The 288,358-nt window shown below is 42.2% G+C and overlaps 2 protein-coding genes and 1 non-coding gene across 5 annotated transcripts in view; 1 reads left to right on the forward strand and 2 right to left on the reverse strand.

Moving 5' to 3' along the window:
- The window catches only part of napgb (N-ethylmaleimide-sensitive factor attachment protein, gamma b), a 16,938-nt gene extending 8,795 nt beyond the window's left edge, over positions 1-8,143 (forward strand). For 2 of the 3 annotated variants that reach the window (XM_042332157.1, XM_007897241.2), the window contains exons 6-13: positions 1,120-1,155; positions 2,587-2,696; positions 4,080-4,146; positions 4,274-4,344; positions 4,745-4,823; positions 5,455-5,534; positions 6,004-6,133; positions 6,946-8,143. In XM_042332157.1, coding sequence (XP_042188091.1) covers positions 1,120-1,155; positions 2,587-2,696; positions 4,080-4,146; positions 4,274-4,344; positions 4,745-4,823; positions 5,455-5,534; positions 6,004-6,133; positions 6,946-7,092 — 720 coding nt within the window. In that variant the 3' untranslated portion in view covers positions 7,093-8,143. The remainder of the gene's footprint in view (positions 1-1,119; positions 1,156-2,586; positions 2,697-4,079; positions 4,147-4,273; positions 4,345-4,744; positions 4,824-5,454; positions 5,535-6,003; positions 6,134-6,945) is intronic. The other variant, XM_042332158.1, reaches the window with a different exon arrangement.
- Positions 8,144-13,805: 5,662 nt separating this feature from the next.
- On the reverse strand, positions 13,806-210,024 carry LOC103181103 (piezo-type mechanosensitive ion channel component 2). The gene is given in 58 exon segments (XM_042331691.1): positions 13,806-14,156; positions 15,156-15,345; positions 16,371-16,450; positions 17,422-17,538; positions 17,980-18,152; positions 18,968-19,060; positions 19,605-19,793; positions 25,917-26,064; positions 26,807-26,965; positions 28,097-28,311; positions 29,204-29,351; positions 29,800-29,935; positions 32,359-32,596; positions 33,793-33,975; positions 35,689-35,947; positions 36,753-36,903; positions 36,906-37,060; positions 40,468-40,626; positions 42,113-42,312; positions 43,102-43,268; positions 45,777-45,851; positions 46,610-46,724; positions 50,157-50,255; positions 52,974-53,083; positions 56,931-56,999; positions 59,039-59,163; positions 59,380-59,469; positions 61,284-61,443; positions 61,637-61,733; positions 62,624-62,867; positions 63,952-64,117; positions 64,260-64,361; positions 64,828-65,032; positions 65,955-66,155; positions 67,500-67,628; positions 68,425-68,601; positions 69,161-69,324; positions 70,060-70,190; positions 70,822-70,854; positions 74,260-74,301; positions 74,793-74,966; positions 76,881-77,029; positions 77,867-78,048; positions 79,254-79,365; positions 80,135-80,380; positions 80,774-80,892; positions 81,351-81,489; positions 81,709-81,747; positions 85,656-85,796; positions 86,479-86,638; positions 93,685-93,898; positions 95,397-95,595; positions 121,300-121,462; positions 143,600-143,642; positions 157,494-157,619; positions 197,572-197,667; positions 203,967-203,997; positions 210,001-210,024. Coding segments are annotated over 58 exon segments (8,304 nt in total). The 3' UTR covers positions 13,806-13,903.
- On the reverse strand, positions 202,124-202,196 carry trnap-cgg. Its single transcript has one exon. It is a non-coding gene; the product is annotated as a tRNA-Pro (tRNA).
- Positions 210,025-288,358: the final 78,334 nt, after the last annotated feature.

A 288,358-nucleotide genomic window follows, 5' to 3' on the forward strand; every position in this document is an offset into this window, starting at 1 on the left:
AATGTCCCACAAACAGTCGTAGATTGAAAATGACCAATTTATTATTGTTTTTGGTTTTGGAGGGATTATTATTTCACCTTGAGACCCTCCTCCGACCGTGCCTTCGGTCACACCTCTAACCTTACCTCCTCATCCTTCACCCCTCCTGATCCCAACTATCAGCTTGTGTGTGGATTCCTGACTGTCCCGTGCCTTGGGATGTCCTCTTGACGTGAAAGGCGCTATACAAATGTGATTTGTTGTTCATACAATTCTTGGCTAATTCCTTGCGTTGATGTTCGTGTGTCACTGGAACATTTTATACTGGTAAAAGTGGTGCAGTGGGGGTCACTGGAATGATTTGAATTTAGACCAGTAAAAATCTGAAAACGAAAACTGCATTACTTTGATTACTGACTTGCTGGGCGGAAAGAGCAGGAGTATGGCTGAGAGTATTTCTGTCACTCAAACACAACCTAATGGTAAAGCAAAAGAGTGCCTTGTCGGTCATTGTAACCAGGGTCTGTCACACGGCTTACATCCATATTATCCGAATTGGGTAGAGGGTGCAATGCTTTTCTTTATTCTTTGAACCACTCCCCCACGCCACCTCCAAATATTAATTGCTTCTTCGCAGCTTTTAAAATGCATATTTTTTTTACGATCAGCCGATACATCTGAAATGTTTGTGCTAAATCTGTCTCGTGGGTGTAAAATGCATTAATACTGATCTGTTTGAGGTTTTTTTAAAAAAGAAATGCGTGACTGAAAGATGCGTTTCTGCAATTCGCAAGGTCTTTTGCCAACTCTAGGTGGAGCTTATACTGTGAGCTTCCTCCTCTGGGAAAATGGATGCATCATTGAGGATGAACTTTTTTCGGGTTTTCATTACCTTTTATGCCAGATGATGGTATTTCACAGTTCTCAGACCCACACGTCTCTCTTCTATGTCTTGTACTCTAGCAGGGTGGGGCTTCACATCATACTATTCTCACTGATTTACATTGTTTTAACCCATATACAGTTCTTATGTAATGCCATTTGATCCAGAATCAGGGTGACTTGCATTTAGTTCTCTCCTAAGCTTGATGTATTGAGTTTCAAGGCATGTTTTTGCTTTTTGGCATTACCAATCCACAGAGCAAGGTCTTCTCCAAGCGTGGGGCATCCAAGCAGGTAGGGCAGCTGTAACGCTGGTTTGCACCCTGCTATCATAGTTGTTAGCCCACTAGGCGCAAGATGATATGTTACTCAGCATTTCCCTATTTCACCAAGCTTAATTTTATATATTTTATTTGCCATTTTGATGTATAACCAGTAAAATTCACATGAGGCTTACCTTTATAAATTATATAAATGCCTAAGTTTTACATTCACCTGAGTTCCATTCAGTTTCCTAACCAAACCACTTAGATTGATTTGCACTACTCATATTAATCGCCTCCTAACTCGTAACACGGCTTCCGATCCTCCATTACTCGAGTAATTACCGGCTGATTGAGTCGTGGAAAATGACGTGTTGACACATGTGCACTTGCTGTCCAGCTGCATTGAATCGCGAGAAACGTAGTCTTGATCCGTCGATGCATACGTAGCAGAAATGTATTTCCCGAGACTCAATGTGATTCCAATGAGTAAGTGCGCATGTGGTGACAGGGCAAGGCACATTGAATCATGGGGAATCAGTCAGTATTGAGTGAGCTAATTTAAGATAGAGAAGCAGTCCGGGTGCACTTGAGATAAAGAAAGAAACCCAAATCTGCCAGGGTTCCTGCATTTGATTGTTATCCAGTGACCCTTGCTGGAGTGAGTGTGTGTGTGCAAAAGAGACGTGTAAAGACCATGTCACTAGGATGAGGCAGTGTGTCTGCAGACTGGAGACATAGGATATTAAAAAATAATAATAATTTGGTCACTCAAACCACAACTGTTTGTGGGGCACTGCTGTGCGCAATTGGCTGCCGCATTTCACCAACAAAATATAGTCAGTTCACTTTACAGTATATTCTGCGAAGCATTTTGAGATCTCTCGAAGATGTGATTGGGTGTTATATCAAATGCAAGCCTTATTACAAAATATATCCTTTCACAGCCACCTCTACCCAGCATAATGATGAACACCATTCACTAATCTGAACCTGTTGTTGAAGTGTTTTATCCAGAGTTTAACTTCACTTTTTTCCACAATCCATAAAATGGATCAAAATTTAAGTTTAAATTTTTGATTGGCTGAAAAAGGTATTCATCGGCCCAAGACTTTGACCAAATAACATCACAAAAGTTGCTAATGAATTGTGCAAGGGTAAAGAGGTTAAATGTTCTCAGAAATGTTTAACCTAATATTTCACTACATGCTAGGTAACATTTCATCTTGGGCACAGCTTCCATAGTTGTAGGTTTCAGATTTCCCTCCCTTGTTATTATTATTATTATTATTGTTAAACAAACTCAGTATTAAAAGTTTCCTCCCCACCCATTGTTTATCCTCCTATTAATCGGTGCGATGCACCCTGGTGTTCTTGAAATTGAGCTGCAAATACCATTTCTTTAATGTAAAGATGTTGAAGCAAATGTACACATGGACATAGATAGTGATTTTTTTTGCAGGAGATGCAGCAGTTGGGAGAGGCAGTTCTTCTTATTGAGAAAGCCAGTATGATGTTCATAGAGAACGGAACCCCAGACACAGCTGCCATGGCACTGGACCGCGCTGGAAAGTAAGAGCTTGAAGGAATCTTATTGGTGGTGCCGAACTGTGGTTCAAATATTACTTTTAGAAATGTTTCTAGACCGATTACTGCATAAAAACATAGTTTAGAAATTTAGTCTACTCCACTTGGATGCATACGGTTCAGTTTAGTTCTGTGGAAGACTTTCTATCTTAGGGGCAATGAGGCTTGCTGTGCGCTTTCTATTGCTAATATAGTTTACCAATCTGAATTATCTCTGTGCTATCAGTTTATAAAAGCTGTAGCTCTCCTGCTCTAAGCTTTACAGATTTCAAAACCGTAGTGACCATTTAAAAAGCTTGTTTCTAAATGTAGGTTTGGCAACCTAGCATGTTTCGATATCTTTTGTGGAGTCCTGTAGCTCAGTGGTTAGAGCACGCGCTTTGCAAGCGAGAGACCTGAGTTCAATTCCAGGCAGGGCGAAACCTTGGGCAAGTTTCCTTACTCCACACACCTAATAATAATTCCTCCAAAACCAAAAACAATAATAAATTGGTCATTTTCAATCTACGACTGTTTGTGGGACATTGCTGTGCGCAATTGGCTGCCGCGTTCGCCCACAAATATACAGTCAATTCACTTTACAGTGTGTTCTGTGAAGCGCTTTGGGCCGTCCTCCCGACGTGAAAAGCACTATATCAAATTCAAGGATTATTATTATATCTACTCTTACGCGTTCAACAGAAAGCAAGTCGGAAGAGCAGCAAATCTTGAAGTATGAAAATAAATTTACAATGTCTTCCTTTTGGGTAAGGTAACGCCAAGTACTAAATCAGGTACTGATTCAGTTAAACCAGAGTGACCCAGGTTTTATTTGTTACTGTTCTATTTAAAGCTTTACTATGGTTTAGCTTTTGAATGGAAAAATTAAAGGAATTCCAAGGAGAGGGTTGGTTGTTATTGAGGGAGGAGATTAATTCATCATAAACTAATTTGGTTTCCTCAGTGTTTGATATTAAACATGTATGAATTTTAACGTTAGGAGGGATTTCACATTTGTTCCTTGGTCAGGATAACTTAGTCAGGTACCAAGTAAAGCTGTCTCTGCTGTGACTCTTTAAGACTTTTTTTTGCTGTGGAATGACAACCAGTTAGAAATTAGTTCGGTCTTCCTCAGGTTTTTTACTTGGGACCCACCCAGCTTTTGGGAAAGGAATACTTGAATTACACTTGTCCGATCTGAGTTCAAAGAAGGGGGCCTTTGAAAAGAAACTCTAGAAAGTGTACAGGGGATTGAGTTAAGAGTATATAGCTCTAGTGGAGGAGCTAACACCAGCATAATCTATAGGTCAAACAGCTGCTGTCTGTCCTCTATTTCAATAATTGTAGAGGAGAATGGTCTAACCTATTGCATTTTTCTCTTTGTTTCAGACTGATAGAGAATGTAAACTTGAACAAAGCTGTGGAGCTTTACCAACAGGCTGCTTCAGTGTTTGAAGTGAGTTCTAAATAGCATTGAGAGAGAACAGTGTTCCCTTGCATTCCAGTTTTATATCAAGAGTAAAATTGCTGCAAAATGTATTCAATTTACAATTCAATTTGGAAACTAACCTTTTATTTGGCAGAATGAAGAGCGCTTGCGTCAGTCTGTTGAATTGCTGGGAAAAGTCTCACGTCTGCTGGTCAGGTCTCGCAGGTACGTATCGTACTGTGTGGTATGTGCTGCTCAAGTGCTTGAGAATGCAATTGATGATTACATTTTTACCACAGCGTGCTTCACTTCATTCTACGCCTGTAAAACATAGCTTGTGGAACCTGCTGATTTGGAACTTTTAATATCATCCTTGATAATCCCTCCACCTCAATCCCACATTGAGACTTCCTACTTCAACTACCTATAGTCATCTCCCGCTACCTTTTCTCCCTTACTCAGTGTCCAATCCCACCACTTTGCTCATCAATCTGAGATGGTATCCTGCATGAAGGGTGCTGTATAAACGCAAATTGTTGTTTAATGATGCAGGTTTAAAAGGAAATGTAGAGATGAAAAACCACTTTATATTTGTGGGTGATTCAGGAAATCTTTTGTGTTTAAGACTTGATGAGGCTGCAGTATCACTTCTGAAGGAAAAGAACATGTATAAGGAGATCGAGAACTACCCAACTTGTTTTAAGGTGAGCAGAAGTATTTTCATATTGGGGCTTATCTTGTTCTGTGGTTTGGGTCAGATTAGTTATTTTAAAAACAAATTCACAATCAAGAGTCTGGTCTTCAGAACTCACTTTATTGTTCGTCACCTAACAGCAGCAGAATTCTTTAGAATCTTTATACCTTTAGATAAATTGGTAATTCACTTCTTGTCATGGGATTTGTATGTAAATTGGCTTCTGTGTTTTAGTTATTACATTTAACCTGTGAAGTGCTGTATGATATTACCGGTGCTAAATCAAATTCAAGGATTATTATTTTAATGCCATGCTTCCAGGTAAGTTGTGAAACTCTTTCCACCAGTGGAGACCTTAACCCACACATTCCCTACTGTAGCACAAACTCTTCTACATTGGCCAAATTGTACAGAATGGTGATACTACCAAGAAAGCATCACGTCAATTTGATAGAGCTATAGAATTATGGCATCTTCACTGTAATTTTTTGCGTTTTTTTTAAATGGTAGCTTGGTTGTTTCATCTTTGTCAATTTACAGCCAGGTGTTTGAACTGCTTCAGGAAACCTGTTGCATCATTAAGGTTCTTTCTCCTTCCTCCCCACCCAGAAGTTCTAAGTGTTCCTGCTTATTTTCTTTAGAAAACAATTGCACAAGTCCTGGTTCAACTGCACAGGAATGACTATGTAGCTGCAGACAAATGTGTTCGAGAAAGTTATAGGTAAGCATCTGTGTGCGTTTTCTAGGGTGGAAAACTTCAAATACATGGATAACGATATACGTTTTTGTTAACTCTTAATGTGTGGGATACTTTAAGTGAATTAGTACAGTGTAACTGGTGGGGAGATGAGTGAAGAGGTAGCACAGGGAATACCATATAGTTTTGTCTGAAAATCTTAGTCTTATCCTTAAACAGCAACAAAACTACATTTGCCTTTCACATCAGGAGGACGTCCCAAGGCGCTGAAACCATCATCTTACAATTTAAAATTGTCCAGAAATTGAGAATAATCTTAAATGTAGAAGTTGAATTCTTGCAGTTCTTGAAGGACAGATAGGTTGTGGTTGCGAAAAGCCTTCCCTTTCGCCAAGAGCAACCACTGATGAGATTGCTGCTGGCTTTTAAGGAATTGCTTCTGTGGCCGAGTGACAAAAAAAATGTAATGTATAATTTTTGCCTTCACACACAGTATACCTGGGTTTAATGGAAGCGAAGACGCCATTGCACTGGAACAGTTACTGGAAGGATTTGATGAACAAGACCAGGACCAGGTCTCTGCAATCTGTAACTCGCCTCTCTTCAAATACATGGATAATGATGTACGTCTTAATGTGTGGTGATGTTTCTTGTTAAAAGTATAGCTTGCTTCTGTTCCTCTCCTGTGTAGCAATACACTGAACCGAGCTAAACACTAATTTGAAGCATGTAAAGGAAAGAACAAGGGAATATTATTGAATCTCCAAATGCACTAGTTTTTATCAACTTCATAGTAAGCTACATCATTTAGTCATTATTTAGTCAAAATTATAAGCTAGAACTTCAGCATACTCTCACAGAGCTTCCAATATAAACTTTCCTGGATATTTTGAAACTGATCTCTTATATCTTATAACAATTAATTTAAGTACTATGCTATACAGTGTACAACTGAACGAGCTTGACTAGAATCAGAGTGATTCCACCCCTCAATGTTAACCTCTTTACAGGCACATCAGTGTCTGCAGTATTCAAGGCAGAACAATGTGAAGTAGTGCATTTTGGAAAAGAGGGCAAACAACTGAAAAGTGACCTAAATGGCAATATTCTAATGGATGGGAAACAGAATGACCTAAAAGTATAGATTCATAGTAGCATTTTAAAAAAGGAAATTGAATGCTAGGTTTAAATATTAAAGTATTTAATACAAGAGCAAGGAGGAAATGCTAAATTTGTACAAGGCATTAGGTAGGCCTCAGTTGGAGTATTCATGTGCAGTTTTTGGCAGTTCATTACAGAATAGGACATGGAGGATGTACAACAAAGATTCCCGAGAATGACACCAGGGATGACGTGTATGGGGGACAAAAAAAATCTGATTATATTAGACATGGAACATTTTGTAGACCTGAAACTATTTCATGTGTTTCCCTAGTATGCTAAGCTGGCCCTGAGTTTGAGAGTCCCAGGAGGGGGAGTGAAGAAGTCTCCTGCATCACCTCAAGAAGCTGCTGGAACAACGGGAAAGGCTGCAAGTCACGCTGCGGAAGATGACGACGAGTATTCCTCTGGATTGTGTTAGTCGTGGACATCCCAGTTCGACATAACGGGTTGCATCGAGTTGTTTTTAAGGAAGGCCAAAGCTGTTGTGTATTTTTGTCCCTTCAGGCAACCTGCTGCCTGTGATATTCTGATTTGAGTAATAATGATATAAGAGAGGCATCTTTAACCTTGTGAAGGATCCATACTTTTTTGCCACCATTTCCATTTGCTCAATTGTGGATTTATGTATAATTTCACAGATAATAGTATTCAGAATTATATCTCAACTATAACCTTAAAGGTGTGGTTTCCTTTGGTTCCAAATAAGGGTATTTCAAATCAGTGAAAAGAAAATCTGGGTTTAAAAGTGGCTCCTCACAAATGTCAATCTACACTGAAATCAAAATAATTTATTATGTATTGTACCATTCCAAGAAAGATGCTACATCTGATTTTCAGGTTATTGAGTTATTTAATGATGGCAGCCAACATTTAAGGAATGCTAAGGAAACATTTAAAAATGTGCTTCATCATTTTTTTTCCAGTTCTATTGAAATTTGACATACAGTTGTAGACTTCATACAGAGTTACTACATATTTAAGTTTGTACAGAGCTAGTTGTAAAGTGTTCTGTGTACTTGTGGCCCTGAATATAAATACACATGATGTTTGCACATGCTCATGAATTGACTGTTGAATGAGTGTCAATATTTCTCTGAAGTCTTGCCTAATTCAATTGACAAACAATAGTGTCTGCATGTTTCTGCAATTATCATTTTAATGTATTCTGATTTAAAAATTCCATAAGACTATTTTCCAAATATGAATTTATAGTTATAATAATTTTAAATGAAACCATCATTAAAAGTCACTGGAACTTTTGAAGGCAGAATCTCCTAAGGATTGAGATGGTCATTTTTTCAGCTCATTGTTGCAGTGAGAGGACACCATGCAGACCAGGAACTGCATGCTATTGATTATTTATCTTTGTATCTAGAGATGAAGCAGTGTAAATGTATAAGAAAAACTGCTTTGTTCTATGTGCAACATTTGAAATCTTGTGCAATGTAAAGTATTGTAATTACCTGGAACCTGTGTACGAGTGCTTTTACTGAACAACCATTCTCGTGATTACAATGACTATAAACTCTCTTCAAAATGAAGCTTGACTGACCATGGAAAGGGACAAGTGCTCATTCCGAGATGCGGGTTGGCATGAAGGATGCAGGTTGTTGAGCAAAGGGAGTGGTTGGGTCGGTAGGGTTTGAGTAGGTCGCGGGGTTAGGATTGGGCGGGACAGTTGAGGGATTTAAAGATGAGGTTCGTGATCTCCAAATTCAAAATATAACTTTATTCAATCGTGCCCAACTCTAAGATGCATGCAATATATAACCACTGCCCTGATAAATGCACTTGAAACCAACACACGAAAGCAAAGTAACTGCTGGGAGAAATTCCATCAAGGTCTAGAGTTACTCTATAGTCGTGCACCAGTTCCGAGTGCCCAAAATTTGGCAAATTCTTGAACATAGGTTTAATTTTGAAGCCTATTTTCTGCAAGTTTCTTTTAAGAAACTACAGAAAAGCAACTTCAAAGTGGAGACTGAATTCAACATTTGCCACATTTTGGAGCTCTAAAATGCTACAGCCACAAATAAGAGTAAATCTCTTATCAAGGTGGAATTTCTCCTTATCCATATTGATTTCCCATAATCGGTAAATTCTTTCAGCTTTTGAGTCAAGCTTGCTAAATCAGGAGTGTTTTGGGTTTACGGACTCACACCCACCAGAAATGTATATATGTCATTTTGATGCTCAATCCAACTCCTTCAAAAATGCGTGCAATTTCCATTACTGTAGATATGCCACAATGCAATTTGAGGCCAGGTAGAAACTTTGAGGAAGATACTCCTCCAAGCGGTATGGTGTTATTTTTATTATGGCTTAAACCTTTTACTTTGTGACCTCTGATGGACTGCGAAGACTTTTCCCGAACTATTCTTATATAACTGATTACTTGGGATAACTGTCCAAATCACTTGTCATAAAAAACACACAGCAAAGACTTAACAATCATGTGTCAGGTACTCTTTCCCAGCCTGAAAAGTTTCCATTTATGCCTATCTTCTGTTCCTTCTATTAAAACCCATTTTCTATCTTGTGCCAAATGTTGTGCACTATTCCATGCCTTCTGATGTGAGTTTTTCTTGAAATGCTTTATGAAATTCCGAGTGTGGATATACAGTAAAACTTGTGTAAGTCTGTATAAATTGTAATAATCGCCTAAGTCTGCCCAAGTCCTGTTGAATTTCCTATTCTAAGTGTCACATAAGTCATATGAAATGTATGGTCGCAACTGTTATGGGTTAGGTTTACTGTACTGTACTGGACCCTGAATTACATCCACCCATGTCCATCATAATCATCTTCGAAAATGACTCATTCAGGTTAGGTTCACGACACGTCACACAGGTTGTTGGTGAGAACAAATGCAGTTTTCAAGAACTTTATTGAAAATGTTCATCACCGAGTGAGCCGTTTTAGAAATGCATATAAAACAGTGACATGGTTTCACCGACAAACCGTTGATAGTGAAGTCACGTGGTGTTGGTATGGTTGTCAGCTTCCAGTTCAGAAGGAAACCAAGGACAATCCACCTGGGAGCATAGGTTATTGCATATTTTGTAGAAAATAACTCCAGAAATATATGAATATATACTGAACTACAAATAGACTGCAACAGGTCGGAGTGTTTCAATCCATTGTGGAACAACATGCAACTCTTATTAATCCATACAAAACTTGGTCACAACAGCCACAGTTTGCCTCCTTGGGTACGTTTGCTCAGTTGAAAATTGTCCACAAGGATTGTAGTTGGTGAACCCTGGAACTGGAGCATCTCAGTTATTAGGTTTGAAGGAATTTTATTCCATTAAAATGCTTCAAGTAAATGCAGAAAGACAAACAGAAAACAAGTCATCCAACTCTACTTTCTGTCTTGTGCCAAAACTTGCTCTCTGTTCCATGCCTTTTGGTGTGACTTTCTGAGCAGCCTGTAACTGCTGCTCACCTCTTTCAGAAAGAACAGAAATCCCTATTAAACAGCCTGTTTGCTAAGTGGGGTGTGGGGGGGGATTTGGTATTTAAAAGCCCATTAAAACAGGTTCCTGCAACTAAAAATTCCACCAAGTCTACTTGAGCCCTCCACACTGCACACATAAGAGAGAAGGGTATGGGAGGGAGTAAGCAGAAGGTGGGAGACCCATGTGGTGTAACCTCCGGCAGGGACCAGTTGGCCAAATGGCCTGTTTCCCCACTGTATAGTATATGTATGTAAAAACCTACCTGTTATGGACCTTGTCCCACCCACTCTATCTACACAGAGATTCCCTGTCACTCAAAACATAACCAAGGAAAAGTCCTACATGTACACTGACACCACTCAAAGCTGGCTTCCTTCCCTCGACAGTGAACATACCACTTCCTCTGCCTCCTACTCCCTGGAGATCAGAAATCCTCTGATAGTGCTCTCTGTCACATATTTATCCAGTTATGTTAAGGGAGTTGCTTCCATTGCTCCTCCTAAACATCACTGTGGCAATTAGATATCCCATCGTCTCTATTTCCATTTGAAGCTTTTCAATCATTATCTTATATCTTCTCGTTCTGCTCCTATAGAGAAAGGTCAAGCAGTTAATTGCACCTACATTAACTGCACATCTCATTGTTTTAAAGACCATGTCTCCTCTGAATTTTATTTCCCAATGAGAACAAACTCTAAACTCTGAAATACAATACAATACAAAATTACATTTGTAAAGTGCCTTTCACGTTGGGAGGATGTCCCAAGGCGCTGAACAGTCAGGGATTAGGACCCGAGCCGGGGGGGTGGGGGAGGAGGTAGGGTTGGTATCGGGGAGGGTGGAGGGCAGGGAGTTGGGGGGGGGCGGGTAGGAGGGTGGCCGAAGGCACAAAATCATCATTGTCTGGCTACTCTTCCTGAACTAACTCTACTGCCTCAATGTCCTTTGAAGGTGAGCTGCCGAAAACAGCACACAGATATCATCTGACCAGTGAACGAAACAAGTTCAGAACATCTTATTTCATTTCAAGGCTCATCTTAGTATTACATTGCGTTGTTTGACAGTAGCTTAACATTGAACAGAAAGCTTTGATGAACGATTATTCAATCATTTCCTCCCACCTCCCCAGTTGCTAAACTATTAAATATGATCAATAGACAAGCTGCCCAAAGGCAAGCTGAATTTCAAACTCATCTCTGGAAAGGCCAACTGCAGTGTATCAGGAACATGGTTTTTCCAGGACATTCCCCAATGTAATAACTGATTCTTCTAAATAAATGTAGAAAAATAAAAGGCACAATATTTCAGGGAAATTACCATTTCAAGTGATTTGTTGGGCTAGTGGTAATCTTTCATGAGTCAACAAACTATTTGCACTATGATGTAATGCAAACTTTTGTGGTGTATGAGACTTCGCTACAAACATAACTTTATTTAAAAGCAATCTTTCGCTTTAAATTTGGTGAAGGCGTTTGATTGGAAATTAATTCCTTAAATGATTCTACTCTACCAATAACATTCACATAGCCCTTATAAATGCATTTAGAAGTGTACCGCCATTTTTTCATTGGTGCCAAATATCAAGATTTTAGTTTGAGTTCAGGAGCCAAAGAGAATTGTTATGTTGTTTCTCACTGATGGTTTACTGTACTACACTTACCTTGACAATGGTAGGTTTGTATACGGAAAGTCTTTATTATGCTTAACTGTTCGATTTAGTCAACTAAATCTGCTTCGATCCAGAAGTCCACTGCTTTCCACAAGATATTGCACTATTTGGAAAATTGCAGTGTTGAACGGCTGACAAATTTCCAACTACATAAGTTATTTTAAATCAACTCCAGTCAGTTCACATTATATACAATGTTCTCAGCAATGCCAATATCTATGGAGTTAACGAGGAACAAAGGGCAGGAGGACCAACCTATGCTTTCGAACTATGCAGCCACCTTCACCACTATTGTGCCCATCGGGTTGTTGAAAGGTAACTGTGGACCATTTACTCTATGGTTAAAATTGAATACACACGGCTTCCATGTTGGTTGAAGAAAAATTCCACTAAAACATTTGGATTTCACTTGGGCCTCTCTGACCTTCTCTCACTTGCCTTTCCAGTTGACTTTGCCAAATCAGAATGCTTATCTCCCACCCAAAGCACACTGACTCAAAGTGGTGGGACTTGAGTGTGCACCAGTAATTTCTCTTAGCTGCCCCCCCTTAACTGTTGGGGACAGAAGTGCACCAGAAAGAGGGTACCTGCCTTCACAGGAATCACTGGAGAGGTTTGGATAAACAAGGTCCTTCAGCCTTTTTTGTGAAATGCACACATGCCATCTTCCTATTTCGGCATCAAGTTGTGTCTTACAAGACACCAGGATCCTGGGCTCTATCAAATTTCCTAGTAACCTGTTCCAGCTGTTGATGGAAAGAAATATAACCCTAATCCCATTACCTCTTGTCCTTTTGCCTTAGTTAATGTGAAAGTTTTGTTTCAGGTATATAATCTCTACCCTGCTAAGGATCTTCCAGTAGGGATGAAGGGAGGGAGGGAGGGAGAATATACCAGAGAGTGAGCCTCTTTGGACCATGCTGCTTACTTCCTAGAAGTTAAATTAAAGAGCAGCATTGATAGATGGCGTGGAGTTGGTTGCTTGCTCTCAGCCGGGAAGGGTACCTAAAGAGAATAAATAAATATAGGAAAGGGGTGAGGTGGGGAAGCCAACAAGCGAGCTATGGTTTCTTTTCATTCTCCCTCACAAGAAAGCGGCCCATCATCCCGGTGTGTAAAAAATAAACACTAAAAATACCGTGGGGCAAAATCAGCCAACGCTTGTGAAAGTTTTGCTACCTCCAGCTTAGCGTAACTAGGTCCGAAAGACATTGTTAATTTCAAGTATGTTCATGCTCCATCGAGAAGAAGGAGAAATTGAGGAAAGGTTTTGCAGATGGCTTGGTTGTGTTGCAATAATGTACGGTGCATCTCTCTTTTTGTTTTTAACGACATAATGCAAATGAAGATGCAGAAGAAACAATAACAGCCTTTGACGAAGGAACTTTTTTTTTCCCCTGAGAAAGGTCACTGACAAAATTGATAACTTTTTTTCAGTCGGCTGTAGAAGTAGAATAAGGCATTTCAGACAGATTGTCCACTTATTTTTCCTTGTTCGTGCCAGTCAGCGCAGGCGTACATCATCACAGAGACCTCGGACAGCCAGGAATTCACACATAGGTCGTGTCCTCGCTATTTGTCGTTGTTCAGGAACTTGGATTGTCATGACAGTGTATTGTGCTGTCCGAGGTCATGGAGGACTCCCAAGTGCTTTGTGGAAGCTACCCTGTGGGAGGGTCGCTATATAAATACAAGTTGTTGTACTAAAGAGAAAAATGAAGGGCAAAAGCCGATGTCCACAGGAAGGTGAACTTTGAGGAAGCCCTGGACTTGGCCGACAACAATGAAACAAAACTTGATCCAGTTACAATGCAGCATTGTTTCCATACCTGGTCCTGAATAAGTATAGTATATCCACATCCAGTCTTTAATGCCTGTGTCGGCAAGAAAGGTACTTTTGAGGAATTCACACACGACCGACCGCCTGTGACTTCCCACCAAGAAAAGCATCTGATACCTTACCGCGTAGCAGCAGCTCAGCTTTTCTGCTTAATATTGTGCTTTATTTCTTTTAACTCTTCTCTCTCTCTCTTTCTTAATTGTAAGTTTTTTTGTTAAGAAAAAAGAAAACTACTGCGCCTCGGCTGAAACGGAGGCGGTCACTTTGTCTTCTCGCGCGTCCATTTGATCATAGTTTCCGGCGATCGGTACAGGAAGATGAGCTTGGCGTAAAGATCCTCCTCCAGCTCCAGCTCCCCGGTCTCTCGCACCAGGAAGATGTCAGTGCACAGCTTCAGGATTCGGTCCACATTCGGCAGCTCCTCAAACATGATGGAGTGGGAAATGCCGCTGAAGAACTCACGCACGAACTTCCCTATCACTAGCACCACTGAAGCGTACATACCCATGATACTGAAAAGGAATGAAAGTCAAGCATCAAACAAAGAAAGAGAACTGGACCCTGGAAAGGTAAACTGATCAATCGTTAAACAACAACAACAAAATTACATTTGTAAAGCGCCTTTCACATCCGGAGGACGTCCGAAGGCACTGGACAGACAGAGTTTCGGACCCGAACTGGGGGTCAGGGTCGGGGAGGGTGGAGGCAGGGGGGGGAAGCAGGGAGATCGAAAGCACGGTCGAAGAAAAGGGTCTTGAGACGGGTCTTGAAGGAGGCAATGGAGGGGGCGAGGCAGAGGGACTGCGGGATAGAGTTCCAGTGGGTGGGGGCAGAGTGGCAGAAGGCCCACCCGCCAATAGTGGGGCGAGCGAGGCAGGGGACGAGAAGCAGGCCGGAGCCTGCTGAGCGGAGGCAGCGAGCAGGATGGTAGGGGGTTAGGAGGTCGCAGAGCTAGGGGGGAGCAAGACCATTAAACGTAATCAGATTTAATCGGATGCAATCGGATTATTATATTGTTGTTATTTTGCAAATGTGGGATCAGTGATTTGTTTGTATGTGTGGGTGTGTGTGTATGTGTGTATGGAGGGGGGGAGCATCATTAAATGTGCACGTTTGTTTGTATGTGGGGTTTATATTGTATATGTACGTGGGGTTGTGTGCGTTTGGGGGTTATATGTGTACAGGATTGTATTTGGGTTTGTGCACGTGTGTATATGTAAGGAGTTGTATGTAGGGTTCCATGAGTGTGGGGGCTGTGCGAGTGTGTAAGGATTCTGTGTGTGTGTGATTTTAGTGTGTTCAGGGGCTGTGTGTGTATAGGGGTTCTGTGTGTATGTTGTATGTGTGATCTGGGGCGAAGCTCTTGAGGTCAATTCGATGAGGTATTCCCAATTTTCATTTCAAAGGCCTCAAAGAAGCATTTTTCAAAGAAAAACACTTCTCCCTGTCCCTCATAAGTGACCCAATGCTTTATGTGCAAAGCCGTCAAACCGCTATTGTTTTACACTTACCCATATCCAGCGAGAAACCCAAGACTTGGAGGGCTGACTCGATCACTGAATACAAAAAGTTCGATGCTGGTGCTCACATTATCAATGACCACCTTGTTCAGTTGATTGACATTCCACCATTCCCGGACACTCTCTGTGGTGTTCTTATCCTGAACCAGTTGTACACTGAGATTCCGGTAGTCAAGTTTACCTGGTGAGGAAAGTTCATTGTATTCTTTGCAAAAGAGGTAGCAATAATAATAGTAATATTTTACACTTTTAGTTTAGCTCCTTTTTGCAATTCGAATGCAGCACATATCACCTGGGAATGTCTCAAAAGCCTTACACGCAATGAGTTACTTTGAAGTGCAGTGACCATTGTGGGCAGCTAACCTGCAGCTGCCACATCCCACAACAAGATAGACATCTTCAGGTCCAGACCAATAATAATAATATTAATAATCCTTACATTTGATATAGGGCCTTATCACATCTTCTAGACGTCTCAAACTGCTTCACAGAATATACTGTAAAGTGAATTGACTGCATACTTTGTAGGCAAAACGCGGCAGCCAGTTGCAGCCCCACAAACAGTCGTGGATTAAGTGACCAAATTATTATTATTTTTTTTTTTTAAGGGATTTATTACCCCTGGAAAAGCGATCTGCCAATTGACTAAAAACGGGTTTCCTATGGACTGCTAGGTAAATAGACGCGTGTGGAGTAAGGAAACTTGCCCAACGTTTCGCCCTGCCCGGGAATCAAACCCAGGTCCTCTCGCTTGCGAGGCGAGTGCTCTAGCTACTGAGCTATAGGATGGGCGGTCGGTTCATGTTTTACAATGATGTATTAACCCTTACATTTTGATATAATTTTATCACATTGATGAAAGGTCTGAAAGTCCTTCACAAAATTGTTACTGTGAAATATGTACTGAGCATTTATTTGAAGGCGAAAGCAGCAGCCAAATTGCGCAAAACAATTTCCCACAAATGGCCATAAAGTGAACAGTGAATTTTGTTTGCGGGATTGATGGCCAGAACATGGGGGGCTACTTTCCCTTCTCAAATAGTGCCATGGGATCTTTAACATCCAGTCAAAGGACACCATTGGAGTGTCCGCCTCGTCATTGTGAGTTCAAAGTCCCAGTGATGGGCTTGAACCCACAACCTTCTGACTCAGAGATGAGTGTGCTCCTGACTGAAGCCAGACTGACGTTCAGTACATAACACTTACTTGAGAAAAGTTGCGGCACAAAACTCGCGCTAGAACCACTGGTTGCCCGAATGTAGTTTGGGAATACCCTTTCAAGTATCCTGCAAAAATACAGACGATTTATTCATACCGTCTACTAAAACATAGGATTTTTGGAGCAAGTCAATATTAAAATGATGCGAAAATTGGGGCAACAAACTTTTTTTTAATTCTTCACATCTGGGCTAAGGAAGAACAAGCCTTTATGTTGATGCTTTGATATCTCTTCTTGTTACTGAGTGATTTTATTTTATTCACCCTTTTCCCTTCTGTACTGCACACCATCTCTATTTTAGGTGATATTCCAGTCCCTCCACTCAGTGGGCTTTGCCCTGCTCCGCATCCCCCGCCCAGCCTGCCCCACCATCGGCGATCAGGCCTTCAGCTTCTTTTCCCCCACCCTTTGGAACTCCATCCCACAGTCCCTTCGTCTTGCCACCTCCCTTGTCTCCTTCAAGGCCCTTCTCTTCGAACATGCCTTCGGTCACGTTCCTATCCCCATCTCCCTGCCCTCCACCACTGCCTGATCCCAACCCCCAACTCAGGTCCAAATGCCTGGCTATCCACCGCCTTGGGACGTCCTCTGGATTTGAAAGGCACTATACAAAGGTAACATGTAGTTGTTGATAGGCCAACAACCCTCGCACAAGGCTGCAGAAAACCAGCTTCCGAATTAAGACTCAATTTAAGAATTTTTTTTAAAAAAGGTTTTCCGAGTAACTTTAAAAACTATGGTGATGGTCTTAAAGCTGAGAGATAGGAACATAGAAAACGCTTGATGAGGAAAGACCAAGGTCCATCAGGTTCGCCTTCCACCATCCTGGCAGTCGTGTGCACATGTCATGTCCTGAACTAATCATATATTGTATCCCAGAATATTATTACCTAAAATAAACCTAATTCATATTTGAAAGAATCGACATTTTCTGCTTCCACTGTCTCACTGGGGAGCCTGTTCCATAGATTTCCTATGACATCCGTGGGAGACTCAATGAACTGACATGAGCACAAAAGGAAAATGCGAGAGACTTACACATTTTTGGGGTTTTGTTCTTTCATCATTGAGGCCAGAGCGCTTCTAGTCTTTGTTGGTATCTCGAACAACATTTTATCAGAGGCTAATTCTGATTTTCCACCGAGATCGAGATTTCTGCAAGATGTAAAGTGTGGAAAATTTTATTATAAAACACACTTTACATGGAAAAAACCTTGGTGGATACGTGGGGAAGGAAAGAAACTGCCGTCTAAATTATAACATTCCTACGTGGATTATCTTTTTATTTGGTCAGCTGGATGTCTTACACGTGTGGAAATTTCCGGACTGTCCAGCTCCTTGAGACGTCCTTCTGACGTCATAGGCGCTGCTGTACAAATTTAATTTGTTGTTGTTGTTGGAAGCCCACCACCGCGTTAACAGTAACCAAAATCAGATTGAGAGTCTCAGGAATAGTAGGTGTACTCTCTCCCTGGAGGGATGCATCCTTCTTATCTAATCCCAGAGAGTAAAAAAGAACAGGCTAATGTTCAGACAGGGAGTTCAAGTCTCACGTTTTCAGCCAGGGTAAAGATGGTACGTTTTGAGTCAACCTACCTTTGAACAATCCAAGAAATGACAAAGTGGACCGTTGATGTATTATCGTTTAACACCTCGATCATCTTCGCTCGACTCGGTGGACTAATCGTCCAAAGAGTGTTTGAATTGCCTTCAAGTTCAACAATCAGAATGTCTTCTTTCAAATACGCTTCCAGAAATTGCATAGCGTCCTGAAACGAAGGAGGCGCAATTAACTCTATCATTCCACCACGATGTCCACGTCTCCATTTTCAGATGGCAAAGAGGCAAATAATAATAATCCTTACATTTAACATACAGGCTTCATCACGTCAATAGCATCTCAAAACCCTTCATAGGAATTTAAAGGGCAGTGGCTGTATGAACTGTGTTTATGCGACATTGCTTTGTGCAAATTGGCTGCTAAATTCACCCACAGTTTTGAAGTGAATGATCAAACTTATCTGGGGGATTGTTGGCCAGGACACCAAATGTTTCGAATAGGATCATAGGATCTTTAACGCCCACCTAAACAGACATGTATGGGACCTCAGTTTAACGTTTCATCCAAAGGATGGCACCTCTGATAACACAATGCACCTCTTGCACTGCATAAGCCTGCAAGCCTCGAAATAATGGCTGAAACTGGCCAGAGGACAGGTGAGCACCCATTATGCATGATGTGTAAACTTCCTATTGTTTGCTGTGGGTGTGTGGAGGGGAAAGGGAAAGGTGGCCAACTGCACAGTGGTGCAATGGAGCTAACATTAACCAAAGGACTGAAATTCCACCTAGTGTCAGCCTGTCTTAAAATTCCAGGCTGGTCAGAAAATTTCTTAAATTCAATCTTAATGTGTACAGCTAATTTTCTACAGTTTGGCTTCCAAACTATGACTAAATTTAAGAGTTTTCTGTAATATACAACAGTCTTAACATTTCAACCTGTCATCCTAAGAACTGTTGGGCCACTGATGTTTCCCTATTGATCTATTTGCATAAATTGACGGGAAACAAAAAATGGACTTACAGACTTGTATTTAAATCTCTGGTTAAGATTCCTGTAATCTTCATCAGTGCAATTCCTCAGTTGTTTCTGCTGGGCACTCATTACAAATATGGGCTGTAAAAAAAATGACAAACCATTCAAACCTCCCTCCCTCTCCCTCCATCCATCCCTCCCTGAATCCATTCCTCCTCCCCTCCATCCCTCCCTCCCTCCATGAGGTTGGTGATAGAATGTGATTTGCTTTTGTTCATTTTAATAACAAATTTGGAAAATAAATTCAGCATTTGATACAACAGATTTTGCTACTTACCACATGAATAAAACAAATAGAATGCTACATGATAGAAGCAGACCATTTTGCCCATCTATACTGGTATTCTTCTGTCCTCACATATCCTAATCCCACTTGCTCCCCATACTCAGTTCAATGCATCTATTCAATTCTCTTTTAAAATTATTTATGGCAGAGAATTCCACATTGTGAACATCTCCCATGCAAAAAATACTTTCTTTAACCCCCCCCCACCCCCCACTTCCCGGCTCCACTTTTGGTTGCAATGCAAACTTAGTACAATATTAACAAAATAACCTCTCCTTATTTCTTTTCTGTGAAACAGAAGGCAGTACTGGGAGGCAGTAAAGAGAGTTTAATTTTTACCTGGTAACCTCCAATAGTCATTGTGACAGAAACATCCACAGGCCGGTTAATCACACCAGCTACAGATTTGATCAGGGACATAAAGAGAAGCGGGAACCAGACAATGCAGATCAACAAGAAGACAATAAGGCCGCCCATGCCGTATTTCACTACCTTCTTCTTCTTCTGCCCACGTGGCTGAGGGTACCTCTGCAATGAAAGACAAACCACCAGTGACACCTCTTACAGTGACAGGACAAAGCTCGATGTTGACAAGTGCCACCTGACACTCAAGTGCAGAGCTGGGGTCAGCACTGTATTGTTGGAGGGGCCATCATTTGGATGAGACACATGGCAAGCAACATTACAAAAGAAAAGGGAGTTTCTCCCGGTGTCCTGGTTGACAATCCTCATGATGAATTGTTCATTCACTTCATCACTGTTTATGGAATACTGCTATGTGAAAATGGGCTGTTTGTTTATCTAGAAATATGCAGTCTTGGGAGTCAGCGAATTGGGACACCCTCCAGATTTGAAAGGCCCTATACAAATTTTTTTTATGATTGTTGCATTACACTTTACATAAAAGAGTGTGCAGCACTCTGAGATGTTAAGATTACTATCTTAAAATATTTCTTAAGGAATTGCTGTCTAATGTAGTGACTGTGTATTTGTAGGCATCATATCCTTGAACACAGATTTAGTCCAACCACAGTTATTATACCCAAGCCTTAGAGGCATTGAAAAGAATAACAAAAATGATGCCTAGTTTTAAAAGGATGATCCACAAGGTAAAACCAGATAAGCAGGGCGAATCAGCCTCAAAAAGAGGTACCTTATTGGGGACCTAATTGAGGCACCATTGGCGGGCAGGCCTTCTGCTACTCTGCCCCTGCCCTCTGGAACTCGCAGTACCTTTGCCTCGCTGCCTCCATTGCCTCCTTCAAGATCCATCTCAAGACCTTCCTCTTCAACTGTGCTTTCAACCACCCTGCTTCCCCCCCGCCATCCACCCTCCGCAATCCCGACACCCAGCTCGGGTCCAAAACACTGGCTGTCCAGCGCCTTGGGACATCCTCCCAACGTGAAAGGCACTATACAAATGTACAACAACAAGATTCCATTTATAGAGGGCCTTTCACGTCGGGAGGACGTCCCAAGGCGCTGTACAGTTGTGTCAGGACCCGAGCAGGGGGGAAATGGTCAGGGTGAGGGGAGGGAAGGGAGGGAGCGAGGAGGGAGTAGAGAGTCGAGAGGGGAGCTGAAGGCATGGTCAAAGAGAAAGGTCTTGAGACTGGCCTTGAAGGAGGAAAGAGAGGAGGCGGCGAAGGCACTGGGGGATAGAGTTCCAGAGCCTAGGGGCTGAGAGATTGAAGGATGGCCACCGATGGTAGGGCGGTTAGGGCGGGGGATGTGGAGCAGACCGGAGCCAGAGGAATGGAGGGTACGGGCAGGTAGGTAGGGGGATAGTAGGTCAGAGAGGTAGGAGGGAGCAAGGCCGTGAATGGCCTTGTAGGTGAGGATGAGGATCTTGAATTCGATCCTCTGGGGGATGGGGAGCCAGTGGAGGTGAGCGAGGGTGGGAGTGATGTGGTCCCGAAGTCTGGTGCGGGACAGTACACGAGCTGCAGAGTTCTGAATGACCTGCAGCTTGTGGAGGGAGGTGCCGGGAAGGCCGGTGAGAAGAGAGTTCCCATAGTCCAGCCTTGAGGTGATAAAGGCATTGATCAGAGTTTCAGCAGCGTGAGGGGTGAGGTAGTCCATATTCTGGTGATATTCCGGAGGTGATGGAAGGCGGTGCCAGTTGTGGCGCGGATATGAGGGAGAAAGGACAGCTCAGGGTCGAACAGAACACCGAGGTTCCTGGCTGCTTTGAGAGGTGGAGAGTGCGGAGCTGATGCTGTCAGCGCCTGAGGTGCGGAGGCGCTGACGTGAGCCAATCAGGAGGGCCTCAGTTTTACGCACGTTGAGCTGAAGAAAGTTGTCTCTCGTCCAGGACTCGATGTCGGACAGGCAGGCTGTTAGGACATCGGTGGTCGTGGAGTTGAGGGTAGAGGAGGAAAGGTAGAGTTGGGTGTCATCCGCATACATGTGGAAGTTAACCCCATGTCTGCGGATGATGTCACCAAGGGGGAGCATATAGAGGGTGAAGAGGAGGGGACCGAGGACAGAGCCCTGAGGGACAACGCACGAGACAGTGCGGGGGGGGGGGGAGGAAAAGCCATTCGTGGAAACAAAGTGAAGACGGTGGGAGAGGTATGACCTAAACCAGGGCAGGGCCTTGAAGGTTGAGGTGGGAGGACAAGCGGTGGAGGAGGATAGCATGGTCGACCGTATCGAAAGCTGCCGATAGGTCGAGGAGGACGAGGAGACAGAGGGAGCCCTGGTCACAGATGGTCAGGATGTCATTGGTGACCTTGACCAGGGTAGTTTCTGTGCTAAGGGCAGCATGGAAACCCGACTGAAGGGGTTCAAATACTGAATGGGTGGAGAGGAAAGAGCGCAGCTGGGAGGCGACAACTCGTTCCAGGACCTTGGACAGGAAAGGGAATGTAATTTTATTGTTGTTGTTATCAGTTGCTAAATAAGAATGAGAAAGTAAACCCTAACGATATATGTTAGAGCAATTCAGGAGATTGTAACAAGACCAATGATTTGGCTTGGATGTAAATGGAATATATGATTATAATTCCTTATAACAACTTTTGTGCTTTGGTGCTTCTGAAAACCTGACAAACTTAGATGCAAATAATAGTTACACTGGATCTCCTCTCGAGTGATCTTGGTATCGTGAATTACTTTTGGATACACCAAGGAAGCAGAACAAGAGGTTTGAGGCTCAAGATTGTGAAGAACAATTTCAGGACAGACATCTGGAATTGTTTCTTCACACAGTGGGCAACTGTTAGCTGGACAAGGATACCAGGGGGCATGGTAGAGCCCAGTCACATTGCCAAAGATGTCCACGTAGCGTGTAAGCCGGTCTGAGCCTATTAATGTGAAAAGTCACTAATGACATTCAGAACATCTGTGATCAGGGCTCCCTCTGCCTCTTTGTCCTCTTCGACCTCTCTGCCGCCTTCGACACTGCCGACCACTCCATCCTCATACACCGCCTCTCCTCTTTACTTAATCTTTGCGGACCTGCTCTTGCCTGGTTCGATTCCTATCTCTCTCACCGTCTCCACTTTGTTGCCTCTAACGGTTCCTCCTCCAGCCCCCGCACTGTCACTTCTGGCGTCCCCCAGTGCTCTGTCCTTGGCCCTCTCCTCTTTAATATCTACATGCTCCCCCTTGGTGACATCATCCGCAGACATGGGGTCAACTTCCATATGTATGCGGATGACACCGAACTCTATCTTTCAATCCGTCCTCAACTTCAGGATCACTACTATTCCAGGTTAATCCTGGAGGCGAAAGGCCATCCCAGGCTCCTGTTCTCTACCACTAATCGGCTCCTACCCCCCTCCCCGACACGCCTCGCAGATATTTTCCTCCGATTCTCACTGCGAGAAAATGCTGGACTTCCTCGAGTCCAAAATCGAGGGAATCCGCTCAGCTGCCACTGCCCTCCCAACTTCCAACCCCTCCCTTCCCCCACCCCACACAATTACTCATCCGACAATTACCCATCCCTTCTTCCATACCTTTGAACCTGTCACCCTCTCCTCTGTCTTCAACATGGTAACCTCCATGAAATCCACCACCTGCTCCCTCGACGCCATCCCCACCCCTCTCCTTAAATCCCAGCTCCACCTCCTTGCCGACATCATTAACCTCTCCATGTCATTTGGCACTGTTCCTTCCCCCCTCAAAACAGCCACTATCACCCCCACCTTGAAAAAACCTTCCCTCGACCCACCACAGCTATCTAGCTACCGGCCCATCTCAAATCTCCCCTTCCTATCCAAGGTCCTTGAGAGAGCCGTTGCCTCCCAGCTTTGCTCTTTCCTCTCCTCTCACTCGCTCCATGAACCCCTCCAATTGGGTTTTTGTGCTGCCCACAGCACATAAACTGCTCTGGTCAAGATTACAAACGACATCCTGACCATGTGTGACCAGGGCTCCCTCTGCCTCCTCGTCCTCTCCGCCGCCTTTGACACCGTGGACCACTTTAATCCTCCTCTACTGCCTCTTCTCCCACCTCAACCTTCAAGGTTGTGTCCTTGACTGGTTCAGGTCCTACCTTTCACATCGCCTCCACTTCATCTCTGCAAACGGTTTCTCCTCCAGCCCCTGCACTGTCTTGTGCGGTGTTTCTCAGGGCTCTGTCCTCGGTCCCCTCCACTTCACCCTCTACATGTTCCCCCTTGGTGACGTCATCCGCAGACATGGGGTAAATTTCCACATGTATGCGGATGATACCCAACTCTACCTCTCTGCCTCCCTGAACTCCAAGACTACTGGGGTCCTGACCGACTGCCTGTCCGACATCAAGTCCTGGACGAGGGCCAACTTTCTCCAACTCAGCATCAGCAAGACAAAGGCCCTCCTGACTGGCTCGCGCCAGCGCCTCCGCACTTCAGGCACTAGCATTATCAGCCTCCATGGCTGCACACTCAACCTCACTAAGCCAGTCAGGAACCTGGGTGTCTTGTTTGACCCTGAACTGTCCTTTCTCCCCCACATCTGCGCCATGACCGGCACTGCCTACCACCGCCTCCGCAACATTGCCAGCTCCGGCTCAGGCTGCCGAAACCCTCACCCACGCATTCGTTATCTCAAGGCTCGATTACACGAAATCCCTCCTCATTGTCCTTCCGAACTTTTCCCTTCACAAGCTGCAGATCATCCAAAACTCTGCAGCTCGTGTACTCTCACGCACCAGGCTCCATGAACCCATCACTCCCACCCTCGCTCAACTCCACTGGCTCCCCATCCCCCAGAGAATCGAGTTCAAGATCCTTGTCGTCACCTTTAAGGCCATCCATGGCCTTGCCCCCTCCTTCCTCTCTGACCTGCTGACTCCCTACCAACCTGCCTGCTCCCTCCGTTCATCAGTCTCCATGTCTCCCGCCCGACCCGCCCTACCATCGGTGGCCGGGCTTTCAGCCTCTCTGCTCCCACACTCTGGAACTCCATCGCACGGTCCCTTCGCCTCGCTTCCTCCCTTGCATCCTTCAAGGTCGGTCTCAAGATCCTTCTCTTCGACCGTGCCTTTGGTCTCCCTCCCACCTCTCTGCCTTCCCTCACCCCTACACCACCCCTCCCCCATGCTCGGGCCCCGACACCTGACTGTTCAGCACTTTGGGACGTCCTCCCGACGTGAAAGACGCTCTATAAATGTAATTTTGTTGTTGTTGTTGTACTGTCCTGACATCTGCCTGTCAGACTTCAAGTGCTGGATGAGGGCAAATTTCCTACAGTTGAATGTGAACAAGACTAAGGCCCTCCTGATTGGCTCTTGCCAGCGTCTCTGCACCTCAGGCTCTGGCAGCATCAACCTCCATGGTTGCACACTACAACTCACCAGCCAGTCAGGAACCAATGTCTCTTGTTCGACCCTCAACTGTCTTTTCTTCCCCACATCCAAGCCATGACCCACTCTGCCTTCCCTCACCTCTGTAACATCGCCCGACTCCGCCACCACCTCACCCCTCAGGCCGCTGAAACTCTTGTTCATGCCTTCATCACCTCCAGGCTCGACTATGCAAACGCGCTGCTTGTCGGCCTTCCCAACTCCTCCTCCACAGGCTGCAGGTAATCCAGAACTCTGCAGCCCGTGTCCTCTCCTGCACCAAACTCCGTGACCCCATCTCCCCCATTCTCACCCAACTTCATTGGCTCCCTATCCTTCAGAGGATCCAGTTCAAGATCCTGGTCCTCATGTACAAAGCCCTTCATGGCCTCCACCCACCCTACCTCTGTGACCTCCTAACCCCCTAACAACCCGCCCGTTCCCTCTGCTCAGCCGGCTCTGGCCTGCTCCACGTCCCTCAACCCTCCCGCCCCACCATTGGCGGGAGAGCCTTCAGCCACTCTGCCCCCAACCTTTGGAATTCCATCCACCAGTCACTCCGCCTCGCCCCTTCCTTAGCCTCCTTCAAATCCTGCCTCAAAACCCTCCTCTTCGCCCATGTCATTGGTCACCTCCCTTCCTGTCCCCTCCCTTCCCCTCCCCTCCCTTCCACACCCCTCCCTTCCCCTCCCCTCCCTGACCCCAGCTCGGGTCTGAAATGCTGTACACTGTTCAGTGCCTCGGGACACCCTCCCGACGTGAAAGGCGCTATACAAATGTAATCTTGTTGTTGTTGTTGAACAAAAAAATATCCAATCGCAGAACTTGGTCAGATTTAAAGTATAATTTTGCAGATGTGGATCGTGCTCCTTTACCTTCTCTGATTCACGCCAGCACTTCAGGACAAAGATGTGGGCGTAAATGTCCTCGATACAGATCCAGCTGGAGAGACTGAGAGTGGTGTCCGTCCAGACCCAGTCCATGACCGCTCTGAGTTCAGTCAGGAATGGCACCAGCCGGAATCTGGTCAGGAGATCAAATTGCCCCAGGATTAAACAGGCATTAAAATCCCACATACACTCATTATGAATTAATTCTCGTCAAATCCATTCAAACATGTCAATGCAAATTACTGGGCATTAGTTACAATTTTGATTTGTTAAAAAATTCTAATTTATTTTTGCCTAATTTTTGTTGGGAGAGAGAGAAACAATCACAGGCACCCGATCAAAGAACTTTAAAATGGAGTGAGACGGAACTATAGTAGGTTGGCTTTGGTGGCTGCCATGAAACTAAAGCACATGGTTTTAAAGATCTGGCTAAATATTTGCTTGTGAAACATTGTGGATGATGGATAAGTTCTGACTCCATGCCCTCCATGGCCTTGGTTCTCCCTACCCCAGCCACCAACTAACCCCCTACCAACCTGCCCGCTTCCTCCGCTCAGCAGGCTTCACGTTCCCTGCCTCGCCTGCTCCACCATCTCCTCTTTTGGTAATAATCTTAAATCGATGCTATCTAGTCATTGACTCACCAGTGGAAATAACACTGTTCTATGAAATAACTCCCTAGCATGTGAAGTTGAGTAAAATTTTGAATGTTCCATTCAGAAACAGTTTTTCTTGAATTCTTAAGAAGTTAGCAGCTTCCATAATTAAGGCTGAATTTAAGAATTTTCCAACTTTTCCATACAATCTTAAACTTTCAGACAAAGGTGCTGTATAAATGTAAACCAGTATAGTATTGTACCACAAATTTCTCCTACCCTTGGAAGAGGAACAAGTTGATGTAGTTGTAACTCTTTGTGAGAAAGTTACCGAGCACACGAGTTGGGTAACCGCAGCGTATCTGATACGCTGACAGCCCAAAGTAAACACATTTAACAAAGTACCAAAGTTGGGCAACGGTGTTTTGGCTAAACTTTCTGTAAGAAAAAGACAAAGAGGAAAAAAAAATTCAGATTTTTAAAAAAATAAATAATTATGATGTCCAACAAAACACACACACACACACACACACACATACATACATAAATAAATTTGCACATTATTTCGGGTAAGTTTATTAAGTATCTTGCTCCTTCTCAGTGCATTACATGTTCTCCACGTTTATACAATACTGAATGTAAATTACGAAGAAAAAAACGACCAAGCTTGAACTTTTCACTCTGTATTAACAGAATATAAATATATATTCCCGATAAACAGTCAGAAATAGCCCTGGCATTGATTTCTAATACTAAGATGAAGCCAATGGATATTGGGAGTAAATATTAGTTATTTAAATAACTAAATTAAGTGGAGTCCTGTAGCTCAGTGGTTAGAGCACTCGCTTTGCAAGCGAGAGACCTGAGTTCAATTCCAGGCAGGGCGAAACCTTGGGCAAGTTTCCTTAGTCCACACAGAGCCTAATAATAATCCCTCCAAAAAAAAAAAAACAATAATAAATTGGTCATTTTCAATCTACGACTGTTTGTGGGACATTGCTGTGCGCAATTGGCTGCCGCGTTCGCCCACAAATATACAGTCAATTCACTTTACAGTGTGTTCTGTGAAGCGCTTTGGGACGTCCTCCCGACGTGAAAAGCGCTATATCAAATGCAAGGATTATTATTATTATTATTATTATTAAATGCTCGGCTCTTTTAAATTACTTAAGGATACAGGTTTAAGGGTGTAAAAGAATATTTTAGGACGGATGCCAGGAAATATTTATGTACAGAACGGGTAATTGAATAGAACAAGGCACCAGGAAGGGTAGTTGAGGTCAGGATGCTGAACTCATTTTAATAAAAAAAACAGCCTGATGCTGTGGATGGGAGGACAGTAGGATGGGTATTCTGGAAGGATGAGATTAAATGGGCCGAAAGGTGTTCTTCATCCCAACCAATCTTGTGACTTCCTGGTTAACCTTTCACAATGCTAACACTGCATTATCACTATGTGTGGTTGCTGTGGGATTGGCAGAATAGTTAAGGAGTAAAATAAAGAACACAATTAAATTAAGTGAATGCAAAGTGAGTTTCTATTTGGTTAATAATAAAACAAGATCTTACCTCTCAGTCACAACCGGTAAGATGATGAACATCCAGAAATGGATTCCAAAAACAAGGATGACCTGGAAGACAACTTTGCCTAAGACTGTCTTCTTGAGATAGAGTGCCCGATCAACCACCATAGTTCCAAACTGAATTATTAACATGACCAAAAATGCCTTTGGCACTTGATCCTCTGACAAGGATGATGTGATATCGGTAGCTGCTGAATATTTCTGTAGCAATGAACAGAAGATAAGGGGGATATTACTGTCTTGCACAACACACCTCACATCACAGTTTAAAATAAAATGTGCCTGTTGATAGCTCATAGCGTTAATAGTTCCATTAGTTTTAAACATTTATCAAATTTCTTTTTAAAACCTATATGGATTCTGCTTCAACTTTTTTTTCTGATAGGGTATTCAATACCCTAACCCTAATAACATGATGGCATATGGTACATAGATAGTTCGGAAAATATGTGCATGCGACTGTCAGGAAGGTGGAAGGCGACCTACATGGAGCTTGGTCTTTTTTGCGTTTAGCATTTCTTATGCTCTTATGTTAATTCCAATGACCTACTGTGTGTGTAAAAACGAATTCTCTGTTAAAAAAAACAAGCGAGGGGTTTATGCTGTGATGCAGGAATGCTAAGTTTCCATGACAAAAATAAAACATTCTTTGTGATTGTTCACAATCTATCTCTGCGACCTCCTAAACCCCTACCAACTCGCCCGCTCCCTCCGCTCAGCCGGCTCTGGCCTGCTCCACGTCCCCCGACCCACCCTCCCCACCATTGGCAGGAGAGTCTTCAGCCACTCTCCCTTCTCCCTCCCTGACCCCAGCTCATGTCTGAAATGCTGTACATTGTCCAGCGCCTTGCGGCGTCCTCCCGACGTGAAAGGCGCTATACAAATGTAATCTTTTGGTGGTGGTTGTTGTTCAAATATGCAAATTGATCCTTTGAAATGAATTGAAAAGATAATTGTACCTGCACATCTGACATAGTTAGATAATAATACTTGTATTTGATATAGAACTTTATCATGTCATTGAGACATCTCAAAGTGCTTCACAGAATATACTGTAAAGTGGAGTGACTGTATGCAAAAATAATTAACATACCCCGAAGGCCCAAAACCCAAAGATAATGATGATGAAGTCTACAACATCTGCCAAGAACATCAGCACATACACATCTGTCACGGCGCTGTACTCTGGGTGGATAATGTTATAGAAGAACTGCTTGAGGGGGACGTAGATCTGAAGAGTCCTGAAAAGTAGAAGACAATGTGACTGTTAGCCTTCAGAAGTCAAATAGGCAACTGAGGGTAAAAATTCCATCGCATCTTTGAGACTCAAGTGCAGCAAAAGGGAAGTGCAGGTGAGACCGCCTACCTTCTCTGAGCCAACGAGTGCGTTGAAAAAGTGCTCACCGACAAAAAAAGAGATACCATAAGAAAGCACCTTGGGATATAAAGTGAGTTTCCTCCACAACCCCATGTACTTCATGCTAACCTGTGAGAACTTAACCTCTTTGGGACTGAGGAAGCTCCAAGGTAATGTGCCTGGAAATCGAGTGCTGGAATTGAGACAACCATCTGTAGCAGTTTTGGTAGTCTGGTTCCTGAGCCAGTTGGGTCTGCAGTACTAAAAATCACTGTTAAAGACAGATCAGGATTCATTGTCTTATTGAAGACACACAAAACTAAACTACTTACTTTGCAATTGTAAATGCCTTTGCCTTAATCATTTGCTCTCTGAGTTTTTCCAGCAGAATCTCCTTTTTGCTCTTCGCTTGGACACTTATTGAGCCACTTCCTTTCCGGCTGTAACTGTTTCGAGTGCTAGTGCTCCCTGTTGTCCACCAGAGGGAAGAAGAGGGTGGGGGCGGACGAGGGGGAAGATAAAACAGGGAAATGATTTACTTGAATTCAAATCGTTGCATTTGCTCCAGTGTTTGGGTTGCACTGATCAGTTGTAAGATTCTTCATTAAGCAATAATAATCCTTGACAAAATACAAAATACTACCAATACCGCATCATCTGGGTCCCAGACACACCTTTTCTCTCTCTGGTCTGTCTATTTTGTTATAATGTTTTACCTCTTTTGTTTTGCATTATTAACACATCTTTTCTCCTGTTTTGTTGCAATCCCCCCACCCCTTTGTTTTGCATCATCAACAGCTCGTTAACCCATTACCCCCTGCCCTCTATCCCATTTTCTCCTTTGTCTTCCTTGCCCTGCCTCCCCCCTCTATGTTAGCCCTTAAAGGTCCTCGCTCCCGACATGCCCCAGTTCTGACGAAGGGTCGTGGACCTGAAATGTTGACTCACTTTCCTTTCTCCATAGATGCTGCTTGACCTGCTGAGGGTTCCCAGTGACTTCTGTTTTTGTTTCATAACAATCCTTGAATTTGATATAGCGCCTTATCGCATCTTCGAGACGTCTCAAAGTGTTTCACAGAGTGTATTGTAAAGTGAATTGACTGTATTTTGTGGGCGAAATGCGGCAGCCAATTTCACACAGCAGTGTCCCACAAACAATCGTGGATTGAGTGACCAATGAGCCTACTGCCATTGCTTTGCCCCTCTGGATGACTTCATAGTTTTCCTTATGCATTGCAATTGGAGCCTTCTGGGTGCCAAAATACTGCACATTATAGAATTTTAAGACAATGGTCCTAAGGCTAAGATTGGATCAAGTTCAAGTCTCTGAAGTCCTTCCCCATACTAAGCTCCATAAGCCTATCAGCCCATTCCTTAATAATAATCCTTGCATTTGATATAGCACCTTATCACTGGAGTGTCAGCCTGGAGTGAATTGACTGTATATTTTGTGGGTGAAACTCAGCAGCCAATTGCACACAGCAGTGTCCCACAAACAGTCGTGGATTCCTTGCCCAGCTCTAATGGCTCCCTATTCCCAGAGGATGGAATTCAAGATCCTAATCCTAACCTTCAAATTCCTTAACAGTCTTGCCCCACCTTAACTCTATAACCTCCTCAAACCAGCCATCCCTTTGCTCAGTGGGTACTGGTCTGCTTCATGTCCCCAGCCATAACCGCCCCACAAGTGGTGATTGGGCTTTCAGCCTATCTGCTCCCACTCTCTAAAACTCCATCCCAGCTTGCCCCTTTCCTCACCTTTTTCAAAGTCCTTCTCGAGGCCTTCCTCTTTGATCATGGCTTTGGTCATCTTTCCCCTCCCCACACCTTTATTGACTGACTCCCTTTCCTAGATTGCCTGGGTGCCAAGCCAGGACTGTTAAGCGCCTTGGGACGTCCTTCCAATGTGAAAAGCTCTGTATAAATGTAAATTTGTATTGTATTGCATCTCTAAATGAAAACTCCACAGCACTTGGAGTTGCCATGTTTCATATAGACATTACAGAACATTACCCAGTTTGTCTGTGTGCTATCAACACTATTTCACTTCATGGATGTTTGTGGGACATCTCTGTGTGCGAATTGGCTAACACAATCACTGTGAAACCCTATGAAGAGCTTTGAGATGCCTCTATGGCATGATAAAGTACTACATTAAATGCAAGGGATATTTATGATTATTTATTATGTGATCTGTATGATGAATACTGGGAATATAGCGTTGGAAGCAGGCAAACTCATCCCACTGAGAATAGTCACCATGAAGAGATTTTGATAAGAATAATAAATCTTGCATTTGATATAGCGCCTTATCACGTCTTCAAGACGTTTCAAAGCGATTCACAGAATATACTGTAAAGTGAATTGACTGTATATTTTGTGGGCGATACTTTTCAACTGAACTACATTTGAGCTTGGTAAGATCAAAGAGCAGTTTCTACCTCCTTCAAAGTCAGATTTTTTTTCTGTTTCTCCTTGATATTACTGATATTACCACACAAAGAGATGAAGTATGGTACGATTTTCTTTATGACTTTGAGTGCATGCAGAACTGCGCTGCAATTCTATTTTGTGGACCTGCATATTTTCAGAAAGATTAAGTGATTTATCGAATGTCAAACATCTTTTCATCATACCTCAGAGATGCATGGGCATCTGAAACTCGTTACCCACATGGCCTTTAGACCTCAACATTTAAGATTGGCCATAATTATGACCAAGAAAACCTTCAATTCAGTCTTAATTTCTTTGCAAGAATTGTGCAAAACCTTAATTGTCCAAATCAAGACTCAATTAAAGAATTTTACAACATTCCATCTTAAGTTTAGAGACAATGGTCTTAAGGGCTAAGACAATGAGGGACTTTAGGTCTCCAACGCGCTTGACTGTACCTCGATGGGATCTGTATGATGATCTGTTGGAAATCTGTGAACCTGTTGAACTCGTTCTTCTGGCTGTTGTCTGTTCGGGGAAATGAACGTGTATGGAATCCATGGAGGCTTGCAGATTGATTGACTTTAGAGACACCACAGAGCCCTTCCTCTGAAGTTCGTGCAGTTGGTTCTCTTCCATTTCATCCTTATCAGACGCTTTATCAGCTTGGTCATCCTCGTCCCATAAACCATGACACTTGGGGATCAAATACAACATGAAGCATGAGGATGCACTTTGACCAACAATTAAGATAGAAACATAGGAACAGGAGGAGGCCATTCAACCACTTAAGCCTGTTCTACCATTCTATTAGAGCATGGCTGATGTGTTCCTTGACTCCATTTACCCGTCTTTGCCCCATATCCCTTGATACCCTTACCTAACAAAAATCTATCCACCTCAGTCTTAACGCACAAAATGCTATCTTATTTATCTGCTGCTTAATATCAGGAAAATCAACTTTTCAACCTTAGCATAAGACTCACAGGTTTGGGTACACTTTGCAGAGTTCCTTAAAGCATTTCTTAACTTAATTAAGGAATGGTTTAAGGAACACCAGCGGGTGGCAAATTAAGTAGGTGGTTTATTCATGACCCAACTGTGCAGCGCCTTGGGACGTCCTCCTGACGTGAAAGGCGCTTTATAAATGGAATCTTGTTGTTGTTGTTATTCCTTTCGGGGTCCTAGTGCCTCCATTTTCTGTATAAAAACATAAGAATTAGGAGCAGGAGTAGGCCATTCGGCCCCTCGAGCCTGCCCCGCCATTCGATAAGATCATGGCTGATCTTCAGACCTAACTCTAATTACCTGCCCTATCCCCTAATCCTTCTGTTTTTTAAAAAATCTATCAGTCTATCAGTAATATATGCCTTGACTTTCCATTTCTTTTTTTACCAGATTGATTTGGGATCAGAGGGTGTGTGAGTGAGGGACTGGGCACCTCCCACCCTCACGATCTCATCCCACCCTAACTCTGTGACCTACTCAAACCACACTGACCCAGCTGCTCGCTTTGCTCAGCAGGCACCAGCCTGCTTCATGTCCCCCGTCTCAACTGCTCCATCATTGTCGGGTTGGTGGAAGGGCTCTGCCCCCACTCTCCAGAACTCCACACTGGAGTCCCTCCAACTCATTCTCTCCCTCAGCTCTTTCAAGGACCATCTCAAGACCTCCCTCTTTGACTGAGCTTTTCGTCATCTTTCCCCTCCCCACCCCTCTCGGTCGCTACCCTTGTCTTGGATGCCAAGTCAGTATTGTTAAGCGCTCTGTTACATCCTCCTGACATGAAAGCCTCCATATAAATGTAAATTTGTATTGTATTGTACCTATAAAAGAAGAGGCCACAGCACTGAGGAGTTGCATGCTTTACTACAGACATTACAGAACATTACCTTTAAGATGGATCTATGAAAGAACAGTGCAAGTAATTGTATCAGGTCATAATGCACGTAACCCTCTTTCTTTTCAATGCCAATTATATTTGGTGGAAAATCTGTCTTGTCCATATACAGATGTATTTCTTTATTCCATGGGAAGAAGCCAAACTGGAAAAAGTACTTGATCACAATTGTTACCTACAAAAAAATACAATAAAGTGTTAGTAACACAATACAACAACATGGCTTTTCTCCCTCTCAACAGAAACACAGAAACAGGAGTAGGCCATTCAGCTTGTTCCACCATTCTATAAGATCATGGCTGATCTGCATCTCAACTCCAATTACCTGCCCTTGCCCCATATCCCTTAATACCCAGACCTAACAAATAACTATCCACCTCAGTCCTGAAGATGTGAATGGATCCAGCATCCACACCCTTTTGGGGGAGAGAGTTCCAGATTTCCACTACCCTTTGTGCCTCCTGATTTCACTCCGACATGGCCTAGCTCTAATTTTAAGATTATGCCCCCTGGACGAGAGACAACTTTCTTCAGCTCAACGTGCGTAAAACTGAGGCCCTCCTGATTGGCTCGCGTCAGCGCCTCCGCATCTCAGGCGCTGACAGCATCAGCATCCAAGGCTGCACTCTCCACCTCTCAAAGCCAGTCAGGAACCTCGGGGTTCTGTTCGACCCTGAGCTGTCCTTTCTCCCTCATATCCGCGCCACAACTGGCACCGCCTTCCATCACCTCCGGAATATCACCAGACTACGGCACTACCTCACCCCTCACGCTGCTGAAACTCTGGTCCACGCCTTTATCACCTCAAGGCTGGACTATGGAAACTCTCTCCTCGCCGGCCTTCCCGGCACCTCCTCCACAAGCTGCAGGTCATTCAGAACTCTGCAGCTCGTGTACTGTCCCGCACCAGACACCGCGACCACATCACTCCCACCCTCGCTCACCTCCACTGGCTCCCCATCCCCCAGAGGATCGAGTTAAAGATCCTCATCCTCACCTACAAGGCCATTCACGGCCTTGCTCCCTCCTACCTCTCTGACCTACTATCCCCCTACCCACCTGCCCGTACCCTCCGTTCCTCTGGCTCCGGTCTGCTCCACATCCCCCGCCCCAACCGCCCTACTATTGGTAGCCGGGCCTTCAGCCTCTCAGCCCCTAGGCTCTGGAACTCCATCCCCCAGTGCCTTCGCCTTGCCTCCTCCCTTTCCTCCTTCAAGGCCGGTCTCAAGACCTTTCTCTTTGACCGTGCCTTCAGCTCCCCTCTCGACTCTCTACCCCCTCCTCGCTCCCTCCCTTCCCTCCCCTCACCCTGACCATTTCCCCCTCCTCGCTCCCTCCCTTCCCTCCCCTCACCCTGACCATTTCCCCCCTGCTCGGGTCCTGACCCAACTGTACAGCGCCTTGGGACGTCCTCCCGACGTGAAAGGTGCTCTCTAAATGGAATCTTGTTGTTGTTGTTGTTCTGGATTCCCACATCAGAGGAAATAGGTTCTCTCTTCTAAATGTCTTTTTTTTTGGTTTAGCAAGGGACAATCTTTTTTCTATTCCCAGGGAGGCTCTGCAACTTTAGCTTTTTGTTTTTAAATTTATTTTTAGTGTAATAACTGGAAAAACAGTTTCTGACCCCTCATTTGATCCTCTGACACAGGCAATACTCCATGCTTTTTTCACCTCTAGAGTTTTCACCAAGTATAATTCCACTTTCTATTACCATGCTTGTGGGCTCCCAACTCTACCCTCCACAAGCTCCAGATCATCCACAACTCTGCATCAACTTAATATCACTACATATTATTAATGATAACCTAACCCCATATAAATCACATTTGATGCATTATTAAAATGTTTTTTTACTACAAAAACACAGAGGGGACAACCCCCTGCATACCTCAGTGTACACAATGGCTGTCATCCAGAAGCGTTTGCTGGGTCTGGGTACAGAGAGCATGGCCCAGAGGAAAATGAGGATGGGAAGCACCAGGGTGATCATCGAGGCTGAGACCATGTGGTTCAGTATGATGACAAAGAAGCACAACATTTCTGACCGAGCCACCAGAGTGTTGTACAGGGCGAAGAAGAGGAGGAGAATTCGAGGCTGGTGTCCGTAGAATATTTCTGATTCTTCCAATTCTTCGTCATAAAACATCCTGAAAGAAGAAGACTTGACATTACAATTATGTTTACAATTTTACCGGCAAATACAGAGTCAATTCACTTTACAATATATTCTGTGAAGTGCTTTGAGACGTCTCAGTGACATCATAAGGCGCTATATCAAATGCAAGGATTATTATTTTTATAATTACAATTACCACAAACATTATAATTGCTCACAAAGTCACACCACTTTACAGTATATTCTTGAAGCACTTTGAGAGGTCTCGACGATGTCATAAGGCGCTCTATCAAATGAAAGGATTATTTTTATTATTGCAATTCATTATTTTAATTCAAGTTTACATGACCGCTGTAGCTCGAATCTATGAAAATGCAAACGAGAGATAATACTATACGTAAAAATAACAATTTGGCATGTCCCTTAGTAAATGAGGGTATTAATTCGATAATAGTATAATAATTTGCTAGTGTGAAAGTAATCTTCTTGGCACGCTTTTAGATTATGTACTAATCCTTGCAATGAGATGCAGTTATTTCCTATGGGCCACATCTCATATCGGGTCTCACGCTGAATTCACTGAATGTGCAGGGCAGATGTTCATGAGTACAGTACATGTGAACTGAGAATTGCTTAGACATCAGAATGGCCTGTAAACAACAAGTTCAGTGAAAAGAAACCTGGATGGGGGAATGGGAGGGAAATACAATGTTTCATTTACAGATTTCCACTGACAATTATCAGACTGAATTTGTCGTGAAACATGGGCATTTTCCACTGCCTATTATTGGGGAGCAGAATGGAACCTCCACAAACCCCATTAGAAATTGCCTTACTTGTTGAGGAGCAGTTCGCTAGCTGTCAGTTCATGGCTCATCTGTGGAAAGATATTGTCTTCCAGCCTGTCTGCTGCACTATCGTCTTCTGGGGTAAGTGCCATCAAGTGCTTTTCACCAGCCGAGTCTGAGCCAAAAGACATACGATCGAGGCTACAGCTTTACTGTAGGAGGGAGGTACTTCCTCTGTCAGGATGTCTCCAGTGTACATGGCCCCTCTCGCCTCCTCGTCCTGCTCGTCATCCACTTCTTCGATTGTGTCTGTGGTCCCTTGACGGGAATACAACATTGTGCACTGTGTTGGCTCACTGCAAGTAAAGGAAGAGAAGGAAGCGGTTAGAGATTTCAATAAGATCTTATGGCTGGGAAACCATCGCTGCCCCTTTCGTGAGATATTAGTTAGATGCGTAACCTTCTCCCCTCGAGATAGGAGGAATTTACCTTCTTTTCAACACAAGGTGGAGGAGGGGAAAAATGCGGCATGTGATAGTTTCCAGCGCCTTGGGACGTCCTCCCGACGTGAAAGGCGCTATACAAATGTAATTTTGTCGTTGTTGTTTCGCCCGTGATAATTGTTATTGCCCAAGAATGCAATCAAAGGTAATGTAGTTATCATAGGCCCATGTGGGATGGAGTTTTTTTTCACTCAAAGGGTAGTAGAAATCTGGAATTCTCTCCCCCAAAAGGCCGTGGATACTGAATCCATCCACACGTTCAAGAGTGAGGTTGATAGATTTTTGGTATGACAGGGTATTCAGGGATATGGGGAGAAAGCGGGAAATTGGAATTGAAAGGATTAGTTGATGTACAGATCAGCCATGATCTAATTAAATGGTGGAACAGGCTTGAAGGGCTGAATGGCCTCCTCCTGTTCTTATGTTCCTATGATCCTATGATGGGTCGTGGTGGTAGTGGGTGGGGGAGGTCAAGGGAGACAGAAGGAGGACTTCAACCTTAAAGCCGGTGATATTTATTGGCTGTCTTTGATTGCATTTTTGTTCAATGTGATAATTCTTACCTGACATGATATCACATGTCGCATTTCTGTCCCCCCATCCAAAAAGATTGCAACAGATTTTTGCCAATCTCGGCTAGCACAAAGTCTTCATTGTATTTTGAACCAGTTTCATGCATACATTCATCCCACATGCTGAAGTCACCAAGATGTAGTATATATATTCTCCAGTTCATGCATGTGTGTCGTCAAAAATGAAATGAGACGAATGCAATAAAACTTGTGCAAGGTCAAAAGAGTAGCTTTGGATGGCATTTCATATCGCTTGCGTTACAAACTGCATCCATTTTCTTTTCTTGAAACAATAAAGCTCACTGAGCTCTGGAACCACTGCAGCAAACATCCCTTGCTCAAGTGGCTCAAGGTGAGTGCAAGCGAGCTATTCATACGGAGTGTGGAAGGGAGATAGGGGCTTGGCATCACAGGAGACCCAATCTGGTTTGAACAGAGACACCAATATCTCATGGCTAAAGACCATGAGTTTTAAACTTTTAGAATTTTGGAAAATTCTTATACCCTGGTCTTCACTTGAATGCCCGTTTTTTACCAAAGGGAATGTCCCAGACCACCGCTGGTTGACAGGAATTCTAAGGAGATTCCTCATTAAGGACTCCAGTGAAGAAATAGTGCAAATTAGACCCCTTTGGCTGCAGTCAAAGGTGGGATGAATATTGGGAGAGACCAAGGAGCAGGCTGGTCACTCCACGTTGCAGCTGAAAGGGAATATGTTCAAGCAGATTGATTTGGGAGTTTTCTCTTATTCAGAACCAACCTGAAGGGCCAAAGCACCATTGCGCAGTACTCAAACAAGCCTGAAGAGAATACCAAAGGAAGAAGAGAAGTCAAGAGTAAATGGTTAATGGATGCTAAGCTTGAGCTCTATAAGTCTGTAGGTTGTATGAGAGAGGGAAGATTGAGCGAGGAAAGTAGCTTGAAGCCCTGAGAAAGAATGAAGCAGACTGATGAGTTTAGATTGAGAAAAGGTGCAAGGAGGAGGAAAGACATGTGGGACAATGGTGACAGAATCAAGACCAGCGTCTGAGTAGAATTCCATATGGTTGGCCAGTGTTGATACATCAGTGATTCACTGGTTACAAATCTCTTTGCAGCAGATAGTTCAGATGATGGGTTACCACATTAGTGATGGTTTCAATGAAAGAGAAAGGAATGGTTAAGATGGAGTGAAAGAGAATGGAGGTCAGAAATAAGAGAAGGATCACAATCATTAGAGGATCCTCTCCAGGTACAGGAGCACAATTCAGGTCTCAGATAAACTCGAGCTTTGGAGAGATGTAAGAGTTGTTTAGGAAAAAAGAAATATTCAGCATGAAAGTAGAAAACAAGCTGTTTGGAGACTTATTAACCATGGAAGAGATAATTCGACATTGGGGTCCGAAATGTTGGTGGATGAAGAAATATTAGAGAAGACATTAAAGTTAAAAGTGGGATAACTCATTTTATAAAAATTATTAAGATTTTTTACATTCAATAAGAAATCTATCACTGAATATGGGGATACAGACTGCAGCCTTTTTGAATCAACGGACACTGGGTGACAGCACACGTCTCCAGATAAGTGGTTTCTTCCTTTTCGGATCCCAATGTCCACCGTTTTTATTTAGAAATGAGTGAGGGTTTTTGTTTTGTCAATTTTAGGCCCTAGAAGTTTTTTTTTGTAGAACATTTATTTTCTAGCGTTGATCTGATCGGGAAGAAAGGGAAGGGAAGGAGAGTGGAGGGAGGAAAATCAATGCTCTATCCACCCCCATGCAACAATTTACAATTTAATCAGTTATAATAATAATCATAATCTTTGCATTAGATACAGTGCCTTATCACGTCTTTGAGACGTCTCAAAGTGCTTCACAGAACATACTGTAAAGTTGATTGTATATTTTGTGGGCAAAACGCAGCAGCCAATTGCCCAGAACAGTGTCCCACAAACAGTTGTGGATTGAGATGCTCACTAACATTTTTGGGCACTGGGGTCTGAAAAGGAATGAACTATTCACTTGGAGATGTTTTGCTGCTGATCAGTGGGCAATAGTTAAGGAACACTACAAATTTTACCCAATAGATACTTGGTTCTAATACAAGATTCAACCTATGCATTTTTGAATGGGATACATTCTACACAAGCTCCTTTAGGAAATGGGCATGTAATCCTTTTCATTTAAAGCTGCAGGTGTAACAAAGGCAGCTCTTGATTCAAGTACCCTGACAAAGACTCCTTAAATCAACAGCCTTTGTTAACTGCAGACTAAATCAGTGCAAATGTGATATGCTCCGAAAATGCAGGTGAAGAATCCAGAGCTTGAAAGCACAAGTGGTAATATCTCTCCAAAGGTGAAGAGCCCCACCCCCATTAATTTGCCATTGTCTAACATAAAATATACAGGGTGACCAAAAAGTCAAGATACCATTACAATGTCTAATAAGTCTTAACAAAATGATGATTATTTTAGATAAAAGGGTAAGTGAAAAATTAAGACTGTTTGGTCACCCTGTATTACATGAAGGAACAAGTTATTTGCATTGTTGCTCACGGTTTGCAACCTCCAACCTTGCGTTTGAATGTAGGAATCATGCAAGCACATCTTATGCACAAGTGTTTTATATATAATATATATATTAATACAATATATCATATATATATATTTGAAGTAACTAGTTAAAATTAAGCATGCAGGAATGAGGCACCTTGACACTATACTGCCACTTTCAACCGATGAGGAGGACATATCAACGCTGTACACTTTACGAAGCCTAGGTCGAGCACGCTCACTTGTTTTAGGAATATCATCTATATCATCTAGTGTTGACTGCCGTGAGAACAGCATGGTGGCTTCAGTGTAGCAGCTAGCAGTGTAAAAAAGTTAAAAACGACACAGCAATTAGACACAAAACTGCACAAACATGCACACAAGGTAAAAAGAAAGGCGGAATCACCAAGGCTCTAGGTGTAATGAGCGTACAACACTTAGAAATAACATTAATGTTTAACTAAAAAAAAACACAGAGTAAAAAGCAAAACACACAAACAAAAAAAAAGCCCAGTATTATAGTCTCCTGGAGAATTTGTCTAAAAAGGGCTGAATTCTTCACTTGGTTACATATGGGATCCTGAAACGTTCTAAGAAAGAAACTGAAGTAATGGATAAATGAACTTAGCAAAATTAACCCATCAAAACCTTATAACTGTACTTGGGACATACACACACACACTAACATAAATACATACAAACATACCTACATTCAGTCATTTATTCTTTTATTCTTCATTAAGTAATAGAAAGTCTCAACTTGCTTTTCTTTCTTCAACTTGCTAATGGTCAGCATTCCAGTTGAATACAGTCTAGCTAACATAGTGACCCTTCCTGTTGAGTGTTGACTGAACATTTGTAATTAATACCTGGAGTATCATTGACTTACTTCATTGCCGATATTTTTCACAACCTTTTGCTGTATTGCTCTAAGTGATTTTGGCAATTTCAGCCCTGAGTTTTGCCGGATCTGGATGGATTTGTCTACAAAACACACAGTCACTACACTTTATAGTATATCCTGTGAAGCTCCTTGAGACGTCCTTTTGATGTTAAAGGCAGTATGCCAAATGCAAGAATTATTATTATTATTACTATTATTATTTTTATTATATGAGCCCACAACTGCCCCAATTTGTCAATCTAACTCGGAAGCCATAGCCACACAGAGCTGAGGTTGAAAAATTGTCACTCAGAATAAAGCCCTCATCAGAAGTGGGAGAAGGAGGCTGAGGGGGCATTTATTTAGGGGATGCGGAGGGGGCTCGTGGGGGAGCGAAGTTATAGAGAAAACTTTGCTACGCATGTAACTTTGCTATAGCCAACAACTAACCTGTTAAATGATGTACTGACATTACTGCACAGAAGAACAAAGTATGGCTTTTTACCAGTGTTAATGCCCTTTATCTTAAAGAGCATTCACCAAAAGAAGGAGCTACCTATTCAAACTCAGTTAACGACAGACAGTCTGGCTAGTTTGAGGTCTGTAGACTATACCCCCTGATTCATTTACTTTATAATATATTAAGAATAATTCTTGAATTTGATATAGCCCTTTATCACATCATTGAAATCTCTCAAATCGCTCACAAAATATATTGTAAAGACTGCGTATTTTGTGGGCGAACCCTTCAGGCTTTCTTAGACTTTAATTAATGCTCCCTCGCATCCCCAGCTCAAATCTGTGAATTGATCAATGACAGATGTAAAATGGCTGAACCGAAACATTATTCTCACACATTTCACATGTTTAACAGAAACAGTAAAGTATTAGAAAGTGGCGGATTCTCAAAAGCATCTACCTGGACAGACTATCACGTGAAGCTACAGAGTCTGTGCTGTCCATTCTCTGAGCAGCAACCTCTCGGTTTGATTCACGGACAGCTAATGCAGAGGATCCGGCACCAGCACAGTTCTTGTTCAAGCCAGATTCCCGTGACCCGTGTATCTTCATCTGGTGCTTGTAGTAGTTATGGATACTCTCACGAGTTGGGACGTTTCCCTACAGCAGAGGGACAAAGGAGCAACAACAGGTGATGGAATGATTAAATTGTGTTTCAGCTATCAAATGCAAGCTGGATAAAGACACATTCTGTCCGGATTTCCAGTAAGTGAAAGCAGTTTGTGTTTTGGTTGACTTCACAGGAGATATACAATTGACAATTTGAGAAAGTAAACCCAGAACAATACTCTCAGACAGTCTAACATTCTACGATTTGGTGGATTCGATGGATTCCAATAGTTTTGCTACAGTGGGGCTTAGTTTGCGGCATTTCTTTAACAGGATTTCTTAATAAGGAATCCCATTTGAATTCCCGTCAACCCAGTAGCTCATGCCTCTGAGTGGAGGGCGCTATGTAAGTGCAAGTTGTTGTTGTTGCCAGAGCGGACTTTCAGTCGTCGTGATGCACATCCGGTTATCGGAAGGAGGCCCCCGTTTGTCGCTAAATTCTTCTTGAGTTACACATGTTCTTTTGTTCGTGCGGGATTACACCAGTTACAAAATGCATTACCCTCCCTGCCTCCTACTCTTTCTCAGAGACCCCTCACCCAGCCCCTCCCTCAACCTCTTCCCAGGACAGTGTACCGTATTGTATTTTTAATATATAAAAAGTAAATCACATTAAATCTCCCCTCGTGCCCACAAAAAAAATAAAAATTGGTTTAAAAAAATGATGGGTTTACTTATTAAGCAAGAAGCTCAGAACCTCAGACATCAGATGCCAGCATTTCTTTTCGCTGATTAAGGGTTTTTGATCAATTCCCCAAATTGTAAGAAGAACGGTGTTACCTTCTTTACTTCCCTGGTAAGCATGCACCTCTCATTCCTCAGCACTGTGGAGATGTCGATGTTTTCCCTTGAGATTGAGTTGAGCCACTTGGTGAAGCTATCCACCAAGGCTAGGAAGAGGGCCCATGTCACCTTCAGAATATTAAACACCCGCTTGATAACATTATCTGGGAATCAAAGGGGGGAAAACAAAAGAGGATCATTGAAGACTGAACACCAAATGAAAACATACTGCTAACATTTGACCTTCAGAGGTGTTTCCAATCTCTGGAACTCCCTCCCTCCCTTCCCTCCGCTCGTTCAAGGCTTGTCTCAAAATGTACCTCCTTGACCAGGTTTTCGGTCATCATTCTACTCCCCAATCTCCCCTTGGCTCCCACCCCCAACTCGGGGTGTCCAGCCAGCACTGTCAAGCTCTTTGAGATGTGCTCCTGTCGTGAAAAGTTCTATCTAAATGGAAATTGTATTATGCAATCATCAGGCTCTGAGAGACAGACAGCTTAGTACTTTATCAACTGATCACCTCTCTCCTAACACAAATTAAGGAATCCTAAGAAATATAGCAAATGACATTAACCTGGTTAGGCTAGCATTTATTGTAGAATATACATTTACAGCATTCTCTTAAATATAAGATACCTGTCAGCAGATTTAAAATGGAATTTCAGAGAAGCTTTATGCTAAGAGTGGTAAGGAACTCCCTGTCAGAATCTATGGTTGAAGCAGAAAACATCAATATATACTTATATATTAATGAATACTTGAGACAGAAGGGAATAGAGGGTATGGGAGAGGGGTTTAGGAGGGGTGTAAACTTGTGTGGACTATAAACACTGGCACAGAATAGTTGGGCCGAATCACCTGTTTCTCTACTGCAGCATTCTTTGTAATTCTGCTTAATTCGATAACAACGAATGCAGCACGTTTACACAAAGGAAATATTTCAATGCGCTTTACAGAATTAGATTACTTAACAATGAAGTGATTGCTTTGTAGCAAACGTGACTGTTGATTAGTGCCAGCAACGTCCCATAAACAGCAATGAGATTAGTATAAATCTTTCCCCCATCTTTTGTTGGAACTGATCCCCTGATTCCTTAGATCCAATTAGTCTTACATTCTGTCAAAAGAACAGGTTAGGCTTACGGTCTATGAATAAATAAAGAATAAATAAAGTTTTGGTCAAGAAATGTGAAGCTTTTGGCTTCCTCTGCAGATCAACACTGGAAAATGTATATCTAATGAAGATTAAATTTATACAATAAAAATCCCCTTGTTGCTGGTGCAAATTAGCTGTTGTGTTTGCTGCATAACATGCACTTCATTGCTAACTAATCTCATTCTGTAAAGTACTTTAAAATGTTTCTTTTATATAAATGCGCTGCATAAATGTAAATTTTGTAGTTGTTTTGACAGAATGTCTGTCGGACATCAATAACAATAATGTTTAATAATAATAATCCTTGCATTTGATATAGAGCTTTTCACGTCTTCTCGACGTCTCAAAGCGCTTCACAGAATAGACCACCTCCACAGCATCGCCCATCTCTGCCACTGTCTCACACCACAGGCCGCCAAAACCCTCATACACACTTTCATTACATCAAGGCTTGACTATGCAAACTCATTGCTTGTCGCCCTCCCTAACTCTTCCCTCCATAGGCTGCAAATCATTCAGAACTCTGTAGCCCATGTCCTCTCCCTCACTAGGCTCTGTGACCCTATCACCCCCATCCTCGCCTGACTCCACTGGCTTCCCATCACACAGAGGATACAGTTCAAGTTCCTGGTCATCACCTTCAAAACCCTTCATGGTCTTGCTCCCTGCTACCTCTCCGACTTCCTAACCTGCTACCATCCTGCTCGCTCCCTCCTCTCAGCGGGCTCTGACCTGCTTCACGTCCCCCACCTCGCTCGCCCCACTAATGGTGGGCGGGCCTTCTACTGCTCTGCCCCCACCCTCTAGAACTCCATCCCGCAGTCCCTCCGCCTCACTCCTTTCCTTGCCTCCTTCAAGACCCATCTCAAGATCCTCTTCTTCGACCGTGCTTTTGATCTCCCTGCTTCCCCCCCTGTCCTCCACCCTCCTTAACCCCGACCCTCAGCTTGGGTCCGAAACTATCTGTCCAGCATCTTGGGACGTGCTCCCGATGTGAAAGACTTTTTACAAATATAATTTTGCTGTTGTTGTTTATAATTTTCCCCATAAAAAACAGTCACTCGCACTTTACAATTTATTATGTGAAACACCTTGGGATATCCTCCCAATAATAATATGTAAGGATTATTATTATATATTATTACAGAGTCATGAAGAATGCTACAATAAGGGAACAGGTCATTTGACCCAACTAGTCTCACTATTCCTTTGCAGGGGGTATATAAATGGAGGACACTAGTATCTGGAAAGGAAGGAAGCACTGAGCTGGAGGAGAGTGTTGCCACTTAGTGGGTTGGGTGATTGTTATGGTTGTGTTAAATTGGGACACCGCAATTTGACCCATATGGTTCATATGCTTCAATTAATCTCACCTCAATGGGTCTCTTCATTCGCCCAAAGCTATCTAATTCCCTCTTAAATTTACAGACACAAAAACACAATTTAAAACTCAGCGGTTACTTTGCTTGAAGGATTTATGTCTCCGTCTCCTTTCTGAGATAAGGACCTGTCATACCTGGTGCCTTCGTTGGCTTCTTCACCTCTTCTGATGGTGGTTCTTCATTCTCCTCACATTCAATGGCAATGTGATCTGAACAAAGGAGAGGGGAGATGCTGAGCTCTGTATGCTTCTGACAACAGTGCTCACTGTGAAAACTGCAGCGTTAATAGTATCTCGATGACCACTACATGTTCTCTTTCCCCTCCCACAATTTACTTTAATATTTTCCCTTTGTTTTCTTAGGGTAACGGCTCAAACACTGGTTGGGCTCCACAGACATCAGCAACTCTTTAGTCTCTGACCTGAGAGACCATTGCTCATTGGTGAAGCTGGGGCAGAGGGGGGTGAGGGAGAGATCACATAACTCACTGGAGATGAGAGAGCCACAGATTTTCTTGCTGTGTATGGTTTAGCATCACTCATGCAACGCATTGACCTGTGGACCAAGAGCATGAGTCTCGCTTCTATTAAGTGACCAACGACTGAGTCAGATGAATGGACTGCATCCGGGGCTATGGACCCCTCTATCAGACTACTTGCATTGAGAGTCACAGGCAATCCCGGGGATTATGATACCCCCAAACTAGACCAGCAGTTCGGGAAATTTATGGAAGGAAAATGTAGAATAGCACTTTCTTTCATAGGGACAGACAGTATTTGCATGTAGACTGTGGTTTTGATTCTGTTTTTTTTTAAAGGACAGACAACCCTGAATCCAATCAAAATGACCCAATAAGAAAAACGTCCGACTTGATAAAACCAATGCAGTGGATGGTGGAACTTGAAATACTTGACGGAGCAGTGCAGTATTTTACATGGCTACAAAATAATAGTCCTGGAAACATTACCGCGTTTTTCTCTTTTTTTACGTGATTCCCATTCCTTTCGTTCCTTCTGAAGCCTTTTGCGCTCTTTCTTCTTTTCCTTTGATTTTGACTCGGACATCCAGGTCTGGTAAACAAACTGGCGGGAGACAATTTACATGTTAGTACTCAGTACCCAACGCAATACACAACCAATCACACAATGATAGAGAGACAGAGAGAAAGGGACCCACTATCTAAGAATGTAACTGAACATAAGAGATGTGAAAGCACTGGTACCACAATAAATCGGAACCACTCAGCTGATCAGCAAGAACAGTCAGGAATCTGCTGTGCAATTTATTTCTGAATGTTAGTATCAATTTTGAAGGTAGTGCTGTACTGGTACACAAAACAGGCACTGCGTCAAAGCACTAACATGCAACGTGTGGGGTAAAGTTAACGTCTGATTCTAGATGAACTCGGCTGAGAATTTAACTTTGAAGACTGTTTTCCACATTTCTTAAAAGAAATTGGCTTCAAAGTGAAGCCAAATTCAATAGTATGCCAACTTTTGATCGAGGCTTGGTTGGAGTCTGCATTTACTTCCCCAACAACTATCAGCAAAATAGGTTTAAATCCATGGGCAAGCAGAGAACAGATCTACATACGATATAAGTACGTATCTGTGGTTTATCAATGAACTGTGGCCAACACTACAGAAAGAGGAAGCAAGGGTATTGATCTAAATCTCTGGCCCCTGGATACACCATAGGTTTCTGGATCTGCTGCACTCTATGCTTTCCAGAGTTCATCCCATTCCCAGCAAAGAGAAGCCAGGAACAAAAGATTGTCTCTGGCTGAGGACAGGAAGGGAACAAAATAATAATAGCAGAATAATCCTTGCATTTGTTATAGTGTCTTATCATGTTGTTGAGACATCTCAAAGTACTTCACAGAATATATTGTAAAGTGAATTGACTGTTTATTTTGTGGGCGAAACGTGGCAGCCATTTGGGCACAGGTGTGTCCCACAAACAGTCGTGGATTGAGTGACCAAATATATATTTTTTTGAAGGATCATTATCCCCGGATAGTGATCCACCAATCGACTATAACCATGTTCCTATTTACTGCTAGGTAAACAGAGGTATGTGCAGTAAGGAAACTTGCCTAAGGTTTCGCCCTGCCTGGGAATCGAACCTGGGTCCTCGCTTACGAGGTGAGCATGCTAGTTACTACGCTACGGATTCCAATCTTTTCTGACTGGGACAATTCTTGCAGGGTTTGAGATCAGGCGGTCAGCCCATGGCCGATCACTAAAGCAAATCTACTAGGAAAAGGAGGAAAGTCACAAGTGGTTCATCGGACAGCAGTTTGGAAAGTTTGGGGATCTTGATTTAGTGTTTCATCCGAAGGATGGCACCTCAGACAATGTAGCGCACCCACAGCACAGCAACTGGAGCGTCAGCCTGAACTGTGACCTTGCCCCACAAATAGCAGGAATGCAATGTTGTGAGTATCTTTCACAAGATTTTTTGGATACCAAAGTACAGCACTACCCAACAACAGTACGTACAGAATTGTCGTATTTCGTGAGAGAACAAAAGAAAACAGTGGAATACCAGTCATCTTATTTTTGAAGTATTGTTGGGTAATTATAAAAGAGTGAGTGGTAAATTACAATTCTGAATATAATTTGCCGGCAGCAATAATTCAACCAACTAGCTGTTGGTTTCTGCCTCTGGCATGAATTGTTACATGAAAATCGTATTCGATTGGAATTGCAAATGTTCCTTTTTTTATTGCTAGGTTGGTTTGTACTCGACAACAGATATCACCAGTAGCAGCCACACACACATGCAAAAAAACACAGCAAGTCAGAGGTGTTGTGGGGGTACAAAGGGCACCAAACAGCAGTGAAAGCTGGGAGATTTGGTTACGAGCAAGCATGACATATAATTGCTGGCAATGCACAAGCTCAGAAGCACAAATACTAAATCCATTATGGTTCAACCATTTGTTGCTACTTAAATCCCTCGCCTTATTGAACGATCTAACCTACTATTTAGTCTAAATCTCTTATTCCCGTTTCCCCATCTGCCTGAGCACTGCTCTTACTGTCAAACCCCGGTTCTATTTTGGGTGTTCTGTGATTCCTTAGGATATTTTTAAGCCTTTACGCACAAAGAGGTTTGATTCTAGCGGCTTCACAAACTCAGTGACACAATTACAGAGTGTTTGTTTGGCAAAAATGCTCGTCGTGTCCACGGTGTTTTTGGTGGGGAATCCCATGTATTCCACGGCACACGGAGTCAGATCCGAGATCGCATTGGAGCTGATGATTGGGGACTTTGGGCTGAAATTCTGGGCGGTTGCTATGCAAAGCCCCTTTGGCAATGTGTGATTATAACGGGCAAAATCCCATTATTGGGTGACATCTTCAAAGGCGTTACAACTATGCCACTAATAATGGTGATTTCAAGGCACAAAGTGCTCATTGCAGGTTTAGCAATAGGGCTGCTATCATAACTGCAGGAGGCAGATCACTTAAGCTGCGCATTTGCGTGAGGGCTTTCATCAATATTGTGTTTTTTTTACAAAAAGTTGCAAAAGATACATTTGGAAAGCACAATGTTGTTTGGGGGGGTGGGGGGGGGAGGGAGGGAGGGAGGGGGGGCAAAAGATTTGTTTTGAATCTGCTGTTAAACAATTCAGCGTTTTAGATGGTTTCAAATCCCTTTGTGTTTTGAGTGTACCTCTGGAACAATCCTAATGAATAATAAATCATGCAGGTAAAAAGCGAGACTTCCCAGTTGCACAATGAGACAGAGCGCTACTAACATAAGGCAGGACAGTACACCCACTGCACTCTCGGGAGTTGGGGCAAGACTTTGGGTTAGCTTCAGGCATTGCCGATGAGGAGAGTGGAAGTTGAAAGCATTGTTCCTTCTACCTCTCTTCCCTCTCCCTTTGACTTTTCCAAAGCAACACTTTTGGAGTGTATAATAATAATAATAATCCTTGCATTTGATATAGCGCTTTTCACGTCGGGAGGACGTCCCAAAGTGCTTCACAGAACACACTGCAAAGTGAATTGACTGTATATTTGTGGGCGAACGCGGCAGCCAATTGCGCACAGCAATGTCCCACAAACAGTCGTAGATTGAAAATGACCAATCTTTATTATTGTTTTTGGTTTTGGAGGGATTATTATTAGGCTCTGTGTGGAGTAAGGAAACTTGCCCAAGGTTTCGCCCTGCCTGGAATTGAATTCAGGTCTCTCGCTTGCAAAGCGAGTGCTCTAACCACTGAGCTACAGGACTCCACAAATAATAATAACAATAATCTTTGCATTTGATATAGCGCCTTATCATATCTTTGAGTCGTCTCAAAAGACAAAAGTCTTCAAAGAAACTAAGCAGTGCAACCATTTCGGAAAGAGAAATGGCGGCCACTCAAATTACGTTTACACATCCAAATTTAGCAATGGAACGGCTGTCAGGGTGAAGGGGTTGTACTGTGTTGCGTTACTTGACACCACTACAGAATGAGGCTTGTTGCACACACCCACGAAAAGTCTAAGAAATACCTTTACAGCTCTGACTATCAATTGGAGTATGGTTTTTGGCAGTTTTAGGATAGACTTTGGCAAGGCTAACAGGGCTGAAGCAAATTTCCGAGCCGCTCTCTATAAAGAAGGAACAAAGCGAAGCAATTGTTAATAGAGAGGAGGAGGTCTGATAGTTAGTTAAACGTATTGTGAGAGAGAGAGAGAGAGAGAGAGAGAGAGAATGAGAAAGAGAGAAAAAAATCAAATCAGAAATTCAAAGTGTCACATTTATTCCTGAGGTTAGCATATTTCTGGTCTACATTGGAAGGCCAAAAGTCACAAGACTGGTTCTGATCTTATACCTCCAGAACAACCTTCCCTTACTGTCCCATCACAACTACATCAACAAATTACATTTGTATAGCGCCTTTCACGTCGGGAGAATGTCCCAAGGCGATGGACAGTCTAGGATTTGGACCCAAGCTGGTGGTTTGGTTGAGGAGGGGTGGAGGGCAAAAGAGGGTGGGAGTAGGAGGGTGACTGAAGGCGCGGTCGAAGAGGAAGGTATTGAGACGGGCCTTGATGGAGGCAAGGGATAGAGTTCCAAAGGGTAGGCGCCTAAAGGCTGAAGGCCTGACTGCTGATGATGGAGCAGGCAGTGCAGGGGACATGGAGCAGGCCAGAGTTCATTGAGCGGAGGGTGAGACAGGTGAGTTCTGGGGTATGGCATCAAGCTTTAAATGAAGTGTACAGGAATTCCATCCAGGTCTGGATTTACTTTATTTATGTATCGCTTTCGAGCGTCCAGAATTTGCCAAATTCCTATCACACGGCCCTCAATTTCTTTTGTGGCTTTTATATGAATTTGCCGAAAACCAACTTTGAAATTAAGACTGAATATAAGAACTTGCTAAATCTGCCCCCGCCAAAATGCTAGGAAATTGTGTAAGCCTGGACACTGGGTAGAATTTCTTCCTTTCTCCCCTCTCACCCTTTCCCCCTGCAAACTAACAGCTTTAGATATGTTGTTCCAAAAAAAAGCGTGTTATTTTCTGAAATCTATGTGAGAGTCAGACAGCACAGATGTGAAAAGAACATTAGTTAGTGCTGTTAGTGTGGTGTCCTCAGGGGAAGGAGCAACAAAGGGAAAAAGTGAAAGGGAACAATGAGGACAGCGATAACACCGGCAAATTTATATCTTCACACCGCAGATTTCTCGCAATTCATGAGAGTACAATCAAGTTTTTAACATTATGAAAGTGCAATAGTTCATCAGCATCACCAAGAATTTTGATTGGATTTTATCTAAGCATCCATTCAATTAATCTTGCACCTCAGCAGAATGGAAGCGAGGGATGTGAGAATGTCATACATTTTCTCACCAGGACGCTGTGCTACTGAAACCATAAAGCAAAGTAGGTAGTTTAAAAACAAAATACACATATATACAGCAAGATGACTTATCGCGTGCTGCGAAAACTTTGACAAAATCCTGCTTCGTATTTGTCAGATATCTGCAGTGATTTATGTCCATTCAGGGGTACAAGCGATCCGAAAGCAACGCCAAAAATTGATGTAAGGGATTATTTACTGTTCTTCTTCATATATCTTGCACACATGAAAACAAAGATTTAACCCAAACCTTTTTTGGTTTTCATGTTTTCGACTCGGCAAGAAGAAGATCTTACATCCCATTTTGTCGGCTTGGATCGGGTGCAACAAAGGCAAACAGTTATCATAGGCAAGCAATTTCTTTCTTCATTATACAATTTTCTCCTCTATCTCCCTGCCTCCCCCGCACCCCCAGCACTCCACCTCCTTTCACATGCCCCTAAAATTCCATCCGAATCTTAACCTTGTGTAAGACTATTTTGCCTTGAGATGTAACGTGGAACAGTTAAGGAAAACTCTTAAAATCAGCCTTATTTTGGAAGCCTTTTTTTTACCGATCTTAAAAAGAAACTGGCTTCCAAATTAAGACTGAATTGATGAGTTTTGCATGTCTCTGCGTCATCTTTAATTGCAAGACAGAATAATCTTACGGGCTAAGCCGACGTGGAACCTAATGTGTGGTCGGTAGGTGGCCCATGTGGAAGCCCAGACAATGAGTGTCGTCAGGTCTTAAGACTGTGGAGGATTCACAGGCCAATGCTGCCCTCACCTCAGGCTCCTAATTCCACATGGAAGTCCTAGGAATAGTCTCAAAATTATTGCCTTATAATTTAAAGGCGCTGCACACGTTTGGAATAATCTTAAAATTCCGATTTATTCCAATTTGGAAACTGGCTTTTTTCAAAAAAAAACACAGCTCAGAAAAAGCAACTTCCCAATTGAGTCGGAATTTGAAGATTTTCAATACAAAGACAAAGGAGTTAAGGCTAAGAGAAGGTGAAATTCTAGGGCCTCTGACATCAGCTCCCCCGCATTTTTCAGCAGGGAAGATAAAGGTTAGAGATACTAATGCATGGGTTCTAAGGGCAATCCAAGTATCCGAACTGTAGGCTGCTCCAGGTGAGGATCAGCTCACAGACTGGGAGTCAATGCTGATACTTTCTGGTCTATATTGCAGTCCCTTCACACAAGAGCCTGCAAACGACTCAAAATTGGGGGAAAAAAATACACATTAATGCAGAATTTTGTACAGTACCTACAAAGACGATAAAAAAGATTAGTTAAATGTTCAGAGCTACATTTATAAGTTATACCTCTTGGTAAGGGGATCTCATTGGCATTCTCAATATAAAATTATTACGTCTATCACACTCTCAGGCCCAAATAACTACATGTACTTAACCGGACACAGAGCACCCAAATGTCAACTTCAGGACACAGAGGAAAATTACTCCACAACATTACCTGGAAACCTGACTTTTTGGGAACTTCTTCATGTTTTTTTACCGACTCTTCATCATTCTCCTCCTCCTCACTGTCTGTCTCAAAGAGATAGTAGTCTCCGCTTCGAACCACTGAGCAGAAGATAACACAACCGGCACAATGAAATGAGCGAAGAGGTGCACTTTTACGGATTTCTCATCACATATTTAGTCATCACTTTAATTTTCTTAATCCCACGGTTACGCACACAGTAACGTATATTAATAGGACAAACAGTGGTGGTTTTAGTGTGTTACAGAGTGTAAGGAATGTACAGTGCTAAACTTTCCGAATGGTTATTCACTTAATGCCAATGTCCAGAACACAGGGAAATGCAAAACAAAGTGAAGAAGAGGAGGCAGAATGGAAAACAGAGCAGCTTAAAACAAGGCAGAAGAAGCCAAGTGAAAAGTTATGGTTATAGCTGAAGCACGTAAAAAAAAGGATGGAGAAACAGAGAAAGGTATGACGGAAAGTGACAACATAGTTGTGTGATAGAGAAAGTGAGAAGTTGCTGAGGCTCGATTCAAGTTTGTCTGGGGAAGAGAGGTAGATAAAATTGATTATTTTGAAGCAACCTCATACTTAATGGAGTTGAAAAAGTGCCTGAGATGTAAACTATGTTTACTGCAGGGATTTCCCCAGGGCATTTTTTAAGGAATTGTCGCTGGTGGGGACTGAACTCAAAGGGGAACCTTTATCCCACAGCCAGAAACGTTAAGACAGATTTCTAGCAATGATTCATGTATTTGTTTCAAACCTGAGAATGATTGGAAAAATACGAAAGCAGGAATCCAATAAGTAATAATCATACTTCTTTAATGATTAAATAATCTTCTGTAACATTTGCCTAAAATTGTGTAAAAACTGCCTAAAAGGTGACTACTTTGCCGACTGCCGACAAAATCATTACTACTTTCATTATTATTATCATCATTATTATGGAAGGACAATATACTGGTGGGGAATTTTGAAATTACTGCTGAGGAATTCCTAGGCGAAATCCCCACCACTTTTTTTGTTAAAAAATGCCCTGAGCCCCTGCTTTCTCCCATCCCTCTTCCCCCTCCCTACATTACGCGGACAGGCGAGATTTTAGTGCTACACTAAAGCTGCTGGGAGCCTCACTCCCTGCTGGGGATGTCTGAGTGCTCCTTCATCCCAATTGTTCCGAAATGTCATTCACGTATAACCGACACACTGTCGGAACCAGATTGAAGAACGTTTTCTCAAAAGGTCAAGAATTCACGTCTAATTTGCCTGAAGGATGACATAATATGAGGAAGCATTTTAATTCAGGTTTGTAGTGGATTTCGTTCCTCCCACTTTGATGAGCTTCGATTTTTTATGGCTAGAGAGTGTGCATTCCATTCCAGCAATCTATCTCAGGGATTTCCATGTGTAGGTGGGATGCATGGAATTCTCAGTTTGGTTTGGATACTATTAAGCATGGTGATGGGATGCTGCATGTGTTAGACATCCGGCTGACACCCCCAAAAAAAATTTGTACGACCCACATGTGGATTCAGGTTGCAATAGACCCGCCCTGAATATTTGCAAATCGTACTGCGATTCTAGTTCAGTTTGTTCCTCTTTTTTTGCACGGAGACTAAAACAAAAGCAGTCACTGGACGATTCCCACGCTGTACTTTTAAAAAAAATAATTTAACAAATTGATAATTCTGTCAGAAACTGCACTGCTAATATCTGATGTACGTTTTTGTACAGTTTACACTACGTAACCTTTGCTAATATCGACCAATGCGGTATCCCCTTCAAAAATTCAAGGAAATGAAAGATACAGTTGATTCCAACACTATTTCACGTTGTTCTGTCTATTTCTGCATGTCTCAATCAGCAGGAAATGTTTGCGACAAGAGGAGAGAAATTCTACCTAGGACTAGATTAACTCTATTTATGTATCATTTCAGAGGGTCCAGAACTTGACAAATTCTTAAACGCAACCTTGACTTTGAAGCTGGTTTTCTCTAGATTCTGTTTTCTTTAATGGAATTACAGAAATGTAGTTGTCAAGTTTGTCAAGCTCTGCGATTTCTGAAATGCTACGCAAGTAGAGTAAATATAGGATTCTAGTGGAATTTCTACCCCCAATGATTGGAAGAACTCTCTCGCAGGAGTTACTGAGGGTGACAATGGAAAGGGGCTGAATTAGTACATGCAATTGAAATGACACCATCACGGAGCTATCCTGGATTCCTGAACAAGATGCTCATGACTGAGGTCTGAAATTCCACACAGTCTTAGCCTGCAGCACCATATTGTTTTTAAATTCAATATCGTGGAAAATTGTGAAAAATTCTTAAATTCAGTCTTAATTTGGAAGCCGTCTCTTTTTAAGAACAGGTTTTCCGAATCAGAAGTGAATTGCAGAAATTTCCATAATTTTATGTGATCTTAAATGTTAAGACAAAATGGTCTTGTAGGATAAGACTAGCTGGAAGCTTGTTTTTCTGATGTTAATTCAGCTTCTTTGCACTACCGAGCAAATAGCACCCCTCACGCACTTCTCTGAAAGGAGGTATGACAAGAATAGACAGAAGAAGATCCTCAATTTTACATGTGGTCCTGATGGTAATGTTCTTTGTGAAAGCTGCTCCACCTCAGAACTGACCTTAGATTCCAAGATATGATTAAAACAGTTTTTTCCTAATTGGTTTTGTATCACATATTTAAACAGACACCTTGTTTCCTTGAATAGATAAGGATTCCCAATGCTTTCATGCCTCATTTAGTAAAAGGGACTTTTAGGAGTAAGACAAGGAAACATCGATAAAAAAAATGCTGTTTGAAGCTAGTCAAGCAGCTGCAAGTGATGATTCTTGCACTCTCTGGCAGAATAACATTGCTATGTTTCATATGCATATGGAAATTTAGATTTAACATTAGTCGTGGGGGAGAGGGCATTACAGGTCAGAAAATTACACCAGTTAACCTCATTTGCCACATTCTTCATTAAACAACCATCAATTTTCATGTCCATCTTCGATCCACAATAGATTGTCAGTGAGTGGTGCAGGTCTGCTAAATAGCAACTTACGTTCAGAGGAGCCTTTGCAAAGTGGTGTGACTGTGGGTCTAGGCCAACGTAGCAGCCAATTTCTAATTTAATAATCTGCATTAATTCACCTGTACGAAGTGAAAATTATTTTAGATTTCACATCAGTTAAATTAATTTGCACGAATAGTATCTGCCAGTTTTTGTACATAGCAGTATCCCACAAACAGTCAAGAAGTGAATGACCAATTTTATCTGGGGGATTGTTAGCCAAGACACCGGAAGAAACTCCATTCTTTTTTGAATAGTGACATGGACATTTAATACCGCCTGAACAGACAGACAGGACCTTGGTTTAACATCTCATCTCCAGTAGTCTTTTGGAGTGTCAGCCTGTCACTGAGTATAAAATTCTAACATGGGTGAGGGTATGGGATGGGTGGGTGTAGTATAGAGGTGTTGGTGGGGTGGGGATCGGTTTCTGGGTGGGGATGTTGGTGGGTAGTGGGTGTGGGCAAGGGTGTGGGTGGGGTTGGGATAATGAATCATTCAGAGATGATGAGTTTCATTAACAGTTGACAGTCATTGTTAAGTGAAATAGTCACCCAATGCAATTTACACCCAAATCCGCAATTGATATGGATTTAACATGGACATTGATTGTGGGAATGAACTAGTGGAGAAGGCTCTATTGAATCAACACATGTGCACCGTTAGAACTGACCCATAAAACCCATCCAAACAACAGCACTCGACTAAAGTAAATCCATGCTTGGAGGAAAGTCGGGATAAGTCTTTTTGGTTAAAATAAAACACACTTTTTTTTTCTTTTTTAAACTAAAAGCAAAATGGCGTTTATCTATTCAAGGAAATCAGGTTCGTGTTGAACAACTATAACGGACAGACAACTGAGGCAAACCTACTGGAAGCATGGTCAACCCAAGGCCTCCACCACTGCTTGTTTTTGCCCTTGGATTTTTCTTTGTCTGCTTCTCCTAAAACAAAATAGGTCCAAACGTTAATTATGTGAAGCAAAGCAAAGAACCAAAAAAATTAAATCAGACAGGGCACGTTCTATATTTGTGTGTGTGTGTGTGTGTGTGTTCGGGGGGACGGAGGGAAGTCTCAAACCTCATCGCTCGGACTATCTCTCCTTTGGCCAGGATTAAACTTAAAAGGTAAATGTTGGTCAATTTCCCATCCAAGAAGAATAAGCCATCCTTTCTCGCCAACCTTTTCATTGAGGATCCCTTAAGGAATTCTATTTGAATCCCTATCATCCTGCTGGAAATTCCACTTCGGAAGTACACGGATGTATTTCGGTTACCAGAAGGAATTCCCATTTGCTTAACTTGTAAGAAATATCGCCTGATGATCCCCTAAAAGTTATTTTTGATCCAGGGATGGGTTGGGGAGAGTGGGTTGCTCTCTAGTCCATCTAATCAAGTCCACAAATTCCACGTCTTTCTTTCTATAAATCTCATCTTTTAGGAATTGGTGCTTATCGGTGGGCAGAATATTTTCCCACTGTGATACCAGACATCATTGCAGGGCATGGCCTGGGCCAGGCATTGTAGCAAATTCTAGCATCTCACTGCTGCACCCAACAGACTGGTGTCGGCTACACTGAACGCGGCAGGGATTCTGTATGAAAGAGAGTCTCAAGTGTGACACTGGTTTTGTTGCAATGAGACGTCATTGGGGGTTGGTGAAAGTGGGGGATGAGTGGCGGATTTGTGTACCTGGCAGGGATGAGGTTGAAGAGCAGGGCACATTCGCCGTCAGTATTTCACAAGAAGGGTAATGAACGCAGCAGCAAAAAATAATTTCTCAAAATGGCTTGAGGAAACTGTCATTCTTACCCAACACTCACAACAGAAAGGCAAGGTTTTGTTCACTGCGATATGTCAACATATGAACTTTGGCTGTAGTTACTCCACTTAAAATGACTACTAATCCATTATAATTATAGTATATGTTATTATATAGTATCAAATCATAGAAATTTACCTTGCAGGATGAAGCCATTTGGCCCATCAAGTCTGCATCAGCGTTCGTAGAAAGCAATATGTATTGAATACCTTATGGACCAGTAAACCACTGCCAACTGTTTGTATAGAATATTCTATTACCTGCCAAGCGATAGCACAGACCTCAGGTCTTACAGCGTTATCACCGTTACTGTCCTCTCAATGCTTGCTAAACAATGGTTTGGAGCAGACAGCTATAATGGGTATTGATGGCCAGACAGAGAATATAAGTCGACAATTCAATCTCAGGGCCTGCTTGCATTGGTAGAGCAATCTGTCCTGATATCATGCAAACAGAATTGCATGTTCACTCTGAGAAAGAGCATCTACTATGTTACCCTATACTATAAAATACTCACTCTTCCTTCACCCATTTTCCTACAATATAGCAGAAGGATGAACAATTTTTCACAGTATTGTTAATGGAATGTATTATAGTATTAATGGTTGCTAAGAAATTTATCCTGAAAGTATTGTTACCATTGAGTGAGATAACAAGTGACTTAGATTGTGACAAAAGTGCAATCTCAGCAAAGCTCTTTGGTGATACTGTATTTCACCTTTGTACTTTTGTGTATTCTGGACCTTAAATAGCCCACTATAGCTCACTACGATGGCAAAGTCCAAAAAGTAGTCTGCAGACCAGGACACCAGCCTGTTCTCTTTCACAGACTTTGTCAATTTAAGGTTTCAAAAGGGGAAATCACAATTACCGCAATAAGTCTGGTTGGCTGATATTGCGAATTGGACCCCAAAAAGCACTTGGCAAAGTTGTTAAGAAACCCTGAGCTGTGAGTTGCTAAAATAAATTACCTTGTTTTTCCCGAAGTATTGAATATTCTAAGTCCATAACGTAATAGTAGAAATATTGAGAACAAAAGAAAGTCAACTGATTGATACTCAAAACAGGATATTAATGGTATTTGTCAGCATACCACTCCCAGGCCCCCACAAGTAAAAAAGACACATCTTATCATCTCCCACAATGGCTGTTAAGATACCTTCATCATCATCCTCATCTTCTTGCTTGACTGGTGGATTCTCTACATCTACTGACTGAGTCAAACTGAGCATTCTCTCTTTGCCCTTCTTATACTTTTGCTGCCGTGTTTTGATGCGGTCCATCCTGTTTGCGAGAAGGAAAATGGTAAGCATGTCTTCCAGGTGAGTGGAGCAATATTAGTCAACACACAGCACTCACTACATACCGTCCCAGTCTTATTAAGAGACATTATTCTGACAATTAATGTGGAACCGGTACTCGGCAAAACGTCATGAGCAGGACGTGACAAAGAAAAAACTATTGCATTCATGCCAATTGTCACTTAAAATTTGGTCCTACTGTCTCTTGAGCTGATCCATTGATTTCTTTTCCTCTTCAAGTCTGGCCTTCACAGCTTTCACAATTGTGGCCTGAAACAGCTCAGCACCTCTGAGGGAGAACATAGAGGAGAAGTGTTGGACAAAACCTCTATTATATTTAAAGAACAGTATAGTTGATGCCATAAGGTTCATAGTAGGACCATAGGGTTCAAAGAAGTGCTCGAACAGTGAAACCGTTGTGCTTAATGGCACCTCGCAATGGAAAGAATGCTCGTGACATAAACTTACATTTCTGTCACTGTACTCTGAGAAAATTATGGGTCTAAGCGGAGCACCTGAAGTTCCACCTAATGCAATTGTTATAAATGGGATGGTTGTGATTCATGAAGGCCCCCAAAATCCCTACACAAAATCATTATACAGCACAGAAGGAGGCCATTCGGCCCATTGTGTCTGTGCCGGCTCTTTGAAAAGAGCTATCCAATTCAATCCCACTCCCCCGCTCTCTTCCCATAGCACTGCAAACTTGTCGACCCCGAATAATGATCTACTTCTCTCTTAAAAGTTGTTATCGAATCGGATTCCACCACCTGTGTGGCCGACTCCTGGGTAATCGAATGAATCCCAATGTCATTTCCTGTTTGTTGTGCGTATGTTCGAATGGAGCTAAAATGGACAACGTCCAGGTCATTATGTTATTACTTTGGTCACTTACTCCTTTGAGCAAAGCAGGAAGTAATGCTGGAGACGGTCAAATGGCCATGTACAAAGACATTCATGGCCAGTTGGCCATGTTAAGTGTGAAAGCCAGTTGGTGCATGGGCAGTGAGCAGGCTGGCTTCATGCATACACAGTAAATTGGGTGCACAGTGCAACTGCGTTATAAGCAAATTTGCATTATAAAAAGGCATCTTATAATGGGGCTGTGGTGCATTAGCCTGCCAATACTGTTTTGTCTTAAAACCTTAAAATTGTGCAGAATATTGACTGAAATCGAAGAAAATGCTTCAAGCCACTTTTAATTTGGAAAGCGAATTTACACAACGCTTAAAAAGAAATTGGCTTCGAAATTATGATGGAATTGAAGAATTCCACAAATTTGTACAATCTTAAATTTTAGGACAATATCTTCTCGCTGGTTAAGACAAGGTGGAATTTCGGGCCTGAGGTATCATGGGTCGGTGTGATATATAGGATTTTAACTGCATCACAAGTTTTTGTCACAACCCCATTGTCTCAAGTTTCATTACTCGAAAATTAGACTCAGAAACACCCCAACGAGTAATATTGTATTGCAACAGGAATAAGAGATGATCTTTTGGCAATAACTGATAAATGCCTCTTTACCCTGAGAATCACCTGGGAGTGATTCTAGCTAATCCTTCTTGTTTAGGTTATGTGAGGTGTGGGTGAAAAATAAATCAGTACTAACATAAGAGGTTTACTGAAACCAAAACTTCTATTGATACATATAATAATAATCCTTGTATTTGATGTAGTGCCTTATCACATAATTGAGACATCTCAAAATGCCTGACAGGATATACTGTAGGCCAACGTAGCAGCCAATTGCACACAGCACTGTTCCACAAACAGTCGTGGATTTGTGTGACACAGCACCTTTTACGTCAGGTAACATCTCAAAGTGCTTATAAAGGCAATGCATCACAAGAAGGATGGTTGAGGATTCATTTGGTGCAGTGACGAGAGGATGGTAGGTGGCATATTCAGGAAAGAAGAGATCAGATAGGCTGAAGAGCTTTCCACATCCAAACCTCTCTTGTTACTGCCCTTGTTATAGAATCATAGAATATTACAGCAGAGAAGGAGGCCATTCGGCCCATCCTGCCTGTGCCTTTTTACCAAATAAAATGAGCTGATCAGGTATTTGATCTGATAAAGATTGTTCAATGTTGAACTTACCGTGATGCAAGGATCTGTGCTGATTTTATATCGGCCACCACGTGTAAGAAATAGTAGCTCATGAAAACTCTTCTCTGTAGCAATAGGAAGCAGAAGCAGATACTGTCCCATATAATGCCTGCTTCACCATTGGGCAATGGACATTCACGACTATCAGGAGCTAGGGGAAAACAAAAGGTATTATTTCAACCAAGCAATAGATTGAAATCCACACTGTTCGTTTCACACAGCCAGGAGACGGAAGATACGGTCACCCAATCGGTTTGGCGTGCATTCATATCAATGCCCAGAGTTGAAAGTCCAGAGTCAGGTCCATTGCCTTTATGGTGAAGTGGATTAAGTACGTTACTTACGCATATCATACCCCTTTACAGTGCAGACAAGGCCGAAAGTCTGGATTATCCAACATGCTTTCTTGAGCAGAGACTCAGCATAGGCACACGCTCCGATCTGCAATTCAAGAGCAAATTCATTGCGAGCACAATTAGAAAACAAGAGGAAGACAAGGAATTCAACAACAACAACAACAAGATCACATTTTTATAGCGCCTTTCACGTTGGGAGGACGTCCCAAGGTGCTGAACAGTGTACAGCATTTCAGACCCACTCTGCCAGAAACCATTCCAGAGCACGATGCAACATCACCTCCTCTAATCACACTTCACTGCTTTCCCTTCACATCCTTTAACATTTTTATTTTGCAAATAATGTATAATAATAATAACCTTTGCATTTAATATAGCGCCTTATCACGCCTCAAGGGGTTTCACAGGATATACTGTAAAGTGGATTGACTGTATATTTTGTGGGTGAAACACGTCAATTGCGAACAGCAGTGTCCCACAAACAGTCGTGGATTTAGTGACCAAATTATTATTATTTTTGTTTAAGGGATTATTACTTCCGGAAAGCGATCTGCAATTGTCTAACAACTGGGTTCCTAATACTGCTAGGTAAAGAGAGGTGTGTGGAGTCAGGAAACTTGTCTAGGGTTTTGCCCCGCCCAGGAATTGAATCTGAGTCCTTTCTCTTGCGAGGCAAGTGCTCTAACCACTACGCTACAGGACTCCACGTGCTGATCTTGCTGACTTTTCACTCTTTAACTTTTATTTAGGGCATAAAACATAGAAGTGGTGTTATTATCTGCCTAATTTACATCAGCAAATGTCTCAGAAACAGCAAAAGGCTTTTCACATCAGAAGGACTTCTTCAAAGCGCTTCACAGAATACAATGTAAAGTGTGTTTTGTGGGAGATATTTACACAATGTGTTAATTCACAAACAAGATACTCCAGTATCATCCTTTCAATGTGCCTTGAAAAGTTGCAGCCGGTACTTACGGAGAGAATGTTCTTCATTGTGATCACAAACACATTGTAGGCGATGAGGCAGTCCCAAAACTGCAGGATCACTTTAATCGGCTTCAGTAAGAGTTGTCCACCGAAAAGTAGGAAGTAGAAGCATGCAACCAGATAACCCATACAGAATATGCTGATCCGCGTAGTGCCAGTGATGAAGATGATGGTAAGAACAAACCAGAAGAGATAGCTGAATCCAATCACCTTCACCATGTCCAGGTAGGATCTATGTATGTGTGTTAAGGGAGAAAAAATATTTTTTGATGATATCATTATATTTTAATAAAATAATGATTTAAATAATAATAATCCTTGCATTTGATGCACGCCTTTCATGTCAGAATAGACATCTCAAAGGGCTTCACACTGTGAAGTGTAGTAACTGTATTTTGTGGGTGAGCAATTTACAGACCCGGCATTATGCTTTTGGAAACAAATGGAGAGAGTGAAAGGAAACATTTATATGAAAGGAATGCTCTGTTAAACAGTAAATTGCCCCACATCTCTTATTTATTACACTGACAATGTGAGAGGATGAAGAGCTCAACAAAATAATATTTTTAAAGGACGCCTTCAGAATGGATTGGAATGGATTAAGCAGTCAGTGTGAGGCCATCATTTCCTGCTATTGATTTTAGTTGTAGTATAGGGGTTCTTATAGTATGTTCTCCTTTCTGAGCAGTTTAATCTGGGATATTGTAAGCAATCCTTCCAGCTCAATGGTAATAGCAGAACTGAGTAAATTAAATTCACGGTCAGTGCCATTTCAAAGAACAAAGCGGATCATTAAACCATCCCATAATTAAGAAAATATTAGCATGATTATATTTTGCATAACTCAAAAACTTGGCATCTTGTCAAGTGGTCTTTGACCAAAAAGCTCTATCTCAAACGATGTTTAGTTTCTTGCTTATTGCTCTAACAATCAGGAGGGGCTACTGTTCAATAAGGAGTAATCCCCTCGGCTTCCACGATCTGCCCCCTTGTCCCTTTCTCCTCCTTATATAAATTGTGTCCTTCTGCTGATCATTCTCCTTTCTGAGCTAGTGATAGGGATCAGTATCAAATAATAAATATTGGCTGCCGCATTTCGCCCACAAAATACACAATTCTTCATTTCACAATATATCTTGTTAGCGCTTTGAGACGTCTCAATGACATGATAAGGTGCTATATCAAATACAAGGATCATTATTATTAGTAGCAGTATTAGTGCTACAAATTTAGTGCATTCACGTCTAATACGTGCAATGATAAAAGCTGTGTTTCTTGCTGGGCCTGAACAATATGTGCCAGGGCCCCTCCTTCACCTGCAGTAAATGAAGTCTGGTACAGGATTGTGCTGACTGAACGTTGCTGCATCCAGATCTCTGCAGATCTCCACATTGTCCCCAGCCACTATCCGTACAGCAGCCTTGTTCTCATCCTCAAACACCTGCCACTGCAGAGCGGCCATCAGCAACAGCATGAAGTCATCTGGAAGCAAATAAACCCAACTTGCATCTTCTTTTGACCGATATTTTATTTCAGTGAATATTTATTTCTGTCACGTAGCGCACTGCGTGTAGTTGCCACTCTCTGGGTAAAGTGATTAAATATCCCTGTGGAAAATACTCACAGACAAGAAAGATTGCATTAGGTCTCGTGATGAAATCTGGGAAGTACAACCACTTAATAAAGTTTGAGTTGATTTTGGCACCAGGATGCCTCCATGGATACTCTGCAACACAAACAAAATAACAATGTTTGTGAATAACAATTCATCAGGGGCAGAGCTGTCTGACAAATTGCTTGACAAATACTTTCCATAAGCAAGATAAATCACTGTCATTAGTGTCAGGAGCAGAGAAAAGACCCAGAAGAGTCACATCAATGCCACTAACTATCCTCTTTGGGGTCGGGTGTGTGTGTTTGTGTGTGCGGAAAGCAGGGTCTCTCTCTGGAGCTGAGGTTCCAAGGTGACATGCTGGGCAACAGAATGTCGGAATTGGATCAACCCTCTGTGGCGCTCTCGGTGGTTGGGTTCCTGAGTCAGGCGGGTTGACAGTTAATCTAGGGTACTGCTGATCACAGCCCCAGCCATCCCTGTCTCACCAGCAACACTTGGACAGGTGGTCTTAACATTTTTCTGGCATTTGGTGACTTTTATTAAACTAAAAGCAGAGACTAAAAGGTGGTACTTGTACCTTTGCAGGCTGCGGGTGGGATGCCAATACAGAGCAGATACTGGAAGGTGAGGATACACGATAAGTAAAAGCAGTACTTGGGCCAGATCTCAGCAATGGCTTTCCTTCTCCTTCGGTAGAGCAGTGCGAACAGCCAGAAAGCGTGTATCATGGCGTAGAAGTCCATTCTCTGGCCGACCACGTTTACTGTCATCAAAAAACAAATCTGCAAAAAAAAAAAGCCCCAACAAATGCTAATTTCAGAAAGATTCACAGAATTACGCAGACTTTTGAACAGCACTGAACAGGCCCAACTCATCCGTACCAGTGTTCAAACTCCACATGAGACTACGTTCCGCCTAATCCCTGCTCCCATACATATCTGTTTCTAATGTTGTGTTGTTTTACTTGGGGGATTGTTGGCCAGGACACCAGGAGAAATTCCCTTCTCTTTTCGAATAGTGCTACGGGATCTTTAACATCCACCTGAACAGGCAGATGGGACTTTGCGTTAAGATCTCATCCTCCAACAAAGTAACACACCCCCTAAGCACTGCATTGAAGTGCCAACCTTGACTACATGCGTTAAGAGTCCTGATGCAGAGCTTGAACCCAAACAGCTTTGACTCAGAAGCGAGCGTGCTACAGACTAGGCCAGGTTAAACACAAGTAGAGGAATGTCATTACAGACAAGTAACAAGGGGCCAATCCAATTGAATCCACAATGATTATAAGAACAAAAACTTGAATCGAAATTTAAAACAGAAACTGTTACATCTTCAATATTGATTCTCAGCCCCTTGTTACTCCACTGACGTCTGTTTGCACAGGTAAAATACACTTTCATGGCTGGGGAACAGTCACCCATTCTCCATACATGAATCATCCTTGCATTTGATATAATGCCTTATCACGTCTTCGCAATGTCTTAAAGCGCTTCGTAGAATATACTGTAAAGTGTAGTGGGCAAAAGACGGCAACCAATCGCGCACAGCAGTGTCCCACAAACAATAGTGGATTGAGTGACCAAATTATTATTATTTGTTTTTTTATTAAATGGTTTTGTTTTTATGAAATGCGCTACATGAATGTAAATTGCTGCGGTTATATTTCTTTTTAATTTAAAATGACTTTTTGCGGATATTTACCTCCAACCCAAACTTGTAAACAAAGTAATTTATGAAATACTTTGCACAGTGCACCAGCCCATTGTCCAGGTGGAGTCTGGTGATGTTGTGAAAGATAGTTTTCGCCACTGGGGCTGTCAGGTTGTTTCGCAATCGGAAGTATTCCTGATGCCGGTAGATAGTCACTTCAAAGGCTAAAATAGCGAGAATCAGTAGATTGTTCTGAAAAGGAAAACGGTTATTGAAAAGAAAATCTTGTGACTAAACTTTTCAAATGTTCTGAAGAAGGGAAAATATATTCTGGTTTGATATAAAATCGTTGACCACCCCCACACCCCTGCCAGATATATTACCCTTATATAACTATCTCACCTGCTCCCTTCACAAACACTCAGACACACCTTGAACGAGTGCTTAATCTTGTTAAATAATAATAATCCTTGCATTTGATATGGCGCCTTATCACGTCTTCGAGACATCTCAAAGCGCTTCACAAACTATACTGGAAAATGAATTGACTGTGTATTTTGTGGGCGAAACCCGGCAGCCAGTTGCGCACAGGAAGTGAGTCAATGGAGCAAAGAGTTTCCTCACCGAGAGGAGAAGAGAGAGCATGGGAGTGAATCAGTCTCTGCTGTGCCTGCTGAGTGCCTAATGGCCGGCTGATTGCGCAGCAATCTCTCACTCCGTCAGAACAATGCGTCCATGTTGAATTTTCAGTGGACTTGGGCGAGGCCATTCCCTCAATGTCAGGAGGGGTTGTTGTTCACTCCTAAGCCTGCTCTTCTGTGCGGAGGCTTTAACATCATTATCTGACCTTGTGCCATCACATACCAAGTGCTTTGGTGCTCACCCCCTCCACTTCATATCACTCTGAACATTCTGTTGAGTTTATGCTGAGAATCATGATGTTTCTTATCTTTTTGGTTGGCCGCACAACAACAAATTGTATTGATGTAATACCTTTCATGTAGGGAGGATGTGCCAAGGTGCTGGACAGTCAAGAGTTTGCGTCCAAGTTGGGGGTTGAAGCCAAAAGGGGAGGTTGGAGGTGGGAAGTGACTGAAGGCGCAGTCAAAGATGAAGGTCTTGAGATGGACCTTGAAGGGGCTGAAGGAAGGGGCTAGCTGAAGGGATTCCGGGATGGAGTTCCAGAGATAGACTGAAGGCCCGACTGCTGATGGAAGTATGGTATGTGTGTGGGTGTGGAGGGGGGTGTGGGTGTGATGCAAGTCAGTGCATGCTGAGTGGAGTGAGCGGATGGATTGGTAGGGTTTTAGAAGGTCACAAAAGGTAGCAGATGAGAATAACAATAATCCGTACATTTGATGTAGTGCCTATCAGGTCAGAAGGAAGGCTTTACAAGAATATACTGTACGCAAAGTGCCATACAGGATATACCGTAAAGTGGAATGGCTGTGTATTTTGTGAGCATTCAACATCGTATAACCTACCCAAAAAAATACGGTCTCTATACTTTACAGTGAATCCTCTGAAGCACTTTGAGACGTCCTCCTGCCCTAAAAGGTTCAATGTCAAATGCAATAATTAAATAGGAATTCTTACCTTAAGGTACACAAGAAGAGGAGAAAATTTTCTGAGTCCAATCCAGTTCGCTGGATCGACAGGGCCGTAGTAGAGTAACGAATTGATCAATTCAGCCTCTTTTTGTATGTTTGTTTGATTTAGTTGTGGCTGAGGAAATAAATTGTTCAAATGAAAGAGCTGACAATATCGATAATTCATGTTGCTATGTCCATTCCAACATCACTGTGTGATTTTTGCCTTCCCTTTGAAAATGACTGAGATGGTGGCAGCCCCGATGGTGTGGTGGATAGTGCTGCAACTTATCTCAGCACTTCGCAACGCTCACCCGTGGAAAGGGAGCTATATAAATCTTATATAAGTTGTCACTGTAGTTATGTACCAGAAGCTGACTGGTTCGATTACAGGTCTCAGACAGGGCTGCATGAGGAGGTTAAATTGTTCCCTGGCTTACAGAGAGGAAAAGCAGCCATGGTTTATACTCCTACTTTCAGTCCTGAACTATCTACTGGTAATGAATGTGTATGGTAGCTGGGTGGGTTAAGGTTAGGCTTGGCTGTTATGCCGAGCGTTGAGAGCAATAATTACTTTCCAAGCCTCGTTACGTCTACAATTGCAGAACAATTCAGTCCACAAATGTATCCTTTGTCCATAATGGTTCATCTCTTTCACTGCAATACCAAGAGATTATGTTGATACCTGTGTGTTTAGCTTTTTCAGGATCCAACTGCTATCCTTTTCATTCTCAAAGACTCTAGCTCCAGCTCCAAAGTGGCCACCTTTGCTCCTTCACCCCCCACCACGTGTGCACCCCAACTGATCTCGAGCAGTACAACTTGCAGGATTCCACAGAGTACAAGCGCGATGCAGGTAGCAAACTAAGCGACTGGAGCTTGAAGTTACATTACACACAACAGGAGCGAAAGGCTGAACACTGCGTACTCACCATTGTGCAGTTCACCGAGTGATTGGAGGGCTGGATGGTTGATAGTTGGTACAACATTTTGCACACAATAATGATGCAGGTCATGACAGTACAGACACTGGACGCCAGTGGACGGAATCTTACGAATGGCACAGCAAACGCCCACGAGATCAAAAACGCATAATTAAGCAGAGCAACCTGCAGACGAAGCAGAAGAAATACTTTGCTGTGTTTCGTTTTAGCGGCACAACATTAACAGTGGAACACATACTGTAATAAAATGGCATGTACTTTAATTACTGAAGTGGGACCTTGTTTTTCCCAAATTGGCTGTCACTTTTGCTCATGAAAAATGGCCACTACACGCTCTGAACCATTTGAAATTCTCTCTCTAAATCCCTCCGCTTAGCACCATTCCTCTCTGTGTTCAAAACTCATCTAAAAACCCCATCTCTTTAACTGTAGCTCCTGTCACCTCCTGCTTAACCCTCCGTCCCTGATCTCCCATTCTGCTCGAACCCGCACTCCATCTCTGTAAAGGATTTTCAAACCGTTCTCTCACGTGAAAGATGCTACGTATAATTGCGAGTTGTTGTGGTTCTGGTGTTGAGCTCTGTGCTCTAGAATGGGTCGAAAAGCAATGTGACTCTGCATTTTACAGGAAACAATCTGAGAATTACTAGGCCCTCGATTGATACAGCAGATATCAAAGTTAGAAAGCATTAAAAGCATTAACGCACCCTGACCTCTCACTAACCTCTTTCAGCGATACCCAAATGATGTAAGATGATACAATTTTGATGATGTGCAGCTCTAAGATCCACCAGACCACAACTTGCAGCTTGTGAAAGATCTCCATAAACTTCAGGAAGAGGACAGTCAACCGGTCAATGACCAGGTGCCACTTATTGGTCTTTTCTTCTAAAGAGACAGAGAGACACACAGGAAAGCAGGAACCAAGTCATCAACTATAAAACAAGCACGGAGGCATATTTGCAGCCCATCAGTCAATCAGATGGGATAGGATGGAGATGGCGTTTTATTAATAATGTGTGCAGAGCTCGGACGGACAGTGAGAGATGGAAACCAGAGAACATTTCTTCCCACAGTGGATTGTGCTGGTTATTAACACAAAGAGTGGGTTAAGAAGAATGGCCCAAATTCTTCTTCACTGAATTAGAGACATTTGAGCACAGGAGAAGCCCTTTGTGCCTGTGGCGTGCTGCTAACTGCCCCCATTTTACCGACAGGCTACATCAAGACTTAGACCTGAGATTCCCCCTAATCTTAAGCAACTGAGACCATTTTGCCTCGAAAAGTTTAGATTGTGCAAAATGACAAGGTCTTAATTTAGAAGCTATTTCCCCCCACTACAACTTATAGAAAGGACAGGTTTCTAAATTAAGACTGAATTTAAGCATTTTCAACACTTTCTTAAGCTTCAAACAATATGGTCTCACAGGACTAGATGGACTGGGTGGGTAATTTCATACTTCTGGTTTGCTCTCATAACTTGGATTGAGAGTTGAGCGATGAATCAGCGCCTTGGGACGTCCTCCCGACGTGAAAGCGCTCTATAAATGGAATCTTGTTATTGTTGTTGTTGAATCGCCTGACCTCCCTGAAGCTGAAGAGAGCATATGAAAAAATGTTTACCCGTGGAATCCTCCTCTTCCTCCTCTTCGTTTTCCTCTCCCTTTTTATCCTCGTTCCTTTCCTCGACCTGCGTGCCAGTGGGAATATTCATCATCCCGATGTCTGGGAGACTACCATCCTGGTTGACTAACCTGTTTGCAGGTAACAGACAGGTTAACGATGGCAAAAAGGGGGAAGAAGGTGTGGAGTAATCGCAGTGGTCACCACGGGGCTGGAAAAGAGTTCTTTGTGTATCAACTCCTGCAGGCAACCAGGTACATGTCACGCCAACCTCTGTGGGAACTCTGCTCCATTGCCATTGTCTTCCCAGGCCATCGATGTGACAGAGTTCCCACGGGGTCGGAATCGACACTCGTCTGGTAACCTGGAGGAGTCGATCTTTACAAATCCTTTTCGAATCCCGCTGCAATTGCCCCTGCATTACACATCCCAGAAAATGTCTGCATTGCATTCAGTCAGAAGCGTGGCATGGGTTTCGATAACCTCGCATGATAGAATGGCAAGCACTTGATGCTATTATCCTTGATGTTTTTCCCACACGAGCATGTTACATTTTGGGAGGAGGATAATCGCTAGCCAGATCAAGCAATTGTCCGAGACAGGTTCACATTAAGAGGCGGCTACAAAATGGGCAGCCTGCAGTTGCTTTATGAGTTGGACTTAAACATGACATTTTCCAAAGTGAAAGAAAATTGTCAAAGAGTTCAAGTCCGGTGAGCATGAAATGTCAGTGCAAGCATTTCATGTCTTTGAAAGACTTACTCGTTCTGGCGGTTTGAAAGGTATTGCTTGAGTCTGTACAGAGTAATTCACATGGGAAGAAAAAGAGGAATGAGTACAGAAAGAATGTTAGTTTTGTTTTCAAAATGTGAAAAAAAAAGATTTTGCACAAAGTGCATCATTGCCAGCCTTCCTGTTAAAGGTCGCCTCTCGTGCTGTATTCCTTTCAGTGCAGCAGCCTTTGCTATGCTGAAGCAACGTGCATTTCTCAGTAGAATAAGGCATGCAAGCTCCGATCAGTCATCGCTGACATCTGCAAACCAGCAGCTCACTCAAGCATCCACTGTCATTCCAAACCTCACAAGCGAATGTATTGAACTCTGCCGCTCTCTTCCGACCCAAGAGCAAAGTAATCGATTCCGTTCATGGTGGTGAGGCTAATTTGTGTTATTTTATAATAAACTTTCTCAATAGAGAACCCCATTCACATTCCTGTGGGAACACTGCTCCAAAAGTGGATTACAAGATCACAAGAGAGATTCGGATGGAGAAGATCCTTTGACACAAGATCCTTCCAGAAGACCCACCTTACCGTCCTCCCATGATGCATCAAGCTGCATTTTAAATAAGTCCAGTGTCCTGGCCTCAACTACCCTTCCTGGCTACCTGATCCAGCCTTTGATTACCCTCTGAGTAAAGGAAACCAATCTGGTGTCTGTCCTGAAATGCTGTTTGCAACTCTAAACTTTGTTCATGGTGTAATCCCAAAGTCTTCTGGATTTTCTTTTCAATCTCATTTAAACATTTTTGCACCTTTACAAGATACCGTCTGAGTCTTCTCCCAAGCCTGAGAGCCTTGATCTCAAACTACTAGACTATCTACTTGACTATCTTGTATTGCAGCTGTTTGTCAAATGAGTTGGGGTCAGAGCAGCATTCCCATGGGTCACAGTAATATATTTCCTGTTGTGGACGGTATGACATTAGATTCCCAATCGTGGAATTCCATGAAACAATACAGCACAACAGACCTCATATGTTACATCACCAAAATACATTGGGGACTACCATGCAAAAGTCCCTAACAGCAATTGTAGAGATGTCAGCAGTTATAATCTTATACGTTGGTTCTACAGCGGTTCGGTTTGATTGCGTAAGAATTCTGGATACCTGGAGTCTGATAAGCTGGGGGGTTTGTTGTCATTTCAGAGCATCCAGAACATGGCAAATTCTTCAATTCAGTTTTAATTTGTAAGCCATTTTTCTACAGTTCTTGGATATTCTTCAGTATCGACTTCAAAATTGAGACTTAACTGAAGAGACTTGCCAAGTTCCAGATGCTCCAAAATGCTAAGAAAATAGTGCAATAATAATAATCCTTGCATTTGATATTGCATCTTATCGCGTCACTGAGGTGACTCAAAGTGCTTCATAGAATATGTAAAGTGGATTGACTGTATATTTGTGGGTGAAACATAGGTCTGAACCCAGGTAGAAGTTCTACCCTCACCCCCTCCCCCTCCTCTTACTTACCTGGAATCTTGGAATTGTTCTCCACCTCACTGAGCCTGTCTGAAACCTTGGCGTCTTGTTTAACCCTCAACTGTCCTTTCTATCCCATATCCATGCCTTGACCCGGTCTGCCTTCCCCCACCTCTGCAACATTGCATGGCTCCGCCACTGCCTCTACCCTCAGGCTGTCGAATCCCTTATCCACAACATTTATTACATCCAGGCTCGACTATGCCAACTCCCTGCTTGTTGGTCTTCCAACTCTTTTCTCCATAAGTTAACATTGCAGCTCGTGTCCTCTCCCACACCAGGCTCCGTGACGCTATCACCTCCACCCTCCCCTGGCTCCACTGGCTCCCCATCCTCTAGAGGATAGAGTTCAAAATCTTCATCCTCGCCTTCAAAGCCCACCACGGGCTTGCTCTGTCTTACCTCTGTGACCTACTAAAATCATATCAATCTGTCCGCTTCCTCTGCTCAGCAAACTCTGGCTTGCTCCACATCCCCTGCCCAGCCCGGCCCGCCCCACTATCAACTATCAGGCCTTCAGCCTCTCTGACCCCACCCTTTGGAACTCCATCCACAGTCCCTTCATCTCGCTCCCTCCCTTACCTCCTTCAAGACACGTCTCAAGACCCTCTCCTTTAACCCCACCTTTAGCCACCCTCCTACCCCTCCCTGCCCTCCACCCCTCCTGATCCCAACCTCCTGCTCGGATCCAAATCCCTGACCAACCAGTGCCTTCGGATGTCTTCCCGATGTGAAAGGCACTATACAAATATGATTTATTGTTGTTTGTTGGTGTTTTAAAATAATACATTTTCACTGTAACCCTAACTCTGTTGAAGCAGAACACAAGTGGAGCTATACAAAACAAAGTATAACTGTACACATTCATTGCAAACTACCTCTCCCATATAAAACCTTGCATGCAGAGTTGAAAGAAAAATATCCTATGTTTTAGGCCCTAGACATTACTGGGCCGGTCTTCCTAGTTTGAGCTATCTTAAACTTCAGGTTAATCCCAGAGATGTGCTCAGTTGTCAGACCCTGACACAATCAGAGAGAGACTGCACTCATAGACGGTGAGAGACGAGCATCTCTTCAGTACCTGGATGTTTGCCCATTGGTGTCATTGGTTCCCAAACTGAATACCAGCCAAGTAACCAGCTGCGTGTATTTTAATTCTGCCTATTTCTGGGGAGTTTCTTTTAGAATCTCACCCCAGGTTATAACACATAACTCGACACTATAACTATCCTAAAGAAATATAAACCTTCAAACCAATAAGCCGATAACCTCTATCAGAAAAAGGCCTCTTTAAAAATTATTAAAATTATTTCAAAATGGGGAACCTGTGGAACAGGATCCCTTAAGGAGATGGTTGAAGCAGGAAGTATTGATCTTTCAAACACAGATTAGATAGTCTTCTTTTAGGAAATAACATTATGGGATACGGTACATAGGTAGTTCGGGACGTATGTGTCTGTGATTGCCAGGAAGGTGGAAGGCGAACTAGATGGACCTTGGTCTTTTTTCATCTAGCATTTCTTATGTTCTCATGTAAAATCTACTGTAGGCATCGGACGTATTTCACAACCCCTTTAACTTTGGGGGATGCAAATTCATGGGGCCTCAAATTTCTCCTGGTCCTCGCTGAAGGACCATTCTGTATTGAAATGTGAGATTGTGCAGAATGGTGGAGAATTCTTAAATTTGGAAATTCGGTTCACTTTAACAACTGCGGAAATCCATTTGCCAAATTAAGGCTGAATTCTGCAGTTTTAAAATGTTAAGTCAAAATATCTGACGGGCTAAGACTAGGTGGAATTTTGGAATTGCTGGAGTTTAAGAGCGTTTGATGAAACCTTCCCCCAAATACATGTAAGATTTGCATGCCAAGGTTTATAAATAATAGATAATGCAATGACTTCTACGCTTAATAATGGAAAGCACAGCAGTACCCACCTATTTACTAACAGATACATACGACCATTAACTTTGGCATGGCTGGAAGATGAAGAAATGGGAAGCACACAGATGCACAGAGATGATGGAGAAATAAGAGGCAGAGGAAAAAGGAAGAACATTAAGAATCATGACGAATTAGCCAATGCAACACAAGACACAGTTGAATGAGGTTAGTAAACTTAATGTAGCACACAGAGCTTCAGAAGTAATGGAAAACACTGAATGTTTGCAAAGGTAAATCAGACTATGATCAACAGGAATATCTCTGCTTTAGCACCCCAAATTCCAACCTGTGAGACTTAAACGTAGACACGAAAATGGATTTCATTATAATCAATTGCGCACTGTGTAACACTCAATGGAATTTGTACCCCAAGATGAGGAGTAACCAGGGAGTTCATTCATGAGGCATTTCACTTGAAACAGTAAAAATTATTTAGAAGTTTAAGTGGTGAGGAACAGAGGAATGCACAGGACCGGAAAATAACAACTAGTTAAATAAAAAAGCAAAGGAACAGCGCAGCTCTCACCTGTAGATAGTGCTTTCCTGTTTGCTGGTAACCGCTTTAAGGTCTGTAAGCTCCAAAAAACGGTCATGGAAGTAATGGAGATGTAATATACAGACCAGCAAGAAAGATGTGGGGATGAAAATGCTGGTGAACAGATCAGTGGTGGAGAACTGCTCCAATCCAAGGTCCTTCAGTCTTTAATAAGAGGAGAAATAACATGCATAAAGTACAGATTCTCGCACTTGCTACAACGATGGAAGTTTATAGCCCACTTTTTGAGCTGGCGGAAGTGCGACACTTTAGAGTTTGTGAAGCAGAATTCACCAAGTGTTGGACTGTTCACCCACTAATAGGGAACGTGAGTTGGTTTAGACCCTTGAGGGATAGATTAGTTTTACTCCTGATGATGTGTTGTTGCAATAACAAGCAGGATCACGATTGAGGTGACACCTCATAGTCAGGGTAAATCTAAGCTGTCTCGCCCCGGTCTGAGCCAAAGTACTCGGTAAACCAACATGAAACTGGAGTGATGGGCCACAGGTTCAGCCATTCCATAGCAACACCAAGCTCCCCATCACAGATGCAATGGGAGGCTGCTGAATGATGTCAGGCCCAAAAGCACAAGTTTCTGATCAGGTTAGCTGTTTGGCCCTCTTACTCCTCTCTACCCCTTTGCCCCCCTCCCCCCACTTCCCCCCACCACCACCCCTCCCGCACCCAACACACACACACACACAACACCAGCTCAGGTGCCCACAAAGCCCACACTATGAGGCACAGTGAGACATCCTCCTCACATGAGAATCATGAGGCCAACAATAAATTCTACTGTATTACGTTTTAATATATGTGCGTGGCTGCCTTTTGACCTCTGTGCTGAAAATGTATAGAAGAAATGCGTTCATCAATATTGTAAATTTGAAGGATAGAGCTTCACATATCTAGCAGTGTGTGTTTGCGTATGCCTGTGTGGTAATCATTTTCAGTGTTATTTTAGCTGGTTCATAACTAGTTAGTTTCCCATAAAGTTTTCTCATTAAGTAATTTATTTCCCAGTTACAGGTTATAAGCAATCTACAGGGCTGCGAAGAAGGCACATCAACAGCAAGATGTTCACATCAAGTCCGACTGGCATTCGTTAGGTTAATATTATGGAATAAAGTCGTAAAGCGTTTCAAAATTATAAGTTGATGCGTGTGTTATTTCATTGTCGAGAAAAGTTCAGCTCATCAACAAGGAACAGAGCTGCAATTTGCTCCACAAATTACTTTAATTTATACAGTTTTGCTGGAAGCAGAGTGGCCTCAAAGTACAAAGTGTCACTTTGTCTCATCTTTTTTTGGGACGGGATCTGATTTGCTAATGATTTTACATGTACAGTTTGGCAATGTTACGTCATGATCTCATGTTTGTGATTTGACAATTCTGTGTGATCTGACAGAATGTTATCTGAGAATTCCCATCTGCTAATTCTACAGTATCCCACATATCTCACGTGATAATTCTACGTAATCCGCCAATCCCAACTGATCTGACGTTTCTGATCTTCCCAGGTATTGGTTTCTTTCAATATGGGAGGGAAAATGGAGAGGAGCTGATGCATTCATGCTGCTGTGGACATAAGCAATACATCCTTCAAACTCCAGCACACTGTGCAATGGAATGGAAGAGTGAGGATGTGATAACACTTGCATTTTCCTTGGTGCCTCACAACAAAATGCACTGATTATACTTCACAGTGAAGCCTGGAAAGCGCTTTGAGATGTTTCGAAGACAAGCCACTATATCAAATCAAATGCAAGGATTGTTATGAGAACTTCAAAACATTTGGCAGGTAATTGCTACAAGTGTAGTGACTGCACATTTTGGACAAAATTTGTGCATTGCAAGATCCCACAATCACCCACAAAGTGAATGACCAGTTTATCCAGAGGATTGCTGGTCAGGACACCTGGAGAAACTCCCTTCTCTTCATGACTATCCCGAGATTTGTGGCAATGCACTGGAGTTCCTTTCTAAAAAAAAATGACTGAGGTTTGAGTACAACATTTCAGCACAGGTTCCAAGCCATCTTTAGAAATAAATTCTTTGGTTTTCTCAGTTACTCACTTTTCCTTATCCATTCCGGTCATGTTTTGCCAAAGGCCTGGAAACGCTTCAAACTGATAGGTGTAGACAAAAATGAGCACTAGCATAGTATAGGAAACAACAACAATCCAAAAGTACTTCAGGATCCTTCTCCACCAGTCATAATGCACCTGAAAAACACACAGAATATAGTTACAGTGAGCCGAGGAAGTCAATGTAATTAAGATGGTCAAATTAAGTGACATTAATCCTTAAAAATAATCCTTACATTTTATGCTGCCAATTTCACAGCAGGAGGATGTCTCAAAGTGCTTTGCATGATATACTGTGAAGTGTAGTAACTGTGTATTTAATAATAATGATAATCATTTTTGTTCTTGGTATAATTCCTTTCATGTCAGGTGGACATTCCACAGCATTTCACAGTATTTACTGCATAGTGACTGTGTATCTGTAGGCAAACTTGTCAGCCTAATTGCACACAGCAATGTCCCACAAACAGCCATGAAATAAAAGATCAATTTTATTTGAGGGACTGTTGGTCTGTGCACTGGGAGAAACCCTTTTCTCTTTTTGAGTAGTGCCATCGGATCTTTAACGTTCACCTGAACAAAAAGATGGGAAATTGTACACTGCTAGAATTTCTGACAAGATTACAAGTATAATATCACTTCAGATTCTCCAAAACCATACCATTTTCTGCCATTTTTTTAAGTAAAATTGAGCAAAAAGTCCAAACATATTTGAGAAATTTCTCTCACCCTTTAGGGTTGTGGTTTTGAATAATAAGTTATACTTTTCTAGCGCCTTTTTGAGTAGGATAGGGTCTGCAGTAGGAGCAAGAGCCCAAGCAGTGCAAGATGTAGTAGGGAGGTGACCGAAGGCTCAGTCAAAGAGGTAGATATTTCAAAAGGTTTTGAAAGCGCAGAGCAATAAACGTCATAAGGGGGAAAATAAAAAAAATCAATACCCAATAATGTCATATGGCTGCTTGAAGCAATACTAACCTGATATAAAGCAACGCAGAACAGAAAAAGCATCATGTAGATAATTTTGTACATGACGATCTTGCCCTCAAAACTGACGAAGAAGAACATTCCTCCGCAAACGTATATCCAATACTTGACAAACATTCCCATCACCAGGTTTCCCACCACCTTCATTATCTCCTTCCCTTGCTGGTCATCTTCTATGAGGCAACACAACATTGGTAGTGTTAAAGGACATATTAAAATTTTAAAATGTCACTCTGTGTTGCCAACGGTCTTCTATTGCTTTATGCCGTGTTTCTCTATGACCAGTGTTGATCTGTGATAATCCCAGAGTTGGCCCATACCAGTGATCTCTTTAGATTAAATTATAATAATAATTCTTGCATTTAATATAGCATCTTATCACATCTCAAAGTGCTTCACAGGATTTACTGCTAATTGTAGCGAATGTGTATTTAAATGTGAACTCGGCAACTAATTATATTTCCCCAAAATAGCCATTGAAGTGAATGACCGGTTTTATTAGGGAATTGTTGTCCAGGGCACCTGGAGAAACTCCTTATCTTTTCGAACAGTGTCATGGGATCTTTAGCTCCTGAACAGGCAAACGGAACATCAGTCTAACCTCTCATCTGAAGGACAGGACTTCTAACAATGCTGCGCTCTCCTCGGTTTCACGAGAGTGTCAGCCTAGACTGTGAGCTCAAAGTTATGAATTGAAACTTGAGCCGACAACCTTCTGAATGATCTGACAGGCTTGTTTATATATTAATAAGAAACTCAGCAGGTCCCTGATATCGATGTGGTTGAGAAACACTGACTTAATCTATTTTTATGTCTTTTATTTTTCAAAAGTATTTGAACCCAGTGAGCAAACTGTCAATTACAGCCTTGTAAACTACACATAGACTCAGATCTCCAAGGTCTTTTCCTTTTATGTTCTGTGTCTTTTAAAGATTTGTTTTAGTTTACCCATAGAGAGTGAGAGGTGGGGTAAGACAGATGGAGGCAGTTTCAAGGGGTGAAAATAGAAAAGGAGTAGATTTATCTGATCAGGAGCAAGTGCAGGATTCTCTTTAACAGGGATTTGGTTAGAGGGGATTTTCTGGAGCATTTGACCAGCAAAGCAAGTCACCAAGTAACATTTATCATTTAATGTTTAAGTGGTTACTGGAGATGTTTAGCACACATTTGCCAAAATGAGGACCATATGTAGTCAGACCAAATTGGGGTCAGTGGGAGAAAATATATAGCTTTCTCCACCTGACTTATCTTCCAGAGTTTCTAATCCACTTCTTTTTGCAAAGAACACTGAGAAGACAATAGCAGCGAATCATTATTCCCTCTAAGAACAACTCTTCCAAGGTATTCGTAAACGAGCAATGTAATGACTGTGATTGACCTTTCTCTTCCACTTTGACCTCTGACAAAGTAGATTCCTTGGATTTCTCCACTTCCCGAAGCTCCGTGATGTATTGCCGGAGGAGCAGCCAGAATGTCAGCATACACAGAGCCTGTCCAGCAGGAAACACAAAACACGTTTCAACCGTTCTACTAATAGAAATAGTCAACTGCTACATGTTTTGAGAAGTGCCATTGCATTTTGCTAACATTCTGTTCAGGTTGCTACTTATTCCACAACAGAATCCTATTCTGGTCTACTGATTGCTTGTTCCTTACTCCCTCCATCCCACCATCAGTGGACAAGCCTTTAACTGCTGTGCGCACACTCTATGTAAATCTCTCCCAAATTCCTTGTTCTTTATGCCGTCTCTGACTGCCTTTAAATCCTTCTTAAAATGTCGCTTTGACTGTGCAGTTGGTCAACCCTTAAATTCTCCTTTTCCTCCTTGCTGCTCAGTGCTCTATATCGTTTATGTGAAATGCTTTGAGACTTTCTGCCAGGCTGACCCACAACATTTACTTTGTATTTTAGATTTTCTGGACATTAAAATGCTACATAACAAAGAGTAAATCTAGACTCAGTTGGAATTTCTTTCCAGGCATCTGCTTTTTTCAATCTTGAAAGGATGAGTGGAAATAAACAAGATTAAATTCAAGCTTTCTGGTCCTGAATTATTAACCTCTAAATGTAAGATCTAAACTTTTAATTGCGATTCAATAGGAACCGATTGTTTTACAACTGAGATTTGTGTCTATTCTAAACGCAAATACCTATTGTGTTTCTATTGTAAACCTAAAGCAAATAGGCCCCAAAGAATCAGGCCAACATGCTTTTGCTAAACATCCTATAAAATAGTCTTAGATCAATTTAAAACCAACCTTTGAACCAAGTTCAACACAAGCTGTGGTTTTCATCTTTTTTAAGACTCCTGATATTTCAGGCAGTTCATTGCTTCTGAGATCGAGACTCCATATATATTGCAGGGATAGGAGGATGTTCCCATAAAAGACCATGAAGGGAGAAGAGAGCATTGCATATCGCCGTCGGTTACGAACCATCCAAAGTGTACAGGACCAGATCAATAGCACAAAAGTGAGCCAGCTGTGATAAGTAATACTCCAAGCCTAGAAGAGAAAATCAGCAAGATGGTAAAAACTTGCTGTTTGTAATTGTAGGAGGGAAGGCACATCTGTCTATCTCCTTTAACCACCCCACTCTGCTCAGGTTCCCGCTGTATCTCTGTAAAGCACTTTTGAAATGGTCTCCTACATGAGAGCCACCGTATAAGTGCAAGTTGTTGTTGTTACCATACTTTTAATTGTCAGTTTAATGAACAACAAATACCCTGTTCGATCCCCTCCTTTGTTAGTGTACAATGTAAAAATGGTGAGAGAGCATCTCGCAGTGAATCAATGCACGATAGGATTTTTGCACTGTAGCACTCAAGATAATGTGGAGCTGGGAATGCTGTCACTTATGGTACATGTAGAGTCATAGTTACCATCCTGTGCACTTACCATCATAGCAATGAGTGCGCAGATGTAACTCTGCTTCATGATGAAACGGAAGACAATAATGAGACTACTACTCTTGCTGGTATCTGGCGTCTCTGCAATTTTTGCCTCTTCCTGTTTGTCTGTCAGTAAAGAAGCGGAACAATTAATAATTTACGTGATTCCTGGTCGGCAAACAATACACACAAAAAACAGTGCAGCATAAGGAGAAATTAAATTTCTGCTCTTTCATTGTTGGGTGGTGACTCTCCTGTGTCCAACAATCTCTCTTGGGGATTTCCATGTGTTTCGTGGGATGCATGGAATTCTCAGTTTAGTTTGGATACTCTTAAGCATGGTGAAATGGAACGCATCCTACTTATCCAATTCCGGAAAGTATTAATCGCAGGTTGGAGAGACCCAAGGTCTGGGGACCCTAGAGTGTGCTTTGGTCAGCACATGTCAGACACTGGTCTGACCAAAGAAAAAAGAAATTCACCTGACTCAAATACTTGAGAGGATTTCCGTTCTGATCAAAGAGAGGCTCAGGTCAGTTCTTGATGCTCAGCGGGAGCTCAGAAGGAATTAAAGTCTTACTTACCTGGGGATTCATCGGTCATTTCCCATTTATACTGCGGCATAGAGTACATCTCCAGTGAGTTGGGACAATTCTCAGCCTGCAGTGCGGATTGCATGTTGTGGTAATCCACAGGGTTTCCATTTACTGTCACCAGCAAGGCCTGTGGTACGATAAACAAAAACAGCAATGTGGATTCATACAGTCACGAGCATTTTAAAAGTCACAGCTTTGAAAATTCTTAGCTTTGATAATCACTCTGCATTTGGGAGCGCCTTGGGACGTCCTCCTGACGTGAAAGGCGCTTTATAAATGGAATCTTGTTGTTGTTGTTGTTGTTGCATTTGCAAAGTAAGTACAGACACTAGCTACATATACTAACATCAGAGGAGTTGCTGTCATCCTGGGTGATTGTAAGCAGCTGGAAGAAGCAAAGAAAGAAAACAATGTTAGAATCAAGCTTGTAGAGCCTCATATCTACATGTTATGCGTCCACCTCCTTGGCCTCCTTCCCCTCTGGGCTTCCTCCCGCAATGACTTATCCTCCTTGGTCACTCTTCTCCGCAGCTCCCTCTCCTCCACTCTCGATTCCCTGCTCCCATCTCTTCCCGAACCATCTCTTACTCACAAAAGTCCCCATAGTACACCAGCCACCTCCGCTCCCGTAAAGCACAAGTACATGTCGCTGAACGCACCTGGCTTAAATCGAACCTAACGGTCCATTGGCAGATCTAGCTGGATCTTATCAAATCTTACCGTACCGCCCTCGCCACCGCTAAATCATCCTTCTACGCCAAGACAATCTTGGAGGCCAAGGACAACTCCAAGCTCTTCTTCTCCATCACCAACCGGCTCCTCCGCCCACCCTCTAACACCTTGCCCATCCTCACCTCCAATGCCAACTGCGACGCGATGCTGGACTTCCTCAAATCCAAAGTTGAGGGGATCTGCTCAGCTGCCCTTCCGTCTACTAACCCCTCCCCATCTCCTCCTCTGTCCCCATCTCCAACCTCCCTTTACTCTCCAAGGTCCTGGAAAAAGCCGTTGCTTCCCAGCTTTGCTCTTTCCTTTCCTGCGTCCCTTTAGGAACCCACCAATCAGGTTTCAATGCCGTCCACAGCACAAGATAAACCCTAGTCAAAGTGACAAATTACATTCTGTCCATCTGTGATGAGCACTCCCTCTGCCTCCTCGTCCTCCTTGACCTCTCTGCTGCCTTCGATACCGTTAACCACTCTATCCTCATCCACTGCCTCTCCTCTCACCCCAACCTTCATGGTTCAGTACATGAATGGTTCAGATCATACCCCTCACACCGCCTCCACCTCATCTCCACAAATGGTTTCTTCTCTAGCGGCATTCTCGTGCGGCATTCCTCAGGGCTCTATCCTTGGTGCGCTCCTCTCCCACTTGGTGACATCATCCGCAGACATGGGGTCAACTTCCACATGTATGCGGATGACACCCAACTCCACCTCTCTGCCTTCACCCTCGACTCCAGGATCTCCAGGACAGAATGTCTGTCAGATATCAAGTCCTGGATGAGAGCTAACTTTCTTCAGTTGAACCTCAACAAGACCGAGGCTCTCCTGATTGACTCCCGTCAGCGACTCCACACCTCACACACCTCAGGCCCTGACAGCATGACCATCCATGATTGCACACACCACCTTACTAAGCTAGTCCGGAACCTTGGCATCTTGTTTGACCCTCAACTATCCTTTCTACCCCACATCCATGTCATGACCCTCTCTGCCTTCACCCGCCCTCCATGGCCTTGCTCCCCTCTACCTTTGCGACCTCCTAACCCCCTACAATTCTGCCCCTTTCCTCCGCTCAGTGGGCTCCAGCCTGCTTGACGTCTCCCGGCTTGATCACCCCCCCACCCTTGGTGGATGGGTTATCAGCCACTCTGCCCCCACCCTCTGAAACCCATCCCGCAGTCCCTCCACCTCGCCCCCTCCCATGCCTCCTTCAAGACCCATCTCAAGACCCTCCTCTTCGACCGTGCTTTTGATCACACTGTTTCTTCCCCCTGCCCTCCACCCTCCCCAATCCTGACCCCCAGCTTGGGTCCAAAACTAACTGTCCAGTGCTTTGGGATGTCGTCCCGACGTGAAGGCACAAGTTGTTGTTGTTGTTAATATGCTTTCAATCCAAGAGTACCAGAACATACACATGAAAGTGCGTAAAGGAAGCTCTCGCACTTTCTCCATCTATCCCTATATCCCCATTTAAACAAGCAATGCTTTACAACAAGATTAAACCATCAAGTAACATGAGGTGGACGGCACAGTTTGCTATTGGATTAACCATTGCTTGTTAATTCTTCTTAATGCTTAAGTAATATTACCTGAAGGAGATAGTAAGGTTAACATATTTTCTAGCATAAAATGTTGCCCACATTTTGCAAACTTACTTTGGTGGCAAGAGGCTTAGTTGCACAGTAAAACAGGCCTGAGGGTAGTTGAAGAGGTTGTTCAATGTTGTACTCTGTGTCAAGCCTGACTTTCTTCTGGGAATTGTAAGGAGTCAGGGCAGGGAGATGAAGCCAAAGCAGAGACAGACCATGGAAAAAGGAACACAGAAAGAGGAGATAAAGAGGCCCGGAGACGGAGGGAGAGACAGAAAAGGAGGAAAACACAGCAAAACTGAGCAGAGACCAAGTTAAAAGTAAGAAGACAGCTCCTCTATTTGCCTGTAAATCAACCTTCCGATCCACAGTAGCAGCGAGTGGACATCATTCTGTAAGAACAACCCAATCGTCACCAGCAGAGTGTTCCAACTCAAAAGCACATGGCGTTTGTATCAAGGCTTGATCAACAGAATCAGTAAATGTATTAAGGTAAATGCGGAAAGAGTTGAGAAGTCAGATAAATAATAAAGGGTGAAAATACAGCAACAGTAGCACTCTTAAAATACCTAAACTTCTACCTCCACGAGATACTGGTTTAGTAGTCAACACCACACATAAGATTATCCCTCAAAAGGATAATCTGTAAAACATGATTTTTGTAAAGCATGAAATGCGGTGGAATAAACCTTTACAGTAACATTTTCCTTTGGGTAACGTATGACTGTGGCATTAAAAATAATAATAATAATCCTTGCATTTGATAGAGCGCTTTTCAAGTCTTCTAGACGTCTGAAAGCGCTTCACGGAATAGACTGTAAAGTGAATTGACTGTATATTTGTGGGCGAAATGCGACAGTCAATTGCGCACAGCAGTGTCCACAAACAGTCGTGGATTGAAATGACCAATTTATTATTTTTTACTTGAAGGATTATTAACAGGTGTGTGGAGCAAGGAAACTTGCCCAAGGTTTCACCCTGCTGTAAATCGAACCCAGGTCTCTCGCTTGCAAGCGAGTGCTCTAACCACTGAGCTACAGGACTCCAAGGATTAATCATAATAATCCTTGCATTTGATATAACACCTTATCAAGTCTTCGAGACGTCTCAAAGCGCTTCACAGAATCTACTGTAAAGTGAATTGACTGTGCATTTTGTAGGCGAAATGCGGCAGCCAATTGCTCACAGCAGTGTCCCACAAACAGTCGTGGATTGAAGTGACCAATTTTTTCTGTGTGTTTTTGAAGGAATTATTAACCCCAGAATGTTACTTTATTCGCCCCGGAAAAGCGATCCGCCAAAAGTGATCCGGTTTCCTACTTACTGCTAAGTAAACAGAGGCGCGTGGAGTAAGAAAACTTGCCCAACATTTTGCCCTGTCGGGAATTGAACCCACATTTTTCGCTTGCGAGGTGAGTGCTCTAACTATTGAGCTAAAGGACTCCATGAATATTAGAGATATTAGTTGGTGGTTTGAGATGGCACTTCGATTTTGTTTAGTCACGATGGAGCCTATTCAGCAGCACGATCAATATTCATCACATCCAAAGTCGCTGTGTGCAATGGAGATGAACACCCCAGCACCATTTTCAATCGCTACGTCTGAGACGTTCAATTGCCAGTTACCTGGTATCCCAGCTTTTCGCTAAACTGAAAGCTTAACAGTAGACGGAGGGTGGACTGTGCCTGTTCATTTCAACCTGAGATTTGAGCCTTCTGAGATTTCCCACCTTCTGGAAATCCCTCCCACAGTTCCTCTGGCTTGCCCCCCTCCCTTGCCTCCTTCAAGACGACATCTCAAGACCCTCCTCTTTGCCTGTTCGGTCACCCTCCTACCCTCCCCGCCCTTCACCTCTCCTGATTCCAACTACCAGCTCGGGTGCAGATTCCTGACTCTCCAGCGCCTTGGGACGTCCTCCTGATGTGAAATGCGCTATACACATGTAATTTGTTGTTGTTGTTCTAAAGTCATTTACCCTTCGCTCATCAGTTGCATAGTGTGCTGAAGACCACATACTACGTTTCATTTCCGCTGTGACCTGTGAGCCTGAGCTATTTCCAAATGGTTGCTTCTCCTCCTCCTCTTCTGCTCTTTCACAATCCCCTTCCTCTATCATCTAAAAAAGCAAAACATAACAGAACTTGGTGACTTGACAGAAGATGTTCACGGAAACACAGGGGTAAAACTTGTGAACTGATCACTAACTTTGCCAGCGATTTTAATGCAGAGTTTAGTGATTGTTTACGTGTTGGCAAAAGACCCCAGCACATAGCATTGTTTCATAAAGAGCTAGGATTTGATTGATCAATTTTATTTGGGGGATTATTGACCAGGACATCAGAATAAACTCCCTTTTCTTTTTACATAGTGCCATAGGATCTTTAACATCCACATGAAGAATCAGATGAGATCTCAGTTTAACATCTCATCCTAAGGATGACACCTCGATCAATCCAGCGCACTCCCAGCACTGTACTGGAGTATCATCTTACACTGTGTGAGTTCAAAGTCTCAATGTGGGTCTTCATCTCACAACCTTCTGACTCAGAGGCAAGAGTGCGACCCACTGAGACAGGCTGACACTATATGGAAACCCATCACTATGTCATTTTATGCTATAGCTGACATAGAAACACTAAACTACTGATAGGATGGGAGTGGTGAGGCAAAGCAATAAAATCAAAGTAACATTAAACAGCCAAGCACATGGAAAATATGGCAGGTTTAAGATGCTATCGGAATAAATACTATATGGGCACAAGTACCTCTTAACTTGAAATATTGCTCACCTCATTAACTGGCTCTTGTAGCCAAAGACGTATGAGTGTTGCCAAAATATAGTAGAGCATCAACAGCATGATAGGATTGACATGTTGGGGCCATGATACTTTCGGATAGGATATGATCTTCCATGTAGTTGAACAGTTTGTCTGAATCACTGGTGATACACCAAACAACCTATTCAAAGGAGCAAGAGACAGACTTTGTGTTTGCATTATAAATAATAATTTTTACATTTGATATAGAGGCTTTCATGTTAGGAGAGGGCATCTCAAAACACCTCACGGGATGTTACTGTAAAGTGGAGCAATGTGTATTTTGTAGGTGAACACAATTGCCAACTTGCAATGTCCCACAAACAAGGGTGAAGTGAATGATCAGTTTTATTGGGGGACAGTTAGCCCTGAAACTCACTTCTGTTTTCGAATAGTGTCATGGGATCTTTATCATCCACCTGAATAGGCAGAGGTGGTCTAACATTTAATCTGAAGGATAACATCTTCAACAATGCTGCACACTCCCAGCACTGCATTGGAGTATTAATCTAGACTATAGGAGTTCCAAGCCTAAATGTAGGGCTTGAACCAACAACCTTAATGGGCAACACTGCAGTATGAGTAAGTTTACAAGCAAGCTTCCATCAGTTTGCAATCCTTACTCTTTCATTAATAACAGGGAGAATAAAACCACTTTGAAGACAAATATGTTGCCATCTTACATGTACATGCATGTTCATGGCTGCTCTTCTATTGTAGTTCTTCCATTCAGAGGTTTGATCAAGAAACCTAAAACTTCTGACTGGCAAGTTCTTGCCAGTCAGAAGTCACAAGAACTGTGTAACAAAATGGAGTTGAACAAATGGAACACACACAACTCCTCTCTGATACACAATCAATAATTCAATTTTGTGAAATCTGTTGATCACAGTCACTGACTGCCAAGTAGACACAAAGGGCTCCAATTTACGATATTTCCAAATATTAGCACAGCTAATATTTGGAAATAACTTCCGCTTTGCGAAATTCCTCCAAACAAGTTGCTGAGTTGGAAAAAGGCCAGCGAACAAAACAGCCACCTTTTCCTGGACTTTACTGGTCTCGAGATTTGTGGGAGGTGAATTTTGCAATTGGAAAATGCTATAAATTTGTTTTTCAACTTAGTGGAAAGTAGACTGCCAATATCACAGAACAAAATAGTCCATATTTTAGTACAAAACAGTGATTCCGCAAAAGCACAAAGAGTAATAATAATAATCATTCTTTTATTTGATATAACGCCTTTCATGTTGGAAATATGTTTCAAAGTGCTTCACTGGATATACTGTAAAGTGAAGATCCTATATGTTTCGGGGGCAAATGTGGCAGCTAATTTATGCACAGCAATGTCTCAAAAACAGCTATGAAGTGAACAGCCATAGTATTACAAGAAGCAGAGAGGTCAGAGAGCTGCTAAGGGACTGCACTCCTGAAGCTGGGGTTAAGGTGCACAACCAGAAATGAGTCTCTGAGCAATCTCACACCACAAGTGTAGAGTACCTGGTGAGCACCGCATCTTATTTATTACTTTATTGACAGTCTCAACTACTCCTTTTTTAAAATTAAACATGTTTATTATTTTCATCAGATTTAATAAAGCAATATTGTTATTGTTTTAATCTCTTGGTTCAACTGAGCCAACTGGTAACTAGTCACAAAGGAGCAACTTTTGCAGAAGTTAGATGGGAGGAAAGCCAGGAGGAAAATTAATTCTGGCTCTCAGCAATAATAACTGCAGGGACCCAAGAGCCTAGGTAAGGACCAGTGAATGTTATACAATCCTGGAGCACTACAGTCACAAAAATAGGCTGTTTGGCCCTTCATACCCGCGCTGCTGTTTTTCTCCACTTGAGCCATCTCATCTAATCCCATTCTGCTCATTGCTTTCAAACTAATTTCCACTAAGTCGTTGGCTGGCATTAAAGATAAACTCTAAATGGTGGACTCAAAGGTCAAGCTGAATGTTAAAGGCTCAATTGTAACTGAAGAAAGATGGTGAAAGATGATTCGCGGTTAAACACACGCACACACACATTCCAATTCTGTTTGCCATTTATCATTATTCATTAATAATGGATATCTGGAATTACTTACTTAGGGGAAAATAACAAAACAGTGCAGTGTCAGAAGTTTAATGGTGTAGCACAATTTAGCAACACAAAGAAATGGTGTATTTTATAGTAACTTGTAACTATAGTAACTCTACCCTGACACTTAAAGGTTTTATTCACAGGGTTGAAAAACATGTCCACATCTCCAAGCCTCATCAACAATGCTTTGCTTTACTGTAGCCTGTAGACTCCTTGGAGTCAATTCAACTCCTAATCCTACTATAGGGAGATTCTACTGGAACAACTGAGTTTGAGGGGTAAATTGATAGAGGTCTTTAAAATGATGCGGTAGGTTTTGATAGAGCCAATAGGGAGAAATTGTTTCCACTAGTCGGTGAGTCAGTGACTGGAGGGCATCAATTTAAAATAGTTAGTAAACGAACAAATTGAGGAGATTAGCAGATTTTCTTTCACGCACCGAGTGGTTAGGATATGGAATGCCCCGTCGGGAGCAGTGGTTGAGGTAGAATCCATATTAAAGGCAACTAGAGAGATAGTTAAACAGAAATGAACAACAGGGGCTTGGAAAAAAAGGCCTGGTTATTGGGACTGATAGGATTACTCTTTAAAAGAGCCAGCACAGTGTGCCAAATGGGTTTCTTCTGTGTTGTAAATTTTTATGTTTCTATGGTAGTTACCTCTCTGCCCCTCCACCTCCCCTTTCAAGGAGAGGATGTCAGAGGTTCATTATACATCTATAATTTGCTTTCCTCTATATTACTCTTATCTATGTTAAAATGTCCCCTTGACAGATGCATCACACTAAACTGAAGCAGGATGGCTTTGAACTGCACTGGTTATGATCTACAGTCTTGTGTTTTTAACTGCCTGACTGAGGCTAATTGCACATAAAACTTTAATCAATAGTTGTGAAGTTGGAGATACATTAAGTGAATCACTGTTGCATGAAAATACTATTTGCTGCGTAATATTGATTTCAGCTCTTGGTCCGAATCTTTATGGTGCTTATTTGGGGGCGAATTGTTGTGATTCACTGCTATACGTGCTGTGTAAATGGGGTCTGAGGCAGCACATATCCCTCTGGATCCTTGGTTCCAACACAAGCAGGCTCTTTAATAACAAGAAAGACTAACACCTGACTTCCATGTCTTCTTTTCCCCCTTTTCTACTCTGTGAAGGGATGAACTCGTATTAGGAACAACTCCACAAATGCTGTTCATTGTCCAGTACCTTGCTGAAGGAGTCTTTCATTTATAAGCCAAGACAGTGAGTACTGGCAGGCAATTCAGTCATCAAAACCCAAGACTGATTCTGATCCTTGCCCAATATTTACACATGCCGATGTTTCAACAGGAGACACTAGGTGGCAATAAGACACTAAAACCTCCTTATGGTCTTCAGATCGTTGTTCTAGCATTGTGCTAATTTGGAAAATTCTTCACTCCAGCCTGAATTTGGAGGAATTTTTTCTGCAGTCCATTTTGGGTGGGTCCTGCCGAAAATTCAACCTGCACATTCAGACTGAATTTAAGACTTGTCCAAATTTCTGTACCATCTTAAATTCTGAAACAATGGTCTTAAGGCTCAGACCATGAGAGGCTTTTCCCAAAAATTCCCCAGATAAACCGACGATTGACTTCATGGCTGTTTGCATAACCTTGCAGTGTGGAAATAGGCAGCTGCTTCTGCCAAGAAAATACAGTGATTAAAACATGGTGATCAGAATACATAAAAGGGCAGGCTGGGTTATACAGCGGTGCCATAGTGGGTTTGATTGAACTAAGCTCATATCCGGCTAACAGTTTCTTGTGTACCATCAGGTTCAAGTGGCAATTAAAGATTCAATGGCTCTATTGGAAAAGGGAGGAAAGAGAAAGGACTATCCCCGGCAGCATTGGCCAACATCCCCCAAATAAAATTGGTTATTCATTACGATGCTGTGTCCAAATTGGCAGTCAATTTGCACACAGCGATGTCCCACACATACAGCAACATCACTATCGAATACACCGTTAATTCACTTCTCATCGATTACCTGTGAAACACTTTGAAACTTTTCTATGTTGCAGTTTCAAAAGCAAAAGCAAAAGCAAAAGCTATTATTATAAATGTGAGTCCAATGCATTTATATGACATATGTAATATGTAATTTGAATGGAGAACACAGGCTACTTTGCTTATTCTGTAGGATTCCAAAGTAAGATGTAACTAGACACTGCAGGTTAGTTCAATGGTTTCAAATAGGTCATGGGCTGTTAACCCAGTGCTCATTTTAGACCTCACTGTGGGAAACAGCAAGGTCATTTATCCCCTTCAGCACTGCTTTCTAATTTTAATTCCCATCTTATCTGGAAACATCTCCAGGTGACCTAGCTCTTGAAAGCTCTGTATAGTTCAATACCCCATTTTACAAACTATGTTACCCACCAATCTCCCACTTATAGGACATGAGATCCCACGGCACCATTTATAATAACAAAATATGCGAAGACAAATCTTTGGTTCCATGAGAAATGGTGAAGTTGTGCTATCAACATTTCCTGGGTGCTCAGCCAGTGAGCTCCATCTCATCTGAATCATTTTAAATTATAGTCCCTTCGTTTAGTAAATTCAAATTAAATTTCAGACAACTGGGCAATCCAGTGAAGGAAATAAGCTACTTTAAGAATACAGAGCTTCTTGTACTTTATATCCTGATGGATAATGGCTACTAGGTTAATAGATAATGTTAAACTCAGGCCCCGTCTACCTATTCAGGTGCATTCTAAGCATCCCTTGTCACTATTTGAAAAGTGATAGGAGATTCTCCCATGTCATGGCCAACAATCCCCCAGAGTAAAATTGGTCATTCATTTCATGGCTGTTTGTGGGTCGTAGTTGTGCACAAATTGCCTGTTGCGGTCACTCACAAAACACATGGTTACTACACTATACAATATATCCTGTGAAGCACTTTGGGACATCCTGCCGAGGTGAAAGATGCCCCACTGAGGGTGAAACTTTAAACACATTAAAGAGACTCCAAGGCTCGTTCATGTGGGTTGGAATCAGAAGTTATGAAAGAAGACCTGGACAACGAAGATTGAAAGGTGTCCCTTGTTACTCTCATTCCTGCTCTATTAATTCTGGTGCCAGGGAAAGACAATAACCAGTTACAGAACTTTTGACAGAATGAGATAGAGAACTTATGGTCATCAAAAAAAAACACCCTAGTGCATTATTTTGAAATAAATTTGCAAGTTTAAGCACTTCTTTCAATTTATTCATACCCTGCTCCAAATAGGAGCATATCTCATGTGCTTTCATGTTTATTCACACTAGCGCTGGTTTTCTATCTGGCATAGCCCTGTGATCACTATTTACACTGGCACTAACACTGTTTTCACCTGGCATTTCTTGCAAAAGCAGCACTTGCACCCACGGTTTTGCAGCTGTGTCCTATAAGGAAGGATTCAGCCCAGCGGCACTCTGCAATATTAACAATTTCTCCTCTGCCAAGTGCAATTTTGGTAAATACATATTTTATTGGCAGTGGAGCGTTTGACTCCTGAACTCCCCTGCCATTCAAATGGAGCTCCTCTCATCAGGAGAGTTTCAGCAGTTGTAATTTGGGCCATTAGATGGGGCACTTAGCAGCTGCATGGGCCTCCGTTTTGAGGGGAGGAAAAAATATGAGGAACAGACTAACCCTGGAGTAATGGAAGAGCGATATATGAAATGCTGCAAATATCAGAACGCTTTCAGTGATCGCTTTGAGATTGAGACTCACATCACTATTGAAATTCAGTTTCTCTGCCATGTTGCAGAGGAACCTTGTTATAACACGTTTTTCTGGGTCTGATCGCCCAGAGTCAGCGTTATAACAAAGGCGCTAAAACATGGTTAATGTCCAGGTCATCATGTCACTCCTCACAGCAGTAGTGTTTCCTGTATATGGTCAGCACTTCCTGTATCCCGCAAGATGTGGGAAATAAAGTCAGCACTGCTTCCTGTATACGTGCAGCGTGCAGGAAATTACATCAGTGCCGCTATCAGTGCCGGAAGTCAGGTGTGTCATGCTCTGGTCAGCATAGCTCCATAGGATACCAGCATTATAAGTGAGGCAGCAATGTACAGGGAAGCATTATAGAAGCGAGGAACAACAACAACTTGCATTTATATAGCGCCCTCCACGTGGGGTAACATCCTGGAGCACTTCACAGTGGCGGAGTCTGACCCCGAGCCAGGGGAGAGAGGGGGGGAAGGTGACCGTAAGCATGATCAAAAAGAAAGGTCTTTAGGCGGAAATTGAAGGTGGGGAGGGAGGGGGCCAGGTGGAGGAATTGAGGGAGAGTTCCAGAGTTTCGGGGTGTAGTGGCTGAAGGCACGGCCACCGATGGTGGAGCGGAGGGGACGAAGGATGAACAGGAGGCAGGTGCCAGCCAAGTGGAGGCAGTAGGTGGTGGAGTGGGGGTCGGGGGGGTAAGCAGGTCAGATAGGTAGGGAGGTGCGAGGACATGAAGAGATTTGAAAACGAGTGAGAGGATCTTGACATCACTCCGTTCGGTGACTGGGAGGCAGAGGAGCCTGACAAGGACTGGTGTGATGGGGGGAATACGGAAGTTTGTGTGGGTGAGTATCCGGGTGGCAGAGTGTTTTGCATTAATTGGATTTATGTATGGTGGAGCTGGAGAGACCAGCGAGGAGGGGATTAGAATAGTCCAGCTGGGGCACCCTGTATATGCAAATCTGAGCTCACATTAGGAATGTAAAATAGCGAATTGACTGTCGAACCTAACAGAGTCCCAAACTGAGAGTGTTTGGGATAAAAGGAAAGGGAAGAGTTCTTAAAATTCAAAGTACTTCCAACTCTATCAGCTCTTTGAGGAAATGACATTATAATGCAGTATGAGCCCTGATCAAGTTAACCCAAGTGTGGTGACTGTGTGTTAGTGGGTAAATGCAAAGCAAAAGCAGAAAACGAAAAGAAAAAAATCTAGAAAGGAAGTGAAGAGGTTGTAGAGTGAGCACGTTTGAACAGGTTTTTTTTGGGGTGGGGGGTGGAATTTTTAAAGGTTGCAGTTAAGGGCACATGAAAGACAGCAGCTGCTGTATCACTGTGCTGAGGCGCTCTTACCTTGCATAGAAGTCACCTGGAGGGACGAGGTCCTGTAAAAATTGTAACTGGTAAAGGTAGAGTCCGATCAGGTGTCCTGCACTGAATATGGCCATTAATACACACAAGCAGCTGAATATCAGCGGATCAAACTGTCGACCGCAAGACCACCAGGTACACAACCCCAAAAATACAAAGAAGTAAACTGCCGAGGTCAGTGATGGCAGCATTATACCTGCAGGGGGAGGGGAGTGGGGAATAGAAAGTATATATTACAGGAGGATAACAAAAACAACTTACATTTATTTAGTACCCTTCACGCAGGGCAGCATCTCGGAGCGCTTCAAAGGACGTCTCAAAGTACTCAGCACAGCTAACTAGGAGACTGATCTGGGGGTTCGGGGAAGCTGAGGAAAGTTGGGGTGGTGGGGTGGGGGGAAAGGGAAAGATGACTGAGAATGCAATCAAAAAGCAGGATCTTCACGTGGCCTTTAAAGGTGGGGCGGAGGGAGATAGGGGATGAGGCGGGCAGGGCTGGACATGAAGAACAGCATTGACAGGGAAGTGAATTGAATTGTCCATGAAGGATTTGTGCTGTTAAGGATTTTGATCGAGCCAACAACGCTAACTCTGGAGACACTGATGAATATTCCTACTCACATCAAACCAATACTTTATTAAGGGATTTTTTTTTAAAAGAAGGGAAATCCTTATCATGAGATTCCTTATTAAGGGATTGAGATTCCTTATTAGGAGATTCTTTAATAAGGAATCCTGTTAAGAAACACCACCAATTAGACCCTATATATAATGTGCTATTGGGAACACAGATTACAAATGCAGAAGAGAATAAAAGGCTCCTGCACAGGTAGAGCCTTTTGAGTCCGAATTGATTCAGTCATTAATCATTTGTTACTTCACAGTTTTGCCGGAAAGCAAAAATGTCCATTCAGACACCATCTGGAAAGGCACTTGGGATCCTGCATAAAACTCCCACTGATATAAATCGCAGTTAGCTTCCCTGAACATTCGCTTCATTGCAGGAATTAATCTATATAAAATTGTGCGCTCGAACATGGTCTGCGATTCCATCAGTAAGACTATTTATGCAGGTGTTCATTCTTTTCTCATCATCTCTTGCTGCACAACTTACCCTGAACTGCAGTGTGCAAGTTTTCAGCTGTTTTTTGTGATATAGTTGTGCCAATTTAATTTAACAAAGTGCAATTGGTACCTGAAGGCATTTTATAGGCAGCAACCCAATCAAAGGGAATTGCAGTAATGTCCTCAAGGATTGGAATGAAATTTGAACGGTTCGACAACAGTACAATTGCCTAACAACTGAGACTGAATTACAGTCCTTAACTCGCTCTCCATTCTTTCAATCTACAGGGATCTATCATGCGTTGTGTGTAAACGCGTGTTTAAATGGATGTGCACGGAGGGAATTACAGGTATCCTTAATTATGTAGACAACAACCAATTATATTCATGATTGAATAAATACTTGAAATTACTTGTGCCCATGTATGCTTTACACATGGTGCACAATGGACATGCATTTGCACATGGCCCATAATGGATCCCTATTAATAAGATTTTATGTTAAATGTTGAACATGTTGGAGAGGTCGGGGTTCCCTGGACTGTGCTATATTAGTGCTGTATGAAATTGCAGCAGATGCCCTTATTGTTGGTTACACAGTTTAGTGGTTAGTGCACATCGGTACAGACCTGTTAAACCAAGTAAAATGGTAACAACTGCTTTTCCAGTGGTCGTTATAATATTGCCAATAATTTCTTTTAATTTTGATGCATATGTTGCAATCCTGCGAAGAATGTTTTCCTTTGTCCCCCCTTCCTCGGGATTGTCTGCCACATCAAAATCCTCCTCATAGATGAATGCCTCTTCCATCTCCACCTTTTCTTCGTCCTGTAAAAAAGAAGTCAACAATTGGAAATCGGGAGTACTCATTTCTTAGCTGCATTTATTTTCATAGGTAATAAAGATCCTTTCATTTAATATGACATCTTTAATGTCAACAAGCAGCCAATTGCGCACAGTAGTGTCTCACAAACAGTCATAGATTGAAATGACCAATTTATTTTTTTTGAAGGAATTACTACCCCCGAAAAAATGATTTGCTAATCGACTGACAACCAGATTCCTACTTACTGCTAGGTAAACAGAGTTATGCAGAGTAAGGAAACTTGCCTAACATTTCACCCTGCCAGGAATCAATCCCAGGTCTCTGCGAGGCAAGTGCTCTAACCATTGAGCTACAGGACTCCATGTGGCAACTTTGGACCCAAGGTTGCCAAAGCGTGATGGTACACTAATCCATACAGAATTAATTACTATCAACATCTCCATTATTGTAATATAAGACAACCAGGATGGTAGAAGGTGAACAAGATGGCCTTGATCTTTTTTCACCTCGCAATTCCTATGGTCTTATGTTCCTATCTGCAGGCAAGTGTGGCAGTCAATTTGCACGCAGCAAAATGTGGCACAAACAGCCACTGGGTGGCTGTTTGTGCCACATTCATGCCAACCTGCACAGGCTTAACATCTTGGAAGCCTTGAGACACTTTGACTTCACCAATACCACATCAAGTCAAAAATTATTATCAAAATTATTTAGTTTAAGGTGACATGTCAGGTGCAGTGATGCATTGTTGAGGAGGTGATGTTTTTTGGATGAAATGCTGAGCAGAGGACCCATTAGCCTTATTTCAGTTTGGCAATCTCATGACGCTCTTCAAAAAGATAAGGAAGCTAGTCTCAATATCCTGGCCAGAAATCCTCCAGATTAATGGGTCATTCTTATAATTATTATTCATCGCCTGCCTGTTTGCATGAGCTTGCAATGCGCAAAACGAAAACAGTCACCACACTTTCTTGCAATTGCTGTGAAAAGGCTTCAGAAATTTCTCAATGTTAACAGGCACCATAAGAATGCAAATTCTTTCCAAATTATCGTCTCTGTTTTCAGCACACGTTGAGCTGTAAAGCTCCTGCGTGTTATTCCACAATTATTCTCATGACAACACACCGCTGCCAATTCCTATATGATGTGATATCACTTCACATCTGCATCACGTTAGTTTGCTTTTCCTTTGTGATCTTTGTTCACTATTCCTTTGCTTTTATTGCCAAGTTTTCTCCTCCAGTTTTTCCCCTTGCTCCTTTCTTGAAGGCATTTGACTGTTTCCCCTTCCCCTCCCACCCCTTTCCCTTTCTTTACAGGTATCGGCTTGCTCTCTGATTACCTGACTCCATGGGGCATTCCTGAGTAAGCCTGGATGGAGAATGTTGGCAGGATATTCCACTGCACGGCGTGTCATACTTGTGTCCAATATCCACACCTGAGCACTTTCCAGATGGGATCTCTCTTTTGTTTGATTCAGCCGGATGCTGGCACATCCAGAAACCCATCAGTTTGCTTAAGAGTATCCAAACCAGGACTGAGAATTCCACATATGTATGGCAATCACACATAAAAATTTCCCTGTGTCTGGAATGGAATGCGCACTCTCTCTCCCTGGAAATGACACACCCTGCTTACCTAATTCCGTCGAGTATTAGGGCTGGTTGGCAAGAGTCGGGTAGTGTCTGCTGGGATAACGCTTAACATTTCAGGCTGAGATCAGCTAACTTAGCACTGAGTCCGTACCTGCAACTTTCTGGTCTGGTTTGTTCACCAGCTTAATTTTTTTAAAAATGATACCACAGTTTTCTCCCATCTTTTCATGAAGGAGGTGTCTCAGCTGGACATAGCTGCGCAAGCGCAAGAACTATAGAACCATAAAACCATAGCCCAATTCCCAGCTCTGTAGTTCTGTGCACAGTAGAACCATAGAATGATAGAGTTACCCCACTCCACCCTCCAAATCATTTTGCCCAAATTGATATTCTTTATATGTAAGCTGGAAAGTATGAGGAAGCTCGTGTGATAGCCAAGTCTGATTCTGTCTGAATCTGACTTCCTCATATATATCCTTTCCATCAGCAATCACTGGATGGTTATCAGAAATGCGATCTCTGCCCTACTCTTCCTCTCTTGCTTGGATTGCCAGGAAGGGTGGTTGATTTGCCAGGACACCTTGGCTGAGACCAGGTCGCTGGATGGACTAATTAAAAAATCAGTTTGATGGTGTGATTGGAGGAAGGTAGGATGGCTATTCTAAGTGGAAGAGATCATCCAAACCAATCTTATGATCTTGTGTGAAAACATTGAGGCCAATTGCATATACCTGACTGTCACTGAGAACAATTTATTTAATGCAGACTAATAATAGCAACTCTGCTATTGTAAAGACAGAGCTGGTTTAGCTCAGTTAGTGGCACTCTCACCTCTGGGTCATAAGGTTGCGGGTTTAAGTCCCACATGGAAGACTAGGGCTCCTCATCTAGGCTGACACTCCAGTGCTGTACTGGGGCAGTGCTCCATTGTTGGGGTTGCCTTATTTCAGATGAGATACTAAACCAAAGTTTATCTGCCTGTTCCTGCCTTTTACAGATCCCAAGACAATATGTCAAAGAGAATTGAGACTCTCTCATTGTCCTGGACAACGATGCTCAAGAAAAACTGACCATTCACCTCTAGGCTGTTTGCGGGAATTTGGTGTGGCCAAAAATGGTTAGAAAAATAAAGTTACCACACTTTGTTACTTGCGAAGACTTTTGAGCTTGGAGACATTTCAACGTGATAAAGGGCTATAAAAGTGTAAGTTCTTTAAAGAAAGAAATTTGTTACTTTCCTCTTTCCTATTAATAATAATTCAAAGTCTCGTGTCAGAACTTGCAGGTGAAAGCACCTGGAATGTTGCAGGCACATTGTTCATTAACAGTAGAATGAAATCTTTGTATTTTGTTTTTTTATTACAATTGTTATGAGGTTATTAGGGAAATATCCAACACTAGAGCTTGCGTGAAGGAACCACATTATAAACAAACAGTGCATTGAAGTTGCAGACACTATAAAACTTACACAGACTTTGGAATTATGGCGTGACATTTTAATGCTTTCACAGTATTTCACAGTTAGCAAATATTTTGCAGTTAGCAAATATTTTTTGTTGTTTACTAAGCCGCCTGGAAGAGATTAATGAGTCTGATGTAAATATGCCTGAGTTTCAATAGTGCTGCCACATGGATAAGGTAAGAATGCTTCACTTGTCTGGATAGTTGCTTTGCTTCCTGCCTCGATGCGCACTCCCCATGTGAGCTAAATGCAGGCGAAAGCTCAGCTTTTTTCCCCTAAATGGTTGCAAGTTGTCAGTCACCAGTGGGCGCCTGGCTCGGTTGGCAGCACTTTCGCCTCTGAGTCGCAATGCAGTGGGTTCTAGCCCTATGTCATAACATTGTGGAGTCCCAGGTCTAGGCTGGCACTCCACTGCAGTGCTAGGAGTGCGTCTTTTGCTAAGACAATAAACCAAAGTTCCTGCCTGGCCTATTCAGGTGCATGTTAAGGATCCCATTTGAAGAGAGAAGGGAATTTCTACTAGAAATCCTTCACAGAATTCATTGTAACTAGAGTGAACTGAGTATTTGTAGGCAAACATAGCAAACAATTTGAGCACAGCAAAATCCCACAAACAGCATGAAGATGGGGGGGAATGGGGGTGGGTGGAGAAGCCGGCGGATGTTAACAACGATGGCACTAATTTTTCCCAATAGTGCTTAACATGCACTTGAACAGCTTTGGTTTAACATCTCATCCGAACGACGCCATCTCATTGACCCACAGGAACTTCCCTCTGATGCAATCTTTTTTCGGAGTGGAGTTCTCTGATGGTCCTCAGATATTAAAAAGGCATTAAGTAAATTAGGGAATCTTGTTTCAGAAATACTGTAATTTACACCTACTTACAGGACACTTTCAGAACCCTCGTGGAATGGAAAGTATCTTGAAACTTTATTGTGCATCATTGAGTCAGGGTGTGTGTATGTGTGTGCAAGTACCATGGAACACTCAGGCGCAGACCAGGATCGAATGCAGAACTGAGCCAAAAAAGTTTTAAATAGACACCTGAACTTGGTAGATTGTCAATCAGGGCATGAGGTAACCTGGCCCTAATCTCAGTGAGTGTTGGGTTCATGTTTTCCACACAAATGGCCACTGCATGCTTCCCGAGTGGAAACTCCCCGATTCTGCCAAAGAAGTGAGTGACAACGCAAGAAATCGATCGTAAAGGGATCAAGATGTGACATTTAATTTGCGTGCAATCTTTAATTCCTTTCATTACGTGTGCCTTTGTAAACAGATGTAGATCTTGGCACGATGGTGGGCGAAAGGTCTTAAAAATAAACCCACCCTAAAGCTCTAACTTCAGATCATCAGCAGCACACTTTCCATTGGGAGGGAGATGCCAAATCCAGAGGCATCTCAATTCATCAGAGTTTGAGCACTTTGGATGGACTCTTTCAGACTGACCCATAATTTGCCCACTTTTGAATTCAAAGCATCAAAGTGATCTGTTCCTCGTGTTAAGTAGCACAGGAAATAGGTTGAGGGAACATTATTAACTTGTTTCTTATGTACAGCAAAAAATATCAGATAGCGCAATGTGGAGTCCAAGGGATTGACGAATCAAAAGTCCATCTTTGGAGACAAAATTGGTATTTTAATGCCTTACGATATGATGCTTGGCACATCCTCCCGACGTGAAAGGCGCTCTATAAATGTAATTTGTTGTTGTTGACGTCAGTTCCTGTGGTTTGTTTTAACCCGTCACCCTGCTTAAGAATTTCCGAACTAAACTGAGAATCCCACACATGTATCCCACCCACACGTGGAAAAGGTGTCTGGTGGAGTGAAGGCAGCGGGAAATGAGTAATAGACCAGAATAAATGTTTCAGAAGAAGTGGAGTGGGGATAGGGGGTGGCAAAATAAAGACATAGGGTGGAGCCTGTGGACCAGTGAAAGGTGGTAAAGTAACGGATAGGCTGTGGGGTAGCTGGCAAAAAAAAAAGTGTTAGATAAGAAAAAGTAAAAAATATATAATTTTATCCAACCAGAAGAAAATCCCACCAATTTTACAATCATTACAAAGGGTGTGGACTACAGAAGTCTCCAATGATAAACCATTGCTGAAATGAGTCTGACTCCATCAATTCTTTTAAAGGAGAATGAAGTACATGCTCGAAAACAATGACAACAAGATTACGTTTTTATAGCGCCTTTCACGTCGGGAGGACGTCTCAAGGCAATGGACAGAGTACAGCATTTCAGACACGAGCTGGGGTTGGTGGGTGGGGAGGGGGCGGGGGGGGTAAGGGAGGGGAGGGGAAGCGGAGTAGCAGAAAAGGAGGAGTGCTAAAGCTCATTGGGAAAGTGAGCAGGAGAGCAGGATTAGATTAGGTGGCTCATATAGAGGAAAAACACCAGCTCAGATTTGATGGGTTGAATGACATGTTTATATGCTGTAACACTTTATGATTCAGAACAGAACGTAACAGGAGTGTGTGTCCGGGTTTCCAGTGACTTAATTTAAGTATTAAGAGGGCTGTAAACCAATCTTGTAATGCTATGCTATGTTTTTATAAACCTCGCCTCTAGGATTGACATAAAGTGGGTCAGAGCAGATTAGTTGTGTGATCAATGTATCTCACACGCTTTCAGCACAACGGTTGACTTTGGCAGCCACATGTTGGCCAGTGTCTTGTTTGAAGCCTCCATTTTCACAAAAGCCTCAACAGACAAAAATATGGAAGAGACTGATAGCAGTACCAGTGGCACAGAGAACATAAGAACATAAGAAATAGGAGCAGGAGTAGGCATTTAGACCCCTCGAGCCTGCTTCTCCATTTAATAAGAGGGCAGAACACGATGGGTTCCTCATCCAAAGCATGTTTATATCCCGGTTACACCCACTAATAATAGGAATTCCTTGCATTCGGTACAGAGTTTATGATAGCGATATGATGGAAAGCATATGTTAATTGCAATAAAGTGTGTGTCTGAACGCTAATAATGATCATCATCCTTGCAATTGATATAGCACCTTATCACGTCTTCGAGACGTCTCAAAGTGTTTCGCAGAATATACTGTAAAGTGCATTGACTGTATATTTTGTGAGAGAAACAGGATGTTAGCAAGTGTTGTTTTGCTTCCATAAAATTATGCTTATTTAATTTTAAGGCTTTGGGCCCTGTCCGGCTAGGTTCAAATTCCGGATACCCAGAGTCTGATAAACTGGGGGTTTACTGTATAAGTGTAAATTCTTTTGGCATCACAATCAATCACATGCTGGAGTTACATTCCCACAGTGACAGACTCATTTTTAACAGACTACGAATCCCTATTTAAAGAACTAATTATTCTGGATGATAATCTCTGCTCCTTATTGCTAATGGGAGATACGAGAGGCATATGACGGTGGCTATTCACTTATGTTTTTGAGACAACAGTGAGTCAGACTTGTTGACTGAAGGCTGCAAAAAGCAAGTGAGACATAAAAGTGCTTGAGCAGCTGGTCTGTCAGTGAAATATCAGAGAGACGTTTATTGTGGTTTAGTGTAGTTATTTCATAAAATATAAGTGAAGTTTTTTTGTGGTAGTGAAGGATGTAGAACCCCTGTGACTAGAACAGTTTGTCCTCTTCTGTCGACCAGAGTGACTCAGGTTTGGTAAAGCGTAGCCAAATAAAGAAAAGTATAGCTCTGCTCCAGCAAAGTCCAACCTCACATAAACAGACAGTGTGTCAGCCTGGCTCAGTGCTAGCACTCTCACCTCTGAGTCAGAAGGTTGTGGGTTCAAGCCCCACATCAAGACTTGGAATCACTTTGTTTAAGCTAACAGGGGGTGTACTGCATTGTTCAGAGGTGCTGCCCTTCAGATGAGACGTTAAAAACCAAAGTCCTGTTCTGACGGACGTTAAAGATCCCACGGCACTATTCAAAAAGAGAAGGGAGTTTCTCCCGGTGCCCTGGCCAACAATCCTCCAGATAAAATTGGTCACTCACTCCATGGCTGTTTGTGGGTCATTGCTGTGTGCAACTGGCTGTCACAAAACACACCGTCATCCACTTTGCAATATATCCTATGGAGCATTTTAAGATTATTATTAAACACCCAGTGTTAATTTTCACCTCCCAATTTTCACCTCCCACAATGTGTTTCTCTAAATGAATTGGGTGACAAATTCTGCCAAGTGCAGACAATTTTTGAAACATAGGAAGCATTTGACTTGTACATGTTACATGTTTACCGCTGTCAGTCCAGTCTGACTGTTCGGAGAGACTTTAAAGATCCTGTGGCACTACTTGGAAAGAGAAGGGAGTTTCTTCTGTTTCCTGGCCAACAATCCCCCAAATAAAAAAATGATCATTCACTTCATAACTGTTTGTGTGATATTGCTATGTGCAAATTGGCAGTTGAATTCGCTTACAAAATACACACACTATGCTTTACAATAAAGGTTTTGAAGCAATTGAGACGTGCTCCCAACATGAAAGGTGTTATATCAAATGTAATACTATTTTACTATGTTAACGACCGAGTTTGCATTTTTGAGCAGCATGTGTTATTTTTTAAAAAAGAAAAAGAAGTACTCCTGGGATCAAAAATGAAAACAAAGCGTAAAATATTTGGCTGCTTGCAATAAATCTTGGATGAAAAGGTGTCACCACACATCACTTCCAAACGCCACCGTGCCTTAAAACCATCATGCGAGGAGTCAAAGTGACATTACAGTCCCAATCTCTGGGGCAGCAAATAAAAAATAGGCAAATAAGTTTTATGTAGTTATAATATTAGCAGAGGAACTGGCTGAGTCTTAGCAAAATGCTCAAAAACACAAGCTTTTTTTTTCTCTTTGAGTCCTCCCTGGGGTGTTGCTATAAACCCAAGTTTGCTGACACTGCAGTCTACAGTGAAAAAGTGCCTGCAGACTTCTCATTTGCTGCTGTGGTGAAAAACAGCTTTAAAAATATTGTTGTTTCTTTTGTGAACTCACTCGAACGTCTCCCCAAGTAAGACTGTTTGTACCTTAGACAGGGTGACCAAAAAAGTTGTGTACCATTACAATAAGTCTTAAAGAAATTATGATTTTTAAAAATAATAGGGTAGTTATCACAACTTTTTGATCACCCTGTACATAACACACTGTGTGATGTATAAGGTACAATGGTCTCACTTGTGGAGAAATTCAACCCGGGTCTAGATTTACTCTATTCACTTTTTAGAACGTCTAGAATTTGGTAAATTCTTAGACACGGCTTTGATTTTAAAGCCGGTTTATCTGTAAATTTCTGTTAAGAAGCTATGGAAAATGAACATCAAAGTCAAGGCTGAGTTGAACAAGTTGCCAAATTCTGAGCGCTCTAAAATGCTGCGAAAAATAAGAGTACGTTTAAAATTTCTCCCCCAATTTTATTATTTTTCTGTAATGAAACAAGCTAAACTTGCTTTTATTCATTTCCTAATTGCAGTATAATCTTTTGTTGGAAGTCAAATTAGACTGCCAAATTGATCTGGCCTACAGTTCGTTGGATACATCAGCATCTGAGGCACAAAACACTCACTGTCTTACTTCAGGCCATGTTTTGTAGCATTTGAGATTGTGTGGAATTTATTTTGAGAATTCTCCAAACCAATGTTAATTTGGAAGGCAGTTTTACGCAGTTCTTCTCAAGAAAAAAGCGACTACCAAATTAAGTCTGCAATTAAGAATCTTCCAAAGTTCTGTCGGATTGTGAAATTTGAAGGCAGTGATCTCAAGGCTGAGACTGTGAGGACTTTTCCCAACAGTACCCCAGTCTAAGACTGTGGGCCTCTGATCCTTTCACTTCTCAGTGAGAGGTTGATGCACCCTGGGTGTCAATTTTGACTCAGAAATCACGTAGAGGCAGGCAGCACAGCAACTCAAAAATCAGCCCAGGCACTAACAGAATTAAAGAGGAGATGAGCTGCCAGAATGTGGGGTACTCTGCCACAGAACCGATGTTGAGGCAGAGTCTGTCAATCGTATCGAGGGGAAATCAGAAAGATGCTTGAAAAAGAAGTTATTGAAGGGTGTGAGGAGTGATGGGATTGGATTAGACTAGGTGGCTCATGTGGCGAAAGACACCAATGTGGATTTGATAGTCTGTTGTAAAGTTCTGAGACAGATGACACAGAACACACCTCCTCAGGATTTTGAGTGTCTCAAACTTCAGCACAGTCCTGCTGACTCTGATTAGAATCACACGATCATCAGGGTTTTTCGGGAGGAGTAAAGTCTTAAAGTACAAAATGATGTTGCATAAACATTAGAGTTTCTGCGTAGCATGGAAACACTTGCTCATCTCAAAAGCTCTACAATAATAATAATCCTTGCATTTGATATAGCGCCTTATCACGTCAGCAAGATGCCTTAAAGACATCTAACACCCTTGACACAGTCAAGTCTAGTCAGCAATGCTTTACTGCCTTTGCTTGCTCCGACTGCACAATTCACAGGTCTGAGTTTATTAACAAACAGATTATATTGGATTGGCCCCTCCCTCTCTCTAAAACACCAGGTAAACCACCTGCAATTTCTGATGACAAGTGCTCATCTCTGAGAATGTTCTTTATTCCCAATCAGTTTTGATATCGAATTGCTGTAGAAAATAGAGAAAGTAAACCCATAGCAACATTTTAAGATAATCTAAGGCAACAGGACAAGAAGGGAACGGGTTTAAAGTGACGAAGGGCTATTTCCAAGATGTTGACCTCATTTAACAATATAATTTACAGATATATAGAGCCTTTCCTGTTGGGAACATGTCTCAAAGAGTTTCAAGGTGTTGAGGTGATGATGTCTTAAAGCTTTTACTGCTATAATGGGAACTATTCATGCAGGGTGAGATTAAATCCAATTTAGCATCATACACCTCTATAACAAGCTATGAGGTTTTAGCTGGTTACACTCCAACAGTATTCCAACACACACTCTGGGGTCCTCAAGCCTTGGCTCTTGCCGACCTGCGCCTAATACTTTCCGGAATTAGGTAAGCAGGATGCGTCCCTCCTGGGAGAGAGTGTGCATTCCATTCCAACAATCTGTCTCTGAAATTTCCATGTGTCGGTGGGACGCATGGAATTCTCAATTTGGTTTGGATACTCTTAAGCATGGTAATGGGTTTCCGTATGCATCGGACAGACTGAGCAAAAAAAAAAGCTCCTCTCAGATGCTGTTAAAAAAGCAGATGGGATACTAGGTTTTATAAATAGGGGCATAGAATTCAAAAATCAGGAGATTATGTTGAATATTTATAAAATGCTGGTTAGGCCTCTGTTGGAGTACTGGTTCAGTTCTGGGCACCGCACTTCAGGAAAGATGTTAGGGCATTGGAGAGGGTGCAAAGGAGGTTTACCGGGATGGTACCAGGAATGAAGGACCTTAGTTATGAGGAGCGGTTAGCGAAACTAGGATTATTCTCTCTAGAGCAGAGAAGATTAAGAAGGGATTTAATGAAGGTTTTCAAGATCATGAGAGGATTTGATAGGCTGAACTGGGAAAAACTGTTTCCAATGGCATGTGGGTCAGTAATCCGAGGACATCGATTTAAGATAGTTGTTAAAAGAAACAGAGGGGAGGTTAGGAAAAAAAATTTCACCCAGCGAGTTGTTTCAGATCTGGAATGCATTACCTGAAAGGGTAGTGGAAACCGATTCAATAACAACTTTTAAGAGAGAAGTAGATGGGTATTTGGGGAGGACAGGATTGCAGGGCTATGGAGAGAAAGCGGGCCAGTGGGATTGAGTTGGAATGCTCTTTTAGGAGCTGGTGCAGACGCGATGGGCCAAATGGCCTCTTTCTGTGCTGTATGATTCTATGATTCTGTGATGTCTCTTATCAATGCTGAAGAGTTCTAGCTTTTCTAATTGTTCTTCATAGCTCATCTGTCTAATGTTGCAGATCAGCCTCATTACCTACATCATAATAAAAGTTAAATCATATTTTTAATAAAATGTATAACTGTCTTCTTTCACAAGAATCAACTGCTGTCTCTCTATGATTTTCCTATTAAATATAGTGCCATATTTCAAACATTGAAGTAATAATAATAATAATCCTTGCATTTGATACATCGCCTTATCACATTGTCGAAACATCTCAAAGCACTTCACAAGATTCTACTGTAAAGTGTAGTGACTGTGTCATTTGTAGGTGAACATGGTAACTAATTTGTCAATGTTACACAAATAGCCATGAAGTGAAAGTCCATTTTTATCTAGGGGACTGTTGGCCAGGGTTTTCTCTGCTTTTAGATCTCAGCATACCCCCGTACCATTCACACCCTGCCCTTCCAGCTAAGATAGCCAGGAAAGTTGTCATGTTTATTCCTTGCATGTATATGGGCACTGTGAGCCAAAATGCATGAGGTGCGCCATATAAATGTAAGTTGTTTTTGTTATATATTCTGCAGTGTGCATAGTCTACTTTGAATGGACGAAGCCAGATTTATTTCCAATACAACAGTGCATAACATTTTAAATAGAATTGAATCGTAAACCCAGAACAATACTTTTGGATGTGGTAGATGGTAGAAGAAGAGGACCTAGATTTAGAGTTGTAAAGGGCAATTTCATGACAGATACTAGGAAGATTTTATTTACCAGAGGGTAATTAACGATTGGTACAGGTGGCCAGGAAGGGTGGTTGAGGCCAGGACATCGGACTCATTTAAAAAGCAGCTCTGATGCTATGACGGGAGGAAGATAGGGTGAGTGTTCTGGAATGAGACCAGATGGGCCAAAGGGCCTTCATCATCTGAACTGATCTTGTGATCTTGTGAACCATCCAGCTCAGGGAAGGCAACGTTCACCATTATTCACCATCAGTGTGAAAGGATCCACATAAAATTGCTGGGATATTAAAAATAACAACTGCAAAAGGTATTATGGAGGCTCATATTTTCGTTGTAACTCAACGTTCACGAATAACAGCACTACAGGAATCTGAACTTTGTAAGTAGCAGTCGCTTCATGATCCAAGACTAAAGTGATTCAAATGGCTTGATTTGTTCCCAAAGTTTGAGAGTTATTTCAGTAAGTTAATGGCTTGCAGGTTGTTGGGAAGCTCATTGCCAAACCTGTTCTCAATCATGCTGCTTTTCTGATCAAAACAGTTACAGGAGCACAAATTGTAGATTCCACAACTTAAAAAGCAGCAATAAACTTTCTCTCTCTCTCTTTGCCTAAGTGATCCAAACTCATCTGCATGTTCCTGAGAAGCTATTTCAAACAAGTATCACAGAAGCTACTACAATATAGGGGAGCCCTGTTTTGAGGGGTGATCCATAAAATCCTTATAAACGACATGCTGTCCGGCTCGATTCCTACCTGTTAATAATAATCCTTGTGTTTGATACAGCGCTTTATCACTCTGTTGAGATGTCTCTAAGCATTTCACAGGATTTTACAGTGAAATGCAGTTATTATGTATTTGTAGGTGAATGCAGCAGCCAATGTCCCATAAACAGCAATGGAGTGGATGACCAATTTTATTTTGGTGGATTGTTGCCCAGGAAACCAGGAGAAACTCACTTCTCTTTTCAAATGGTGCCCTTGTATCTTTAATGTCCACCTGGATAGGCAGAGAGGACACTGGTTTAACATTTTAGCTGAAGAACATTGTGATTGACACTTTCCATCCTCTTTGCAAATATTGCATATTGGACTCTTGTGGTAAAACTCTTCCAAAATGATCAAACTTACCTATTTTCAAATAACTATCTATGTCTATTTCCTCCAAAACTATACTGAAGTCTGGGTTCTGTACATAAAAGTATGGGGGTGGGGAAAGGGTGGATAGGAGTTCAGAGAACAAAAAATGTAGGAGATAAATGTTGGATAACAGGAAATTCTCTAAGAAATCAAGACATTTTGACAGAGAGGAGGGGAATACAAAATTAATTTAAAACGTGCTGCCTTGGTCTTGTGTCTTAGATGGAAGAAGCTTTTAACAACAACAACAATTTGGATTTATATAGCGCTCTCCACGCCGGACGGCATCTCAGAGCGCTTCACAGTAACGGATCCCGGGGCTGAGCCGGGGGAGGGGAAGGAAGGTGACCAAAGGCGCGGTCGAAAAGAAAGGTCTTCAGCAGAGACCTGAAAATAAGAAAAGAGGGAGCGAGGCGAAGGGAGTGAGGAAGGGAGTTCCAGAGCCTCGGGGCATAGTGGCTGAAGGCACGGCCGCCGAGAGTGGAGCGGAGACCTCGGGGGACGAAGAGGAGGCCAGACCCGGAGGAATGAAGGCAACGGGTACTGTTTTGAGGAGAGAGGAGGTCAGAGAGGTAGGGGGGTGCAGAGGAGTTGTCAATGTTCAGCTGAAGGAAATTTGGACTCATCCAGCCCCTGAGATCTGACGGGCAGGCTGACAGAACATCAGGGGACTGGGGGTCGCAAAGAGAGGTGGAAAAATAGAGTTGGGTGTCGTCTGCATACATGTGGAAGTGTACCCCATGTCTGTGGATGACATCCCCAAAAGGGAGCATGTAAACCAGAAAGAGGAGAGGGCCAAGGATGGATCCTTGGGGTACCACGCAGGTAACCGGGTGAGAGCGGGAGGAGAAGCTGTTTGTGCAAATGTACTGCTGGCGGTTTGTGAGGTAGGACTCGCCCTTACCTTCAAGGGCAACATCCAGCTTGTTACCAGTTCTAAGGGGCTGGAGCTTTGATGAAAAGCTGCCTGTAAAAGGCTCTGAGACTGAGACGGCAAATTCAAAGCAGAAAAGCTAAGATGGAGCCTGGCCCAGTCGGTAAGCAGAGAATTCAGTGATATCAGTCGTTGTTTAAGAAAGAATTGGTGGAATATCAGAGCAGCTGCCACTGAATTATGAATCAAACATTCATAATTCACTGCTGGTGGACGATAAAGTCCTGTAGGGGGCATTGGGATTTTGCACGTCTGCAATGTGCTTTTGAAGGTAAACAAAACCTGGACAAACACAGCATATACAGACAGTCCTTCAGCTGGGTTCCCAAATGCGAAGCTACTGTGCATGTGATCAGTCGAGGCTTTTTAAAAAATATTTTTTTAAGGTACCCTGGAAATTTCTCACTATCCTCTGCGTAAAGAAGTTCCTCCTAAACTTTCTATTAGATCTACCACTTGTATTATCTTATATTAATGTCCTTTAGTTTGGGATTCACCAACAAGTGGGACAGCTTTAAAAGTGTCAACCTTATGAGATCCTTTCAAAATCTTAAACACCTCCATTAGATTCCCTCTCAATCATCTCAACTCCAGAGAGAAATGTATCCACTCAACCTTGGTAACTGGGGTGGTTGGTGGCACTCTCGCCTCTAAGTCATAAAGTTCGTCCACATAGGGACTTTGAATTCACAAAGCATAGGCTGACACTCCAGTGGAGTGCTCAGTATGTGCTGTTGAAAATCCTTTAGATTAAATGTTCATCCAAAGTCCCATCTGCTTGTTCAGGTGGACATTAAAAATCTCGAGACACTACTTGGAAATGAGAAACAAGTTTTCCCCAGTGTCCTGACTAACAATCCTCCAGATAAAGTTGCTTTCTTGCTCTGCGGTTCTTTTGGTGGTTACATCAGTGTGCGTGAACGCAGAAAGTTATCCAGCTTCCCGCACACTGAAAAATGGCCAACTTCCCATCCATCATGTTGTCACTAACATCACCACCTGTGCTCTGCACGTAACGAAACGGAGGTCCATAAAACACCAGAGTTATAAGCAAACCAACATTATACACCACCCAATAACAGGGCTCTACTGCAACACTCAATGTTCATTGTTTAGAACTACAAAGACATTTACAAACAGCTGTGTTGTTTAAAACCAGAGCTAGACTGTTTGTGATTATCTATATTTGAGATGCTCCTTGTACCTCCCTTCCTCTAAAGTTTACTTTCTGTGCTTTGTACTTTGCTTTGAAGATCAGGGTGAGTAGTATTCACAACTCATTAGTATACCACAGTCAGTTACCTCATTCTCTTATAGTCCGAGCTGATTCACGATCTGATTTGAATTAAGACCATACTGCCAGCCCTGAAAATTTAGCAGCAGGCTGCAACACTCACAGTTTCACCTTTCACAAGAGGAAAGGCTTATCTGCCAACTTGCCTGATCTATGTTGCTACCATCCGGTTAGCTAGACATTTCAGACCTGAAGCCTTCCAGCCAGACATGCCAGCAGTCAACCAGTGCAGGATAAATCTTGTTCCTGATATTCGTAGCCTTAGCAGATGAGAAGTGTAAAGCCAGGACATTGCATGAAGCAAGGTGTAGAGGAGTTCTCATGTTGTGGAAGGCAGATCAGCTGTGCACCATGTTACCCAAGATTTGCAACAAGAAATACATCCCCATTGTAAACTTCATATACAGTTCCTGCACACAGAAATTTAACACTGATAAATGAAAACTATTACACGTGGAACCCAAGCAGTGAACAGAATTAAATCAGAACAGGGAGACTTCAAAAGGGGAGTGAGAAAGGACATTACCTTCAATGTCCAGGCTAAATGGTGAAGCACTTTAAAAAATAACAGAAGATTTTATCTATATATATATAATAGGTAGAATAGTGAAGAGTGGGTCAAGCAATCAACACCGATTGATTCACATTGATCCATTGTATTTCGTACATTGGGAGTAAAAGCCAGCCATCACAGGCAGCAAAACCAAAGATATGGAACCGCAGAGAACTGACTCATCTTCGGGCTAATTATTGTGCCAAAGTCAATGGAAAAGTCAATGCTCAATGCCAAGCTTCTTGACAATTAAAGATGTCTGGATCGCACTTTTAGGTGATATGATAATTATTGCTGGGAATGATAATTGTAATACAACTTACATTTAATACTGCACCTTCACCTCAGGAGCACGTCTCAAAGCATTTCACAGGACATACTGTAAAGTGCAGTGACTGTGTGCTCTGTGGACGAACGTCGCAGCCAATTTGCATGCAGTGATGAAGTGAATGGGCAATTTATTTAGGGGAATCTTAGCAAGGATCCTAGGAGATATTGCATGTTGCAATTCAATACTTCAGTTTGTTTGTTTGATAAACAGCTATGTCTTGCTGCAAATAGGACACAGTCTATGAGTCATTTATTTGCTAACCCAGGATTATACCAAATATGCTCATAAACTGATTTCAAGAAATCTTCTTTGACCTTAAAAAGACATTTAACATTTCGAGCATCAATCTTCCCATTCTTTTTCCTTTTCTTTCCCAACCTGTCTTGTCCCACCTCTCCGTTTCTTCACATAGCATTCTTCAGATCATTAAGTGGCAAAATGCAATGGAAGAGCTTCCATTATTTTACCAATGAGACACAGAGAGAGATCTCATGTACACATCAAACCCCTCCCAGTTTTTCCTGCTTCCGATGCACAAAGATTCCCTGTATGAAGAAACATCCTCACTGATAAATCAATGACTGTCACAGGTGTTTTTTGATCCGTCTTCCTGTTTCCACGTGGCTTTGCAATTTATACAGAGCTGCAAACCTACATATGACAACAAGTCTCCAGAAAGAAAGTGGATGATAATTGATCCACTGAGACAAACAGCTGTGAGCCATTCAGGAGTTCGTACACAATTCAGTTAGGCTAGGAAACGATCCTTGATTTTTTCATAGATTCATAGAATGTTACGGTACAGAAGGAGGCCATTCGGCCCATTGAGTCTGTGCTGGCCCTTTGACAGAGAAAGTCACTTTTACTAACCCCAATCACCAGCTTTCTCCCCATAATCCTGCAAACCCGTCTTCCCCAGATACCTATCCAGTTCTCTCTTAAAAGCTGTTATCGAATCGGACTTCACTACCCTTTAAGGCAGATCATTCCAAATTCGAACAACTCGCTGAGTGAAAAAAAATCTTCTAACCTCCCCTCTGCTTCTTTTGGTAGATATCTTAAGACTGTGACCATGGGTCACAGACACACCTACCAGCGGAAACAGCTTTTCCTTATCTAGCCTGTCGAAACCTTTCATAATCTTGAAGACCTCTATCAGGTCCCCATGTAACCTTCTCTGCTCTAATGGGAAAAGTCCTAACTTCTCCAGCCTGTCCTCATAGCTAAGGTTCTCCATTCCTGGTATCATTCTCGTGAATCTCCTCTGCACCCTTTCCAGTGCCTTAATGTCTTTCCTGAAGTAAGGTGCCCAGAACTGGACGCAGTACTCCGGCTGAGGCGTAACCAGTGTTTTGTATAGATTAACCATAACTTCCCTACTCTTATACTCTATGCCCCTACTAATAAAGCTCAGTACACCAAATGCCTTTTTACTGCCTTATCTACCTGCCCCGCTACCTTCAATGATTCGCTTACTTGAACACCCAGATCTCTCTGTACGTTCACCCCCCTTAAGATTGAGCTACCAAGTCTATATTGCTTCCTATCATTTTTCCTACCTAAGAGAATCACCTCACACTTATCCACATTTACTTTGGCTAAATAGAAAATGTGATCATAGTTCCTTTGTGCTTCTTAAAGAGCGACAAAGTCAGATGCAAATAATACTGATACTGGATCTCCTCAGAAATTAGACACCAAATTACTATATAAAATACCAAAAAACTGCACAGTCAGTGAGGAATTGATGGTTTGCTGAAATAGGATTGTGTGGTGACCATTGGAAGTGCAATACGATTATGATCTTTAAAAATAAAGTGAGTTATTTGGATGAATTTTAAATCCCAAGGGTTCGGATTACATCGCAAAGTAAAAGAGTAAGATTTGGATTTCATTCGTTATGCTTATGACATGTAAGGTTTGTATAAGGTTGGATGGGCCAAGAGCGTAAGTCTGTGCATTGATGGTTCCAATCAAATTGTCTCCTGGGACTGGAAATTCTGCCTGGTTCTAGACATCGACTATTTTCTTAACATTTGAGGTCCTGCAGGGTTTTTGGCAAATTCTGAAATTCCCCTCTTAATTTGGGAGCTGGTTTTCCGGAATTCTCAAAAAGGTACTGTGGGAAATAGAAAGGGTCTCAAAATCAAGACTGACTTTAAGAATTTGCAAAAATTCTGCCAGATCTGAAATTTTACGAAAATAGAGAACAAAAATAGACTGTTTTGTTCTTCACTGTTCAGAATGTGCAGGCTTTCAACCATTCTTAAAACTCAGCCTCAATTATTAGATATAATCATTTTACTTAAAATTAAGTGCCGTTCAAGTCAGTAAGATATCAGAAACCTACATCTTAGTGGTTTGAGCGTTGTCTCGCAAGTGAGAAGACTTGGGTTTGATTCCCGACCGGGTGAAACGTTGGGCAAATTTCCTGACTTCACAAGCCTCTGTTTACCTAGTAGTAAGTAGGAACCCGGTTGTTAGTCGATTGGCGGATCGCTTTTCCGGGGGCAATAATCCCTTCTAAATAAATAAATCATAATTTGGTCACTCAATCCATGACTGCTTGTGGGACACTGCAGTACGCAATTGGCTGCTGCGTTTCACCCACAAAATATACAATCAATTCACTTAATAACATATTCTGTGAAGAGCTTTGAGATGTCTCGAAGACGTGCAAGAATTATTATTAATATCATACCGCTTCAAAGGGTATAATGTAAGATGGAATTACTGTGTTTTGTAATTGAATGTGGCCATCAATGTCCCACAAACTGCCATGAAGGGAATGACTAATTTTACTTGTAGGCCAGATTGGCCATGACTAACAGAAACTTACTTCTCTTTTCAAACAATGGGATCTTTAATGTCCACCAGAACATTGTCTCAATGGTTGCTTTGATTTAGATGTTTTATTTTAGTGTTGCACCACCAGCATTGCACTGCTGTAGACTATGAGTTCAAAATCCCAATGTGCGGCTTCTTATTTAGAGGCAAGAGGGCTACCAAACTAAGTCAGTCTGACACATTAATTACTGATTAAAAATTGTACAAATTGCATACAATCTGAAAAGCTAAGAAAAAAATCTAAGTCAAGGCAGTTTGGCCCTAGATCTTGTGTGTGGGCTTTCAATAGCGGAAACTAGCATTACAGAGAGCAGGAAAACACTGATGAAACGTTGGGTTTAAAACGTTTGGAGAGTTTTGCTTTTCTCCCACAGATTGACAGCGGTTGTAAAGAGAACACACGATGGATCTGTACCGGGAAAATTAAACCACTGAGTGACACTGGGCATGTATTTCTCAGGTCCAAAATAAATCTCCCGCGTCAAAGAAACCATTGATAGTCAGCCGCACATGTGGTAAATATTTTCTTTGTGCCATTTTATGCAAGTATGTTCTCTTGTAATTGACAGGCCTTTTCTGGTGCTAATGCGTGCAAATTAAACATATAAACAGCTACCTCCTGTCAGGTTCTCTTTTTGCAAACGTTTCAGTTACTTAAGTCACAGATTTAGATGTCTTTAGAGCCAAAAGGTTCACGGCACAGAATGCCATTCATCCTATGCAATCAGACCCTGACAGAGCACAACTGGGACAAAGGCTGGAGAAAATGACACTGAGTGGGCTTGATTGCACACAAAATACATCGGCCACTACGTTACACATGTGAAGCACTTTGAGATGTCCTCATGACACGAAAGGCGCGATATCAAATGTAACAATTCTTTTTATTATTATTAGTAGTAGTAGTATTATTATTGTTGGCCTCAGAGACCTTTTTGTGCTCTTTCTTTTCTATGTTTCGAAGGTTACTCCATAAGCTCCAATTTATTCAAAGCACCGCCCGAATCCTCACCTCCGCCACACTCCACATGTCCATATCCCCAGTCCTCACCTGCCTCCCTGTCTTCCAGTGGTTTGATTTCAAGGTCCTTACCCTTACCTATAAATCCCTCACTGTCTAGTACCTCACTATCTCTCTAAACTCTTGCCTCACTCTTCTGTCCAGTTAACTCAGACTTACTGTGGGTCGCCCGCCATCTCAGCGCCACCATTGGTGGCCGAACTTTCAAACTTCATCCCTCCTCTTCCCTCTACCCCTTCATCTTGAACCCTCTCTATCTGTTTTCAAATCCTATCTTAAAGCCTACCTTTTTGACCGTACTGACAGTCACCTCCCCCTCAACTCCTCTCCCCTCCCCACTATTTTGCATCTGACACTGTCACTATAAAGATCCTTGAGATCCTATCACATATGAATGCAAGTTGGTGGTGGTGGGTGGAACAGGACGGTGGAGGGATTTGGAAACAAGAATTTGGATAGTGTATCAAAACTGGCAAGAATATTTAGTCCAGTTCAGGGGTGGCTGTCCATCTAGTTGTACATTGTGTTAACACTTCTTCGTGCCCAGATCATCATGTTCTTTACCGCCAGCGCTTCAAATTGTTTTTTGAGTATACAGCAGCATTATTGGGCGCCACAGTAATTCATGCACTTGTGCCAACAAGACAGATGTGCTGCTGTAAATCACTGCCACAGATACAAAGAATGCTGAATGCAGGAGTCACCACTTGCTATAAAACAAAAGTCAGCGTAATAATAATAATAATTGTTTTTCTCCGGAAAGCTGGAATCTAAACTGCATTTAATAGCTGTGATACATTCATTGGTTTCAGCTCACGTAGTACAGTATGAAAAATGGATGCCTAAAAAGGGATGAAAATTTAACCAAAGCTATTTACTGCTAAAATATCAAGGGGCGCCTCAGAAGTAATTGCAGCTACCTAAATGTTGCTCAGAAGTTGAACTGTCGCTAGTTTGCAGAGCACCTTCTGAAACATTTGCTTTGAAGCTGGTGTTTTATGGTTGCAAGTGGCTTGAAAGAGAAATTAACTCGAGCTGTAATCTTGCCCAATGGCGTCACTTCTCTCTGCCTCTTTTGTCGGATCCTCCAGTTCACAATGCACCACTCAGACATTGATTACACTGCAAAGACTATTCTCACTGTGAGCAAGAGCAACTAGATAAAAAAACACTGTGGATCCAGCTCCAGCTGTTTCGAGCATACACGAGTTTTAAAGATAATTTCAAAAGTTCTTCCATAGAGACATTGCAATTTACAGTGCAGAAAGAAGACACTTAACATTGCTCAGAAGATGAACTGCCAATTGTTTGCAGAGACCTTTCCGAATCATTTGCTACGGATATTTTCGACCACTAAATATACAGACAATTCACTTTACAGTATATTCTGTTAAGCGCTTTGAGATGTCTCGAAAATGTGATATATCAAATGCAAGGATTATTATTATTTATTTGGCCCATCATGTGTTTCCTGGCTCTCTGAAATATTAACCCAATCAGTCCCATTCTCCTGTCTTTTCCCACACCCTCTTATGATTCCCTCTTCAGCTTTTTATCTAATTCCCTCTTAAAAGTTAATATGGAGTCTGCTTCAACCACATCCGATACTGTAGCTCCTTTGCTTTGTAATCTAGGCCCCGATATAAAAGCCAGGATTCTAGTTCTCTTTTAAAGCGTTATCAACTTGCCTCCTCACCGTTAAAGAATTGTGTATAATAATAATAACAATATTATTAATAATAATATATAAATTATTTCTGCGTGAATCAGACTCTAGATACTGCCTTGCATGGAGGGCGCTATATAAGTTCAAATTGCTGTTCATAGAATCATAGAATTATACAGCACAGAAGGAGGCCATGCAGCCCATCGCGTCTGCACTGGCATTTTGAAAAGAGCTATCCAAATCAATCCCACTCCCCCATTCTCTCCCCATAGCCCTGCAAACTTGTCCTCCCCTTGTTTTGTTTCCTCTCTTAATAATAATAATAATCCTTGCATTTGATATTGCGCTTTTCACGTCGGGAGGACGTCCCAAAGCGCTTCACAGAACACACTGTAAGGTGAATTGACTGTATATTTGTGGGCGAACGTGGCAGCCAATTGCGCACAGCAATGTCCCACAAACAGTCGTAGATTGAAAATGACCAATTTATTATTGTTTTTGGTTTTGGAGGGATTATTATTAGGCGTGTGGAGTAAGGAAACTTGCCCAAGGTTTCGCCCTGTCTGGAATTGAACTCAGGTCTCTCGCTTGCAAAGCGAGTGCTCTAACCACTGAGCTACAGGACTCTTATGGTTATAGTGCCCATTGTTATAACTTTCTATGCTGCTGAAGGTGACCGATTCTGTGTGGGCTCACATTCTGAGTCATCTTTTACTCAGATTTTTACATAAAAAAACAAATCCCTACACAAGTCTGCCTTCTTGGTCAGTGTGTATGTGTGTGTTTGTGGGTGTGTGCGCGCGGGGCGGTGGTAGGGGGTTGGTATGTGCTGTTCAGATATCCTTTAGAGGCACAACAACTTTCAATAATACACCCTGCAGTGCAAATTCACATCTATACAGTACTTTTCACATCAGAAGGATGTCCCAAACTGCTTCACTCTGCTGGCTGGGCATCTGCCCTGGGCGCTGATGGTGGGTTGGGAGGGGAAAGATGGCCAAAAGGGCAGTCATGGTACATCTTAAGGGCTTCACATGGGAAAACGTCTCAGAGTTCTTCACAAAGATGGGGTTGGATGCAGAACTTGCGAGAAGGCAGAGGGATAGGCGATAATAGGTGCAATCGAAAGGTAGGTTTTTAGACAGATTTAATAATAGATGGGGGGGCGAGGCAGAGAGATAGAGGGAGGGAGTTCTGGAAATTAGGGGTATCATAGCTGGATGCTCAGAGGGTCTCGTCGCCCTGTGTGACGTACAGAGGAATCCTGAAGAAACACTGAAACACTGGCGGCCACACAATGGTTACACTGCCAGAGCAGTCTTCAGGCACTCTCTAAATCCGAACAGTTAGAGATTAATGTTCATTTTTAAATGTGAGATGCCTTTTCTCTACTCTACAGATCTGTGAACATTCCCTGGATTCTATCACACTGCTCTGTAGACTAGCGAGTCTGTAATCACTCACTAATATCCATCACTACTCTACAATTGACTGGTCTGTGATCACTCAATGGAGTCTAGCACACTATATAGTTGGGTGGTCTCTGACCACTCACTGGAATCTATTACAACTCTATCGTTAAGTGGTCTGTGTTCATTCACTGGAGTCTATCACAATTCTCTGTAGTTGAGTGGCCTGTGAACATTCACTGGAACATTGGCAGATGGTTGAAAGGCGCTATATAAATGCAATTTTTGCTGTATTGTCTGAAGATGGGGTGGGACAGGGGATGCGCAACAGATCTCTCTGTGTGGGATCATCAGTGAAGAAACTGGTTGTAATATAAAGGGTGGGAAAGCCTCCAATAAAATCAGAATTTAAAGGTACCATTTTTATTTCTTATTAGGATTGAAGCAACGCCGCACAGCAGTAAATCCAGTTTGAAGAGCTACAATATTGCTGGTCCTTACGATGAGTGACTCAACTAAAATCTCTTGCTTCCTGCTCTCTGCGTGCAGTAATAGGCATTTAACAACAGCTGTGACAAACACGGCGCACCTGGATTCCTTCCGTAGTGTTGACAAGTATTGTTAAAGGCCTCAGATAATGTTGAACAATCAGATATAAGCCCGGACTGTTTCGTCTATAAAACTAGTGTGATTGGTACAACACTTAGCAACGGGGTTCAATTAATTTAAGGGGCCAATAAATATATCACCCAAAGTCCAAAGAAGAAAACAACTGTGGCAACATCTAGGTCAATGAGAATTATCAACTCTCACTAATTAATAAATATTTGAGTGAAATGGAACTGGAGATTAAATTCAGACGCACGTGATTGTGTAACAAACACTTAAGTGGGTCATTTTTAAAATAGTTTAGTTTGTCAATTTTAATGTCCCGAAAATGGGTCCTCAAATTCTTACAGCGGGACAGTGAAGTGAACAGTAATCAGAGGGATGAGCTCCAAGGAACAGCAAGATAACCTGTGCTCTTCAGCCCTGGAAAAACAAGGTCTCAAGGCCACCTTATGGACGTGGGCAAGATATTGTATGGTATAATGGAAGCAAATTCAGATTGTCGGCAGGACAAAGAAGACAAGGGGTTGTGAACAGAAATTCAGGACAGAGGCCAATCAACATCTGGAAGGGGTTAACAGGAAAGGCAGGAGAAGCCAAATCATGGGGGATTTCAATTACAACAACAGGATTACATTTGTGTAGGCCTTTCACGTCGGGAGGACGTCCCAAGGTGCTGGACAGAGTACAGCATTTCAGACCCGAGCTGGGGTCAGAAGGGGGAAAGGGAAGGGAGGTGGCTGATGGCATGGTCGAAGAGGAGGCTTGCTGAAATTAATAGACTTTATTCTTGTTAAGAATTCACCTTTATTGCCTTGTTTCCATGGGAGGAAAACCATTGAAAATCGAGTCCAGGAGCCAACCCTGCCAATATAGTTAAGGTATTTTACATGTGTTTAGAAGTTAGAAAAGTCAGAAGAAGCAATTGATAAGAAGCCGCTCAATGGTGTGATGGGAAGAACGCAAATTGGTTCTTCTGGAAGCATGAGGTTAAAGGGGAATCCGTATTCCTGTGTTACGATGCAGTACTGCGCTTTTGCCAATAGAGACCGCCTATAAACTGTGCAAGAACAGAACTCTGACAGCAGAAAGCAGGTCCCCTCCGTCTTACTGTTTATTCAACACATCTCCAGATTGTGTGACCCAGACATCCAAATAGCAAATTATAAACCTCAAGCCTGTGGCATTTCCTTCCCTCTTCCCTATTTACATGTTCTGAAACTACATTTTTTACCCTGCTATTTATACAAATATTGGCTTGTTAATCTGTGTGGTAAGCTCATTTGACCTTTATCTTCCTTCACCAGCCTTTCCTCACAAGGACAGGTTTGTGGACAGCAACATCTTGAAAGCAGCCATGAACTGAATAACCAATTTTTTTTCTCTGGGAGCTTGTTGACCTAAACATCAGGAGGAACTCCCTATTGATTGTAAGAGAATAAGGCTGCGTTAAATGTGGCACCATGTTCTGTCACCCTTAAATCCAGCACAGCTGTTGCCCAGCCCTTTCAGCACCATCTAGCACTTAAGTCCTGCTTGTCCTACACCCCGACTCTTCCTTACACAAGTTGGCTGGCTACCTCAGAGACGAGTGTGCTACTGACTGAGCCTGGTTGACACGTCTTTCTTAATTACAAGCAACCTGGTTCTGTGGAGCGCCTGATGCGTTCCTTCATGTGAAAGATGCCGTATAATAGCGTGTTGTGAACAAATCCATTCACCCTTCATCCTTTCTCAAGAAAAGCACAACAAACATCCTGCTGGGGGATGCAGCCCAGAGGCAAGACAACAAATTACCGTGGTGGCATGATGGCAACCAGTGACTGTTTCGAAACACATGTATATGTTGTGAGTGTGATGTTGTCACATAAGGGTGGGGCTCAGAGGAAACACCCAGATATTCTCCGAGCCTATGGCTGAGCTAACTAGGGAGCACAGGGAAAGAGTAATTTGGTAAAACTGGTGCATTGCTGTGATGCCTGAATTGCCTCGGTTGAGATGAGCTATTTCGGCTGAAAATCAGCAGAACCTATCGAGGATGTGTCTGCCGGGGGCCGAAGGTCAATCAGTGCCTGTGCTCAAACCTGGGACTATGTCAGCGTGAGCTTCTCCCACCTCCATCGCCCAAGATGATGAAGCACCTGAGGAGTATGGCACTAATATGTTGCAGGAAAGTGGCTTCAGATGCATGGGCAACATTTCTGGATTTTAGGGGCGAAACGATAAGAAAGGGAAAGAGCAACAAAAGAGGAAAATATCTTTTTTTTACCTGTTCTTCGGTCTGGAACTCTGGATTGTATTGTGCCATTTCCTCCGTCAGTGGCTGCTGAACTAAACTCCTGCAGACGAGCCAAGTAGCCAAGCCAGCGAAAAACATCCCCACATCAGGAATAAAAAGCCTAATGATATTCCCAGCATCTGCTTCACTGACACTGTGAAGTGAAAAGAAAAAGGAAGCATTGTAAGGCTGTGTAAAGGTCACTCTTTTTAAACCACATTAAACCATTTCTTTTTATTTACCTGTGCTTGTAATTCACACATAGAATTATTGCGAGTTTAATATTTCCAACAGCTCTAATGCCAGATAAGCACTAATAATTAGAATATTATGTATTTGATACAGAGCCTTATCACGTCTCGAAATACTTCACAGGATTTGCTGTAAGGTGTAGTGACTATAATTTGTAGGCAAACACGACAGCAGCCAATTTGGGTGCACAGCAATGCCTCACAAAAATAAGTGAAGTGAGTGACCAATATCTGGGAGATTGAAGGCCACTTGGCATGAACAAGTGCTGCACAATTTATTTCTATGTTAGAAGGATTCATCTCTCTCTTCTCCCATTATGATGCACTCACCCTTGACTCACCCTCTCATTAACGTGACAGTATCACGGGAAACAGAGTGAACTATTCGTCCCATTGAGCCAGTTTTGTCAGTTTATTGAATAATCGCAGGTCTTTTCACTCTTATTTTCACACCTGATAGGAACATAGGAAAAGGTGTAGACCATTCAGCCCCTCGAGCCTGTGCTGCCATTCTGTTAGATCATGGCTGATCAGACCTCTTATTTTCTTTTTTTCCAATCTCACTTGAAACTTCACATCCCAATTGTCTCTGTGTGTGAAGCTTTGAGGGCAGAACTTTCTACATTCTCACAACCCGTGTGGAGAAATGTTTTCCGATCTCACTTCAGAGACTTTGGCTCCAATGATGTCTGCTCAACCAGGTGTTTTGCCAGCAGTCACAGAGCGATCACACAGAAGAGACTCTGGGGAGAATCAGCGATTGATTGCACAGCAATCACAAAAATAGTGGGATGGGGGGGGGTCACACAATGGAGACATAGTGAGACTCAGCAGCCACACTACGGTCATGCAATTAGTACAGTAAAACTCACACACGTCAAATCAGTTGGAAACAAAACATTAAGTCGTATAAAATCCGATCTAATTTATACAATTCAATGCAGCTCGTAACATGCGTTGACGGGTCGGGATGTCATTTTCTACGATTCAATGCAGCCGGTAAGTTCGGGAGTAATGCAGGATAGAGGATTGTCGTTACAAGTTAGGAGATGATTAATACGACTAGTCCAAGGAAATCTAAGTGGTTTTGATAGGAAACTGAATGGAAGTTGGGTGCATGTACCACTTAGGTGATTGTACAATTTATAAAGATAAGATTTATGTGAGTTTTACTGTATTATATATCATAGTAACAACAACAGAAGTTGGTGTAAAAATTCAGCAGGTTAGGCAGCATCTATGGAGAGAGGAAAGTAAGTCAATGTTTCACGTCTACGACCCTTCATCAGAACTGGGGTCAGAACCTGAAATGTTGACTCACTTTCTTTTCTCCATAGATGCTGCCTGACCTGTTGAGTGTTCCCAGCAACTTCTGGTTTTGTTTCAGATTTCCAGCATCTGCAGTATTTTGCGTTTAGTTTATACATCATAGTAATACTGGTGTTAAGTTAGTACTTTACATAAAATCGATACTGCATGAAAGTTAATACTCTATTTTACAGTGGCATGAAGTGGAAAAGAAAACATGTTCTGATGCGCTCCACTCAATAGTTAATACATTTAAAGCTTGCTGATGTATCCAGAAACCTGTACAGCTATTGAAAGAGTCAACAGCAAACTGCTGCCAGACTATTTTTTTAGATACAGAAAGATCAGATGCAATTTAACAGCACTAATAAAGACTACAATCTTTATTTGACTGAAACAATAAACTAAACAAAGTCAAGCCCACCACTGGATAAACATGAATGAAGTCTTTTTTCCAATGATAATTTCCTTTAACTATACTCCATAAGCATAAAACGTAAAACAAAGCTTCTGGTAATTCCTGTTAATAAAGCTCGTAAATACTGAAGTCACCTTTTACGACCAACATTTACTGATACACTAATGCATGTTTTGAAGAGAAGAGTCACAGAGCCAGGCCATCTTCTTTGGAGGTAAATTTTTTATGAGATGCAACAGATTGGTTGTTATAATATTCTTTATATTTGATATTGCACCTCAAACATTAAAGCCCCTCACAGAAGGTGTTTCACAAATAATTGCTATCAGGTGTAGTGGCGATATGTTTTGGAGGCGAACATGGTAGTCCCTTTGTGCACATCAATCTCTCACAACCATCCATGAGGCAAATGACCAATTCATTGGAGCACTGTTGGCCAACAAACTGGGAGAAACTCACTCTTTTGGAATAGCATCAAGAAATCTTTAATGATAGTTTACACACCTATTTCCTATGGACAACATAATTGACAAAATATTTTACGAGTCAGAAAGATATGAAATTGCACTTCATAAACCTGACCTTTGCTTTCTTGTCCTTCTCATTTGCCCTATCTGAGAATAATGTTCTGGATTTACTTTCTCAATCCCATTTAAAACCGACTGCTATAAGGATCCCCATCTTTTCAAGCCTCTGGAATGCCAGTTTATCAAATCGTTCCCCACAGTTCATCCCTCTATCCCTGAGAATCCCCCTTTGTGATCCACATTTCTCTCCTCTGCTCCGGCCTGGGCAGCAACAGATCAAAGATTGAACCTGGGACCTTCTTGATCCGCTTGACTCTGCGCCATCACATGCCAGTTCAGTCCATTTACTCACAGAGTCATCACACAAACCACCGACTCCTATGTCAACATCACAATTTGTAGCAGGCTGAATCCTGCCTTCTGTGAAGTAAATCACTGCATAAACGCTTTATTTCAACATCAGAGTCCTCAGGGTGTTCAATAATGTGCATGCTTCAGAGCGGCTCACATTAATAACACTGAAATATAGTTTTAAATTATTTGCAGGTGGAAGGCGGAAATCAAAAGTACCACTCTCTGGTAGTGCAATGGCAAAGCAGGATTGCCCTTTCCTGAACCTCTCAGTTAGAGACAAATAAAACCCACAAGCCTGGCTTTGCGGGTCCGCCTTTCAGAGGAATAAGACGGGACTAGAAAGAAATATAAACATCACCATCTGTTTTGGTAAAGAAAATGCCCTGGAGGGGTAAAGCTGTGGTCCATGCAAAAAAATTGTACCTCAAAAATGCATTTTTCTTTTTCAAAATATATTTTTTGGGCGAATTTTAATAAGGCGGAAAATAACTCAATACTTTCCCCTTTGGATGCTTGGTGTCAGCATCCAGACCGGACTTACTATGGGTTGGAGACATAGTAAAGTTCTTGCTCCGCCCACCCCCCATACTCCCGCGCCCCCCACCACACCTCCCCACCCCTTCGTATACCTTTCGAATTCTAGCTTCCAAGTAACCTCCGCTATTATCAGCTGGCTTTATCATAATCATCCTTGCATTTGATATTGAGCCTTATCACATCGTTGAGATGTCTCAAAGCGCTTTACAGGATACACTGTAAAGTGGAGTGACTGTGTATTTTGTGGCAAAATGTGGCAGCCAATTGCACACAGCAATGGATTGAGTGACCAAATTATTATTTTTGGGGGGCGGGATTATTAACCGCGGTAAGCCATCAGCCAATCGACTAAAAACCGGGTTCCTACTTACTGCTAAGCAAACAGAGGCTTGTGAAGCAAGGAAACTTGCTTAAGGTTTCGTCCTTGCGAGGCGAGCGCATTAACCACTAAGCTACAGGACTCCATGTCTTGGGGGGATATTTATATTTATATCTTCTCTTTTTCCAACCTACAAACCAAAGCTCGAACAGTAAATTCAAGCTGGACAAGCAGCAACGCTTGCCACAGTACTCACAATAGCACGAATCCTACTGCTTTAGCTGGTTACACTGCAGCAATACCCCAAAACATACTCTAGGGTCCCCAAACCTTGGCTTTTTCTAACCTGAGCATAATACTCTCCGGAATTAGGTAACTCTCTCCAAGGCATAAACTAGTTGGGCCGAATGATCGATCTCAGTGCTGCAACCTTCTATGTAATTCTGTGTGAAAACATAAGACACAGTCACTACACTCAACAGGAATTACTGCAAAGCGTGCACCAATATTTCGATGCGCTCTAAAAATTCAGAATCGGTTCTTCTGTTTGAATCTGGTCTTATTTCAAGTCCTCTGGTCATAACATAAATAGTGGATATTTAATGTAACTTGTGGGAACTGGTTCGCTTTCCTGGCCTTGAGAGCATGTCGTCCTGAGAGATTCTGAATCAACAACAACAACAACAACAACTTGGATTTATATAGCACCCTCCACGCCGGACGGTGTCTCAGAGCGCTTTACAGTAACGGGTCCCGGGGCCGAGCCAGGGGGAGGGGGAGGAAAGTGACCAAAGGCGCGGTCGAAGAGAAAGGTCTTCAGCAGGGACCTGAAAATAGGAAGGGAGGGAGTGAGGCGAAGGGAGTGAGGAAGGGAATTCCAGAGCCTCGGTGCATAGTGGCTGAAGGCACGGCCGCCCAGGGTGAGGTGGAGGACTCGGGGGACGAGGAGGAGGCCAGACCCGGAGGAACGAAGGCAATGGGTACTGTTTTGAGGAGAGAGGAGGTCAGAGAGGGAGGGGGGGGTGCAGAGGAGTGGAGGGATTTGAATACAAGGGTGAGGATCTTGAAATCAATCCTCTCTGGGATAGGGAGCCAGTGCAGTCTGGCAAGGACTGGGGAGATCGAGGAGCGGAGTTTGGTGCGGGTGAGAATGCGGGCAGCAGAGTTTTGAATGATCTGGATTTTATGGATGGTAGTGGATGGGAGACCGGCGAGGAGGGCGTTAGAATAGTCCAGCCGAGAGGTGACAAAGGGACTCCCACGAAAGGAACCTGGCTTAAAGATCCGATTTTGGACATAATGAATACTATTTGAATGTGAACTAAGTTTTCAATCCCGCTGTGTGCTGGGGATGATTCAAGAGGCCTGCTGATTTGGACCGGGCATCTGGATCGCTCACAAGCAATGAAATGATTTTGGATGGGTGTGTTAAGCCTATTGCTGATTCTGGCACTCTGCCTCAAAGCAATGGGCGTATAGATTCACTGGCTGGAATCAAAACTACTGTTCTTGTTTCTTTTGTTTTCACTGTTCCAAGAATAAAAACAAGCTCTAAATCATTTAATTATAATAATAATCATCTTTAAATTTGATACAGAGCCTTCATGTTAGGATGGAAAATCTCAAAGTGCTTCTCGGGATGCACCAGAAAGAGTAATAACTGTGTATTTTTCTGTAGGCTAACGTGATTCATCTCGCCCTGTAATTTGTGAATAACATGACTGCTTAAAATGAAATAATACTTTGAAATGAAAAAGTTTCAAAACCTATTTAGAAATATTGCAACCAGACTTTTTTTTTAAAAAGAGTCCTTTCACGTAATGTCATTATTTCAGGACACGGTCTGATGCTTTGACACAAAACTTTCCTAGGATTTTTAATCAATCCCTTGTAGATCGCTAGAAAATATTATTAGCCATCAGAATTTCTGCCGAGGGTGAGACAGGCATTTTAATCTTTACCCCTTCTCGTCTACGTAGATCACAATCATTTATAGCTGGGGTTGGGGAGAGAGAGTGGAAGGCAGAAAGAGTTAGGGGGAGGGAGAAAGAGAAAGAAAGAGAGAGAGAGGGAGAAGGGAGGAAGAGAGGGAGAAAGAGGGAGGGAGGGAGTTAGGATAGCAATAATATTTTGCACTTACATACGTCCTATGTAAGGGCGTCATAATGTCTTGGAGCATTTTACATAGAGGGTGTTAGACACCAAAGCAGGAAAGAGGTGACACAGGCCCAATGGCAGATGTAGGTTTTTATGGACAACTTTGATTTTTTTTGGTCAGCTGGGTGTCTGCCCAATGCGGAAACCCATCGCCATGCTTAATGAGAGTTCCATGTATCTCACCTAGACATGGAAATTCCAGAGATATTTATTGAAATAGAATGTGCACTATCTCCCTAGAGGGATGCATCCTGTTTATCTAATTCCAGAGATAATTACGCGCAGATTGGGAAGAGCCAATGCTTGGGACCCCCTTTGCTTTGGCTTGGCTGCCAATGTTAGGCAGAGAGGGCAAGGTGGAGGTGGCAAGCCTCAACAATAATAACTTGCATTTATATAGCATCCTTCACACACAATAGTGGAGCAGAAACATGAGAAAGGAGAAGATCACAGATAGAGACTTGAACCCACAATCTCTTGACTCAGCGTGGTTGCTACACAAAATATACACAAAAAATGTTTTGCCCACAAAATATAAAGTGCTTTGAGATGTCTCAACTACTTGATAAGGCGTTATATCAAATGCATGGATTACAACAAGAGCAACAACAAAATTGCATTTATATAGCACCTTTCACGTCGGGAGGATGTCCCAAGGTGCTGGATTATTATTAGAACAGACTAAGCCAAGTTGTTCTTTCATCTTCGCCTTTCCTTCTGTTGTTGATTAAAATACAAAACAACCAATAACTATATAGTTTGTTCAGGATGGACCACCCTATCCTTTGGGGCTTTGGCAAGTCTCACCGAAGAGACAGACAATCTACTGAACCAGACAGGCAGATCAATATAATTATTAAAAAGGAAACTAGATAAGCCCTTAAACAGTGCAACTATTAAGAGACATGGGGAGAGAGCTGGGAAGTGGGTTTGATTTATAAAACTAGGGAATTACAAAAACAGGTAGCAATAGTCTTGATGTAAAGAGATTTGATAGGTAGATACAGAGAAACGGAGGGGGGTGGGAGGTGGGAAGGGGGATCATCTTAAAATTAGAGCTAGGCCAATTAGGAGGCAGTTTTTCACCCAAAGGATAGTGGAAATCTGTAACTCTTTCCCCCAAAAGGCTGTAGATGCTGGATCCATTTATAGACACATATTTCTTAGGTCAGGGTATTAAGGGATATGGGGCAACAGCAGATAACTGAATTTGAGTTACAGATCAGTCATGATCTTATAAAATGGCAGAACAGGCTTGAGGGGCTGAATAGCCTATTCCTGTTTCTGTGTTTCTATGTATCCAATGGGCCAATTTTTTGACCCCCTTTCTGTGCAGACAATTTCTGGGTTACACCTATCAACCATGTCTTGGTTGAATGTGGATCTGTTCAATGTCTTCTTGGAGCCTATTAGAGCCAGAGAAAGTTTACTATTTTTCTTTCTCTCTTCTCCTCCCAGAGAATTTGTTTAGACTGATTGTACTGATTCTATCAACCTTCCGCTCCGAAATCCAGTGCTCAACCAGAGCTACGCAGGAAATCTTTTAATGATGCTTGTTTCCTCCCATTGTTTCAAATTTATTTTTCCCTTATCTTATTTATCCGTATACCATTTGTCTGTCTTGAACTTCATGAGCAGTGCTCAGCCCAGGTGCATATCCTGTCAAGCTCTCTTTGTAAAATAATAATCATGCAATGAACCTTAGATTTGATACAGCAGTTTATTGTGTTGTTGAGACGTTTCAAAGCGCTTTGCGAGGCTTTACTGCAAATGTTGTGACCTGTGTATTTGTAGGCAGTCATGGCAGCCAATTTGTCCAGTGTGATAGCTGTGCCAGCATAATCTGACAACTAGTGAAAATTATCATCACAATTTGCGATGTTTACAGGGGTTTTCTGGTCAACTAAGTGTCTAACACATAATAATAATCATAATAAAAATAAAACATACTCTCTTGAACACCCTAACCAATTTTTTGGGGGGAGCATTGTAAGCCATGACAACCTTCTCTTTTCAAACAGTATCATAGGTTCTTTAACATCCACCTGAAGAGAGGTAGATGGGACCTTGGTTTAAAGTCTCGCCCGATGGCCAACAGTACTGCACTGGAGCTCCTGCCTGCACTGTGAGCTCATAGGCCTGGAGTTGGTCTTGAACTCATAGCCTCACATGATATCTGAGTTTGGGCCAAGAGCGACAGAGAGCACAAGTAGGAACATTAACATGAAGTGGCAGAATCAAGAGAATCAAGAGAGAAAGTGCACTCAAGTCTCACGACAGTCTGGCACTAGTCCAGCTGTCTGCTTTTCTTCCTTTACTTTACTTCAGGGCCCCCATTGGAAAAATGACTCCTTTTTTTTAGATAATTGTGCTTTTCACATAATCAAGATTACCCTCATAAAGGATTGTAATAAAAATAATAAACCTTTTCTTGTGACAATAACATCTGGTATTTATTTTCCAACCGCTGTCCAGAGCTAATGAAGGCGTTAAATTCAAAAAGTCAGAAATTTAGTCTGGAGGATTCATTTCATTTTTAAAGCTTCACCTAAAAGGAAGCTTTTGTTTAAGAGAAAGTCTCCATTGTGTTGGGAGATATTAATAATAATATTCAATGCATTTGATATAGTGCTCTTCACGTCTGTGAGATGACTCAAAGCGCTTCACAGAATATATCATAAAGGGAATTGACTATATTTTGTGGGCAAAATGCGGCAGCCAATTATGCACAGCAGTGTTGTGGATTGAGTGATCAAATTATTTCTATTTATTTTGAAGGAACTATGGACCCCGGGAAAAATGATCCACCTATTAACTAACAACCAGGTTCCTACTTACTGCTAAGCAAACAGAGGCGTGTGGAGTAGGGAAACTTGCCCAACGTTTCGCCCTGCTGGGAATCGAAGCCAAGTCCTCTCATTTGCGAGGCGAGTGGTCTAACCACTGAGCTACTGGACTTCAGATGCCACTCTTTACAGTAACTCTTGCGAAGTGGTTGGAGATGTGAATTGAATGGATTTTTTCAATTTGAGACCATTTTGTCTTGAGATCTCGCGGAATTGCGGAAAATCCTGAAAGCCTTAGTTTGAAGTACTTAGAATGCAAGCTGCTTTCAATTAAAACTGGATTAAAGAATTTCCATAATTAAGTGTAGACTTCAATTGCAAGGCAAAATGGTTTCTCGGCCTAAGACTAGGAGAAATTCGAGTCCAGCTTGTTTAAGAGCTCAAATCAATTTGAAAGACGTGTTTTGGTTTCCTAAAGCAAACTTGGTGTGGAAGGCCAAAGCAATTCGCAAAATAGGTTGAAACTATCTAATAGTGCAGATTTATTGTGCTTGGCAGAAGAAAGCAGAAGTTGTTAGGGTTGCAAATGAGAAAACCCAGCTCAGGAAATAAATCAAGGGGTACCTGGAGCTGCACAAACTTGAGAAAACACTTCATTAGTCATCATCGCCAACAAAAGGTATTTGTTTCTGATTAACAAGAAGACTGTGTAGAGGGGACTTTGGAAACCACGTACAATGTATAATTGCATTCTATTGGGATTGAGTAATGTGTGCTGTAAGGAAACGTACAAGAGTTAAATAATGTTTACATTAAAATTTCCACATTTAGGTCAGTGTGCAAAAGGCACTTCAAATAATGCTGTGGTCCCTGGTTTCAGATTATACAAGATTTAATAATAGTTTTCCTGCATGGTTTAGGTGAGCGAGAGCAGCTCGTGGGTTGAAGACTGGGCTACAGTGAAGTCCTGCTGTGATCTGCGCAAGGTCCAAAAGCATGATTCACTGCAGTTATGCATTGCATTAGACATTCCATTTACAGCTTCCATGATTGGCCTAGTGAGTGAAGGCACCACCCAGGGCAGTGCCAGGCCACACAGAACAGAAAGTCACAGGTTCGAATCCCCGTCTGTACTGCGTTAGCTGATCTCAGTCGGAGCACTGAGAGGGGAGAGGGAGAGAGGTGTTGCAATTGGTCTCCGAACTCCTGGAACAGGGAGGGAAAAAAATCAGCCAGGGATTGTTCCTGCTCCAGCGATTGTATAAAATTTTAAAACAGGATTCGAAATGTAAACGCAGATGAATATTTTTGGATGCACCAAGTCAGTAGAACAAGAGGACATAGGTTAAGGGTTGAAAAGGGCAATTTCAGGACAGACACCAGGAGCTTGTTTCTTTACTCAAGAGAATAATCAATGACTGAAGCAGTTTGCAAGTAAATGTAGTAGAGGCCAGAACAGTTAAAAAAACAGCTTGATGCTGCGATGGGGGGATTTTTGGGTAGGTGTTCTGGAAGGATGGTTGTTCTAGAAGGATAAGATCGAATGGGATGGAGGGCTTTCTTCCTCCAAACCAATCTTGTGGTCTTCCGACTCCTCCAAATCACAAATTACGCTAGTAGTTCATGATTTGAGGCCAAGTTATAACAAAGCAAAAAAGAATCACTGTGCAAATTAGGTGACGTCAAAAGATGTAGAATTATTCCTCAACTGTTTTCTAAATTGCACAGAATTACATGGACTGTGCAGTCCTGATACAGGGCTTTCGGCCCAACTAGTCCATACCAGTGTTTATACTCCACATGAACCTCCATCCCTCCAATCCCCCTCCTTAATCCCTCTCTATTCTCATCACCTTCTATAGAATGTTACAGCACGGAAACAGGCCATTTGGCCCAACCAGTGCATATTCCACACGAGCCTCCACCTCTCCTACATAAGAGCTCATTCCTCCTCCACAATCCTCCACCCCATCCCAGACTGTCTCTCGGAACTTCTATTGGCTATTATAATATTCTCACAGATAAGCTGCTGCCCCTTCCACCTACTTCTGTGACTGACCTATACAGACTGTTACAGAAAAGATAACAACAAATATATAATAATAATCCTTGCATTTGATATAGCGCCTTATCATGTCTTTGAGATGTCTCAAAGCGTTTCACAGAATATACTGCAAAGTGAATTGACAGCATACTTTGTGGGTAAAATTTACATTTATACAGCACCTTTCAAATAAAATGAGTGTCTCAAAAGTGCTTTACAAAATATAATTCAATGGAAAGTGATTACTTTAAAGTGATTTTAAAGTGGCTTTTAATTTTTTTCCTAAAAACGTTTCAAAAATAAAACATAAAGTGGCGGTGTATTTTGTAGGTGAATGCGGTGGCCCAATAGCACAGTAACTGGAGATCCAGACATGAATGACAAGTCTCAGTGAATGAAAAAGGAATTAAGTGCTTTTATGAACAGTGAGTGAGGGCAGAAATTTGGTGGAAAAATTTGGTGAGAGAAAATCTGCACATGGAATAAAGTGACACACAAATTAGATGCTGCAGTAACAATAATCTTGTTGTTATTGTTAATCTGAAATCATGTCAATTAGTTACCGACCCATCTACTGAATAATTGAGATGGAAAGAATAAACTATAAGGTTGAAGCACAGGTGTCGTTGGAGTGCTAAGAAGTGCTCCAAGACGCTATCCTGCATGAACAACAACAACAACTACAACTTGCATTTATATAGCGTCCTTCATGTGAGGCAGCGCCTTGGAGCACTTAATAATAATTTACAACAACAACTTGCACTTATATAGGACTCTCCACGCAGGGTAGCATCTCAGAGCGCTTAACAGTGGCGGAGCCTGACTCCGAGCCGGGGAGAGGGGGGAGGTGACCGTAAGCACAGTCGAACAGGTGGAAGTTTACCCCGTGTTTACGGATGCCATCGCCCAGAGGGAGTACATAGATAAAGAAAAGAAGAGGGCCAAGGATGGAGCCCTGGGTAACCCGCAGGTGACCGAGCAAGGGTGGGAGGAGAAACCATATGCTGAGATGAAATGGAGGTGGTTGGTTAATTCGGACTTCAACCATATGAGTGGGGTCCCACTAAGGTTGATAAGGGAGGAGAGCCGATGGAGGAGGATGGCGTGGTTGACTGTGTCGGACGCGGCAGAGAGATCCAGGAGGACGAGGAGGCAGAGGGAGCCCTGATCAAGAGAATGTCATTTGTGACTTTGACAAGCGCTGTCTCTGTGCTGTAGGCAGTCAGGGTGAAAACCAGACTCCAGGGGCTCGAGGACGGAGTGGAGGGAGAGATGTGACCCAAATTGACCTGCAACAATGGTTCCAGGACTTTGCCAAGGAAGGGTAGGTTGGAGATGGGACGGTCGTGTGAGAGATTAGAGGGATCGAGGGTGGGTTTTTTGATGAGGGGTGTGATGACAGCAGGTTTCAGGGGGAGTGGAACACAGCTTGAGGAAAGAGACAGGTTGATTGTGGTTGAGAGAGGAGGAGGAAGAAATGGGGGCAAAGGAGTGTAAGGAGGGGGGAGTGGCAGGAGCTGTGGTGGAGGGAGAAGGCGGTGTGGATGGTCTGGGTGGGGTGGAAGGGGACACAGGGGTGGGGGAGGACGATGCGGGCAAGCAGATGTTTTCAATTTATGAGGCAAAGAAGTCAAGGACCTCTTCGCACTTAGCGTTTGATGTGAGGATAGAGGGGGCCTGAGGTGATGCATGGAGGAGGTGATGGATGGTGGAGAACAGTACCTTTGGATTGCTGTTTGCCTCCAGGATAACTTTGGAGTAAAAGTCAGTTTTGGCCTATGAAAGATAGGTGCGGAGGTGCTCGAGCCACAATTGGGTTGAATCGTGAGGCTGGATTTCTTCCATGTGTGCTCGAGCATCCGGGTTTGTGTTTTGAGTGAGCGGAGATGACTGTTGTATCAGGGGGAACGGGTGGGTTTAGAAACAACCTTGGATTTCAGGGGAGCCAGTGATTTGAAGGTTGTGGAGAGACGATCATTCAGCAACTTGACGGCAGCATCAGGATCACTGCGGGTGGAGGGCCAGAAGGAGAGGGGGTCCGAGGAAGAGAGGGCTTTTGTGAGGGACTCAGGAGGAAGCTTTTTCCAGGGGAGGAAAAAAATGGTGGAGGACTTGGAAGAGGGGAGGGGGATGTGGGAGGAGAGGGAGATGAGGAAGTGGTCCGAGATGGCCTTGTCTGTGATAGACAGGTCGGAAATATCAAGACCATGTGTGATAACGAGGTCAAGGGAGTGGCCATGGTTGTGGGTCAGCGAGTTGATGCGGAGGGTGAGGTTTAGGGAGTAGAGGAGGGCAGTGAAATCCGAGGAGGTGGTGCAAGGGGGGTTTAGGTGGAGGTTGAAATCACCCATTATGAGCAGGTGTTCAGAGCAGAGGACAGGGATGAGAAGAGAGAAGAGATACCGGTGAAGAAGGAGCCAGGAGGTTTGGGGTGGGGGGAGGTAAACCAGGAGGATTTTGAGGGAGAGAGAGATGAGGGATGAGGTAGAAGGTGAAATGCTCAAAGGAGGAGAAACAGCCAGAGAACAGAACATACTGTAAAGTCAATTGACTGTATATATTGTGGCCGAAACGCAGCAGCCAATTGCGCACAGGAGTGTCTCAGGAACAGTTGTGGATTGAGTGACCAAATTATTATTTTAAAGTTTTTTTTAAGGATTCCTAAGATGCACCATTGTGTTGTTGTTGTTGCAGGATCTCGGTTCAAACTCATCTCAGCTGATCTCTGCCACCCGGGAGGCTCCTTTAGAACATGATGCAGAAGTTATATTAATGTTCAATAGAAATAAGATTGATGTCGAAATGGAACAGCAGCAGATCAGTCTGGGAGCTGTCTTGGAAAATTTAGGATTTGTGAATCCTTTTGAGAGTCGCTGCCAATTATGCCAATGTCTTGGGACGGCCTCCCGATGTGAAAGGCACTATATAATGCCATTTTGTATTGTAATTAGACATCGGCAGCAACTTAACAGTAGCTGACTCAAGGGGATGCTCTTCATATGGGAGCTGAGAAAATGAGTGCTTTTGAAAAGGTTTTTCAAAGCTTTCAAGTGTGGCCATTGTTCACACATTTTCCAGGAAGGATCACTGATAGTGATGAACCATAGAACCTTAGAAATTTACCACATAGAAGGAGGCCATTAATCCCATCGCATCTACCCCAGTCCTCAGAACAACGAGGAGTGAGAACTCTGGCTTTCTTTTCCTGTTCTTGACCCCAGGACTATAGAGGTCAATTTTAGCTCTCTGCTCTGCAGAGATCAGCCAACTCAAAGTCCAGACATCAAGGTCTGGATAATCACCAACTTCCTGCAATTAATTATGGACAAGACAGAAGTTATCCTCCATAGCTATCACCAATGTCTCCTTTACCTCTAACTCTGACCTGCTGAACCTTTCCAGCCTATCTCTCAAACTCACCAAACCAGTGCATCTGGTTGGATATCCAACTGTCCTTCCTACTCTACATTAGACTGATTAGTACTGTTTTTCTCCACCTCTGTCATGGTGCCCGTCTCCAACCCTGTCTCACTGCAAATGCCACTGAAATGCTTGAACACCACCTTGAAACCTTGAACGCTTTGTCACCTCCCACCTTGATTTCTCAAACACTTATTGTCGGTTCTCCCCAGTTACACCATCTAAAACTGCGCTGCCCATAGTCTCACCCACACCAAACTCCACACACCCATCCTCACCAGCCTCCATTGTCTCCAGAAGGTTTGTTTTCAAGATCCATGCCCTCATATGCAAACCCCTTCATGCCCAGTGGTGATCTGTCAGGTTGACTCATTTGGTTATTCATTCACAAAAAAATGTCTCTGAAGAACATGAAACTATGAAGATTTCGCAGTTGTCTTTTTCTCTGCCCCTCTCTTTATTTTTATGCTTTCTTCAAAGTTCTTTTCAACTTGCACCTATGGTACTTGTAGCCTTGTATTGGTCTCGACCCGACTGACAAAAGAAAATGACACTTAAAATGTGGGCATCGCTTAAATTGAATTGCTGGACTTTCTCTCAAACAAAGTGCTCATGAGTTACGTCTGGAGTCGGTCTGAAAATTCTGCAGCTTCTGATCAGCTGCCGCATGTTTTCTGTTCAGCCATCAGAGCAGAACAGCCCTCATGTGCCTGTTATTTATTATCAAATGCAAGGATTATTATTATTATTATTATTAAGTGGCGAAGGACATGCGAGGCACGGACCCACTGTCCCTGCCAAATAAAACAAATCACTCGTGCACAGCGCTCCCACACTGCACAGATCCTTCCTGAACAACGCACATTTGTCTTCTATACCTTTGACCCTGCTTTCCTGTATACTTCCCAATGTATACATACACACACTTGCCACCCGAATAGAAAACAACAAAGAGAGGAAATGTCTGCACTCTTTCAATGCAGTACTTTTCTTGGCATGGTAGCCTTACATTTATAGTATAATAAAGGGAATTTAATCCTTGAATTTAATGTAGCACCTGCAACGCTGAAACGTCACGAGTGCAAACTATTGTCAAGATATCACAAACAGCCATGATCGATTTAACTGCAGGACAGATATTGACAAGAAGCCTCCCCCCCACCCCACCCCAATGAACTAAACACAAAAATGTCTGCATTCTGAATTCTGGAAAGTCTTGGAGGGAGAAACCATTTTTGCACAGTGGTGCACGTGTGTGTTTGTGGGTGTGTATGCAAGTATGTGACTTTGTGATAATTATCATATCACAAATCGCATTTCCCCCACCCATCAGTAACCACTTTCTTTTACAGAATATTTACAACCTCTCAGGTCTCCTCACCCCTCCTAAGCCACTCTGCTGACCGAGGTTAAGTGGCACCACACATGGTCCCTTTTTGATTAGATGATGATTTTGGTTATAACCCGGGGTCAAGGCAGGAAGAAAGGAACTGATGTGGAGTTGTATAAGCCATTGAAAGAATCCTACCAATTTATAAAAATGATAATAATAAACATAATCCTTGCATTTGACATAGCGCCCCGTCACATTGTCGAAATGTCACAAAGCGCTTCACTGGATACACTGTGAAGTGCAGTAACTGTATTTTGTAGGGAACGTGGCAGCCAATTTGCGCACAGCAACGTCCCACAATCAGCCCAGCAGTTACCAACTCTTTCAGATCACATCTGGAGCGGCCTTGCTGCAATGAAAAATTCAAGTATCAGATTCCGGGTGTGGGTCCCAGCTCTACATGGAACCCAATTTGGTGTGGAATATGTTGAAAAGTAGAACCTTGTGGTTGTTTTTCTTCTGAATATGAAAGCACCATGGAGGCACCAGCCCCTTCTCCATGCAGTGTTCTCTTTCCTGTCTCAGCAACTCAGAATGTTCATGTGGTTGAGCGACCTCGTAAAAAATCATTCTGCCAATCTGACATCCTTTCCAGATAAAGCTTCAGCCAGTGGGGCTGTGAATGGAGTGTTTATTGTGCTGAGTAAAGCTCTGCTCGCAGATTTAACATGTTATCCACCTCTGTGAGATCCCCTCTGAATCGTCTTCTCTCAATAGCCCCAGATTTTAAGACCTTGCTGGCACAAGTGGCTTGACAACAAACCATGCCTGATAGTAAGTGCTTGTTAAGCGCTTTGAGATGTTTCAGCGTGATAAGACACTATACAAGCTCTTTCTGCCTTTCACTTTACATGTTGAGTCAGCACTCTAAATTCCAAGCAAAAAGCACAATCAAACCATTTTCCAACGTGCACGACAATGCACATAGTTAAAGGCAACTTTAATGCACAACAAAGACATATTTTTCAAGTGGCAGTGAAAGAATAGTCCTGGAAATAAAATGAAGGCCATTAAAAATATAATTTATCCACAAAATTGATACATCCATTGAAAGAAGTTTGGCACAGCAATCCCACCCCTCGTACCAGACCATTTCAGCAGGCAAAACAATTATTTCCTTTTCTCTACACAATGATAGTCTTTAAATATCCAGTGTTGGCTGCCACAAAAGAGCATAACTCCACAATGTTTATTCACTTACACAATATTTAGAGTATTTTTTTCTTATTTAAAAAAATCTTGCCTTGAAATTTTCACGTGTAAATGCAACTATTCTTCTGAACGTTTCTAGTTTAATATTTTAACACTGGATTCCAAGGGGTAAAGTTTACATAAATGGATCCCAACCATTTCCTCCAGTACACATAAGTTTGAGGCAAATAAATGTTTTCAAAATCGGGTTGTTGACTTTCAAAATCCTTCTCATTTTGGTTCCTGTGTTGAACTATCCCCATGTCCCAACCGACTTTACAAAACTTAACATCCAGTGTTTGTAATACAAATATAGATAGTAAGAGCCAAGTACAACAATTTATTTTACACCATAAAGTTTGATGTGTACTAACTTAAGTAAGTGTGATGCGGTGCATTTGGAGCAGTTTGTGAGAAAAGTAGTGGTCTTATTATCAATAGTTTTGCAAGAAAAGTTTGAGTTTGCCTACAAAATACAACAATTTGCTTTTATATGGCTCCCTTTCCCTGCGTAAGATCTCTGAGCCTTGAACAGTAGTGGAGCTTGACACCGAGCTAGGGAGAGACGGGAGGAGTCGGTAGGCACTGTCAAAGAGGAAGGTCTTCAGGTGTGATCTGAAGTTGGGCAGGGAAGGGGCAAACTGAAGGGATTCAGGCAAAGATTTGCAGAGGTTCGGGGGTAGTGACTGAAAGCAAGGCCACCGGTGGTGAAGGACGATGTAGAAGGCTAGAACCAGCTGAGCAAAGGGGGGGGAGGAGTGGGTAAAAGTAGCTCGGTCAACTATACAATCATTATACATTAAATCCTGTCAAGTGCTTTGAGATGACTTCCCCGTGTGAAAAGCGCTGTATCAAATATGAGGATTATTATTATATTATTTTTGTAGTTCATTGCTCACATATATTGAAGTGAAGAGATATCCATAATCAGCTATAAGCATTAGTCTTCTGCAATATGCTATGTGTTATATTTTTAGCTGTGATTTAATAAATGTAACCTCCCGATGAAGTGTCTGTATTTCCATCACCTCATCTGAACATGGAGCATTTTAATGGAAAGTCAACAACCGCACACTGAAACGATCAATCAATCAAAACTGTAGCCTCCACATACAGGGACAAAGTAAGAAATCCTGTCAAGAGCTTTGAGACATTCCAGTGCTTCAGGACCTCCTCCTGATGTGCAAGGCGCTATACAAATATATTTTGTTGTTGTTGTGTGTTATCTCAACGATGTGATAAAGCACTTTATCAAATGCAAGGATTATTATGCATAATAATAGTAATATTTATTATTAATAATAATGGCAATCATTTCCCAGTGCCTTCCATTTCAGTTAAAATAAAAGCTTTCCAGCAAAAGTTAATCACAACAATTTCACTGTTTCCGGTCAGGAACATCAGCATTGGAGGTGATATAGCAAAAGGCAACCAGATTGATAGCTGGGACTGGGCACCTAGGAAACAAAAGGCTATGGAAGCTGGGAGTATTTGAAATAAGGAAGAGAGGCTTAGGGGAGATCTTATTTAAGTATTCAATATCTCAAAATGTTGTCGGTCAGGGCACCAGGAGAAACTTTCAAAGCACTTCACAGGATATAGTGTAAAGTGTGATGACTGTGTCTCTTGTGGGCGAACGTGAAACCTAATTTGTAGACAGTGATGAAGTGAATGGCCAATTTTAACTGGTGGACTGTTGGCCAGGACATCGGACGAGACATCCTTCTCTTTCAAATAGTGCCATGAGATCTTTAACGTGCATCTGAACAGGCAGATAGGACCTTGGTTTAATGTCTCATCTGAAGAGCGGCACCTCCACTGATGCATTGCTCTCCCAGCACTGACATGGGGCTGGAACCACAATATTGTTGTGCTCCGTCACTGTCAAGCCCTCTGGGACACTCCCCTGCATGAGGGCGCTATATAAATGCAAGTTGTTATTGTTGTTATCTAAATATATATCTGCAGGCAATATGGGGTTGGGGTAAAGGTGGGCTTACCTCTTGGACTCATTTTACAGTGTAATGTACAGTGTTTTGCCTGGATCACTCTTACAAAGAGCCAGAACACACACAATGGGCTGAATGGCATTCTTCTGTGCTGTAAATTTCTATGGCTCTACTATTTTTTATTATTAACACAAGGTTAACATGGTGGCTATGTAATTCAAGCAAAACAGTGAATGAAAGTATTCATCCATATGGAGCCAAGTTCACTTAAAATAAGTGTACAATTAAAAGGCATTAAAAGGTTTAAAGATCATTGCAGAATACTACTGTGCAACATAAATAGACTAACCATGTGGCATAAAGAATTTATTCGATGGTTTATTATGCAGCCATTCAGAGTTCACACACCGGCTAGATTAAGGTATTGAAATTCTAACCGGCAAAGTAATCTTGGCAATGAACAAATGCTATAATATTAGTCCCTCCCTCCCGATCGCTTACAGAGTTTGACAATTAAAACTCAAGCAAGCACAGCAGATGGAACAGTAAAAAAAGTCTCCCGCAGCCAGGAAATTGTTGCATTGTTGCCTCGGTATCCTTTTGCGTTCTACTCTGAAGTGTTACCAACAATTATTTCTGTGATTTGTCCTGTTCCTCTTCCCATAGCTAATATTTCCTATGTTCAGAGCATAATTGCAGGGCTGCATTTCACCCCAACAACTGCTGGCCAAAACCCACGGTGATTTATAACCATGCTTGACATTTAACATTTCAAGTGCTTGGAATCGGTCACCCTCTATATCCACAGCTAAAAAAGGACACATTTTAGCATTGCTGTCTTTTATGTTTTTTTTACAAAATATCCCATTTTTTTTCACAACCCTGCAGCACAGAATTGATTTGAACACAATTTGCTTACTCTGGAGTTGCAGATAATTCCCTTGAATAAAATTTTGGGGCATTATTTTCCAGAATACAGTGGGATTTTTGTCTGGAGTCTATTTGACATGTAAGTACCTTCTCTCAGTTTAACGTCTTATCAAAGGATGGCAACTACCAAAAATGTACCGTTCCCTCAGCACTGTACTGAAGTATCAGTTTAAATCGAAGTTGGGCTTCAACCCAAAATATTCAGAGGCAAGAGTGCTACCAACTGAGCCAGGCTGACACAGTTAAAAGTGTAGAACAAAATACCATACTACCTTGCAACAGAAATTTTAAGAGCACTGGTGTTATAAAAGGGTTTGATTTACTGGTGGCCACTGTATCTTACCACAAGCAATCATAGATTTTTTCTTTCCAGAATTATTTTTCTAATTGTATTGGGTGGTGGGGGGGAGGGATAAACACACTGAAAGGACTGTTCCAGGATGGTTGTTAACAGGGGTGGCTGAATGAAGGTGGTTGCTTGAACAGATTTGACTGTATTTTGTTGACAATACACCACATTACGGGCACACTAAATGCTGAATCTGGCCAGTCTGCATTTTGTTGTAAAGTGAGACTTCCTCGGAGGAAATGATAATGTGATCGCAAGGTAATCACAGGCATCTACACCAGCACCACTGCAAGAGTAAAACATTAATCCCAAATTGTCCCATTTGAGATGTGGGTTCTTCACTTCTAAAGCCCCAAATTACTTGACTGAGAGCTTGAAATGACTCATGTAACCCATGACCGAAGAATACAGCAAAATGTTGTAACTTAAGCAAGAGTATGTATGTGTGTTGTATGTGTGTATCACGCACAATATATTCCGTGAAGTGTTTTGAGACATTTCAACGACGTGATAAGGTGCTATATCAAATGCAAGAATTATTATTATCTGTTTCCGAAGCAGAGTTCCTGTGGGATGCTGGAAATTCTAATGGAATTCCTTATGGAGGAATCTTTTTAGGAATTATTCCAAATACGACCCTATTATCTAGCAGAAATCGTGAGGTGCTCAATTTATCAGATCCCCCTCCCCTCCCAGACTTGATAAGTTCCTTTTGAAGTCTTGAGTCACAGCTCCTCTTATGCCATTCCTCACAAACTCCCACCCAGTCTTAGCCTTTAGGACTATTTAGTCTTGAGAACTTTAACATCACCCAGAACTGCTGAATGTCTTCAATTCAGTCTCAATTTGCAAGCTGATTCTAGTTAAGAACTGTGGAAAATTAGGACTTAGGACTGAAAAAATAGGACTGACTTGACTGAAAATTAGGACTGAATTGAAGAATTTGACCCATTGTAAATTTCAAGCCTGGTATTACATTAAGATTTAATAGTGGAATTTTACGCCACTTATGTTTTCTCAAATTTCTACATGTAATCTGGAAATATGCTGAGAATCTCAATGATGTAATAAGGCGCTGTATCAAATGTAAGGTTTATTATTATTATTGCACGCCACACTGCATTTCTGCTTTTTTCTTGCACCTCAGATACGGCTCTTCTCGGTTACCTCAGCTTGCTGTAAATGAACAATGTATAAGTCCATCAAGAGTGACCATCACTCACAACATGAGGGCAAATACACATGGAATTACAGAGAATTACATAGACTGTACAGCAAGGAAATAGGTTTTGTGGCCCAACTAGCCTGTGCCAATGATAACACTCCACACGAGCCTCCACCCCTCCTAATCCCCTCTCTTACACACCTCAGAATTACCAGACACATGCTCCATGATCAATAGCCTGTAACATTTGGTATAAAACCCAAAGCAGCAGTGTTCTCTCTGCTTCCTTCTCCCCTTCATGCATATGTGAAGAATAACAGGGAAATGAGTTATGAGGTTGTAATCTAATCGAGGTGCTCAGATGCCATCACGAACCACAGAAAGTGAGGCTGAACCAATTTACATCCATCACCCGAAGCTCAGAATTAGATTACAACATTCAAATTGCTCTTAAGTATATTTTTATAGAGAAAATATATGTTTTCTTTTCCATTGCTGATTATCTTGGGCAAACCTGCAGTGATTGGTCACACCAGTTGTTGCTGCGGGGTTAACATCACCCAGAGTCAAGAGCAAACTGTTTCCGCAATGACCCTGACAACTACTGTCAACAAAAGCTCCTCCAATGCTCAGTTGATAAAACCTCATCAACGCGATTCTGAGACTTGCCAGGCCTCAAAATACTCCAGCTCGGTCCCCAATATGTGTGGTATGGCTGATCCCAACTCGATCACCAGTGTGTGTGGAACAACAAAATGTACTTGGCCACATAAACTTCCCATTTAGCTTTGGGATCTCCCCATCAGCCTGAAGACTCCAAAGTAGAATAATGAGATATTTACAGTGCAAAAAGCAGGCCATTGTGTCTTTACTAGTGCACTTTCCCTCCCCTTGAACTACTGGTCTAATCCCATTCCCCTGACCTTTCAATTAACACCAGGGGATTGAAAATATGTGTTGTTTTAAGCGTTATCAGCACTCTGAATTGAGCTGGTTTTATTGCCCTTCAGTTCAGATTACTGTTGTCACACGATGGGTCGAATGCCCTTCTTCTGTGCTGTAAATTTCTAAAAATTTCTGTGGTTGCCTTTGTACAGAACCCAAGCCAAAAACACACACGCACAAACAGCATGAGAATTCCTGTGCACAGAAATATCATGCAGCATGGTACAAACAGCAACAAACTCGCTCACCTTTCAAAGCCTATTTGTCTGAAGGTCATCTCCCACACTGTGCCTGTGGAGGAAGGAGAGTGCAATTTATTCCAAGTGCCACTGGTTTCAGAACATCCAATAACCAAACATATATATATACATATACATATATAATAATCCTTGCGTTTGATATAGCGCCTTATCATGTCTTTGAGACGTCTCAAAGCGTTTCACAGAATATACTGTAAAGTGAACTGACTGTATATGTTGTGGGCAAAACGTGGCAGCCAATTGTGCACAGCGGTGTCCCACAAACAATCTGGGATTAAGTAACCAAATAATTTTAATTTATTTTTTAAAAAATTATTACCTCCGGAAAAGCAATCCGCCAATCGACTAACAACTGGGTTCCTACTTACTGCTAGGTGAAGAGGTGTGTGGAGTAAGGAAACTTGCCCACATTTTGCCTAGCCGGGAATTGAATCCAGGTCCTCTCGCTTGCGGGACGAGTGCTCTAACCACTAAACTACACAATTCCAATTCAGAATAAATCCCGAAAAAAAGACACGCAAGGTAACTGTCCTGTAAATGTGCGCCTGATGAACTGAACTCTTGACCATGAACATTCCACACAAACACTCCCCACTCCACCCCCACCCCCACCCCACACTTAACCTTTTGGCCAGTGAAAATCATTGTTTAGGGATAGCTGACCCTGGTCAGGTTATCTGGATCCTAAAGACAAAAGAAGGTTTATAACATTGAAATCTGCAATGACTTGGCTCTGTGTGCATCTAGGATAGGGTGACCATATGCCAGATGAGGTGTCCTTGGGGCCAAATTTGTACCGTGTTGAGTTCAGCAACAAACTGAGCAAGAACAACTCAATTCTAAAACAGATACACCCATCAGAGAAATACAGCCATTAATCCATCAAGCTTGTTCAGTAACTGCCAAAGTCAGGAATTATGGTGTTTAATATTTTTTACATGCATCCCTGGACTCGGTTCACAAAATATGATCACCCTATTTAATACTCGTTATTTATCCAATATTACAACAATGTTGCTGGTTTTATACTACAGTTCTATAATGATTTTACCAGGAAATCCACAATGTTGTAACAGATTATGGACCTTCACATGAACTTCCCATCTGGCTTTGGGATCCCCACACCAGCCTGTCGTCTCTCAGATAGAATAATGGGATGTTTACAGTGCACAAAGCAGATCATTTGGCCCATTGTGTCTGTCCTGGTGCTCGTTACCATTCCCTTGAACTATTTTCCCTAATCCCAATATCCTATTCTTTCAGATAGCACCAGGGTATTTAAAACATGAGTTATTTGGGAAATTTTTCCTCAAACTGTTTTTTATTGTCCTTCAGTTGCTAAAATGCCCTGCATTCCTTCCCTCTGTTGTTTACGGTACAAGATTCATTGGTTGAATTGCAGCCTCCAGCTTAAATGTCATCATCTGCAGCATGTCTTCCATGTCAGCAACACCTGTGCTTTTAAACAAGTCATCTGTAACTTCAGCATGTCCAAACACTGTAATAATGCCTTTGATGTGTTTGTGCAATCTCTAAAATCAGAGCTCAAAACAAACTCTCTTTGATCCCACTTATTGCACACTTGCTGCCTTCCTAACCCTCTTTCTTTCTGGAGTAAAACTTGTTGGAAGTCTGTGTCTTAGTTGAATTTGTGAGAGATTCCTCTCAGGACTCATTTGAGAGCTTGCACCCTCTCCAGCTGCATTTAACAGTGTCAGTCATGTTAAGTTCCCTTTGGAACTCCATCCCACAGTTCTTTCACCTCGCACACTCCCTTGCCTCCTTCAAGGTCCGTCTCAAGACCACCCTCTTTGACCATGCCTTTGGTCAGCCTTCCACGCCTAACCTCCGTCCCTCCTGATCCCAACCACAAGCTTAGGTCCAAATACTTGACTATCCAGCACCTTGATGCTATACAAATGTAATGTGTTGTTTTAAAGAATTCAGCTTCATGTTCAGTTACAGCAATGACTAATTTAAAAAAAAGTGTACTTGGTAAATCGTTCCATTTGTGTACAACTGTGGCTAATGACTGGCTACTTCTAGGAAGATTTTATTAATAAGGAAATAAATAATAATTGTTGCATTTGATGATGCATGTTTGTTGAAACATCTAAAAGTGCTTTACATGGTTTACTGTACAGTGTAATGACAATATCTGTAGGAGAATGTAGTAGCCAATTTGCACACAACAATGTCCCACACAACACCATGAAGTGAATGACCAATTTTGTTTCGGTGATTGTTGGCAAGGACATTTGGAGAAATTCCCTTCTCTTTTCAAATAGTGCCATGGGATGTTTAACATGGGATTTTTAATGTGCACCTGAACAGGCAGACGGGACCTCAGTTTACACCAGGCTGACCAAAGGAGAATGGAGCCGGTTCAACTCAAATGAGACCACGTTAACTTCCCCCAAAAGGAAGAGAGTCACTAATCAATGTATGAAGAAATCAGATCGGGAGCTCAATGTGTGAAGAATAAAAGGCACCAGCCCACAACTTGACATATTGGTGAAGCATCATTTATCACCAATGTCTTGATTCATCATGTCACTCTGCTTGAATGCCATTTCCACTTGCTGCTCCCTTTGTATCCTCTTAACGTTTGTACAAGACACAAGACTCTGCTTATTGGTCTCTTCAATTTTTATTGCACTTGAATTGTCTGGAAATTAAACTTTTATCCTGTGCTCTTTTCAAACTTCCATTCAATTACTCTGAAGGCTGCCATCTGTGTTAACATCATTTTATAAACATGTCACCATTATAACGTGCAGATCAAAGCAATAAAATCCCTTGAAATCTGTTTCAATTTATAATGTGCACTAATGACCGGAAAATGTGAATCCTGGATCCCTTTAGATGTAAATCAGGGAGTGCCAAATGAGAAAACACTTTAAACAGCATCTTCAGGTTTTGTCAAAACAAATATAAAGCAAAAGAAACATTCTACTGCACGTATACCAAGCACACATATACACACATATTCGTAGTGCACACATTCACAGTACACGCATGCATAAACCCAAGCATAGTACACACATGCATACACACAGGCATAGTACATGCATACACACACATACACGCATTGTACACACGTACACACACAGGCATAGTACACACATGTACACACATAAGAACATAAGAACATAAGAATTAGCAGCAGGACTAGGCCATTCGGCCCCTCGAGCCTGCCCCGCCATTCGATAAGATCATGGCTGATCTTCTGACCTAACTCTATTTACCTGTCCTATTCCCATATCCCCTAATCCCTCTATTTTTTAAAAAATCTATCAGTCTCAGCCTTGAAAATATTCAAGGACTGAGCATCTACAGCCTTCAGGGGTAGTGAATTCCATAAATTCACTACCCTCTGAGTGAAGAAATGTTTCCTCAACTCTGTTCTAAGAGGCTGACCCTTAATTTTAAGACTGTGACCCCTGGTTATAGATTCTCCTACCAGGGGAAACAGTCCCTCAGTATCTACTTTATCAGCCCTTTAAGAATTGTATATGTTTCAATAAGATCTCCCCTAATTTTTCTGTACTCTAGAGAATACAGCTCTAGTTCATTCAGCCTATCCTCATAGGTCAGTCCCCTCATCCCAGGAACTAACCGAATGAATCTACGCTGCACCCCCTCTAGGGCAAGTATGTCCTTTTTTAAATAAGGAGACCAAAACTGCACACAATACTCTCGGTGCGGTCTCACCAAGGCCCTATACAGTTGCAGCAAGACTTCCCTACTCTTGTACTCTAAACCTTTGACAATGAACATGCCGTTCGCCTTCTTAGTTGCTGCTGCACCTGCAAACTAACTTTTGGAGACTGGTGTACAAGGACACCCAAATCCCTCTGAATGCTAACACTATCTAATCTCTACCCCTCTAGAAAAGAATCTGTTTTACTATTTTTGCTAGCGTAGGTGAATAACTTCACACTTCCCCACATTAAATTCCATCTGCCACCTACTCGCCCACTCCCCGAGCCTATCTATATCCCGTTGCAATCTTTTTGCATCATCCTCGGAGCTTACTCTCCCACTTAGTTTAGTGTCATGGCATAGTACCTACATAATAATAATAATAATCCTTGCATTTGATATAGTGCCTTATCACGTCTTTGAGACGTCTCAAAGCGTTTCACATAATATATTGTCAAGTGAATTGACTGTATATATTGTGGGTGAAATGGGATGAAGAGCTTTCTCGATCTGAATCTCTCTTGTATCTTTTGCCCTCTGAAGCATGAGTTGATGTATGTGCTTTCTTGTCCTGCTGCTTCAGGGTGTTTTGGAAGTTGTAATAATGTCTGTGCTGATAAGAGGTCAAGCTGTCAGGAAAAGGAGGCTGGGGATAACTAGTGAAGATGTGGGACTGAACACTTGAATACCTTTGAGGGATGAGGGAATATCTTAAGCATATCTTTCCCCCGTGAGATTGTGCAGGTGGAGGTGAAGTCCATGATTGGGTTTATATATATTGGTGTTTGAGCTTTCTCTAGAACTTCATCCTAAATTCCTCTGCCTCGCTCTTACCTCTCTTTGACCATGGTTTCAATCATCTTTCTCTCTCAACCCCCGCCCACAACACACACAGTCAAAGGTACATCTTGAAACATGCTATAATAATAATAATCCTTGCATTTGATATAGCGCTTTTCACGTCGGGAGGACGTCCCAATGCACTTCACAGAACACACTGTAAAGTGAATTGACTGTATATTTGTGGGCGAGCGTGGTAGCCAATTGCGCACAGCAATGTCCCACAAACAGTCGTAGATTGAATATGACCAATTTATTATTGTTTTTGGTTTTGGAGGGATTATTATTAGGCGTGTGGAGTAAGGAAACTTGCCCAAGGTTTCGCCCTGCCTGGAATTGAACTCAGGTCTCTCGCTTGCAAAGCGAGTGCTCTAACCACTGAGCTACAGGACTCCACAAAAGAGAGGAGGGAGTAAAGGAAGAGATTTCAGGATGCAGTTCCAGAGAGCGGGGGCAGAATGGCTGGAATCCCACCTGCTGATGGTGGTGTAGGTTGGACGGGGAGCATGAAGCAGGCTAGTGTTCACTGCAATGCATGTTTGTGGGCGTCTGTGGTCATTTAGTGCATTTGCCCAGGAATAACTGAGCCAGTGGATGTTAAACCCATCTGCGACTACTTGATTTAAATGCTGCAATCACCACTTCCCATTGAAGCGAATGGGGGAAATTGAGCAGAAATTGCTTCTTTGAAGCGTCCTGTCTCTACACTGGTGCACTAGCGAGACAAATGGCTCAGTCATCCAACTCCGACAGAATAGCTCTGTTGCTGAGGGTAGGAGCATGAAGGCGTGATGGCTTGATGGTTTACTGAACCTGTAGATTTTATGCCTTTTATCTCTCTTTCACATAGTGTCTATCAGATAGGATCTGGAAGCCTTGGTATAGATTTTTTCCCATTTGGCAAACTTCCCGTGTTAAGAGGAACACTGCTGGCTCTACTGTAACACAATATATTAATATGAATTTAGTTTCCTGTAATAACAGATCTGTTGTTTACACTGTTTAGACAATGTTGCCTTTCCATTCACTGGTTGCATTATTACTTCTGGCCCTTTCTATGGCAGTAAAATGATTGTGACTCCTGTGTAACATCCTGTGTACTCTTCTCAAGGTAACGCTGTAAATCTGCAGTCAAGAGTGGGTTTTGTGTGCATCTTAAAGGTGTAATGCTACTGAGATGCCAATGTCAATGTCAGACATTGGTTGCCATGTTCACTTACGAAAAATATAGTCACTGCACTTTACAGCAGAGCTTGTGAAGTGCTTTGAGACCACCTCCCCAACTGAAGGTGAATGTTAAAGACCCTGTGGCGCTATTTGAAAAGAGGTGAGAGTTTCTCCCAGTATCCTGGCCAACAATCGCCCCAGATTAAATTGATCTTTCACCTCGTATCTGTCTGTGTCCCAGGGATAGATGGCACATGTTTCAGATGTTTGTGAAAGGCTAGTTTAGGACAGACACGGAGGAAGTATTTTTTTGCACAGATGGTAATGAACAGCTGAAGTGGGTTACCAGGAAAGGTGGTAGAGGCTGGGAAACTGGATCATTTAAAAAAACAGCAATAGGAATACTGTGAGGCTTGTATGCTGGAACGGTGAGATCAAATAGACCTTTTGTAATAATATACAGAATAATATTTAACTGGGAAGGGATTGCAATCTGTATATATTTTAGCAAAACATTGCTGGATTTTCTTTAAAACAATTATAGAAACAGCAACTAGCCAATGTTAATTACAAAACCTTGGCCAGTGGTCAGACGTTGAAATGTTTTTCCATGAGAATGCATTATGGCTAGAATGGCTAATGTAAAATAATAATAATAATTCTTGTATTTGATATAGCACCATATCACGTCTTCAAGGTGCTTCACAGAATATACTGTGAAGAGAATAGACTGTAATATTTTGTGTGTGTTACAGAAGCTGCCACCAACAGTGTCTGTCAAAGTTTTATGGCCCCTTTCAAATACACACTTTAGCACCTGGTGTCATTTCAAGCTCAACCATTTGTTTAATTTCCTTTCCTATATGAATTCCTTATCTGGATGATGGGCTAACAATCTTTAACATCACAGGAAATTTAAGCCCACTAGAGGGATTTGCAGCAGGCAGTAAAACAAAGAAGGTAAAATGGTGAGAAAAAGCAAGAGAAAACACAAATGTTGAAAACCAGGGCAGTTTCTTGGCTGAGTATATCTGCAGCTGCAATTAGATAATTTACAGGACAGAAGAAGGCCATTCGGCCCATCGTGTCCTTGCTGGCTCTTTTTAAAGAGCAACCATTTAATTGCTCTTTCCCCCATATCCCTGTAGTTTACCTCCTTTTAGACATGAATAAATTTGTAGAAATCTACATAAAAGAATAATAATAATCCTTGCATTTGACATAGCGTCTCATTACGTCTTTGAAATTACTCAGAGCGCTTCGGAATACACTGTAAAGTGCAGTGACTGCGTACTTTGTGGGCGAAACGCGGCAGCCAATTTTCCACAGCAGTGTCCCACAAACAGTCATGAATTGAGTGACCATTCGGCCCTCAGAGCATGGTGTTCATTCAATCCCTCTGTCCCAGTGTATCCTCATATCCCTTCAAGCCTGTATCCTTCATAAACCCGCCTCTTGAAACTCACAGTGACATAGGGAGAAATTCTCCCTCATTTCCAATAGTGTCGCAGAATCTTAAACATTCACCTGAACAGGCACAGAGGAGCCTGGTCCAACATCTCACATTAAGGGCGGCCCCTCTGATAACGCAGCATTCCCCAAGCACTGGGCCTGAGCCCCAATGTGGAGCTTGAACCCACAACCTAAAGATGCAGAGGGAGAAGTGATATTTGGCTCAGTTGGCGGCACTCAATAGTTGGCACGGGAATGGGAGTTCCCTTTTGAAAGCTAATATGGATTCTGCCTCAACCCCCACTCCCAGCAGGGTATTTCCATATCCTAACTACTCTGTGTGTGAAAGACTTTCTCCTAACCTCCCCATTTGCTTGTTTGCTGACTATCTTAAATTGATGCCCCTCTAGTCACTGACCAGCGGTAAACCATTTCTCCCTGTGGGTGGACGTCGGCACAGCTGTGAGACAAACCGGCGATTTGGTGATTCACCGCAGGTTGATCGATGCCCTCCGCGGGGCTGACAGCTCGATACAAAACCAAGGCAGCTCGGCCTGGGAGAAAGCAAGTGAGGGAGTGAGTGAGCGATCAAACAAGCGAACACCAGGGAGTTGTAACCATGAACTGTAATGGCTTCAAAGCTGATCATTAGAACTGTTGCCTGTCTGTGATCCAGACAAACAGCTACTTTACGTAATCAGCAGGTATACTGTGCCCAGTTGTTGAAAGTTGCTGTTTTTGGCACATTCACACTAGTTTAAGAATACATGGGGTTGGTTACCAATGCTAGTTATATTAGAATGAAAAGGGTCCGAAACCATCATTTGAATGTTTTTGGATGACACGTGTCTTATTGGAATCGTTAAGCTAAAAGTTAAATGCTGTTTCTCAGTATTCAGCAGTTTCTGGGTTGGATTATTATATGTTTAAACATTTTAAAATGCACAATATGTACAATGTGGAGTGTTCTGTCAGCTCTTTGTATTTCCTGTCTCACGGGGAAACCCGTATGTTGTTCATTTTTGCATTAGGCAAAAAAAAATGGAAAAATGAAAAAGTGCAGAAGGGAATTGTTGGGGGGGAGAGAAGCCAAGTGGGACTCAACGGAGAGCTGTTTCAGGGAGACAGCTCAGGCACGATAGGCCAAATGGCTTAATTCTGTGCTGCAAACGCCTGCCATTCTCCCTGAAATAAAACCTACACTGTCTGCTGCTGATGTTTATCTTTTCTCAGTAAAATAATTTGCTAGGGGTGTGACGCACGCCAACATTTGTCAGATTGGAAAGCATGTGTGCGTATCTGTGTGAATACACAGGGCAACCCTATTGCAATGCGGTTGTCTGAGTCCAGCCTCTCAGCGGCCAAGTTACAAGTGAAGATGTTAGGACTGTTTTGTTGTCACTGATATTACTTCCGAGAAATGTCTCAGAATGGTTGTCAGATGACTTTCCCTGTCTTTCTACTACTAGATTTGTCCTTTGGGGGAGGGCTCTCCTACTTGGCCTCTGACCACAGCCCATCTCTACCAAGTCAACCATCGCCTGGTTCAGAGTCCAAGATCACAAGATCAGTTTGGATGAAGAAAGCCATTTGGCTCATTTGATCTGATCCTTCCAGAACTCCCACCTTCCCATCTTCCCATCCCAATATCAAGCCCCTTTTTAAATGAATCCAGTGTACTAGCCTCAACCATCTTCCTGACAACTTGTTCCAGTCATTGAACCACTCTTCCTCATAGACCATCCACCTCATGAGTGACCGTAAGGCTTTGTTGAGTGACCACATTTGCCTATGAAACCAGTCTCTGCCTTTGACAGCAATTCCTGCAAACTGCTTTAAGGCTTGAGTAAGACACTATAAAATTGTTAGACCACTAAAGCTAAGTTCTTTTGGCGATGTTAACATAGTCTCTGTGAAGTAAATGGAAATTAAGTTCTTTCTTTAACTTTTAAATGTTAGAATTACTGTATTTAATCTCTCCTCTTAGTCTTCTTGTGAGCTACCCATCATAGCACAGTCATCTTCTGCTGGGTGTCTGGTTTGGAGGCAACGCTCAAGGTAAAAATGCCACAAGTAAAGCAAATCCAGTGTTGTCAGCTGTTTCCGCTCCCCATACTCCAGTTTCAAGCCCTTTCCTTCCCCCCACTCCAGGGCTACACAATGACGGCTCTATTGAAGCATCACTCAGGCTGCTAATAACAGTGTCAACATTGGGACAGGAGCATGTTTGGCTGTTGGCTGACTGGCGAGGTGCTGAGTGACACTGAGAGATGAAGTAAAGAGTTACTGTGAGGAAACAAAAACAGAGGGGCTGGAAAGCACGGCGGGTCTATCAGGATCCGGAAGACAAACCCAGGTTTGACGTTTCAAACATCACCCTTCATAGTCCTGAGGAAAGCTGGTGCTGAATCTATAATCTCTCCACTCTCTCTCTCTCTCTCTCTCTCTGAATTTCCTGTGTTTCAGTGTCACATCTGCTATTGGAATACCATTGTATACTATAGTATGATACATTTTACCATATTATAATTACTTTGGAAGAACTTACCTCGCCTAAGGCATATGGTACTGAATATCAATGTTGCTCACGCTAGGTAGAATAAATAAAATAATAACCCTTGCATTAGATATAGTGCCTTATCACATCTTCGAGACATCTTAAAGTGCTTCACAGAATATACTGTGAAGTGAACTGACTGTATATATTTTGGGCGAAAAACCAAAGACCCAACTAATATCTACACTGAAAATATTATGCTATTAACAACAAAGAGTCATAATCTCAAAACAAGGCTACAGTAGATAGCACTATGGCCTCTGAGTCAGAAGGTTGTGAATTCAAGGTCCATGTCGGACCTTTCAATTTACACTCTGGGTTTCCACTCTGACACAATGCTGCGGGGGAGGGCACTGCAATGTCGGAACCGTTATTCGAATAAACTTTAAAACAAAGTCCCATCTACCTGTGCCATTAGACTCTATAGAGGTCCTATGACACTACTTAATATCCCACATAAGATTGGTTCACTTTTGTGGCTGTTTGTGGGACATTGCTGTGTACAAATTGGCTGTTGCATTCGCTTACAAAATACACTTTATACACTTCATAGTGAATCTTGAGAAGTACTTTGCGACGTCTTCACAATGTGAAAGGCGCTATATCAAATGCAAGAATTATTATTATTATTAAAGCTTCTCAAGGTGTTTGACAGTTTTACATCTTTTATGCTCCATCTTCCAGCTGGACACAGTGTCTCCTTTGACCATCTGTTGAGCACTCAGAAGACTGGATCTGATTCCCCAGCGATAATATATGTTCATTCCGAAGTGAATAGTGTTTAGTAGATAATATTCTTATCAATAGCTGACGCCTCCTGTTCTTAAATTATTTCTAGTTTTTACTTGTATTCATGTTATTTGCATAATCTCCTTATTCTCAAGACATTTTCCTCAATTTGTTCCGCAGGGCATTTTATTTTGCCATGTCCATGTTGAATTACATTTAGTTAGGGGGAAAGGAAGACTCACTTAGTATTATTAATTGTCCAGGGTGATATGGAATCACAACTGGAAATGATATATACAGATACTTCACTAAGTCAAGTTATATTAGCTACAACACACACACACACTCACACTCACACAATGAAAACAAATCTAGACTGTAGGAGAGCATGAAAATTGAATCGAGATCTGAATGCTGTTCAGAAAAATGTGTGAAAACATCAAAGAAACCAAGTCTCAAGATGTAATTTTAACAATGCACTAGAAGCAGATGTGCAGGTACAAGGGTTCGAGTTGTCTGAATTGCATCACCCTACGATTCCCTACTCATAGCAGTCCCAGCAATGCACGTTTTAATAAAAAGTAATTGGAGTTAGAAACCTCACACAGTCAAAAGAACAGACTGCATGCTGTACCATGAACTCCCCGTATCATGGACTGGTTCTCCTCATCTATCAATCCTAAACAAGTCCGAGACCTGGTATAACATGAGGGTTTGCAAGAAGTAAACCACTTGGGTTGTGGCCAATGTAGCTCACCATTGCCAGCAGTGCTCAAGAGCTTTAGTAGAGCTTCGATTTACCTATTTTACACAGAAGGCGGTGAGAATATGGAACAGACTGTCCAGGGAGCCGGTTTGCCAATTAGTGAACACAATACATGGAAGGGGTGTGAGAGTATTTTATGGAGTAGGGACTGAGTGAGGGGCAGCAATAAGAACATAAGAAATGCTAGATGAAAAAAAGACCGAAGTCCATCTAGTTCGCCTTCCACCTTCCTAGTGGTTGCATGCTTCAACCATCTCCCTAAAGAGCCTGTTCCACAGGTTTACCATACGTCCCAATAGTCATTTCCAGCCCTGTACATAAGCTACCCTGAATGAGGGGCACTATATAAATGCAAGTTGTTGTTGTATATCTCTCTGGATTATAAAGGCTCTCTGGATTATAAGGAAGGCACCACTTGGTGGTTTACATCCGTTTCTGATGTTATGCTCCATTTACTGAGGTGACAAGACGTTGGTGAGGAGGCTGCTAATTGAAGTGCTGCAAGTGAATCATGTCTTTTTAAAAGCCAGGGATTGGAAAGCACTTGAATTATTACAATGCCATCTCATACATTCAATTAGTGGCCACAGACACATTCTGTTATGAAGCACATGCACCAGAGAAATGCAGGTAATTCAGTTCCACTTCCTTTAGATTGTAAACTGAACATGGTGTGAAGTGACCATATAACAGGATTGTTCTTACACCAGTGTGAAAATGGGGTTTCAGGGGCATCTTTGAACAAAAAAGTTACTTTAATGATGGAAGATCAGAATATCTCCTAGATATCTCCTGGCTTTAGCTCGGACATAGGCAGTGGGTAACTGGGGCTAGAGGGGGCTCGTCCATCCCTCGAAAAAAAATCTATCTACAGTTCACCTCTTTAAGGGAAGCAGGGAGGAGATAGCCCTAAGGAGGCTGATCCTTTTTCCCTTCAGCGATAAGTTATCAGATCACCGTTGACTAGAGAGACTCCCAAATGTCAGACTCACATGTGTCAGGCTGGCTTAGTTGGTAGTACTCTCACGTCTAAGTTAAAAGATTGTGGGTTCAAGCCCCATGTTGGAATTTGGAACTCATCTCGTCTAAGCTGACATTTCAGTGCAATGCTGGGGGGATTGCTGCATTGTTAGAGGTGCCGTCTTTTAGAATAGACATTAAACTGAGGCTGGTAACTGTTCAGGAGGATGTTAATGATCTCGTGACACTATCCGAAAAGAAAAGGGAGTTTCTCCCAATGTCCTGGCCAACAACTCCCCCAAATAAAATTCATTGTTCATTCTATGGCTCTTTGTGGGACATTGCTGTGAGCAAAATGGCCTGCTGCATTCACTCAGAAAACACATAAGCATTACACTTCATAATGCCAATCGACTAACAACCAGGTTCCTATTTACTGCTAGGTAAACAGAGGCGTGTGGAGTAAGGAAACTTGCCCAACGTTTCATCCTGTCCGGGAATCAAACCCAGGTCCTCTTTCTTGAGACACTAAGCTACAGGACTCCGTTATTATATGAACAGTGAGCTGCCAAACTGGTCTGAGGCGAATTCTAGTTCAGCCTCAAATCACAAAAAGCTTTCTCATTTCCTGCAACAGGAATGAAAAAAATTAAGAGCTGAACATGGTGTGCTATGAACATAGCGCAGGACAGCTGTGGACAGCTCTTTAATCATCAACTGAAGGGAACAGTAACAAGCATCAGAGAGGTAATTCATTTAGTTACACTTAGGATATTTTATTGGGTATTTTTTCTCCTCAGATGCAATTGTCAATTTGATCACATTATATAAAGGCTCAATATTCAGTCTGGCAGGACGGCTGCAAGGATGTTGGGCATTGGTGGCAAAGAGAAGCAACAATTAACATGTGGCCATGATATTAGCAACTGGCTTGAGCTACTGTTTGGGGTTTGGTTGTTTGCTTTAGGTAGTTTACGCTCAAATGTCACTTGAGATTTGCATTACAGAAAGCAGGTCCAGAAGTACTGGCACCTGCAGTGCCAACAATCTTGTTTCTTAATCGGGGCAGCCAAGGGAGTGAAATTGACTTAGACAAGGATTTGCAAATCATGGAAATTCTGTTGCTGCACAAGAGAATAAGACCAAAAGAGCCAACGGTATCTGGTTACACAGCAAAAACCTACTGAATGTCTGTACAAAAGACTATAACTTCATATTCATATTCTGTCAAGATCATGAGCAAACTCACTTTTCCTAAATTTGCCCCCAAAGTGTGTAATATCATGATCTACTTGCCTCCAAAACTATACCTTACCATCAGGCCTATTCCTACTGCTTCTCCAACTAGGAGAACCCTATCTGATAGGGGCTTTGGCTTGAAGGTTTGACAGGAGCCGAGTGAGAAGAATCCCAGCCCCTAGTCACTGGTCTGCTTCTCCCTGCCAATGAGGCAGGCTGGTTGGTCTGTCATCAACATTGCTTTGAGTATTATGGACTCTGCCTGGATCAAAAACTAAACTACTGAGACTGTCAGAGAGGGCTCACTCAATTCTGATATTCCATTATTATGGAGCCAGCGCTTATCTTATCTTTCCGATCCTGTTTACCTTCATGCAGGAGAGTGTCTCGGAGAAATGCCCTAAAAGAAGTGCAATCTACTACAGTGCCGACGTTTGGAGTTAAAAAAAACAGAGAGATGTACTCACAATTGAACACTGTCTCGATCTTATCATTGACCTGAAGGCTGTACAATATAATTTGAAACAAGATGTGAAGCAGCAGAAAGGTGAGGCTTGTAAAACACAAGGTTTTCAATAAGCGGCCCGTGTGCCCTGGAAAACAAAGAGCAACAGTGAGCTGCAATTATATCAAAACATGTATTAAGCACAGGACAAGGCAGTAGAAGCTACACAGAGTTTTGTAAAGGAACTAGCTAGGTTCCTGTAAGTTAAAGAAATAATAATCCTTGCATTTAATATAATAACTCCAACAAATTACATTTGCACAGTGCCTTTCACATCGGGAGGACATGCCAAAGGGCTGGAGCACCTTGTCACATCATCTAACACCATATAGTACCTTGTCGCATCATCTTAATGACTTCACAGGCTTTACTGTAAAGCTGTCAGCCTGGTAGCACTCTCGCCTCTGAGTCACAAAGTTGTGGGTCAAACCTAACTTTAAGCATAAGGTCCCAGGCTGACATGCCAATTCAATGCTGGGAGGGAGCGTTGCGTTATCACAGGTGCCGTCCTTCAGATGATACACTAAACCCCCTGCCATTTCGGGTGGAAGTTAAAGATCCAATGGCATGATTTGAACAGAAAAGGGAGAGTCTCCTGGTGCCCCGGCCAGCAATTCCCCAAATAATAATTGGTCATCCACTTCATGGCTGTTTGTGGGATGTTGCTGCATGCATTTTGGCTGCCATATAATTCAGGCAAACATGATGGACAATTTTGTAACTATGACTCCCTTAAATTTTGTCATGGGCAGTATTTGACTAGTACTCAAACATCAGTATTGTGACTGAGACAGGTTAGTTTATGCCTCACACTGTTTTTCTTGTGGGCATTAAGCAACTGGAGTTTGGATTTGACAAAGGAGTCTCAAAGTTAGATATTAAATGTCCAGCACTTACAACAACATCAAGATTTCATTTATAGAGTGCCTTTCACGTCGGGAGGACGTCCCAAGGTGCTAGACAGTTGGGTCGGGAACCGAGCAGGGGGGAAATGGTCAGGATGAGGGGAGGGAAGGGAGGGAGCGAGGAGGGGGGAAATGGTCAGGATGAGGGGAGGGAAGGGAGGCAGCGAGGAGGGGGTAGAGAGTCGAGAGGGGAGCTGAAGGCACGGTTGAAGAGAAAGGTCTTGAGACCGGCCTTGAAGGAGGAAAGGGAGGAAGCAAGGCGAAGGCACTGGGTATGGAGTTCCAGAGCCTAGGGGCTGAGAGGCTGAAGGCCCGGCCACCGATGGTAGGGCGATTGGGGCGGGGGATGTGGAGCAGACCGGAGCCAGAGGAACGGAGGGTACGGGCAGGTAAGTAGGGGGATAGTAGGTTGGAGAGGTAGGAGGGAGCAAGGCCGTGAATGGCCTTGTAGGTGAGGATGAGGATCTTGAAATAAATCCTCTGGGGGATGGGGAGCCAGTGGAGGCGAGCGAGGGTGGGAGTGATGCGGTCGCGAAGCCTGGTGCGGGACAGTACACGAGCTGCAGAGTTCTGAATGACCTGCAGCTTGTGGAGGGAGGTGCCGGGAAGGCCGGCGAGGAGAGAGTTCCCATAGTCCAGCCTTAAGGTGATAAAGGCGTGGACCAGAGTTTCAGCAGCGTGAGGGGTGAGGTAGTGCCACAGTCTGGCGATATTTCGGAAGTGATGGAAGGCGGTGCCAGTTGAGGCGCGGATATGAGGGAGAAAGGACAGCTCAGGGTCGAACAGAACGCCAAGGTTCCTGACTGGCTTTGAGTGGAGCAGCCCTTACCTCAATTGTTTGTTAAATACACAAGACAGAAAAATTAGTTTCTAACCAAAGATGCATTTAAAGTCTAACCTCCATTGGTTAGACACAAATTTGCTTTTTACTGTAACCTTATAGCAGGATTTCCATTATTTATAATCCTTACACTTACATTTGGGATGCTTACAATTGCTAGAGCGCCTATAGTTTTTACCGATCAGCATAAAAAGAATCCCAAATCTATATAAAATGCAGTCATTTATGGCTCCCAAATACCCAATTCGTTTTATTTTAAAAAAAGCGTGACATAGTAATAATAACAATAATAACAACCATTGCATTTGATATAAATCCTTATCACATCGTCAAGACAAAAACAACAAATTGCATTTATATAGTGCCCGTCAGGCAAGGCAGCATCCCAGAGCGCTTGACAGTGGCGGAGCACAATGCTGAGTCTTGAATTTACTGTATATTTTGTGGGCAAAAAGACGTCTCAAACTGCTTCACAGGATATACTGTAACGAGAATTGATGGTGTATTTTGTGTTGGCAAAAATAGTGCTTCTTAATGCAATGGAAATGCATGGTTCTCACTCAACACTTCTCAATTTCAGACATATGCACTTACAAAACATAACCCTTATGGGGAGAGGCTCGGAGAGCTGAACTTGTTCTCATTATCGACAGCTGGATCAGGTTACCAGGAAGAGTGGTAGAGGCCAGGACAGTCGACATGTTTAGGAAACAGCTCAAATAATGGGTCAAAGAAGCATGGCTGAATATGGTGGAGTTTTAGCAGGATTACTCAGAGAATATCTAGACAGACAGACAACAACAATAACAACGCTTATATAGCGCGCTCCGTGCAGGGTAGAGTCTCAGACAACGTCTCCGTCTGACAGAAACACAGAGAGACAGGAAGGAGTAAAAAAGATCCTTCAAAGATGTTATATAGCGCCTGTATTGGCACTCTTGCCTCTGAGTCAGAAGGTTGTGCGTTCAAGCCCCACGTCAGGACTCTGAACTCACATAGTCAAGGCTGATACTAAGCGCAGTGCTAGGGCTGTGCTGTATTCTGAGATGTATTTCCTTCAGCTGAGATGTTAAATCGAGGTCCCATCCTCCTGTTCATGTGGACAAGGAAAATTGCATGGGAATTAGGTAGGTGCTTGAAGAGGAGGAATATTAAAAGGGAAAAGAGCAAACAGGGTAACATAGTTAGCTGGTTCGGGGCTGGGGGGAGGGTTGAAAAGGGCACTTAGGCTTGATGGGCCGAATATGCTGTGATACTCCTGAGATACATGAATTTCCAGGAAAGGTTCAGCCTAGTCCATTCCCAAACCAAAATGTCAGTGTTAGAGAAATAATGCCAGAATACATAAGAAATACGTCTTAACAATTAGGAGAGACAGATTGAAGTGCAATAACAAACCTACCAGCTTGCTCAATGTTTATAGCAACTGAAAGGTTTCTGGCACCAGTAGCAGATTTTGGGATGTAAAATGAATTCATTTCCTATTCTTTATTTCATGTTTGACACGTATTATATTTTACGTTGCTGCTGGCCCAACAATGATTGATTGCACAGTGACCAGGATTATGGGACACACGGAACAATGTTTACGAAAGGATCCTTCCACTAAAGTGACCCCGTTTTTAAGGAAAAACAATATGTATTTTATAGTTATACCACACAGACACAAGGGTTGATTGTTTGCCATTATTCAAACATCAAGATCCTTTTATGTTATTTTTGTTTATCATTCATTGAATTGCCCCTATTTCTGCCCAAGCAGGAATGTTGAATTTTTCTATCAGCCTGGCTCCATGAGAAATTGGACCGCTCAATTGGAGCTCACCCATGGCAATCTCAGGCTAGCTTCTAGACAGGAAATGCACTTTTTTGACCCTTGTATTGCAACAAGGAATCCCGTAGCGAATTGGTTAGAGCACTGACCTTGCAAGCGAGAGAACCAGGGTTCGATTCCTGGGTGGGGCGAAACCTTAGGCAAGTTTCCTTACAACAACAACAAGATTCCATTTATAGAGCGCCTTACACGTCGGGAGGACGTCCCAAAGCGCTGGACAGTTGGGTTAGGACCCGAGCAGGGGGGAGATGGTCAGGGTGAGGGGAGGGAAGGGAGGGAGCGAGGAGGGGGGTAAATGGTCAGGGTGAGGGGAGGGAAGGGAGGAAACGAGGAGGGGGCAAATGGTCAGGGTGAGGGGAGGAGGGGGTAGAGAGTCGAGAGGGGAGCTGAAGGCACGGTCAAAGAGAAAGGTCTTGAGACCGGCCTTGAAGGAGGAAAGGGAGGAAGCAAGGCGAAGGCACTGGGGGATCGAGTTTATCTTACTCTACGCTGCTTACTCTACTACTCCTCTGCTTACTTAGGAGTAAGTAGGAACCCAATTGTTAATCGATTCGTGGATCACTTTCTGGGGGTAATAATTCCTTCAAAATAAACAAATAATAATTTAGTCCCTCAATCCACAACTGTTTGTGGAACACTGCTGTGCGCAATTGGTGTACATTTCGCCCTCAAAATATATGGATATGTATTTCGCCAACAAAATATATTCTGTGAAGCTCTTTGAGACATCTCAAGATGTGATAAGATGTTATATGAATTACAAGGATTATTATTATATAGTTTGGAATCACGAAATGTCTACAGTATATCCCGTGAAGCACCTTGGAACATCTCAACAATGTGATAATGTGCTATATCAAGGATTATTAAGATTATTATTATAAGAGGATTGCAAACTGATGGCTAAGAGACACAAGGAGCAGGTATAACTGAGACAGAGGTGAGAACTTCGTAAAAGTGGAGGAGGTTTCTTCAAACTGCAGTAAGCCAGTTCAAGTCTTATTTGAAGGATAGCACTTCTAGCATTGCCTTGCAGTCTAGGCCTTGAACTACATGAACTACACTTCAAAGTCCTGACGTGGGGTTTGAATCTAAAATTTTCATGACTCAGAAGTGCTACTAACTGAGCCAGGTTGACACAGTAAATTACATTGCTGTGAATCAAACTATGGTGATAGATTGTAAGCCAATAACCTGTTTGAAATTAAACATATATAATGCAATTGCAATTTTAGTTTTGTTTAATTTTCATTGAAGACAAATATTTGCCCTCAGAGTAACACAGCCAGTCTATTGACTTTGATTTTGTAGGTCTAAATTTTTATTGCTCTAAATTTCCCAACAACGCAGCTTAGCAAGTTATAAAGTAATCAAAGTTTAGATCTAAAGCAATAAATGTGGCAGTTCTGTTAAAATATTTGCCTTTGATGCATACTTTTTAAATGAGAAATCACATATGTGTAAAGTCCAACTGTTTCAGTAAAATTAATTTATCCAACATGATTGTGAAAGACCAGCCTGACAAATTGGCTTTTTTACCAGTAACTATCAAACTATTACAACAACAGGTTGCATTCGATAAAGAGCCTTTCACATGTGGAGAGCATTTCAAAGCACCACGCAGGATTTACAACAAAGTGTAGTGACTATGTGTTCTCTAGGCGAATAGTTTGATAACATATGATAGTGCGTGGAACTTTCACTATCATTCAACACGACAGAAACAAACCAGGCCAGGGGGCAACTGCAGACAGCCAGTAACTGTAGAATAGCCGGTAAACATAGACAGCCAATAATTATAGACTTCACTATAAATAATAAGAATCCTTACATTTGACATTGCGCCTTATCGCGTTGTGGTCAGACACTGGCTTGCTTCACATCCCACGCTCTACCCGCTCACCATCGGCAGTTGGGATTTCAACCTATCTACCCCCGTCCTCTGGAACACCATCCCAGAGTTCCTTTGCCTCATCCTCTTCCCTCACCTCCTTCATTGTCCATGTCAAGACCTTCCTGTTTGATCACACCTTCTGTTGTCTTTATTCCCATCAGCTCTTCCTTCTCCTCCCGATTCCAACACCCAGCTCGGCTGCAACTATCCAACCCCCTCATCTGTAAAGCACCTTGCGATGTCCTCCTGACATGAAGGTATTGTATAAATGCAAGTTGTTGTTGTCGAGGTTGTCGTTGAGACGTCTAAAAGTGCTTCACAGGATTCTTCTGTGAAATTTGTTTGCACCTGAGGCCTCCCCACCCACCAACATTTTAATAATAATAATAATTCTTGCTCTTGATATAGCACCTTATCCCGTTTCAAAGTGCTTCACAGAATATATTGTAAACTGTGTGTTTTGTGGGTGAAACGCGGCTGCCAATTTGCCCACAACAATGTCCGACAAACAGCTATGAAGTCAGTGACCAATTTTATGTAGGGAACTAGTGGCCAGAAATCCAGGAGAAAACTCCTATCTCTTTCTGAATAATGCTATGGGATCCTTCATGTCCACCTGAACGGGATGGGTTGAACATTTCATCCAAAGGACAGCATCTCTGACAATACAGTGCACCCCAGCAATGCTTTCAAGCGTCAGCCTGAACCAATTGTGTTCAAATTCCCAATGTGAGGCTTCAGCCCACAACATTCTGTGTCAGAGTCGAGGGTGCTATCAACTGAGCCAGACTCACACTTATGATTGGCCTCAGTTTAATAAAGGCTATCAACAGCATGTGGCATCCATCAGCAAGTCTATCATTTCTGAACAGCATCAATGAAGCCCAAAACTAACACGTGTGTTTAACTCACTGTGAAGCCTGATAACAATGACTAAAATAATGAAGTAAACCTGCTTGCCTGGCATTTCATCTGCAACAAATCACACAACCATGGGATGGTGCAGAGCGAGAGAGAGAGAGGGAGAGAATGAGAGAGAAACAACTAATTGTGTAAGAAAACTATGATCAGAAACAGATGTGGTTTTTGATTGAAGTACCATTGATGACAGAACTCCTGGGTCGTGAGTGAATGCTCTGTACAAATGAGCGCTGTAGCAATCATTGAATTCAAGTACTACATCCACACTAATGAGAAGCGGCACACATCCATAAGATAGCAAATTGGTGCCCGTCTATCCATTTGCATTGACATAGGCAATGCAAATGGACAGAAGGGTACTAATTTGCTATCAATGCTCTGGCTATTACGCTCTCTCCTTTCAATTTTCAGACGTTTCATTTTCCACTTAACATTGCGGATTTATTTATATGACACAACGGCATAACCCTGTGATTGCTTGATATGAACATTCTATGGCTTGCAGCAATAATGTCTGGTGAAGTCACGGCACGCCAGGGGAAATGGGGCTTCTTGTTTGTAAATTTCTTAACCCTTTGACCGCAGGCAGGTTAAAGAGTCTCGAGGGCTTAGCGATTGTTTCAGCGTTCAGCTTGCTCACATATGCTGAAAATAGTACTGCATTGAAGCCTTGGTATAACTATGAGATCCATAAAATCCCAGCGAGGCCGGGTAGCCAGCTTGACCCTGTGTGTGTGCAGTCAGACAGTGAATGAGATCCCCCGCTAAAAGACAATGTCTGACTTCCCAGTCACTGGATCACCGCTAACATCACTTCCTGTTTGATGTGGAGGCTCAAAGCAGGAAGTGATATCGGTGGCAACCTGATGACCTGGGAGTCGGGCCTTATTTTTAGTGCCCGCGCTCAATGAATAAGATTCACATTTGCCTAAATTCTGATTTGGTTCTTTTCAAAGAATAAGACAGCTGCTAATATGCACAACTTTTGCTACAGAATCCATAGCCATTAAAGGTGAAGAGAAGGAACTCGCATATCAATGCTCAGGGGTGAACAGGCGGAGGTGGGGGGATTCCAAAGAAATTCACTCTGAAAACAAAAGGGTTAAAACATGCAGATTACACAACAAACAGCTCTTGTTGGTCTGTCTGCCTATATTTTTTTTGCCAAGTAATTTTGGTCTGTGAATGCGCACAGTGGAAAGATGCCTTGTAAAGAAATTCTACCCTTTGGGAAGGCCATAAAAGGATTAGAGAGAGTGGACAAATGCAACTTGACTCAGGTACTGCAACACTGTACACAGTATTGGGGTGTGTGCTCACTTTATGAAGGAGTATAAATTATATCACTATTTGAGAAGAGATGGGAGTTTTCTCCCAGGGTCCTGGTCAACAATTACTCTTCCACCCCCCACCACAAAAAAAGATAATTCACATCACGGCTGTTTGTGGGATATTGCTGCGCCAAAATTGCTAAGAAAATATACAGGATTTGCCAAACCCTAAAATGTCACATAAACAGAGTATAAATAAGAAGAATCCTTGCATTCACTACAAAGCCTTTCACATCAAGAGTCTGTCTCAAAACAATTTGCATGATTTGCTGTTGAGTGTTTTATAGGTTAGTAAATCTAAACGCAGATAGAATTTCTCTCTGATGGTGCACACGACTATCAGGAATAGATTTTTTAACCCCTGACCACCATTCCGGGTCCACCCTAAGTATATAGCATGGGGAGAAAAAGCAAAACCACGTTGCGAATGAGCCAGCTGTGCATGTTGCTCCTCCTCGTCCCCCGAGTCCTCGGCTCCACTTTCGGCAGCCGTGCCTTCAGCCACTATGCCCCAAGGCTCTGGAATTCCCTACCTCACTCCCTTTGCCTCGTTCCCTTTCTTCCTATTTTCAGGTCCCTGCTGAAGACCTTTCTCTTCGACTGCGCCTTTGGTCACCTTCCTCCCCCTCCCCCTGGCTCGGCCCCGGGTCCGTTACTGTGAAGAGCTCTGAGACGCTGTCCGACATGGAGGGCGCTATATAAATCCAAGTTGTTGTTGTAGACAGACACAATCGTGCATACCCACACAGGCCAAAGCTAAAGCTCTTCTCAGGATCTGCACTGAATTCATTGCCCTGACAATGTACGCATGGAAACCAGCACCCTGCCTGAGTTAGTGTCAGTCCACCAACAATATGCTCAAGCAAGGATGAACTCAAGAGAACCTAATCTGATTTTGATGGCCCTGACTTTATTGATTCAGTGACTTTTATTGCTTTGTAAAGTTCTTAATGTGAAGTGAAGCCAAACCCCATGTCAAAAGCCCTACACAAGCACTCCATGTGAGATTGTTAAGTAAATAGTGATGCTGCTCAGTTCTCCACAAGCCATATTTTATTCTCTGCATCCAGTTACTGTGCAGAAAAGAAAATCTATAGCCCTTAACAAAGTCGATCTGTTAATAAAGAAAATCTTTTCAAGCCAAGATTCATAAAAATATACACAAATATTTCAGTCACAACCTGTTACGAAAACATTTCTAGGTACAATGAGCCTGAATCCCATCTTAGCTTCTAGAACCATTTCTGTCTTAAAATGCTAAGAATTGTGACATTTTTTCAGCTATAATAATAACAATTTACTTTGATATAACACCCTTCATGCAGGTAGCTTCTCGAAGCATTTAACCATGGTTTGGCTTGACACTGAGCTGGAAAGAGAGGGAAGGTGACTGAGCACACGGTCAAAAAGGAAAATCTGCAGGTGTGATTTAAAGATGGGCAAGGAGGGATAAGATGGAGGGAGTTCCAGAGATTCGTGGCAGAGTGGCTGAAAGCATGGCTACCAACGAGGTATGTGCAGAAGGTAAACATCCTCACCAATAGATAAGAACGCTACAAATTGAACGAAACGGAAATCTGAAGATAAAGTGACCCTAATACTACATTTACAGATTTCAATTATAAAGTTACTTTCGTCTGAAATTTCACCCAGTCTTAGCCTGGCCAGACCAATTTTGTCTTCAGTCATGCAGAATTTGGGGGAACTCTTAACTTCAGTCTTAACTTAGTCTCGAAACCCCTTTCAAAAGCTCAACACAAGCACTCCATGTGAGATTGTTAAGTAAATAGTAATCATGTTCAGTTCTTCCCAAGCTATATTTAATTTCCTGCATCCAGTTAGTGTGTAATATAGTGATTAGCATTCTCTTTGCAAGTGAAAGGACTCGGGGTCGATTTCTGGGTGGGGCGAAACCTTAGGCAAGTTTCCTTACTCCATATGTTTCTGTTTACCGAGCAATAAGTAGGAAAACGGTTATCAGTTGGTTGGCAGATCGTTTTCCAAGGTAGTAATTCCTCCCAACAATTGTTCGCTCACTCCATGATTGTTTGTGAGACATTGCTGTGTGCAATTGGCTGCTGCGGTGTAAAATCTGTGCAGTGCTCCGAGGCACTATCCTGCGTGAAGGGCGCTACATAAATGCAAGTTGTTGTGGCACACACGGATGCATGGAGACACAATTCTCATGTTTTTTTAAAGGAAAAGAAAACATTTCTGAAAAACGCTGTGTACCATAGCAAAGAAGGAGCAAAACCCAAATTGCAGGGTCTTTTGATGTCACCAAACAGTTACATGAAATCTGACAGCAACTAAGCTTTTTATCGTTGCGGTTTGAAGCCGGTGAACGTTTCAACAACATTACCATTTCGTGTGAGGTAATTTTAATATGGAGGACAGTTGGCCAGGACACCAGGCAGACAGGGCTTTGGCTTCATGTCTCACAAAGCAAAGGATAGCACAATGCTGTTGAGCCTAGCACTAAATTGGAGTATTGCCCTAGACTGTGAGCTCAAAATTCCAACGTCGGGTTTGAACCCACAACTTTTTGACTCAGAAGTGAGAGTGCTACCAACTGAGCTAGGCTGTTACCTAAAAAAAATTTGTTCCTCCAAAAAAATTATCCACCCTCATCGACAAGTCTCTGAAAGAGATTAAATGTGATATTGTTGGCTGGCTTACAGCGCTAAGCCTTATGCCATTTTTTTTCTGTTTAAAAAAAAACAGTTAGTGATATTTTTATTCAAATATCATTTCATGGAATTCATTAAACTTTTGTGAGAAAAATTTGAAGCAGTAATTTCTGCTCTGGCATTACATAAGACACAATAAAATCCAAAATGTATTTTGTTGATGGTAGGAACAGGTTAGTTATGCAAGGTTCAAAATAACATTTAGCCTTAACCTAAACCTTGAAAGTTACCAAAGTAACTTCAACCTTCATTTGAAAGCCGTTTTTTCACAGTTCTTGAAAACAAAATTAAGATTGATTGAATAATAAATAATAATAATCATTGCATTTGATATAGCGCCTTATCACATCTTTGAGATGTCTCAAAGCTCTTCACAGAATATACTGTAAAGTGAATTGACTGTATATTTTGTGGGCAAATCGTGGCACAACACAACAGTGTCCCACAAACAGTCGTGGATTAACTGATCAATTTATTATTATTATTTTTTTGAAGGAATTATTACCCCCAGAAAAGTGATCTGCCAATGGACTAACAACCCGGTTCCTATTTACTGTTAGGTAAACAGAAGTGTGCGGAGTAAGGAAACTTGCCCAACATTTCGCCCTGCCCAACATTATCCACAATTCTGCCTCATCTTAAAGTTTGATTATCTTTGCGTTTGCTATTGTGCATTTCACGTCGGGTGACTCTTCAACAACAACAAACAAATTATATTTGTATAGCGCCTTTCACGTCGGAAGGACGTCCCAAGACCCTTCACAGGAGTTACTGTAAAGTGTAGTGACTGTGCATCTTGTTTGCAAAATATCATCTTATGGGTATAGACTCTTTGTTTGTGTAAGGGATCATCCCTGCTCTTGAAGCATGCAAATCGATACAAACATTGTGTTCCCCGAAAGTGCACAGGCTGAATTTATATGGCTGCAAGTGAGGCTTTTACTGCACCGGTGCAGCTCTAAACAAGGCTTTTATGAATATACAAGGAATACAGATCAGCAGGACTGCCAGAGGATCCATTAAGACAAGAACATAGAAATGAATCCCCTCACAACATTAAAGAAAAAGTGCATCTTTCCTGCACTTTTCGTCACGTTTTTAAAGTATTTTTTTCTCTCTCTCGCCATTTTTAAACCTGGCTTCATCTATGCCTCTGACATACGTCAAAAAACAACTTGCACTTATATAGCGCCCTCACACATGGTAGTGCCCCAGAGCGGAGCACAATGTCAAGCCGGGAGAGGAGGTAGTTGACTGTAGGCCCGGGCGAAGAGGAAGGTCTCAGGAACGATCTGAAGATAATAATAGTTATCCTTGCATTTGATATAGCGTCTTATTTCATCTTCGAGCCGGGAATCGAACCCAGGTCTTTGGCTTGCAAGACGAGTGCTCTGACCACTGAGCTACAGGACTCCACAGAAAGATGGGGAAAGAAGGGGCAAGGCAAAGGGATAGAGGAAGAGTTTGGGTGAGTAGTGGCTGAAATCATGGTCAATGATTTATTTTTGCTTCTTTTTCTTGAACAAAAGGTTAAACGGCCAAATGTAGAACATTTTAAATCCATTTTCAGCCCCCCCAACCCACCACCAAACCCCTCTAAAAAAGTTAACTTGCAGAAAATGTGTCAAGAGACAAGCAGGAGAGGAAGGGGAACGTTTCAAACTCTCTTCACGTCACTTCACTTTACATTATAACCTGTGAAGCACTTTAAGAGGTAAAACAAATTAAAATAAAATAAAACTATTTGTTTTATTGTGAAAAACAAAATACACAGTCACTACGCTTATACTACACTGCTGTGCACAATTGGCTGCCTCGTTTCGCCCACAAATATATGGTCAATTCACTTTACAGCATATTCTGTGAAGCTCTCTGAGACGTCTAGAAGACATGAAAAGCGCTATATCAAATGCAAGGATTATTTATTTATAACCTGCAAAGCGCTTTGAGACTTCTCAACGACATGACAAAGGGGCTCCATCAATTGCAAGAACTATTTCTTCTTCCAAGGTACTGGCATGAACAGTGCTCCAAAACAAGCAGCTGTTCACTTTGAAGAAAAGCAAAACAAAAGCTTGGTTTAATTTTTCGCTCTTTCATTTTCCATTCACCAAAAAAAACAAGTTAGTTGTTTGGTCCGTGCACTGAAAAAAAGTATCTTTTTCCAGATACTCCCTTTAAATATCAGTTGAAAATGAAACCTCTTCTTGTTTCCCACAGCTTCTATTTTTCAGAACAGAGTTAAGTTTCCTGCAAACATTTGTCAGAAGTCAGTAACTGTGTTTAACTATTTCCCTTCTTTAAGGGTAAAACAACACGGAAAGACAAAAAGGCCAATTGTCCCATCAAACTCATTGCTTTCACATGTGCAGTTGTATCCTGCATTAGGCTCTCTTCTGGATCTCTAGGATAGAGATCTCCTGGAATGACATTGTGCAACAGATATTCTCCAATTGCACAAACTTCAAATTATTCACTCATCTCCACATCCTCACAATTCAACCCTGACCCGGTGCCCTCTAGGGAGAATACAATCCCTGCATTTGATTTAGCGCTTTCCATAAACGATCCCATGACACTATTTGAGTTTCTCCCAGGGCTCTGGCCAGCAGATCCCCCAAATAAAATTGGTCACTCACTCAGTGACTGTTTGTGGGACACTGCTGTGCGCAACTGGCTGCCGCATTTCGCCCACAAAATATACAGTCAATTCATTTGACAGTATATCCTGTGAAGCGCTTTGAGACGTCTCAAAGACTTGTAAAGGCACTATATCAAATACATGGATTATTATTGTAAGCCTAAGAAATTGAATGTAATTTTTTATTTCTGATTTTTTTTAGGTGGGGGGAAAGAGGGAAGGGGGAAATGTGAAGAGAATTTGAAAAGCAAAAGTAGCTTTGTATTGAGTGATAGTATTACTGGATCCCTCATTGCCACAGTGACTAGTTAATTCAGGAAGTTCATTGTTTACAGTGGATGATCACACAGAAAGCAGCTGAGGCCTCTGCTTCAATCCTATTCACCTAATGACGCATGCAGATCCTAAATGGAGCGTATGAGCAGATGCAGGAAGAAAGTCAAGGTTTTTTGGCTGGAGTCTAGACTGCAAACATCCTCTTGTTATTCAGTTATATTCGTCATATTTGCGTTGCCTTATTATTGATTATTAATGATAATAATAATCCTTATATTGGACGTAGAGCATTATCACATCATCGAAACGTCTCAAAGTGCTTTACAGGACTGTGTTTTTGAAGGCAAAAGCAACAGGAAAATTGCGCACAGTAATGACCTGGGCCAATAGAAAATTGTGGCCGCACTTTTTCCGCGGAAGCCATGACAAACACCATCATCCTCTAGAAACCCGCAATAAATGTAGTTTCTGGCCTGTGGCCCTCCGGGCTATTTACCTGATGTCACTGTGAGCGCGCAGCTCTGCACACGAATGTACACGAATGCACGGTGCAGCGCAAGTGGCAAATGGCCTTCACTTGGAGGCCCCACTGTTGGTGAAGGTCTGTGTGTCTCTCTGTGTGTTTGTGTGTGCGAGTGTGTAAGATTGTCTGTGCATATGTCTCTCTATGCATTTGCGAGTGTCTGTGTGTGTCGCCGGGTCTCTGTATGTGTCTGTGTGTGTGTCTTTCTCTCTCTCTCTCTGTTTGTGAGTGTCTGCGTGAGTATGTCTGGGTCTCCCTCTCCTCTGTGTATTTGTGGGTGTGCCTGTGTGTGTTTCTTTGTATGTTTGTGAGTGTCTCTATGTGTGAGTGGGTCTCTCTGAGAATCTGTATTCCTCTGTGTCTTTGTGAGTGTGTCTCTCTCTGTTTCTGAGTGTGCATCGCTCTCTGTGTCTGTGTGTCTCCTTCTCTGTGTCTCTGTGAGTGTGCGTGTCTCTCTTTGTCTCTGTGAGTGTGTGTAGCTTTCTCTATGTCTGTATATGTGTGTCTCTCTCTGGGTCTGTGTATGTGTGTTTCTCTGTGTCTTTGAGTGTGTGTCTCTCTCTCTCTGGGTCTGTGTGCGGTGCTGGGCCCTGATAGCTCCTATAGCCTCACTCATCCTCCCTCACCGCACTTTTCTATTGACCCAGACAATGACCCACAAAAAGCCAGTAATCAATTTTTGACACCTACCTGAACAGGTAGATGGGATCTCGGTTTGACGTTTCATCCGAAACATGGCACTTCCAACAATTCAATACACTTCCAACACTGCACTGGATTGTCAGCTTAGACTATGAGATCAAAGTTCTGACGTGGGACTTGACCCGTAAGCTTCCAACGTGTAGGCGAGAGTGCTACCAAATAACACCTATTTATTTTCATGCGTGTATCAGCCTGGCTCAGTTGGTAATGCTCTCGCCTCTAAGTCAGAAGATTGTGGGTTCAAGCCTCATGTTGGAAATTGGAATTTATATAGTCTAAGCTGACTATATGCAATGCATTAATGGCGGTCCTTCGGATGAGATGTTAATCCAAGGCTCCATCTGCCTGTTCAGGTTAAAGATCCCGTGGTACTCTTTGAAAAGAGATTGGTGTTTTTCTTGTGGTGATCTGGCTGACAATATCCAGATACAACTAGTCATTCACTTCATGGCTGTCTGTGGGACACTGCTATATGCCAATTGACTGCACGCACAAAAACACACAGTGACTGTACTTTATGGTAAATCCTGTGAAGCACTTTGGGATATCCTCTTGACGTGATAGGTGCTATACCAGATGTAAGGATTATTATTATTAGTTGTATTTCCTTCACACAACCCCCCCCCACTCCCTCTCCCTCAGCCCACCACAAACCAAGTTTAATGTTACACTTTCACTTAAAACTATGGTGAGGGGAAGGGAGGGAAGACCTAAGTTCTCCATTGTCATAGGCTGTCAATAGAAAGGATTGGTTTTGTCAATCTTTTCTCCTCCTGTCTTGAAAGCTTTGTAATCTGCATGGTTCACCATTTATCCCAGTGATGAGAACCATCTTGAATAACACAGAATCACATGCCCAGAGAGGTAAACAAACCTAATGCTGCCCAATAGGTGGAATCTCTATCCTTTAGTTCATCAAGTAACATCTAGCATTTAATTCCCACCATCTGTACTTCAATTCAGATTTGGCATTTCGGGCCATAGGCAAGTGCAATTATCAATAGACCAATCACTTTTCAAGCCCTCTCCTGGTTCATCCTTGAACATGCTCCATATATATGCACACACAACACAAACACACACATAACACACATATATACATACATGCAACTTTACAGGCAGGTAAATTCTCACGTTACAATATTGTTTAAAAGGAATTAAAATATAACAATTTAAAACGAGGCTGCATATTCAAGCATTAAATGCTGAGCGGCAAGCTAAACAAGAAAACATCAGTATTGAATCAATAATAATTTCTCATTGTTATCATGTTACAGTCCTAATTTGCCGAATTGTGGAAGACCAAGCTTTCAAGCATTAGTCAAGCAATTCTAACCTTTGTTTACACTGCTCAGTTATATTTCCTTCATTCCTTCTCATCTTTTCAGCTTTCCCCCACCTCCACAACATTGCCTTTCTCTGACAGTACCTCTCCTCTCAGGCCAGAGAGACTCTTATCCTATTTTTTTTAGGGATTACTACCCCTGGAAAGCGATCCGCCAATCGAATTTACCTATTTACTGCTAGGTGAACAGAGCCATATGGAGTGAGGAAATGTGCTTAAGGTTTCCCCTTCGCAGGAAACGTGCTTAAGGTTTCCCCTTCGCAAGAAACTAACCCGGGTCCTCGCGCTTGTGAGGCGAGCGTTGTAACCACTAGCTACGGGAATGAAATATAATTCGATATAAGCAAAGTTCAGGCATTTGGAGATAACTCTCCTCTGCTACTGGAGTCCTGCAGTGTATTGGTTAGAGCATTCGCCTCACAAGCAAGAGGACCCAGATGGAATTCCCGGGTAGGGCAAAACCTTAGGCAAGTGTCCTTAATTCAGACATCTCATGTTTACCTAGTAGTAGTAGGAACTTGGTTGTTAGTCGATCTGTGGTTCGCTTTCTGGGGGTAATAATCCCTCCCCAAAAAAATAAGAATAATTTGGTGACCCAATCCACAACTGTTTGTGGGACACTGTTGTCTGCAATTGTCTGCCTTGTTTCGTCCACAAAATACACAGTCAATCCACTTTACAGTATATTCTGTGAAGCGCTTTGAGATGTATCAATGACGGGATAAGACTCTATATCAAATGCAAGGATTAATTTCATTGTTATAAAAGCTATAGAGACTCAGAATAAGGCAATGTCCGGGGCTGCAATGGTAAAGCAGCATTAGAACAGTCTTTGAGACCTCCGGCTCCCAGCACAAGCTCTCGCTCAGTTTTCCTTACAAATATCCTTGGTTTCAGAAGGTAATCTTTTTGTCATCTGAGCACGGGACAACAGGTCCTCAATCTGGTGAGGACAGTGTTAAGTTGATTACGCTTGCTAATGAGGTAAATCAGTTGGAATTTTATTCATTTAGATTGCAAATAAAGATTCCAGGCAACGAGACCAAGGCTTGCTCCGAATTAATACCAGATGTCGCTGACATAACACAAATAAACTCAACACGCATTCACAACACAGTTTACATTTAAACAGCGACTTTCACATCGGGAGGATGTCTCAACAACAACGACAACAATAACAAGATTCCATTTATAGAACGCCTTTCACGTCGGGAGGACGTCCCAAGGCGCTGGACAGTTGGGTCGGGAACCGAGCAGGGGGGAAATGGTCAGGGGAAGGAAGGGAGGGAGCGAGGAGGGGGGAGGAGCGAAAGTAGGAGACAGTACGGGAGGTGATGGGGGCAAGAGTGTCGAGTGTGGAGGAGAGGGTGTTGTGGAGGAGGGTGAGAGCAGAAGAGGGTTGAAGGCCAGAGGGAGAGGAGTTCAGAGGACTCCAAGGCAGCGGTTAGGGATTGTGGGGGTAACTTCTTCCAGGGGCGGTAGAAGATGGTGGTGGGTCTGGTGGAGGTGGAGGTGGGGAGGGGGGTGGAGGTGGTGAAGGAGATGAAGTGATGATCGGAGACGGCCTTGTCGGTAATGGTGACATCCGAGACAATGAGGCCCCGGGTGATCACCAAATCGAGTGGGTGGCCGTGACTGTGAGTGGCGGAGTTGATGTGGAGGGAGAGGTTGAGCGAGGAGAGGAGATGGAGCAGGAGGGGGTGAAGTGCAGATTGAAGTCACCCAGGATGATGAGGCGATCAGAGCAGAGGCAGAGAGATGTAAGTAGGGTAGAAATATCGGAGATGAAGGTGGGAGAGGATTTAGGGGGCCGGTAGAGGAGGAGGATTTTGAGTGAGAGAAAGGAGGGGTGCGAGAGGTGCTCAAAAGAGGGGAAAGAGCCAGAGGAATAGGGGGATAGGGCAAGTGGTGTCCTTGAGATAAGGGCTACACCACCGCCACGGCGGTTGGGGCGAGGGATGTGGTGGGAGGTGTAGCCGGGTGGTGTGACCTCCGTGAGGGGGAAGGTGTCACCTGGGGTGAGCCAGGTTTCCGTTCAAGGATGAGATCGTTGATGACCAGGGCCTTATTACAGAGGGAGCAGACGTTTTGTACTCCGATGTGGAGGGAGCGGTTGACAGAAGGGTGTGTGGGGAGGGAGGGGGGTCCAGGTTGTGAGGCAGGGGTGGGGGGAATGGGGATGAGGGAGGAGAGGTTGGCTCCCCGGGTCTGTGTCCGGGGTGGCTGGCGAGTGTAGTGGGGAATGGGGCAGTCGGTGTGGCTGCTGCTGGACAGCCAACGCCGAGGTCCACGGTGAGCCCGGCGGAGGATTCCCAGGCTGGAACAGAGGGAGGTTGTGGGAGGGTCAAGTGGGGATAGAAGGCGAGAGGGATGGAGAGAGAGGAGGACAGAGCGGGAGAGATGCAGAGGGGGGACGATTGGTGCTTTGTGACTTTGGGTGGGAACCGAGGGGTGGGGGTGGGAGGGGAAATATGACATGACCGAAAGCGCAGGTGAAGAGGCCCATTTTGCGAGAGTAAGCATTGCTGGAGGGACTCATGGATGGAATTCCAGGGGGCAGAGAGACTGAAATCCCACCCATCAGTGTTAAACCACAATGAACGGACTGTCCGTGCAGCGATAAAAAGTCCTGATATTCCTCCCAGACTCAGCTGTGAGATCATTTCTATCTTCTATTTTAATATCACAAAATTTTGGAAGATTCCCATGTAACCCATTCCCATGTATTTGGTATTCCCAAGAAACCTATTCCCATGTATCCAGTATTCCCAAGAAATTCATATTTCCATCTAGCCTGTATTCCCGAGTAATCCAGTCCACACTAATCTAGCCAATATTTCCATACAACTAATTTGAACCTATTGATATTCCCATGTAACTCATTCCTATGTTTCCAAAATTTGAGATGCAATTATTCCTACCCATCTGAGAATCACTATCCTCTGTATCACTGCTGGAAGAATACCTTGTTTGAAGTCAGCCGGTTTATTCACCACCTTGGTATGAAAGTACATTTTTTTGTTGGCATGTGTGTTTGGGAGGTTATGTCAGGCCAAGAAAATGGTAAACTACTTATAGTGCACCACAAACATATTTGGGTCTCAAGTCTGTAAATAAACAGGAATATACCCTATAGAAAGTTGCTGAAAACCACTTTCAATATGTTTTGAAATACTAAGACAGAAGTGGCAGTATTTTCAAGTCACATTTATTTTTTAAATACTTTCGGTGAGCTGAACATTCGATGCATTCTGGTTTCCGTGTTTCACAAAAGTGGCTTTGTCCCAGTGCTTACTGCTGTTTCTAGCAATGAGCAGAACTATAACGGACCCTTGTCAATAATTATTTGCTTTGTGTTGTATCCAAAATAAATGTTTGTTTTGTGTTTTTGTTTAACAGAAAAAGATCTTCAGATCACTCTTTCCGTGTTAAATTACTGAAGAAAATGTCTATGTAGCTTTTCTCCCCCCTCTACCCCTCCCTGTTGAATTCCTCCATATCAGTGACTAAAAGGCATCAATTTAATATAAGTACAAAGAGAGGAAAAGGGGACCCACTTCCCCTCAAAAGAATCTGTAAAGTTTATTATTTTCTTTTCAGATTAAGTGCCACCAGACACATCAAAGCACCAAATGAATAATAATCATCCTTGCATTTCATATAGCAACTTTGCCATCACCAAAACTTCTTAAAGCACTTCAAGCCTTCACAGGGTTGACTGTAGAGTGCATTGATTGTGTACTTGTTGGTGTACACCCCGGCCAATTTGCACACAGCACTGCACAAACATCTATGAAGTGAATTCTATATGGGGGATTGGAGAAGCTCCCTTCTCTTTTAAAATAATATCACAGGATCTTTAATGCGCACTTGAACAGGCAGACAGGACCTCGGTTTAAAATCTCCAACAATGTAGCGTTCCCCCACCATTATAATAGACTGAAAGCAAGTGGTCTGTTGGCTAATGTTCCCTAGACTAGCATGAAATATTGAACCATAAACTGGAGAATAATCCACAATGCCGAGCAGCATTAGGAAAGGCTGTGAATACTCCACAGAATGATGAGACAATTCGGCATAATGGAGTCCCTAATGGAGACGGAAACCATTTCTCTAAATAGAGCATGCAATCAATTGCCACATATCTAGTTTCAGATAACAATCTTTATCTGCAGCTTAATTTAGTGTTCCCAAAGGGTATTGGTTCCACATGCTAATTTTGCTAAATTCAATGGCTGATTTAAAACTGGATAACTGCCCCTCTAGAGTGGGAGTTTGCTAAAATCTGAGACTCAAAGCGATTCAGACTTCAGGTACTCGCTGACTGCTAAAGAATTTGTGGAATTCACTCCCAGATCCCTCATACCTAGGATCATCGGCAACACCTTCCCAGTCCATTCGTTCCTAGCCCATTCACATCCGTTGTACTATATAATAATAATCCTTGCATATTCCCATCCGCAATGGTATATTAAGAATACATTTTTCCATGGCACTTCACAGTCCATTCCAATCCTTCATGGTACCTATCTAGTCAAGTTTTTCATTTCATTCCCATCCTTTACAGTACATTCCCATCTGTCATGCCAATAGACCATCCCACCCCATTCTTTCCTGATCATCTAATAATAATGCACTAATAATATCTAATAACAAATGGCACAGTAATAATAATAATAATAATAATATAACAAACACAGTATAACAAACAAGAGGGTTTGAAATATTCTCAGTGATAGGTTTGCGCGTGTATCAGACATCCGGCTGACAAAAGAAAAGAACAAAACAAAACACACACGTGCGGATGCACATTCATGCTCACTCACTCTCACGCTCCCTGACTCAACCATTTCATATGCTAATAACCCACCAGGTGAATAAGTTTATTATAACCTCCCGCTTGACTCTTCTATTAATATACCAGAGTTAATGCCCCTGTGTTGCTAATTTTCCAGGCAGCAAGAATAATCTTTGAAGCATCTAGAAGAAAGCGTATTACAATCTTCTTTACAACTAGGACTGAAATAACCATTAGCTATTATATTCTAATATATTTTACTATAATATATAATATATGTTACTATAATATATGATATAATATTTTACTATATAATATATTATACTATACTATATATAATATAATGTATTTTACTATTATATAATATATCATATTATACTATATTATTACATATACATTTGATATTGCATCTTATCATGTCTTCGAGACATCTCAAAGCACTTCACAAAATATACTGTCAAGTGAATTCATTATATTTTGTGGGCGAACTACAAACGATGCCATTGAATTGCCTCTTCACTCCTGAGTTTCAAATCTAATTTAATCTTTTTTTTAATATGGCTCTTCTTTCTAAATCATTTTTTTGTGTATGTCTCTGAACTACTTCTAGGCGCCTGCCATCTTCTAAGTCTACATTACAGGTCGGCTGAGGTGCAAGGTCAATGGACATCCACTATCTTGTTAAAAATCTTTCACAACTCATCGTGAAAGTGGTCGTACAGTCTGCTGACACAAAATGAACAACCCAGGGTATTAAGTGCACCCACGCACATATTGCACACACAGCATCTGTCCCACACTGGAAGTAGCTTTCATGCTGTGCAGATGTTATGAAATATTCATTCTATGTGAAACAGCCATTGTTAAAGATTTGCAGCAACTTGACGGGAAATGTTCACATCTGTTTCAACAAGAGTAAAATATGGTAATATAGGAATACATAAGTGGAGTCCTTGTGTGCAAATACGCAGATAACCACCTGACAATACATTGGAAGCGTTTCCTTTGTTGCTTTGCAGTGTTAGTTGTAGATTATTTTTTAAAAAAGCCTTGAAGCTTCCACCAGTCGACTTTGGTCAGAAGCCAAAATGTCTGTTTCAGAGCCCTGCTGTATTTGCGGCTTAAGAAGAATCTGCTACAAGCTCTTTCTGTGGTGAAGTTGCATCGGTGTTATATGGCTTCGGGTCTGACCCAAGTTGTAGTTGCGAGGCCTCTGAACAGATGTCTTGGCACTCAATAAATGAATGCCCTATTTCCCAACCAAGTCTGTGGCACGGAAGACTATTCAATGCATGTAAGGTAGCTGTTAATGGTTAGAAAGGTTATGCAGAGACATTTAGCAACTTCCTTTTCGTAAGCCATACAGTACTATTAGCAGTCATGCATTAATGCACCAACACGCACTGCCATGGAGACAAATGGGGTGAGTTTGTCGCTAATTTCAAACATGATGGTGAGTTTTTGCTTGGCCAGATGTTCCAAGAGAGAAAATAATAATCCTTACATTTGATACAGAGTCTTCCATGTCTGCAAGACGTCTCAAAGCGCTTCACGGGATATTCGGGAGGTGGGTGCCTTTTCTTTTAGTTTCGAAAATGGAGAAAGACTCAGCAACATCATTGGGATGTCAGGGGAAGGGAAGGGAGAGGATATGTAGGGAGTGCAGGGTGGGGTGGGTGAAGGACACACTTGTCAGAAATGCTTTTGCGCCCGTTTTATTGCATTCGGAAAAGATTCCAACCCTTTGGCGTTTGACGCAGATGGAAATCTGCCAATGCTACTTCTGGAAGATCTGACTCCCCAGCATTTATAGGGAAAGTTTGTACCTTAAAGCAAACACAGCATCCTGTGCAAAACATGTAGTGGCCAATTAGAACAGGATGTTTCAAATAATTTTTATCTGCATCGTACAGTGATGTATTCCTTTCTGCACAGAATCACAATAGGCAACAATTCCAAGAATCTATCAGCATGTATTGGTTTGGCTATAGCCCCACTGGAAGAAATGGTCCCCCTGTAACTCCCCATGATTTTCGATCAAAGGCCAAAACTCTCAGATACACCAAGGCCGCAGAGCAAACGTTTCAGAATTGTCTAGCGTTGCGGAGTCCTGAAGCGTATTGGTTAGAACACTCGCCTCACAAGTGAAAAGACCTGGGTTCGATTCCTAGGATAGAGAAACGTAAGGCAAGTTTCCTTACACCACACGTTTGCAATAAGTAGAAAAACAGTTGTTAGTCGATTGGCAGATTGCTTTTCCGGGGGTATTAATCTCGTAAAAGAAAATTGGTCACTCAATCCACGATTGTTTGTGGAACACAGCTGCGTGGAATTGCCTGCCGCGTTTCTCCCACAAATATACAGTCAATTCACTTTATAGTATATCCTGTGAAGCGCTTTGAGACGTTTAGAAGATGCGATAAGGTGCGATATCAAATGCAAGGATTATTATTATTAACATCACCTGATGCAATGCTTGTTAATGCTCTCCGGAATGTTTCCTCCCACAGATTATCTGACGCAATGATTATTTGCTCGGTGTGCAAATTATTTACAGAGAAACCTGGAGCCCCATAACACGGAATCCAAAGAATTGATTTAACAAATAAATAAGCACTAATACAGTCTGCTTTTTGGACATGCTACGGCAGAACTCTCCTTACCACGCGTGAAGTGCACTCAAAATATATATTCAAACTTCATTTCTAACTACAGCTCAGTGCCGTTATACCATGCTTCACTATAGCGTAAATTTGCATTAATTAATTAATTAAGCATGGGTGCAGATAGCTGTCGATTCACGCTAAAATGGCCGACATTTGGTTCATTAGGTCATGGTCAATGTCACTTCCTGCTTTGCTGTAGGGCTAAGCACTTACTCTAGGACAAGGCACCTTCCTAGCCCAATGGCAATCCTCCCTTGGGTCATTCACAGTAATTAGATCACAAGTGCACACAATTTCACGTAAAGTTTTGGTAGTACAGGAAGGTTGCACTGTCATTTTAAAACCTCAATATTTTGCACCAAAAGTAAACAACCCACATTGCTGCAAAAGTCACAAAACAAAATCAACTACAGGCATCTGTCTCACAATCCTCACCTCACCTCACACTAATGATTTTTTCTTTGCCCAGGAACCGTCATTGGCATTTGTTCTTGCCGTGCTTATCAATATCCATGTATACTTGCGAAACAACAACAAAATTACATTTGTATAGAGCCTTTCACGTTGGGAAGACGTCCCAAGGCGCTCTACAGTGTGCAGTATGTCAGACCCGAGCTGGGGTTCGGGGGGTAAGGAAAAGGAGGGGAAGGGGGGTGGCTGATGGCATGGGTAAAGAGGAGGGTCTTGAGGTGGGACTTGAAGGAGCTTAAGGAGGGGCGAGGCAGAGTAACTGGGGGATGGAATTCCTGAATTTGGGGGCAGAGTGGCTGAAGGCTCTTCTGCCAATGGTGGAGTGGGTGGGTCGGGGGACGCGGACCAGGCCAGAGCCGGCTGAACGGAGGGAGCGGGTGGGTTGGTAGGGGGTTAGGAGGTCACAGAGGTAGGGTGGGGCGAGGCCATGGGAGATGGGGTCACGGAGTTTGGTGCAGGAGAGCACATGGGCTGCAGAGTTCTGGATTATCTGCAGCCTGTGGAGAGAGGAGGTGGGAAGGCCGACAAGCAGGGCGTTTGCATAGTCAAGCCTGGAGGTGATGAAGGCATGAACAAGAGTTTCAGAGGCCTGAGGGGTAAGATAGTGGAGGAGTCGAGCGATGTTATGGAGGTGAGGGAAGGCAGAGCGGATCATGGCTTGGATATGGGGAAGAAAAGACAGTTGACGGTTGAAAAAGACACCTAGGTTCCTGACTGGCTGGTGAGTTGAAGTGTGCAACCATGGCAGTTGATGCTGCCAGAGCCTGAGGTGCAGAGGCGCTGGCGTGAGCCAATCAGGAGGGCCTCAGTCTTGTTCACATTCAACTTTAGGAAATTTGCCCTCATCCAGGACTTGATGTCCGACAGGCAGTCTGTCAGGACAGCAGTGGTCCTGGAGTTGAGGGTGGAGGCAGAAACCAGTATGTTTCAAAGAACCTAGAGGCGCAACAACAACAACTTGCATTTATATTGCGTCCTTTAGACGGGGTAGCGTCCCGGAGTGCTTAAGTCTTATTTAAGAAACTTCGTGATACTGTAACGGGAGGACGATAGGTGGCTAGCTCTGGCCTCCTGCATGTCCCTCACTCTTCCATTCCACCATTGGTGGCCGCACTTTCAGCCACTATGCCCCAAAACTCTAGAGCACTCTTCCTTCATCTCTCTGCCTTATCCCTTCCTTCCCCATCTTCAGGTTGCACTTGAAGACCTTCCTCTTTGACCGTGCCTATGGTCAACTCTCCCCTCCCCGGCTCAGTGTCGTGCTCCACCACTGTCAAGAGCTCTGCGATGCTACCCGGCATGAGGGACACTATATAAATACAAGTTGTAGTTGTAATATTCTGGAAGGACAAAATTGGCCAAATGCTTCTTACAAACATTTTTTACTGTTGTGATCTTAGACTCTGTTTGGACCCTGTTATAACCCAGTAGTTTATGCACACAGAATTAGACTCCACTTTATACCAGGTTATGCTTTAAGATGGTCGCTGGTCAGTAGTTCCATGTTGTACTTACATCACTGAACTGTCAGGAAAATGTCCTTGTGAGCATTTCCAAAAGTTACTGGGATACCAGGATGTTTCTGTGCCTGCCCACTGTGCCCTCGCTCTCTGGATCTCCATCCCTGAGACCCTTTGCCTTGCTCTCTTTCTCTCAGCCTTCAAATCCTCAAGACCGATCTTTTTGACTGTGCGTTCGGTCACCTCCCTCTTCCTCCATGTCCTCAGCTCGCCCTCTCCCCCACCCCCCCGGGTTGGGCCCCCATTCAACTGCGTGATGCATTTTGAACGTCCTCCAGATGTTAAAGGGCCTTTATAAATGTAAATTGTAATTCTCCGGACGTACAAACTGAGATCTGAGAGACCACAGTGTGAACTCGATCTGGGTCATAACACCTTGGCACTCGAACATACTGTAGTATTTGGCCACACTATTACCTTAACTAATATTTACCCCAACACATTTCCTCTTAGAGACAGTTTGATTAACAAAAATTTACTATTGCTCATCGCAGACCTAGAACTTACCATTAATATAACTGGATTACCACACTCTCTTCTGAGCTCCACTTACTAAAACTCACCGAGTTAAAAAGCTGCATTCAGATTGCCTTCTAAAGTGCCATCAGCGGTTATTAAATATTGCTCGAAACCTTATAAGGAGGCTTATACTAAATCATGGGTCCCACTTCAAATACATAAGCAGAACATGCAGTAACTACATAAACATTTACTATAAAACAAACTTCACACAAAGGAGTAGGATGTGGTGAAATGAACACACAAAATCTGAAAGGCTGAAACTTATGGGCTCTGTGGCTGTCTCTGTGAGTGATACACAGAAAAGTTAAGAGAAAACTTGTCCCTTTTTCTCAACCTTCAAATCATTGAGACCTATCTTTCATTCTGACCTCCCATGTGGACACCTCTCATCTCAGCAATGAGAAATCAAATCCTCTCTGCAGCTTACCCTAATGAATTCAGCCATGAATGTCACAGGAACCAAGTCAACCAGTAGTGGTCTTGGTGCAGGACCAGAAATAACACTGAACGTAAATTCAAATTACACACTCAATAGATCCCTTCAGTGTGCATTCACGCTTCAACTTCTCGGTCACCGCTTACTGCAGCTGTAATGTCACCTTTTCTTCTCTGTTATGCACTTTGAGACCATTGGCGGGCGGGTCTTCCTCCACTTTGGCCCCATCCTCTGGAACTTGCATCCCCCAGTCGCTCCGCCTCATCCCCTCCCATACCTCCGTGAAGACCCATCTCAAGACCCTCCTCTTCGACCAGGCTTTCGATAATAATAATAATAATAATCCTTGCATTTGATATAGCGCTTTTCATGTCGGAAGGACGTCCCAAAGCGCTTCACAGAACACACTGTAAAGTGAATTGACTGTATATTTGTGGGCGAACGCGGCAGCCAATTGCGCACAGCAATGTCCCACAAACAGTCGTAGATTGAAAATGACCAATTTTATTATTGTTTTTGGTTTTGGAGGGATTATTATTAGGTGTGTGGAGTAAGGAAACTTGCCCAAGGTTTCGCCCTCTGCCGGGAATTGAACTCTGGTCTCTCGCTTGCAAAGCGAGTGCTCTAACCATTGAGCTACAGGACTCCACACGAGTGGATCACCCTGCTTCCCCCCCTTGTCTTGAGACCGGCCTTGAAAGAGACAAGGGAGGAAGCGATGCGAAAGGACCGTGGGATGGAGTTCCAGAGTGTGGGGGCAGAGAGGCTGAAAGCCCGGCCGCCGATGGTAGGGCGGATCGGGCGGGAGACATGAAGTAGGCCGGAGCCTGCTGAGTGGAGGGAGCGGGCAGGTTGGTAGGGAGTCAGCAGGTCAGAGAGGTAGGAGGGGGCAAGGCCATGGATGGCCTTAAAGGTGAGGATGAGGATCTTGAACTCGCTCCTCTGGGGGATGGGGAGTCAGTGGAGTCAGATGAGGGTGGGAGTGATGGGGTCACAGAGTCTGGTGCACAAGAGTACACGAGCTGCAGAGTTTTGGATGATCTGCAGCTTGTGAAGGGAAGAGTTGGGAAGGCCAATGAGGAGGGAGCTCCTGTACTCGAGCCTTGAGGTGACGAATGCATGGGTGAGGGTTTCAACAGCCTGAGGGGTGAGGCAGCGGGTCATGCCACCCTCCCCAATCCTGATCCCCAGCTCGGGTCTGAAACATCGACTGTCCAGCGCCTTCGGATGGCCTCCCGAAAGGCGCTATACAAATGTAATTTTGTTGTTGTTGTTGTTATTATTTTACATATCTCAAAGCCACTGTAATTCAAATTATTATTATTATTATTATTATTATTAAATGCAAATACCTTCCTTATCATCAATGAAACAAATTCCAAAGCGTATGTATGCTTTAAAACTTTTGTCATTCACTTCTCATATGTCAAATGTAGAGATTTTTTTTAGGATTGTTAAAACTATAGGTATTCTGCCATACAACTTGTGCATAAGTTTTGCTCGTAAAATACACAGTCAATCTACTTTACAATATAATCTATGAAGCGCTTTGAGACATCTTAACTGTATCGGATTGGTGCTGTATCAAATCCAAGGACTATTTTTATTATTATGTCAGTTTTTGTTTAATGATGAAGTCATTGATCCGAAGAACTTATTGATATAGTGTTTTTCCACACTTATTTTCACTTGTCCACCTAACTAGACATTGTGAGGAAAAAAAAGCACAAATGACTTCTTAAGACTCTCCAGATTGTTCCAATTCATTTTTTTTAAAAAAAGGCTGTGATTCAAGCAAACCTAGAATGAGTTACATTCACTTTGGAATGTAGAGTCCCTGGGCAAAACGTTAGCCAAGTTTTCTTACTCCATACGCCTCTGTTTACCTAGCAGTATGTAAAAACCTGGTTGGTAGTCGATTGGTGAATTGTTTCTCCGGGGGTAATAATTTCTTCAAAATAAATAAACAAGTAAAAATAAAAAAAAGTGGTCACTCAATCCACGACTGTTTGTGGGACACTGCTGTGCGCAATTCGCTGCCGTGTTTCGCCCACAATATATACAGTCAATTTATTTTACAGTGTATTCTGTGAAACGCTTTGAGATGCCTCAAAGACGTGATAAGGCGCCGTATCAAATGCAAAGATTATTATGTTATTATTATATTCTGTGAAGCGCTTCGAGACGTCTCGAAGACATGATAAGGAGCTATATCAAATGCAAAGATTATTATAATGTATTTAGTTGTCAGCCTAGCTCATTTGGTGGCACTCTTACTTCTGAGTCAGAAGATTGTGGGCACAAGACTTTGTACTCCTATAGCCTCAGCCGACACTCCAGAGCAATGCATTGGACAAGAGGTTAAAATCAAGGTCCTGGTCATTCGCTTACTTCATGGCAGTTTGTGGGACATTGGTATGTGCAAATTAGCTGCCACATTCTCCAACAAAAACTACACAGACACTAACCTTTACAGTATTTCCTGTGAAACACTTCCTCCCAACGTAAAAATTGCTATATCCAACGTAAGGATTATTATGATAACGGCTGTCACAAAACCTCAGCTGCCAAGGGCATATCTAAGATTCCATTTACCGGGGGGTAGTAGCAGGAAGATCAACTGGCAAGCCAACTCTAATTAGTTTTTACGATGTGACTCATAGTTTAGTGATTTGCCAGAATCTAATCATGGTGCACTCAGTAAAAATCAATTAAACAACAGGCTTCGGATTTGTTATGCCTCTGTGTAAAATGCTGGAGCATTGAGATCTCAGCAACTTCACCACAATATTTCATGAATGAATGAATGATCAAACAAATGTTTGGTGTCTTTTAACAAACAAGCTGTAGGATCCAAGTTTTATTTTTCTTGCCCAGAGGGCAATTAACAATTGGAACAGATTACCAGGAAGGGTGGTTGAGGCCAGGATACTGGGACTAGTTTAAAAAGTAGCGTGAGGTTTTGACGGGAAGATGGTAGGGTGGGTGTTCTGGAAAACTAAGATCAGATGGGCCGAAGGGCCTTCTTCATCCAAACTTGTTTTGTGACTTGTGAGATGACAGATATGATAACAATAATAATAATAATAGTAATAATCCTTGCATTTGATATAGACTTCTCTCAAAGCGCTTCACAGAATATACTATAATGTGAATTAACTATATTTTGTGGGCGAAACGCGGCAGCCAATTGCGAACATCAGTGTCCCACAAATAGTCGTGGATTGAATAACCAATTTTTTTTAAGGGAGTTGTTATCCCTGGAAAAGCGATCTGCCAATCAACTAGCAACCGGGTTCCTACTTACTGCTAGGTAAACAGAGGCATGTGGAGTAAGGAAACTTGCTCAACGTTTTGCCCTGCCAGGAATCGAACCTGGCACTCTGGCGGACTGACTAGCTTTCTCCTATGCTGTAAATTTCTATGGTGCTGTGGAAACTTGTTTTAACATATCATTCCACAGGACAACACCCCTGACAATGCAACATTCAAGTGCCAGCCTGGTACATGACCTTAAATCCCAACAAGTTGGGGCTGGATCTCACAAGCCTTGTGACCCAGAGACTAGACTGCTAATGTACTGAGCCAGGCTAAGTAACCAAAGCTTTGGATTTTCAACTGTTGCATAAGGTGGTCATAAAACATACAATGAAATTGCCTGTTTTGATGCTCTTCTGATAGAAAAATGTGCGCAGGAGACTTTGTGTGCAAGTAGCACTTCATAAAAGTCCTATTATTATAGGCTAATCCCTGCTCTCAGTGTCGACTCAGATGAAGACAGGAATTATATGTTTCACCTGCTATTATGTATGCCCAGTAACAAGGGTTTTCTGTCACTTAGCCATATGTCATCCATCAAATATTTAGCATGTACTCATTTCTAAAGGCTTTTAAAGCCAAAGCAAACATCACATTTGGGAAAGAGAGTGGGGCTTGAAGCTCCCCTGTGACTGACATGAAAGCCCCTGGCTCTTACTAAATATTTCAGTCTGTCTATCAGTCAAAATGACAGAAGAAACACCCAATGTGCCACAAGCACAAATTAGTGTATCCATTTATTGTGTGTGTTTGTGTAAGTGGGGTGGGGGCGATGTTAGTGGCTGAATGTTACGGTGTGTTGTTCGAGAACAGCGTAAGGTTATTGCAATCAGTCACAAATGCTTTATGGTCTTCAGGTAAAAGAAAGAAAATGCAGAGATTAAAACGACACTGTCAGCGATGATGCAAAAAAAACACTATTAACTATTTGTAGCTCGGTACAAATATTACTTCTGAGGTCCCAAAGAGCCCATGGTTGAAAACTTCAGACCACTATCTGAAAGTTTCAGATTGCACAGGATTTTAGGGGGGAAAAAGTCTTAAATTCAGTCTTAATGTGTACAACAACAACACAACAACAACAACAAACAACAACATTACATTTATAGAGTGCCTTTCACGTTGGGAGGACGTTTCAAAGCGCTGAACAGTCAGATGTCAGGGCCCGGGTGGTACAGTGGTGAGGGAAGGCAGAGAGGTGGGAGGGAGACCAAAGGCACGGTCGAAGAGAAGGGTCTTGAGACTAGCCTTGAAGGAGGCAAGGGAGGAAGCGAGGTGAAGGGACCATTGGATGGAGTTCCAGAGTGTGGGGGCAGAGAGGCTGAAAGCCCGGCCACCGATGGTAGGGAGGATCGGGCGGGAGACATGGAGCAGGCCGGAGCCCGTTGAACGGAGGGAGCGGGCAGGTTGGTAGGGAGTCAGCAGGTCAGAGAGGTAGGAGGGGGCAAGGCCAAGGATGGCCTTAAAGGTGAGGACGAGGATCTTGAACTCAATCCTCTGGGGGAGGGGGAGTCAGTGAAGTTGGGCGAGGGTGGGAGTGATGGGGTCACGGAGCCTGGTGCGTGAGAGTACACGAGCTGCAGAGTTTTGGATGATCTGCAGCTTATGAAGGGAAGAGTTGGGAAGGCCGATGAGGAGGGAGTTCCTGTGAGGTGATGAATGCGTGGGTGAGGGTTTCAGCAGCCTGAGGGGTGAGGCAGTGGCGGAGTCTGGCAATGTTGCAGAGGTGGTGGTAGGCAGTGCCGGTCATGGTGCGGATGTGGGGGAGAAAGGACAGTTCAGGGTTAAACAAGACACCCAGATTCCTGACTGGCTTAGTGAGGTTGAGTGTGTAGCCATGGAGGCTGATGCTGCCAGTGCCTGAGGTGCGGAGGCACTGGCGCGAGCCAATCAGGAGGGCCTCGGTCTTGCTGATGTTGAGTTGGAGAAAGTTGATACACTTGATTTCCGCATTTGTGTGCGTGTGTGTATTTTATTTTTTAAAAAAAGACAATGTTCTTAAAACTAACACGATGGACATTTTTAACCCTCTGATTTCAGTCCGTATATTGTAAGAATCTTTTAATACCACGTGTGCTCGGCTATATCACTTTCCACTTCTGACGCCCGAAATCGTGCATTTTAACCTGGTCTGTATTCAGTGTTGATTCAAAGCTGGTTTCTGCAGCTCCTATCAAAGCAAACAGCTTCAAATTAAGACCAAATTTAGACTAAAATACTAATGTAAATGTTTAAGGCAAAATGGTTGTTAAGGCCAAGACCAAGTGGAATTTCAGACTCCTGTTTTCCTGAAGCACTTAAATCATTTATTAATATACATTGATATCTGATGCATAGTTTATGGACCCCAGTCCCTGCCTGCCTGCCCCCTGTCACCAATAGCAAATACATATAAGTCAATTGCTTTACAAGACTCCAAAGAATACTATTATTGTGCAGGTACTAAAGGCAGTCCTGTGAAGCCAATTGAATAACATCTATTTTTAGGTCTGGAAATAATTTGACGGTAACTGAACTTTTTTTTTCCACTTTAGGTTAAGGTGCAGCATTACTGAGAAAACACACCCATAAAGACTGGATACTTAGGCAACACACATAATAATAAGCATAATCCTTGCATTTGATGTAGCGCTTTTTACATCTTCAAGACATCTCAAAGCTCTTCACAGAATATACAGTAAAGTGAGTTGACGGTATATTTGTGGGCGAAACGCGGCAGCCAATTGCACACAGCAGTGTCCCACAAACAGTCGTGGATTGAAGTGACCAATTTATTATCGGTTTTTTTTCTTGAGGGATTATTATTAGGCGTGTGGAGTTAGGAAACTTGCCCAAGGTTTCAGCCTGCCAAGAATCGAACCCAGCTCAGGACTCCACATTTCTGATGGAAAGGACCACCTATGGCTAGCTGGTCCAGTATTCCACCTAGCCTTAACCCTCACAAACTATTTTGCCTTAAAAATTTAAGAGCGCACAGAATCATGGAAAAAATCTTAAATCAGAAGCCGGTTTATTTTTAATGACCACTGTAAAAACAACCTCTGAATTAAGACCTCATCACGGGAACTTTACACAATCCTGTGTGCTTTTAATTGTTAAAGGACAAAACTTGTTTCACAGGCAAAGACAAGGTGGAATTTCTTTCATCCTGCATTCATTTTGCCCACAATATATACAGACAATTCATTTTATTCTGTATATTCTGTGAAGTGATTTGAGATGTATCGAAGACATGATAAGGCACTATATCAAATGCAAGGTTTATTATTATTATATATAGTTAGTAGAGTTCCTTTTTTTTGGTTAGCCGGGTGTTTGACACATGCAAAACCCAACGCCGTGTTTAAGAGTATCCAAACGAACCTGAGAGTTCCATGCATCTCACCTACATGTGGAAATTCCTGTGGTTGGGTTGGGACACATATGAAACACACTCAATGGGATGTAATGGTGGGTGCCCCCTAGTGTGGAACCATGGCTGTGCGCAAGTCAAGAGGGGACTTTGATGGTATTGATTGGAAGATACAAAGATTAGAAAAAAGACACACACACACAGTTTCCATATCCGCATCTGGGCTGGTTCAGATTATTGTGAGTATCAAATTCTCTACTTTACTATTGTACTCCTTGCGTCAGCCTGGCTCAGTTGGTTACACTCTGGCCTTACACTCATGCAGTCTAGGATGACGCTCCAGTGGTGTGCTAGGAATCTGCTGCATTGGTGGAAATGTTATCCTTGAATGAGATGATAATGTGCTATATCAAGTGCAAGATTAGATGCTATTATATTAAACTATAGTCCTGTCTGCCTGTTCAGGTGGACTTTAAAGATCCTGTGGCACTACTTGGAAAGATAAGGGAGTTTCTTATACCTTCAGTGAAGTGTTTGGAGATGTCCTCCTGACATGAAAGAGTATCAAATGCGAAGAGTTTTATTATTATTGCTATTAATATTGTTGTTATTATTATTATTGTTATTGTTATTATTATTATTATCTAGTCTGGATACCTTGTCAACACATATTTCTGATACAAAATCAGGAATTCTAATGCCTATTCACTACTTTTAAAAAATCTGATTCCTGAGGTAAGTGCAGCAATTCTTAGTGAATGAAGTGTCCATTTGTTAACATTCAACGTTTACGTTATGTGCATTTTGCACTCTTCCGGCCTGGACGTTCCTGGAGCCCAGCTCGAGCTGATGAATTTGAGCAGTGTTGCAGTGTGGATTCGAGTCAGATGAGAAGCAGATTGTGACTGCCAAAACTGCGTTCACTGAAAATCCTACACAGCTGTCAATGAGAGAACGTTTTCACTTCCTCTCCCAACTCTGGACTTGAACCAGAGGTAAAAACGTATGACTGAGCCGATTGTCCAAATCAATTGCTGTGCCCAGCTTCACTGAATAACTTTAAAGTTAATTGTAACCCTAAAAGAGTTGCCAGTATCACTAACGAAAAAAATTGGGTTTGATGTATTCCAATTAGGCATAGATTGCTGTCATACTTTCTGACCACGTCGGTACTTAATGTCTTAGTGTGTGAATTACACTGGATGCCTGCACGGATTGTGGGCATATTTTGTAACACTTTCTCGACTGAATATTGTATTAATGCATTTAGAGGAACAACCGTCTCATGCAACTAAGGGGCCCAGCCCCTCTGCCAGCGGCTTAACAAGTGGCATGTTTGCATTTCACTCCGTGGTTCGGGCCAAAAGATCGATTTGTGGAAACGTGCTTTCAAACTGTAGCCTGGGGAAAGAAAATAAGTATCGGGAAAAACACTGCGTGAGCCCCATGCGTGTTGTGTGCGTTTGTACACACTATTTCATACAGCGGTAAAATGTGGCATCGTGACTGCAGTTTCTCGACAGCGAGCTCACCGTGTGCGTGAGTGCACGTGCGTTCGTTTAGGCATGGGTGTGAACTCCTAAAATAATAAAAATAAGCCTTGCATTTGATAAAGCACCCTATCAAATCGTTGAGAAGTCTCAAAGCACTTCACAGGATTTTTCTGTAAAGTGGAGTGACAGTGTTTGTATAGGTGAACATAGCACCCAATTTTGCACACAGCAATGTCCCACAAATTGCCATGAAGTAAATGACCAATTTTTACTTGAGGGATTGCTGGCCAGAAAACTGGGAGAGCAGGAAAATGTGGTGTCCCGATTGCAGTAACTAAGGAACCCGATTGTTGGTTGATTGACGGATCGCTTTCCGGGGGTAAAAATCCCTTTAAAAAAAATAATAATTTGGTCATTCAATCTACGACTGTTTGTGGGGGTACTGCTGTGTGCAATTGGCTGCTGGGTTTTGACCACAAAATATACAGTCAATCCACTTTACAGTATATTCCGTAAAGGGCACTGAGTCGTATTATTATGGGATTATTATTATTGGTTTGGCAAGAGGAAAAAAGCAGTCATGCGCTTTTTGTTTTTGTGCCTGTTGCAAAGTCTGTAAAACTGTGACGCATCTCCATTTGCTGCCAACTAAAATGCTTTATTTATCCCCATTTTCAAAACACAACATTCACCAAAATCAATGGCTGGGAACAAAACAGAATCCGTATTAATAATTTTTCCCAGCCGTCATTTTGTTTTCTGGACCAGCCTTTGATTCAGTCAGAAATAGGAATCGATTCCTCTAACATGCCTTTGAGTACAGTATGTACAAAATTACACCCTGTATCAAATCAATAAACCCCAGATAGTGCTATTAAAGTCATTCAAATTGGCAGTACGTCCAAGCTCACTATTACATCACAGGCAACAATATAATGAGGAACCACAATGCAGTTTGACCCTGTTATACCCCTAGTCTGATTTATAAATTGTGGACCTATAATACACCAGACGTGTGATACAGTTCTAGTTTAGTGAAATAGAATTGGCCAATGGTGCACTTTTGGATGATCAGGTTACCTGACGTCACTTCCAGTAAGATGGCCAGTTATTGCCGATAATAATAACCCTTGAATTTTACATTTCATTTGCTATAGCACCTTAGTACGTCTTTGAGACGTCTCAAAGTGCTTCGCATTGTATACTGTAATTATATTATGTCCTCCCTCCACAGGCTGCAGATAATCCAGGGAGAGGGACTAGTGTTTGTTTGTGTTTCATGGACACATTATATGCAGGGGTCCAATTTTATGGACCCAGAACTTTGCTTTATAATGGAGTCAGACTGCAAACAGCTCCAGTGGAGACCTAGCTGATCACAGACATGACAGAATGGGCTCTAACTTGTGATTAAGAATATCTAAACCAGACTAAGAGTTCCATTTTGTGTTGAAATTTAAGACCATGCAGAATCTGTGATTGATTTTTTTTTCTGCATTCCAGCTTCCAAATTAAGAGCAATTTTTAAGAATTTTCATAATTCTTAGTGATGTTAAATTTGAAGACAAAACGATCCAATGGTTGAACAGAGCTATAGTCATAAGTATTGTCAGACCTTTCATGTTAAGATTTTTGCCCGTGCCAATACTTTTACAAAAGAATCCTCCCAGATACGTATACATAGCTGAAATGTCAAGCATTTAAATGCATGAGCTCTAAAATCAATGTTATATTGATTGCCTTATTATTGGCGAGCAGCAAATTTCTTGGCAATATTTAGTCAAGAAAACTTTGCAGTAAACAACACCCCTAACCCTGTATTTGCCTGTTCAAAAAATAATTTCCTCAAGAATTCCCACACAATTGCTGCCCACAAGAAAATGATTTCTTCATGGGAATGAAATCCTTCTATTCCGCACCAACCGTCTCCGAAAGGCAAACACCCCTTCCCCTTCCCTCATCAATACCCTCTACAACTGTCCCCTTTCCTCAAACACCACCATCATTTCTACCCCAAATCCTCTGTATACCATTCTCTCCTCCATCCACCTCCACCAGCGTTTCGCTCCAAAATGTCCGCTCCCTCTCTCACGAAGCCCTTACTATCCATGGCTTCTTCCTGGATGAGCAAATTGATATTCTTGGGTTTACAGAAACCTGGTTCTCCCCCAGTGACCCTGTCCCCCTTGTTGAAGCCTCCCCTCCTGGCTACACTTTTCACCACACCCCCTGACCCAACCAACGTGGCGGCGGGGTGGCCCTCATTTCCCAAGCTTCCCTTGGTCTATCCCCCTATTCCTCTGGCTGTTTCTCCTCCTTTGAGCATCTCATCCTCCACCACCCCTCCTCTCTCTCCCTAAAATTCTCTTAGTTTACCGCCCTCCCAAACCTGCTGGTTCCTTCCTCACTGATATCTCTTCTCTCCTCTCATCCCTGTCCCTCTGCACTGAACACCTACTCATAATAGGTGATTTCAACGTCCACCTAAACTCACCTTGCACCACCTGCTGCCTTGACCCTCTCCCCACCCAGCTGCTGGTCATTCAACTCCCCCTTCCCTCCCCCTTACTGGTTGACCAGTCTCTCTTCTTAGGCTCTGTTCCACTCCCCCTGAAAAACCCACCCTCGACCCCTCTAATCTCTCACACTACCGTCCCATCTCCAACCTACCCTTCCTTGCCAAGGTTCTGGAACACATTGTTGCAGGTCAACTTGGGTCACACCTCTTCCTCCCCTCCCTCCTCAAGCCCCTGCAGTCTGGTTTTCGCCCTGACTGCCCACAGCACAGAGACAGCGCTTGTCAAAGTCACAAACGAAGTCCTCTCTATCTGTGACCAGAGCTCTCTCTGCCTCTCCGTCCTCCTGGATCTCTCTGACGCGTTCGACACAGTTGATTGACCACGTCATCCTCCTCCATCGGCTCTCCTCCCTCATCCAACTTAGTGGGACGGTACTCGCATGGTTCGAGTCCCTACTTAACCAACTGCCTCCACTTCATCTCGGCAAATGGTTTCATCTCCCACCCCCGCCCCGTCACCTTTCGGGTACCCCAGTGCTCCATCCTCGGCCCTCTTCTTTTTCTTATCTATATTTCTAATCTCAATGTCATCCTCTGACACGGGGTAAACTTCCACATGTACGCGGATGACACAAAATCTACTTTGCCACCTCCAGCACCAATTCCAGCTCCGCCGATGTTCCATCAGCTTGTCTGGCAGACATCAGGGCCTGGATGAGTGTAAACTTCCTGCAGATGAATGTGGACAAGACGGAAGCCATACTCCATACCGCCATCTCACCAGTTCTGGCCAGGCTCCACTGGCTCCCCATCACTGAATGATTTCAAGATCCTCACACTCGTGTTCAAATCCATTCACTCCCTGGCACCTCCCTACCTCTCCAACCTCCTCACTTGCCTATCCACCACCTGATGCCTCCGCTTGACTGGCACTAACCTCCTACTTGTCCCTCGTACCTCCATTCTCCCATTTGAGGTCACACTTTCAGCCACTATGCCCCGAAGCTCTAGAACACTCTCCTTCAGTTCCTCTGCCTTGCCCCCTCTCTCCCCCTTTTCAAGTCCCACCTGAAAACCTTCCTTTTCAACCTTGCTTATGGTCACTTCCCCCCTCCGGCTCGGAGTCAGAGTCGTAGTCACTGTTAAGCTCCCTGAGACTTATATAGAGCCAGCATGGAGGGCACTATATAAGTGCGAGTTGTTGTAGTTATTGTATTATTCCTCTTCCCACAGTTCTCTGCAGTCTACCAAACAACAGGGGTGAACTAACTCCCTGGTATTTGACATTGGTTTGCTGAGAGAGAACATAAAAAAAATGTACGATTGTTCTGCTGGTTTCCTCTCTGCCCCCACCCCCACCCCCCCACCCACTGCCTCTTCCCTGCCCCCTCCACCCACACCAACACACCAGGGAAACACTTGGCCACCATTCAGCACCTCCTCCCACTGGTCCAACTTTTCCCAACCATCTATGTGCAACGCTAAGCAATGCTATCCCATGTGAATGGCTCTACATATATGCAAGTTGTTGTGTGAAAAAATGTTTTCAGTTGGTACGACTCTCCCCTGTGAATCATAAAGTTGTGGGATGAGCCCCATATCGAGATTTTGAACTCATATAGTCTAGGCTCACAATGCATCCCACAGGCATTACTGAAGGTCCTTCAGATAACATGTTAAACCATGTGGATGTTAAAGATCCTCTGAGACTATTCGTAAAGAAAAGGGAGTTTTCTTTTGGTGTCTTGGCTCACAATGCCCCAAATAAAATTGGTCATTCATTTCACAACTATTTCTCGGACATTGTTGGGTGCAAATTGGGTGTTCATTTACACCTACAATATCCAGTCATTACAAATACAGTAACAATTATTTATTTATACTTATAAATAATGATTATTATTTACAGTAAAGTTATATGAAGTGCTTTGAAACAACCTTCTGATGTTAAAGGCTCTATATCAAAATCAAGGATTATTATTATTTTATAATTAAGGAATACAACTCAAGTTCAAAAGCCTGTCATCAAGACTAAATGCTGTCTTCCTAGGTATTAAACTGGGAGTGTGTGACTGAACCTATTTCTAATTTGACGTATGTCTCTGCAGTCCATAAGACAAATCCATTTTGTCAGCACAATATGCAAGGGTCAAGTCAGAGAAATCCATTCGCTCAGTGCATTTTGGGGGTATTTTACAGCCTCCAAATCTGTGTAAAGAAATCCAATCCATTCTCAAAATACTTCAACTCAATACCTGATTTCAATTTGATTGCAACATCTTTACATAAAGAAGCAAGACAACATTCTAAACTACCACATGATATAATTAAACAGTGAAATGCATTTGATTATAAGATATTTTCAAACAAATATCACAGTTATTTGAAGCTTGTCTTTTCTTCTGGCCTAATGCAAAAAAAAGTTTGTCACCCATCGCTAAAATGGAAAGTAAGATCAATCTATAAGTGTGTGTTTGATTGCCAAAGAACTGAGGCAATATGGAAATTGTGGACAAAGTTTGAATCCAAGATGTAAATTGTGTCAACTTCATTGCCGCTTTTTAATTGCTGCTGAGAATGTTTTAATCCTTGCATTTGATATAGCGCTTTTCACATCGGGAGGACGTCCCAAAGCGCTTCACAGAACACACTGTAAAGTGAATTGACTGTATATTTGTGGGCGAACGCGGCAGCCAATTGCGCACAGCAATGTCCCACAAACAGTCGTAGATTGAAAATGACCAATTTATTATTGTTTTGGGTTTTTGGAGGGATTATTATTAGGCCCTGTGTGGAGTAAGGAAACTTGCCCAAGGTTTCGCCCTCTGCCTGGAATTGAACTCAGGTCTCTCGCTTACAAAGCGAGTGCTCTAACCACTGAGCTACAGGACTCCACTGACTTTACCAATGACTTAAATGTAAAAAAACTGAAGTGTGCACTTATCTTATTATCTTATTCTTCATTTAGTCAATCTTACAATCTATTGTTAAACCTCCCTCGTGTGCCTCAGGATACAAAGTAATGACTTCAAAAGCTGCTTACCTTGCATTGTGTTTCTTGTAGGTTCAGAAAACAGTGGAATCAGGAGGAGGTAAATGAGGTAGACAAATGATAGTCCATTGTACCGGAACAAACATGCTGCAAGAGAGAGGGTAAAACAATTAGCATTTCTGGTCTTGAAGAAATAAATTCCAATTAATTTGCTCTTCTAAAAGGCACTTTGAGCTGCTGAGGAGAACAATATTTGAATCAAGGTTGCAATACACAGGAAAATGAAATTCATCAATAATTACATGACTGCAGCTTTCTGTTAGATCACATGAAGGATGACCATATAGTGTAAGTTACTGAGATCTGAAAAATAATTGAGGCAACAATGTTTACTGCTTGTTGGCATCCCCAACCTCTCCCTCCGTAGGCTGCAGATCATAAATAATAATAATCCTTGCATTTGATATAGCACCTTATCATGTCTTCGAGACGTCTCAAAGCGCTTCAGAGAATATACTGTAAAGTGAACGGACTGTATATTTTGTAGGCGAAATACGGCAGCCAATTGCGCACAGTGTCCCACCAACAGTCGTGGATTTTTTTTCCTTGAGGGATTATTGTCAGGCATGCAGAGTAAGGCAACATGCCCAAGGTTTCGCTCTGTAGGGAATCAAACACATGTCTCTTGCTTGCGAGGCGAGTACTCTAACCACTGTGCTACAGAACTCTGCAGCCCGTGGCCTCTCCCACACTAGGCTCCGTGACCCTATCATCCCCATCCTCACCTGTCTCCACTGGGTTCCCATCACACAGAGGATACAGTTCAAGATCCTGGTCCTCACCTTCAAAGCCCTCCATGGCCTTGCTCCCTTCTACCTCTGCGACCTTCTAACCCCCAACCATCCTGCTTGCTCGCTCCGCTCAGTGGACCTGCTTCATGCCCCCTGCCTTGCCTCCCCCACCATTGGTAGGTGGGCCTTCTACCACTCTACCCCCACCCTCTGGAACTCAATCCAACAGGCCCTCTGCCTCGCCCCCTCCCTTGCCTCCTTCAAGACCTGTCTCAAGACCCTCCTCTTCAATTGTGCCTTCGGTCACCCTCCTTCCCTCGATGACCTCCACCCTTCCCGATCCCAATCTCCAGTTCGGATCGGAAACACTGATTGTCCAGCGCCTTGGGATGTCCTCCTGACGTGAAAGGCACTATACAAATGTAATTTTGTTGTTGTTGTTGTTGTTACCATTTATGCAATCTGTTTTCGGTCAAAAATATATTTGTAATAAATAAGATACAGATACCAAAATTCTTTCATCTTAAGATTTCACCTTAAGAATAACAATGATAAAAAAAAGAAAGAATTTGTATTTTTAGGGTATAGAAATGGCTCAAAGATCGTGATGGGTAATTAAGGTAGAGTGTAGTGGCTGTTTTTGTCAGCAAATTATTTTGTAGGCTTTATTTCTTAATGAAAACTTGGTCTAATACCATTTCAGGGTCTAGAACATCCCAAGGTGTTGTTTTATTCTGTGTATTCACAGGAATTATTAATACTATAAATAATTCCACAACTACAATTCTGGTGGTCTTATTACCAGGGCTTTGTTGTGTAACAACAATAGTCTTTGTTTCAACCACACTTCCTGGCAACCTTTTCAGGTCAGACTCAGCAGGAATCGGAAACAGACTACTAACGTGCGCTTTATTGAATCCTTTCATAATCTTAAACATTTCAACACACTTGACAGTAATTGCAAAACTCTTTAAGACTTATTGACATACAAATGTGCAAATAAATGCAAGACCCCTTTCTTTGCTACTGTTTCAATTAAATTCAACAAAATCGCTCACGCAACACACTGTTGTGATTCACAGCCAGGAAAGGAAATGGCTGCAATTCCCACCAAATATTTAAAATTCTCCATTGAGCACCAAAATAAAGTAAATAAAAATCAACCTTCGCTTGGCTTCATTTTTATATTATGCTAGATTTCTAAATTTCAATGAATTTAATGCATTTTTTTTCTATTTGAGCATTATCTATTCACAAGATCACAAGAGAGGTTGGTATGAAGAAGGCCCATCATTGGAGCTCATTGTTGCAAAATACCCATTGCAATTACTATCCTCTCATTGCAGCATCTAACGGCTTCTCAAACGGTCCAACATGCTGGTCTCAAACAACTTTCCTGGCAAACCCATTCCAGCTGTTAATTACATTTCATGTAAATAATTACTTCCTGGTGTCTGTTCTGAAATTGCCCTTCTCAACCCTGAACCTATGTTTGATGGCTCTGTAGGTTGGAAGTAAGTTGGGGGGGTTTTAGCTAAGACACGAGGAGAAATGCCCATCTCTTTTTAAACAGTTGGCGTGATATCTTTGATGTGCAACTGAACAGGCAGATGGAAACTCGGTTTTAACATCTCATACAAAGGACAGCACATCCAATAGTGCAGCGATCCCCAGTACTGTGTTAAACTGTCAGCCTGGACTGTGAGTTCAAAGTTCTGATGTGGGGCTTCAACCCACAACCTTCTGACTCAGAGGCCAGAACTGAGACAGGCTGACAAAGCTGGTCATTCTCATGTGACTGTATGAATAAATACACTGAGAAAAACTGGTATCCCAGTTAGTGGGACTGGTGAATGACAGCATTAACTCTAACATCCAATTATCCACACTGTTTGCTTCTCCACAATGGAGGCCAGTCTCCATTAATGCAGATAATCAGTTCTTAGGTCACTTCCTTATAGATCAACAACAATTTCAGATGAAAATAGTTTGTTAATTTGAAAGGTACAAACTGAGAAGTGAATCTCTTTATAAAGCCATTGCAACTCTCATTGCAGTTCTCCTGCAACTGTCCTTTGTTCAACGTGTCTCCAGGCATTTCTGTGGCAACACATAATACAAAAGACACACGTTCAATTCAGAACACTTGTCAAACACTGACAAATGCAGAGCAATAATTTAGTGTGCAGCTTAACTTGCTTTAGGGCAAGACATTTGTTTATCAATAATATTACATGACAAAATATAACACAATGACAAATGACGATCTGTTAGACTCAATGACAGAAGCATGTAATTTGCTATGTACACATTGGCTGCCTCGCATAGCTACAAATACACAGTCACTACACTCAACAGTAAATCCTGTGATGCGCTTTGAGACACCCTTCTGACTTGAAAGGTGTTATATAAAACGCAAGGATTATTATTATTAAATAAAAAAGCAAAAGATATTATATCAAATTCACAGATTATTATTATAAAATATTATTTCTGCAAAATATTATTATTACAAAATATTATTATTACAAAATATTATTATTACAAAATATTATTATTACAAAATATTATTACAAAATATTATTATCACAAAATATTAATACGATTATTGTAATAAAAACACAACAACAATAACAACTTGGATTTATATAGTGCCCTCCACGCCGGACGGCGTCTCAGAGCACTTAAAGGTAGCACCTCAAATTTATCGCAACAAAAGAGAAAAGTTACCACCTCTGCTTCAATCTTTTGTTATTGTTCTTGTTGTACAATTAGGGAGCAGCTATGTCAAAAAATCTGTATCCATTGTGTAGGTACTGAATCGGTGTGTGAAAAGTCTGTCTCCTTTTACTTTTTTAACGAAATTGTATAGTGCTTATAATAAGAATAATCCTTGCAATTGATATAGCGCCTTATCACGTCTTTGCAGCCTCTCAAAGCGCTTCACAGAATATACTGCAAAGTAAATTGACTGTATATTTTGGGGCGAAAAGCGGCAGCCAGTTGAGCACAGAAGTGTTGTGGATTGAGTCAGCAAATAATTTTTTTTAAGAAAGTATTACCCCCAGAATGCGATCCACCAATCGACTGGATAAAAGCATACAGAATATTAGGCTTTATAAATCAGGGTATAGAATACAAAAGTCAGGAAGTTATGATGAACCTGTATAAAACACTGGTCATGCCTCAGCTAGAGTACTGTGTTCAGTTCTGGGCACCACACTTTAGGAAGAATGTCAAGCCATTGGAGAGGGTGCAAAGGAGATTTACCAGGATGGTACCAGGAATGAGGGACTTCAGTTATCAGGAGAGGTGAGAGAATCTGGGATTATTCTCCTTGGAGCAGATAAGGCTAAGAGGAGATTTAATAGAAATTTTCAAAATTATGAGGCATTTCCATAGGGTGAACAAAGAGAAACTATTTCCACTGATGGGTTGGTCGATAACCCGAGGACACCAATTTAAAATAGTTGTTAAAAGAAGGAGGGGAGGTAACGAGAATTTTTTTCACAGAGTGAGTTGTTTTGAGCTGGAATGCATTGCCTGAAAGGGTGGTGGAAGCCAATTTGATAACAACTTTTAAGAGAGAAGTAGATCATTATTTGGGGAAGAAAAGTTTGCAAGGCTATGGAGAGAAAGCGGGAGATTGAGATTGAATTGGATAACTCTTTTCAAAGAGCCAGCACAGACACGATGGGCTGAATGGCCTCCCTCTGTGCTGTATAATTCTATGATTCTATGACTATCAACCGGGTTCCTACTAACTGATAGGTAAACAGAAACGTGTAGAGTAAGGAAACTTGCCTAACGTTTCACCCTGCTGGGAATCGAACCCAGGTCCACTCGCTTCCGAGGCGAGTGCTCTAACCACTGAGCTACAGGACTTTACAAATCCTGTCCTGTAGAGTATCGATTAGAGCATTGCTTATAATAATAATAATAATAATAATCCTTGCATTTGATATGGTGCTTTTCACGTCGGGAGGTCATCCCAAAGCGCTTCACAGAACACACTGTAAAGTGAATTGACTGTATATTTGTGGGCGAACGCGGCAGCCAATTGCGCACAGCAATGTCCCACAAACAGTCGTAGATTGAAAATGACCAATTTATTATTGTTTTTGGTTTTGGAGGGATTATTATTAGGTGTGTGGAGTAAGGAAACTTGCCCAAGGTTTCGCCCTGCCAGGAATTGAACTCAGGTCTCTCACTTGCAAAGCGAGTGCTCTAACCACTGAGCTACAGGACTCTAGATCTATCATGTCATATCAGACTCTATCACGTCTAGATGATGTCCCAAAATGCTTGACAATTCTGGCTGGGAATTGGAGCTGGGGGTGTGGGGAGGGGGTGAACGGGAGACGGTTGAATGGACAGACTAAACCCAGAGCCTTCCATTCTTAAGTCATTTTGTGTAGTGTCTAAGAGTGATTTGTTCCCACTCAATTTGGCTCCTGGGTCACCCAGAATGAATATCTTTGTGGGAAATAGGGGGACGGGGGTCGAGGGAAAGTTTCATGTTGTAAGTTCACTAAACAACTGGTGAAACTGCTCCACTGGGAATAATGGAAGTTTGAATGTTACTCAAGAGTGAAGCTTGAACCTGGGGATGTAACCTTCCACTGCTAAAGCTACCGGTCCATAAATTGAGTTTTGTTAAATAAACTTTCAGTGCACCAGCAGTCAAATCAATACGCGCTTATAAGCCTGCAGTCCACAGGAGTTTACATCATATAAAAAATATCTGAACGCTGCAACCTTTTGACCTATTTCGAGAGTAAAAACAGAAACTGCATTATAAATCTTGGAATATTGATATTCTTGGCTTGGCTTGTGATGTGCGTTCAGTCAGATTATGACTAACTACAGAAAATAAAGTTTAGTAAGGAAAACACATCACACATGCAGTCTCCGCTGTGTCAAAACCCAGAGCAGCTACATTTTCTAAATGAAATCTGCCACAGTTTTTCCATAAGTCCAATAAACTCTCATTTTAATCATTGCTATTATATAGTTATTTGCAAAAACAATAGTTGGCATAAATGTAAGATAGCCAGTAGCGGATCTAAAATAGAGTTTAGGTGGAATTTGTTCATGCAGAGGGTGGTGGGAATGTGGAACTCACTGCCGGAAGCTGTGGTTGAAGTAAATAGCATCAACTTATTTAAGAAGAAACTTAATACATACACAAGGGAGAAGGGAATAGAGGGATATCGAAGAGGTGATCAGGGGGTGGCAGCTCATGTAGAGTAAAAAGCCCGGAATGGTCGGCAGCACCTCCAATCAAGCTGAGGGCTTTCCCAATGCTATAGTGGAATGTCAGCCTAGACTTTGAGCTGCACTTCTGATGCGAGGTTTGATCCCACAACCTCACGGAGCCAAGTTAATTAATCTTTATTAATCTTCTATTAATTTAATAGCAAAAGGAAAGCAGATGCAGAGGGGAGAAAAATATTCTCACCCTTGCTGTGCGCGCTCACAACCCAGGACAACTGCAGTTCAAAAACACATCTTGTCCCAGCTCAGGCGTTTGACGTCCACACGCACACATCTGGTGTGCGTCAAGTGATAGAAAACAACAAAATGAGCTTTTGCCACTGCAAGTTGGCACAGGGGGGTGACACTGTGCCATTCATTGAGTGTGGAGATTTGTACACACACTCACACACACACAAAGCACTGTATTCTAGATAACTCATAAACACGACGGGCTATAAAAATATTGCTCCACTGAACAGTGCTTCGAAAGATCAGAGAAGTAGTGAAAGTAAATGTAGAATGTGCTCCCAGTGCCAAGTACTTCATTAAAACACGTCATATTCAACAAGATTCCTTGGAATATGAGGATAAGAAGACTGTCCAGCCACTGAGCCTGTTCTGTCAGTTTATTGATTCTTTAAATCCCATTTCTCCGATTTTTCTCTGTACCCCTTTAACTCACAAACGTAGCAGTGTAGAATTGTGGAATGTTTGCAATATGTCCCATGAAGCGTTTTGGAACACATCTCAATGACGTGATGAGGCGTTAAATCAAATGCAAGAACTATTATTAAATGCTGTACTTCACAGAAACAGGTTGTTCGTCCCATCCAGTTTGCGCTGCTATTTTTCTCTATAATCAATCTATCTAATCTCCGCTCTCCTGTTCAAACCCCATTCCCTTTAATATTCCTGGCCTCTGCGCAGCTGTCCATCTCGCCTTTAAAAGAACCGATGGGCTCTGCCTCACCTAGGGTTTGCTGAGCGGAGAATACCACATTTTATCTGCCCTGTGTCACTGCGTCAATGTAGATCTACTGATGAAAAAGCATCCTTGTTTGCAGTATTGGCATGTTGTTTCTGCCCTCTGCTCATCCCCTCTACTCCACCATCGGCGACTGCACTTTCAGCCACTATGACCCGAAGCTTTGGAACTCTTTCCCCCACTTTGCCCCCAACTTCCCCTCTTTTAGATCGCAAATACCTTCCTCTTCAACTGTGCTTACGGCCAACTCCCTCTCCCCTGGCTCAGCATGGTGCTCTGCCACTGTTAAGTGCTCCGAGACGCTGACCTGCTTGAAGGGCGCTATGTAAAGGCAAGCTGCTGTTGTTGTTGTTGTCACAGCCGGAGCTGTGGCCAGTAATGTCATGTCACTTCATGAAGAAGTTCTGCAAAAGATGTGCAGCATATATATAACAGAAGATCATAAAATCGGTTTGGGAGGCCCTTCAGCTCACCTGATTTCATGCCTCCAGAACAGCCCGCTATTGTTCCCCCTTTACAGCATCAAGATTTCTTTAAAAAAAATGAGTCCAGCATCCTAGCCTCAACCACGTTTGCCAACAAACCAAGCAGTCACTACACTTTACAGTAAACCCTGTGAAGCACTTTAGGTCGTCCTCCCAACATGAAAGACATTATACCAAACATAAAGATTTTATTATTATTATAGCCTGTTACAGCCAATAATCACCCTCAGGGTAAAGAAAAAATTCCTGGTACCTGTCCTGAAATTGTCCTTTACAAAGCTAAACCTACGTCCTGTTCTTCTACTGTCTTGCTGAATCCTAAAATATTGCTCTAGGTTTACTTTATTCAATCAAATTTAAAATCTTCTCTCAAAACTTGTCTAATCATTGCTCAAAGTTTGTCTTATCGCTGGTCAGTGGAAAGTTTTTTTTAAAAAAAGCTATATTTTGAAAAGAAGGAGGGTTAATAAAAGTGAAACAAATGGTAAAAATGTAAAAAAAAGGATTTTTTTCCATGTTCTTTTTTAACCAGCAGTTCCTATGTTTCCTTTGCGTAGCAGTCAACATTTCAAAGTCATCTGAAATTATTGTAACATGAAGCGAATGCCCATTTCAAAGGAATGACTGATGATTTCTGGAAAGGAATTGTCCTGACCTGATCACTGTAAGTGCAGCAACCCGTCAATTAACGTTTATAAAACAAAACACAAGTAGGAAGCATCTGGCACAAGAGTAATGCTGAATGCACTAGGCAATATTCCGTGGAAAACAATTGTCATTGAATTGAGAACTATTGAAGTGAGCATCTATTGCAATTCGAAACCTATTCAAAACTCCAGAACAGAAAGATAAAAGTGAAATGTCCAGAACCAGCACTTCTTTAACAAAGGCTTAAAAAGGTATTTTTAACTAACCCTTCCCACTGAAGCTACCAGCTGTCCCTAACGCAGGCTGACCTGTGCCTCACACTGAATGGAGCAAGCAACAACAACAACAACTTGCATTTATATGGTGCCTCTCACTCAGGGTATAGTGTCCCAGAGCGCTTGACAGTGGCGGAGCATTCATTCCAACAATCTATCTTTATAATTTAAAATAATAATAATCCTTGCATTTGATATAGCGCCTTATCACATCTTCTAGACGTCTCAAAGCACTTCACAGAATATACTGTAAAGTAAATTGACTCTATATTTGTGCGCGAAACACAGCAGCCAATTGCACACAGCAGTGTCCCACAAACAGTCGTGGATTGAGGTGACTAATTTGATTATTATTANTTTTTTCTTGAGGATTATTTTCAGGCGTGTGGAGCAAGGAAACTTGCCCAAGGTTTCGCCCTACCGGTAATTGGACCCAGGTCTCTCGCTTGTGAGGTGAGGGCTCTAACCATTGAGTTACAGGACTCCTGATTTCCATGTGTAGGTGGGATGCATGGAATTCTCAATTTGATTTGGGTACTCTTAAGCACGAGGGTTCCCGCATGTGTTAGACACGTGACTGACAAAAAAGAATCACTAACCAGGACAAAGTTCTGGGAGCTAAGTCATTGGTGAAATTGATTACATTCCTCCATAATGGTAAATTAAACCTAAAGTGACCAACAGCATTAATTAATGAGTAAAGCCGATAAGATGGGTTAGAATCAGACCATGATGACGTCTTGAGCTTTACCTGAAGGGTTAAGTCCGCAGATTGCACTTGCACACAATCCACACACTTGGAAGTACTCAAAAAGAGATGGGAGTTTCTCCCGGCGTCCTGCCCAACAATCCCCCAGATAAAATTGGTCATTCAATTCATTGCCGTTTGTGAGACATTTCTGTGAGCAAATTGGCTGCTGCATTGACCTATAAAATACACAGTCACTACATGTTACAGTAAATCCTGCCGAGAGCTTTGAGATATTGCAATGCCGTGATAAGTTGCTTTATCAAACATAATGATTATTTAAGTATAGGAGCCAGAGGAGGTTATCCAGTCCATTACACATAAGTAATCACATGCTGGACCTCTGCTCAGTGACTTGAATAATTTCTCTCAGGGTTCAAGGGTTTATTTTTCCTTTTCTGATTCCTATGAACCACGTTCACTGTAATTTTTTTGATGTAGAAAAACAATCATGGGCCAGTTTATTGGACAGATGGCAATGCAAAACTGCCAAAAACAGCATGGTTTGTTTTCATTCATTGTACGCTGTGTTGATTGCACAAAAGAGACATGGATTAACAAATCATTTTCACTCCATGTGAGCGCAGGGCACTTGATGGGAGTCCTGTAGCGTAGTGGTTAGAGCGCTTGCCTCGTAAGCGAGAGGACCTGGGTTCAATTCCCCGGCAAGGTAAATCCTTAGGAAAGTTTCCTTACTCCACATGTCTCTGTTTAGTTAGTGGTAAGCAAGAACTCGGTTGTTAGTCGGTTGGCGAATCGCTTTTTCGGGTGTAATAATCCCTTTGAAAATAAATAAACAATTCGGTCACTCAATCCACGACTATTTGTTGGCCACTGCTTGTGCAATTGGCTGCCGTGTTTTGCCCAGTAAAGAGAATACAGTCAATTCACTTCACAGCATATCCTACGAAGCATCTTGGGACATCTTGAAGACGCTCTATATCAAATGCAAGGATTATTATTGTTGATGTACAATCTTTCCCACAGCTAAGAGAGGTCCACGCAACAACAACTTGGATTTATAAAGCACCCAACATGTGGATAGTGTGTTTGAGAGCTATAATACTTTCACATTCCTGTTTTGTCTCCGCAGTCAAGCCAGTGTCTGGAGGCAACACAGCCGGCTTTCCCAACTCGAGAACTAGCAAATCCTGACTCAGCGTCAGACCACCTGCTAGCTTGGTGGTGGGGGGGTACTGTAGGGTACTGTCACTTTTGAGGGGAAAAGCTATCATTATCAAGGGGAAAATCTGATTGTTCCCCTCTCTGTTTACAGGGAAAATCTTCGGAAAAGCATATTTTGCAAGGAAGGAACAGCCCCAGGGAGAGTTGGAAAATGTGCCACTGCCTCCTCTTTCACACCACATATTTGGCTCAACAATATGAAAGTGGCTTCAGGCCAGTGTAACACTCATCTGCTGTGCCAGCTAATACAGCACTGCACCGTTCCACACCATCCACAAGGAGCCCAGGATAGCTTTTGAAAGAGGATTAAACACACTTTAGAAATGGAGAAATAGAAAGCGTGGCAGACCGATTGTACACAAATTGTACAACTGTGTACAAATATCCATGTAGCTGATGACCAATTGTATCTGAGGGATTGATGGCCACGACGCCAGGAGAAATTCCCTTCTCTTTTCCATAGCACATGGGATCTTTAATGTCCACCTGAATAGCACCTTGGTTTAATGTTCCATCTGAAAGGTGGCACCTCCAACAATATAGCGCTCCCTCAGTGTAAAGAGACTGAGACATCACTGGGCGTGATTGTCATTGTTATATATATATCCTGCAAAGATGTTCTCCTGATATGAAAGGTGCTAAATCAAATGTAAGGATTATTATTCTTATTATCATTATTAACATTACTAATAATAATAATCCTTGCATTTGATATAGCGCTTTTCACGTCTTCTAAACGTCTCAAAGCACCTCACAGAATAGACTGTAAAGTGAATTGACTGTATATTTGTGGGCGAAATGCGGCAGCCAATTGCGCACTGCAGTGTCCCACAAACAGTCGTGGATTGAAAATGACCAATTTATTATTTTGTTTTGTTTTGGAGGGATTATTATTAGGCGTGTGGAGTAAGGAAACTTGCCCAAGGTTTCGCCCTGCCTGGAATTGAACCCAGGTGTCTCGCTTGCAAGGCGAGTGCTCTAACCACTGAGCTACAGGACTCCATATTAACTCCTGACCGTGGTGGATTTGGTCCCCAAATAATGAATGCGGGAAAATCAATCCCCCCAATTTAACGTGGGATGAATTTTGGCGATTCAAGAGTGTCAGAAATTTAGCTGAAAGCTACATTTCTGCCTGGTTTCCGATTCCTTGCCTGGCGGAGAATGAATGTTAATTCGCCCAGTAGCACACCTGATGGGAAACCTGCATCCGTCCTCCTGCCCCCCCCACCACCTCCGCACCCACAAGATAACCACAGGCTCCTGTGTTATCGTTCTCTTAATAAACAGAATTGCTGTGCGTAATTGGCTGCCCCGTTTTGCCCACAAAATGTACAGTCAATTCAATTTACAGTATATTCTGTGAAGTGCTTTGAAATGTCTTGAAGACCTGATAAGGTGCTATATCGAATTATATTATATTGCTATATCAAGGATTATTATTATAACATAATTAAGCTATTACAGCTTGTTCAAAACAAACTCATGTCAGCGTACTGGCAGCTGCGCTCAATTTTCACGGTGAGAACCAGCCAGCATGTAGATTCCTATCGCTGAGAAATGAAGCACAAAAAGACACAGCTCGGGGCCTGTGAACAGCTCAAACACCACACACAAAAAAAAGAATCAAGGCAACAAGTAAAATGACGCTTATCTCTTCAATCAGTTTCAATGGGCTCATTCAGAGACTGTTGACACGTGAGGTTTATTTCCTACTGTTCATACTGCAACTTGAAGGCCAAAGTGAAGCGTGTCTGTGACACGAGTCTGAGTTACGCCTGCAGCCATACACGGAACCTCTCCAACAACAACAACTTGCATTTATATAGTGCCCTTCATGCGTGCAGTGTCTCGAAGCGCTTAGCAGTGGCAGAGCTTAATGCCGAGTCGAGAGGAGGGAGGTGGAGACCTGCTAACTCTCCCACCCACTACCCGCTGCCTCCGTTCGACTGGCTCCGGCCTCCTGAACGTTTCTAGTGCCGTCCGTTACATCATCAGTCGCCACGCTTTCAGCCACTATGCCCCAAAACTCTGGAACACTCTTCCTCTATCCCTCTGCCTTGCCCCATCCTTCCCCATCTTCAGATTATGCCTGAAAACCTACCTGTTTGACCGTGTCTGTGGTCATCTTCCCCTTCCCCCGACTCGGCGTCGTGCCCCCTCCACTATCAAACGATTTGGGACTCTGCCCTGTGCGAGGGGCGCTATATAAATGCAGGTTGTTATTGTTGATGTAAGTACGAAGGTGGGCACTTTACCGAAATGCTGCCAAAAGAACGGTGCCACTAACCGTTTGCCAGGTAAGCGTTACCGGTGTTTATTGTTCTGGAGACGGACGCATGCTGGGTTGTTCGGGAAAGTGACTCAGAGACATTTTCTCGCAGATCTGCTTAGGTTGCACGTTAATTCAATCGTTTTGTGAGATATTTCTTCGTCGAGAAAGCTGGCTGATAGGGTTCCTGCATTAATGGCTTGGACCTCCCCCTTCCCCCTACATCTGGGTCTCAGCTCAGACCCTCATATCTATTCAGACCACCACATCCAAGCGATACGGGATGCTACGCGGCAAATGCAAGTTGTTGTTGTTCAACTCGGACCCCCGTATCTGGGGCTCAGCTTTCCACAAAAGAAATGGTTTCTGCTTATCTGATCCCATGCTTCTCAAAAACTCTTACATGTCTTTTCCTTTCCGTCCCTGTCTGAATACTCCATTCAGGTGATGAACTGATAAGATGGAAAATAAACATAAATCTTTTGTTCGGAGTTAATCCTCCCATCGTACGACTCAGCAATCCTGGGCCAAGCGAAGTGTACCACAAGCACAACGGCGCTCAGGCACCAGCGACCTTTAATAAACCATTGTGCCGGACCCCATTAATAAAGTGACCTGCACATAGACTTTTATCAAGTAAAAATAAAATTATTGATATCACGCCATTCACGTCATGAGGATGTCTCAAAGCACTTCACAGGATTCTCAGTAAAGTCTAGGGACTGTGGAATTTTCTAAGCGAACACTACAGCAATTGTGCACAGCAACATCCCACAAACAAGTAGTTGCACAGCACAGAGGAAGACCAGCCTGGACAGATCCACCCACAGATGAGAAGTTAAGGGGCATTTAGAAGAAATACAAATGATTCCTCTGCAAGCTCCTCCTTAATCTCCTGCCCATGTTCTTTCCTCGTCCACCTCTGGCGGTAACTGAGCCTTTAGCCATTATGTCTTGCTCTCTGCAAATCTCGCTCAAAACCCCTTTTTCTTTCTCTCGCACCTTAAAGAGTTTCTTGCCTGCCTGTTTTCCTGTCCCTTTGCTTAGAGCCCCCTGAATTACCCTACTTCCTTTCCTCTCGTTGCATGCCCATTGACACTGTGAAACACATCAAGATGTCTATCATGTATGAAAGGCACTGTGTAAGTTCTTGTTTTTATTATTGTTACTGAAAGGCATCAAGAGTATAAATAATACATGGTAACATTAGGCCACATTATTCACCGAAAATGTCAACTTATTAGATTTTGTATATCTTATCAAAAGGGGCTTCGTGACCCTGTACTTTTAATCTGCAATAACCCTAATTGAATTCTTCAACACTCTTAATTGATGTTGAACTCCAATCTAAATGAATGAACTAGAATTCAACCCAGCTGTTTTTCTTCTGTGCTAAACAACCATCAAGCGGTAAAACTGTGCAATTTTTGTTTTTTTGCGCAAAGCATAAGAACATAAGAACATAAGAATTAGGAGCAGCAGTAGGCCATTCGGCCCCTCTAGCCTGCCCCGCCATTCAATAAGATCATGGCTGATCTATTCCAACTCCACCTACCCGCCTTATCCCCATATCCCCTTAATCCCTTTATCCACAAGAAACCTATCAATTTCAGTCTCGAATATATTCAAGGACTGAGCATCTACAGCCGTTTGGGGTAGAGAATTCCAAAAATTCACTATCCTCTGAATGAAGAAGTTTTTCCTCAACTCTTCCCCCTAAGTTTAAGACTGTGACCCCTGGTTATAGTTTCTCCAACCAGGGGAAAAAGTCTCCCACTATCTATTCTGTCGTGCCCTTTAATAATCTTATAGGTTTCTAAAAGATCACCTCTCATTCTTCTATATTCTAGAGAATATAGGCCTAAATTGCTTAACCTATCCTCATAACTCATCCCCCTCCTCCCTGGTACCAACCTAGTGAATCTACGCTGTACCCCCTCCAAGGCGAGTACATCCTTTCTTAAATAGACCAAAACTGCACTGTAGGTGTGGTCTCACCTGGGCCCTATACAGTTGCAGCACAACTTCCCTACTCTTATATTCTAACCCTTTTGTAACAAATGCCAACATACCGTTAGCCTTCCTAATTGCTTGCTGTACCTGCAAACTAACTTTTTGTGACTGGTCTACAAGGACACTCAAGTCCCTCTGAACGCTAACACTATCTAGTCTCTCCCCTTCTAAAAAATAATCTGCTCTACTGTTTTTGCCACCTAGGTGGATGACTTCACACTTCCCTACATTATACTTCATCTGCCACCTATTTACTCACTCACCTCGCCTATCTATATCTCGTTGCATTATTTTAATGTCATCCTCGGTATTTACTCTCCCTCCTAGTTTAGTGTCATCCGTGAATTTGGATATATTAAGTTTGATGTCCTCATCTAGGTCGTTGATGTAGATTGTAAATAGTTGAGGCCCAAGCACTGATCCTTGTGGCACTCCACTAGTCACATTCCGCCAATCTGAGAAGGACCCTTTTATCCCTACTCTTTGTTTTTTCCCGTTAGCCATTCTTCAATCCATGCTAATATATTCCCCTTAATTCCATAGGCCCTAATCTTGTGGATCAACCTTTTATGCAGCACCTTATCAGATGCCTTTTGGAAATCTAAATATACTACATCCACTGATTCCCCCTCATCTAATCTACTTGATATGCCCTCAAAAAAATCTAAAAGATTTGTTAAGCATGACTTCCCTTTTGCAAAGCCATGTTGACTCTGTCTAATCATATTGTGATCCTCTAAGTATCGCACTACGACATCCTTAATTAAGGATTCTAGAATTTTCCCTACCACCAATGTCAGACTAACTGGTCTATAATTCCCCATCTTTTCTCTCCCACCCTTCTTAAATAGTGGTGTGACGTTTGCGATCTTCCAATCAATGGGAACTATTCCAGAATCCAAAGAATTTTGGAAGATCAGACACAAGGCCTCCACTATCTCATGAGCTACTTCTTTTAAAACCCTAGGATGCAAACCATCAGGTCCAGGGGACTTATCACTTTTTAATGTCAACAATTTCCCTAGCACCAGTTCTTTGCTAATGTAAATTTCCCTAAGTTGCTCCCTATCATTAGCCCCTTGGTTCATCTCTATTTCTGGTAGACTTCTTGTGTCTTCTAACGTGAAGACAGAAGCAAAGTATTTATTTAGGGACTCTGCCATATCCTTATCCCCCATTATAATTCCTCCTGTCTCTGCCTGTAATGGACTCACATTTACTTTTGCTAACCTATTCCTCTTAATGTATTTATAAAAACTCTTACAATCTGTCTTAATGTTCCTAGCTAGCTTGCCCTCATAATCCATTTTCTCACTCTTAATGAGCTTTTTGGTTTTCCTTTGTTGGTCCCTAAAACACTCCCAGTCCTCAGGTTTGCTACTCTTTTAGGCAGTTTTATAGACCTTTTCTTTTAGTTTTATACATTCTCTAACTGCTCTAGTTAGCCACGGATGAACTGCTTTCCCTGTGGTACTCTTATTCCTCAAGGGAATATATGACCGCTGAGAGTTTTGCACTACATTTTTAAACGTTTGCCATTGTTGGTCTATTGTCATATCCATTAATCTAATTCCCCAGCCTATTTTAGCTAATTCTTCCCTCATACCTGCAAAGTTAGCTTTATTTAAATTTAAGACCCTTGCTTCGGATTTGACTACATCGCTCTCTAACTTAATACTAAATTCTATGATCACTCTGCCCTAGAGGAGCCTTAATAAATATATTACTGACTAGCCCTGTTTCGTTACACAAAACAAGGTCTAGGATGGCCTGTTCTGCATTATGGTTCCTCAGCATACTGTTCCAAGATTTACCCTCTGAGACATTCACCCACATGAAAGACCCTACATCAGAGTGGTTCAAAAAAACATTTTAACAGTCCAACCAGTTTGCAATTGATCATCTAACTTTTTTTAATGCGGAAGTACAGCATACGCTGTCAGGTACACTAACCTATATATGCAACATATGGTTAGGTACTCTACAGTAAAGTTACCATATATAGTACAATTGTTGAGTACTGTACATTGGATTAAGGTGTAATGGTTAGCATGCTCGCTTCACAAGCGAGAGGGCCCAATTCGATTTCATACAGGGCGAAACCTGAGGCAAGATTCCTTACTCCTCACTCCAAATGCCTTTGTTTACCTAGCGGTAAGTAGGAACCCAGTCATTAGTCAATTGGCAGATCTCTTTCTGGGGGTAATGGTTTCTACCAGTGAGATTAGCAAGTGGTTTGGTCTTCTTCGATTTCAAGATCCTCACCCTTGTATTCAAATCCCTCCAATCCTCTGCAAACCCCTACCTCTCTGACCTCCTCTCTCCTCAAAACAGCACCCATTGCCTTCGATCCTCTGGGTCTGGCCTCCTCCTCGTACCCCGAGTCCTCCGCTCCACCTCGGCGGCCGTGCCTTCAGCCACTATGCCCCGAGGCTCTAGAATTCCCTTCCTCACTCCCTTTGCCTCGTTCCCTCTCTTCCTACTTTCAGGTCCCTTCTGAAGACCTTTCTTTTCGACCATGCCTTTGGTCACCTTCCTCCCCCTCCCCCTGTCTCGGACCCAGAATTCCTTACTGTGAAGTGCTCAGAGACAACGTCTGGCGTGGAGAACGCTATATAAATCCTAGTTGTTGTTGTTGTTCTTGGATATTCCTTGACAGCAGGTTACACTGTTTGCTACCTAAGAGTGTGGATGCTGTGAAGGTAGCAGCTTCTATACTATAAACAAATCCACATTGCGTGAACAGCCATCTTATGATAGGAAAGGCAACTATTATTACTGTACATTCAGTATTACTGTACAGTCAATCCACAACTGTTTGTAGAACACTGCTGTGCACAATTGGCGTGGAGGGTGCTATATAAGTACAACAACAACAACAAAATTACATTTGTATAGCACCTTTCACATTAGGAAGATGACCCAAGGCGCTGGACAGACAGAGTTTCGGACCCGAGCTGGGGGTCGGCATCGGGGAGGGTGGAGGGCGGGGGGGGAAGCAGGGAGATTGAAAGCACAGTCGAAGAGGAGGGTCTTGAGATGGGTCGTGAAGGAGGCAAGGGAGGGGGCGAGGCAGAGGGACTTTGTGATGGAGTTCCAGAGGGTGTGGCAGAGTGGCAGAAGGCCCGCCCGCTAATAGTGCAAGTTATTGTTGTTGCCGTCTGTCACTGTACTGTATATTCCGTGAAGCACTTTGAGACGTCTCGAAGACATGATAAGGTGTTATATAATATACAAAGATTATTATTATTACATTAAGCAAAAAATAACATACATAAACCCCACCCAAATCCTCCCCTGAAACCCTCTGATTGATTTTACAAATGGGTCATGTGGTGAACTTTTCACATATAGGCTTCTAAACATAACTCTGAAACACACAGAACTTTAAATTAGATGCGCAGTTGCTTCAAAGTGGATATTAGGATCTAATCTGCAACCTGATTGTCTGATCTGGCTTCAAGGTTAACAACAACAATTTGCACATACATAACATCTTTCAAGTATGAAGAATGACTCAAAGCCCATTACAAATTATAAATAGTGTGTGCTGCATATTGCTTAATGACTTAATTGGCAATTGGACATTGACAATGAGAAGCAAGCAAGTATAAAAAGATTCTGGGACAGTGACTGGGCAGACTGTGGAAGTGTAAGGTTCAAATATAGGAACCAGTGAATCTAAACTGTGTTTTGGATTTACAAACATTGCAGTGGGGAGCCTGAGCTGGGAAGGAGATAAGAGAAGCGTTCAAAGAGATAGGTCTTCAGATGAGTTTTGAAAGCAGAGAGAGAGGGCACTGCAGGAATTTCTACATTCAAGCTGCATGTTGGACTCCAGTATTTATGTTATCTGTTGACCTGAAACTTTTGTGCACAAGGTGGAGTTTCAAGAGGAAGCGACTGTCTCCAACGTTCACTGGGATCCAGAGAATGTAATAATTTCTAAGAAAACTCTTTATTCATAATAAATAAATGGCAATGGCAAATTGTTGATACTTTCATGATAACACAAAAGGATAAAAGTTGCAGTCTTGTTTTTTTGACCCAATAATTGAATTAATTAGCACAAAGAACAGTAAGCTTTAACAAACACTTGCAAATTTCTTCTCATTACCTTAACTAACCCCAGCATTTCTGAATAAAGAGCTCCTTATTTTCACCTGGCTTCTCCTGAACTCCTTCCCACCCATTCCTACCATCCCACACAGCTGCTCCTCTGAGTCAGTTGCTGCCTGATAAAAACCCAAGAATCCAATAATAATAACTGGTAACTGTAAAAATAATAATTATTAATTTTAACAAAGCGTTCCAATTTAAGAAGCATTCAATTCAATAGAACTTGTCATACTTGAAGCCTTAAGTGGATTCAATCCATGTCCCACTTGTCTTTCAACATTGTTCTTTGATGACAGCAAAAATTGTGATACTAGTCTCATTCATACTTTCATAATAACGTCTCAAAGCGCTTCACAGAATATACTGTAAAGTGAATTAATTGACTGTATATGGGGGCAAATGCAGCAGCCAATCGTACACATCAGTGTCCCACAAACAGTTAATAATAATAATAATCCTTGCATTTGATATAGCGCCTTTCACGTCTTCTCGACGTCTCAAAGCGCTTTACAGAATATGCTGTAAAGTGAATTGACAGTATATTTGTGGGTGAAACACGGCAGCCAATTGCGCACAGCAGTGTCCCACAAACAATCGTGGATTGAAAATGACCAATTTATTACTCTTTTCTTTTGGAGGGATTATTATTAGGCGTGTGGAGTGAGGAAACTTGCCCAGGGTTTCGCCCTGCCTGGAATTGAACCCAGGTGTCTTGCTTGCAAGGCGAGTGCTTTAACCACTAAACTACAGGACTCCAGTTGTGGATTGAATGACCAAATAATTATTATTATTTAGTTATTTTTTTGAAGGGATTATTAACCCTGGAAAAGCGATCCGTCGATCGACTAACAACCGGATTCCTACTTACTGCTAGACGTGGGTATACGGAAAGTTACCTAACATTTTGCCCCGCTGAGGAATCAAACCTGGGTCCTCTCACTTGCGAGGCAAGCATGCTAACCAACACGCTAGAAGACTTTGTTGCAAACTGAACTTCAGGCACTGACCCTCCACAGTTCCAGTCTGAACACATGCAACTGGTATGTATCCCTCAAGGCTTTTTTTCAATGAAAAAAAAATGTGGATAAATTGACGCAATGACAATAAGGGAAATCCCGTTCTTTGGAGTGAGGACCATGTCCAGGAGAACACATCAGGAAAGCGACTGCACAATGTCAGCTTCCTGAGCATATTCCTCCATTGGCAAGCAGCCAGCTGACCAGGAGGAGCAGCTGTGAGAAAGGGGAGGCTGGGAGCCCACCGTACTTTAGCAATGCAGGTCGGAGCCAGAAGCTTCAGTCTTTAATCAGGAATGTTGGCGCTGGTCAAGTAAAAGGATGATAGGGTTAAGAAACAATGGCAAAATTTACCGCAAATATTGCTTTGAGGCACATTGGAAATGTTACCCTTGTAGAACCTTACACAATGGCTCAAAGCTGACGAGCAGAAGCTTGATTGCTCTTGCCAGCACTGGTGGAATCCTGTAGCTCAGTGGTTAGAGCACTCGCTTTGCAAGCGAGAGACCTGGGTTCAATTCCCGCAGGGCGAAACCTCGGGCAAGTTTCCTTACTCCACACGCCTAATAATAATCCCTCAAAAAAATAATAAATTGATCATTTCAATCCACGACTGTTTGTGGGAAACTGCTGTGTGCAATTGGCTGCCACGTTTCGCCCACAAATAAACAGTCAATTCACTTACAGTCTATTCTGTGAAGCGCTTTGAGATGTCTAGAAGACGTCTTTTCACGTCTTCTAGACGTCTCAAAGCGCTATATCAAATGCAAAGATTATTATTGTTGTTATTAAGGTAAATAAAGCTATACTGTACACCAATCCCAATTGATTTATCGCATTTACTATATTCCAGTGAATAATTGCTAGTGATTTCAGACGATGCTGTTGAGACATTTAAGTACTTTATTCATTTCAGTGGTATTTGATAATGGAAAACATGAAGAGCTTCATTTGCGCGCTTCATAATTCTGCTCATCTCTTTTCCCAAAGTCTAAGAGAGTGTCCAATGTAATGATTGTCTTGATGATGAAAAAAGTAAAAGGGGGCGTTCAGGCTGATTCTGATTCTCTTTGAAGCAAAGCTGGTGAAGTAGAGTGACGGTGTACAGCTGTTCCCCTGGCCGACTTACTTTAGCAATGTGGAATGAGAGGTAGGTCGGAGCCATGCTCGCTGTTTCTCTCCGTGCTGTTATTGGAGGTGATTCATACATTATCTCCCATCAACAAAGCAGCTGGTGTCAGTTTAAAATAACAGAATCCAGATCGCCATTTCCCAAAACATTAAGAGCTACCAGAGAAGAAGCAGACCTTCTCTCTGACCTGCGTGGGCTGGCTATACTGTATGAAATGCATTGAGTTGCCACAATCAGGCTTTTCGAAAAGGTTAGAATCAGGTATTTAATGTTATTAAGTGAATGTTTGGCTTATAACGTAGCCTGTCTGGCCCAGAATGAACAGCTGCATCACCTAAGCTCGGTGTAAGAACTTTATTACCAGCTCATATACACGGGCAGATTGAAATACCACCTACTAGGATTATAACTCAATAGCCTGTTATTCTATTTGGTGTGTCTTTTATAGTAATTCCCACTGGCGGATTATTTTCCCTTACATGAACAGTTCATTTACAACAACTTGTGCACGTACATCAGAATAATAGTAATAATAATTCTGGCATTTCATATAGCGCTTTTCACTTTGGCAAGACGTCTCAAAGCGCTTCACAGGAGTTTACTGTAAAATGAAGTGACTGTGAACGGCAGCCAATTTGCGCACAGTGATGTCCCTCAAACAGCCACAAAGTGAATGACCAATTTTTTTATATAATGAATACGCTTACGTGAAAAGCACTACATATTGTAGCAGGCACGAGCGCTTCGGGGCAGGAAGACTCGAGGGCTGGAATCTCCTATGCCTTTTTAAGGAAGTGCCGATACCTCATCTCTTTTTTGGTGCTGGGGCCGGGCTGAGATGGGTGGAGACCCTGATATGGGGCTAAGACCGGATGGCTGACCCGAGGTTAGTTAATGGTTAGAACTGGGGGTGAAGGAGAGTGTGGCGATCTGTAAAAGGGGTGGTGGTAGGCACTGTGCCTGAGTCCAGGTGCCTGCACCCCTCCTCCATTGTGTTCCTGTTCTGCCATAACCCCCACCTTAGATTAAACCTATGTTGTCGTGAGAGTCTCTAAATGTGTCCATTATCTGCCTGGCTTGGGGTGTGGGTGGGGTGGGTCCATGTTACAATATTATATAGAGAGCACTTTTCATATAGGATGAACATCTCAAAGCGCTTCACACAAGAATGACAGGGATCACCAGGTACGACAGGGAACTGACCAAAAGGCACGCATGGTTCAAAGAGATGCATTTTTCCCTCTCACACATACAAAAAAGAGAAAGCTTTGAAAATAGGACAAGAAGTTATGAGATAAAGGGATTTTGGAAGAGAGGTACGAAAAGCAAGGGCATTGCAGCCAAAGGCTGCTGGTGGAGTAGGAGAGACGGAATAAGTGGAGCCCTGTAGCTCAGTGGTTAGAGCACTCGCTTTGCAAGCGAGAGACCTGAGTTCAATTCCAGGCAGGGCGAAACCTTGGGCAAGTTTCCTTACTCCACATGCCTAATAATAATCCCTCCAAAACCAAAAACAATAATTAAATTGGTCAATTTCAATCTACGACTGTTTGTGGGACATTGCTGTGCGCAATTGGCTGCCACGTTCGCCCACAAATATACAGTCAATTCACTTTACAGTATGTTCTGTGAAGCGCTTTGGGACATCCTCCCGATGTGAAAAGCCCTATATCAAATGCAAGGATTATTATTATTATTATTATTATAAGGAACGAGCACTAGATCACTGCCACATCTCTGAGCTGCCCTACATCTGTGGTCAGTGCTCGTTTTAGCATCCTCTAACCTGTGCCCATCTCCCCACAGCAATCCAATCAGTTAGGGTAACAGATTATGCTGAAACTGTAATCTGTGCTGCACTCAGCAAAATGCTGATACCGTGATCTGTGTTTCTTCTGAATTCTTAGCAGTCGGGTTGCTCAACAACAGATGTGCACATCCAATAGAAAGAATTTGCTCAATGTAGAAATCCCATGACTTCCTCACTGCAATAAAACACCCCACTAAAATACAGTCATTGCCTGAACAAAATGTATCTGTACCTTCACGCTCCCTTTGCTTTTTTTCATGAAGGGTGCAAAATATTGTTAAAAAAACTCCCCCCAAATTAACAAAAAAAAGGATTTGTCTTCCACAGTGATGACATTTTTTTAAAAAAAAGTTTCAAGCAAAGTTTCTAAATGCTCATTGCTCTGGGCTGGAGATACCGGAGACAATAATATGCACACAACACAACATTCTGTGCTCTATAAACCTTCAGGGACATGACTGCTGCAAGATACTCAAACGGGAAGGCCAGGCAATGAGTAACTGGCCAAAACTTAGGTCTTGTTTGCAATGCAGTCTTGTCGGCACATCAATGCTGCTCACACAGGATGCGCTTTACGCTCCAGCTGAATAGCCGCACATTGTGCAGATGCCTGTTGTACTTGGAACTGTGATGGCTTTGTATGTGCAGCCTAATCTGCCTCTGTTATTGTGTTTTTTGCTGAGCAGCAATATCACCATTTCAGCTCTTAGGAACATCTGGAACTTGTTAAAGGCCTGTGGCAGGGTGCCGGGGTTTTAGTTTGCAGCTCCCCTTTGCAGCTGCAACTTTGCATCTCCGTATACCGTCTTAAATCAGTAATTCTGACAAAAAAAAACAATCACACCCTCCCCCTCCTCCTCTGCACCCTAACGAATCTGACTGTAAAATCAAATAGTTTGAGTTATTGAGGCTAGTATAGTTTGCAGGCATTAAAATTGCCTGATGGACTTTCAGCTACTGTAATTAATAATAATAATAATTCTTGCATTTGATATAGCACCTTATCACATCGGTGAGGCATCTCAAAGCGCTTCACAGAAGCTACCATAAAGTGAATTGAGTGTATATTTTCGTGCAAAACGCGGCAGCCAATTGCGCACAGCAGTGTCCTGCAAACAGTCGTGGATTGAGTGATCAAATTATTTATGAATTTATATTGAAGGGATTATTACCCCCAGAAAAGTGATCTGCCAATTGACTAACAACAGGGTTTCTACTTACTGCTAGGTTAACAGAGGCCTGTGGAGTAAGGAAACTTACCTATGTTTCGCCCTGCCCAGGAATCAAACCCAGGTCATCTCGCTCTAAGGCAAGGCGATACTCTAGAGGTCTCCATATAAGCTGCAAGACTCCACAAGCTATGCGGTTTTAGCTGGTTAGACCCCAACGAACAACTTGGGACCCCCAAGCCTTGGCTCTTGCCAATCTGTACCTAATACTGGAATTGGGTAAGTAGGAGGCAGGGAGAGAGTGAGCATTCCATTCAAACAAATATCTCTGGAATTTCCATGTATAGATGGGATGCGTGGAACTCTCAGTTTGATTTGGATACTCTTAAGTATGGTAATGGGTTTCCGCATGCGTCAGCCACCAGCTGACCACAAAAAAATTGTACCTAATACTTTCTGGAATTAGGTAAGCAGGACATGTCCCTTCAGGAGAGAATGAGCACTCCATTCCAGATGAGGCAAATTCATCTTGCATACGTAGCATGCACATGTGGAACTCTCAGTCTTGTTTTGGATACTCTTAAACACAGTGATGGATTACTGTGTGTGTGTTTGTGTGTGTGTGTGTACGTGCATGCACTTGTGCAGGTGTGTCAGCCACATGCCTGACCAAAGAAAAACATGAGCTATTAGCCACATTAATCCATTCAATGTTTTAACAATTGAATTTTAATATTATGTCATTATGTCAGCGGGACATAAATCACAAATAGCATGAAAGGGGAGGCTGGAAACACTTTCATTACACAGATTATGGTTGGAATGTGAAATTCTCTGCCACAGATCATTGACGAGTCCAGAGATTATTTTTCAAAGGGTCGGACATAAGGAGAGGAAGACTATTAGAGGTTATGGGGAGCAAACAGGAGAGTGAGATTAAATATGGAGAAAATCCCACAAACAGTTGTGGATTGAAATGACCAATTTATTATTGTTTTTTTTTCTTGAGGAATTATTATCAGGCGTGTGGAGTAAGGAAACTTGCCCAAGGTTTCGCCCTGCCGTGAATCGAATCCAGGTCTCTCGCTTGAGAGGCGAGTGCTCTAACCACTGAGCTACAGGACCCCACAATTCCTACTCCTTCAAACGTGCCTATTGCCACCTCCCCCATCCCCTGGCTCGTCATCTATTGACGACCCTATAAAGCGTTCTGAGACATTATGCTACATGAAGGACTCTGTTTAAAGGCAAGTTGTCATTGTTTGTTGTTGATGGGTTGAGTGGCCTCTAGAATTCCATGATGAGCTGCCTTCATCATGTATTCATGTTGCATGTTTTGCCCCATGTGATGGATGTTTTGTTGGGTGAATATGTCCTGATATTTGGCAAGTTTCTTCAGCAAACTGAGCTCCAAATACTGCCTTCGACATGAACTGAACTTTCATAATGCTTTGGAGAAAATCCAGTTGCAAAAGTTTAAAAGTCTTGGAAGGCGACCTCACATAGACTGGTATTTATTGTTCATGCTCAAAGAAACGGCAGCTTGTTTTAATCCACAGATTCCAATAAGAAATAATAAAATTGAACAAATCATTTAGCCCTGAACGGTTTGTCTGAAGTAACACGTCTTGTTAATTATATGAAGAAACTAAAGGCGGGCGAGTCATTGTTCATGTGAGCTCATCTGCAGAAAAACACACAATACTCGGAAATGGCGTTTAAACTTTACGTCAGGTTCTGAGTTCAAAGAGAGCCCTTTGTACTGTTTGTATCTCATTTTAGTGCAAATGGAGAGGGAAATTCCAAGGTGACATTTGATGAAAGAATGGGGATGGAGGAGACGTCTGTGTCTATGTGACCCAGAAAGGTAACTATCAAAAAGAAAAAGCAGTGAGAATTTTCATGTTGTTGTTTTTTTACAAAGACTTGTTTCTTGTGTACTTTTGTTTAAATACTGTAATACTGTACATAGCACAGAAACAGACCATTCAGCCCAAATAGCCATCTCAATGTTTATGTACTACACAAGCCTCCAGAACTAATCCCCACTCCCATACTCGCTCATGTATGCATCTATTTCCTTCTCACTCCTGCCCTGCATGCATTCAGTTTTCTCTTAAATACACTGATGAATTTTGCTTCAATCACAGCTTCCTGCATCGAGGTCCAAATTCTCACTAGTATTTGTAAAATGAAGTTCCTCCTCAACTTCCTTATATATTGTTCTGATAACTGCTTTTTAAAAAAATAAAAACATTTATATAAATAAATTTAGCATCTTAGTTTGGTTGCTCAACTTGTAGTTTCCTTTGTTCTCTGCCTTTTTTGTAAAAGAAAGTTTAGAAGCACAGTTTTATATAACATAACATAATAATATCCACATAAAATCCATGAAGCACAAACAGGACAGAGTAATTTTTGATCCATTAGGCATGAGCTGTGCAAGGCTAACATGCACGGAGAGAAGATTTCAGTATCAGAGAGATATTGATTTCATTCACTCACTGAGCAGATATCATTCAGCCTTCCAGTGATACATCTGTCCTTCTGTTGAGCCATCAACAGGACCCTGGAATACTGTGGATCCATCTGGATCAGGATTTAGCTGATTTAGGCAAGACAAGGATAACACAAGCACAACGATGACAACAACAACAACTTGCACTTATATAATGCTCTTCACACGGGCTAGTGTCCCGGAGTGCTTAACAGTCCACCAACCTCAAGGTGACCCAGGCAATGTTATTTTTATTGCCATCATATTGATGAGCTTGTTGGAAAAATGGCCCTTCGATCAGTCTGTAATGCCTTTGGTGCACAGGGACCAATATAATTTCAGCTCACCATCTGGACACATGCTGAAATAAGACCAAGCCTTTTCATTTCCTAAACCCATCAAAACCATTTAGCATTGCTGATGGAGACCACTGCCCAGGTAACGCACTGGAGAGCATTGGGATTAATAATAAAGCAAGCGGCAGATGTTGGCAAGTGCGGGGCTATATCTGCTGCAAGTGCTTTTGGTGTTATCGTGCTTGGATCTGCTAAAAATTAGGCCAGATCTTTGTGTTTTCCATAACTTAGTGATTAGAGCACTCGCCTCGCAAGCGAGATGACCTGTGTTCGATTCCTGGGCAGGGCGAAACGTTGGGCAACTTTCCTTACTCCACATGCCTCTGTTTACCTAGCAGTAAGTAGGAACTCGGTTGTTAGTCAATTGGTGGATCGCTTTTCCGGGGGTAATAATCCATTCAAAAAAAATAATAATAATAATAATTTAGTCACACAATCCACGACTGTTTGTGGGATGCTGCTGCGCTCAATTGGCTGCCATGTTTCATCCACAAAATATACAGTCAATTCACTTTACAGTATATTGTGTGAAGCGCTTTGGGACGTTGCGAAGATGTGATAAGACGCAAGATCAAATGCAAGGATTATTATCATAATTGTCTATGCAACAACAACAACAGAATTACATTTACAGAGCGCCTTTCACGTCGGGAGGAAGTCCCAAAGCGCTGGACTGGTCCATATCGTGTTTGTTGATAGCAGGGAATCAGGAGCGATCACTGTGGGACCTGCTGGATTCTGCCTGAGCTCAAGAATTCTGATCTTATTTGGTACCAAGGACCAGATCAGCTGCTTCTTAAACTGCAGCAGACCGTTAGTGAATGAGCCTGTCAGGGCACTAAATCTAAAAAGGCCATCACTGAACCAGTCAATGGCCATTCTTATAAGTATCTAAATATATGACATCATGTCTTATGAAGTCAACGCTTGAAAACTCTTCACAGGATTTACTGTAAAGTGCAGTTACTGTAAAGTGCAGTGACTGCAGCTGACAATTTATGCTCAGCAATATAATAATCCTTGTATTTCATATAACACCTTATCACATCTTCGAGATGTCTCAAAGCGCTTTAAAGAATACATTGTAACCTGAATTGACTGCATGTTTTGTAGGAGAAACGCAGTAGTGATTTGCTTACAGCAGTGTCCCACAAACAGTCGTGGATTAAAATTACCAATTTATTATTTGTTTTCTATATCTCACAAAGTCATGAAACGAATGATTAATTCTGTATTGGGGGATTCACGGCCAGGACAGGACACCCAAAAAACTTCCTTCTCTTTTTGAATAGTGGCATGAGATCTTTAACGTCCATCTGAACAGACAGACGGGGCCTCAGTTTTAATGTCTCATCTGTGGATACTCCGTCCTATAATACAGAGCTCCCTCTACACTGCAGATCAGTCTAAAATATATGAGCTCAAAGCTCTAATGTAGGGCTTGTACCCCCAAACTCAGAGGTTTCTGACTCCACCAGGGTCAAGCGCTCTGGGATGCTACCCCACGTGAAGGGCGTTATATAAATGCAAGTTGTTGTTGTTATGAGAATGCTGCAGACTGAGGCAAGCTGACAACTGCATCATAACCAAGTTCCTGATATCTGTGTACATTGTCTGATATGTGTGAGCATGACTACGGCTCAGAAAACCAAAGCTATTTAAGAATGAAAAGATTCCTCTGACAAATGAGTGCCTAAATTATTATGTACGATGTTAAGACTTTGCAGCTAGAAGACGTTTTAAGTACACACACACACACTTATGAACAGGGCTATAGTGAATACTGCTTGTAAAATTCTCCTTTGGGACAAGGGAAACACAGGAAACAAATGCAATTGGAGTATTGGGGATCCATATGGTTTCGCTGCTAATGAGGTCACCTCCTGAGAGGGCTTCCTACATCCAAACTTGGGTTCTGTTCATAGCAAGCGTGCAGTTGAAAGAGCGGCAGAAATTGCACGGAATGAGAAAGGTTACAAGTGGTTTGAGAAATAAAGCTCTACTGTTTCTGTTTCACGTGTCGGCTGCTTAATGGAATCGCAAGCCGGGTTAAGAAGGGAATGTACAACAATTTGTTCAGGTTACGTCTGCCGTGGCTGATCCCACCTGGGGAGAATATAAACTCTCTGCTCAACTTAAACTCCTGCGTGTGCTATGTTCAACAGCCTAGACCAACTCTGGATGAAATGAAATGCCTTGTCCCATTAAAAATTCAGCAGCACAGAATTATATAGGCTATTGGTGGCATGCCAGTCTCCTCCCACGAAAGTAAAAGTGCTCTGTTAGATTTATTTAAAAACTGTGGACTCATCTATCACAGGGTACACAGAGGCCAAGTACTCCAGTCTCAAATGAACACATTATATTAAGAACAAAGAGCTCATAACAATTATTTTATAATATTTATAAATTACCATTCTGGGTTCTGAAGTTCAATACGAATTTTATCTGTGACTGCTGCCTGGATGCCTATGGTGTATATAGATTATACCATAAATAATAATAATCCTTACATTTGGTGCATTGCCTCATTGTGTCATGTAAACATCTCCAAGAGGTTGCCAGGATTTATGATAAAATATGGTGACTGTACACCTCATGGGCGAATGGAGCAGCCAATTTATGCAGAGCAATGACTCACACACAGTCTTTAGGTGAATGACCACTTTTATATGGGGAGATTGTTGTCCAGGGCCCCAGGAAGAATCTCCCTTCTCTTTTAGAACAGTGCCTTCTTTAAGCTTTAACATCTATCTGAGCTGGCAGATGGGACCCTGGCTTAACATCTTATCCAAAGAACGGTACCTCTGACAATGCAGCTTTGCACTGGAATGTCAGTCGACACCAATGAGCTCAAAGTCCCGATTTGGGGCTTGAACCCTTCTGACTGTGGTGGTCACGTTCTACAATAAATGTTGTGAAGCACTTTGAGACATTTTGACGATATGATAAAGGAGCTGAATCAAATCCAAGGGTTTACTCATTACTTATTACATGAGATGTACACACACTCACGTGGCCAGAACAGCAGTGTATTTTAAAAAAAAGTTATTTACACCAGACTCAAAATTTCACAATGGGCATGTAACCTATTAAGCTGCGAAAATCCATAAATAATAATTGAGTTCATATGCAGTTTAATGTAAGCTTCAGACTGGGTGATATCCCGTTTTCCCAGCGTCTCCTAATCAAACAGCCCCAATCCTCCAAAGCACAATTATGTGAGACAAAGCGACCAGTGTCTCAAAAATTCCCTCTTGAGACATTACTCTGACTATTGTGGGGTTGTGCTCTGAACTGGATGGAAAATGTAGCAGTGCCCGTCTGCCCGCCTGTCTATCCATCCATCTACCTTTATACCAGATAAATTAAGCAACGGAGACAGCATTAAAACCTAAATGTATTAATTCCACAAACACCATCCCAGGCAGAAATACTAACCGTTTGCCCACTCGCTTGCACATTATTCGTGATTTTGTAACCTTTCTGCAGTTCAGTTCACTAAATTTGAAAGAGTTTTTTGTACCCTGAAACAAGAGCAGCTTTTACAATGTCCCTTTGCAAAGTTTATTGGTACAAACTTTAGCAGCAATGGTTGTAAAGACATGTGAAATAATTCAACGTGGAATTAATAACGATAAGTTTAGAATCAAGTTAAAAAAAAACTCTTTGGTGGAAATCAGCCAAAGATGAAATGTGAGAAAGTCCATATGGATCCAATAAGTTAGCCAATGCAAGACACATAGAATAAAGCCAGCTTTCTTCTCTGCTGTTATAATATTATGTAGCAGGATGGTGATACCAGCTTTTAATAGGGAAGTAGGCAAGTATTTTAAACCGGATAATATGAAAGATGTGGGGAATAGGCAATGGTGTGGCACTGAACAGATAGCTCTTATAGAGACGATGGGCCAAATGGCCTTCTTGCGTGATGATGATTCCACACACTGATTTTTAGAAATATTTTTCAACAAAAGCAAACATTTCTATAAAATGTAAGTGCTTGGGGCCAGCTCAATGGGGTAGTACAATCCTGTCCCAACACAAGTTTGTAGAGAAGTCTGGGAGTTTAACACCTACTGAATCTTATACAGAGTTACTGGGAGACCATTAGATGCCTGTATTTCAATCTCCAAGCTCACAATTTTGAGCCATGCCATCAAAGGAGGCACTGTGTTGTAAGCAGGTGTGAGTCAGCCTGGATTGCTATCAAATAGCCACCTACATTAAGAGCCATCATTTAAGAAAGACAGCGTAATGGGAGGACTACAGGGTGCGTATTCTGGAGGAGGAGCTAAAATGTCGGCAACTATTGTTGGTAATATTTGTGTACAAATGTGTTTCACCCAGAAAATATAGGGTCAATTCATTTTACAGTGGAGCTCTTTGAGACGTCTCAACGACATGATAAGGTGCTATACCAAATGCAAGGATTATTATTATTATATATTAAATGGGTCATTTTGCATCTTGAACCTTTCTTGTGATCTTGTGTAAGGTGTTAAGGAACACAGGACAGAACTGCAGTAGCAGCAATAACAACTTGCATTTATATAGCATCCATCCAATAAGTGCTCCAAGACCCTATAGAATGGCCACCATGAGCAAACAGTTCTGCTTGTTTGGAAATTGCCCAGTCAAGAAGTTGTGTCATTGGAGCAGATGAGTTGATTGCTGAAAGCTCTTGTACCTCTACAAAAGGGAATAACCCACTTGACAACTGCAGATGAAGCAACTTTAATAAGTTGGTGGCATACATTAAACACAGATCTATTCACAGACGGAGCACAGCACAAGAGAAACACTCATAGGAAGTCCAGTCAATTTAAAAAAAACAACAACAGAGTAAGGTCAAAAGCACATTCTATCATTGTGAGGAATGCATTATTTTTTCGGCAGCTGAAGTCAAAGGGATTTTGACTTCCTGAACGAGTCTTTGTTCAGTTTTGAAGAGCAAGTGATGCTGAGGCCGAGGCTAGACAGGAAATACCAGAAATGTCGAAGCCTGTACAAGTACAGTCTTAATGTGCAACAGATCGTACTGTACGCAACTAAACACAAATAGGGACCAGCAGTGACTGCTACTTAACAGACATTCATTCAACGGCAAAGGGCAGCCATGCTGCAAATGGTGTGCCACGTTTAACCTATAAATACTTTCACTGCACTTTATAGTAAATCCTGTGAAACTCTTTGAGACATCCTCCTGATGTCAAAGGTGCTATATTAAATATAAGAGTTATTACTATTATTAATATTATCATACAAGGCAGGATGGGATGCTACTAAAGTGCAAGGGTTTGTGTATTAAATTCTAAATGGGATTGAAAAAATAAACCCAGAACAATATGTTAAGATGCACCAAGGCAGTAAAACAAGAAGACATAGGTTTAGAGTTGAAAAGAGCAATTTCAGGACAGACATCAGGAAGGTTTTTTTTTACCCAGGGGGTAATTAAGACTGGAACAGGTTGTCAAGAAGGATGGTAGGGGCCAGGACACTGGACTAATTTAAAAGATAGCTTGATAGGAACATAGAAACATAGATTCAGGAGTAAGCCATTCAGCCCCTCGAGCTTGTTAGGCCTTCTATTCGATCATGGCTGATATGTACTCCACTTCAGTTACCCACGTTTGCTCCATGTCCCTTGATATACTTACCTAACAAAAATCTATGATGCTGTGATGGGAGGAGTTAGGGTGAGCATTCTGTATAGATGAGATCCATGGGCCGAAGGCCTTTTTCATCTAAACTAATCTTGTAAGATTTACTGGGCTGTTTTGTTTACCACAACGAAGCGTCGATGTGTCACATGTTAGAAAAATTTAGTTAATAGGCTTCTCATTCTGCAAAACGTCATAGTTACTAAGATACACCTGATATAATGGGGTGATAATTTAGCTGAACTTTATGACCGGAAGAACATAATTTTTAGTTATAATGATGGGTTTGCACTCTTTCAATACTATAGGAAGCAAACTACCAGCATAATTAAAAGGGAACAGTTTTATTTTCCTATACAATAACATCCCACTGTGAAATCTCAAAAATTCACAGCAATCAATGTCACAAGCAGTGACTGTTTTATTGCAAGCAAATGTGCAATCATATTGTGCAAAGCAAACTCCCAAGAACAGCCTAGAGGTGAAGGATTGATTTATTTGGGGGATTGTTGGACACGATGCCTGTATAAAATGCTTTCACTTTTCAAATAGCACCATAGGATCATCAATATCTACCTGACCAGCCAGATGGGACCTTGTCTTTAAGAACATAAGAACATAAGAATTTGCTGGTTGTAAGAAGACCAAAGTCCATCCAATTCGTCTTCCACCATCCTGGCAGTCGCTTGACATGTCATGTCCCAAACTATATATTTTATTCCAAGATTTTATCTGAGATTTTATCTAATTAACAGAAATTTATCTAATTTGTTCTTGAAACAAACAACACTTTCTGCTTCCACCGTCTCCCTGGAGAGTCTGTTCCATATGTTTACTACTCGCTCACTGAAGTAGTTTTTCCACAGATTTGTTCTGAATTTATCCCCCTTCAATGGATCTCATTCAAAGGATGGCACCCCTAAAACTGCAGCACTTCCCCCTTCATTGCACTGGATTGTCAACCTTGACTGTGAGAACAAGTCCCAACGTAGGGCTGGAACCCACAATCTTTTGATCCAAAAGCAGGGGCGCTACCAATAGAAACAGGCTGTAAATTTACTAAATGCACACCCATATACGTGTTATGTAATGGTTGTAACACTAGTTATTAGATTTTATGGCCTATATTTATTGTTGTTGCTGAACTGATTTTATTGAAACTCTTGCAGTAATAGAAGCTGTATGTGCCTCGTTGATTTTTCTTGCACACTATATTGGTAAAGTGCACTTTCATAGATAGATTTAATGAAGGATATAAAGTGTAGGTAACAAAGGGTAAATATGAAGTTGCTGCAATTATGGTAAGGTTGGAATTGAAAGTGAACGAGAAAACAAATAGAAAGAGAAAACAAATAGAAGGAGCATGTGCAAATATCTGACATCACGGTGTGGTTTATCGCCAGGTGGATGTCAGGCCCTGGCATTTTAGTGCAGGTGCACAAAGGGCAGAGACAAACATTGAAATAACCTGGGCAATACCTGGCCATACTGACATCTCTCTTGGATTTCTAATGCGATTCCTTAATAAGGAATCTAAATCACGCAAACAGGGACTCCTTCAGGTCACCGGAAATATCTCACGCAAAGCCGAAACTCTGATACAGGCCAAACAAACAACAACTTACACTTACATAGCATAGAGCCTTTCACATCAGGAGTATATCTCGAAGCGCTTTAATAGGAGCTTCCCAAGCTGAGAATCCAATGTAATAATAATAATAATAATCCTCACATTTGATAAACTCTAAAATGCTGGAAGGACGTCACAAAGTTAACATTAAGTTAGCATGTGTGTCAGACACCTGGCTGACCAAACACATACATACACTGAAACCCTGGCTGACTGGCCTAATGGGAGCCGGCATAAGATAATGAATACGTTTTTTTCTGCTCGCGAGATTCAAACAGAGTCAAAATCGATATTCCTGACCACTGAAGGCCAGCAAGCACAGTGAGGTGTGGGCCAGAGGGAGTCTACACTCGCACAGAATTTACAAAAAATTCCGATTCAGGCCCAGTCCGGCTGGTTCAGGTAAGCTGGAGGTTTACTGTGTGTAACTTTGCCTTTCAGTGGATCAAGTGTCTGTATCACTGAAATTCACGATCATTTTTGTTACCTAAGGTTTACCTCAGGAAAGGAAGAAAATTATTCCATGATGAGCATGGCCAAAAAAAAATGATGCAGGAAACTCTTATGATCTCAACGACATCCCCCAATATATGTGTACCATCTTCTATCGTAACATTAATAATATAATATTGTAATGTTGTGATGTTAGTTTGTTCACCATCTGACGGCTGACTATGGTTGCGAGGTATTGCTCTACTTTCCTAATGTAGCTTTTGGCCGTGAAATCACATCCTCCTGGGTACCAACCCAATCCCTAACAATGCAGTGTTAAACGAGTCAGTGTGCACTTGTGTCAAGGGGTGATCTTACAACAACAACAAAACAACAGCAACTTACAAAAACATATTACACCATCCACGCAGGATTGCATCTCGGAGCGCTACACAATGTTGGACAAGGTTGCACGTCAGATGAAGTACAAGTGCAATTATTGCAATTTTAATAATTCTCTTCCCAACCTAAGACTGATTTCAAACTTGCCAATGAGGATGGGAAATATAATGGTGAAATTTGCGGGCCGCCTGATGAACATATTCAATGTATAATATAATGAATGTTCCTGCATACAATGCCTGCAATTATTATGCTCTGCATAGTTTATGTCATGACATATATTGTTCAGTTTTCATATTTGCCACTGGCTGTTTCTATCCATCTATAGTGTTTGCCCACAGAAAAAAAGTCAGCTGTGAAGCATTTTGTGACATTCAAACCATTACTGGTACTATATCCAATGAAAGGATTATTATTCATTTTATATAAAGTCCTGAAACAACAAGGTAAACAATGTCTTATAAACAGCCGTGAAATGAATAACTCCTTTTATTTGGGTAATTGTTGACCAGGACATTGGGAGAAATTCCATTCTCTTTTCAAATAGTGCCTTGGAATCCTTAATGTCCGCTCCGCCTAAACAGTCATATAGGACCTTGGTTTAACGTCTGCTCTGAAGTACAGCACCTTAGAGTATATGATTTCCAAGTCTTGACGTGGGGCTTCAACCCACAACCCTTCTGATTCAGAGGTAAGAGTGCTTCTAAACTAAACCAAGCTGATGCAATGTTCAACTATACTTAGGTGACCAGCTTCATGTGGTGTTCTTTTAGAACATTCTGGTAAATAGCAGTTCAGCAAACGGAAGACAAACATTTGGATGCAGTAATAATAATAATAATAATCCTTGCATTCGGTATAACACCTTATCACATCTAAAAGCGCTTCACAAAATATATTATAAAGTGACTGTGTATTTTGCGGGTGAAATAAAAAACAATTTTTTTAAAAAGTACCAATCAATGGGGGAGAAAATATAATAAGAAGAATTACATTTGATATAGCGCCTTATCATGTCTTTGAGACATCTCAAAGCACTTCACAGAATATTCTGTCAAGTGAATTGACTGAATATTATTATTATATTGTATCTCATGCAAAACCAACAGAACCTCTTCTCAAAAGAGAACAGAAAGAGATGGAATTTGCTGTGGGTTCAGCTGCACTTTCAGCAAATTCGATAATTTCCCTGAGACTGAGGAACATGTTTCCTCAATGGATAAAATCCAGCCAACTCAGTGTCTTCTTCACAACATGTACTTGAAAACAAGGAAAAATGATTCAGCCTGAACAAAACAGTTTACTCAAGGAACTGATGGCTTTTGTGTATAACATGTGTACTACTATAAACACAGAAAGGAATAAACTCAGATGTTTTGCAAAAACAACTAAATAAGTCTAAAAAACGACGCATTAGGAATTCAATCTTGAACCACATGAAAGTTACAGGAAGATTCTTCATGAGCACATCAAACCAGAACTAATGTGAGAGGTGTGTGCACCTGATGAATTATTTACATTGTTTGAGAGCAAACTCATTTGTTCAGCCTTTGTTGACAGTGAAGTGGAGACAGCACACCCAGTGTGAAAAGCATGCATTTTGTATGCCTTCATTTTCCACTGACAACACCTGCATTCTTCCTCTTTGAAATGCTGGCCCCAACTTACCACGGAACCGTGTTGAACACAGCAATTTCAGTGCTTCGCCTCTCCCCACTAACACCCCCCACCACCAAAAAAATGTTCCGGATCAAGACTTTTTAAATTCAAACCAAAAAGCTTGAGTTTCAGACTGAGAATCTACCATTGGACTGTGTAGAATTTTTAAGTTGCTCCTCCCCTACTTCCCTTTCTCTCCCGAGCTTTTCAATTCCACCATCTCTGGAAGCCTCTGTAACTCCCTCCCTCGACCCCTCCCTCCATCTCGCCCCCTCTATTTGGCTTTAAGTCCCGTTTTAACACATACCTCTTTGGCCGCGTCTATAGTCACCTCTTTCCCCCTCTCTCCTGCATCTCCCCCACTTACTTGGCATCTGCCCCACCATTGTAAAGCTCTCTGAGATTTTATTATTCATGAATGACGCTGTATAAATGCAAGTTGTTGTTCCATCTCTAAATGTGATCCACATTCTTACTGGGCCCACTGTACTATATAACCTAAGCACTGCATGCATTCAGACAAACGTACAAACTGCAGTTACACTTGGCTAATGTAGTGTATAACATAACCGAACACAATGTAGGGATGAAAAATGTAGTATATGATTTGATAATCAGTACCATGAGATTCTGCACAGACTTGTCATTCTTTTATCATTCCATACATTCTGCACTATAACCGGCAGTGCTGACACACTACAGTACAGGATGCAATATAAATTCTTAAGATTTCCAGTAGGATTAACCAAATTATGGTACACGTAAAATCCACAGTACTTCTTACTTAACGTTGTTCCACTTTGAAAACTAAGCACACATTTCGGTTAGAAGCTCAGTTGTTTGCTCCATTTTATTTGTACTGCTCATAAAAGTGCCTAAAATCTATCAAGTCAACAGAATTCTCCTCTCATAACATTCTTTGGTTGCAAATTTATTTTTCCTAGTTTCACTTCTCTCTTTCTCAAGGTCTGAAGACATTCAAGCTGCCAGCAAAGAATAATGGTAATTGATGGCAGTACAAGGTGAATGAATGTCAGCAGAATAAACAACCATCAACAGAAATGCCTCCCGATATTCTACAGTTACCAAAATGTAAAGGCTGTGAATCGCATTTAACAGCTAAAAAGGAGAAAGCTTAAAACTTATCCATTAAAATTAAAACTCAGCACAAATTGACACACATGTAGAAAATGAGAAGTATCAAAATGTGGATTTAATAAAGCTGATTCAGCTTATCGAGCTCACTCCTTCCACAATAACAAAACAACACGAACCTTACCCACAAAACACAGTCAATACACTTTACAGTAAATCCTGTGAAGCATTTGGAGACAACCTTTCTTGAAAGAAGCTATATTGTTATTGTTGTTATTAACAACTTGCATCTAGATAGCATTTTTACCGAGACCACACAAAAGCTACCCTATTGTAGACCCGCACTCCAACTACTCTATCTCCTTCCTCGGAGCAAAGTTCATTCGTCATATTCTCAAGAGGTAATCTCAAAACTCGCAGGATTTTCAACAACAAAGCCAACAACAATGACTTGCATTTATATAGCGCCCTTCATGCGGGGCAGCGACTCAGAGCGCTTTCATTCATCCCTACACAAAATGGGATATTTTGAATCCAAAAGGTGGCCCCATGGTAGTGTTCTTACCTCTGGATCATAATGTTATCTTAACATAACATAGCATAAAATAACATAACATAACATGTAGGAGCAGGAGTAGGCCATTCGGCCCTTCGAGCCTGCGCTGCCATTCAATCATGGCTGATCTTCTAATCTAACTCTAGCTGATAACCTGACCCTGCCTTATCCCCATATCCCTTAATCCCTTTTGCAATAAGAAATCTATCTATATCAGTCTTGAATATGTTCAAGGACTGAGCGTCAACAGCCCTTTGGGGTAGTGAGTTCCATACATTCACCACCCTTTGAGTGAAGAGATTCTTCCTCAACTCAGTGCGAAAGGGCTGGCCTCTGATTTTAAGGTTGTGACCCCTGGTTTTAGTTTCTCCAACCAGGGGAAACAATCTCCCGCTATCTACTCTATCATGCCCTTTGATGATCTTATAGGTTTTTATAAGATTCCCTCTAATTCTTCTATATTCTAGAGAATATAGGCCCAAATTGGTCAGCCTATCCTCGTAAATCATCCCCTTCATCCCTGGCACTAACTTAGTAAATCTACGCTGCACGCTCTCCAAGGCAAGTACGTCCTTCCTTAAATGAGGAGACCAAAACTGGACACAGTATTACAGGTGTGGTCTCACCAGGGCCCTATACAGCAAGACTTCCCTACTCTTATACTCTAATCCATTCATAATGAATGCTAACATACCGTTCGCCTTCCTAATTGCTTGCTGCACCTGCAGACTAACTTTCTGTGATTGGTGTACAAGGACACCCAAGTCCCTCTGGACGCTAACACATTCCAATCTCTCCCCTTCTAAAAAATAACCCGCTCTACTGTTTTTGCTACCTAGGTGGATGACTTCGCACTTCCCTACATTATACTTCATCTGCCACCTACCTGCCCAATAACCTAACCTATCTATGTCTCACTGCATTTTTTAATGTCGTCCTCTGTGTTGACACTTCCTCCTAGTTTTGTGTCATCCGCGAATTTAGATATATTAACTTCGATGTCCTCATCTAGATCGTTGATGTAGATGGTAAATAGCTGAGGCCCAAGGACTGATCCTTGTGGCACTCCACTAGTCACATCCCGCCAATCTGAAAAGGACCCATTTATCCCTACTCTTTGTTTCCTACCCGTTAACCATTCCCCAATCCACGTTAATATGCTCCCCCCAATTCCATGGGCCCTTATCTTTTGGACTAACCTTTTATGCGGCACCTTATCGAATGCCTTCTGGAAGTCCAAATAGACCACATCCACTGATTCACCCTTATCTAGTTTACTGGAAATATCCTCAAAAAACTCTATGAGATTTGTCAAACATGACTTCCCTTTTGTAAAGCCATGTTGACTTGGCCTAATTATATTGTGCTCCCTAAATACCGCACTACCACATCCTTAATCAACGATTCTAAAATTTTTCCTATCACTGATGTGAGACTAACTGGCCTATAGTTCCCCATCTTTTCCTTTCCACCTTTTTTAAATAGTGGTGTGACATTTGCGATCTTCCAATCCATGGGGACTGTTCCAGAATCCAAGGAATTTTGGAAGATCAGACATAAGGCCTCCACTATCTCATAAGCTACCTCTTTTAAAACCCTGGGATGCAAGCCATCCGGACCAGGGGATTTGTCACTTTTTAGTGCTAACAGTTTCCCTAGCACCAATTCTCTACTAATGAAAATTTCCCTAAGTTGCTCCCTGTCCTTATCCCTTTGGTGCATCTCTATTGTTGGCAGACTTGTTGTGTCTTCTAGGGTGAAGACAGATGCAAAGTACCCATTTAGGGACTCTGCCATGTCCTTGTCCCCCATTACAACTTCTCCCGTCTCTGACTGAAGTGGACCTACATTTACCCTCACTAGCCTATTCCTCTTAATATATTTGTAAAAACTTTTACAATCAGACTTAATGTTCCTAGCTAGCTTACCCTCATACTCCTTTTTCTCGCTCTTAATGAGTTTTTTAGTTTTATTTTGCTGGTTTCTAAAACTCTCCCAATCTTCAGATTTGCCGCTTTTCTTGGCAGTTTTATAAGCCTTTTCTTTTAATTTGATGCTTTCCCTAACTGCTCTAGTTAGCCACGGATGAATTGCTTTCCCTGTGGTACTCTTATTCCGCAAGGGAATATGCGACCGCTGAGAATTTTGCACTACATCCTTAAATATTTGCCACTGTTGGTCTACATTTTTACCTCTTAATCTTATTCTCCAGTCTATTTTACCTAAATCTTTCCTCATACCTACAAAATTAGCCCTATTTAAATTCAGAATACTTGCCTCGGATTTAACTATATCCCTCTCTAACTTAATGCAGAATTCAATCATATTGTGATCACTCTGCCCTAGAGGGGTCTATAAACCACTCCCATTAATATTTTCTGCCCTTTATTATTTTTTATTTCCATCCATATATTGTCTCAACCTCCTGGTCATCAGATTTCAGATCCTTCCTCTGCACTGCTTTTATTTTATCCCTAATTAATAGGGGTACCCCCCCACCTCTTTTGCCATAGTGCCTATCTTTCCTGTAAACTGAGAACCCTGGAATATTTAACTTCCACCCTAGATCTCCTTGTAACCACGTTTCAGTGATGGCTACTAGATTATACCCATATGTGTCTATCTGTGCTTTTAATTCATCAGTTTTATTCTGAATGCTTCGCGCATTCAGATATAACATTTTTAATTTCCTACCATTTCCTCTACTCTCTGATTCCTTATCTACTTTACCAAGCTTCTTACCCCTAGTTAACATATTTTTATTATCTGGCATGCTATTCTGCACTGTCATCTTTACTTTTTCTAATGCTAACTTATGGTTTCTCTTACCGATATATTGCACCCCTTTACTAGTTTAAATTTCTATTTATTTCCCTGTTAATTCGTTTAGCTAGGACATTTGCCCCGGAACGATATAAATGCAGCCCTTTTCTCCGAAAGAGCTCTTTTCCCCCAATATTCGTGTCAATGGCCCATATAAAAAAAAACCTGAGTGCCGCACCACTCTTTTAGCCATGCGTTCAAGTCCTTAATTTGTTTGTTCCTGTACCAATTGTCGTATGGTATAGGCAGTAATCCCGATATTACCATCTTCGATGATCCCAACTTCAATTTGGACCCCAGCTCTTCAAATTCCCTGCTCAAGTCACCTTGGCCTACTCTACCGATGTCATTGGTACCGATGTGAAGTACCACCAACAGATCCTTGCCCTCATATTTTAAATTGTCCTCTAGCCCTGCCGAGACATCCTTCACACCGGCCCCAGGGAGCCTTCTGGTCTTCTGGTTGGTGTTGAAGATTATTGTGTCTGTCTGACTAATAGTCTCATCCCCAATGACAACCATCTGCTCTTTTGCCCCAGTGTTGGAGGTAGTTTTTCCTTCCACCTCAACAACAACAACAACAAGATTCCATTTATACAGCGCCTTTCACGTCGGGAGGACGTCCCAAGGCGCTGTACAGTTGGGTCAGGACCCGAGCAGGGGGGAAATGGTCAGGGTGAGGGGAGGGAAGGGAGGGAGCGAGGAGGGGTTAGAGAGTCGAGAGGGGAGCTGAAGGCACGGTCAAAGAGAAAGGTCTTGAGACCGGCCTTGAAGGAGGAAAGGGGGGAGGCGGCGAAGGCACTGGGGGATAGAATTACAGAGCCTAAGGGCTGAGAGGCTGAAGGCCCGGCCACCGATGGTAGGGAGGTTGGTGCGGGGGATGTGGAGCAGACCGGAGCCAGAGAAATGGAGGGTACGGGCAGGTAGGTAGGGGGATAGTAGGTCGGAGAGGTAGGAGGGAGCAAGGCCGTGAATGGCCTTGTAGGTGAGGATGAGGATCTTGAATTTGAGGAGACTTAATAGAAATTTTCAAAATTATGAATGGATTCGATAGGGTGAACCAGGAGAAACACTGGCGGGTGGGTCAGTAACCTGAGGACACCGATTTAAAAAAATTGTTAAAAGAAACATAGGAGAGGTAAGGAGAATTTTTTTTTACACAGTGTGTTTTTGGATCTGGAATACATTGCCCAAAAGGGTGGTGGAAGCAGATTCGATAACAGCTTTTAAGCGAGAAGTAGATAAATATTTGGGGAGGACAAGTTTGCAGGGCTATGGGGAGAGAGCGGGGGAGTAGGATTGATTTGGATAGCTCTTTTCAAAGAGTTGGCACAAACATGATGGGCCGAATGGCCTCCTTCTGTGTTGTATAATTCTATGATTCTATTACATTTTGAAAGCAAAAGTGCTTATAAGCAAAAGTGAAGTAATGTGTTCAAAGGGTATTAGCTCTTCTGATCAAGGGTTTCAATTCTTCGCAGCCTCATGTTAATCTCTCCTGCGTCAGGATTTGAGCCTCACTCTTAGATTGACACTCCTGAGATGAAGATGGTTTCCGGCCTTGAAGGAGGAAAGGGAGGAGGCAAGGCGAAGGTACTGGGGGATAGAGTTCCAGAGCCTCGGGGCTGAGAGGCTGAAGGCCCGGCCACCGATGGTAGAGCGGTTGGGGCGGGGGATGCGGAGCAGACCGGAGCCAGAGGAACGGAGGGTACGGGCAGGTAGGTAGGGGGATAGTAGGTCAGAGAGGTAGGAGGGAGCAAGGCCGTGAATGGCCTTGTAGGTGAGGATGAGGATCTTGAATTCAATCCTCTGGGGGATGGGGAGCCAGTGGAGGCGAGCGAGGGTGGCAGTGATGTGGTTGCGAAGCCTGGTGCGGGACAGTACACGAGCTGCAGAGTTCTGAATGACCTGCAGCTTGTGGAGGGAGGTGCCGGGAAGGCCGGCGAGGAGAGAGTTCCTTGTCGATACAAGTTCCAAGGATCTCATATCTGTTGTTCAAGATTAATGCCGGATTTACTACCACTCTTTCAATTGTCCCCCTGACCTCCTGACTGTCCATTGACCTATCCTGACCATAATCAATGTTGAGTGTATATTCCCTCAGGGGAGTGACTGGCTCCAGGATGTAGCTATCCAGGAAGCACTCACTGTCTCTGATACTCTCTGTAGTGTCTGCACTTCGGATTCCAGCTCAGCCACTCTGAGCTGGAGCTGCCTCAGTTGCAGACATCTTCTGCAGATGTGGCCGCCCTGGGTCAGACTAGGCTTCATCAGCACCCACATGCCACACTCCTCACATCACACCTGTCAGGCCAGTCACCTATTCCAACTTTAGTTAGTTAATCAGTCAACTTAAGTTAATTAAGTTAAGTTAATTAGGTTAAGTGAATTAAGTTTTAACTTAATCAAGTTGAACCAATTAAGTTAATCAAGTTAACTCCGTGATGTGTGATGTGTTGATAATTGTTAGTTTACTGTTGATACTGACGTCGCTCTGACATCACTTTTTAAGTTTCTCGCTTTTTTAAAAAAAAATTATCCTCTGACACGGCCCCTCGCCCCGCCCTCGCTCTCGTGCCGCTGACTAGTTGTTGTTTGCTTTATTGTTGTTTGTTGTTGTGCATTCATGCCTCACAGAGGTACAATTTGAATTCATGGCTTAGGCCGACTCCAGTGCAGTACTAGGATTCTACTGTCTTGGTGCATCCTAAAGTATTGTTATGGGTTTCGTTTTTTAATCCCATTTAAAATTGTATACATCTCTATGAGATCCCCTAATGTTCTCAAGCAGTCACACACGTTATATTTTTTGAATGAATGGAGCAGCATTTGCTTTCATTGGAAGTTTCGTAGTTCCACTATTCTCTGTAACATGTGGAAAAAAACTCTCCTACAGCACTAAATTCACTTCAGGCTTGCAAACCTAATTAGCTTGTGGCCTGTGATTCTGCTCTCACAGTCCAAGTCATATAGACCACTTACATCGCCCATTATCTAGCATTCAGCTCTTCTACTTTTCCCTCTTGAGTTTTCTTTCTTAATCCCTTAAAAGCAACAACTTTTCAATCAGAACCTCAGTTTGACACACCATTGAGCTCTCTTGTAACTTGGCTGTATAAACACATTACATTTTCGGTTTGGTCAGCCGGGTGTCTGACATATAGTAAAACCCATCATTACACTATGCTTAAAAGTATCCAGAACTGACTGAGAGATGGACATATATATGGAAACACATGGAACAGAATGCACACTCTCTCCCTTGGGAGTTGGAAGGGGGGAGGGAACAAAACTTGCTAACCTAACTCTGGAGAATATGAGGTACAGTTGGTAAGAGACAAGGCTTGGCAGACCCCAGAGTAAGCATTAGGGTACAGCTGAAGTTTAACCAACTAAAACTTGGGTCTGTCTGGTCTGTCATCAAAAGTGCCCTGGAGTACTGAGGACATGCCTGCCTTAGGAATGGCCACTGAAGATTTAGTTGATTCCAAACATGTCATGTTGGAACTCGCTCAGCTTCAAGTAGCCACAAAGGACAAGTTACTAGTTGATCATCTGACATATCAAGACATTAAGAGAGAGTCAATGCCACAATATTTATAAATAACAGTGAACAGCTCAATGTGTTGTTTAATTCTTTCCACTGGGCTGATCAAATTGGTACTTGGTTACATTGCAACAAGGTTACATTGTATTGTCAGAGGTGCTTTCTTCTGGATGAAATATTAAATCAAGGATCCATCTGCCTGTTCAACTGGATGTTAAAGAACTCATGGCATGATTCAAAAAGAGAAGGGACTTTCTCCCCATGTCCTGGCCAACAAACCTCCAGAATAATTGTCGTTCATCTCATGGTTGTTTGTTGGACCTTGCTGGTGGAAATAGAGGCTACATTTATCTACATAAACGATCATTACGTTTGATGGTAATTACCTGTGAAGTACTTTGAGAAATTTCAACACAATGATGCTCTATCGAAATACAAGTTATTTTGTTCAGCAGGCTATTTGACATTGATCGCAAAAGCAAAACTAAAGGCTTTAAGTGTAAATTGAAACCTATCCACTGAGAGAGCAGAATGATACTATATCATGTAACTATGTAAAGTTACCATGCCTTGAGCTGCACTAAGAATCGATCACGCTTCTTCTTCTTTGCCTCCATCCACTTTGGCTGGGCTCTGGGACATCCACCCAACATGAAAAGCACTATATAAATGTGTTATTCTGTTGCATTGCATCGCCCCAAGTGTATACTAGACATGTAATAAACAAGACTTCAAATACAAGCAGCTAATGCTCTGTCGATGAACTCCGAATAGCTCCTGATACATAAATGATCCAGTTGAGAACCTTAAAGGATATAGTGGATAGGTGCAGAATGAAATAAACCAATATTCTACAGGGCACAATGATTTCTGTGCTGGTTGAGCTGGAAGGGAAGCAGGCCAGGTTTGAGCAACAAAGATTTGGGAGTGGATGAATATTTACAGTGCGTGTGTGGGCTGAGGTCTAGGATAGGATATATTTTGTGTGGTCTGTGGCAGGAGATAGTATTAGTAACAATCCTTGCATTTGATATAGTGCCTTATCACGTCTTCGAGATGTCTCAAAGCGCTTCACGGAATATACTGTGAACTGACTGTATATTTTGTGGGTGAAATGCAAGATGCTTTGCTGAGTTGCATGACCTTTTCTCATCGTTAAAAAGTAAATGTACAATATGAATCGGCTTCTCATTTAGATCCTGGCTATCCCTATGTGACAACTGCCACAACTTTTTGTTGGATGTATTTCACATTTTCAGCCTTAGCATATTTTCCCTGCAAATCCCAATTATCATTCGTTACCCTGCTTTATAGACTTGCAATGGTTTAGTTAATATTCCTGCTGTGGGTTTAAAAAACAGCCATCCAAGTAAAAAGACACAAGTCCAAACACAACACAGATGTTGGTACTGTATCACATTTTGTGATAAAAAGAATTGCACATCCAAAGCTGGTGTCTGACATTTTGGCACAATGTTTTGGAATTTGTTATTGAAAGACTCAGGTGGTCAGAGCACTCTTCAGCATGCCGAATTTGTAGATTAATAAGACTTGTGAATGTGCCAACATGCAATCTTGCCACAACTCACAGGGACATTGTGTTTCGAAGCAACGTGACAAGCAGTTGCAATAAATCCTTGTGTTTGATATAGTACCTTATCGCATCATCAAACATCTCAAAGCGCTTCACACGATTTTACTGTAGAGTGTAGTGACTGTGTATTTTATCGATGAATGTGTCAGACAATGTGCTCACAAAAATGCTATGCAATCTGCAGACGTAACCCTTCAGGTAAAGCTCAAGACCATTGCACTTTTGGGACTGGTGTCACCATCGTGGTCTGCTGTTAACCCATCTTCCCAGCTTTACTCATCAATGAATGTTTATTGATTACTTTAGGTATTATTTACCATATGGTGGAACGTAATCTATTTAACCAATGACTTAACTCTCAGAACTACGTTCTATTTAGTGTTAGCACTCATCTATTTATAACGTGAAAAATACTATATAAATTAAAATTGTAAATTGAATTGTATTTTTCAGGACCGCAGGTTGCTCAGTGCTTGCATCCATTCGGGGGTGAAAGCTAATGTGAAAAGAGTGTGTTGTGTGGATTATGCAGGAAACAGGTCTGATGAGCCAAATGACATTTCCATGCTTTGTTATCTCTCCCATTAATCACACACTTTCACTGAATCATTATTCATTAAGCACATGTGGCTCTCAATATTTTGTCTGCTTCAAAACTGGCACAAATTTATATCCCCTCAAAAGCTAAACACTTTGTCCAGCTTTTCTTAAAGCACATATGTTTAGCAAAATAATGTAAAACAGATCATAGTATCTCTGGTGCATAGTTTAATCCACAATTGTAAAGTTCTGCATAGATTCTTGTCTATCTCTGGGCTGAATATTATTTTTGCCCCGCGCTGTTTAGTTAGGGATAGCTTATATCAGAGCTTCCTTATCTAAAATCTATAAATTTAGCATCGACGTCTCATGACTTTCTGAAATTTATAGAATCTGAAAAATGTGGAGGTTGACATTGATTTTGGTTTAGTAGATTTATTTTGTCTTTTAAAAAAATACGTCAAGGGAATTCCAGCCCTGGTTATATTTTTATCTTCTCTCAGTTACTGATTATTCATAGGACGTGCATTGTGTGGCAGGAAATAAATTATTTAAGTGTCGTTTCAGGAGGAGATATCCCAGATCATAAAACTGTCCATCACTGGATGAAGAGATCCTCTGTAACTTCGTCCCACGGATGTTGAAACTACACCGCAACAGGAAGTGGTGAAGGAATATTATATCAAAAGTGTCTCTAATTAGATAACAATCAGTTACATTTCCAATTCAATTGGCAGCAAATATGTTGATATTCGTAATTTTAAAGTGCAGCTGATTCAAGTCAGACCAGTCTGTGCTACCTTCTTCCACATATACATTATTCCCTTTCTCTGTCATTGACCACTGGCAACTCATGTAGATTTCAGTCAAAGTTAACCTACTTTCTCTTACAGATCTCAAATGTCCAATTGAACAGGCAGAATGGACCTTGGGCTAATGTCATCTTTTGACAATGCAACACTGCAAAGGTAGTGATGCATTGGAGTGTCAACCTGGACTGTGAACCTGGACTGTGAGCTCAAAGTCCTGACGTGGGGCCAGACCCAAAGCTAAGATTACTCCAACTGAGACAAGCCAACATCTTTTCACCCAAGTTTGCCAACAGTTTACGTCACCTTCACAGCTACATTTTTACTCTCCTTGCACGTCTGCAGGAGTCTTGCTGATGATATGAATTCAAAGTCAAGCAAACCAGGGCGGATTTTTTTTGGCTAAGTATACCGCCAGATGAACAAATCAAACTTCGGTGAATGTTTGTCCTCTTGCTCATCTCTAATAGACTTCAGCTGAAACCACTGCGAATGCGTATACTCCACAGAGACAAACTTCTTCTTGAAAACCCGCAACCGAGAAAACCCTATAAAAGGTCATAACAGGATGAGTACCAGCTCCTCATACTTTTGAGGCACTTTCAGATTTTTGGATGGGACAACAGTCCCAAATTTACTTGTTTAGCGGCACAGTTCTAACATTTTGCTTTTCTTTGAAAGACAGAAACAGCACATGAATAACGGAGGATGTCAATCCAATACACATGAGTATCAGACCAATGGTTTACAGCTGAATATAATTTCAGAATTGACCGTTTTATAACACACGAAGCCTCGCCAAAGCACTCGCCTTGGGATTAATCATTTTCTCATTCTTTGTTGAGTAAATTCCATCAGTCACTGGTTTTCCAACACTGCAATAACACACAGTACTCGTTAACCTGCTTTGGAAAATTATTTTCCTAGATATGCTTTTCCTTTTTAGATAAAAAAAGTCAGCACTTTGAGTCTGGGTAAAAAAAGATAATTGTGCTTAAAATAGAGCTTCAAAGGGACTCTGGGATGTTGGAGGCTATTCACTTCTGTGACCTAGATTTGAATCCAACACAGACAGACTGGATCAGCATTGAGTGGAGCTTTGACACTCTCAAGTCAGTTCCTAGTTCACTAAGTGCTCAGGATTAAGGTGACGAAAACAACAGTGACCACTAAATTGTGCTTTTAACTTATAGTATACAATAGTAATCCTGGCATTTGGCATAGTGTCTTATCACATTGTTGAGCCGTCTCAAAATGCTTCACGGGATTTTACTGTGAAGTGTGGTGACTGTGTATTTTGTAGCCAATATGCGCATAGCAATGCCATGAAGTGAAAGGAAGATGTAATAATAATAATAATCCTTGCATTTGATATAGCACTTTATCACGTGTTTGAGACATCACAAAGTGCTTCACAGAAAATACTGTAAAGTGAATGGACTGTGTATTTTGTGGGCGAAAAGCTGCAGGAAATTGTGCACAGCAGTGTCCCACAAACAGTCGTGGATTGAAGTGACCAATTATTAATATTTTTTTGAAGAAATTATTACTCCTGGAAAAGAGATCTGCCAATTGATTAATAACCAGGTTCCTACTTACTGCTAGGCAAACAGAGGCATGTGGAGTAAGGAAACTTACCCAACATTTCGCCTTGCCGGGAATCAAATCCAGGTCTCTCGCTTTCAAAGTAAGTGCTCTAACCAATGAGCTACAGAACTCCACATCCTATGTGGATGTTCACTTACACAGGTTCTGTGGGAAAGTTGGTGTAAGAGATGGAAAAGGTCTGAGGTTAGAGATACAGTGCATTCTTGGGACAGAGTAGAGAGAGCTGTACTCTGCCCTGGTTTATGATATAATTTGACCAAAGTGGATATGACAATCTTTACCTTGAAGAACAAATGAAGCAGTGATTAAATGTCAAAACGTTCCATTCAGTTACTGTGGAAACAATAGCGAAAATAAAAATAATTTATTTTGCCCACAAATACACAGTCAATCCACTTTACAGTACATTCTGTGAAGCTCAACAATGTGATTTGGCGCTGTGTCAAACGCAAGGATTATTATTATTAATTATTATGCAATTTCAGTTTCTTTCTCTGCTCGATTTTTAAATAAAATAGTAATAAAGCAATATTTTTGCAATAGTCTGAAGCTTCAGAGAAGCTGAATGGCTCCAGATCAGGGATGGATGAAGTAAATCAGCTGTGATTCCCTTCCACGACTCCTGTTGGAAATGCGCAGACACTGGCACAAGGATCTAATTGGGGATCATTCGAAAGTGGTCAGGTGTGGAAATCCTTGCTGTGGAATGAAATCCCCCCTCTTTTTTAGACCAGGACATTTGATTGACATTGACATTTAGAACCTCTTCTGCTACCCCAAACTGAAATTAGCTAAACCACTTTCAAAATACACAGTCACAACACTTTCCAGTAAGTCCTGTGAAGCGCTTTCAGATGTCCTCCCGACATGATCAGAATTATATCAAATACAAGGATTATTGTTACTTTTATTAATAATATAATTTTCAGTGCAGACCAGGTATCTAACTTGCAAACTTGGAATCTTCTGGGTAGCACTGTTTTAGTTTCACACTAGGCTATGGCAAAAAAAATCAACCCATGGTAGAAACATATCTTTGCATTTTTTTTAGCTGTAGTTCAGAACAATATAGGTACATTATTCTTTCAAGAGTATGCAAAAGTAGTCCAGCCTTCAAGCAGTCATTATTACTTAACCGAGGACACTTTGAATTACCATCTGGAAATTGCAGTCAGTGTTTCTCTCACCGTACCCTTGAATGAAACGGATTTTAAAAACAGGAAATGTACTCACTCATCTTGCGCAAAGTTATAGCTTGTGCTTTTTGTGTTTTTAGTGGTAACAGCTGCTCTTTCACCCATTTGCATCATTGTTTAAAAACTATCACCTATCACCATAAATTAAAGGGAATAATGGGATTAGTTTTATATAATAATATATATAATAACCTTTGCATTTGTTATAGTGCTTTTCACGTCTTCTAGATGTCTCAAAGCGCTTCACAGAATATACTGTAAAGTGAATTGACTGTATATTTGTGGGCAAAACGCAGCATCCAATTACGCACAGCAGTGTCCCACAAACAGTTGTGGGTTGAAGTGACCAATTTAATTATTGTTTTTTTTTCTTGAGGGATTTTTATTAGGCATGTGGAGTAAGGAAACTTGCCCAAGGTTTCGCCCTGCCGGGACTTGAACTCAGGTCTCTCGCTTGCGAGGCGAGTGCTACAGGACTCCTACACCTGATGGCTTTCCAAAAAGGTTGATAGTTTTCAAACAGTGGCAATGCAGTGGCATGTCTCAAGACCCTCCTCTTCAACTGCGCCTTCGGTCACCCTCCCACCCCTACCCTACTCGGCCTCCACCTCTCCTGATCCCAATCCGCTGCTTGGATCCAAATATCCGACTGTCCAACACTTGGGAATCCTCCCGACGTCAATGTCATTTGTTGTTGTTTGGTATAGAGTTCAAGTGCAATGTTACAATGACAAATGTCAGCCTGGCTTAGTTTAGCAATCTCGCAACTGAGTCTGAAGGTGACTCAACGTCACATAGTCTAAGTTGACATCAACAACAAGATCATGTATTTATATAGCACCCCTCACGCAGGGTAGCGTCCCAGGACTCTACTGCAGTTCTGTAGATGTGTTGCATTGTTAGACCGGCCCTCCTTTGGATTAGACAAGCTGAGGTGCCATCTGTCTGTTCAGGTGGATGTTAAAGATCCTATGACACTATTTGAAAAAAGAAGAGTTTTTTCCAGTGTCCTGGCCAACAATCCCCCAAATAAAATTGGTCATTAATGTTTCATCAATGGGCTATTGATGTGCAAAAATGGGCTGTTGCATTTGCCTACAGTCACTCCATGTCATAGTAAATCCTGTGAAGCGCTTTGAGACATCTTTCTGACGTAATAAGAACATAAGAAATGCTAGACGAAAAAAGACCAAGGTCCATCTCGTTCGCTTCCACCTTCCTGGTGGTTGCATGCACATATGTCCCAAACTACTATATCCCATAATGCTATTTCCTAAAAGAAAACTATCTAATCTGTGTTTGAAAGAATCAGCACTTCCATCTTAAACCATCTCCCTAGAGAGCCTATCCCACAGGTTAGCTCACTAAATAGTGTTTGTTTAGATTCGTTCTGAATTTATCCCCCTTCAATCGCAGGCCATGTCCTCTAGTTGTACTATTCTGGACAAGTTGAAACAGCCTGTCATGATCTATATTATCTAGCCCCTTTAGAATCTTAAAGACAGCAATCATGTCGCCTTCTTCGCTTTTCCAGCGTGAACATGCCCAATTTACTCAGTCGCTCCTCATAGTCCAGTTCTTCGATTCCCTCAATCATTTTGGTTGCCCTCCTCTGTATCTTCTCGATTTCTCCAATACCCTTTTTGTACTGAGGTGACCAGAACTGTACACAGTACTCTAATATGGTCTCACCAATGATTTATCAGTGGCAGGATTACCCCACTATTTTGGCTTGCTATTGATCTTTTGATACATCCCAAAATCTGGTTTGCTTTACTCACTGACACAGAGTATTGTTGGGAGAGCTTCAATTTATTGTCAATCAAGTCCCCCAGGTCCTTTTCATTTTCCATACATATTACTTTTCTTCCATTCAAATAATAGTTCCTTCCAGGATTTTTTGTCCCCACGTGAAGTACTTTACATTTCTCCACACTTAATTTCATCTGCAACCGATCTGCCCAAGTCCCAAGCATGTTCATCCTCCTGTAACCTGTCTTGTTCAGCTTCACAATAAAACGCTATACCAAATGCAAGGATTATTATTATTATTTTAAAATTGTATAAAATTAACAATTTTATACTTTCAACAATGGCTCAAGGGCAGCACAGCATTAACAACATCAAATTACATTTGTATCGTGCCTTTCATGTTGGGAGTACGTCGCAAGTTTTACTGGCAGAGCATGCTCTTCAGTTTCAAGGTGTGTCAAACCTAATTCAAATAGATCCTTTTGTTTCTATATAACAATCCCTGTGGGTATTTTACCCAGGGGATGACTCCAACATAATGATGCCGTAACTTCTTACAAAGTTATGGCTCAGAGAATAAACGACAATTTACACTTGTTTCGCTTTTTTCAAATTGGGTGAATGCCTCGAAGCGCTTTACAAAGGTTGAATGGGAAGACGTTCGGGTTTGGGAGGGAGTGGTAGTCGAGGTGACTGAAAGCACAGTCAAAGAGATAGATGCAGGTCAGGAGGAATTTGAAAGCAGGGAGGGGAGGGAAGAGTTGGGAGGGATTTGGCAAGAGAGTACCAGAGGTGTACCTGCGTACATGACCAAGCTAGCAAGCGAGTGACACAACATCCATTAAAATGGAGATCAATGGCAAACTTGTAGTGTATTATTGAATTTTTTTTTAAAAAATGTATATTTGTTTGTTTTCCTTCTGTAAACACAACACATGCCTCAAGTGTTTCAGGTTTTCACCCATAAGGGATTTGCGCCAAAATCATAGTAAATCTATCGTTGAGATTCTTTGTCTGCAGATTATAATCACTGAGTTGCGGCTGTGGTTCAGAGACCGGGAAAGTATGATACAAACAATAAAGCACAAAGACTTTATATATTTTATATTCATATATTTTATCAATATGTAGCAATATGTCCTTCCTCCTTCATATTTTTTCAAAAGAGCGCATAAGATTTCAATTTCATCTCCATAGTTTTTTTTCCCCCAACAAAAGACCAAGTCATTACAGAACACCTATCAATCAACAAAGCTTACATTGAAATGTGCTGAGTAACCGGTTTCCATCCACCAGGATGTGCAGCTGTTGGCCTTGCCTTTGTCTCTACCTTGTTACAGGAATAAAGGCAGTGTGTCAAATGAGTGACAAAAGCTGTTGTATGCGCAGCGGATAAAGAAGCAGAGCAGCTCCCAGTTAACGTTGGACTTTGCACCAGGGATGTGTTGCATTGTTGGAGGTGCCGTCCTTTGAATGAGACATTAAACCGAGATCCCACCTGGCTGTTCAGTGGATGTTAAAGATCCTACGGCACTATTCGAAAAGAGAAGGCAGTTTCTCCGGTGTCCTGGCCAACAATCCCCCAAATAAAATTGGTCACTCACTCCATGGTTGTTTGCGGGACATTGCTGTGCACAACTGGCTGCTGTGTTTCACCCATAAAACACAGTCACTATCTGCTGTGAAGTGCTATGAGACGCCTCAACGGCGTGATAAGGTGCTCCATCAAATGCAAGCATTATTATTTCAGTGAAAATAATCCTTATCCTATTAATTCTTCTTACATTTGCTTTAGTACCATGTTGGGAGGATGTTTCAGAACACATCACAGGATGTACCACAACAAGTAAGTGACCAGCAGAAGTCTACTTCAGACCATGTATCGGTTCTTTCTGTTTCTCCTCGAGACTGTTTGAGCGCTTTCTTTCTGAAGAGCCATAAGTGCCATGAAGTGCTAAAGTTAAAGTTTCACTCTATCACAATCACTTTAGGGTTCAATTGAGGAGAAAGCAACTGAGGAGACAAACTGAGGAGAAAGCAGTGAGGGGTCTCAAAACCTTTCATGGGGTTTTACTATAAACTATATACTATATACTATAGTGACTGTGTATCTTGCAGCTGAACTCTGCAGTCAATTTGCCCACAACAATGTTCCCCCACAAACAGCCATGAAGTTAATGACCAATTTATTTGGCGGATTATTGCCTAGGACATTTAGTTGATTTACTTATGTCTGAAGCGTTTGAAGGATAGTTGGGACTATGAACATTGAAGTAAAAGAAAGCTCAGTGGCAGGTACCATGTTAATAGATATTGGGTGAGGAATTTGGTCAAATGAGCAATTTGTCCATCGGTCAGTCAATTTTGAGTGGTACTAGACTGAGCTCCTAATGTCAAAATCCCATTAAATTCAAGTTATAGACTCATTCCTCAAAGGTCAGTGCACTGAATGCTTGGCAGACTTACCCATACATTCGCATCAGTAAATTTATCTGTGACTGGAGAATCATCACTATTATTTGTGACTGTGAACAAGAAGAGGAATTTGTGTTGCCTGAGATACATTTTAATGTTCCTCAAATGTCAATCTTTCAGTTTTTTATACTGATTGCCAATCCAATTACATTTTACTGGAATGCTGTCCTCTCGAGTAGCATAATTCTGTAGTTCCAAAATTTTAAAACCCTGAGAGATTACTTCACCAAGGGGTTAGGTTAGAGGGAGGTTAGACAAACTGCTTTCCCTTCGCTTGGCTTTATCCACAACCACCTTTTAAAGCTGTCATTTCACAGCAGTCACTTCAAAGCTAAAGGCATGTTTGGCTACAAATTACAGTCACTAAACTTTACAGTATGTCCTGTGAAGCGCCCTAAAATGCCCTCCCTACTTGAAAGGCACTGTGTCAAATCCAAAGATTATCATTAGTTATTATTCTTAAACCATCTTAAACTCTCAGAGACACTACTCCACGTGAAGGGGTCTACATAAATGCAAGTTGTTGTTTTCAAATAAATACAATGGAAATAAAACAATTACAAGTGAAGAAGAAAGACAATGAAAACACTGAATTGGGAAAGGGGGGCAATGTATCAGTGATAGCATCACATCAAACGAATAAATGTGTTTCAAAGCAGTGAATTTTTCGTCAAGCTTTGGAGTGAACCAAACCTACAGTCATCGACCAAAAATTGCCCAACAACACTTTAATTGATGGACAGGCGCATACTGACACCATACAGTGTGGGAAAAGGCAAGACATTGCAATTTTAAAAAAAGTAGTAGAAGAAAATGTAATTAGAAGATGAAGAATTAAAAATAAATTCAGTCACTAGAGCAACAAATTGAAACACTGTTGAGTTTATGAGTAAGCACTACAATTCATAGAGATGTGCATGTATTCATTTTCACCAGACCGTGTTTCGATTTCCAGTACTGTCTCTCAAAAGCTATTTCTCAATATTTTTCACTGCATGAAAAGCACTATATAAGTGCAACGTATTATTATAGTATACACCTCTCATCTTCAATTCACAAGAAAAATGAGCACTTGGGTTACTTGGCCACTCCAAGGCATTATTCCACATGATAGGGCTACATAAATGCAAGTTTGTGCCGTTGTTGTTCGAGGCACTTTCAGATGAGGCAGGATTTCGACAGGTCATTTTAACCATAAAGCCCGTTTACAACTGACACCAGACTGACCCTTACCTACAGCTTGTATAATAACAACAACAAAATTACATTTGTACAGCACCTTTCACATTGGGACGACATCCCAAGGCGCTGGACAGTCAATGTTTCGGTCAGGCTTCTGACGGAAGCTTGGCAAATGGTGGAAAGCCTAACTGAGTGTTAACGGGTTATTTATTGTAAATGGAAGCACAGTAGATACTGTAGAAACCAAAGTGTTTAAGAAAAAGTCAGATTGAAATCTGTACATGGAGTTAGAAAAGGCTAATATACAGTAAGTAAAAAGAAATATTTTAAATAAATAATGAAATGAAACCGAGCCCTATGGGCAATACATTAAAAGCAAATCAATGCAGAAAACCTGACCTCCAATTCTCACCATGAGATAACTATAAATTGTGCGTGAGAAAAACATTGATTTTCAATAAGCTAAAATAATAGCGTTAATATACTGTCCATGACCTACAGAATACTTTCTTTGGTCTGATTATTTCTGTTCTCATTTTATTTTCCAGAGTGACCCTATTTAAAAAAGAGGCCATTAATAAATAGTCTTTGCATTTGATACAGCAGCTTTCATGTCAGGAAGACGTCAAATCTCTTTTCGAATTGTGCCATAGAATCTTTAACATACACCTGAACAGCTGGATGGATCCTCACCTTAATATTTCATCGGAAGGACAACATCTCCACCAATGAAGCACTTTGCCCAGCACTATTGGAGTGACAGCCTAGACTTTGTGAGCTCAATGTCCGAACATAGCGGTTGAACCCACAACCTTCTGATTCCAAGATGAAAGTTCCATTTGACCCATCAAGCCTACCAACTAGCCAGGTTGTCACCTCTGGACATCGATGGTCAAAGATAAATCTATTTTACTCAAACTGCTAATTATAAATCTAATCTGATGGGTTATATAACCAGTCAACTGATGTCATACTCGGACAAACACGTGTCCAGTGTGCTTTCACAAATTACCTATCTATTATTCAATTTGTAAACCAGTTTGATTTTCCAACAAGAGTCACTCGTGAAAGCATTTTTTTCCCCCCCAAAAAAACAGTTAAATTTGCCATTACATACAACAACACAATGAGAAAAGCCATTTGGCCCATGAAGCCTTCTTCTGTCGTACGATCTGCAATTTCATGGATCTGCCCCCACCTCTTTAACCTAAAGAACACCTTTGCATCAAACTACTCTCAAATCATCAAAATCAACCAACCCAAAATCCATTCCCCACTACTCAAGCCACCACAGACAATACTCCCCTTCCCCCACCCGCCCAGCCCAACATTCAACATGTTCCATAGGATTATTGAATAACTTCACTCTATACGTATCATATAACTTCCAATCTTGTTCCCAACCATATATTTATTTGACGCCTTTTTGAAGACTTACTGAACAAAAGATAACTCAAAACCAACCCGTCAGGTATTCTCTTAGTCAACATCTCCAAAAACTGAGCTTACCCTGTTTCTCATCAACTCCTGCCTCCTCGTCCTCTCTGCCGCCTTTGACACTGTGGACCACTCAATCCACCCCCACCGCCGCTCCTCCCACCTCAACCTTCAAGGTTCTGTCCTTGACTGGTTCAGGTCCTACGTTTCACACCGCCTCCACTTCGTCACGGCAAATGGCTTCTCCTCCAGCCCCCGCACCAGTCTCATGCAGTGTTCTTCAGGGCTCTGTCCTCGGTCCCCTCTTCTTCACCCTCTACATGCTCCCCCTTGGTGACATCATCCGCAGACATGGGGCAAATTTCCACATGTATGCGGATGACATCTAACTCTACCTCTCTGCCTCCACCCTGAACTCCAGGACTACTGGCGTCCTGACCGACTGTCTGTCCGACATCAAGTCCTGGATGAGGGACAACTTTCTCCAACTCAACATCAGCAAGATCGAGGCCCTCCTGATTGGCTCGCACCAGTGCCTCCGCACCTCAGGCGCTGTTAGCATCAGTCTCCACAGCTGCACGCTCAACCTCACTAAGCCAGTCAGGAACCTGGGTATCTTGTTCGACCCTGAACTGTCCTTTCTCCCCCACATCGGCGAAATCGACTGGCACTGCCTACCACCACCTCCGCAACATTGCCAGACTCCGCGACTGCCTCACCCCTCAGGCTGCCGAAACCCTCACCCATGCATTCGTCACATCAAGGCTCGACTATGGGAACTCCCTCCTCATCTGTCTTCCCAACTCTTCCCTTCACAAGCTGCAGATCGACCAAAACTCTGCAGCTCGTGTACACTCACGCACCAGACTTCGCGACCCCATCACTCCCGCCCTCGCCTGACTCCACTGGCTCCCCATCCCCCAGAGGATCAAATTCAAGATCCTCGTCCTCACTTTTAAGGCCATCCATGGCCTTGCCCCCTCCTACCTTTCTGACCTGCTGACTCCCTACCCGCAGCCTCCGTTCAGTGGGTTCCTGTCTGCTCCATGTCTCTCACCCCTACACCATCCCTCCCCCATGATCGGGCCACGACACCTGACTGTTCAGCGCTTTGGGACATCCTCCGGAAGTGAAAGCGCTCTATAAATGTAAGTTTGTTGTTATTATTATTGTGGATGAAGGGCAGGGGGGAAAGCAGGGTGATTGAAAGCCCGGTCGAAAAGGAAGGTCCTGAGATGGGTCTTAAAGGAGGTATGGGAGGGGATGAGGTGGAGAGACTGGGGGATGCAAGTTCCAGAGTGTGGAGCCAAAGTGCAGAAAGACCCGCCCGCCAATGGTCTCAAAGTGCATAACAGAGAAGAAAAGGTGACATTACAGCTGCAGTAAATGCAATTTTGTTGTTGTTGTTGCTGTTACTCAACTAAGTTTTCAATCCAACCAGTAGTTAATTCGCAAGGAGTAAAAAAAGTTCAAACATTCTCAGATGACTAGTAATGGTTTTCTTCTGCTGGGAAACAATTTGGTTCCTCCTAAAATCACACCTTGTAAAATATCGCAATGTTCATTTACTCTTTCCAAAAGGCTTTCAGATGCTTCCTTGGTTTTTAGCTGCTGGCTACACATTCAAGAAACAACTGAGGAGAAATTCCACCTGGATCTGGATGTAATCTAGCTTCTGAGCATTTCATAGCAACAACAAGATTACATTTGTACAGCTCCTTTCACGTCGGGAGGATGTCCCAAGACGCTGGACAGAGATTTGGACCCAAGCTGGGGCTCGGGGTTGGAGAGGGCGGTGGTTGAAGCAGGGAGATCGAAAGCACGGTTGAAGAGGAGGGTCTTGAGATGGGTCTTGAAGGAGGCAAGGGAGGGGCGAGGCAGAGGGACTGCGGGATGGAGTTCCAGAGGGTGGGGGCAGAGTGGTAGAAGGCTCACCTGCCAATAGCAACCAGACTTTGGCAAATTGTTGAATTCAGTCCAAACTTTGAAGCCAATATTCTGTAGTTTCTCAACAGAATTTACAAAAGCACCAGTTTCAAAATTACAACTATATGTAAGAATTTGTCGAATTCTAGACGCTTGGAAATGTAAAATCAAAAAAGAGTAAATCTAGGCTCCAGTGAACATTTTCTGCTATGGGGAGCCAAGATAGTGCCCATCGGCATTTCAAACTGAAGGAAAGAAATACGGTCTTAGGCTTCAAATCTGACCTCAAAACACTGACTGACAGTGTTTGACTCTTGCCAACAACAACAAGATTACATTTGTACAGCGCCTTTCACGTCGGGAGGATGTCCCAAGGCACTGGACAGAGTACAGCATTTCAGACCCGAGCTGGGGTTGGGGGGGGGAAGGGAGGGGAGGGAAAGGGGGGTGGCCGATGGCATGGTTGAAGCGGAGGGTCTTGAGGCGGGACTTGAAGGAGGCTAAGGAGGGGGCGAGGCGGACTGACTGGGGGATGGAATTCCAGAGGTTGCGGGCAGAGTGGCTGAAGGCTCTTCCGCCATAAAATGGGCATCATTAGTGAAGAAACAAAACTCTTGGCTCGATTTCAACCTTAGATCCAGCGGAACATAGTCACAAAAACAAAACAGATAAAATAACCTGCAACATTTTGGATAGAAAGTTGGATAGTGATCAACAATGGCAAGTAAGTTTAAATGGGAGTGAAATGATAATAATCCTTGCATTTGGTATAACACTTAAAATGTTAAACATCTCAAAGGAACTTGTGTATTTGTAGGCAAACGATGCACCCAATTTGTTTCATTTGCCCACACACTTAAACAGCCATGAAGTGAATGATCAAGTAAACTAGAGGATTATTGGTCAGGACTTCAGGAGAAAGTCCCTTCCTTTTTTGAAAAATATCATGTAACCTTTAACTTCCAGCAAAACAGCGCACTGGTTTCAACATGTCAAAGACAGAACTTCTGACAATCCATCACCTCCTCAGTACTGCACTGGAGTGTCAGTGAGATTTGAGCCCACAACCTTATGACCCAGAGGCAAAGGTACTACCGACTGAGCCAAACTGAGATATGTATGATTAACAGCATGCCAATGCCAATGCTAGCACCTCAAACCAACACCAGACCTCCATTTCAAAGTTATTGCATTGAGAAATGGATCTTGCGGCAGCTAATTATTTGCTAAACATACAAACAATCATCTTAAAGAACTTTGAACAACACCCGGGGTTATATTTAAATTCATGCCGTCTCTTCCACATCCTGTTAAAATAAATGGACTCACTGACTGTTCCCTATGAAAATAAATGCAGTCTGCCTTTGGTCTCCACATTTAATCATTTGCATAAACAAAGAGAACCTCAGGACAAGCAGTGGTTCTTTGGAAACATGCATGGGTTACAATTCTCGAAACTTCAGGATCTCGCAGTCTAGATTCATTTTTCATAGATTCATAGAATGTTACGGCACAGAAGGAGGCCATTCGGTCCATCGAGTCTGTGCCGGCTCTTTGACAGAGAAAGTCACTTTCACTAACCCCAATCACCAGTTTTCTCCCCATAACCCTGCAAACCCATCTTCCCCAGATACCTATCCAGTTCTCTCTTAAAAGTTGTTATCGAATCGGACTTCACTACCCTTTCAGGCAGATCATTCCAAATTCGAACAACTCGCTGAGTGAAAACATTTCTTCTAAACCTCCCCTCTGCTTCTTTTGGTAGATATCTTAAGACCACGAGTCACAGACACACCTACCAGCGGAAACAGCTTTTCCCTATCTCGCCTGTCGAAACCTTTCATGATCTTGAAGACCTCTATCAGGTCCCCGCGTAACCTTCTCTGCTCTAATGGGAAAAGTCCTAACTTCTCCAGCCTGTCCTCATAGCTAAGGTTCCCCATTCCTGGTATCATTCTCGTGAATCTCCTCTGCACCCTTTCCAGTGCCTTAATGTCCTTCCTGAAGTAAGGTGCCCAGAACTGGACGCAGTACTCCAGCTGAGGCCTAACCAGTGTTTTGTATAGATTAACCATAACCTCCCTACTCTTATACTCTATGCCCCTACTAATAAAGCTCAGTACACCAAATGCCTTTTTTACTGCCTTATCTACCTGCCCCGCTACCTTTAATGATTTGCTTACTTGAACACCCAGATCTCTCTGTACGTTCACCCCCCTTAAGATTGAGCTACCAAGTCTATATTGCCTCCTATCATTTTTCCTACCTAAGTGTATCACCTCACACTTATCCACATTGAAATGCATCTGCCACATGTCAGCCCATTCCACCATTCTGTGTATGTCTGCTTGCAGTTGGTTACAGTTCTCCTCACTATTTACTACCCTACCTAACTTTGTATCATCTGCAAACTTGGAAATAGTGCTCTCTATGCCCAAGTCCAGATCATTAATATATATTAGAAACAGCAGTCGTCCCAATACCGATACCGATACCGATCCCTGGGTGACACCGCTGCACACCTCCTTCCATTTCGAGAAACACCCATTAACCCATTAACCACCACCCTCTGCTTTCTGTCACTCAGCCAGTTCTTAATCCAAACTGCCACTGTCCCCTTAATACCGTGGGCCTCTAATTTTTTTATTAATCTCTTATGCGGTACTGTGTCAAAAGCCTTTTTGAAATCCATGTAAATAACGTCCACCGCATTTCCCTCATCAACCCTCGCAGTCACCTCTTCAAAAAATTCTATTAGATTTGTTAGGCAAGATTTGCCTTTAACAAATCCATGTTGGCTGTCTCTAATTACCTCATGTTCCTCTAAGTAGAGATTTATTCTGTCCCGGATTATGGTCTCCAGTAGTTTTCCTATTACCGAAGTTAGGCTGACTGGCCTGTAATTTCCGGGTTTGTCTTTCTGCCCCTTTTTGTAGAGGGGGTAACATTAGCCACTCTCCAGTCTCTTGGCACCACTCCTGTGTCCAATGAAGATTGAAATATAATGGCCAAAGCCTCCGCTATTTGAACCCGTATCTCCCACAGCAACCTTGGGTGAAACCCATCTGGTCCTGGTGACTTATCAATTTTGAGCCCAGTCAATCTTTTCAGAACTTCCTCTCTGTCTATAGTAATCTGATCTATTTCCTCTACCCTCTCATCCAATACTGCGGCATTTAGGGCATCCATTTCCGTTGTGAAGACAGATGCAAAGTACTCGTTCAGTACATTAGCCATGCCCTCTACCTCCACAACAAGATTGCCATCATTGTCTTTGATTGGTCCCACCTTATCTTTAACTAACCTTTTTTCCTTTATGTGCTTGTAAAATATTTTAGGATTCCTCTTTATGTTACCCGCTAACCTCTTCTCATGCGATCTTTTAGCCCGTCTTATCACTCTTTTAAGATCACTCCTGCATTCTCTATAATGCGCTTTGCTATCCTCAGTATCTTGCGTCTTCCAATTGTCGTACCGCTGTCTTCTTCTTTTTCATCCTAGACAGAATATCCCTGGTCATCCAGGCTGGCTTGGTTGTCGCACATATCCCTTTTGTGGGAATATATCTATTTAGACCTTGAGCTATCATATCTTTGAAGATCTCCCATTGCTCATGGGTCATTTTACCTGCTAGTCTTACTTGCCAGTCCACCAACTCTAGGTCCCTTTTTAGCCCATCAAAATTAGCCCTTTTCCAGTCAAGCATTTTCACCCTTGACTGTACTTTGTCCCTGTTCATGAGTAATCTAAATCTAATAATATTATGGTCACTGTTACCGAGATGCTCCCCTACCGAAACCTGTTCAACCTGACCTATTTCATTCCCCAGGACTAGATCCAGCAATGCTTCCTTCCTCGTAGGACTGGAAACATACTGCTCAAGAAAATTTTCCTGTACGCAGTCTATGAATCTTTCTCCTGCCTTGCCCTTAGCGCTGTTATTTTGCCAGTCTATATTGGGATAATTGAAATCCCCCATTATCACAACTCTGTTTGCCTTACATCTATCCGCGATCTGGTTGCAGATCTGCTCCTCTATCTCCTTCCCGCTGTCTGGTGGTCTATAGTAAACTCCTGTCAACCACTCCTTTATTATTTCTTATCTCTAACCAGATTGATTCTGCTGTCGGGCCCTCCAGAGCCTCGTTCCTTTCTACAGCTAGATCAAGAGCAAAACTAGCTAAGTTTATTTGCTTGAAGCCTTTTAAAAATATATATTGTGTCCAAGCAGAGAAAGATAGGTACTTCTGGATAGGGTTTCTCGTGAAAAGATTCATCAGATCAGTAAGATGGAATACTCAATAACGAAGCAAGGAATGACTCCTGTGGTTTTCACTCCCATTTCCAGACACATGTGCATCTTTAGGTACCTGTATTAAATGGGCTATATCACACTGCAGTGTATAAAAATAATGTATTTATAAAAATAAATGAAGGGAAGAAGTATAAATAAAATAAATACGAGCATGCTAGAAGGGAAATCGTGGTTTCTCAAATACATACCACTGAGTGCCATCTGTGTATCTTCTGCGGTTTATGAAGTTTAAATGTTTTGAAACATTTGCCTTCAGCCTTCAGTCACTACTCCCCTAAACTTTGGAATTCCCTCCCTCAACCCGTTTGCCTCGGCCCTCCTTCCCCATCTTCAGGTCGCGTCGGAAGACCTTCCTCTTCGACTGCGCCTATGGTCACCTTCCCCCTCCCCCTGGCTCGGCCTCAGGCTCCGCCATTGTTAAGCGCTCTGAGACGCGAACCGGGATGGAGGGCGCTATATAAATGCAAGGTGTTGTTGTTAAAAATTTAAACAGCGTCTTGTGTGGAGACAGTTACAGTACTTTTTCTATTTCAGCAGGAAGGGATGAGCGAGATAATCTAAGCCTGACATCAGCTAAAATAACAAGGAAGGGAGAGATCAACAACGCCAGAAAGATCAGAGCTCAGTATCCACACACCATCTTAGAGGAGTAAAAATCAAAGAACTCAACTCTTGCTTAGATTTAAAGTAGTGCCTCCCATATTGCAGACCCATTCAATCCTCTAATGAAAAACATTATCCGGAACAGCCTTTCCCTGTTTAGATACACATCAAAATAGATATGGTAGTTTGAAACAAAGTTGTGAGCGTGCTCACCTCTGTGTCAGAAATTACAGATTTGATCCCTTCCTTGGGACTTTGAGCTCACAGTGTTGGCTGACATTCAAGTTCATTGAGAGAAACTCCCTTCTCTTTTCGAATAGTGCCTTGGAATTTTTAACATCCACTTGAACAGGCAGATGGACCATAGTTTAAAGTCTCACCTGAAGAGCAGAGTTAGGGTTAGGGTTGCAGAGCTTCTCTAAGCACTGCACTAATATCAAACTCACGGTCCCAACGATGTGATAAGGCGCCATATCAATTCCAATGATGATGAATGATGGTCATGACATGGGATTTCAACTCACAACCTTCTGACCCAGAGGAGAGAGGGCAATGCATGAACTTAAATGTTAAGATTTAGGTCTGAAACCTTGAGAAATGTGAGCCTCAGGCAGAGGACAAGATCGGGCCCAGCTCTGATGTTTTCACAGGTTTGAATACCCTCCAGACACTCACTGTCAAATATGAATAATTGCCACTTGGGCAACATACCAGAAAGTGACTGCAGCAGTCCCACAGAAGCAAGAGCTGTCCTACAGAAGTGATAAAAAAAACAGGAGTGATGATGCTGTCAAGAGGGGAAGGGAAGGGAGAGGGAGCACAAAACAAATCGAAAAGATGGAGAAAGAGTGAGAGAAAATAAAAAAGCTTGAAGTCCACAATATCAAAACAAAATGTGAAGATTTCACATTCATGGGGCAGTGAAAGATTCAAGTGATTTGCAACAGACTTAAAACAAGCTCCTCGGGGATAAAACTGATGGTCCCACAAAGCCTTGGGAAAGTCACCCACCGTACATGCAGTAAGTTACGGTAATTGCAGTAGTGCAGAATTTACCTGTTGCCCAAAGCATGACATATTTTGAACATGTGAAAAGAATAAAAGGGTCCAGAGGTGCACTAACAGACGTAATATAAAAGGAACAAAATGCTGTCAAGAGGGTAAGGGAGGGGAGAAAAGCTGGAGAGGGGATTAAGAGGGGGACAGAGGGTCATGTGGAGTATGAAAATAGGCAGCCACTAGGCCGTGGATCGAGTGACTAAATTATTATTATTAATCAACTATTATTTAAGATCACATAGAATTGTGGAAAATTCTTAAATTCCGAATCCATTTTTGTAAAGTGACATTTATTCCTGTTGATCTCTGCTTTTCTCTGATTCTGCTCTGGATGGTTCTTTTATGGATGGCAATAAAAGAAAATCATTAAAATGTCGGACTTTTTGCTGTGGTCTTATGCCACCAGACTGCTTGTCTCATCCTGCAGTGGCCGGCCCTCTTTTATTTTTTAATGCTCCACTTACTAAAATAAAGGTTAAAAGTTATATTAATTTCCTCCTTTACCGCCCACAAAATACACAGTCATTTCTCTTTACAATATATTCTGTGAAGCGCTTTGAATCATTTCAATGATGTGATAAGGCGCTATGTCAAATGCAAGGATCATTATTATTATTAATATTATTATTATTATTTTGGTCTAGTTTTTTATGCAAACCCGAAAAGATTTTAGAATTTTTAGAACTGCAAATGAAAAATTTGTTTTGAGTGGATGTTTCAAACCAAAACAAAATGTATTTTTTATCTCATCTTAAATGCAGTTTATTTTATTTGTTATTTACGAAACAAGCGAATTATATATGGTTTTGAATTTCCTATATAAAAAAAACTCTGTACAAAGATTTTACATTAATACTGTTGTAACCATTGTAACAGCTTGCAGGCTCTCATGCACTTTTGTTGAATGCTGCGAATGAATTTATTGATGAGGCAGATTTTCCTATTGTTAATAGCCCACAGTGTGATGGGGGGAAGCAATCTGGACGTAATTTACTATCTGGCTCAAGATTGATCAATCTTGTTCACATTTTGCTCTGGTTATATGTCAATTGGTTGAAACTGTACTACACCACAAGCTGAGGAAGAATCTTACTGATCCCATGACGATTGGTCTTGAAAATGTTGTTTAAATGAATGTGAGACTATTGCTACGTAATGAAACATTTACGAAATCTCCGGGCTGTAATTACGGTGTAATAATAATGATAATAATCCTTGCATTTGATATAGCGCTTTTCACAACTTCTAGACGTCTCAAAGCGCTTCACAGAATATACTGTAAAGTGTATTGACTGTATATTTGTGAGCGAAACATGGCAGCCAATTGCGCACAGCAGTGTCCCACGAACAGTTGTGGATTGAAAATGACCAATTTATTATTGTTTCGTTTTGGAGGGATTATTATTAGACGTGTGGAGTAAGGAAACTTGCCCAAGGTTTCGCCCTGCCTGGAATTGAACCCAGGTGTCTCGCTCGCAAGGCGAGTGCTCTAACCACTGAGCTACAGGACTCCACGGCTACAGGACTCCACTATACCCCGTAGCCACCCAAGGGTTTCAATGTACCTTTGTTAAACGTATTGTCACCAGTCGTGAGTCATCATTGAATACCTTGTTTTGAGGTGTCAGCCTGGCTCAGTTGGTAGCCCTATCACCTCAAGTCAGAAAGCAAGTTGTGGGTTCAAACCCTGATTGGAACTTTGAGCTCACAGACCAGGCTGATACACCACAAATCTGTTCAGACAGACGTTAAAGATCTCATGGCACTATTTGAAAAGAAAAGACAGTTTCTACCAGTTTGCTGAACAATGATCCACCGGATAAAATTGATCACTCACCTCATCATTGTTTATGGAACACTGAGCATTCACTATACTTTACAGTGATTCCTGTGAAGTGCTTTCAGACATTTCCATGATGTGATGAGGACTATTATTATCTTGCATAATTTACACCAGTAATTGACTTGAAGTTCCTCTTTGGTTGTTACGTTTGGCAGCACAGGCATTGGTCAAACTACAGTATTTCCTACTGATTGACAATACAATCAGCTTTTCTGAAAACATAGAATGAATTTAAAAGCAACAGCAAAGATGCAGCGTAGAATGGTAACATCACTTGGATGTTACCATGAAGAGAATATTACAGTTACGGAGAGGAGACTTTAGAAGGTTAAAGTCATCAAGAAAGTAAGTATTGAAGGCAACTACAAGATTTTAGGCTGCTGGTGATTTACTGGTGCTTAGAAGTAAATCCTTTGGATATAAACAAATGCATGATATTGCTCATGTGACTGGTGGAAGAGTGTTAGCTGTCTTTTTCACAACAAAGTATTATGCTATAAACACCTCATATATGTATGAATTAACATGGCCAAGACTAGAAGAAATGAGCCCAAATAGTGTCTGTCTGGCTAAGCTCAAAAGTAGCATAAAGGTGCCAACAAATCACAAGAGCTGCAGGATTGATTCCGGTTATTAGATGCTGTTAAAATTCACTTTGTGAATGCTTTACAATAAAGTACTCATATCACATTTTAGCGATATCCAGTGATAGTAAAAAGAGAAGCTAAAACTCACAATTTTTCAAGACAAAACTAAATTAATAGTTAGTTGGTGCTCCAAATGGCTTCAAATTGAGTATCCAGTAAATTTTCCTCAACTGACATTAGCAAAATACTTATATTAATGTATAAAATAGGGCATAAAGGTAAAAAAAAATGCCATTAGCAGATCTAAAAGAGGGTTTAAGAGGAAGTTATTTACCCAGATGGTAATGAGAAGGTTCAACGCACTCCCAAAAGCTGTGGTTGAAGCAAACAAAAAAACATCATTGCATTTAAGAGGAAATTTGATGCACACGTGATGGAGAAAGGGAATAGAGTTGTTTAGGAAGGGGATAAGGAGAGTGGATTAGGAGGTGTAGAGGCTCAGGTGGAGTATAAACACCAGCATCGACTAGTGGAGTAAAATTGCCCATTTCAATGCTCTGTGACTCTACCTCACATGAAGGGAACTATATAATTGCAAATTGTTGTTGTTGTTTCCATGCTATATAGTCTACGTTATGTTATATAATGTATATAATGTTGCTAGTGTATGTTGCGGTGTTAAATCCTCTGTACCTTCAGCTCACATCAGAAACGTTAAAGTTAAATAAACATTCATCCAACTTTAACAGGTGTGCAATAGTTCAGCCTATGAAAAAAAATCCATGGTCACTATATTTTACAGTGAATCCCGTGAAGTGCTTTGAAATATCCTCCCAATGTGAAAAGCCCTGTATCAAATGCAGAGATTATTTATTCATTTAGTTCTGGAAAAATCACACCAACTGTTTTGAGTGTGATCAGGCGTTCAGTGCAGCTATGAGAAGAACAGTTGCTAACTTACCCACATGATGAAGCAAAAAATCTTTTCTAGAAACAAATCACGAAGAAAAGCCTATACAGTCAAGTGTGCTTAATGTTACACTCTGTCGGACTAGACAAAATTATAACACTGTACGTACTATAACAATAGGGGAACTTACCTTATAAACACTTGGCAAGCATTTCCAGGCATTTCTAAAGGAATTTACGATTTCAAGGATAAGAAGAAAATGTAATAATAATGCACTATTTTAATTTAGTTTCACTGCAATAAACTATTATTTTTAACTGAATCACAAAAATAACAGCCACTTCGGGCATTGAAATACTGTATTGCAACAGCCTCTTCTCTTTGGACCATCCACCTTCCATTAAGCCACCCTGAACTCTCATTGAATCGCCCACCTATCTCTTCATTACAGATTTCATGTGCCGGAGTGATCCTTTGGCTGTACTACACCCCTGGATATAATATTAATCGATCTTTTGTTCATTGGGACTGCAAATTTGCATACAACTAGACGAATTATAACATTACACAGCTATAACATTCTGCAAACTCAGATGTGTACAAAACATACGAAGCACACCAGGACTGGTTGTCAATATAACGTTATGTGGGTAGTGAATTTATGGAATTCTCTGCCTCAGAAGGCTGTGGATGCTCAGTCATTGAACATATTCAAGACGGAGATCGATAGATTTTTAAGAACTAAAGGGATTAAGGGATATGGGGATGGGGAGGTAAATGCAATTAGGTTAGAAAATCAGCCATGATCTCATTAAATGGCGGGGCAGGCTCGAGGGGCCGAATGGCCTACTCCTGCTCCGATTTCTTATGTTCTTATGTAGATTACAACAATAGGCGGCTTAATATTATGCAAACTCAACTGTAGGGTAATGAAAACATACTCTGACGAGCACACCTACATTTTCTTTAAAGCTGTCCACTGTAATGTCACTCGAATTTAGTGAAGAAAATTGATTGAGGAGTATGAGATGTAGCGTTGTTTAGAACTGATCAGTTATTTTACTTAGTGACAGGCCAAATAGCCCCAACAAAGGTCTTTTTCTGGTCATGCACAGATCTATATGAAATACTAAATGGGAGTTATTTGTGAATATAAAACCACAATACAACAAAACAAGAGGCATTCGCAAACTCAAAAGCTCAAGATAAATGACGATCGGTCTTCAATTAAATTGCTTTTGTATAAACCTTGTTTCTTTAGTAGAAGCAATGTTAGTCAGTTTCCTTCTGCTGGAAGAACATAATTAATACTTGTGTATCATTTGATCATATTTGCCTCCGGTTTTGTTGCATGGTTTTCTTGAACACACATTCAGAACTATTTTATTACATAAGCCTCAGGGGTTCCTTGAAAATATTAATGGATGAAGCTTTCTATGAAGATAATGTACAGCCCTGTTATGTGCACCATAGTCTACAACAAAGCATTGACTGCACAGCCAGAAAGCAATCACAAAAGAACTTTCATTTATATATCACTCTTCACAAGGGACAGAGTCTTGAAGCACGTAACAATGGTGGAGGTTAATGCCAAGCCAGGGAGAGTCTGGACAAAGAGTGCAATCTCAAAGTAGGGGCAAGTCAGTGGGATTGAGGCTGAGAGTTCCAGAATCTCAGGGTAGAGTGGCTGAAATCATGGCCCCTGATGTTGAAATGGAGGGGACAAAAGACATCCAGAATGCCAGAGTAAGCTGAACGAAGTGGGGTGAGCAGAGGAATGGGGTGTAAACAGGAGGTAAATGGGAGGTAGGCAGATATCAGGTGAAGAGATTTGTACGTGAGTGAATCTTGAATTCGATCCATTTTGCAGTAAGGAACCAATGGAGCTTGACAAGGACTGGGGTGATGGGGGTGCAGAGTTTAGTACAGGTGAGGATACAGGCGGGGAAGTTTTAAAATATCTGAAGGATGGAGCTGGGGAGACCTGCGAGAACATTGGAAAAATCAAAGTTGGAGATAATGAATGGAGGGATAAGGGTTTCAGCAGCATTGGGTAGGTCGGAGGCAAATGATAATATTATTGCAGACCAATATGGCCCAGTATTCCACCCAGTCTTAGATCATAAGACCATTTTGTGTTAACATTTAAGATCATTTAAGTCTTTATTTAAGAATTGCGGAAAACAGGTTTCCAAAGTAACAGTTCCAAAGTAAAAGAATTATTCCATGAATTTCTGCAAAAAGTTACATTTTAAGACAAAAATGCTTTCTGTCTTAAAAAATTCGCAAACAAAATACACATTCAGTCCACTTTACAATATATTCTGTAAAGCACTTTGAGACGTCTCAACGAAGTGATAAGGCGCGACATCAACTGCAAGGATTATTGTTAGTAGGAGTCTTACAGGCTAATACTAAGCAAAATTTGGGGTCTTTGGACCTTAAGAACTGCACACTAAGGAATGCTCAATAAATAATGGAATTGTTCATAATGTTAGTATAAATGTTAGCAGATGTTTCTCAAACATACACAGGCTGAGATACTAATTTAATTAAACAACAGATGAGACGAGATCGTCCACAAAATATACAATCAATTCACTTTACAGTATATTCTGTGAAGCGCTTTGAGACGTCTCGAAGACGTGACAAGGCGCTATATCAAATGCAAGGATTATTATTATTATGAAAGGCGATTTTAGTGCACTTTACCATAACATGCTTTCCTCACCCCCCAACTCTCAAGCATTATAAAAATGAAATTCGATCAATGAATATTTAAATGGCACGATTAAAAAAAATTGTTCTTTCAATACTGAGAATATCTTGCTCAAAATCTAGTTAAAAGTTCAATTGTTTCTTTTTGAATTGTACGTAAGGATTGCAGGAAAACTGCCCTTTTTACATCAGGGATCTCTCTCCAAGTACAGTTAAAAGTTGTTTATGAAGCAGCATAAAGAATCGTTTCTGACTGACTGACTGACTCAAGACGCATTTCATTTTGGGATGCTCCATTCTTCGGATCCCAAAAACCCACTGCTGGGAAATGTAGAGAATCACTGAGAGCAACAAATAAAAAACACACTTTTAGAATAGTTTTAAGTTGAGAAAAAGAATCAAAAGCAAGGATGGGTGGTTGAGGCCAGGAGGCTGACTCATTTAAAAAGCAGTTTGATGCTGTGATTTGAGGATGATAGGGTGGGTGAGTGGCCTGGAGGGACTGATCTTGTGATCTACAAATTGAGAATTCTTTCCCACCAGCATTTCAGGGGTAATTATTGGGCTCAGTGACATTCAAATGATACTGAATGAAAGAACAGAGTCGGGCTATGAGATGCATCGGATGCGGCACCAAGTGCTGGCTGGCTCGGCAAGAACATTTAATATTATAATAAGAATAGCCTTTGAATTTGGTACAGCGCTTTATCAAGTCTTCGCGACGTCTCAATGCGCTTCACAGGATACACTATAAAGTAAATTGACCGTATATTTTGTGGGCGAAACACGGCAGCCAATTGCGCACAGCAGTGCCCCACAAACAGTTGCGCACTGAGTGACCAAATTATTATTAGTAGTACGTTTTGGAGGGATTATTACTCATGGAAAAGCAATCCGCCAATCGACTAACATCCGGGTTCCTACTTACTGCTAGGTTGAACAGAGGGGCGTGGAGTAAGCAAACTTGCCCAACGTTTCGCCCTGCCCGGGAATCCGACCCAGATCCTCTCGCTTGTGCGACGAGTGATCTAACCACTAAGTTTCACGAATCCATAATGATCATGTTATGACATCACCTCTGTGTGCAACCAGTGCCACTCACATCACTTCCTTCAAAAAGTGACCTCAACGGCTGCCTGGCAACCAGCAGCAACCTGACTCACACTTTTATGTTTAAAAAGTAGAGGAAGCGAGATAGGCAGCGCTGGTTCCACAGAACACCTGCACTGGAAGTGAGTCTTCCCTATCACCCCCTTGGCTCATACCCCCAACTTGGGCTGCAGAGCCAACAGTGTCAAGTACTCTGGTACACCCTTCTGATGTGAAAGGCACTATATAGATGTAGATTTGTATTGTTTCATTGCCCTGAGTCAGTAGTATATTGGGGTCTGGGAGGTGTCATGACAGTGTATGTATTAATCCCCTTTATTAATGGCACATATATTCACTTCATGAGGTCCCTGCTGATCAGTTTTCATTCTCGAAAAGAAAGTACATAAAGCAGTAAATAAGGTTTCCTGTAATTTCATGTTAGAGGTATTGTTTATTCTTGCATGATCAGTGCACCATTAATGTAACTTACGTAGAGAATTCTTTTTAGGAAACAGCTAAGTGCACTTAGCAACAGTGACAATAAGGAATAAAAATGATGTTAGTGCAGAGCTTTAGGTACCAAAGCCAAGTAGAGCGCAGAACCATAGGAAAAATGAATTGTCCACAATAGTCTTTCCTTTGTGGCACATGGGCATCAGCCTGGCACAATAACCACAAGACCATCTTATCTATTTTGCTTACAAAACATACAGTCACTACACTTTACAGTAAATCTTGGGAAGGGCTTTGAGACATCCGTCCGACTGAAATACTGCATCAAATGCAAGGATTAATATTATTAACTATTATTATTATCATCTTGGGAGGAGGCAAACATAGAACGGCTACGTCAATTTTATTTTGAACCTTAGGCAAGTTTCCTAACCCCACATGCCTCTGTTTACCTAGCAGTAAATAGAGGACCAGTAAATCCCTGCCAGTAAGTCGGTTGGCAGATCACTTTCTGGGCAAAATAATCCTACAAAAAAAGGTGGTCACTCAATCTATGACGGTTTGTGGGACACTGTGGTGAGCAATTGGATGCCACATTTCGCCCACAAATATACAGTCAATTCACGTTAGTCTATTCTGTGAAGTGCTTTGAGACGTCTAGAAGACATGAAAAACGCTATATCAAATGCAAGGATTATTATTATTATTATTCCAACCTCCATCTGAAAGGAATTGAACCAAATAGTGGGATGATTCCCTGCCCCAGTAACCAGTCATTGGGAACAAATAATCATCACACTCAACTCCTGTTAACCTGTTAAAATTCTAACAGGTAGGGTGGTCCTAGCTGGACAAGCAGTGGGAAAGCATGCCAAACAGCAATATGAATGGCAAGGTATGTGGTGTTAGCTGGTTAGACTCCAGCAGTACCCCAACTCACACTCTGGGGTCCCCAAGCCTTGGCAAACTGTCTTGGATTGAGTGACCAATTATTATTATTTTTTTAAAAGGAATTATTACCCCCGGAAAAGCAATCTGCCAATCGACTAACAACTGGGTACCTTCTTACTCCTAGGTAAACAGAGGCGTGTGGAGTAAGGAAACTTGCCCAATGTTTCGCCCTGCCAGGAATCGAACCCAAGTCTATCGCTTGCGAGGCAAGTGCTCTAACTACTGAACTACAGGACTCCTCAAATATGCCAGCGCCTGAATGTTTTAGTGTTGAATGGTACATAACTACCTCCGAGTTTTAATGCAATCTTTAATTCCAGATCTTCATTGTTTAACATAGGACAATGACGAATGTATTTTCACACTGACAGCCTGGAACCTACATCAATGATTAGGCCCCTCGACTTAAAAACAGTTTATTCTTTACACTTTCTCTATGCTTTTAAACTCAGTGGTTTGGGCTTTGAAATATATTTTAGGCAATTCAAGAAATAAAAGGCGTGAATATTGCTCACAGAGACACTAGAGTGCTGATGCACCATCAGTATTGATAATCCTTTCATTTGTTACAGAACATTATCAGATCGTCACGATGTCTCAAAACACTTTTTGAAGTGGTGTGAGCGTAATAGACAGATTTGCCCGCCATTAGCTTCTGCCAAACTAACTTGTGCTGAGCTATTTCAGATACAAGTATAAATACAACTTAAAGATAAATAAGATAAATAGAAGTTTTTTATTTTTATCCCATTTAAAGTTGGAGTTAATTATTTTATCGCCTTTAATGAAGAGAATTACAAAGCGAGAATAGTTTCCCGTGTATAAAATGTTTGATGAGGTGCAGGGCTCTGAGCTGGTCTCCTATATGAGGAGCGCTATGTAAATAATAATAATACTTGGATTTGATATAGCACCTTACTAAGTTGTTGAGAAGTCTCAAAGCACTTCACATGATACACTGTAAAGTAGATTGACTGTATACTGGATGCAAAACACAATCAACGCAAGTTGTCGCTGTTGTTACACACATAAAGTATTATGCAGTACTTTTCTCTCTAAAAATCTCTAAGCATTTTTTCGGGTCTTACATTCTTTTGTGTAACTTACAGTCATAATGGGAAGGGGTCTGTGGGAGATGAACATTTCTGGAGTCCTCTGACGCTCTGGGTTTTCTAAGGAGGAATCAACCTTACTTGTTTGTCTGTCATCTGGGGAGGGGTGGGTGAGAGAGGAAGGGAGGGAGGGAGTGAGTGGGGAAGAAAGAGGATGGACTCCCATTACCCGAGGGGACAAGGGAGGTGTGTGTGGGGTGGGGGGAAATGTGGTGGTTTGGGCAGGGAGAGGGCTGAGAGCAGGGGAGCACAGGTGAGTGTGAGGAGGACAGACACACCCACAGCACCTGGGTGCAGGTCAAACACTGGCGCCCCAGGGCCATCTCCATCCCCCCCTCCCGCCACATATATCCATCCACACCTGCAAACTTCACCCAAAGAGAGTCGCAGTTTAATAATCTGCGCGTTATCCACCCTCCAGGTCCAGCTGCCAGATAACTGCCTCGCGTTGCATCGCACTTGATTGATTGCAAGAAGCTTTTCACATCTTTTGACATCTGTAAATGGACACTTTATTGTTGCTCTCTCTCCCCTTCTCCCCCTCCCCTTCTCCCTCTCTCCCTCTCCGCTGGTTGAAGTACAGGACTCTCCATTTCACCTAAATGCTGAGTGGCCGGCTTCCTGCGTGTGCCCATGTAACAGTGTTTTATTCCGACAATTGCTGATGGAGAGATAGATGGAGAGAGAGACAGAGAGAGAACAGTGCCCAAAAGGACTTAAACAGGCGCTTGGGTTGCGGAGTGTCTGCAATTGGCACTGACCGAAAGAAAGACTTCAGTTTTCTAACTAAACATGTGTTGGGGATGGACAAGATTTGCTGAACCATCATTGCGCATTTTTCTAGGAAAAAAAGAGGAGTGGGGTCAGGTCTGAATAGGTTAACGCACACATTTTCTATCTTAAAACAAAAATAAAATGGTTTGGAAACGATGAATGATGGAGGGGGAAGAGTGACTTGAATGGCATGTTTAATGGGAAATGATAGGGATCAGTGGTGGTTGTGTTGCTGGAGCTAAAATGCTTTCTGGCAGGTAAATAATCAGGTATCGATTAGCCAGCTCTGCAGCAACGCAAACTGAACTGAAGCTAATGTAACTGTTGAGAGACGTTTTCTGGTAAGCTTCCCTGACGATTCCTAGCCGCCCCTCACCCTATACTCTTTTCTTTTTTGTTTGTTGCACTTAGCTATTGGTCCAGGGCTTCTGAGTAAGACATACTGGATCTTTAAATTGTGGGTAAGACATAAGGGATCTTTAAGTTTTAGGTAAGACAATGGGATGTTTAAGTTATGAGTAAGATATGGGATTCTCCCCCCCCCACCCCACCTAAAAAAAAACATGTGTAAGGATGTAGTTCTGATCTGTTTCGATCTATCATTGAATTCCCTTTTGTGTGTGTGTGAGAGGGGGTTGGGGGAAAGAACGGGATTTTGCTTGTCTTCAAACTAATACAGTATATTTCATCGCCTTGGGACGTCCTCCCAACGTGAAAGGCGCTATACAAATGTAATTTGTTGTTGCTGTTGTTGTATGGGGATTGGGGGGAGATTTGGGGCACTATAGTGAATGCAACCCAAACCCCCCCCCACCCATTAACTGGTCCAATTGCTTCATTGGGAAGACAAATTGGACTGGTGCAGGAGTTTGACAGAAGCGAAACGCGAAAACTACAGACACGGAGCGAAAACTAGAGATTCCTATCAATGTTGATGCTCTTTTTCTCTCTCTGCTGCCTAGTCAATGACAACAAAAAACAACTTTTGTTTTACTGAAACAAGGACATGGGGTAACACATGAATGAAGAGATAAAAGTGGTACATTTCCACTTGCTTTAATTGACAATAAAAAAATAATAATTTGGTCTCTCAAACCACAACTATTTGTGGGACACTGCTGTGTGCAATTGGCTGCTGCCTTTCATCTACAAAATACACAATCAGTTCACTTTAATAATAATCCTATAACAATCCTTGCATTTGATATAGCGCTTTATCACATCTTCGAGACTTCTCAAACTTTCACCCTGTCAATCGCAGGTCCTCTTGCTTGCGAGGTGATTGCTCTAACAAATACGCTACAAGACTCCACAATTTGGAGCCACCACTTCCAACGCCCACTTTATCGAATCCTTTCATAATCTTAAACACCTCTATCAAATCTCTTCTTAATCGCCTCAACTCTGGAGAAAAAAAAGTTGCAACCTGTCCAATCTTTCTTGATTGTATATCCACTCACTTCTGGTAACATCCTTGTTAATCTTGGTATGCTTGGTACTGATCACAAAATGACAGTAATTTTGATGTGCAGCTCATGTATCTTGCTTCGAAAATATACTTTGCATTGGCCACATTCATGTAAAAACTCAACTTTCAGTTATATACCATCCTTGATGTAAAAAGTGATGTAACTCTAGCTCTAACAAATGACTGGCGGGTAGTTAATTAAATTTGTTAACATCTGCCCCAGAACATGGTAGAGGTTGAATCAATAGCAATGTTTAAAAGAAAGACAGACAGTTACTTTGGTGGTCGAAGGAAGAAAAAAGGTATGGCAAAAGAGTGGGGCATTGGGATTAAAATTCTGCCAGAATCTAACAAAAACGGCAGAACAGGCTTGATGGGCTGAACAGCCTCCTATTGTTCCTGTTTTCCTATGATGGAAAAGAATAAGGCACTGAGTTGCGTTAGCAGCAATTAAAATTAAAACATTAAAATAAAACAAGGCACTTCATAGAATATACTGTATATTTTGTGGTTGAAACGCAGCAACCAATTGCGCACAGCACTGTCCCACAAAGTAATAGATTGAGTGAACAAATTTTAATGTCTTCGGGTTTCGGTTGGGATTCATTCCCATTCACAATCTCCGAAGGAAGTTTGTATATGAGGAAAAAAATACAAAAAAGTGAAATTTAACTGGTTCTGAGACTGAACGTGCACTTAATATTAAAGACAAGATACACAAATCTGAGTCACTTTCATGAATGAGGCTTGATGTTTATTCAACATTTTGAGCAGCAAAACTGCTGAATGCAGATAGGCTCCATTCGAGAACAGCGTATCCTACTAACATCATGATTAAGGTGTCAGTCCTCCTTGGCCAAACGACCTTTTGCGTGGTGCCATTTTTAATGATGATGACACTTCTTCGTCGACCCTCCTCCATGGGCATGGTGGGCATGGTGGTTGGTGTGGGCGTGGTGGTTGGTGTGGGCGTGGTGGGTGGGGTGGGCGTGGTGGGTGGGGTGGGCGTGGTGGGCATGGTGGGCGTGGTGGGCGTGGTGGGCATGATGGGCATGATGCTGAGGATGAGCATGGTGAGCTGCATGGCCACACTTCTTCTTCCTATGGTGTAAGTTGAGGCGCCTTACGTGTCCCCTCCGGCAGAAATACGTTGGTTTGCACGACTTCATGACTTGAGTTGCTTCAGACCCCCTACTTCAGTCCAGTTTTCCTTGCTCCTGCTACTTTGCTCTGCCTTACAAGCCTTTTATATATATAACACGTCCATTGTGATGCGGCCATTTTTGTAAGGTCATGCATATGTCACAATGTCATCAGCTCTGTGTGACTTGGACGAGGCATCACTACCTTATAAGGTATAGTTGAGTACAGCCATTAACCCCTCCTAACCCCCGTCCCCGCCTTTACCCTCCATACCCTTCATATTCTGTGAAGTGCCTTGAGATGTCTTGAAGACGTGATAAGGCACTATATTAAATGAAAGGATTATTACATCCAGGCTTGAATACACAAATTCGCTGCTTGTCGGTCTCCCCAACTCTTCCCTCCACAGGCTGCAGATCATCCAGAACTCTATAGCCCATGTCCTCTCCCGCACCAGGCTCCGAGACCCTATCACCCCCATCCTCACCCGGTTCCACTGGCTCTCCATCACTCAGAGGAAACAATTCAAGATCCTGGTCCTCACCGTCAAAGCCCTCCACAGCCTTGCTCCTACGTGACCTCCTTAAGCCCCTACCAACCTGTCCACTCCCTCCGCTCAGCGGGCTCCGGCCTGCTCTGCAGCAATGCCCCACCATTGGCGGGCAAGCCTTCAGCCCCACTTTCCCCATTCTCTGGAGCTCTATCCCACAGTCCCTCTGTTTTGCCCCCTCCCTTTCCTCCTTCAAGATGCTTCTCAAGACCCTCCTCATCAACCATGACCCTCCGCCCACCCTTACCCTACCCACCCTTCATCCCTCCTGACCCCAACCACTAGTTTGGGTGCGGATCCCTGACTGTTCAGCGTCTTAGGACGTCCTCCTGATGCGATGCAAATGTAATTTGTCATTATTATTAAAGTAATATTGTGTGGTGCACATCTGACAATTTCTGTTACTGACAGTTTAATTATCCAGGCTGCTATTCCTAAGTTCTTTTTAAAATACTACAAGATGAGAAACTCAGGTGTCCTGTAGCTCAGTGGTGAGAGCACTCGCCTCACAAGCGAGAGACCTGGGTTCGATTCCCGTCAGAGTGAAACCTTGGGCGAGTTTCCTTACTTCACACACCTGATAATAATCCCTCAAGNAAAAAAACTAATAAATTGGTCATTTCAATCCATGACTGCTGTGTGCATTTGGCTGCCACGTTTCACCCACAAATTATACAGTCAATTTACTTTACAGTATATTCTGTGAAACGCTTTGAGATGTCTAGAAGAGGTGAAAAGTGCTATATCAAGTGGAATGATTATTATTATGTAAATTTCAGCCACCTTCCCTCACTCTAGCAACAAATGCCTTCCTTTTTAAAAAACTATTTTGTAACTATATATATACATATATACACACACGTAGATTCTTGCAATTTCAAAATTCCAAATCACCTACATGTTACATTCACATTGCAGCCCCGCCTATCAGACTGGAAGTATTATACTTTTTGGGTTTGTATGTGTGGTTATAATTCCATAGAATTGTGTAATAATTCCTTCAAAATATTAATAATTTAACCACTCAATCCACGAATGTGTGCGGGACACTGCGGTGCGCAATCGGCTGCCGTGTTTCACCCACAAATTATACAGTCAATTCACTTTACAATACGTTCTGTGAAGCGCTTTGAGACGTCTTGAAGACGTGATAAGGCGCTATATCAAATGCAAGGTTTATTATTATTATTATGTGTGTATGGGTACAACAATAAAGAGAAAGAGTCGGAAGGGGGAATAGGAGGGGGGTTGGGGGTGATTCAATCTACAATTAACACACTAAAATCCGACATCACTTGGCGAAAATGCAGTAGTAATTCCAGGAATGAAGTTGGCATAGAGTTTCACAGTTGTGTGTGTGTGTGTGTGTGTGTGTTTTGGATCTGAAATTAACACTATCTTTGTTTTGTGTGCGTGTTAGAGAGAGGGTGAGAGAGAGGATGTTTCATTCTGTAAAATATATACAATATATTAAAAACAAGGGGAATTGAAACTAACGCTATCTTTGTGTCCTGTTGTGTGTGAGTGAGTGAGTGAGTGATTGAGAGTTTCATTCTCTAAAATATATATATATATATTTGTTAAAAATCCAGCATCCCCGACCAGCCCAGGTATAAGCTGCAACTGAGGCAATCTGTGTGTTATTTAGTGAGTTTGTGTGAGTTTGTGTGAGTGAGTGAGTGAGTGAGTGAGTGAGTGAGTGAGAGAAAAAGTTTCATTCCCTAAAATATAGACAGTACATTAAAAAGAAGGGGATACCCAGTGGATCTGAAACGAAGGCTATCTTTGTTTTCTGTGGTGTCTCTGTGTGTGTGAGAGTGTGTGTGGAGAGAGAGAGAGAGAGAGAGTGAGAAAGTTTCATTCTCTAACAATATACACTGTGTGTACCAGGAAACAAGAGAGACCCCCAAAAACGGTCCCAAACGCACGAGAAAAATAGCTGAAGAGTGTAAAGCTGTTCTTTCGGTCAAATCTACACCGTGTAATAAAAGTAGTTTAAGTCCTTACCGGTTGCTAAGCAGAGAGGGAGAAGCAGTCTGAAGATCAGTCCGCATATCACTTCTGATGCCATGGCTCCTCACAGGGGATGGTCCTGGTCCTGGTCCTCTCTCTCTCTCCCTCTCTCTCTCGCCTCGAATCACCCAGAGAGGAGATGAGGGTCACCACAGGGGAGATGGAGAGTCGGTGGGGAGGGAGGGAGGGAGTGTGGGATTGGATGGGATGGATGTCTGCGAAAACTTGTTGATGGTGTCGGAACCTTCAGCATTTATAGCAACGAGAGCAAGTCACAGTCTGGGGTTGGGGGGTTGGTTGGGGTTGGGGTTGGGGGGTTTGGGGTTTGGGGTTTGGGTTGGGGGTTTGGGTTGGGTTGGGGGGTTGGGTTGGGGTTGGGTTGGGGGTTGGGTTGGGGTTGGGTTGGGGGTTGGGTTGGGGTTGGGTTGGGGGGGTTGGGGTTGGGGTTGGGGGGTTTGGCAGATCTCAGAGCCTCTTTAACACGATGCCATGGGTCAGGCTGTTTGGGTGTATGTGTGTGAGAAGCCACGTCTGATTTCCAGCATCGCCGACCAGTCCCGGTACAAGTCCCTTCCCTTTTCCTTCCCGTTCGGGTGTTAAGTGTCCGTCCAAAATGTATCAGGTTTCGCCGCCGATCCGTGTCAAATGCTTTGTGTGTGTGTGTGTGTGTGTGTGTGTGTGGAAGATAACTGGAATCTCTCACAGGAACATCCCGAGTCCCCAAAAAAACAAAACAACTGAGATCCACTCACTCAGTCACTCACTCAGTCACTCACTCACTCAGTCAGTCACTCACTCACTCAGTCAGTCAGTCAGTCACTCAGTCAGTCAGTCAGTCAGTCAGTCAGTCAGTCAGTGAAAGTGAGTCACATACACACCTATACTGCACTCACTCACTCACTCCTCCTTTGCTCTCTCTCTCTCTCTCTCTCTCAGTGTCTTCTTATCCGGAGTTGTCCAATTTTACGTCTCTCTCTCTCTCGTAGAGAAAAAAAATCCAACGCACACACACACACACACACACACATCAGTGACACTTATTAACCAGCCACTAATTTCCCTCCCACCACCACCACCACCAAAAAAATCTCCTGTATTGCAAAAAAAAAGCACTTTCCATCCGTTTCTCTCTCTCTCTCTCTCTCTCTCTCTCACTCTTTCTCTCTCTCACTCACTCTCTCTTTCTCTCTCTCACTCACTCTCTCTTTCTCTCTCTCTGTCTCTGTCTCTCCCAATCTCACTCCACAAACCTTCCTCCCTCTCTCTCTGTTAAGATCCTCTGAGCTCTATGTGAGTGAGTCATCGTTAAACGAGATCCGAAACCAACACAACACGTTTCACTGCTATTTGGTTGCTCGCTCCTGGACTGGGCTGGTTTTTTTTCTTTGCATCCCCCTCCTCCTTTCCTCCAGTTTATATCTCTCTATCTCTCTATCTATCTCCATAGTTTGCTCCCATCTGAAACGTAAATGCAAATTTATTCCATTGCCCCTCCAGGGCAGCGGTGATGGTAAGTGAAAGGCAGAGGGAGAGGGGGGGGGGGGGAGTCGGTTTGGTTTGGGGGGAAAAAAAGGGAATGGTCAGTTGATTTAAAAGAATATTTTTTAAATGCATTCACCTCTCTCTCTCCCCCCCTCTCCCTCCCTTTCCAATCCTCCCCCCCCTCCACCCCTTCTCCAATTCCTCCCCCTACACACACACACACACACACACAAATGAACAACTTACTGATTTGCAAACAAACAAACCCAGATACGAGGGTTGGGTCAGGGTCTGTGGCAGCTTATCTATCTATCTATCTATCTATCTATCTATCTATCTATCTATCTATCTATCTATCTATCTATCTATCTATCTATCTATCTATCTATCTATCTATCTATCTATCTATCTATCTATCTATCTATCTATCTATCTATCTATCTATCTATCTATCTATCTATCTATCTATCTATCTATCTATCCATCTATCCATCTCTCTCTCTCTCTCTCTCTCTCTCTCTCTCTCTCTCTATCTATCTATCTATCTATCTATCTATCTATCTATCTATCTATCTATCTATCTATCTATCTATCTATCCCTCCTACCTTCCCTCCCACCCACTACCCATCCATCCATCCACCGCACGAAACATCTGACTGCACTACAGCTCACTTTCCACCTTCAATAAAACTTTATGATAGCTCCTCGTTTAACCCTATTTCCCCCCCCCCCCCAAAAAAGACACCCCCCCTCCACCCCACACACACACCAACACAGAACTCTCCAAAAACCGAAAGAAAGGCACATGGACCGAATGAATTCCTCTAACTCGTTGCTCTGGATAACTCGTCACTGAGTCCCTTTAACTTGGGAGTGTTGAATTAAACTTTAAAAAAACGATAAGGGGTGATATCTCTTAAATAAAGTGCCCCAAACTAGGTATGTTGGGACTTGGAAACATATTATTTATTGTCTGTTACCAGCAGAGATCCCAACTGCACAGCACTCCTGATTTTTTTCACCCCACCAATGTTTTTTTTCAAGCTGATATAGGTAAAAGGTCGCCCTCCCAAGACTGGCATTAGCACTGTTAAACACAAACCATTTTTGAACGCCCAATAAACTACACAATATGCTGATTTTTTTTTCACAACTGCGATTTTTTTTTGGCTCAAACTTAGGATTGTGATTTAATGCGGCAGGATTTATAGATAACACGTGCAGCATTCGTTCTCTGTGCATACACACTGAGCTCGCAAAATATACAGTCAATTCACTTGACAGTAATATGCTGTGAAGCGCTTTGAGACGTCTCGGAGACGAGATAAGGCGCCATATCAAATGCAAGGATTATTATTGTTATACACACTTCGAAAATCAAATGGTATTTTTATTAAAACAACAACTAAAAAGCAAGCATACAGTACCTGAAAGCGAGACCTTTGTAAGATTGCATTTGCTTATTATTTTTGTGTGTAAATTATATTATTGCTTTATATAACACTTGCAGTTGTATCCCTAAATTTCTGATAACTTGTCGATCCAAGGGAAATGGGCTGAATGATGAGTTTACAGAGTGGGTGAGTTAGGCATGTGTATAAATACATAAATAACTGCAGCCGGGATATTGACAGCACGATGACTTGAGTGGTAGTGACAAGTTAAACCAGGTTCTAGTTATCAGGAGTTTATTGTAGTTCAACATGCTCTGTAGAAAATGTAATTTGTTGTTGTTGATACCAGTTTTGCTCACTTGTTAGTACTGTTACCCTGAATCACTAGGTTTTGGTTCAAGACTATGACCTGGATGGCTGGGCTGATGATGCTCCAGTGCAGTACTGGGGATGGGGTGGGGGGGCATATACTGATTTACTCAAAATATTGTCCTTCAACTGAGGTCTTGTCTGTCCTCCTGGTGTTCTTCACATAGTCGTTGAAGATCTGTCATAAAAGTCCTGGCCACCAGTCCTCCAGATAAACTGAACATTCACCACTGCCTTCAAAAAGAATAGCCACACTTCTTATAGTAATGATAATATTCCTTGCACTTTATATCGCAGCTTATCACATCATCGAGGCGGCTCAAAGAACTTCATTGCAATTACTGTAAATGTTATATAGAAGAATGTGGCAGCCATCATAAAGAGCTTAACCCTTTTTATTTGGGGGGATTGTTGGCAAGGACACTGAGAGAAATTTCCTTGTATATAACACATCTCCAGTGCTGTGGTAGAGTGTCAGTCTTCATGGGGCTTGAACCCACAATCGTCTGACTCAGAGGCTTCAATACTACCCATTGAGCCAGGCTGACATCAAAAAGTCCTGAATTACAGTTCAGGTATTTATCCACATCACTTCATATTGTGTAGTTACATAAATAAATTAGATAAATGCCTATCCAGTCAACGTGCAAGATTCCAACTACAGGTATTTAAAATTGATGTTTTGATATAAAAAAAACTCTTTCTTCAGACAAAGCATGTGGTGATGCATTTAGAACACTAATTGGAACTGGAAACAAAGAAATTACACCAACCTTGACTTCATTCAATTTAATTCTATACCATCAGGACTTTTCAGCAATTTCTAGTACTCCTGTAACGTATTGATTAGAGTACTCGCTTCGCAAGCAAGAGGACCTGCATTCGATTCCTGAGCAGGGTGAAACCTTAGGCAACTTTTTCTATTCCATATGCCTCTGTTTACCTAGCAGTAAGTAGGTGCCTGGTTATTAGTCATTTTTTCTGGGGGTAACAATCCCTTAAAAAAATAATAATTTGGTCACTCAATCCACAACTGTTTGTGGGTCAGTTCTGGGTGCAATTGGCTGCCGCATTTCACCCACAAAAATATACAGTCAATTCACTTAACAGTACATTCTGTGAAGCTCTTTGAGACGTCTTGAAGACTTGATAAGACACTAGATCAAATGTAAGGATTAATATTATTCTCATGGGAACCCACAGTCATTTTTTTTCAATATTTTCAACAGGAATAGGAACTATTACCCTCCATAAATACCATAAATGTCCATTATTTGAAATGAAACATAATATATTGTTTTATATTGTGGTTAAAAAAAGTTTGAAAAATAATTAGATTCATTAGGTTAGTTCCTGGGATGAGGGGACTGACCTATGAGGATAGGCTGAATAAACTAGGGCTGTATTCTCTAGAGTACAGAAGAATTAGGGGAGATCTTATTGAAACATATAAGATTCTTAAAGGACTGGATAAAGTAGACACTGAGGGTCTGTTTCCCCTGGTAGGAGAATCTATAACCGGGGGTCTTAAAATTAAGGATCAGCCATTTAGAACAGAGTTGAGGAAGCATTTCTTCACTCAGAGGGTAGTGAATTTATGGAATTCACTACCCCTGAACACTGTAGATGCTCAGTGCTTGAATATTTTCAAGGCTGAGACTGATAGATTTTTAAAAATTAGGGGGATTAGGGGATATGGGGATAGGACAGGTAAATAGAGTTAGGTCTGAAGATCAGCCATGATCTTATCGAATGGCGGGGCAGGCTCGAGGGGCCGAATGGCCTACTCCGGCTCCTAATTCTTATGTTCTTATGTTTTTAATAAGGAATTAAACTCTTGATTTTCAATAATGTTGGCTTTGCTTCTTTGTTTTTAAATTGAAAATATCTGAAATTAAAGGAAGGGTTTTGACTTTTTTTGTCTAGTTTACAAATTGCAATAAATCTGCCCAAACTGTCTCTGGCCATTTTCTTTTCCTGTTTTGAGTGTCGGCCAGAAATTGACTTATTAGGTATTTTAAGATCTCAAAACCATCAAACCTTTCTGCAGAGTAGAGTTTCCTGTAAGCAGCGAGCAGATGACAACAAAGAAATAGAGAGAGATATCTTGATTTTTTTATTAATGCAAAATGTCTGTTCAACAGGACATCAGAAGAAACTGTGAGCGCTTTACAAAAACTGTTTTGTCATGGGATCTTTAATATCCACCTGAACAGGCAGATAGGACGTCAGCTTAACATTTCATCCATAAGATAACATATCCGATAATACAGCAGTACTTTAATCTAAAATGTAACATCCAATAATACACCAACATTGGAGTGTTACGCAACCAGTGGCGGCCAATCTTTTGGGTCGGTCAACAAAATAAATTTTCTTGATAGAATATTTCTTGATATTTATGCCATAAATATTTAATTAAGAAAAAACTGGATACACACTACCAATCAAACATGGACTGACCTCGACTAGTGCAAGTGTTCGGTAGGGGGTAGTGAGGGATGCTTCTTGAAGGCCCTGCAGGATGGAACTCTCCTGCAGGTTTTAAGCACTCCAAGATGCTGTTGGGCATGAGGGACGCTATATATATATGCAAGTTGTTGTTGTTGGAACACACCCGCAGACTGGATTGGCCTGGACTGCGCCTAGACCATGAGGCCAACACACGGGTTGAATTCACAGCCTTCTAGTCATTAAATGATAGTGCTACCAACTGAGACAAGACTCACACATAATCACAAGTCATTGTCAATTTAGCTGATGCACGAACCCCTGGGGCACTGTCAGATCTGAGGTCATTCCAAGAGTATTGGAAAAAGTGGAAAACCTTAAACCCTCCCCAACCGCACACTACAAGAGTTACTTAGCTGCAGAAATGACTTTTTACACATTTCATTGGATGATTTCCATAGGAAAATTGATTAACATCATGCATTTTTACATGTACTATACACATCATTCTCAAGCAGTTCAACTATTTGAGCACTTGGAAGCAAATAGTCTGGAATCAAATCCCTTCAGAAATGCAAACAATAAGTGCTACCTTTAAAGCTACCCTCCTTGGAGGATATTTAAACAGGTATACGGACTCTGAGGAGACAGTAATCCATAGCATTACTGACAACTGACCTGTGTATTCAATGAAACGGGAAGTTCAGACATGCCCTCAACACTGAGAGTTAAAGCCTTAAGAGGTCTGTCTAGATTAAAAAATGTATTATTGAATTGTGTGGTTACTGCTACTTACTCCATAGAAATACAAAAATGTAAGGCAAGGAATACACATAGTATTTAATAAAGAGGTTTCTTTTAGTTTTTAAAAAAAGGCATTCAGTTGAGTTTTATGAGAATGTTCAGATTCAGTCAGGGTTGGTCATCTGTATAGAAGTGATATATCGAATCTAAATGCTACATGTTGTTATTGTTATTACTATATTAATTATTATTAAGGGAAATAGAGAAAAAGAGATGATTGAATATTTACATTATAGCCAAAAAATGACATTCCACAAATGTTGGGTGAAATCGACTATGTCAAATTACTAACTTAAAAGAGGAATAAAACTTCAATTTCAACTTCCACTCATTCTCAAACGCATTGTCAAACACTGTTTCTTACAAAGAAATCTAAGAGAAACAAACCTTAGGTTCTCACCCTCATGAGCTCATGTGATGTTTTAGGGTTAACTAGGTCCTGCTTGTGCCTGTTCAGGTGGACGTTAAAGAGCCTGTGGTACTATTCAAAAGGAGACGAGAGTTTCTCTTAATGTTCTAGCCAACAATCCCTCAGATAAAATTGATCATTCACTTCATGTCTGTTTGTGGGTCACGGCTGTGAACAAATCGACTATCATGTTTGCCTACAAATACACAGTCGCTACACTTTACAGTAAATTCTGTGAAACACTTTGAGATGTCCTCCTGATGTGAAAGGTGCTATATCGAATGCAAAGATTATAATTATTATAATAATTATAATAACTTAGTCAGTTCCTGGTCTGATCCACGTTAAGCAGGGCAAAAGCTGCAGAGCATCACTCCTTGCTGCTTCCTAGTGGTAGGCTAGAGAGTTTCATTGGTGCTTTCTGCGTAGAGATGTGCAGAGATCCAAGGCATTGAGGACTCACCTGGGATATTCGCAAACTGGAAGCATTGCAGTAATTGCAATTTCTGATTCACAATCTTAGATGAAGAGAAGTACAAAACTGTTGATGATGTCAATGTTTCCTTTTAATGTCCAAAGTCAGTAAATAATGATCAAAAAGACCGATTGGCAACTTTCAGGACTCGGTGGCAAATAGCATCAGGTAGAATGATGAAGTGGATTTAATTATGCCGGGAGAGAAGGGATATTTGACCAGGACACCAGGAGAAACTCCCATCTCTTTACTCAAGTAGTGCCATGGAATTATTAACTTCCATCTGAAGAGGAAGATCGGACCTCATCTTAACGTATTTTCCGAAAGACAGCACCTCCGAAAATAACACCCACAAAATAATAGCTCATAGTTAGCACACGCAGAGCTCGCAGCTAGTTCACACACACAACTCACAGCTCACACGCATAGCTCACAGTTAACACACACACAGCACACAGCTAGCACATACACACAGATCACAACTCACAGCTAGCACATGCACAGCTCACAGTTAGCCACACACACAGGTCACACAGTTAGCCACACAAAGTTCACAGCTGGGTTGTGAATGATCTCCCCTAATGTGCTGTAAATGGAGGTGCAGGGTGAGATGGCATTTATCGGTGAGGGTGAGGACCTTTGAAATCGATCCGTTGAGAGCTAGTGGAGCCTGGCAAGGGTTGGAGGTGATGGGCTGGCGGAGTTTAGTGCAGCTGAGAATGTTTTAGGTTAGTTTGTGGATGGTGAAACCGAGCAAGAAAAAAACATTTGTGAAAATGAAATGCAAATAAATAAAATATTTTACTAATAACATTATAATTACAATAAATGAAAATAGATCAATCAAACAACTTGGATGCTTGTTTCTGTTTTTTTCTCTTTTCAAAATAAATGTTAGGTTACGCCACTAACCTCTGGAACTCTCTGCCTCAATCCCTCCATCTCACGTTATCCATCTTTGAATCCCACTTGAAGACCTAGCTGGTTAGACTCCAGCACTACCCCAACTCACACTCTGAAGTCCCCAAGCCTTGGCTCTTGCCAAGCTATACCTATAACTTTCTGAAATTAGGTAAGCAGGATGTATCCTTCTAGGGAGAGTGCGCATTCCATTCCAACATCCTATCTCTGGAGTTTCCATGTGTAGGTGGGATGCATGGAATTCTCAGTTTGGTTTGGATACTCTTAAGGACGGTGATGGGTTTCAGCATATGTCAGACACTTGGCTGACCAAAAATAAACCCTGAAGACCTATGTCACCTTAGTACACCAGCCAACTCCACTCCCTTAAAGCACAGGTGTGTGCTGCTGAACCCACCTGCCTTAAATCAAACCTAACGGTCCATTAGCAGATCTGGATGGACCTTATCAAATCTTTCCGCACCGCCCTCGCCTCCGCCAAATCGTTGCTTTACTCCAAGACAATCTTGGAGGCCAAGGACAACACCAGCTCCACTTCTCCATCACCAACTGGTTCCTCCCACACTTCACCCATCCTCACCTCCAATGTCAACTGCGAGGCAATGCTGGACTTCCTTGAATCCAAAGCCGAGGGGATCCGCTCAATTGCCTCTGCCCTTCCATCTACTACCCCTCCCCATCTCCCCCTCTGACCCCTACCCATCCTTCCCTCCAAGCCTTAGAACCTGTCTCCCACTACTCTCTCTTCATTACTATAACCAGCTTGAAACTGACTACCTACTCTGCCGCCGAAACCCTCATACATGCATTCGTAACATCGAGGCTTGACTATGCAAACTCCTTGCTTGTCGGCCTCCCCAACTCCTTCCTCCATCAGCTGCAGATCATCCAGAACTCTGTGGCCTGTGTCCTCTCCCACACCAGGCTCTATGACCCTATCACCCCCATCCTTGCCCGAATACACTGGCTTCCCATCACACAGAGGATACAGTTCAAGATCCTGGTCCTCACCTTCAAAGCCCTCCATGGCCTTGCTCCCCCCTACTTCTGCGAACTCCTTAACCCTTACCAGCTTAACCGCGCCCTCTGCTCAACAGGCTCTGGCCTGCTTCCTGTCCCCCGCCTTGCCCTTCCCACCATTGGCAGACGGGCCTTCTGCCACTCTGTCCCCACTTTCTGGAACTCCATCCCGCAGTCCTTCCACCTCACCGCCTCCCTTGCTTCCTCCAAGACCTATCTCAAGCCCCTCCTCTTCGTCCAAGCTTTCACTCTCTCTGCTTACCCCCCTGCCCTCCACCCTCTCAACCCCCAGCTTGGGTCTGAAACTCTGACCTTCAGAGGTCCTCCCGACATGGAAGGTGCTATACAAATGTAATTTTGTTGTTGTCTTTGACCACGCCTTTAGTCATCACTGTGAAGTGCACCAAAACGATACCCTGTGTGGACAGCGCTGTATAAATGCAAGGTGTTAAAGTTGTTGACAGCTGCTCGAAATTCTCCCCCCACAACCCCCACTTCTTAACATGTAAATTATTGGACCACGTTTTGTATCCTACACCACAAGCAAAGCTTTTCCTAAGCAGCCACGGTGCTGAGCACCGTAAGCATTTGTAAGTCAGCAATCCACCACGACCACAAGTGGCTTATTGTACTGTGTGATGTAACAGGCTACAGGCTGGCAAATGGTACAACAAAGTCCGCAGCGATTTATATAAAAAAAAATTGTAAACCACCAGTTGCTGACATGCAAATCTATTTGTACCGGGCACCTTTTATTAAAAGATAATATTTTGCAAGGAGCCTGGCAGCTGCTAACAGTCGAGCGCTTGTGACTGCTATGTTAGAGAGTCATAAGTTG

This window comes from Callorhinchus milii, unplaced genomic scaffold (assembly GCF_018977255.1).
Source record: "Callorhinchus milii isolate IMCB2004 unplaced genomic scaffold, IMCB_Cmil_1.0 Scaffold2, whole genome shotgun sequence".
In the NCBI taxonomy this organism is placed as follows: Eukaryota; Metazoa; Chordata; class Chondrichthyes; order Chimaeriformes; family Callorhinchidae; genus Callorhinchus; species Callorhinchus milii.